The 253,694-nt window shown below is 39.9% G+C and overlaps 10 protein-coding genes across 13 annotated transcripts; 5 read left to right on the top strand and 5 right to left on the bottom strand.

Moving 5' to 3' along the window:
• Nucleotides 1–16,240: 16,240 nt before the first annotated feature.
• Nucleotides 16,241–22,412, top strand: LOC137266056 (cytochrome P450 26A1-like). Its single transcript, XM_067801553.1, has 6 exons — nt 16,241–16,314; nt 18,408–18,612; nt 18,748–19,245; nt 19,701–19,931; nt 21,551–21,730; nt 22,059–22,412. The coding sequence occupies exons 1-6, from the start codon at nt 16,241–16,243 to the stop codon at nt 22,410–22,412; spliced, it is 1,542 nt and encodes a 513-aa protein (XP_067657654.1).
• Nucleotides 22,413–28,632: 6,220 nt separating this feature from the next.
• On the bottom strand, nt 28,633–32,678 carry LOC137265007 (uncharacterized). Its single transcript, XM_067800339.1, has 4 exons — nt 32,291–32,678; nt 32,073–32,198; nt 29,999–30,114; nt 28,633–28,668 (listed from the first exon to the last, which is right to left on the bottom strand). Exons 1-4 carry the CDS (start codon nt 32,676–32,678, stop codon nt 28,633–28,635), a joined length of 666 nt encoding a protein of 221 aa, XP_067656440.1.
• Nucleotides 32,679–37,526: 4,848 nt separating this feature from the next.
• LOC137265684 (uncharacterized) lies at nt 37,527–62,681 on the top strand. Of its 2 annotated transcripts, none has more exons than XM_067801113.1 (4): nt 37,527–37,874; nt 53,856–54,002; nt 60,074–60,154; nt 61,106–62,681. In XM_067801113.1, exons 1-4 carry the CDS (start codon nt 37,824–37,826, stop codon nt 61,571–61,573), a joined length of 747 nt encoding a protein of 248 aa, XP_067657214.1. In that variant the 5' UTR covers nt 37,527–37,823; the 3' UTR covers nt 61,574–62,681. The 2 variants fall into 2 exon arrangements, with proteins under 2 accessions (XP_067657214.1, XP_067657216.1); XM_067801115.1 differs by lacking the exon at nt 37,527–37,874 and adding an exon at nt 42,707–43,035.
• A 6,338-nt stretch (nt 62,682–69,019) lies between these two features.
• On the top strand, nt 69,020–71,312 carry LOC137265742 (gem-associated protein 6-like). Its single transcript, XM_067801192.1, has one exon. The coding sequence runs from the start codon at nt 69,093–69,095 to the stop codon at nt 69,612–69,614; it is 522 nt and encodes a 173-aa protein (XP_067657293.1). The 5' UTR covers nt 69,020–69,092; the 3' UTR covers nt 69,615–71,312.
• Nucleotides 71,313–72,886: 1,574 nt separating this feature from the next.
• Nucleotides 72,887–87,852, bottom strand: LOC137265178 (E3 ubiquitin-protein transferase MAEA-like). The gene is made up of 9 exons (XM_067800514.1): nt 87,799–87,852; nt 86,755–86,940; nt 83,643–83,846; nt 83,098–83,220; nt 81,888–81,964; nt 80,282–80,390; nt 79,907–80,040; nt 78,026–78,221; nt 72,887–77,413 (listed from the first exon to the last, which is right to left on the bottom strand). The coding sequence occupies exons 1-9, from the start codon at nt 87,835–87,837 to the stop codon at nt 77,312–77,314; spliced, it is 1,170 nt and encodes a 389-aa protein (XP_067656615.1). The 5' UTR covers nt 87,838–87,852; the 3' UTR covers nt 72,887–77,311.
• A 156-nt stretch (nt 87,853–88,008) lies between these two features.
• Nucleotides 88,009–133,226, top strand: LOC137266388 (C-terminal-binding protein-like). Of its 2 annotated transcripts, none has more exons than XM_067801887.1 (11): nt 88,009–88,301; nt 106,060–106,167; nt 111,015–111,177; nt 112,089–112,246; nt 116,077–116,221; nt 117,977–118,183; nt 118,716–118,814; nt 126,174–126,299; nt 128,256–128,384; nt 129,044–129,223; nt 130,699–133,226. In XM_067801887.1, exons 3-11 carry the CDS (start codon nt 111,120–111,122, stop codon nt 130,929–130,931), a joined length of 1,335 nt encoding a protein of 444 aa, XP_067657988.1. In that variant the 5' UTR covers nt 88,009–88,301; nt 106,060–106,167; nt 111,015–111,119; the 3' UTR covers nt 130,932–133,226. The 2 variants fall into 2 exon arrangements, with proteins under 2 accessions (XP_067657988.1, XP_067657987.1); XM_067801886.1 differs by having other exon boundaries at nt 88,028–88,301; nt 126,174–126,311.
• A 4,247-nt stretch (nt 133,227–137,473) lies between these two features.
• On the bottom strand, nt 137,474–177,596 carry LOC137265177 (pseudouridylate synthase 1 homolog). The gene is made up of 18 exons (XM_067800513.1): nt 177,412–177,596; nt 175,570–175,678; nt 174,877–174,972; nt 174,636–174,727; nt 173,891–173,984; nt 173,221–173,289; nt 171,081–171,150; nt 169,629–169,729; nt 160,506–160,533; nt 159,215–159,293; nt 158,749–158,794; nt 158,249–158,342; nt 144,296–144,366; nt 143,291–143,335; nt 142,408–142,482; nt 141,728–141,798; nt 139,822–139,933; nt 137,474–138,945 (listed from the first exon to the last, which is right to left on the bottom strand). The coding sequence occupies exons 2-18, from the start codon at nt 175,651–175,653 to the stop codon at nt 138,649–138,651; spliced, it is 1,524 nt and encodes a 507-aa protein (XP_067656614.1). The 5' UTR covers nt 175,654–175,678; nt 177,412–177,596; the 3' UTR covers nt 137,474–138,648.
• A 3,056-nt stretch (nt 177,597–180,652) lies between these two features.
• LOC137265190 (uncharacterized) lies at nt 180,653–183,239 on the bottom strand. Its single transcript, XM_067800532.1, has 3 exons — nt 183,221–183,239; nt 181,176–181,234; nt 180,653–180,886 (listed from the first exon to the last, which is right to left on the bottom strand). The coding sequence occupies exons 1-3, from the start codon at nt 183,237–183,239 to the stop codon at nt 180,653–180,655; spliced, it is 312 nt and encodes a 103-aa protein (XP_067656633.1).
• An 8,504-nt stretch (nt 183,240–191,743) lies between these two features.
• LOC137266171 (alpha-(1,3)-fucosyltransferase C-like) lies at nt 191,744–193,219 on the top strand (the record flags this gene model as incomplete). Its single annotated transcript, XM_067801657.1, has 2 exons — nt 191,744–192,880; nt 193,141–193,219. Coding segments are annotated over 2 exons (1,179 nt in total), but the record flags the coding sequence as incomplete, so codon positions are not given.
• Nucleotides 193,220–203,729: 10,510 nt separating this feature from the next.
• Nucleotides 203,730–241,648, bottom strand: LOC137266339 (trace amine-associated receptor 5-like). 2 transcript variants are annotated; one of them, XM_067801825.1, is made up of 3 exons: nt 241,466–241,648; nt 220,513–220,712; nt 203,730–209,385 (listed from the first exon to the last, which is right to left on the bottom strand). In XM_067801825.1, exon 3 carries the CDS (start codon nt 205,631–205,633, stop codon nt 204,515–204,517), a length of 1,119 nt encoding a protein of 372 aa, XP_067657926.1. In that variant the 5' UTR covers nt 205,634–209,385; nt 220,513–220,712; nt 241,466–241,648; the 3' UTR covers nt 203,730–204,514. The 2 variants fall into 2 exon arrangements, with proteins under 2 accessions (XP_067657926.1, XP_067657927.1); XM_067801826.1 differs by lacking the exon at nt 220,513–220,712 and having other exon boundaries at nt 241,466–241,566.
• Between the last annotated feature and the right edge of the window lie 12,046 nt (nt 241,649–253,694).

The following is a 253,694-nucleotide window of genomic DNA, read 5'->3' as shown; positions in this document are numbered from 1 at the left end:
CAACCACGTCAGTGTTTCGACACACGACATGAAACACATCTATGGGTTAAAATACACGGAAAATTCAAAACATGTTTTCATGTCAGTCTCGGGAATACAGGGTGTGAATGAATTCAAGGGCGACGTGTTTTTGTTTACGGGCGGTGTATATCGGGTAGGTGTGGGGTCACTTAAGGGTAGACAGGGTAACAGAGGGGTCGTGAACCCGCCTGTGGGTGAACCCAGAGTCACTAGAACAGAGCATATGCTAACGATACTTAAAACCTTTATATTCAACAAACCCATCCCCTCATACGGCTGTTGAACCAATCCCCAATCCTCCACAAGGATATTAAAACCCGGCGATAAACATCCAGCTTCAAATACGGGTATGAATATGAAAAAAAAACAGCATAAATTCTAACCACAGGCAAAGTGTAGCGCAGATAGGGTTGCGCAACAAAAAGAAAATGACCAGTCTTCGTATGTGCGTGCGAAGATATAATTTAGACAGACTGTTGATTTTTTTCTCTCATTTGTGCAGCCCTTTTGCCTGAAGTTTAACTGACAAAATATACGAATAATGGCGCAATTAGACATCTGTACATTCAGTTATCCATGCATTCTTGACATTCCCCACTCGTCGACGAGCAAACGGCATCAGTTAAGTTATATTTAAAGTTTATCAGACAAAATACATATATAAAACCAGACATATTATACAATTATTGCTATTCAAGCGAGTGGTTTAACGCCACTCCAGAAATGAGCTTTACACATTGTACCCATGTGGGGGAATCGAACCCGGTCTTCGGTGTGACGAGCGAACGGTTTAACCACTAGGCTACCCCACCACTCTATTCCTGTTCAAGCGCCAAATGGACAACGGTGTCATTATTTAAAAATAATAGTTTATGAACTATTGAAATCTTTTAGGGTTAGTAAATAATTTTGATCTGAATATGCAATATGAACTTTCGAAATGTCTTTCTCTAATAAAGAAATTTAGTATTTGAAAAAGTTAGTCGTGTTTTTTCAAGTAATTTAATGAATTTTTAAAATTACAAGAAACTTCACCCGTTATTAACACTATAGTGTTTGTATTGTTAGACTATTCCATAGTGGTCAAAGTGGTCACTTGTCACACCGATGACCCAGGTACGATTCCTCACATGGCGACTTATACTGTGTGTAAAGTCCATTTCTGGTGTCCACCACCGCCTTGATATTGCTGGAATATTGCTAAAACCGGTGGGAAACAACAGATTACTCACTCACTCACTCACTCACTCACTCACTCACTCACTCACTCACTCACTCACTCACTCACTCACTCACTCACTCACTCACTCACTCACTCACTCACTCACTCACTCACTCACTCACTCACTCACTCACTCACTCACTCATGTAAGATAGTCGCAGTCATAAGCTGTTTATGCAGCTGCACAGCCAAGCACAGCTCAGGTATTGTTCGGAGCGGACATAAAATCCTAGCTGATCGAAGAAGAGAGTCGCCGAAGCATAAATTACTGCATTGCGTAAGGTAAACATTGAAGAGTTATGTTAAAAAAATCATTGTAGAGAATTGAAAAAAACCTTGCATAAGGTATCCTGTCTTGAACTTCTGAAATACTTCTGATGGAATAGGCCTTCAGCAAATCATGCTTGTCATAAGAGGCGACTATGCTTGTCGTAAGAGGCGACTAACGGCATCGGGTGGTCAGGCTCGCTGACTTGGTTGACACTTGTCATCGGTTCCCAATTGCTTAGATCGATGTTCATGCTGTTGATCACTGGATTGTCTGGTCCAGATTCAATTATTTACAGACCGCCGTCATATAGCTGGAATATTGCTGAGTGCGGCGTAAAACTAAACTCATTCGCTACTGCTGCTACTACTACTACTGCTACTGCTGCTGCTACTATTACTACTACTACAACTACTACAACTATTGCTAGTACTACTACTGCTGCGCTGATCGATGCTCATGATGATGACTGGGTTGTCTGGTCGAGAGGTGGTTATTTACAGACCGCCGTCATATAGCTGGAATATTGCGGAGGGTAGCGTAAAAATCTCTGATATCACTCCGAAATAACAGAGCGAGTAAGCGAGAATGGTTTGTACGTCGTTTGTCGCAACACATCACGGCGGGGGACACCAGAAATGGGCTTCACACATTGTAACCACGTTGGAAGTCGAACCCGGGTCCTCAGTGTGAGCGAACGCTTTAACCAAAAGCTACCCCCACATCCCCCTGAAATGACAGAACGCATTCTTGGTTCAGTGGAAATGGTAAAGTACAAGTATAATAACCAGACAGTATTAAACGTAACAATAGGAAACACTTCAGTTACTCTAGGGATCGGTAAGGAATACTCGGAATGTTCTCTGAAATGTCTAAAATTGTAAGAGGTGTCAGGTTCAAGTACAGTTTGTATGATAATGAGAAAAGAAGACATGCACATATGTTTTGATCGCCAAAGAGCCTGAAGTACGATACGGAAATTTTGGATTAATCGACCATAAAACCGACACTTCTTTCAGAGGTTTATGTAGAATTTGGAAGTAAGAGAGAACTTGCGTTTGGTAAAGTCTGTTTTTTAGCGAGAATGGTGAAGTTAGTCCGGTTGATTTGATGAGTGGGTTGAGTTGCTGTGTGGTCTCATATGGCTGATTTCTGGCCCGATTTCGTGGTTGACGTTCCTTGATTCTGACGTTGGCGGGTCTTGATGTTTCTTCTATGTATGAGTGTCCACAATTACAATGAAGTTTATAGATTACACCTTTGGGGTTGGGTTTCATGACTTGTGGGTATTTTCTTCCATTGGCCGGCACAAGGTTGTTGATGGTGGCGTAGGTCGAACCACCAAATCAACCTATGAGATGCGATCAGTAGGTAAATTCCCATCTCATTGTTGGCTATTCTGCTGATTCTGCTGCTGGAGGTGAACAGTGATGAATCCTTCACAATGAACAGGGCCTGTCTATAGATAAGCTTTGTTGCACAAACTGGACCAGATTTCGGTCTAACAGACCACACCATATCCGATGCACCGGTAAATGTGCCATTAGGTCTCGTTTGGACGTTGGTTTGTGGGTTCATTTCGGCGTTGTGAGACCAGGAGCCGTATTAATTTAGATTCTACGAGTTAAAAAATAATAAAATAATTATTAATTATTAGAACCTTTATTAATACGGCTCCAGGCCATGAAAAGTGCAACGTTAAAGGTGAGTACACAATGCCATTTAGAAAGTGGTCAAATGCACGTCGCACTTATGAATATAGGGTTTAAGAGGAGGGACATATATGTCCCTGTGGCATCCAGGTTATTAACGTCGTACTTAAGAACATTTCGCTCATATGATGACTTCAGCTGCTTGTACTAGCCCTGACTTCAGCTGTTTGTACTAGCCCTGACTTCAGCTGCTTGTACTAGCCCTGACTTCAGCTGGTTTTATAGCTCTAGCTTACTGATAGATATCATGCCGCGGTTAAGCATGAAAACCACACTCAGACACAATATGCTGACTCCGAGTCGACCACTCCTTATTGTACCCATCAATGCCGAGCGCAAGGCAGGGATCAACAAGTACCATGGTTTCAAATCATTTGGTATAACGGGGATCGAACCACTACACCACGGAGGTGGTCGCAACGTTAAGGAGGTTGGATACCGTGGTTTGTGTGTGACAGTAAGAGCGCGTATTTATGTTAAGCAGTTATTTCCCTTTTTCTTACTTCTAACCATACTTCATGATATTTGGGCCACACAAGCATTAACCTTGATGTAAATCTAAGCAAGAGTTATCTTCCCTTATCAAATTTAATTTGGGTATGTTGTTTCCATTAGAGATAATGTTGATACCCTCTGGTAAGATATATTTTTAAAAAAAACTTAATGTTAATCTAGAGTGAATTTACTACATACACATTCATTTAATAAAAGAAATCTTGCTATTTTATATTATTTTGTGTTTAAATGTTTATTTACGGTGGTTAAAAATGTATTTCACGTGTTGGAAATTGCCCGCTGATCGTTTTCTCATGGGACAAGAATAACGGTCCTCGGAGAGCAATAGGCCTTCTTGAAAATTGAAATTTCCTGTCCCGCTAGCCCGTGGCTAATAAAAATCCAGCCGGGCCAGTAAATCTGGCTGGTAGATTTTTATGGGCCATTACGTAAATATATCACTCTCTCCGACTTGTTAAGTTATAATACACTTTTAAATCATATAAGATTGCGGTCAAATAAAAATGTGTATCGCATTAGCAGCTTAATGATAACATATTTGAGTATACAGGACATTTCAGACGTGTTTTCTTAAATCGTTTACATAGTTTCTACATTCAAATTTCGGGTAAGTGAATTATTTTGTGGGCTGGTAACTTTCAGACAGTAAGTCACACCGGCCAGCAAAATTCGGAAACTATTTCGCTCACTGCCGCCTGATAAAAGTGTGTTGTATATTTTCCTTTCGAAAGTCGTTAAATATTCTCAGTATATTAAACTGACTATATCTTGTTATTGATTATACCCAGCATGAGTTTTATCTGTCTGCGAAAGTAGTTTGCTTTCAAAATAAAACAAGCCCATCGCGCTGATGTCATGCCGAATTCTCCTTTGTAGTTGCAGAAATGCCGAGTTCAAGTGTGAGTGAAAGTTCAATTAACATAATATTTAAAGGAATGTTTACAAAGTGGATAAAATGCATCAATGTCACTCCCCCCACCCCCTCCCCCCTTCCCAATTAAGCTCCTGCCCTGCCCGTATACCCTGCACCCATGGGATAACCTGTGACCCTTGACCTGGGTCAATTGCGTAAGGTTACTGGTCGCCATTGTGGAAGGGTCGCGCCCCGAAAGAACGGCTCACGGTTGAAGCAGGCCTTGCTCAGTAAAGCGTTTCCCTGTGATAATTGTAGTTTTCATTCAAGCTGGATGTTTTACACCGATGATGGGTGTTGAAGCACGTGTCAGTGTCAGAGGTGAACAATGATTACACGCTGATACACTTATACGAATAAAAACATCTTCCCATCTGTAAGATGCCATTTACCGGGATTCTTTGGCAAAGGCTTTCGTGTTTTGAAAAAATATATATTCAGTCATTAGAGTGAGTGAGTTTAGTTTTACGCCGCTTTTAGCAATATTCTAGCAATGTCGCGGCGGGGACACCAGAAATGGGCTGAGTCATTAGAAGAAGGGGCAATGGAGACATACCCAATTGCGTGAAAGTATGATCTTGGTGGTTTATCAACATTCCAAAAAGTAGGGCATATTTCATATTGCATATTCCATATTGCGAGCATACCTAGCCAATCCCAATGCATGTGAGTAATATTTATCCGTGCAAATGAAACATTTCCAAAAGAATGGAATAAATTTCACATTTTCCCATAATTCATCTTCATCATCAGTTTCCTCCTTGGCTTCACCATTTGCATTTCATTGGTCCTGTAAATCCATTATCTCCTACTTTTTCAAATGGTATATATTGTCTGCAAGACAAAAAAAAGTTGGATCGAAAACATAATTGCTTTTGAGATTCAGATTCGTGTTATTCAGTATTTCGGACCCTAAAGTACAAGTTCAGTTAAAAGCATATAGTGATGGGGTCCTTTTTCATTGAAAACATGATTTAGATAAATTGCAATAACAATTTGATAACATCAATATTTTTGGATTTTAGCAGATTAGACAATATTTGTTTATCTCGTACAGGTGCTGATATAAATGATAAATACTTACTTCGTAAATTTGAATACTTGATGCAAAGAAATATTACATGATATTCACTTTCATTACTACATGTATTACTATTTTGCAAATGGATTTTCGTTATCATCACTCAAAGCCCGATTAGATTTGCTTAAATAATTAATTCTAAGATTATGAAAACCAATTCTAAATTTACACAATCTTTTATTAACGCTTTATCTTGACGATTCATAATCAAAGCTTCGGCTCTAAGAAAGATTTATTAGAATAATAGTGTTCCAAAAATTTGAATTATTAATTGACTCAGAAGAAAATGTCTTAAAGACGTTGCTTAAACACAGATATGAAATGTCTTCATTTCCTGCCACTTCTGAAATTGCCTTTCTATCAAGAGGGACAGAACATTGACACTTCTATGTGTTTTTAAGTCAGCTACCGAGTAATTCCTGAGTGAATATCACGTCAGACTTAACTAATCGTTGTGACCTACTTTGGTCTTTGAAGAAACAATAGAAATTGATAGAATAATTGCCATTATCGTGTACTGAAAAGCAAAAGAAACGCAAGTTTCGAATAAAAATGAAATCTGATAAAATTAAGCGTTCGTGTTTATGTCTTTTGTGTAAAAACTGACAAAAGCAGAGTTGTTTTTCTTTTGTTGTTCAGTATATTAATAGATATACAACCGTGAGCATGACACATGGGCACACGTGAGTGCGTGAGTGTGTTTGCAAAATACAATTATGCCTGTCGAAATGAAGAGTTGTATTTAAAGATGAGTACAATTGCGTCAAAATGATAATAGGCAAATTTACAGGCTACGCGAGTACGTTTTATTTGTGTATATTATGAATATTTGTTTTGGTCCGAATATCAAACAGCTGATCCGCTTCTCGTCAAATTATCACATACTATGTTGGGTTTCAATGTCTATTTATCAATATAGCATATAGCATGTTCAGGAAGAATTACATGTACATTGTGTTCTTTGGGTAGAGAAGTGGAAGGTTGGACGTGAATATGTTAGCTATAGCTCCACTGTTTGATCAAGATGGGAGAAAGTTCAAATACCGACCATGTTTTAACAAATGTCAGCGGTCCCATCTGCCGCAAATTATTCTGTAAATTCGAGTGATTATTTTAATTAGCGACCCGGATTTAGCTCTTCAGATCAAACAAGTCAGCATGATAGCGAATGGTTGTCTACTATGACGTCCGCGCGAAGAGGTCGCGGCAAATCTTGTCTTCAATGACGTCCGTGCTATGTGGAAAAGTGGACGAAGACAGGAAAGTCCGAAACACAAGGAAATGACCAATGTCCGGATGAAGTATTGTCCAATGACCATCCCTTCTCCCATGATGCGGCCTCTCTGGCCAGCCTCTGACCCTCATCAGGTCATTCTCAGGCCATGTGTTGAACACAGGGTTGACCACTCGTGACCACCAGATCGTGGCCATTTTGGTCCGTAATGAAACAACAATGCAGATAACAACAATGTGTTCGGACACAAAACTACTGTATTCATAGAAGTTTAAATAAACCACCATAGTGATTATCAACATGGCACATGCAATTAAACATAATTCATGCAGGGGCGTCGCTTCCATCAGAGACCGTATAATTTATTATATGGTCTCTGCTACCATTACTAAAAGGCCAAGCTTACGCATGTTTGTTAATAAAAAGGTTGGCAAGCCTTTAATAACATTCCTAAATACAAAATTTTGGAATCCATCAGGCTTGCAACGAAAATATTATCCATGCAAGGTTTGAGAACGGAAATGGAATATCTATTTTATAGAAATCACTTTATTACTTTGGGTACTTCCTTGATTTAGCCAGTGATGTAATTATCACAGTACATGTCGTCATGACGACTCGTCCAAGGCATCAACATTAACTATGCATATTTCTGCACACACCACACACATCCCATGTTAAAAATTATACATATACAATGCAAAAACGCATTGAGTGTTCATATTTTGACCTGAAAATTATTTTAGAACCAGAATATCAATGACAGATATAAAACAATCAAGGATCAGAGCCCACTAAGGATCTAAAATTTACGGAGTTGATGATTATGCATGATTTAAGAGCTTAACTATTCAAGCACTGCATCAGACAAAGCACATCGTAACGATTGCACCATAGCCTCCGGCAAGTAAGGGTCAAAAGGTCATCGGACAAAGGCCTGAATGTGAGGAGACGGAATCCAAGTCTCGTGAACATAGTCAAGAAACTGGCATCCCTACCCGAAACACCGTTTATGGCGGCCATTTCAGATAAAAATCTTCTTTTTGACACCCCCCCCCCCCCCCCCCCAAAGATGCTGAATTTATGCTATTCATAATGGACCGTTGCTATAGTGTCCTACAGGTGCATATTATTTACTGAAAAAATATCGTTAACTTATTAACTTAAAGAAAATATGTTTTCTATTTTATCATTTTGTACATCAGATGTTTACATAAAGTTTACTCATCTTTAATATTTGTTGTTTTCCCAAAACTGTCCCCGTCAAACGATGAATAGAATATATAGTTTGACATTGTTCCGCAGATGTTGCTTTCAGATTATTGAAACTAAGAAAGTAAGATGGACATATTTGTTTTTAACTCACTACCTTTACCATTAAACCTGACTGTGTGCTGACAGAAAATGACTTTTCATACAGAACTTAACCGCAACTGTACGAATAAGTTCACGGTATTACTACAGGTGGAGAAGGAGGATAATATATATTATATTTCAGAACATTCAGCATTTTCAGTAATTCAGTAATTCGGTTAATCACGAGAACACAATATGTTTCCAGTATCTGGTTTAACTGGTGTTGTTTTTTCATAGTTTTTAAACTAACTAACTCCAAACCCCACAATTTAAAACAGTTTCGTTTCAGGGACCACTTCGAAATTGCATTTATGAGTAAATGAAAGAGTGGAAAGACAAGGTGCCCTTTTGTCCCAATGGGTATTCATAACTTCATATTTCATCTACCCTTCTGAAAGACGATGCATGGTTAGAAATGAAAAATCGAGTTCTCTTTTTCCTTCCATCACTTTCATGTGAAATAAGCAAGAAAATTGTTAACATCTTTGTTCATATAAGCAATAAGGAAATGTTCTGTTTTTGGTGTTAAACATAGTTTATTCACAAATGTGACCGGGATTGGGGACAAGTCATCCAGCTTAAAATACCCGCTCCCAATAAGATTCTGTTTAAGTTCAAGTAAAAGTTAAAGAACCCATTTTTTTCAATAATTTTGTACTGTATACATTTGTGATTGTTCATGTAAAGGGACGCAAACTTGAATTACAAGTGTAAGAAAGAAAAACGTAAACCTGTCCGCCATAGATATATCTCATCCATAATTCAATATTTCAAAAGTAACGTTACTATAATATGTCTTCAGAGCATTGAAGAACAATGACGTCAATAACTAAGTCACTATACTTCGTTGTCGGTTTTACTTTACATAATGTAACATTTCATTACAAAATATTGCCATAACTAACACCATTAACATTTGTGCCCCTGAATGACATTATCGCTGACGAACGTCACGTTTTCTTGACGTCATCGGTTTATGCGCACATCATGCATTACCTTCACACGTGTAAATTTATGTAAGTATAATAAGGATCAAACGTGGATATATAACAAAGTGTATGGTATGCGTCACCGGTGATATCTGACTGACCACTGTGACGTCACAATTCGCCCCAGGCGCTCGAGCTAGATACGAAGTTACACAACCACTAACACGTCCATAGAGCGTCTATTGACCTGAAACGCACCGGATAACTTTGTTGGTGAAACCTTTTCCCAAATATGGTGATTTTCGACAGTGCTGACATTATGAAAACTTAAAAATCGACCCCTCAGCGCAAATCCGCTGCTTCAGATCCATATACATCATGTTTCGGTATTACAACAGTTGAGAGAGAGAGAGAGAGAGAGAGAGAGAGAGAGAGAGAGAGAGAGAGAGAGAGAAAGAGAGAGAGAGAGCGAGAGAGAGAGAGAGCGAGAGAGAGAGAGAGAGAGAGAGAGAGACTGCAGACATCGACTGGCCAAATATCGTTGCCATTAACAGTTTCCTTTTGTTTTTTGGAGGTCCTTTTCTCTGCAGCGGGTCAGCTGGAATTCGTCATCAATTCCTTGATGCTTGACAGTGCAATTCAGTTATGTTTTTTTAAACTTCACCAATGAAAGCATTTAAAACTCCAGAGTACAGCAAATGTTTACTATTTAGATCCGTAAAATCTTTAGCGATAGATTTGTTTAAATATTTAAGAAAATTGCAACAGTGCTTTGAAAAGTGTATGTATCCCTTCGGCTACCATTTGTATGGATGTTGAAGAAATTGGAAAACATTTTGAACGAATAAACACATTGAAGAATTATACATTCTCGATTTCGCCATATATGTGTAAAACTACCTGCGACGGCTTTTTGATAACCAATTAAGAGATTGTGTTTCAGGGATAAAATAATTTATGACGTTTGTGGAAAAGAAATGATGTTCTATACCATGTCTGGGATGGTGAGGTAGCCTTATGGTTAAAGAGTTCGCTCTCCACGCTGGAGAACCGAGTTTGATTCCCCCACTTGGGTACAATGTGTGAAGCCCATTTGTGGTGTCCCCCGCTGTGACATTGCTGGAACGGAGTAAATCTAAACCCACTCACCCACCATACAAGGTCTTCTAACCTTGTAGTTACGCTTGATGACTACCTCTTTCTGGAATGAGTTTATTAGACTAACATCTTGTCTTGACAAAAAAAAGGTTCTGAATTATGAAACTGTAATGAAACCGAACCCCGTTACTTTCCTCATTATCAGAGACTATGGTAATATAGACTTGTCACATTTTCTAGACTTGCATGGGCTTTCTTGGCTATTATTTCAGGGTCTGTGCTACCATTCCCTTGCATGTGTGTTCGGAAGTGGAAACACCAACATTAAAATGATGAATACACGAGATCGTGGCGACTGATTGTTGAACTCTGTCAGGTCAAGCGTCATTCGCAGTTTTGAGATTGAACGTGGATCTGTGCCCTCCGCGTTCACTGTGGCCTCGCGACGACTTCATCGTTGACCCTCACGACTCCTGCGGTGACCCCCACCGCGACTCTATCGACGATCCCATGCACATGTAACATTTCGCGTTCCACCATGGATGGGATCGGATTGGAATTAGCCATAAATAGAACATGGCCATCTTAGAACTTGATTATAAGAAACGCAACTCTGTTTGTTTTTTGTTTTTTTGTTGTTGTTTGTTTGTTTGTTTTGTTTTGTTTTTCTTTGTTTTTTGTTTGTTTGGCTGGAGGTTTTTTTGGTTTTTTGTTTGTTTGTTTGTTTGTTTGGCTTTTTGTTTGGTTTGGTTTTTTATTTTGTTTTGGGTTTTTTTCTCTTTTGGGGGGATGATTACGTGAGATGAAGAGATGAAGGTGGGTGAGGAGGGGAGGCTCATTCTTCTTCTTTTTTTTTAAAAAAAAAAAATTTCATTTCAGTTTAAAATGAGCCTGTCATGTAATTACATTTCTCACTCAGAAGGTTTAAATATCATTAATCAGGTCGTCCGTCAAATTCTTCATAGCTGGAATTGAAAGATTGAATGTGTCACTGTAGAACAGGAACTGAGTGAGTGACATTTTATGCTACCGTCAGCATAGTAATACAACTTACTCCGCCACTTAATGAAATACAAATGATGGACCAGACAACTACTTGTGACAACTTTACACTAGGCCGCACAGAAGGTTCAACGTTTGTTTAGTCAGTGTACTGGCCATATCAGTGCGTGTTGGCGTAAATCCTTGGTATCGAACCCTTGAAGATATGTATGTGAAATAGTTTCCAAATTTTCCTAGTCAGTCTTGCGATCTATGCCAGAAGGTTACGAGCCCATGACATTAATCACTAGCTCGAAATGTAGACACTAAGCAAAAGCATATTCAAATTAGATATTGTCAGCATGACAGGTTTTCATCATTAACATGCTAATATGATGACCATTTTTATCAGGCCGTAATCGTGCATGAGAGAGATGTATATTTATAAAATGACCCATGAAAATTCAGTATCAGTCGGGGTAGTGACTCTGGAGATTCACCTGCCCGACTGAATTTTTACTAGCCATGGTGTAGCGGGCCAGTGTAGCGGGCCACACTGGTCTTCAGCATCTCATGCTTATCGTAAAGGCATCTAAAGGGATCTCATGGTCAGGTTCGCTGACATGGTTGACACTTGTCATCGTGTCCCAGTTGTAGAGATTGATCCTCGTGAAGGTGATCACTGGATTGTCTGATCCAGAACTGGTTATTTACAGACCGCCGTCATAGAGCTGGAGAGTTGCTGACTGCGGCTTCAACAACCAACCAACCAACCAACCAACTAACCAATCTTCGGCAGCGTGGACGTATACTGTCTTACACAAATTCAAAGCGAGTACGGAGCTGGCAACATTAGGTTGAATCTTGGATTCACACCGACTCATCTTGCCAACACACAGAGAGAAGTATCTGGAATCACCGATCGGCTCAACTGGATTATGAAAAATGAAAACATGGTAAAGGCCTATCAGTGATGGTCAGAGAATAAGCCTACTTTTACGCTTTTTTTTGGTGTGTGTTGGTGTTTTTCCTGTTTTTAGTTTTTAGATTTGGCAAACATACTAAATTGGCAAATTGGCATACGTTACAGTAAAAATCGGCTCCTAAATATTCATGAAATATAATAAATAGGACACAGAGTCCTTCCTCATTTTCAGAATCTGGACTTGCCACATACTAAAGACTTGCAGTGGTCTCAATGGGTATATCTGTTGCATGACTTGTATGGCAGACTCTGTTGAGCTTTGACAGTAAACATACTGACGGAATCAAAATGCAGTGTTCCTCTTTATGTTTTCAGATTCTCACCCACAGTGTGATACAAAGCTTGTGAAGAAACATGAAAAAGAATAAAGGGACACTTGTGCTTTGATATGTTCCCTTATTTGTTTCCTTCGGTATATAAGGGATTTGAGAAATATTTACTGTCACCTTACCCTCCATGTAAATTATTTTAACTACAGGATACTAATGTCAGAAAATTACCCGTGTCATTATCCAGATTTAGATGCTCTTCACATGATCTCATGCTCGAGAAGGGCAGATCGTGCAATGCGCCAAGGGAAAACAGTCTGCACATTCTGTACATTAAACGCAATTAAAGATGAGTTCTACTGTTTGCTGGTATGCCCTCACTACACTGTTTTAAGGACATACTATCTACTACAATATTACCATTTATATTTTACCATGTTTAAATTTAAATTGTTAATCAACTCCAGTGATACAACTTATATTTCTGCACACGGAAACAACGTTTGCATACATTGGGATTGTATGCCATAATTGTTTTCTTGCTTTGTACTAAAGGCTTGTGGCTTCTTTAGTAATGGAATCCAGGGAGATGTTTATGTAAATTATTTATTTTATTTATTTATTTTATTGGGATATATAAATATCCAGTAATACACAATTGACATTGATGGTACATCAAACCGCATATCCCCCTTTATAAGCCGTCAATATATTATGACATCTACGTGACGTATTAATGGGTCCGCTGCTATTTCAGTTTGATACATCCAAGCCAGAGGATGAAAGTATGAACACCGATATTATCGTCGACATAGCACGTTCATTTTGTCCATCCGATAAACACAAAAGAGGTTTCATGTAACAATAATGAATCGTACATTAAACTTGTGTCTTTCCTCTACAACTGGAACACGTGGTCATGACGTCAGGCACAAGATTACTACCACTGCTGCTTGTACACAACGATATACATAAATCTCTGCATTGACTGGTTTCGGCAAGAAAGTTTTTAAACGGTATAAACAGAGACTTTGAACAGAGACCATATATCGGTATATGGTCTCTGTTATAAATGACATAAACAAACACAAACTCAGGTTCAGTCATACAGTCAAAGTTTTACTCTCTGTTCCAGGGTCGGAGAAGCAATTCACCATCGAGCAATATATATTTCGTATTTTCTACAGTTATTAGCAATCGGTTGTGTTTCTTGTCATACAAACTAGGTTTGAAGAAAAATTCTCCAACGAAAAGTAGTATTGAGTATTTTGTAGTTTCTACGCTTATTAACAATAGGTTTCATTTCGTGTCATTCAAAGCAGAGACCATATACCGATAAATGGTCTCTGTTCAAGGTTTCACACTTTAAACTAGGTTTGAAGAAGAAATGCGCCAACGAACAGTAGTATTCAGTGTTTGGTATTTTCTACAAGTATTTGCAATTTTTTCGGTTTCGTTATTGTCAGACGTGGTATTTACATACTATAGTTAAGGAAGACCTGTCAGCAGATTCACACCCAGTCCACGCCGATCCCATTAATACAAACTGTGGTTTTATCCCCCCATGCCATTGTATGAGAAGGTGAAACACGGGTCAGCGAATCCAGGGGAGCTCAGACTGGGATCGGTGCTCGGTGACGCGGAAAGTCCCTGCGCAATACTTCCGGGTGTATATGTTAAACATATCTATATAGAGACTTGTCGCCTGTCTATAAAATACTAACATGAAAAAAAAAGTATGATATAATCATCCCCAGGAGTCATTAATCAAAGATTTACATTTCCTATTATTTTTTTCAAAGCGACTTCCTGTAGCTAGATTTGCAAAAGACAAACTGAACTCTAAGCGTAAGTGACACAAGAGGTAAGTCACTTGGAATTTACGGAAAATAACTTATGTACGGCATGCCGAATCATAGTGAAACGTGGCCCTAATAGGCTTCCGTACTTATGTATGTATTAATCATCGCGATGCTAATTTAAAATGGATTGTACAGACTGCAGAGTATTTACAACGCAACCTTAACTCTCTTATATGAAGACGTTTTGACATGTAACTCGATTTAAATCTGATTCTGTGGTTATAATGGAATTCTAATGCGAAAAAGACCTACTTTGACGAACAGGTTGAAGTTTAAATCTCTTTTCCATTAATGTTTCTTTCGCAAACGTGATAGACTAACAGCTAGTCTCTGAAGTCTTACTGAAAAAAAACGTTCATAGTTAAAAAAAAATATTATATTGAAATGGAGTCCTGAGACTTTCTTTATTAGTCTCAAGAGATGCAAACCATGAGCTGTGTGGTTGCAACACTTGATACTTTCCCTGAGCTGCCCACACCACACTGGAAGGGAGTAGGGGTCGGGCTGGGTAGGGTGATGTTGGGGGCAATAGAAAGTCCTGGCACATACACCTTCAGTGGCGTGTCAGTAATGGGTGATAGGAATCTTTGCACGTGTTGAGAAATTCCAAGGAATTATCGCTCTGCAGATTTGTTTAGTCTCTGAAAATGAAGAAAGTCTCAGGGCTCCATTTCATAATATTATTTTTTTCACTGTGGACGTTTTTTTCAGTAAAATATGTTCATTTCAGAGACTAGCTGTCAGTCTAAGCAGATTGTTATAGACCCTAAAGCTAAGGAAATCTAGACTTGCCACATTTTCTAGACTCTCGTGGGCTTTCTTGGATATATGTACTTCAGGGTCTGTACGGCAGACTACAAGCGTGATATCTGCAACCAGAGACCATATAATATATAATATTGTATGGTCTCTGCTGCAACTTAACCACACCTACAGAAACGCATATGATGTACCGCGCCTCATTATTTCCTTCTTCTCGAGGTTTTGGTCTGTGCTCAAAGTATTCCAAGTGAAAGCTTTAAGATTACCTTTGTTCCTTTTCCCTTACGTTAACATTCGTAAAATAAAAACAGAGAAATAGTCAAGATTTGATTCCAAATCATTTGAATGCAAACAATTTATAACAGCTTACTTATTTATGTGTATTAAAATGATCCTTGTAGAGTGATGGCAATGCATTGACCAATAGGAAGACACTCAAACCTTTCTCCATTTCCGCTTTGGAATCAATATTGTTTTGTTTTGTTTTGTTTGCTTCTTGATGTTTACAAACGCAACTTGTTTTTTTCTGGTTTACAAAAATCTCATTTGAATAAACAAAGCTCACTCCCAAACACATGTCCTCGTAAGGCCAAGCGTCCCTGTCATCAATATCATAATCAACGCTTATTAATAATAGAAACTCTCCACAAATTCAAATTAATTGCGTCAGGTTTAAATTTGACCCAACGCTTGCCCTGACCAGGGCATGGTAGACAGATGGGACCCCTCCCTCGTCAAACCACGTGACAGGGACGGGGTACGGCGGGGGGTCGGGAACAACATGTTTAGGCTAAACCCTCCTTCTCCAATGGAAAAGAACGATGTTTGGAAGTAAAGGTCAGGGGTCGCAGACTTAGAACAAAAGGCTAGCGATGTTCACCGTTGCTTCCACCTGACCTTGGTGACCCCGGGGGCAGCGATTACGTCGATGCAAGGTCAGTAATTGGTTTACGTGAGTCTCTCTGGGCGATATAAGACCGGTGACTCCCGTTTCTTGCTTTAGTTTACACGAGCTTTTACAAGCGACAACCATGGCTCTTTATGACTGCAATGTCAGTTTCACACAAGTTGCCTTTAGGGCAGAGCACAATTACAGAGACATAAGGTAAGGATTTTAATTTAATTTCAATTTGGAAAAAAAAGTGAAATTGTTTCAGGTAATTTTTAGTTATATGTATTGACAATTCAGCTATAATTATGAATAATACGTATACTGACAGCAAAAGAAACGCAACTTTTGCTTTTCGACAAGATTTTCAATGGAGATTTTTTCACTTTTATGAGATTTCATCTTTTTTAAACTGGCATATTTTTTGCTGTACAGTATGTTTAGAACAATTTAGGCGGTATATTAATATTTATTCGTCATGAAACATTACTGTGATTACCAGTGGGGTGGGGTGGGGTGGGGTGGGATAGTCAACATTCTTTCTGTCAAGTAGCGGATTGTTTGTCAGTTTTGACATTAGTCGTCGTAGTTTAATGAAAATGTATTAAGAAACCATACTCTCCATGTGCACGACTTAGATTGAATGTCCGGCAGCAACAGTAGTCACAGTCCCTGAACCACTTTATTTTCCTTACTACCCATCCCTCCTCAGCCTAAAATGCTAAATTTTTAAATTGAGCAAGTCTACATTATCAGGTTCCGGGATCTCCTATCAAAGTTAATCATATTCAGAGACTAAGCGTTGGTCTACAACAGCAGTGGTAGTAGTAGTAGCAGCAGCAGCAGCAGCAGTAGTAGTAGTAGTAGTAGTAGTGGTGGTGGTAGTAGCAGCAGCACCAGTTGTTGTAGCAGTAGTAGTAGCAGTAGTAGTGGTAGTAGCTGTAGCAGTAGCTGTAGCAGTAGCAGCAGCACTACTAGTAGTAGTCATTTTGGGCTTTAGCATTGCAGGAAGGTCATGCATTAGGGAAAGTGATGTGGTTCAGGGACTGTGAGACAGACGAATCCCGCAGCCCTGTGACATATTTTCGTGAGATGTGTGTAAGTGCGTAAACAGTAGTGATATACCCGTTTAGGCATTATCAGCTATGGTATAAGTGTTGCAAAGTGAAGTCAGTTCTCATTCAGCATACAGTAGATTAGTCAGTAGATGAAAATGTTTGTAAATACCGTAATCATTTCAGATGGCTAGTTACTACTGAATTAAATAGTACTGTTTAAAATAAGAGCTATTAATTACGAAAAACGGAAAATATGTCGCAAAGAAATTGATTTCTTCTCCTTTTCTTCTCTTTCTCATTCAGTTTAACGAGTATTAATTTATAGCGAAACTAAAAGATATCTACCTGCAACTTTTCATCCTACTGTGTCAGTTAGCATCGACCGTCGACACTCACGTACAATAAAAGTTCACAGTTGTGATACCGAATTTTCAGTTAAGAAAAAAGACTCGATTGTAGACTTTTATTAAATAGGTTTGATATTTGGAGAAATTCACAACTCAGTAATCAAATATTACACCGGCAAGAAGTTTCCTATCCCGCTTTTCGCGCTCACTCAAGTGTACCACGTGACCACGTTGCGCATGCGTGACCGAGGGAGAAGGTCATATGAGGTGAGGACAGGGGTCACACCGGCTACACACAGAGGTCAAGTTGTCGCGTGCTGGGCGGAGTGTGGTCATTCAGACTGGCCACTCCCCGTGCACGCGTGGGCTTTGCAAAGCGGACTTGTGGTCTGCCGGTCAACATACGATACTGCCAATTAAACTGATATCGCGTTAGCGTTAAGGCTATGATTACATGATCTCTGTAATCAAATATTCTTTCAAGATATTTTCGAAACTGAAGCGATTAAAACATCCCCAGTTAATTATAGCAAGAGGGTGTGGGGATTTAAGGATGTCAAGATCTTTATAGAAAGTACCCATGCTTGTAGTATGAGGGTGGAAACATGTCATCGTATTCCTGTTACGTAGATTGGTGTTCATGCTGTTGATCACAGGATTGTCTCATCCAGACTCATTTATATACACCTTATGGCTGGAATATTGCTGACTGCGGCGTAAAACAACAAACAAACCAAAAACTCAGATCGTTACTCTTGCAAAACTGCTTCGTGATTAATGTTCGAAAGACAAAGACTAGGCTTTTCATAACACGCCTTTCTTGTCCTTTCATAAAAAGTATAATTCATTTATTATCATTATTATTCCTGTAATCATGATTATTTAGAACTGTCTTTTGTTTCAGCTTGTTGGAGCCGAATGAGAAAAGCGTGCTTGCCTTTATGTCTGTGGTGATACCATCAATCCTTCCTATGATCCTACTCGTTACATCCTGGCAACTGTGGTACATCTACAACGTGAACTGTCGAGACCAGACCTGTAAACTTCCGCTTCCGCCTGGCAGCATGGGACTTCCGGTCATTGGGGAAACCCTTAATCTTGTATTAATGGTAGGACTGAAGTTTACAATCTATTCTTTTAGATGAATATAGATCTTGAAACCACACCCAGTTTACAACTCGCGTCATATTTAGCACATGCGTTCTTTGCATTTCAGTTTTTAAGGCAGTGTTTCACTTTTCCAGGGTGCAAAGTTCTACAAACAGAGACTCAAGTCGTATGGAAACGTTTTCAAGACTCACATTCTGGGAAACCCGACAATCCGGGTAGTTGGAGCTAAAAACATCCGCAAAATTCTACTAGGAGAGCACTCGCTGGTGACTGCTTACTGGCCCAAGAGCGTCCGTACCCTCATGGGGGAGGGAACAGTGACCCACGCTTTGGGCGACACACATCGCCTCCGACGTAAGGTCATCCTTAAGGCCTTCACGCACAAAGCCCTGTCATCATACGTCGGTGCCGTCCAAGACGTCACCCGCTCCTACATTCAGAAGTGGTGTCAGCTGGGATATGTCTTTGGGTATCCAGAGTGCAAGAGTATGACGTTCAAAACCGCGTGTCGCGTGCTGGTGGGGTTCAAGGTCAGCGAGAAGGAGCACCAGCATCTTCTGAGGACGTTTGGGGAGTTCACAGACAGTCTCTTCTCCCTACCATTCAATGTACCCGGATCCGGCTTCAATAAGGTTTGTTTGTTTGTTTGTTCTTATGCCACAAATGGTAGCAACATCAAATTTACCCACAAAAGGTATTTGTATTGATTTTCAAGGTAAATTGCCTAAGATACTCAGCAGCTGGGCAATATACGACAAATTGGCTTTAGATATACAGAAGAAATGCATTCAAGAAAATTACACCTTGTAAAAGTATTCTTTATTTTGTGTACATTTACAATGTCAAAGATATTTTCAAACGAAACATCAACTAAGAGGTTTACACGAAAACGCCGTTGTGTCGAACACACTGTTGTCTTCAGGTGAAAGCATGTCCCCTCCGTATGCCTGCTCTATTTGTCTGTTGTGTCGAAATTTGTATAACTCGGTAATTACGTAGGTCCATTCTACTTCGATACAGTGGTGTTAGACTGGGATTTACCCGCAGATTTCATTTATTTAGTAATCATCGGGGTGTTTCTCTCTAGGGTCTGCACGCTCGTCAGAAGCTATTGTCCAAGATCGAGGAGTGCCTTCATCGACGGAGGGAAGACGGTGGCGGTTTCGACGCCTTGTCACTTATGATGGGGATCGAAGGGGAGGAAAAACTAACGCTTGAGGAGCTGAAAGACGTCGGCCTTGAACTTCTCTTTGCCGGCCATGCCACGTGTGCCAGTGCAGCGTCATCACTACTGACTCACCTTGCCAAGAACAAGCACGTAAGTGTGGCAACAAGCCTGTCTCACAGTCCCTGAACCACATTATTTTCCATGCAGCCTAGCCTTCCCCGCAGTGCTAAGGCTCTAAATAAAGCAAGTCTACATTTCCGTCGGTTCTGAATCTCTGATCCCCCCGGGGCTCCTGTTCAATGTATATGGGTTGGTTTGTTATTTAAACTAACATTTATTGAATTTAACTTCTACTACGAATGTTACTGTTACCACGTCTACTTCCATACTATCTCTTAGATACGCATGCGAAGTTTGTTTGATGTAACGTCAAGCTTCTGAGAAAGTCTATATCACCCAGTATGTATACAGTAAAGGCATGGAGCACGGGTCATGAAATGATAATTTTCGACCCGAAGTTTCGAATTTAAATGCATGACAAACATGGGATAATTAGACTGATTCTTCATGCATGCATTCCGCACATCGCTACAGACAATACCTAGTCGCTTAAGGCGCCAAATATTCTTGAGGCACAGGTTGACGTAAGATTATACGACGATGATCCAACACGAGCAGTACACGTTGTTATGACAGTGACGAGCACAATGGTCAATAACCTTGACATTAACAGTAGACCTACTGAAAGCCCTCCTGGCCAGCTTGCTCCGGAATTCAAAACGTGCACATTGTGACGTAACGGTGACTTCATCACCGGCGGGTCATTCACCCCTAGTTGCCCAAGGGGTCATAAATAGCACCCGGGGCTGGTGGAATGAGCTACCAAGCAGGTCGCCCTTCCGTGCCATAGCCACGACGTCGTGCCACAATGAACGCTGAACACACGTAACAGTCTTTCATTTCAATACCATGCATACACATTATTACATGAAAAGGAGGGTGATCACATGCAGAGGTATTCAATAATTCACAAAGGAAAAAGGAATGTTTGCAATAGAACGATAACATATAGGAACAGTTTTAGTAACTATCTAACAACTGTCACTCGCAACTGACACGTGACTAATGAATAGTTGAGGCAAGTTGTTGATAAAAAATGTCCCAGTAAAGATTAATGCCAGGCCTATTCTAGGTAATACGGTAAATTGTATAAGTCACACAAAAAAACACAACAACAAAAAACAAAAACCGAAATTGTTTGGACTTAGTGTTAACTAAACTAAGACGGGCCTATGACATGTTCGCCGCACTATTTTCCACATACATTTATTCCTCTGAAAGCAAAAAGCATAAGACTAGTATTTTAGGGAACAAGCAAAACCATCAAGCGTTCCTGTTACGGTTGGATGGTGACACCTACGGACTAACTATTTTTCGTCAGTATTAAGAATCATTGACCGTCTTACAATCGATGAAGGACTGTTGACCACTCAACGTAGCTATACTAATCAGCAAAAGAAACGCAACTCTGTTTTTTAAAATAGAAGATGTAAACATGAGCGCTTACTTTCATGCTATATCATTTTGTCGAAATTTCTGTTTCTATTGCTTTTCAGTATAGTACTGTATCTACTCTACCTGTCTTTCGGAAATGCAGATCAAACACAAAACTACGAGGCCATGATATAACTGAAATACTGTTTTAAATCTGTCACTCACCTTGTAATAATTAGTTTTATTATTACCAATATATTTATTATTGAAAACAGGTTGTCGACCGGATAACGGAAGAGCTAAAGTGTCACGGTCTGGATGATGATGACGGTGAACTGACGCTGGAGAAAATAGGTCAACTGAAATACGTGTCCAATGTGGTGAAAGAAGTTCTTCGACTAGCGCCACCTATCGGGGGAGGATTCAGAAAGGCGCTGAAAACATTTGAAATTGACGTAAGTCACTTTTGTTTGCTTCACGCCTCACTGTTTCAGTTACATGACGACAGTCTGTGCATTTTCGAATCTTTTTGTAACATAAGAAGGATATCGGTTTGGAACATTCTAAAGAACATAATGCACAGGAATAGAGTCTGGGCATGATTGTAGCAGGTCTGAAATCAAGAATTGTTCTGGTATCCTTCTGGATTATGTTTGTTTGTCTATTGATCTTAATTATAATATATAACTATTACACCACAATTAGCTGAATATTAATTATTGTTAGATAATGCAGTTGATTGTTAAAGCTGGTAAACTAATTGCTGATCATTTCCCGTTTCAGGGTTACCAAATACCTAAAGGATGGACGGTCGCCTTTAGCATCCGAGAAACACAGGAATTAACAGAAATATTCAGTGAAAGCGACAGATTTAACCCTGACAGATGGAATTCAGTTTCAGACGACCGGTTCCATTACGTTCCGTTTGGAGGCGGAAGTAGAACCTGTGCTGGGAAGGAACTTGCCAAACTTATGCTAAAAATATTCGCCATTGAACTGGCGAGAAGCTGTACATGGCGTCTTTTGAACGAGTCTTCTAAAATGAAATACATTCCTGTTCCATATCCGGTGGATGGACTTCCGGTTCACTTTTCACAAATTTCTAAAACCAAAAGACCACGTGCTTTCACGTGGTGAGTCACGTGAACGTGACACTGCTGAATTCCATATTTGACTGGTAATGTGACTGCGGTTCGTAAACGTAATATGACGTGTCACTAATGGAAGGAACCCAGTTTTACTATGACGGCGTCTATATTCTGCAAGCGACAAACCTGTCTCGCTCATAGTGATCAACATGAAACTATACCGTCCACATTTGGCTTAAATATTCATGGAGATTTTCATACTGCTGAAATATTGAATAACAGCGGCCCAAGCCATACCTACCCACTCGCACACTCACTCACTCACCGACTAACACTACCCCACTCACCTTGTCACAAGGACACTCACTCATCCTTACTCGATCACTCACTCACTCACAGACGCTCACTTGCTGTCTCACGAAGCCTCACACCCATCCACGCTCAATTAATCACTCACAGATACTCACTCACCAGCTCACCACATTCCCCGATGTACGCCTTTAAAATTGTCGAGTTGACTGAGAATCATTTGATGTGAAAAAGAAATCCCCAAAACAAAAAACAACATTTCTTAAGAAAATCAAAAATCCAAACTTCAGTTTCTATCGCCTTTCATAATATCCGTTCACAACAAAACTTTTTACATTTTTTTGTTATATATTTCATCGATCTGTTTTCTGGAAGTGATAAGATAGAGATTCCCATTTTGAGGCATGAAACTGATTTCTGGTGTCCCCCGCCGTGCAATATTGCTGAAAGCGGCATAAAACAGATGTCACTCACTCACGCACTCCTGTTTTGAGCAAAACCACTAACGCTCATCAATTGAATCTTGAGTTATTTCTATTTATTGCAACTTTCCTCCCACTGTTCATGGTTTAAGAATATATATTTATGTCTTAAAATCATATAATAAATCATATCAGAATGGCTTTAGATTTTAAATATATTTTGTTTATTTATGTAATAAAATTATGAAATTACATTGTCTTTGGTTGTTGTGTTGCACTGTTGTTTTTTGACTGGATGGTCTGGCCCGAACTCGATTTACCTTTAAAGACCGCTAGGCTTAACCCAGTGGTGAAAACGTTCGTTCGTCACGCCGATGATCCGGGTTCGATTCGCCTAAATGGGTGCTATGCGTGAAGCCCATTTCGGCTCAACGGGAACCTAAAATCCCTCTCCATATCTGTAGGTAATCTCTGCCCAAACTAGAGTCGACTGAACAATTCCGACTGGATCAAGAGTCTTGTTTGCGTGACGTCGCAGTCAGCTGTGTTACAGCTGTATGATGTTGTGTTTATAAATATATCATGTCTGGGCCATACAATTCAGTAGTTGTAACTGACAATATGAGATAAGGTGACAGAACACGTTTTATGACACCAGGTGTTCATGGAAAGATGAGCGAACACAGGGGCTCCTTTCATGAAGCAACTTTAAGTTAAGGTAAGCCATGGGGTAAACTCAAAGAGGAAGCCGTAAGCAACAAGCGCATATGACGCCATGCTACTTGATATACCATCTGTTCACGTGGATGTTTCTGGATTTTTCAGCGTATATTGCAATTTTACAAACCTTTTGTTCACTTGTAAACACAGATGGTGGCTTTTAGAAAGCCTTAACCTCTAAGAAAAGTGGGTTTTTTTGTTAGTATTCTCCTTTATAGCCTTAACTCCCGTTCTTTAATACTGCACTAAGGTTACCTTGGTGACTTACGATCAACATAGAGGCTTGTTAAAGGAGGCCCGCTCCACCCGTCATAAACACATGCAGAGACTGTTCATCTGAATAGTATCAAGAACATAAGGTATAACTCAAAATAGGGAATTGCATCGGATATGATATGTGGTACTAGTGCAACAAATTATAAATGTCCTCTACGTGATAACCGGAATTGTATCCTTGGTCGAACAACAAATCTTGGTAAAAAGAGCATGCTCGAGTGCACCTAGACATTATTGTCCCAACTACTATGTCCTCTTTTTAACGCTATAGCCTTAAATGACGCTAGATCTCCTCCGGTTCATGTTCTCTGGTCTCCCTGGGGATCCTTTTCAATTTATATTTATATTTATATTACAGCACTTTTGCTTCGCGACTGTACGCTTATAATCTTGTTTATTTGGCTTTTTTTAACAATCAACATTGTATATCATACGTCATGAAGTGTGTTTTAATTATGTCTGATTTTTTTTATTGCATATGTCCTTTAAGGTGTAAACTGTCGGGTACATCTAATATCTTTCCCTATTTCAATGGGATCGTTCACATTCATGTACGCTGTATTTTTTTTACAAAATATTTATACAAGAATTAAAGTAATCATTAGCAACGATGAGCCTGTGTAACAGTCCTTGAACAACATTATTTTCCCTACTGCTAAGCCTTCTCTGCAGCACTAAAGCCTTAAATGAAGCAAGTCTAGATTTCCTCAGGTTCCGGTCTCTGGTCTCCACGGGACTCCTTTTCATGGTTTTGTTTGTTACAAACTCTATGGGTTATTGTTAGACTACCCCCACCCCACCCCCCCCCCACACACACACACACCACTATTGTACACCAATCAAATACATCGGCTTCTATTGCTTAATGCATTTTAACAACACCATACCAGCTTTCGTATACTTTAATTCTCTTTTCATCTGCTATGTTTTAATTGTGTACACATGCTTAATATCATCGCTCTGGCTTCATGTAGATTACTAGAACATATATCCTGTTTGAATGTTAGTTAGCATTCACCTGTCGAAGGGGCAAGGAATAGCCCAGAAACGTCGTGAAAACAATAAAGGAGAAGTTGACATCCATAACATTTTGTCGTATATTGTCCTTTCATGTGATCCTTTTTTCCCTGAGTATGTAGGTGCATTGCCGTTTTGTCTACACATTCCGTATCCCAGCACCCGTTTCTCCCACGATGGTCCCGCAACAAACCAAATCACGAGTCTCATTAACCATTTCAGACAATGACCTACTTTTCAGCCGATCCGAATTTTCTTGTGACATAGAGACTAAAACTATGGCTATACGAAATCACATGTCCTTGATTCATTCGGAAATTATTTTACAGAAAAATTTTAATTTTAATAAAAAATCGATATCTGTATTTTAAGGCGAGGCAAGGTATCATTAACTAGGACGCCACAGACTGTCCCTGTGTTGACTTGAAATGCCACCAATTGCCAATTTCTCTAGACTAACTAGTCTCTGAAATGAACATGTTTTACTAAAAAAAGTTCATAATGAGCAAAAATAACATAATGAAATGGCGCCCTGAGACTTTCTTCGTTTAGGAAATCTAGACTTTCAGATTTTCTAGACTTGCGTGGGCTTTCTTGGATATATTTGCTTCAAGGTCTGTACGACAGACTACAATTTACCCTGTGGGATTCAGATTCAAAATCTTCGCTAGATAGAGGTCGGTGGGGTAGCCCAATGGTTAAAGAGTTCACTCGCCACGCCAAGACCTGTGTTCCATTCCTTACAATGGTACAGAGTGTGAATTGAAATATTGCCAAACGTGGTGCAAAGTTAAACTCATCCACTAGGAAATACATATCTGGACCTCCTTTCACAAAGCTTTAAGGTGACCGTCTCTAAGATAACATAAGTGCAGTATCAAAGAATGAGAGTTGAGATAAACTTACCAGTAGTAAAGATTGCTTCCCCTGCTAAATACCAATTCTTTGTACCTCGAAATACGAAAGCTACACTTTATCACTAACTTTGAATACGGACCATTCCATTTGTAAAACATCAAAAGCCGAACGGGACATTTGATACGGTTCCCACACAGTTTCGTTTTTTTCTGAAAAATATGAAAACATATCGTTAGCTAAACTGTCCCTCGTTATCTCCATTTTTCCATATGCTGAATATATCACGCCGACATTTCGACAGTGATCCAATAAATATCAGAATGACAAATGCTTTATTGAGGGGTATCAGTTACAATCGGTACCTAACGAACTTTCTCCACGTCTGTTGACATGACCCTACCATGACACCAGTTGCATGCTTTGTGTGTCACCTACAGCCGACATGGTATTTATCTCGACACCCCCTTTGCATAACAGACGCACACCCCCTCCCCTCCCTTCGAGGGGTTACTTTCTCAGTGGGGTGGACTGTTAACACAGCGCGCAATCACATCCGGCACGCCGGTTTCACCTAAAAGCGTGACCGGGTCACAACTGCGGACGGCTTTGATGCAAGCAGGCGCACCTGTTTCGACCACCCGCCTACCACCTTCACGGCATCTCTCGTGACCCGACGTTGCTCAAGACCGTCACGACGACCTCACGATGAACTAGGGAATTGACTAACACTATTGTTTTGCTCCACATTGGCAGATGGCGAGAACCCATCCTCAATGGAAATATAGGAAGCCCATTTGCTCTGCGCGAGCACTGACTTCTGGAATTTATTGAGGAGATAGCATCAGCAGATTAACTGTCACCGTACACCCCTTCCCCCGCAATTCACCCCTGTGACCCTCTCCGATACCTCCATACCTCTACCTCCCCTAGCTAACCCTGCATGCGTCTTCCAATGTCTTTGCCAAGTGGGTTCTGCCGTACAGTACAGTATAATCTCGATCCCAGAGAAATACTGCTTTGAAACAATTTTAGACTATCGCCTAGGCTTTGAATATATGTTAAATTGTGATACAAACAAACTATTCATTTTAGATTACAAGGGATCTAGAGCAAATCTGGGCTTGCGTTATGTAGGTATTTAACACTGCAGAAAGAGCTAGGCGGAAGAGAGTTCAGGAACTGCGAGTGAATGAGTGTGTTTTTTGCAATACATTTTTTATACATTTTGCAATACTGCACGACGGGAACACCAGAAATGGGCTTCACACACTTTACCCATAAGGGGAATCGAACCCGGGCCTTCGATCGTGCGCTTTGACCACTAGGCTACTCCACCGCCTCTCGGGAACTGTGGGGAAGACCAAGGTTCTTTAGAGTTCAATTTAGTCTTTCTCACAGACCCTGACCCTCAAAGACCTTATTATTCTTCTAGCGCTATAGATCGAAATGAAAGTAAGCCTTCATTTTCAACAGGTGCGCTTCTGAATCTAACACCTCATTTGGGATCTTTTTCCATTCACAACCTCGTCTGTATCGATGTATTTTCAGTGCTTGACCATTCTTGTGATAGGCGGTGAGAGCCAAGTGATTAATGCGGTCGCATGTCACGACAAAACCATCGATCCTCTACATGCCGTGATACTGTTGGAATATTTCTCAAAGCGGCGTAAAACCAAACTCACTCACGCGGATAAAGAGCACTGATATTCAATGTTATGTTTAAAGTCTCTCTCTCTCTCTCTCTCTCTCACACACACACACACACACACACACACACACACACACGGTTGTGTTGACCTCTAATGCGAACTTGTGACCTGTATTAACTTGCTCCTTGCGTATCCATAATTGAGTCACCATCACGTAGTTGGATCGAACCACGAATAACTCGAAGTATTCACTTTGGTCTTTTCAGCTTCGACACAACAGCGGTTGCCTAATATGGTGCTTAAGTATAATATTCTTTCAAGCGCAGGGTTGTATTGTTAAACATTCTTCAACCAGTCTTCAACACGACGTGCCACAACTGCAATACTATCATTGCTGTGCAATACCTCAAAACCCATACTCTCAGAATAAGAAACAAAATCACCTACGCACACATTCACAGTCAACGATCCATCGATATCAATCGAAATTATTATAACATAGGTGGATCCAGGGTGGTTATGGGTTGTGGGCTAGGGGTTGTAGGGTGGGTTGTGGGGTAGGGGTGGGTGTTCTTTTTATATGACTACATGACTAGCTGTATCCACCCCTGTATAACCTATTTCAAAAGCACCACTTTCAGCTTGACTGCTTGCAAGCTCTTTGATTTTCCCTCGATGAAAGGATACCAATCTCAACGGCACTTTGTATTATCAATCTCAGCTCCAAGGGGTTCATGCCACTCTTGCAGTCACTAGACGCGCCGAGTGTGTCTTTCCCACCTTTACGAGGTACCCAGTCACAGCTGGATGGACTGGGACACATAGTCACAGTATGTTTACTGCACGTTGCAGTACCCGCAACTAGGTGTATGCACGTGTTATGTTCTAATTCTCTTCGATCAAACGAACATAAAATATTTATTTATGTACAACAAAATACTTCGCATGGGTAATGCCTACCGCAGCTCACAGGCGAGCAGGTTTATTAACACAGAGTATACAAAGAGCCGGCAGAATATTAAAATACCATCTCGTCTGCACCTTCAACCTGTACCTGAAAAACAAGCAAATTCAAAACCAGAAAAAACTGCTTACACATATATGAAGTATACAACAGACGTTCCTGCAATACTAACTTCATTTTATTAATATTATTAATATATTATTATCATTACTGTTATTATTCATTTGTTTGTGTTTAAATGCAAGACAAAACTAAAATACATATCTCCAATTCCTTACATCCTCAATTTTGGGTCAGGTCCCATCTCCAGGCCGCTCCATGTCATATAAAATCACATCAGGTCAGCCCTCTCCTCCTTACATCCGAACCTCAGTACCTCACTGCTAATACAGATCGCAATACTGCGTAGATGAACCATCCGGCTTGTAATCCAGAATTATCCATACGGATTGAAGGTTCAATACTGAAACCTTCATAACTTCAACAAGTTCCAATACACTCGATTTAAGAAAGCTGCTCGCCGTGTTGTGCGAAGACCTCGAATGACTCAACTCATGCTCAATCTCACCACGTCACCTTCGTCACGTGGCTTCAGCACAAATCTCACGTGCAAAACACCTTCGCTGCAGTAGGCAAGCTCTACCGTATTTAACCCAAAATAAATTCATTTATGTTCTAATTCTCTTCGATCAAACGAACATAAAATATTTATTTATGTACAACAAAATACTTCGCATGGGTAATGCCTACCGCAGCTCGAAATTAAAAGACAGGGCAAAGAAGTGAGAACTATTTATTACAGATCCAGGAAATTATAAGCCTAACATAGAAGTCACGCTCAGTAACTCTTTTATGTCATCTTTAACATATCCATCTTTTGCCGTGTCGGAAACCCAGCGACCATGTCTCTTAAACATACAATAAATCTACCATCTCTGTACACATCCGTCTTACTCTTTTCTATGAAAATACGAACATATCCTTCATGAAAAGAAATATCAGACCGCCTAATAGAGGAAACTTCAGAAAATCTGAAAAAAACAGCATATGAAAGAATGGACATTGTCAGAAACCTTAAATCTACAAGCGAACAATCCTCTCTGCCAAATCTAACAACTAACTTTTCCAAAATAGCAACATCTATAGGCTCTTTCTTCTTGAGAGGGTCACTGTAACATCTCCTTGCCGCTTCTGTAAAATTCTTAATCAGGTCATGTTGACATGGATCTGGTAAACCCGCTACTCTGTGTGCCCATCTTATACCGTAAACTGCATTCATAATAACAGGAGACCTTTTACCCGACTGAATCAATGACGTAAAGTACAAACCTACATGAAAAGAGTTTGCAGGCAAAACAGTTATTTCTTTAAACCTTGAGGCCCATTTTTTCCAACATGTAAAAGCTCTTCTGTATTTTACCACTGTAGCATCTGCTTTAGATTTTAAAACTATTCCAGGCATTTTTGTAGATAAGTCAACTAAATCCTGGTGCACCAGATCATCCTTGTCTCGCCATATACCAACGGAAAATATACCTGAAAAGATATATAATCAGTTGTCAAACCTGAGAGCAACCATGAACCCAGTGAAACTATTGAATATATTCTGCTTGCTCCCTCCTGAAACAGCGTTGCTGCCACTTAACTGAATCATGTCTGTAATGAATTTTCTGGGTTGCCCTTCCAGGAATAACAACGGCCAATATGGAGCGGAAGGCCACATTGGCACCACCAATGTAGTAGAAGCATTGCATGCTAAGATGAAATGTACAGTTTTACACACCAAATACACAGGAGGAACTACCCAGTTGTTCTCCCCATACCACTGCTGAGTAAATGCATCAACTGCCTCTGTATCTGGTACCCATGACCTGGAATTAAACCTTTTTAACTTGGTGTTCAAATGGTTTGCAAAACGATCTACAGAATGTGGCCCCCATCTTCCATCTAAAAATTTGAAAACTTCATCTGTAACTCTCCAGTCATCCGAATCTTCAAATCTGCTCAGAGCATCGGCCTTTTCATTTTCTGATCTGGGAATCCAGCTGAACTTTAACCTTATGTTGTACTGATTGGCTATCACAAAGATGGAGGTGGCAACTTGTTGTAGATGTTGTTTAGAACTACCACATGAAGCTACATGACAACATGGTTTGCTGTCTGTGAACCACTTTACAGGTTTGCCCATTAGAACCCTGGTAAACGCAATGAGAACTAATTCTATGGCCTTCAATTCTCTCCACGTGGAACTACAAAGTTTCTCTTGAGAGTCCCAGACATATTGAAACACATGATCAGAATCCGCAACATAACCTCCACAACCTACATCACTTGCATCTGAAAACACCAATAGCATAGGTTTACTAACCGTAGACAGCGCTCTTGGTTTTAGATTGCGCAGGTTGTCTCTCCAAAACAGCAATTCATACACACAATGAGAATTATTTAACCTAAGAAATCTATCCCAGGAAGAAGCCTTTTGGACCTCGGAATACATATGCCTTGTGAAAAGTCTACAAACATCACCCAAAACAGGAGTAAGAGCTATGACTTTACCTGCTAAAGCAGCCAAACTCCTTGCTGTGAACCTGGGCAAAACAGATGTGAATGCTGAAAAACTAGACACTATATCTTCTGTTTTCTTGACAGGAATAGAAAGAACACTAGAATCTAAATTCCATGTGAATCCAAGCCACTCTAACTCTGTAACAGGATGCCATACTGACTTCTCAATATTAACAACAAAACCTGATTGTTCTAGAGTGTCTCTAACATTGTCCGAATGGCTAGAGCACAAATCCTTGGATCTAGCATAACCAAAGCCATCGTCAAGATACACAACAATATGAATAGATTGCCTTCGCCAATATGTAACTAGTGGACGTGGACGAATACACTTCGTAAAGATGTAAGATGCAGATGTTAACCCAAACGGCAAAACTGTGAAACAATAGTACCTAATAATGCCATTAGCATTCCAAGCAAAACCCAAGTACTGTTGTTGACTAGAGTGTATGTCGATGTGATGATAACCAGATTTTAAATCAAACTTAAACATGAAACCTGTGTCTCCAAGGCTGTTTTGTAGCCCTCAAAAACAATCTTTCTTTTGTAAACAAACTGATTGACAAACCTAAGGTCAAGGATAAGCCTCTTCTTGCCTGAACGCTGTATGGCTACTGAAAGAGGATTAACAACTAAAGGAGGACTATCAAGCTCAACAATACAAGAGTTTCTTAAAAGTTCTTGAATAGCCTGTACAACAAAAGTACCGTTCCACAAAGCGGATTGGTTATTTTTAGAAAAAGATGTAGGAGGACTATCAATGAAAGGAATGACATAACCGTCTGTTATAGTATCGATCACAAACTGAGGAGCTCCAATTTTAACCCAAAAGGAAACATGTTTCCTTAAACTACCTTTCACAACACACAAAGATTCGGATTCAAACTCGTAAGACCTTAGCTGAATAAACCCAGAGGCGAGGTCATTACCTCCTAAGCCTGCAGAACTATCAATGTCACAGACTGGAGAACAAGTGACATCCTTCTGTTGTGTCTTGGTTTTCTTGACTGATGGCGTCTGAACGTCGGAACTGCAACTTTCCACAGCAACTCGTCCTAAAACAAGTTTTTTAAGAATACTCTCAGGAACGATACAAACTATTCATCTGACTAAAGTAGCAACTTCTTTATTAAAGAAACGTGGTTACCTGAAGTGACATCTTTACTTCTTGACAACTGCATCTTGGTTGGACTGGACTGAATCGGAGCAGGCTGACTGGGCTGCACGTAGTGAGGCTGCCGCTGGACAGGCGACCCTCCAGTGGCCGAAACCGCCACAGAAATAACACTGTTGGTTGGGAGCTGGACCTCGTTTGACCATGGAACGAAATGGCTGGCTCTGACCTGTTGTAGTTTCCCTAGAAGTATCAACCATGCTAGCAGAAGACACAGTAGCACTGGGTGCAACATAGTTGGGTCTCCCTCTGGTCCGGAATGAGGACGCACGTCTTTTGCGCAGGGCTTTGTTCTCCGCTTTCTCGAATCTACGTTCTTTCTCGGATCTACGTTCTTCCTCGGATCCAGAGGCAATATCATCTCCCTCTAGTTCAGCCACAACAGCTCAACCAGATGGTGACCTATCCGCTAAACGGATATGCTTATTCCTCCTGGAAATGTCTGAGGAAAGATCTTGGAGAATCCCCACACAATCAGAATACCTACTACACTTAATGTATCTGAAAGCAGTGTCAATCTTGTCCAAACAACCAGCATTAAATTTATACTGAAGTTGGTTGCCTTTAAACCGAAAACTTGGAATTTCTGAATCTCTACGAGCCCTTTTGAACGCTGTGAATGATCTTTCTTCACTCTCTTCAATAATGTCACGTTTAAATGTTTTTAGTTTGCAATCCATGTAATCTTTAAATAATTGAAAAGTTTCATAACCTTCTATGGATTCCTTCTGCTGATTCGTCTTGGATGCATCAGAGTCCTCCGAATGGTGTGAAGGTGAAACCGAACGCTGATTCATAGCAGAGTGTTGATTTAAGAAAGCTGCTCGCCGTGTTGTGCGAAGACCTCGAATGACTCAACTCATGCTCAATCTCACCACGTCACCTTCGTCACGTGGCTTCAGCACAAATCTCACGTGCAAAACACCTTCGCTGCAGTAGGCAAGCTCTACCGTATTTAACCCAAAATAAATTCATTTCCTGTGGCCACCTTCTGGTCATATACCAACGGGTTCCTCGGTTCACTGCACTGGGTTGCGTACTGTCCACGAATTGAATGACGATAAATATTTGGAAACAGTAACAGTATCACCTCCAGTTTTTAAAATGAGTGTTTTTCCACTGTACGAAGGAATAATCCAGCGATATGGCGGCGTTTTGTAAATAATTGAGTCTGGACCAGACAATCCAGTGATCAACATCATGAAGCATCGATCTACGCAATTGGTATACGGTACAATGGACCACACATGTAAACAAGCCTGGCAATCCGATTCCATTAGTGATTTGTTGAAGATCTATCCCTAAATAGCCTCTCACGCTTTTGTGTTTACCAAGCGATTTTGAGTTCCTTTAAAAAATCAATACACAGCCGTACGCTCACAATTTCGATCACTTTGATATGTGTGATGCACATGTGTGATGCACATCAAGCATATGACTAACGAATTCAGAGCATACATTGTATATCAGAGCATACAACTGTATTTTTCTCGCTGCAATTAGCTGTAGATGCAGTGCGCATTCAGGAAGCAGACAACTGATGCCCATCGTGTGCCTGACGTACTTCAGACAATGCCCATCGTGTGCCTGACGTACTTCAGACAATGCCCATCGTGTGCCTGACGTACTTCAGACAATGCCCATCGTACTCCTAGCGTATTCCCTATTTATTGAAAAAGAGTCTGCTTCCGACTGTATTCATTCCGGTGCAGATTCCGTGGATCAACTCCATACCAAATATATTTATACCAAATCTCGAGTGTACTCTGTGTTCGGCAAAAAGGCTATCTGTACGTTTGTCATTAATATAAACTTCGTTCTGAGACTGGCAGATACAACAATATCCCTTATGATTCAAGATTCTGTCACTTTTGCTATCACATGAATTTGTATGTAATTGAAAATGAAATACATGTTTTACTTTATTGTAAAGCCTACCTAGACATAAGAAAAAAGTTTCTGGATAAATACTTGAAACACCCTATATCACAACACAGTTTTATAAACATTATGACTTCAAAAAATATAGATGTTATAAAAAACTTATGCCTATTTTTATATAATGTTGGGAAAATAAGAGATTCTGATGTATTTAGATAAACGCATGTAAATTCTAATTATACCTATGTTTGTATTTTGGGCCACTGGCCTATTTCTGAATAAAATGTCTGTCTGTCTGTCTGTCTGTCATTAATAGTTACAACTGAGTACAATGCGCTGCTTGATCGCAGGACAAGCGGTTTAACTCGAGCACGATGTACTTCGGCATTCGCTATTAGTTGGTTCAGTGCGCGTTACAAGTACCTACGAGCAGGTCCAAAATACGCAGCTCACAGCTCGTGCCGGGAGATCAGCGCATTGCCGCGCATGCGACGCTTATATCGCCCAAACAAACACATATTAGACTGTTCAGAATACCTGGTACCGCGCTCTGCTGATGCACTGTATATTAAGACCTGCGTAACAGCGTGCGCAGCGTAGTTTTGAATCGTACTGGGCAGATGCTGGACGCATATGAGGTATGCATATATACTGCGTATGAAAGGAATAGTGAGGTAGTCATAAGCTGACAGCAACAGGCAAAATGTTTCTAATGTGTAGTTTGTCGGAATCACAACAAATATGATAGGTGTTTGCAGAATGCAAACAGATCCTTCTTAAAAATGGCTTGTCATTCATTGCTAAAATCAAATGATACACAGCTGGAATGACCTGCATGAAGACCCGTGATATGACACATTTTATGAGCGCTTCCTTGTTTTTTGTGTGAGTTACTTCAATTATTCGTTATGTGCTTACACAGCAAATATCGGGGGACACCGGCTGTATTCCGTGCCACTCGTAACTACTCGTGCCATTCCGGTAAGTCCGTCTTCTTGTAGGGCACGGAAAGAGACGAGTAGTTACGAATGATTCCGTGCTTGCAAATATTCTGCAATCATTCGCAACTACTCGGCTCTATCCGTGACCTACAAGAAGACGGGCTTGCCGGGACGACACAAGTACGAATGGCACATGCATAATGCACATTTTTATCGTGGGGTTCGCTGTCACGTGACATAGAAGTAACAGCGACAGTAGACGTAATCTCGGATGCATGTGGCTTCAAAATGATGTTCCTTAAAGCTGGGAAGGGGGGGACATTACATCATAATAGCTATGTTTATATCATATAAATACAATGTGCATCTGGATATATAAGCATTTACACACGCAATGAATAACGCACACGCTACTGCGCACACATAAATACATACAAACATGCATACAAAGACACACACACACACACACACACACACACACACAAAATAGGTGTGAAAACGTACTGACAAAACAAAAAGGTAAATCAAATAAAGTGAAATTAAGAATGCAAATCCTCATAATTTTACCTTGACAACTGAACGTGTGAATCTAAAAATATTATTCATCTTAGGATAAAAGTTGTTTTACTAACGACCATGGTTTCAAATTGATATTATTGGTTTGTATTAGAGGATAATCGCAGTAGTTGGAACAGTGAAACAAATGCACGTGCGTGTGTGCTTAATAACTGACCAACACCATTTGTTTTCGGTATTTTATTTAACGTGCACGTGTAATACAAACCAAAGATAGCTAATTAAATATCTGACCTGCTGTCATGCTTAACCTGAAGGTGTCTTCACAAACTATACGATAAACATTACATTACATTACACACGCACGCACGCACGCACGCACGCACGCACGCACGCAGTGTCTATAATATACTCAAAATAATGTTATTCCCGTATGTCATGGTGTCGTACATTTATTACATGTAAGTTTCATGAATCGATACGTATCAAGATACTCATTTCATGAATCGATACTTTCGCGGCATTATTGCCGTAGATTTAGTTACATATTGAACACCATTGTTTCATATTTTATAACTGTCCATGAAAAGATCAATATTTGTTGTTCTTAGATATTAAAAATATCAAATTTCCCATCTTTGTTCATGAAAAATAATCATTCATAACTCTCATAACATAAATAAAACATGATACAATTGCAAAATGTAACCGATAAATAAACATACTAGTATTTTATACCGATACTTTCAACACTAAATATCCATACAGTTTTGAATGTATCGATAACTGTATCGTCTTAGAAACAGTATCGCTGCATCGCTGCATCGCTGCATCGCTGCATCCCTAATATGGATGATTATTTCAAGGATGATGACCTCATAAACGAAAATCTGTAGATTCAGATGCACATTTTGGGTAAAATCATGCTATCCTGAACACAAACCATCACCACATATGCGTATGTACTAGGTTATGACCTGTGATAAGAAAATTTTATGCATATATTGTAGCACTAAACATCGTGTCCGAGCGCGAAGTTCGAAGCTGCGAAAGCCGAGATGTCACGTGAATTACATCACACGATTGCACAACAAAGATGGAAACAGTAATAATGTTCGTTTGACAACTTTTACGAGTACTGTAGTTGATTTTATTCTTCAGTTTAACTGATTTGTTCAATTATTTCCTCGAAACCATTGTAATTTGCTCGTTGAGAACTCTGATGTGGGCCCGTCCCCGAACCATTTGTCCGAGAATCGTTTTCTTTTTTCAATAATATTGCGAAAAATAGTTTATAATTCTACTCCTGTCGATACTATATGGCCATTTGAAATGTAATAAGTGTTTTCTGGCCTGCGGTGTTGAATGGGTTAAGTATGAGTCTTTATGGTACTATCAGTCATCATTTTACGATTCCCATTGATTTGTTATGGTAACAACTCAGAGGCGAGCGTGCATGGGTGGAACGAATGAAAGAAGGGATTATTCGCTGTGTATAAATTTTCTCGGTAAAATATTGTGCGCGAAAATAAAACCTGCACAATATATAATACGTTTACAGTTCATCCTGAAGTATCTTTAAACTAAATTAGGCAGAGATGCATGTCCTCGGAAGTCTTTCCATTTATTTGAAATTGGTCGAATATTGAAGTTGATATGGTATTTTAGAAATGTGAAAACATACAGTGTATTTTCTATTTTGTGTTTTTAAAACACATCAAGGCATTAATTACCACAACAGATTTAATGAGAAAAAAATCCCGTTTTATCATTCCCTATTGGAATGAAAAATTCAGGCCGAGACGGAGATAAAAGGACAGTCCTGAGTATAATGCTGCATCTCCCTGATGGAGTTGCCTCCCTTCAATTATGACTGGGGCGGGACGCATCTTAAATTGCTAGCAGCTACACATCTGGTTTCTCTGGATTTCAGTCTTTGATATCGAAAAATATAACTCCCAACACTTAATCAGTGCAGTTGCTATGGAACTATTTATATTGTATCAGTGCGCAGAGTCCAACTCATTTGTCTGTGACGTCACAGGTCTGTTTGTTATCGCATTGCCAGAAGGTGATTAGTACGTGCTGTCGTTACGACTGATAGTATGCCAATGGAGTTCAACAACTTGACTCAGTTCACGGAATAATTATTAATTCAGTGGATAACGATGGCAAAAGGTAGAAAATATGCAAGGTGTACAAAAACAGACGGAATATGGGTAAGTCATACTTTTTACACGACATAGCTTTAAGGTATATATGCTGTTGAGTATAAAGCACACATGAAAAAAGGTACGTGAAAGGTACCGAGTTTATTTAAATTTAACGTAACTATTAAAAATTGGGTAGAGTTACAGAATACCTTGTGTCACGTTACCTTAACCCTAACCCAAACCCAAACCCTAAACCAAACTCTAACCCTAACCCTAACCCTAACCCTAACGTAAACATAATGCTTACACAGGGAACAGAAGTATTCCGGTATTCTGCAATCTTGCCCAAAATTAAACTGTACTAACACATTTTCAAAATGTCTCTTTAAACAGAGTACGTGTAGCCCCCTTTTTGTTTTCTATAAACATGACTAGTGATTTTGCGACTGATTTCTCCTTTGAGATATAAACAACGGCTTGACGTCCAAGTTATGAAGCTACGCAAATATAACGGATAATGCGTGGGCATTGCAAACATTGCTGCATTGTCCGCGGTACATGCAAATAATATAATTCAAACCGATATCGAAAACTAGCGATACACAGCAGCCTTTAGTTAGTTTCATTAGTTCTCGTTCCATCGCGTTGCTATGATGGGTGCTTTCCGGTACTGGGGGAAAAGTTGGAATTCAAGCAAGATTAATGCATTTAATGTCAAACATCAAGGATCAGTATTCTGGTAAAATCTTCTAATGCCGATTATCCCCAACCAGCGTGAATGCCAAGATCATTTCGGTGCGAGTTGATTTCTATAGCTTGTGTTGGTGTTTGAATTAATTGTAATTGATTCTCGAAGCCCTGGGAGCTTAGATGTGAGGTTCTGAATACTTTGAAGCTATATTTAAAAGGTTATGAGAAATGTTTGAGGAAAAAGTGAATACGCGATCGTTCAAGAGGTTTTGAAATGTACCGTGTGAATTAAGCTGGTTCATAAACTATGTCACGAAAGAGAGAGAGTGCGTGCGTTGGTTATAGACGTGATGGTGGTGGTGGTGGTGTGTACAAACGTGCATGCTTGCATGTCTATATGTCTGTGTCGAATCTGAACCAGACAAACCAATGATAATGTTCCGAGCTTCCCCGGCACTGACTGACCAACCGATCCACATACGTTGCCTCTAACCACAAAATCTAACCTTACTGTACGTTTAGGTTGATTTTTTAAAAGATTTTCAACATAACAAAATGAATACTAATGTCAGCAGTTTTAACACCGTTTAGCCATTCTTTGCTTTAATATAAAATGTATGCCTCTTTCCGGAACGTTTTACCACTAGAATTGTTTCCTCTTGAAGGCATGCAAGTGTTGGTGATGGCCCTCAGCAACATGGAAGCATCAAGATTTCTTAAGAGGCAATTATGACAACATACTAGGAAGCAGTAACAGTAATTCTACCATGACTTCAAAGGGGCGGTGGGGTAGCTTATTGGTTAAGGCGTTCGCTCGTCACGCTGAAGACCCGGGTTCGATTCACCACATGGGTACAATGTGTGAGGCCCATTTTCTGGTGTCCCCCGCCGTGATATTGCTGGAATATTGCTAAAACTAAACTCACTCACTCACACACCATCACTTCAGTAAATACTAGATCGTGATTGGTTAATCGAAGTCATTTAGAAGCATGCAATCACGTTCTAAACCACTGATATTTCAACGTTCTATGCATCTTTAAGTCTTAATAAGGCGGTTATGGTCGAATTAGGAGATACACATACTGTAGTGAAAAATCAGAGGTATATGACGAAATTCTAATAGCTCTAAATTATTTCCTTAAAACCTCAAATTATTTCCTTAAAACCTCAAGTTACGCGTTCGGTTTTATTTTTTAGCGCACCCCCTACCACCACCCTTTGGTCCTTAAATTTTGTTAACTCGTATTAAACTCGGGTGAAAAATGACGTGTGCAAACCGTCTTCCCCATTCTCAACAGTGTGCACCCCACCTTTCCCAAAAAGCTGTATCCGCCCTTGCCCCAACCATCCACCCCCTCCTCCTTGAGGTCTTGTACACTCGCTCGTCCAAAGAGCCTACACTTCTTTTCTTTCCTGGGTTCGCCCCGAGAGACATTGGCTAAGAAATCAACAACTCACGACCAATGTTCACGTGTCTGTCGAGTTATCTGCCCTTGTCGTATAGTAAAACCAGGAACGACTCATAAAACGACCTGGGAGGGAAGTGTGGGTGGGAGATCGAGATACAACATATCCTTTTCCCACTTTAGTCCAACAGCATGGCGTAACCACGCGCTTAGAAACTACTTAGTTATCATCAGTGCTTTGATAAGCTTATCGCCTGATTACGATTTCCTGCCGACTTAAAACAGGCCAAAGCTGGAGATAAATTTTAGGTTTTGCCCTTCACCGACTTAAATCTATGCCCACCGGATTAACTTAACCGGATCCGATACGGTCCAAGTTACCAAGTTACCTGCTCTCTTGGGTGTAAGCATTTAAAGAACCGACCCATCACGACATGAAAGCCCCGTGTGTAGTTTTATAGAGTATTGCACATGAAACTGCTGTGCATTCAGTCTGATGTTTGGCAAATTTTTTAAACACCTTAAACTGTTATGAAACTTCGAGAATAAATATAAATATATATTTCATATTTAAAGGTTAGCACTATCTTTATAGTTTCAGATATGCTGTTTTTAGTCTTTAATCTGGCTTAATATTTTATCCCATTAAACTCTCTGTCGTATTCACTGCAGCTTTTATTGGACTGTAAAGTTTGTATTTTGAGTGTTTTCGAGCCCGCTAATTATGGAATAGTCGTTGAAACGTGTTTATTTCATGCACAAAACGGTAGATTTAACTTTGATGAGCAGTGCTTGTGAAACATTACTAGATTCCCTGCACCAGGTGGCTTTCGAATGACGAAGAGGGAGTGCGTGATTATCGTTTTTCAGCGCAATATTCCAGCAGTATCACGGCTGGGGGACACCAAAAGTGGGCTTCACACATTGTACCCGTGTGGGGAATCGAATCCGGGTCTTCGGCGTGTCGAACGGACGCTTTAACCACTAGACTACCTTGCCGCCCACGTATGACGAACAGAGACATATACATGTATATGAAGCTAGACTGTATTTTTTTCATCGAACAAGTTATGACGGCAGTAGGTGACAAGTGTATACTGCATGGAACGTCACGCAATGCAGTCTTCCGATCCCCTGAATGTAATACCATGTAAGATTAATGGAATATCAGGGGTTAGATTTGTACATAAATATGAAATGTAAGCAATCAGAATGAGTCTGACTATCTGTTTATTGCTTTTTTTTTTTGTTTTTGTTTGTTTGGGTTTCTTTCTGTTTTTTGTTTTTGTCGTTTACTTTGGAAGTAAAAACAGGAAGCCAGAAAGGCTGATAATTATCGTTATCGTTTTGCGTGATTTTGCGTCTCGCCATGGCGTCACGTTTCACGGAAACTTTGAGTTTCTTATGAATTATCAAATCATTGCATTGTATCTATTTTTAATTTGTTATTTCTTGCGACGATGCTCTTCCCCTGCGCATTCTAAACGTATTGAGCCATTGTAATCAATGATCAGACGGCTGGATGTCGGAAAATTTCCGAAAGTGCTACATAGTGTCAAATCGGAATTCTTCTCTGTTTCGGGCACAGTGTTCGTTTTCACGCCCAATATCTTTCGTTTCGTTTTATCTAGACAGTTGGTATTGGTGACAAAGACCATTTGTAATTTGATTCTAAAATGTATGGGGAAATTCATTGATGCATTAATGTCTGCTGGCTATGAAAAAGGCATGATGTAATTGGCGTCTCTATAACGGTCAGAATCACGAAATATTATTTTGTAAACACTATCAAATATGGCGAAAGCGTTCCTGTAAGTGTATTTTCGAAAACATCCCAACAGATTCTGGGTTCATGGGCAACATTTCAGAATTATCACTAGTGGTTCCATGAAAACTTAATATCAGTGATATTAATATGTTATTTTTGAAATTCAGTACTCCCAATGATTATCCGATTTTTCATAAGTGAAAACATACAGCAAATAACGGTGTGAATCGCGAGTTCGTATTGTGTCCAAAATGGCGACATTTACGATGACGCCAATACAATTTTGAAACTTTATTTTACTCACATTAACCTCGTCTGATATAATAGTAAATGGTGTCAAGAAACAGGGCATTTCACGAAAAATTAAAACTGTGAAGTATATTTATGTGCGTGATATGTCCCTGTGGCACCCAGTGGGTATAAGAAGCGCACGTACAATCAGCTATACATGAGCCATTACCCTTATAGGGAATCAAACGTTTTGGCTGGTTCTAACTCATATCAGTGGTGCTGGGTTGTAGATGAAGAAGATATAGTTGCAGCTGTGTTAACGTTGAAGTCAGAAATACCCATACTAATGAAAGGAATACATTTTGTAAAGACAACATTTATTAGGTAGCGTCTCCATGTTTTACTATTGAACGAAAATAACTTTCCACTCCTTACAGAATTCAATCAATATTTAACCGGGAGGATATTGATTCAGGAGATGATAACAAGAATTCCATTATTATTCAGTCCATTTTTTTATAAGCATTGCATGTGTTTTATTCTGGTAACACAAGACGAGGCGAAATGCACCCAACGTTAACAGATCTACAAGATTACTTGTTCCGTGTTCCTATAGGTCAAAGATATCTTATTGAGAAATCACTACTGAAAATCTTACGATCTAACACCCTTATTTTTAAGAGACCGTAGGTTTTATTCAGCACAATGTCACAAGTCGTATTGACGGTGACAACAACGGCTAGATATCAGAATACATATCTTTCGCGTCCCCAAATCCCGTCGATCACGTGACTGCGTCGATCTATAGATAGCCATCGAGGCCTGACGTCCTATTGATTTTTCTCAAAGGAAATATCGAGCATTGTGACAGACTATTGACACTTTGTTGGCGTGGGTATCGTGTAATGCTCGACGGGTATTCGTCGTAAATGAAGTATTTAACTATCTCAATGCTTGTATTTACCTCGACGCTCTGTCAGACCTGTAATCAAACGACACATCTATACCGACGTTGTTTACCTGGGAGACCGGCAACGGGTGCCCGTGTTTCTGTTACTGATCTGTACTGAAGTGTTACAAATGTCACACAAATCGCCTCGGATTTCATAGATATCGGAAAACAAAAATGGTAAGTTTTTAGAACACTCTCCTGATAATATTCCGATGTACTTATATATGTTTAACTGGGAATGTGACCTTCAATGTTTCAAACAACAGATGAATTTCTAACAAACGTTAGCGGATTATATACAGCAGAATATATTATTGATAACGGAACAAGACTTTCCTTTCAATATTTTGCTCATAATATGATAATATTATAACATGATAATTTACAATTTGATAAAAATTATCAAACTTGACAAATATTTATTGCAACGTGAATCACAATGTATTATTTAAATAAATTGCTAATATTGAAATTTATCTACATGTGTTAATATTAAGTGTGATGTCGCGTATAATGTATCATTTTTTGCAAATACCCGTTGCGTTTATTTACACGAAGAACACATTAAGGCGACGGAATTAGGAAGAAACATGAGAATATATTATAGACTGTTAATGCGGAAGAGCAATAGACATCTATAGTCACCATAGTGTAAACCTCATCAAACGTTACGACAAATTATGGCCCGTTATTATTTACTTCCCCTACCCACATTTTACGGAGGTTAAATAACGAATACTACAAAATGACAACAGATTATATTATACTGTCATGCATCCACTCGGCGAATTTAGGTGACGTCAGACTTGTTCCATAACTGTCAAATTTGCAATTAACCATCACCATTATTTACTATTTTCATTTTTAGTGTTGTAATATCTGTGGAGATTAGGATAATCGATTCCAAGATACATAAACATAGTCTTGAATGTAACATAAAGTTAATGCTGGTTTCCATAGAAACAGTGCCGTGACTAGAACAGCGTGCACCCCTGCATGTGACCACAGTGACGTGACAAAATGCATTTATATACATGTACTACATATGCCTCAAGTTGCCACTGACACGACAGGAAGAAAGAAGAACAGGGATTGAGGGGAATGGGTGGCAGTGCAGGGTGAGAACACGTGCAGGTAACAAAGCGATATAAACCGTTTATCGTGATCTAATAGTTAAGCGTTATAAACGTGTAAACATCATTAAACAGGACGTGTGTAAGTCTATTTGTGTTTTAAAGTTCAAATATCCATGTACCTGTAATATGTCCGTGGCCAAGAAAAGCCCCTGATTGATTCGCTGTCTTATTGGAAGGAACGTGTGCGTGTTGTCTCGAGAGTCACTATCTTTAAGATAATGCACTTCTGATATTTCTTGTGCATGTTCGGGAAGATGCATTTCGAATATATCCTTTACATGTTTTGGATAATGCAATTATGATATATCCGTATTATAATGCATTTCTAATATATCCTTTACGATTGGGATAGTGCATTTCTGATATATCCCATATATATGTAGGGTGATGCATTTCCGTTACGTCCGTTATAGCTGTGCGATAATGTTTTTCTTATATATCCGTTATATCTGTGCGATAATGCACTTCCGATATATCCTGCATGTGTGTTGGATAATGCATTTCCGATATATCCTGTATGTCTATTGGAGTGAGTGAATGAGTATAGTTTTACGCCGCACTCAGCAATATTCCAGCTATACGGCGACGGTCTATAAATAATCGAGTCTGGACCAGACAATCCAGTGATCAAAAACATGAGCATCGATCTGTGCCATTGGGAACCGATGACGTGTCAACCAAGTCAGCGATCCTGACCACCCGATCCCGTTAGTCGCCTCTTACGACAAGCATAGTCGCGTCTATTGGACAATGCACTTCCGATATATTCTGAATATCTGTTGGATAATGCACTTCCGATATATCGATATATCCTTACATCTTTCGGATAGAGTATCGCTGATATATTCGATACACCCCTTGGATAGTGCACTTCTGATATTCATGATAGAAACAGATCAAGATAAGACATTAAGTATCAAATATCGTTGTGGTCAACTGAGGGCTTTGCAGTGTGCCATATGCTTCTGTTACGATAACCGGAATCCGCTGACTTCGTCACTTGACTTTTTAGCGTCTATCAGACATAAATGTGGCATCCCTTTTGCACATATGTACATACACCAGTGACTGGGGTCACAGTTAAGAGACAGTGACGAGTTACGTCCCGTGGATTTTACAGATACACCATCTTGTTTTCGAATTCCGGTTCACGAGAGTTTATGTTTCTAGTCTTGTCAGGACAGTACTAAACCTCTCACCAATCATCACTAAATAGCATAGCCCTCCCTCATTAAATTCCTGGAAATATTTTTGCGTTCTTTGACAAAAATGTTCGCGTCCCCTCACTGAACTTTTGCGTTTGATTTATGTACCATAACGTTCGTTTTCGTCACACTTCCTTCTGAAGAGTTGCCTCCCTTAGTCGTGTCGGCATCTGATTATCATAAGCTCGAATCAAAGATTCGCCTTCAGAAATACAGTTATCCCCTCTGTGATGAATGAAATGGGACTGTGTGATAGCCGAGTGGTTATATCGTTTGCTCGTCACGCCGAAGACCCTGGTTTGATTTCCTACATGAGTACAGTGTGTGAAGTCCATTTCCCGGTGTCCCCCGCCGTGATATTGCTGAAATATTGCTGAAACTAAGCTCCCCCATTCATTGATAGATGAAATGATTTACGACACTTAAGGTCGTAACTGTGGGAGTCAAGACAACGCCTCAAGTCCTCCTCTTGACCTACAGGTATAAACTTTACAGTACCGGAAGACTTACTATGTGTATGTGTTGTACACAATAAACCCTACAACATACAGTGTTGTACACAGTCAACCCTACAACATACAGTGTTGTACACAACCAACCCTACAACATGCATGTAGCCGAACTGTGGATTGCCGGGTTTTTTTTACCAGCACCGACACTGGGATTCAGAGAAAAAGGATTACAAAATGCAAACACTGGCGACCTTTTTATTGTGAATAAGAATAGGACCTACTTTATTGCTCGGCATCACCAGGTTCCCGACATTGAATTGTTGTTTGTCAAAATTGCTCACACTTTTAAATAACTGGAAATGGCCACAGCGTAATGTAAAATACTCAAACAATGGCGGTCGTTTCGATCTTACCTTTTCTAAAAGCCCATGTTGTACTCATTATTTTAAATCGATTTGAAGCAGGTCTCGATCAAGATCTATTTTAAATTCGTTCTATTTTGGAGGAAGATTTTACCGAAACAATATTTGAATATCTGTTTATATAATGATTATTATGTGATTTATGCAATGACAAAGATGCAATATTCATACGTGTGTATGTGCATCAAATTGGGTTCAAGGTTTGATTCACGGTCAGTCCTGCTCGTCAATGTCCGGGTTGGAACTGGTCCTCAATACATAGTCCTTATACAACATCGGTTACATTTCATGTTGACATTCACTGACTGTATTCGGCTCAATATTTATTGGAAATGTCGAGTACAAATGGTAACTTATCGTTACGGCTGTCGAAAGAGTGATTTATGATCCCAACAGACAAACAGATTTTAGGATTGAGTTCGTTCAACAACCGCAGGTGTATTCCCTCAAGCGATTCAATTCCGACTCGAATAAATCACATAACGTATATTGATATGCACTGTTATATATGACAACCAAAGGGAGGTAATTGCTTTGGTTGAAATTTGTACATTGAAGTTTGAAGGACTCACAGGTAAGAAAGTCTATCGCCTACGTTTTAGTTTATGGCCGACCTTTGTTACAAATGGATTTATGTATCGGGTTTCGTGTGTATGGAGTAGAAAGAGCATTTAGAGCGATAACCTTTGTCAGCTTTGAGCAGTTTCAGAAGGACCAGAGAAAAGCTGTATGTGTAACACTGGAAATTTGCTAAACAGATCGAGCAGAGATTTGTTTGGAATTGAATGGTTAATAGCTGTTGCAAATGCTTAAGAGTATTATTTACTCGTGGAAATGGTAAACATCAGTTGTGACGATGGTGTGCATGAACGGGCTGTTATTAGACATTTTGAAATGGATCACCTTGCATTACGAGGTATTAACATGTCTCTGTTTGTGCATTCCGGATCGCTCGGGTATTTCCGTTAACGTCATAATACCTGACAACGATAGAGTATTGGTGTTGTCTGATTTGTCTATAAACCCACACAAGCAGACAGCTGACATATATACTGCTCAGATTAGTTAAGGAACACTCATTCTTTAATTCATTCAATGACAGATTAATTGTGGCGATGGAAGTCACCCTTAACTTCTTTTGGGTAGTGCAGCTCGTACAGCATGAGTGCCAAATTGAAAAAATCGACACGGTTTCATGGCTAAAGTATGGATATATTATGGATAGATGTTTTTATGCAAATTAACGCAATGACCACTTGGGCACTGTGTTGTCTAGTGCTCGGCAAATGAACAATTGAAACTAGATAAGGCTGATCATGCTATTGATTACTGGATAGGTAGAATGTTGAGCGCTACGTTCAACAACAAATAAAGTTAATGGTGAGCAGGTGTGTGTGGATTTACGCTGATTTTAGCGATATTCCAGCGATATCATCGGGAAACTAGTTAATAAAGTACCAATTTCAGTTGGACATGTAGGGTTCAGGTGAAACCACTGTCCCTGGAGACGAAACCCGTGAAGATCCGGGGTAGTATATGTCTTCAGCAACCCATGCGTGCCATAAAAGGCAACTATGCTTGTCGTACTAGGCGACTAATGGGATCGGGTGGTCAGACTCGTTGACTTGGATGACACATGTCATCGGTTCCCAATTGCGCAGATCGATGCTCTTGCTGATGATCACTGGATTGCCTGGTCCAGACACGAGTATTTATAGACAGCCGCCATATAGCTGGATTATTGCTGAGAGCGGCGTTAAACTCGCTCGCTCACTGGCGACGATGTCCGAAACGTAGTCTGTAAGAGTGAAAAGCCTGATTGATTAATACTACGTTTAGTAAAACTGTGTGTTGATTATGGGCGTAATATTGGCATGGTGGGTCTATTTTATCTTGACGTACTTATTATAATTATAGCAGTCATTAATCATTAGAACAGATAAGATGGTTCCCAGTTATCTTTGGCGCCATAATTACCTCCCTTAGACGTGCAGGAACCTGTGATCGTGGATTGGAATCCCTGTTCGCTCTGATTACGTTTATCTGCACTTTATCAATGAGTGTGGATATATTGTGTTAAACGTTTAAGACCTGCTTCAAGACTTTCTCCAAAGCATGTCAGTAGCAGACACGTGTATGGTACTGACATCAGGGCACGTATGGTACTGGCACTCCGTGAATTTGGTACAGTGGAATCTGTCAAACCTCTTTGTTTTCTCTTTGTGAAACCGATTTTCTCTATATCCACACTACTGTCAGAGTCCCGGCAAAACTGTTCTTTATTTATCATTAAAGCTTCCTTTATAATCCGGTGTCACTATATTGCGCATTGTGGATTAAAACAGTCCTGGCAGTCGACTTGCTGTGAGAAAATTCGGCTTATCTGCAGTACTATCCGGTAACTCATCATGGTAGTGTCTACGATAACGGACAAACGTTGTCTAGTCCGGACTGCTTTATAATCCGGACAAAATAGTCGGTCCTGGCCAGTCCGTAATATACAGGTTCCACACTATTTTAAACTGCTGCATTTGGTCAACAACAATTAAACAATGCAAGGCTCATACCTTAAAATCGTACATATTATTCTATAGAGTGTAGAGGCTTCCTATGAGGTCATTACATCTAAATGCATGTTCCCCACATTCCGGTTCCCGGGCCTCTGAATATTAATGAGAGGCCTGGGAACCAGGATGTTTTCGCTATACGAAAGTCCCGACGTGATTCAGAGGCAGAATAATGTTTAGGTTCAGCAGCTGTCATGAGTTCCAATCACGGGTTTGTCTGGCCCAGATTGAATTACTCACACCCCGATATGATAAACTCAACGGCATTAAACAACATTCATTCATTCCACTTCATGTCCTCGATGCCACTTATCAATATATCTTTAATCACACAACCTAATATGCAGCGATGTTTATTGATTAAACATCTACATGCGCGGCACGGACTTAAGCTATCTGACATGGATATCTTCCCAATAAAACGGTGTATTTATCGAACAGTCTAAGCATACGATACCTGGATTACCGGACCGTGAGCTCAAGTAAATGCTGAAATATTTATCGACCTACAAAAAAAGGTGTAACCTTTACATGCCTAGTTACAGAGTAAGCAGCCATTGTCAAGATATTGATTAAAACCATTAGAGACTGACTGCGAGGGAGAAGCTTACGTTTGATGTTAGGTATGTATGTTTCCTTAATGGTTTCTACTTGCACTTTATTTTCGTTTAGACAACGACGAAATCACGTATTTATGAAATCGATCCTGCGTATAAATCGATGTTCCGTGAGTAGGTATACATGTAAATTATGCAAAGATGTTATTGATAATAAGAATTCTTCTGTTCATGGTTTAGTGGTAACGAAGATCGGATTTAAGACGATTGTGAAATAAGATCCATGGTATAGTCAGTTTGGCTCAAAAGCGGACCGATGAATTGAAATCTAACTTAAAGAACTAATAAACATAAAATGCTCTGATGATAATGAAAACATCATACCGACTCTATGATGTTTCTGCAGAATTTATGTCCTAAAAATGAAAAGGTTGTTAAATAATCTATCATTAAAATATTGACACAGTTAACTATTTGTTACCAGTGGGGAGTGCAGAGAAAGGGACAGCCAGGTGTGCGAGAAACGCTGGGTTGTCCGATCGATTGGTCAGCTGATTATTCGCGGAATGAATTCTTGTCTTAAATTTTTACAACCTTGACGAAAACACATTGAATGTGTATTGAACTGTTACACCATGGCTTATAATGACTGCGAATCTGGGTTCGAACCACGACATTCGGAACCAGGAACGACGGCTTGGCAACCATTGCTTTCTTTAAGGAAAGGTACAAAGCGGATGAGACTTGTGTACGATTGCTTTGGAAATAATACAACCTTTGTAGGTGAAAATAAGATAAAAATAACTGTGAATTTAAAAAAAATACTAAATATTAAATCAAAGCGTTCTGAATGTGACTTACAATTAACAACCACTGCATACGTGTTCCCCAAACACCCCCACCTACTGTGAAGATATTCCCAAAGAACCAAGTATGTGCTTTCTTTTGTCCGTCAGTATATGTACATATTCCTGTTGCCATGGGCTCCGTGTACATATCCCGGTAGGTTATTTCATGGAGTCGACGGCTCGTGGTATATAATATATGTTTGCACATCCAGCTATATAAAAAAGGCTCTGAGTACCAGGTTAATGCATGATGTTAGTACATGTGCTCTTGTCTAACCATGCAGCTGGACTAATGGTAGCCCACAACATGTCAAGTCTACATTACTGCTGTGTACGAAAACTAATGAAGTCTCTGCGTTCTTGTTGTTATATGCATGTTATGAAATTCCTTTTGGAGCTGTTTATTTCTGTAGACTTGGTGAGTGAGTTGGGTTATTCGCCGCTTTTAGCAATATTAGAGCAGTATCACCGCGGGCGACACCATAAATGGGCTTCACTCATTGTACCCATGCTGGGAATCGAACCCGGGTCTTCGGCGTGATGAGCGAACGCTTTACCCTGAAGGCGTTCTTCTTGTTATATTCATGTTATGAAATTCTTTTAGGAGCTGTATATTTCTGTATGATAAGTTCATTTCGTAGACATGATGAGTGGGTTGGGTTATTCGCCGCTTCGGTCTTCGGCGTGACGAGCGAACGCTTTAACCCGAAGGCTACCTCCACCTCCCCTATAATCTCACGTGTAACTCCATCCTTATTTCGTCCCCGGAATACGGCGTGTGTATCCAAGGTTATCTAATGTGTATCAATTTGGATAAAGTCGTAAATGAATAATACTAAGTAACGAGGGACGGTATTGTACAGCGGAATCGGGATGGCTGACTTCCGGTTTACAATACAATGCCAATTGCTAGGATAAGCGTATGCTAAGTAAAGACAATTACATCGTTCGAGAAATGTCATATCTACAGGATAGCTGGCTTTTCGACTTGAATGTTTATTCAGACAACGATTGTCAAATCAGTCGCCATGACGAAAGTATCCCTCTTTACTCGGAGACTAGTATACGACACAGTTGTTTACTGAGCCAGTGAGTATAGCTTTACGTCGCTATGAACTATATTCCAACAATATCACCACATATAGAAACCATATATGGGTTTCACATATTGTACCCATCTGGAGAATCGAACTTCCGCATGATGTTATCCCCCTTCATAAACTGAATCATGTTTTACTTTCAACATTCATACAGCTTATGACGCCGATTTGTTTGTCTGATCGTGACAACATGTGGATGATAGTATGAATACAGGGTTTGATGATGGCGTCTAGTACAGTCGGCTTACCTCAGCTGTTGGTTACTCGATATCAGACTACACTAAAAGAAAGTTTTAAAAACACTTAAAATTTCCTATCTTTATACAAAGCCAATTTTTTTGTCAGGGGGCGGTGGGGTAGCCTAGTGATTAAAGTGTTCGCTTGTCACGCCGACGACCCGGGTTCGATTCTCCACATGTGTGCAATGTGTGAAGCCCATTTTCCGGTGTCCCCCGCCGTGATATTGCTGGAATACTGCTAAAAGCGGCATGAAACTAAACTCACTCACACATTTTTTTTTATTTGTCCATAGTTAATCTGCCATCGTAGTCCTAACAGTCCTACACTGTTGATGCCTTTTTCTTGACAAGAGCACTGAAGGTTCCATGTTATTTCAGTGTAGAATGAACAATTTTCATGAAAGTTTAGGACGGATCTTTGTAAAATCTGACAGGCAAATGTGAAATCATCTCTGCTCTGCGCACATGATTTCAATTCAATTTTCTGACCACTATTTAACTAATGACATCACATTCATCAACCTACGTACGGTTCCACAATGTACAATCCCATAGGCCGCCATGTTAAAGAGGCTCTCGGCACTGTACATACGTTGATTAAGTTGTTGTCCTTCGATAAATAAGCAACGGCAAATTAAGAAGTGGCCCAATATAATTATCCTCGAAATCTCCAGGGTATACCTTCCGATAAAACTCCACTATACCCTTGATGCATCTACGGCCGATGATTTTATTACCTCCCTTGGCTGGCTTTTTACTGGTAAACACATATAAGATGATCCACGACCTAGCAAATGACCCCAATTTGCATACTTGGGAACGCCCCACAGAACGATCCACTTGAAACAAGAGGGAAACAGGTTATCTGTCACAAATGCGTTTAGTGCACAGGATCATCTATGTGTCTAGCAGTATTCAATCAAGTGTTTACGCTGGGACATTGCGCGTACCAGTCACAATTCGCTTTCGCCTTTTTTTTTTTTTTTTAAAACAAACCCCCTATGTATTCAAGATATCGATAATTCAATATAACTGACACGAGTCTGTACTTTTACTTTTACTTTACTTTTACAACCGACAGACACACAGCCAGCGTATTTATTAACTCTCAGCCTTCATCTTATGTCCTATATACTCGTGAGGCATGAAAGGCACCCTCACAGGCCTCTAGTATTTATTAACTCTCATCCTTCATCTTATGTCCTATATACTCGTGAGACATGAAAGGCACCCTCACAGGCCTCTAGTATTTATTAACTCTCATCCTTCATCTTATGTCCTATATACCCGTGAGACATGAAAGGCACTCTCACAGGCCTCTAGTATTTATTAACTCTCAGTCTTCATCTTATGTCCTATATACTCGTGCGGCATGAAAGACACCCTCACAGGCCTCTAGTATTTATTAACTCTCATCCTTCATCTTATGTCCTATATACTCGTGAGACACGAAAGGCACCCTCACAGGCCTCTAGTATTTATTAACTCTCATCCTTCATCTTATGTCCTATATACTCGTGAGACATGAAAGGCACTCTCACAGGCCTCTAGTATTTATTAACTCTCATCCTTCATCTTATGTCCTATATACTCGTGAGACACGAAAGGCACCCTCACAGGCCTCTAGTATTTATTAACTCTCATCCTTCATCTTATGTCCTATATACTCGTGAGACACGAAAGGCACCCTCACAGGCCTCTAGTATTTATTAACTCTCATCCTTCATCTTATGTCCTATATACTCGTGAGACATGAAAGGCACCCTCACAGGCCTCTAGTGGGGCGTTATGGGCGAACATAAGAGTAGCATTACTAAATGAAAGTTGAGCATTTACGAACTCGTTTTATTCTCATATTAAACAAGACTGTGTCGACATTTATTAAAAAATGAGCAACAAGTAAAACAACCGGCCTGGTTCCACGGGTGTGCTGCGCTAGCGCTTAGTGTAGCGGCTGGCGCTAAAGAATCAGTCTGACAAACAAGCCGTAATGAGCATTAGCTGGAAGCGTTCGTAAAATATTAAGAAACTAAGTCTTGAAGAGTGAGTGAGTGAGTGAGGTTAGTTTCACGCTGCATTCAGCAATATTCCAACTATATGGCGGCGGTCTGTAAATAATCGAGTCTGGACCAGACAATCCAGTCATCAACAGCATGAACATCGATCTGCGCAATTGGGAACCGATGACATGTGTCAACCAAGCCAGTGAGCCTGACCACCCGATCCCGTTAGTCGACAAGCATAGTCAGTGGATAGTCTGGTCAAGACTCGATTGTTTACAGACTGTCGTCAACTGGTTGGAAAATTAAAATCGCTGAATGTGGCATTTAACAAATAAGAAACACCCAACAAAAACAAACAAACAGACCGCCGTCGTACAAAACAATAGATCCTCACAGATTGATCTTCCATATAAATATGAATGCACCTTATGTTGTTGCCTTCAATCAAAGTGCCTTTGTCTGTCGCAGTATCGCCATCGCGGCCTGGAGCGAAGTGTGGCGGACATGCAGAGAACTGCGGCAACAAGCACAGGGGCCATGCTTGCCGGGCCGTTCATGGAGGACAACGAATTCATACCACAACCCCCGCCTCCTCCATTCAACGTGAAGAAAGATGTGAGTTGTAACCTGGTTTTCTGTCTATTTGCGCTGACCTTTTCAACGAATTATTACACAATATTTCAGCAAGAATGGGTGGGACCAGACGACTTCCGCTTATCCGGGGCAAATGTTTAGCATTCAGCCCGGGATAACAAGAACTTTGGGGGAAAAACCCAAAAAGCTTTAAGCAAATATGACATCCCGCATTCCCGGGAAAGACAGCTAGTTTGCGATCAATCCAGGTCTAAGCGGAAGTCATGCTCTCAAATTCATTTCACGCAACTGGATAATAAGAGACTTTGTCAATATACAGTCAGTACTGCATTTAAACGTTTTGGTAAGATACGAAATTATCAATGCTCTATTGAATCGATGCCTTGGAATTCCTGTCGTCTGTCTGCAAACCTTGAGATTGTAACTGAAAATGAAAGTCTGGAAATAGAGACGAAGTATTAAGGGATGCATTCAGCAAAGATAATAACTTCCGGTCCATACCGAGAACATTAAATTCACCTGGGGTCATCGGAAGAAAAAATCGATAAAAAAGTGGCACGGGTTAGGAAGCTGTTAATGCATGATCTTTGTTCGTCGCCCCTTGTATACAGGTTGAGTGTGGTTATACACTAGAGTTACCGACTGAATGTTGTGAGATGCCGCAACCAGCAATATTCCAGCTACATCAGACAGTCCTGTCAGTCACCATGTCTAGACTAGATATACCTATATCCTTATCGGGGCACTATATAAGTTGTCCACTGGTCACGAGCTCCACTGGTCACTGGTCAACATAAACAAACCTCGAGGGCACATCAGCCCATGGCCCCCGAGGGACCAGTGAACAATGTATTTATCTTACCGAACACCTGAATTTTAATTTTAAACTGTTTGAAGCACTTCTGTCGAATGCAAGGCGAATCGCCATTGCACAAGGTAAATGTATTTAGAGTTATCTCCCTTCCATCGATTTTCAATCGCAAAAACATCGCAGTCTAAGTAAACTTATCCTCAGTACTTTTCGTTACACTCAATCACTGAGTCTAACAAAACCTTATGGGAGGTAGCATCAGGTAACATTTGAAATTGACCAATCAGAACACAACTTACCAAATCGCGAAAGTGGACATTCGCACATACGTTTTGAACTTTTTGTCTCGAAAAGGTTCATACCCGAGCGATTCCGAGTGCTATTTAGTGTACGATCCCATCCGGGTGATGCACACGACGCACGTTACAACCATGACAACGGTGAGTAAACAGTCGCTGAAAATAGTGTTTTTGGCAATATTCAAGGATGTCATTTGGCGGAAATATTGGCTAATGGTAACCATGTCAACAGAACCCCCAAAGCGTATATACAGCTGGTCAAATAATTGTGTTTTATGCGGATTTTTGTTTGTGGAGAGCTCGGTGTCGGTAACCTGAATATTTTGAAAGTCCCACCGATCCCTAAATGGTGGCCGTTGTTTGATTGGTTCAATCTATTTAACCGTCTCGCGTTTGATTGGACGGTTCTAAGTAGCTCAAAGGTTACATGACGCGACCTTCTACGAGGTTTTGTTAGACTCGGTGGTGGAGTGAAACGAAATACACTGAGACTAAGTTTACTTAGACTGCAAACCATCGGTAATTTCCGTGCTTCATGCATGATTCAATGTTTTTCGAGACAAAGAAGTACTGCCATGAAGCACCAGAAGAGTTCGAAATTCCCAACGGTGTACATTGAAAATAATACATCTCCCGTAAGCGGGGTACATTGGAAATAATAGAATAGCGCTAAGCCAATCAGAAAGCGACATCCATGTGTGGAGTAATTATTTCAACACACATTTGGGCCAATAATACTCCCACTCTATCCTCTTAAGCCCCTCATGCATAACATGTTATGTATAACAGTTTAGTAGATGATGATTGTTTATCAAAACTGGGGACGGTGGGTAAACGTAATGGTTATAGTGTTCGCCCCTCACGTCGAAGCCCCAGGTTCGATTCCCGACATGGGTACAATGCGTGAAGCCCATTTCTGGTGTCCGCGGCCATGATGTAGCTGGAATATAGCTAAAGCGGCGTAAAATTAAACTCACTCACTCACTCATCAAAGCTTTCTTGACACAAGTAAGCTTACGCATGATTTGACCTCAACAATTATAAATGCTATCAAAAGGTGTAGAAATACTGCAAAATAAAAGTCCCAAATCCAGCTGTGATTAGATCCAAATTGCAGTCACGATACCCGTATAAATTATACGCCAACGCCAACGCCAACGCCAACGCCAACGCCAACGCCAACGCCAACGAAAAAGTATTGCTTACAATCATCCTTATATACATTCAGACAACGTTACATATGAGAAGAAGAAGAAGATGAAATCTTAATTATATGTCACATTTGACAACTCTACAGGTACATACAATCTTAAAACATGATGAAATTAATAGTGTGTTAAAACGGGCCAATGAGTCTCATGTTTACATATTGAACAATCCATACATGAAATACAAATATGATTGTAAAAATGCAGTAGGTACATATTACGTTATCAAAATATTAGATTATCATCATATTAAAATGAATCTTACGATAAAAATATGAACGTATAGGCACTGCGGTTGAGATATTTTTCCTCTGTACATTCGCTTAAGTATAGAGGCTACAAGAGGTTGTAAATAAGTTGTTTAAGAATTACGGTAAGTTGTAAAAAAATTTATGTCCTTATTGCTAATACTACGAGGGTTGGTCAAAATGTTCTAAGCCTACATAACTTCTAGACTGGTGACACCAACTAGTCTTAGGAGTGTTGTTGGACAGTGTTCTTCGTCAGCATCTCCATGTTATTTTACTCAAATAGATCAAGTACAGGTAGTTCGAAGGCAACAGGTCCTTGAAGCATACTTGGGTATACATACACACGAGTACAGCAGATTTGAGCTCGTCATTACAGGAATAGTTTTTTCCACGGGGATGTTCCTTCAGTTCTGGATATAGGTGAAGGTCGCTTGGGGCCAGGTCAGGTGAATATGGAGGATGAGGAAATTCTTTGAAGCTACAGTGCTGTACAGCAGACTTTGCCAATCGAGAAGTGTGAGACGAAGCATTGTGACGTAAAATCAGCCCTCATCTCTCACGTCGTACTCAGTACGCTTCAAGGACTTGTTGCTTTCGAATTAGTTGGTCTATTTGGGTGAAATAACTATAAATGCTGATGAAGAACACTGTCCAACAGCACTCCTAAGATTAGTTGGTGTCACCAGTCTAGAAGTTATGTAGGCTTAGAACTTTTTGACCAGCCTTCGTATTGCATTCTTCTGTATTTGACCAGCCCCGGTATTCTCTTACAGCACGGGTAACGAGGGTGAAACGTAAATAAGAGTATACATCTTTTGCCAGCAGTTTACACTGTTACTGCCCTGACAAGAGAAAGACGACATCTCCTTGTTGCAAGAGTTACAGTATCTGGACCAAAGTTCGCCAGACCGTGACGGCAATACGCCTCTGAAGAAGTTATTTAACCAGAACGCGTCAGTGCGCTGGAATGTCCCTCTCCTTTTTCTCTCAAACAATGCGGCATCTAGCACCAGCAGTCGGGGCTGTTGTTACGTGTGTCGAAGTGGTAGCTCGCGAACCCGGCGTCTGCCTCAACTAATCCCCTGACAGAAGGCGGGATTACTCGCAACATGGTCCTTTTTTTATCAGTGTCATCTCAAACACGTTTATATAAATGTTATGATGAGAATCGTGACGCTTTGATCCAGTGTAAGCCCCACTTGTTATACACGTTCGGGGCGTCACTTCACTGTATTATGACCATGGTCAAGCAGTGTATTATTGTATTATCAACGCACTGGTACACAAAATGGTCCTGGCCCACATATGTAAGACCCAAGCACATAATTAGTGTTATGTATGAGAGATAGATCGAAAGTATTTGTGTGTTGAAAGAGAGAGTGTTTGTATGTGTGTGTTTGAAAGAGGAGAGTGTGTGTATTTGAGAGAGTAACTGTATTCGAAACTGTATTTCGAGAGAAAGAGAGTAAGCCTATTTGTGTGTTTGAGATTATGTGTTTGTTTCTTTGAGAGAGAGGGAGAGGATGTGTTTGAGAGGGGTAGAGAGAATGTATGTGTGCGTGTGTGTGAGAGAGAGAATTAGGGAGAGAACGTGTGTGTTAAATACTTTTAGATGAGCTGACGTGTGTTGTTATTGCATCTATTTTGTGTCCCACGTGGTCCAAAAGATCCACAAACAACAACAACAACAACAAAAATAATTGGACCTTAGAAAAATGAATGTTAAGGAGCAGGAGATATTTAAACAGTGACGGGCGTTCAGAAATGGACGCATTCCGGTCTACAAATTTGTTTCGTCAGTAACATTTGGTTTCATATCTGTATTATTCATTTTACTAAACACTGACACTCAGCTCTTTTGTATATCCACTTTTTAGAATTTAGTTTTTTAATAATACCGCTCCTTATTGTTTTGATTGAATGCACCAGAGTCCGTGACAAGCCATTAATACTAAACCCATTGTTGCCTCTGACGTTAGAAACGGAAACCCTTTGTTTGTTCGGCTCATTTGTTAGTTCGGGATATTAAAACCTTGACACCAATACTTTACATTTACAATGACATTTAAGATTAAAATATGTCCATTGTCCTTCATGATAAACACCCATTATAAACCAACATTGGCACGAATTTCACTCCGTCGATTAAATGTGTGTGTGTTTTGGGTTTTTTTTAATGTTTTTGTTTTTGTCTTCTTTTTTTAAAAAAAAAAACTATCAAAAGCAAGTGTAAAATACCAAATTAACATGTTAACATCTATATTTTTTTACAAACACATAAACTGAGTCAGTTTCTGTGGATACTGTTTGGCGTGATAAATACGCGTTATTTCAAGTACATTGTACGGGGAGCGAAAATTTAAATTCCTTGTGAACAAGTTGATTGGGTTAAAGCTTTAGAAAGAGTGGTCTTTAAGTGGGGTATCGGTTTTGGGGATGTTGTGAAGGCAAGTGCTCTGCTAATGGCTTTTGCTGAAGCCTTTTGTTATTTAAGAAAGTGTTAAATAACGCTGGGTCTCCGGATGGAGTAATTATGGGAATTTATGAAGTTCAAACCCATTAGGTTTCTTCGCTTGAATAAATAGCTGGAGTGAATGCTCTTAAATTACCATCACAATTAAATTATCATCATCATCATCATCATCATCATCATCATCACCACCACCACCATCACCACCATCGTACAGACACGGTTATGAGAACCCAGCTATGAGAGTGAAGGGAAGAGAGTTGAAAAGACAGTGGTGTAAAGATCTAAATTCCGTATCTAAATATATATATACGTGTTTTATTTTATTTTCGTGCGTTATGGATACTAAAATATGAAAGAATTGTAACTTTAAACTGTGTGCATAACTGATAAATCCGTGGTGTGTTGTTATTTTACAACATTTTATCACCATGACCACTAGGACAATCATTTGCATTGTTTGTGTTTTTGTTTGACTTCGAACATGGCTTCGTTTTAGTCAGTTCATCTTTTCACTTCTGTCAGATCAACTTCATTGCCACGGTGGTCGGTGAAATCCCAGTATTTTCACAATCCCAACAAAAGTGGATTCCGTTTTATATGAAAAATGGTTCATATGCTATCCATAATGGAAAAAAGAGGTCACGGCCCATCTTCTAAAGAATAAAAATTGGTTTATCTGACCTGTTAATGCTGGCCACATAATGAACACTTTGTTTGAAGAAATAGCTGAACTTAAGCTTTCAAAAACAAAACAAAAAAAAAAGGAAAAAAAACCACCCCAAAACCACAAATCAACAACAACATTTTTGTACCCTACATAACAGTCAAGTGACTGAAACTCGGAGTTTTGTATCTAAGGGTTTCAGAATAACGAGGTCTTACTAGGAAGGGCGTCTGATGTTACGCTAGTTCTCTCTGTAATGCGCACGCATCACTTTAAGGCCATTCATCTCGCGGCGTTGGCACCCGAGGTTCCATTGTCAACTCCTAATTTGTTCGGATACGGTTCGTTTGTCAAACTGACTCCATTGTGGTTTTTTGTTTTGGCAGGTGAATTACAAGAAGTCAAACCGGTTCAGTAACCATGACAACAGAAACGCCTTTCAGGACCACGGAGTGTACCTCGGGAATGTAAGTTCGAATTTGTTCCGATATCAGTTCATTGTTCATACGACGTGAGTATTCTGGTGTTCATATGAGCAATATACTGCTTGTATACCAATCTGGTTCCTCGCTGTGATATGAATGTGTTTAAAGCATACGACGTGAGTATTCTGGTGTTCATATGAGCAATATACTGCTTGTATACCAATCTGGTTCCTCGCTGTGATATGAATATGTTTAAAGCATACGACGTGGAAATACCAGTTACACGGCCAAATTAGCCACAGCATGGAGCTCAATGATCAATTGTCACAAATCTGTTTATAAATGAAACTTTGAGTTCGTTTTGCAATAAATTTCACATTTTTTCGAATCAATATTATAAAAAGTTGTTAATGAAATCGGCACTGAAACGAAAGAAACAAGTTTAAATTGCTAAAGGTTAATGGGATTTTCTTTGTTGCACAGCAGGTATGGAACATTTTTGACTTAGTAATTATGCGGGAGAGTACAGATCATACCAGATGTAGGCTATATTTTTCCAGTCTCGCTCTTCGCTGTCAAAAGTCCTGGTCCAGTGACCAATGACAAATTACCTTGTACCACGTGACTAAGTGGCCAATTCTATTGTTTGTCCAGAAAGCGAACAAAGACACTATATGACGTCAAAGGAGTGCTCAAGGATCACAAACCTGTTTCCTGGTCGAGATAAAAAGCCAGATCAAATCGTTTGACCCAACCTATTGCTATCTTGCTTTCTGGTCTAATCTGTTATACGGAGCAGTGGGAGGGTCACTGGGGTAACCTTATGGTTAAAGCCTTTGCTATTCACGCTGAAGACCCAGATTCGATTCCCCACATGCATGAGTACAATGCCACCCGCCATGATATTGCTGTATTATTGCTAAAAGCGGCATAAAACCACACTCACTCATCCAAATGTATTATTATTATTCATTTATTTATTTGTTTATTAAGGGTCGCGAAACACGGCTTCTTGGGAGACGTCTTGTCAACATTGATCACCGTCTTCATGAAACCAACAATAGCTTTCTCTCCCACCAAACGATGCACCCGATTCAAGTTGATCAGAACAGCTTATACACAGCTTCGTTTCTCGGCAAACCGACCAACGAGCCTCCAGTGCACCGGAGATTCCCAAAGGCTTATAAAGAACCCCAGGAAGGAAAGATTAAGCTGGAAACATCAACGCCCTGCTGGTTCAAGGCACCGGAAGTTCCCTATAGAACACCTCTTCACGATCTTGCAGTGACACAAGAACCCTTCCTAGAACACAATCCATGGAGATATTCAAATAATGCTCTGAAACGAGTTTACCCACCTTATGAGAGAAAGAGCGAACCTTTTGTGAACAATACTTTTAATCGGTTTGGAGCCGCCTTCAAAGACCCTAGGCCTCCCAGCCATAGACGGTCTCAGATATAGTCCTTGTGTATTTGTGTGTAAATAATTGTTTTTAAAAGTTGAAAAGTCTCAATAGTTGTATAACGCGTTTCGATGACAATTCATTAATTACGCCTTTGCAATGAAATATAATAAAACAAGCCACATTTGTCACAGAATCAAGTTTAATCAGATTAATTTCCTTGTCCGATTTATTTTCTTTTATATGCGCATGCGCATGGGACTGGGGAGTCTTGGATTGTCAGTAAAGTAAGACATGAATCTCTTAGTCCTGCCTAGTGTTTGAGATGTGCACGTTAATAAGATATAATGATTAACTGAAGTGTACAATTTCGAGTTCGCTGTACACACTGGAAATATTCTGATATTTTCCCTTGGAACGGTCATGTAGGCCATTGCTATATGTCTATATGCTTTTCGGGTTCTTTCGATTTCGGGTTGATAAGATCACATTTCGTAATATTTCGCTGCAACTGTTTTCTAATACACACATGTGCATCTCTGCCTGTCTGATGAGTTATTTCGAGCTGATCTTTTTTCGACAAGGAACAAACAAATCTCCATCGTATAATTTCTGGCCACTAATGCCTGTAACTTTGGAAAATGACATTTATATTTTTTCTGGAATGGAAATATAGTTTCATTCATTCATGTAATTTCGATGTAGTTTATTGTAGTATTGTTGATCACACAACCTGAAGATAACATTAAGCACTTCATCTCTTCGTCTTATTTAAGGTGAAACTTCAGCATCAGGAAATATTACTTCTTTGAAATCAGTTTCTTTTCAGAGGGTTGGCTGACATGTCGGCAAAGGCTCAACGTTTAGGGTTTTGTGTATGTGCATCGTGTATTGGTTCACTTTATCGAATACACATTCAAAGACGAATATAGAAACTCGTTGAAGTATTATAAAAGCCAGTATTACACCGTTTATATTGTTCATAATTTAATATTTTCTGTGATATATTGAAATGCACACATCAGCATAAGATATTGTTTACCTAATGAAATAATTTTCACAATTATTATTTGTTGTCTTTTGATATGTTTTCGTAGCACGTCATAAATGACCTACTGAGAAAACACAAGACATCTTAATAAAATAGAAGAATGATATCATGCCTCAGTACTGTGTAGGCTGTTCTTTGACGATTTGATCCAACAAATTACAGAATATATTCTTGCGTGTACAGCCGCCATGAGCTGACAGTTTTACCAGTATTCCTGTCGATTAAGAAAATGATTCTCAAAGCCTACCTCTTTTAAAATTTCTTACATGAAAAAATCCGGCTGTAGGTGAACAAAATGAATTCAGATTATGTTTATAAATGTTCTCATCTACTAAAGGTTTGCTGGTATGAACAAAAGGCTTTCTAACGTATTTATGCGAAAGTCGTATTTATACATATATTGGTGAAGACGTGTTTGTCTTTGTGACCCTGTATAATTATGCAAACGCCCGTCGGGTTACAATCAACCACCAACTATCAAAGACCAACCGGCTGATCCATGGCAACACGCATACGATTCTGGTGACCTATGTTCGGGGCCTGGTGTCCTCTGTTGTGTTTGTATGCACAACAGATATGCCTCTCGAGTGAGTGAGTGAGTGAGTGAGTTTAGTTTTACGCCACACTAAGAATATTCCGGCTATATGGCGCTATGCCTCTTCACGTGAGAGTATTTCACTTGGTACCTTCTTTGGGGGGTTACTTCCGCTACAAATTCGCCGATGGAAGTGAAATAAGCTGCTCCATGTGTTGGTATAGCAAGATCTCTCGAAGACTTTTACCAGTCTTCTGTAAAGGCACACATCAACCACACTTACCTAAAATCAATATTGCAAACTATCAAACCCAAACGAAGGTGCCGTATAACTTATTCCCAGAAAAAATACGTATTATTTCACAATACGAAATTAAAAAGTTCGAGTGAATAAATGCAACGTTGCATTAAATCGACTCCCGCTCCCTCTACCGACCGAAACGTATTTCAAGCGAACCCCATAGAGTTATGTCCCTGAGTTGTGACTGAGACCAGCTGGGCAAACACCGACAACACACTGTATGTTATATATGGGCCGCACAAGTTTTCAAAGTTTAAAGAAATCGTTTGCATTACGTAGATGGCAAGTGTTGTCTGTTTGGAAGCTGGTCGCCTCGAAGTTTAAATTATCGACTTCAGGCAAGTCGTAAGCGATAGTAAGTCTTTTATTGTATCAAGAGGAAGCTAAAATTAGTGTATATGTCCAAAAATATATATATATATATATATTTCAGACAAAAATATTGCCCAAAAAATGACATACTGTGCCTTTAAATTCTTCAAGGATTCCAAAGACGTATGGCTCACAACCTCGCCACCACTAGCGCTACACCGACCCCGATAGGTGTTAGGGACCAATAGAGGCATGATTCCAAAGACGTATGGCTCACAACCTCGCCACCACTAGCGCTACACCGACCCCGATAGGTGTTAGGGACCAATAGAGGCATGATGCTTATGGTTTCGTGCTTTTGGCATTCCTGCTCTGAAGTTTCAATCAGCTGTGAGGTAGGCTAGTGGTTGAAGCATTCGTTGAAGATCCGAGTTCAATTCCCTACATGGTTACAATGTCCTAAACCCATTTCCGGTGTCCTTCTCGTGATGTTATGGAATATTGCTGAAGGCGGCGTGAAACTAACTGAACAGTGTGCGACAGTGAAAAAACATCAATGCATGTCTTGTCCTCTTCTTTTCATGGATAGAGAGACGTGCACGTTCAAATCATTGACAATAAGTGGCAGGTAGATTTCCATATTGACAATCTGAATGAAAAATGTGTCATTTGTAACAGAATGTATCGGATGTTAAGGAACGTTATAATGACATTTGAACGACCAGGTGTGTTTTTTCCATAAACCTTCAGTTATATATTTAAAACAAAAGGTATGGTTTTACGACTTTTAAGAAATAGTGTTACCAATAGCTTGAGCCTTTATTAATGACATCGAGTATAACGTTACATTAGAGGTCGGGGCGAGAGGGGTCAAGAGGCGAGAACAGCTGATCTTGCGGTCAGTAACTGCAGAACAACAATGCTCCAAAGACCAAGATCCGGGTTAGAATCGATCAGGCTCACTGACATTGGTTGACACATTTCACCGTGTATCAGTTGTGTAGGTTGATAGTCATGCTGTTGATCACTGGATTGTCTGGTCTAGAGTCGATTATTTACAGACCGCTGCCATATAACTGGAACATTGCTGAGTGTGTATATTGTGAACAACAGCTAGCCAGCCTTAACACCAGTGGACATTTGGATTTCTGATTTCTCCTCCAGCTACTAGTATTTGATAGGTCTTCTCTATAAATCACCATAACAACCAGTGACAAGAATACTCACAGAGCACTGCAGCTCACCTGGGCCCGTAGCTTGAATCCTGTTAAGATTGACATGCGTATTCGGTGAATCGAACCGTATGCCTTTCATTATTCGTGGTCACTGGAGTCGATTGTTTGCGAATATTTTAATAGGTGTTTTATTCCTGGAATAAGTTTGTTGTTTACCTATGTGAGATGAAATGAAAAAGTTCGAATCCAAAAATTCCTAGGTCATGTATGCAGTTATCTCCCCTGTTTTCCTTACGACACCGTCATTAGTTTATTGGCAGTATTGTTCGTGATATATTGCTTTTTTGCTTGACAGAACACGTGACTGTATAGTTTCAACGTAAGCAATGTACATGATTTATTTATTTATTTATTTATTACTTAACATTGTTGTCTTTCATTTATGACAAACGTGTCAATGAGTGAGTGAGTGAGTTTAGTTTAGTTTTACGCCGCACTCTGCAATATTCCAACTATATGGCGGCGGTCTGTAAATAATCTAGTCTGGACCACACAATCCAGTGGTCATCAGTATAAGCATCGATCTGCGCAATTGGGAACCGATGACATGTGTCAACCAAGTCAGCGAGTCTGACCACCCGATCCCGTTAGTCACCTCTTACGACAAGCACAGTCGCGTTTTATGGCAAGCATGGGTTGCTGAAGGCCTATTCTACCCCGTGACCTTCACGGTCGCGTGTCAATGCCTATTCTTCGTGGTTCAGTGACTGATAATTGCTCTGCACTCCCCTGTCACTGTGTCTGCCATACCCGCCATATTACTATATCGGTGAGTATGGCGGAAAGCAACGAACCAACGCAAACCCTGTCGCTGTGTGAATTTGGATCGAATCCAAAAAGGCAAAAAGAGGAAACAGATTCCTTTAAGTAATAATTTGATTTATGCATTTATTCATAAATTCATAGATTTCAAGTTATGTGTTCAGAACACAGAAACCCACATGTGTTGAATCGACACACACACACGTGCGCTGGCTCGCACGCACACACACTCACAAATTCCATACATCAGTAAAGAAGTATGGCGACCTGTGAAGATGTGGTTTAGAATTTGTCATTAGTAACCCAGGCTTGTCGTAAGAGGCAACTAACGGGATCGTGTGGTCAGGCTCGCTGACTTGATTGACACATGACATCAGTTCTAAATTGCACAAATCGATGTCCATGCTCTTAATCACTGGATTATCTGGTCCATATCCAATTATTTAAAACCGCGATCATAGAGCTAAAGTATTACTGACTGTGACTGAAACAGCAAACAAAAAACAAAATTTGATAACAAACAATGGAGCAAGGGCTTCTTAAGGCAAGAAGAAATAACTAAATCTTGAACGGTGTTCTAGATCTCAGCACAAAGTGAGATGACCTAATTTGTTTCAGTTGAATTTCTGTATTTGCTCGCCCAAGCAGTCGACTCTAGTGGAAAAGAACATGCTGTAGCAGGTCTCTTTCGACGCAGTATGTCACGATAACTTCGCATTGCGTGTAAATGAATAATATTTTAAGCTAATTTAATATTCTCATTCCGAGCCGGACACGCCTGAAGCTCGAATTTCACTGAATAATAGATCCAGCACGGCCATTTTCACAGCGGATGTTGAGGGTCGAAGAGATCGATCGACAGCTTGACACTTTGGGAGAGAGAGTTGGAAGACGCGGTACGTGATCCACGGACAGTTTCAAGAATAAACACAAGAGTGAAGAAAACAAATCTTGTGTTTTCTGTTCAATTAAACTCCAGCTGTAAAATGGCATATCAAGTTTAGCTGAGAGGCAAATTTATTGTACTATCCCTTTTACTCACGTCAGTTGGCGATGCTAGTTCATTCATCACCATACTGTGTTTGGCACCTGCGTTATTACGTATGACGAAACTGAAATTGAATTATTTATATTTCATTTTCATAGATAAATTCAAAATGTAAGCAGGTGGCCCAGTCGTCGACGATGTTGCTATTTTGGTAGAACAGCCTCACTCGTTTGTGTCAGAGAATGTGCTGACGCCCTCCCCATCAAACCCATGATCAATATGGCTGAAATGCTACACAGACGGTCACATAACTGCTCTGCATATGACAACTTCAGATTCACATCAAAGCATCGCGTTGCACCCAAAAGTCCATCCAGATCAAAATGTCGTCTTGCACCTGAAACCCAATTAATGCCCATCCAGCTCAGGATATCGTCATGCATCTGAAACCAAACACTCATTCAGGTCAAGATATCGTCATGCATCTGAAACCAAACACTCATTCAGGTCAAGATATCGTCATGCACCTGAAACCCAATGCTCATCCAAGTCAATATATCGTCTTGCACCTGAAACCAAACACTCATCCAGATCAAGATATCGTCTTGCACCTGAAACCCAATGCTCATCCAAGTCAAGATATCATCTTGCACCTGAAACCCAATGCTCATCCAAGTCAAGATATCGTCTTGCACCTGAAACCAAATGCTCATCCAAGTCAAGATATCGTCTTGCACCTGAAACCAAACACTCATCCAAGTCAAGATATCGTCATGCATCTGAAACCAAACACTCATCCAGATCAAGATATCGTCTTGCACCTGAAACCCAATGCTCATCCAAGTCAAGATATCGTCTTGCACCTGAAACCCAATGCTCATCCAAGTCAAGATATCGTCATGCATCTGAAACCAAACACTCATCCAGATCAAGATATCGTCATGCACCTGAAACCCACTGTTTATTTCACTGCGCCATGAAGCTGAAAAGTACCTGAATGCGGCGTTAAACAATCAACACAAAAGTATACGGATATTCGTTTCAAGGTCAGTGTGACCAGAGACCATATAATAATATCTATTATATGGTCTCTGGTGTGACAAACTGATTGATAGACTTGATCCAAGCCCTTTTGCTGATTGACCAGCTAGGGTCACAGTGTACATCAGTGTACTCTTTGTTTTGTCGAGGAAAAGATCCAGAGACTCGAGAACGTGTGGATGTGCCATACAATTAATGTGTGTAAATCTATATGAGTATTAATGCATTAAATATATCACATCCAGTAAATAACATTTGGTCCGGTGTTTGTAATTCTTGGAATTGTCCGGATGATAAACGACGGAAGTAACAAAGGGAGATAATCAAACAAGAAAGGAATGGAGCACGCTGAAGCTTTGTGAAACATTTTGTTAAGCAATGGCGGCAAGCTACGCTGAAAACGAACTCAATTTGCTACCAGCCATCTATGATGTAATACGAAGGTAATTTCATGTCCTTGAAATAGACAATGTAATTTAAAAATTGCCCACTAGACACTGTGTTGATACAGAGTCATTTGCCAGATTTGGGTTTCGGAAACAAACGTATCATTTGCGTTTGGACAGACTCGTGGGTGAATGTCTCTTTGATAAAGAAAAAAAACAAAACAAAAAACAAACAAAACTGTGTTGCGTATGTCGCTAATAGTTCCCCCCGTACCCCCAAAATCGATCAAAAGTCAAAATTACAAACTGACTAGTCCAGCATATAACTAGACGACTTCGCACTATACCAAGGACAAGGTAGGCCTTGGCTGGGACACGACGTTTAGCTAGCTGAACTAATGTAAACAGAGAGGAGCATGGGCAGAACTCTTTCCCTATTGTCCTAGGTGGGACTGTCCTGGTGTCAATTGTCCTTTCTCATTTTACATTGCATTTCGCAATGAGAGAGGAGACATTGCTGCAGTTTGACACTTTGTGATATCAGTATCAGCTTGTCCCGTAATGGGAAGTAACACAACTCATATACATACTGATGTTACACTGAAAACATGTGTTTTCTTTTCTTCAGTATTGAAAAGGACTCCCATGATGTGAATCAAAAGATGACTGATCTTAAAAACCAGTTGCAGAAAGCTCGAGAAAGTGTCGATAAACTTTCTGGCATCCAAACAAGCAAAGACGAACAATTGAAAAAGATTGCTGTGCTCCGTAAGCAGCTGACATTGAAGACTGAGTTACTACAGAAGTACAAGAAACTGAACAATTTTGATTTAGGGCATTGAGAATCTTTTACTTACATGTCATCATCCTGACATTTTTTAGTCCAGTCATTGAATATCATAAGCATACCAGTTCTGTTATTTCATACACCTGATTGCTGAAACCGTTTTTGTGGATCTGCTGACTGATGATGGAGGGTGATACCAGGGTTCACGCCATCTATAAGAAAGATCCTGAAGAGTGGATGCAGTATGTGTATAAACAAGTTACAGTTCAGGATGAAGAAGGGGCAGAACATACAGGCTGGGTGTTCACAATAGACCCAGTTTCAGAAACTATTGTCCTGGCTCAGTTTGATCAAGATGGCAATGTTAGCATTGACATTATTAAAGGCAGCACTGTGACAAAGATTACTGTCATCAACAACAATACAGAACTGTATAGAGTTCAACTTGATCAGCTGTTCAGGCCAGCTTCATCCTTGGACTTGACCCCTGATGAAATGAAGAGAAGACAACTCTTGCTAAAATCCTGGCTGGAAAAGAATCGGATTCCAGTTACAGTTGATGGAGACATTTTGACAATTGCGGATGCTCTCTTTATTGAACCACCATATGGGTTTGAAAACTGCCGCAGCACAAATGAAATTGTGCTGGGAAGAATTCAAGGCTTGATAAAAAATATGCCAGAGGATCATGACAAGTGGTGATTACTGTCGCGCAGAGATTCCTACTTTGTTCATACATCTGCTATTATTTACACTAAAGATGATGTGAAATATGTCAACCTCTAATCATATGTCAAAACTATTTCAGTTGGTTTTTTTGTCATATCTGAATTTATATTCACTTTAACATCACATCAAACCTTTTCAAAAAGAGAACATGTTCTTCGTGTGAACCAGTGTTGAAATGAACATGGCATCCGGGTTCTGGTTCCCCTAGTTATGTTTCTGGGTTTGCCAGCGTGATACTTCATTCGTAACTGCTTGTCTGTTTCCATGACCTACAAGAAGGTTCATTCCCACTCGTACGCCATTATTGCCTAAAATCATGGCAAACCCATCAAATCACATGTAGTAAAACGCATTTCAAAACATGAAAATGGTGGAACCATTGAACTTTGAAACTTTGCTAAACTATACCAAGGGAATAACAGTATTGCTGTTTTGCCCATGGGATGTAGGATATTCTTAGAGCCATGTTTGGAAATTCAGAGTTATCTTTCCTTGATAATAGTGATAGACTGTTTTCATCTCCATGCCCGTTTGCATTTAGACAGGATGCTATCATAAACATGGCCACGAGATGGGTATGAGACGCCATCCTCGTTGCCAGAATGACACAAGTAGTTACGAATGCATAATGTCACAAGAGTGGTAACTGAATATCTGTGAGGTTTTACTATCCATACACCACAGTCTTTTTGACACTGCGTTCCATCTTCAAGAGGCTGCATTATACTCCTGGTGATAGACAGGGTCAAATCCTATACACAGACATTGTAGGGTCCTATTGCATATGTGGAGGCATTGCAAATTACAGGTGGACGTCAGGATGAGTACTGTTTGTTATGTAACGACGTATTGCTTCTCTGTCACTGGTCCAGGCCCATGTCTGATTCACTGGGGAAAAGCAGCTACAGAGCAGATGAACCAAATGCATTCCTAGGGTGATGGAGAAACCTGTGTAGATCTCTTGAGATGTTTGTCATGGGTATTGATAAACCCTCATTTTGTCAAAATAGTATCTTGGTGTGTTCTGTGCCTTTGCTCATTAAGTTGTAACCAAAGACTACTTGGATCCTAATTTGATTTAGTTATATCTAATGAACTGTGTATTAGCAGTATGTGTGACACCTTTATGTAAAACATGGTAAATGTACAATCCTTAATTTGTTTTATCAAACTCAATTTGAAAGAAATGAAATGTGTCCAGTATTCCATTCTCATGGTTCACTCAGTCTGCTTTTTCAGAGGGAAAGTGTAAACCTTTTTTCATTTTTTCTTCTAAATTTGTTTATGTTCATGCTTAATGAAGAGTAGACTAACTAGTCTATGTTTGATAGATTCAGAACTTGACTTGCTTCATTTGGAGTTTAGGTTTGCAGAAAGGGCTGGACAGCGGAAATATATGCAGTTGGGGGACTGTGACACAGACTAAACCAAGAGTGAATGTTTCCTGTTTGCATTTTTTTTCAGTTCCAGTTGCAGCACTGAGAACTGGTTTGGAAGATTAGCTGAGTAGTATTATATCATTGTGCTGCAAGATTTTGAATGGTAACTGTATGTAAGTTCAGACACCTTTGTATTGTATTCATTTCATATCAAGATGTCAGAATCATTATAATGAAAGGTCGTGCTCATCTGTGTAAACATTGTTCAATGAGAAATAAATACTTTTACTTCTTTGAATGTGTTTAGTAATGAGCAAGTTTTGAGAATTGCCCCCACTTTCCAGCGCAGTGTTTGCTGTGTGGTCTGTTATTGTTTACTGCACAGTAAGGCTGCAGTGATTCGGTTCAATTTATTGAAAAACGAATCTGATACCTTAGTTTCAATTTTTGAGAACCATTATAACTATTTTGATTCGATATTCGAATAACTGTTTAAATTACTTCCAAAGCAGACTCGGAACCTTAAATGAAGTCTGATGAATTTACTTGTATGAAGAATAATGGAAAAAGATTGAATCAAGGATCAAATTTCGAAAATCGAATCTGGGTGAATTGTTTTAGCCCTAATGCACAGTGCAATATTCAGGTTATTTGATTGTGTCCTGCTAAAGAATACTTGAATGGTTGATGTTTTGAGCAAATTGATGACATACAATCAACTGGAGTCTATACTACCTACTGCAATCTCATTAATTTCAGGTGTTTTACTTAGATGAATTATGAAAACTACATAATCTGACATTCAAAAAGTATGCACCAGGTTTTAGGGTAGTCATTGGGAATTATTTGTGGTATCTAATTTTTGAGGTTGTCGAGGTTAGAAATGCTACCTGGAAGTTATATCGAATTTTTCCTAATTTCAAGCATTTGGGTTAGATTTCCAATCGATAATCATTTCAACTGCTGGCAACCAATACCTTCCTGACATGCACATTAACTCCATAATGCCTGTCCACAACTAATCTTAATGTTCAGTGACCTTGAACGGCCTGAATAAACAAACAACAGTAATGCGGTGTCGAGACTATTCAATAGTAATTGTTGTACTGATAGGTCAGTGAGTATTGACTCAGTGATGTTTCACTCCACTTTCCTCTAAATTCGAAATTATAATTGTCTAAAATATTTATATATGTTAGATCTCCAAACCTCAAAATTTAAATCACGTCGAAAGTTCTGGAGGTCTCAGACCTTGAAATTTTCATACCTTGAAAATTTTCTGGTATATGGTATATTGATGAAAAACCCCAACAACATGCTGAATTGGTTGATGCATGTCACATCCAAATTTTGTGGATCGATGCCAATGATGCCACTCATGCTGGAATTTTGCTGAGTGCAGCATCAATCAACAAAGACAGTAATTGTTGTACTCAGTCAGATGCTCAATATTAAGAGGAATGATCTAGGAGTAGTCAGTTTGGAGCCAGTGCACTGTGCCAGTGGACTGTATCAGTAACAATCTCTGTTAGAATTTGTCTTCAGCATCCTAAAAATGTAAAAACTGATGAACAGTATTGGGTGGTCAGGCATGCTGACTTACTTCTTATGTCATCTTATCCCAATTTCGTAGATCAATGCTCATTCTGTTGATCACTGGATTGTCTGGTCCAGATTTGATTATTTACAGACTTCTGCCAAAAAGCTGGAATATTGCTGAGTGTGACATTGAACCAACCAACCAAATCAACATTAATCGAGGCTTCTGTGAGCAGACACAAACACATTGCGCATTGACCAATATGTGCAATTATCGTACAACACTAAAGTTGATTTCATGTCAACACTGGGGAATATATTATAAAGTTTCATATACATTGTGTTGCTTTATTATACATGAGTATATATTATGGTACATGTTCATCTTTGCCAAGCACACATACAAACACATGCAAGCAAATCTGGCATGAAGGTTGGTAGGTGAAAATAGACAATTTCAATTTGGTGGCACTGATGATCTGAACAGACAAATAACAAAAAAGTTAATACAGAATTAAAACATCTCTGAGAAAGACACATTCAAGAAGCCTATCTAGAAATATTGAATCTTGCAATGAACACAAGCAGAACACATATTTGATCATTATCCATTGTTACAGATAGTGCAGAGTTGCTGTTCAGACTGTCTCCTTCGACATGGAATATAATCACAATTTGTAAGCCTGCCACTCAAGCAATAACAAGATAGGACAGAAAAAGGCTTCATTTTCTCTACCAATAAGGGAATCAAACTTGGACCAATGTTAAGATAAGCAAAACAACCATCTGAAACCTACAGCATTAGAAGTCTTTTCAAAATCTTCAACAGGGGTTCAAAAATCCCATCACCCGATACCTTGGACTAGTCAATTTTCATTTCGGGCAATTAAATAGTGGTATCTTACTTGTCTGTGGACTACTAGATAATTTCCACTTATGGGTTGAAACTGCAAATAATCTTGGATTTCATTTCATATCTGCTCATACTGAAGCTATTAGAGTTCGCAATAATAATAAAGTAGAGCTAGTAGAGAGTGAAATTATCACTGTTTGATAAAGAATCCAGTAAACATTAACATCACACATTGTGTCATAAAATAAGAGCAAGTGGGAAAATTAGTCAGGACAAGTTACTTTCTTGAAGTCACCTACTCTGTGGCAAGTGGCTTTTCAAAATATTTTTGAACCCCTGTTCAATAGCCATATGTCTGGAACTCACATCAGAACCAATGAAAGTTTTCACCACCAAGGATGTCAAAACATTCATAATTACACACACAGCATCTGGACTAAACTGGTAAACATCCAAATTTTCCAAAATTCACTGACAAAAACATCCAGCCATTCACAACTTCTTTCAAGACAATGCTTCACAAAACATTCAATAGTCTTCAAACTTTATGAGTTAGTCAGTGTATCACTGCTTGAATGCTTGAACCGGGTGGGGAAAGTCTCGAGAAAATTGTCAGAAGTTTAATGCTGTCAAGAGAGGCAGCATCAGATGAACTGATATTTAAACCTGTGACCAATGGGCGTGGGTACACCAAATGGAGGAAACTGTGAATCGCAGTGCTTTACACACCTATAAGGGACCGTTCATAATTTATGGCTAGAGCTAGGGGTGACTTTAAAGCGGGCCTCCCGTTTTGATCTAGGGAGGTAGTAGTGATGATGTTCACCAAGTTAGTACACATGTACTAAGGTTTCTGCAATTTTGTACATAGAAATTTATGCTTAAAAATTAAGGGATGGTGGTAATCAATCTCGTAAATGACATGTAAGTGGGGTGGAGGATTGTCACTTACTATGTACATAAATTTTAGGGAGGATCATTCACATACACATACTTCTCTCTAAAATCATCATCACCCTCCGAAGCCATACATAATGACCAGTCCCTAAGTCACCTGAAGTCCCTCAGGTCAGTTAGAACACACAACCTTTACTAAATGTAAACTGACATTAATAGTAAATCAGATGATTTCCTAAAGGGAAGGAAGGTGTTACAAACAACAACCAGTGTCCTTCGACAGAATTTAAATCATGATTACTGTAACAACAGATCTCTCACATATACCAGACAATCAATCACACCTCTCTACCCACAAGACACAACCATTCTTGTTTCAGACACAAACAGACGCATTCCCTGTACATTACATACACTTTCTCTTGAGAGTTATATTTTCAACTGACAATCGCTAAGATAGTCAAATCACTTACTACATAATAAGTAGTGCTATCAGAACTTAAAATTAAAAAAACCCCGATCTGATAAACTTGATAATCATAATCACCAGGGCTCCAGATAAGGACCATATCAGTGTATGTATGGATAAAAAATACACACCATACAGTATGAAATAATCTAGACAATGTAGCAGATACGCACCACAGCAATGGTGTATGCTTGTAAAATCGTTTATGGACGTGCTTATTTGAAAAAGTATTGTTATTGATTATTGACCTGTTTACATGAGCGCAACAATGTTGAGGTGCATATATGAAACAAAATACAAGACTAGTGATACTCCATTAAATTCCACGCCATACTCGCAACGTACTTTAAGGGTTTAAGTATTTCTATACTGACAAAATAAGGAGTACATACTCCCAATGTTGAAAATCTATCCAGAGCCCTGATCACGGTCCACTAAATATGCAAATGAAGTCATGGAACTGGAACCATGTGATAGGTTCTGATCATGGATGTGAGTATACTTCCTCTTGATATTTTGGGGGCATGTTCCCCTAATGATTTGATGCCCTTAGTTGCTTTCCAAAGTGTAAACAGCGCAGTTGCAAATCTTTGGAACTATATGGAGAGGACAGGATATTCATATAGTGCACATATCCACATAACCAATACATGCTCAAGGCGCTGGTACTCCTTTCTCTCTTGATCACTGAATGTCAATCTCAACAGCACATCATATTATCAATCTGAACTCCCCAGGGAGTATACAATCCTTGCAGCCACAAGGCACACACGTTATTGCGACTTTCTCAACCTTTTGACGTACTCATTCACTGCTGAGTGGGCATATAATGGGGAAGTTCACTTGTTTAGTAAATGATAAACATAAAAGGATTTTATACTAACTGTAACATGATAAATGGTTGTTTATGTGTGTTAGTGGTAAAGACGTAAACAGATAAACATATTAGGATTTTACAGTGTTTACCATAGTGGCAAAATCATTAATTCTACACTGGTACACAGTTACTTTATGATTGGCATAGCTTTCCTCCAAAACCCATGTATGAATATGTATGTAAATTTGTAGTATTGAAGTACTGCATGTCTTTTCCTTGTCTGGTCATGAAATGATGCTATGCATACCTTGCGTAGGTCAGTTTAGACCAACACTTTGCAAATCTTCTTGTAAATCCTACCATTTATTAATCGCAACTCATCTCACCTTTAAACAGTTAAGAAAGTACCATTGCCATGTTTACCAGGGCCCACTTGTACAAAGATGATCTTAGCGTAATAATTGTCTTAAGCCAATGTTAAAAAATGGGAGTTAAATCATTGTAGCTCTAAGATCGCTTTGTACAAGTGGGCCCAGAACAATATCAGTCCAATAACAATCAGATCTTCACTATGATATCTCACTAGTCACACTGTGGACCTGTTAGTGATGAGGCTCGTGCTGGGAATCGGAAATCAAATTAACTATTGATTACTGGATGACTTGTGGTGACTAATTAATAATTATAATCGAAATAAAGTTCGAAATATAGTCTTTTTTAATGTAACCACCACTTTTAAGGTTTTTTCCCAAGATTTGTTCTCTGCAATGAAATGCACGCTTGCAAAAACAAATATTTATCAGCATACCTTATTAGATTCGCACGGGATGTAAAATATATTCATAGACTGACTGACTGAGTTTGGTTTTATGCTGACTGTTTTCTTCTCTGCGTGCTTCTTGTTTGTAAAAATTTAAATTGCACAATATGACACAGCCAAATTTAATGGAACCATTTCAGATTCATTCAGCTCAAATACCCATGGTTAATTCACAGAAATAAAGCAGTTATCAATTGCTATCCTGTAGTTATCCTGATGTGACACGTCATGGAGACGTTGGGAGATTTTCCAACAAACAGGTACAGCTGAACGAGTGAGTATGGTTTTACGCCACTTTTAGCATTATTCCAGCAATACACAGTGGGGACACCAGAAATGGGCTTCACAAACTGTGCCCATTAAGGCAATTGAAGGCAGGTTTTTATTGTGACATGCCAACCCTTTAATCACTAGGCTACCCCACCACCTTGTATCAGTTGAGAGAAAGCCATCTGATTTTAATAAAATTGGGAACAATATCTGAAAGAAATTCACAAATTAGTAAGCATTTATCAAGACCTAGTTTTTAAAATAATTAAGCCATGCATCCTGGCATTCATAAGCAATTATTAACCAAAGACAACATCGAATAGTTGATGTTACTTCACATGTAATTCACAATCAGTGTCAAGATTCATTGACCAATCAGCGCTCAGCTTTAAAATTGGTGTGTTTCTTACAGCTTTACACATACAGAATCAGTTGTCATCTCACATCAAGTATCTACATCATCCTACTTGGTTCTATTTGGGATGGCAAGCTATAATCAGTCAGAATCCAACCTCTTTCTTACATTCAGTAACACTATCTATCTACATCACATGGTTGTCTTTCATGCAGTGCCTTTTTCTCTGTCATGTGACACTGATCACATGACACTGATCATGTGACACTGATCACATGACGAACACCTTGTCAATATCATCTAGCTTGTAGATTTCTCTTGTTCGTGGGCAGACAACTCGACCATCGTTATTTGAAGCCATTGTTGCAAGGGACTGAAACAGTAAGAGATTTAGGAATCACACAGAATTAATATGGACGAAGAGAAATACATTACTCCATATCAGTGAGCGAAATACCCACTGACCAGGGATGAGAATGGAAATTTTAATTTACAGCTGAAAACTAGTCGGGGGTCTGGGGGCCACCGGCCCCCATCCAGGTCCAGGGCGGAGCCTGGTCGGGGGCCCAGGGGGCCCCCGGAAGCTCCTAGGATTTTGGCATTTTACACACTAAATATGGCTTCTAAAATCAATATTAACACTGTATATATATTTAGACGTTTCAGAAAAATGACCCTGGGGATGTAAAAAAACGCGGATTTCCGCAGATCCGCGGAAATTTCTCATCCCTGACTGACCCCCTAGCCCATGGCTAGTAAAAATTCAGTTGGACCAGTAAATTTCCACAGGCCTGAATTTGCATGAGGTCTTCTGCATAGTTTCTACATTAACACCTTGGGCTTGTGAATTATGTTGTGGATGATCCTGACTCTCACACCTTTTCTCACACTGATCAAAATCCCATGATTTCTAAATCTTAAAAGTGATATTAAGTTCATAAGTTTGGAACTCAGTCTCCAATGCTGAACGAACAAATTTACTCACATTGTAACCGTACACATGTCCATTCGGGAGCATCATGGGAGGGTTGTTCTCATTGAGAGAGCCACCTGTGATTGTGCAGATAAGTTTGGAGTTGGCACAGTGAGCATACGGCAGTGGTCTAGCAAGCTCATTCAGGTGCTTGGAACACACAGGGCAGTTGGGGTTCTTGTTCTCTGACGTAGACTTGTAACAGTGACTGGTGGCTGTTAAGGAATTCTCACATACTGGAAAGTATTTATATCACAGATCTGTTAGAATGGTTTGACAAAAATATACTACTCAAAAAAAAAAAGAAACACATATCAATTTATACACTTAAGGTTCAGTAATAAAGGGCAGTCATGAAGAAAACCTGAATGAACATTCACCGTCCAATGCTGCAAGAAACTGTATGTCACAAATGACAAGTGTTCCAAGATCAAGGTCGCAGGGCAGTCAGTATCTTGTATGGCCACCATTAGCATCAATGGTTGCTTGGCATCGGCGTCCCATAGACTGGACCATATTCCGGATGAAGTGCCAGGGAATGAGTTGGTACTCTTCCTCAAGCCCACTAACAGAGCAGGTAACGTCTGTGACTGAGGGTCACACTGTCGCACACAACGATCCAATTCGTCCCACAAATGTTCAACAGGGTTAACATCTGGTGATCATGAGGGCCAATCAGAAATTGAACGTTGTTCTGAGCAAGGAAATCCCTGGTTAGTCTTGCTGTATGCAGCCGAGCATTATCATGCTGAAAAATGACGTTCTGGCGGTTCATGAAAGGAAGGACATGAGGCCTGATGATTTCATCACGGTAACGTCAAGCTGTCAAATTGTCCTAGACCTGAATGAGATCTGTCCTGCCACTGTAAGAGATACCAGCCCAAACCATGACACTTCCACCGCCAAATCTGTCCAATTCCTGTACAAAATATGCAGTGTAGCGTTCGTTACGACGTCAATATACACATGCTATTGTGTCAGGACGTCGCAGCATGTAACGTGACTCATCGCAGAAGATATCAGTTCTCCACCCTGCAATGGCCATGGGAGATGTTGGTGACACCCCTGACTGCGTTGTTGCTGATGTTGACGTGCGAGGAGAGGTCCTCGCAAAGGTCCTGGCACTACTGATGTTGTGGAAGATGCTGTGGTGAACCTGTTCCGCAAATGTCGAAGCTGAATAAACTTGTCCTGAGCGGGTGTGGTCACATGGGGTCTGCCTGAACTGGGGCGATCACATGTTGACCCTTGCTGCTGGTAATGATGCCAAGGTCTTGCAATGGTACTCTGTGACACATTCAGTTGCCTTGCAATTGCAGACTGAGAATCCCCTGCCGCCCCTAATTGACCAATCGCATTTTTGCGCTGAGCCTCAGTAAGGCTAGGCATGACTTCAATTCCAATTATAAAATTGTCAACTGTCGCAAGAGCATTGAAGCCCCCCCGACTTTTATTGGAACTGATGCATGGAATGCGCGCGCAAAAGGAAACGCATGAATTTCTTCCCATTCAAAATTTAATACATGTATTGAGGAAAACAGATTTTGGTGCGTTTTGGCGAGTTGTCCTCCGTGACAATGGATTCAAACTCGGAAATGTTTGCAGACAGCGTTCACCATAGATATACTAATTACATAGACACCAATGATTCAAATTCGAAAAGTTACATGGAAAAAAACTACCTATGGGTTTCTTTTTTTGAGTAGTTGTGAATCCATTGTAGTTCAGTATTGTCAGAAGTTGCTTGACCAAACAGAACTCTGGCGTCTGATTTAGGAGATAAATGTATAGATGAATGTTATGCAAAATTTATAGTCTGGATATTTCATTCGGCTTGGCGTGAGGTTTCAAATGATTAATTTAGAGACTATCAGTGAAGTCAGTAAAGGATACGGTGTTTTGAGTGAAGACAGTCCAGCCTGGATGGCCGCGGTGAAGACAGACGTACAGTTGAGCTGGTGCAATTTAAAGTTCTCCTCCCGAAACTGCTGGACGAGCTCTTGCCACCGACTCACATCTAACAGCTCCTGAAAAATCACAACACATACTAATTCACTCACTCGTCCTGAAACATCACAACACACACTAACTCACTCACTCGTCCTGAAACATCACTGCATACACTAAGTCACCCGCTTGACATGAAACATCACAGCTTACACTAACTCACTCCCTTCACCTGAAACATCACAGCATTCACTTTCACTTCATCTGAAACATCACAGCATACACTCACTCCCTTAGAGCACCGGCCCATCAGCGCCATACCTTATAAGGAGCTATCTGTGTATCGCTGGGAAAAGCAAGGAGCGCCATGACCTTCTGCACTGCTGGGATCTGGTCGTCCTCGACACCACTCAGGTATTTCCTGGCATGTCTGCATACACGAGACATTCAGCACTTAAGGATAAGGATACAACACTTGACTTCAATGCTACTGAATTGTGCAAATTGACGTGTAAATTCTGGTTAAATCTGGTTAAAGCTACCCTTCAGTTAGCTTGTCAACTGTGAACAGCATATATGTGATCGTTTGTTATATAAATGCTGCACTCAGCAATATTCTAGCTATATGGTGGCTGTCTGTAAATACACTGTAATGGAATCTCGACCCTAAAATCCAATGATCAACAGCCTGAGCATCAGACTACACAAAGGGGATACAATGACATGCATCAATCAAGTCAGCAAGCCTGACCACCTGATCCTTTATATTGCTTCTTACGACATGGGTTGCTGAAGGCCAATTCTTACCCGGGTTGTCACAGGTAGGCTTTATTTGATTCAGTGACATCCAAATCTGTTGAAAATTGTCAATTTCAGTGGCCCCTCAATTTCTGTCCTGCTTCATAATGAAGCAGACGTGACACATGTGGTCTCACCTTAGGCAAGTGAGTTTGTTCAAATTGCTTCTGTTCACCAGCAGTAAGTGGGTACCTGGAGGGACACGTCATGTCACTAATAACATCTTAGCACCTCACGGGCTGCTTGGGATGTCTGGGTTAATAACGTTAGCACTTTGAGCAACACAAATGTGTAGAGAAGGCCCTTTATACATGGCCATTATTAAAAGTTCTCACTTTTGTTACAGGTTAAATCTTTGCCTGCTGCATTCAGATACCACTGTTGCAGGACCACAGGTATGCTTCTTATAACCAACATGGTTGGTATTACCACAGGATAATCAGGTGTATATTTAGGGAACTTCAGAAAGTTCAAACAAGTTTGTGAATTCATATTCATATCATGGAAACTTGAAACATTTGTAAGCTGAATGATGGCGGAAATGAGGGAACTGTCAGCACTGATAGGTTAGCAAGAAGAAAAACGTGGTAACACTGATCAAGTTAAAAATGCCAGAAGGGTGATAACCATGTTTACACTAGCAAAAAGGAGTAACTGTTAGCAGGCAGGTAACAATGTTACGAGTGAGTGAGTGAGTGAGTGAGTGAGTGAGTGAGTGAGTGAGTGAGTGAGTGAGCGAGCGAGCGAGCGAGCGCTCAATCCATCCCTTATGCTGCTTTTGAGCAACATTCCAGCAGTATCACAGGTGTCACACCAGCAATGGAGTGAGCGATAGAGCAAGTGAGTCTTTATGCCGTTTTACATGTGGTAAACTGATAAGCTTCTGGTGTAACAACATAACCATAAAGCCAATAAAGTCAACAAGTTAAAATTTCATGAGTCTAACATGTTTCAAGAAAGCTGTTCAAATCAAAGGTTTATAAATCCAAGGATATAACGTATCCACTATGCCATGGCAGCACTCCAATGAAGGGTGAGGCATTCTCTGTATCACATGACTGATATTGACATTGCTGTGTACTGGTGCAAATGACAATGAAAACATGCACAATAATGGTGTTTCACTTACTTGACAGCCTCCAGTCTCTTATCACTACGGACCAACTCAATGAACTCTTGTCTGCGAACTTTGAATTCTAGGGTACTCTGAAACCAAGGCAAAATTGATGAAGACGCTGCTTCCATGCTGGATGAAGTTTCCTATTTTCATGTGATAAGTTTGGTGTATATCCTGACTGAAACAGGGGTTTATTAAAGATGTAAAAGTAAGTGACCTTTGCATGTAAATAAAAAACAAGAGATAATTGGTTTAAAAGTGACATCTTTTATTATATTGTTTTATTCAAGTTGATACTCTCTTGAACTCATTTTAACACTTTGTTTGAAATGTATTCAATGCAATTATATAGAACTTAGCATTAAAAGCTTATCCTCTTTATTGGTCCTCATATCTCAACAAAGACACACAGTTATTCTTTCAATATTACCAACATGAATGTAATCATTTCACAGTCTAAGTAAACTTAGTCTCAGTGTATTTCGTTACACTCCACCACTGAGTCTAACAAAACCTAGTAGAAGTTTGCGTCAGGTAACCTTTGCGCAACCAATGACAGTCCAATCAAATGCGAGACGGTTAAATAGATTTTACCAATCAGACAACGGCTACTATTTAGGGATCGGAGGGACTTTCAAAATATTCAGGTCACTGACACTGAGCTCTCCACAAACAAAAATCCGCATAAAACACAATCTTTTGACCTGCAGTATATACGCTTTGGGGTTCCTGTTGACATGGTTACCATTAGCTAACATTTCCGCAAGATGACATCCTTGAATATTACCAAAAAGAGAGGTGTTCGTGCAGTGGCAGAGTAAAAGATTTTATTGGAACGTGTATATTATACTGTTATTCTATTTTGAAGTCAATTTACAAGGCATCTTAATACAAAGAGACATCATTCAAAAGTAAGACTTAGAGACTCAATAAGTTCTGATCGATTTTGCATAATCATGATCTGTCAAACAGACCAAGAAGCAAATATATCCAAGAAGGCCCATGCAAGTCTAGAAAATGTGGCAAGTCTAGAATTCCATAGTTTCCGACTGAAAATGAAGAGAGTCTCAGGGCTCCTCTCCATTATATGTTATTTCTTTTTTGTACTGTGAGCTTTCCTTTGTAAAATATGTTCATTTCAGAGACTAGTTGTTAGTCCAGTACACATGAAATCTAGGTCACCTTTGAACAAAAAATATGATAGAAATAAAAAGTAGATAACCTTCATCTTTCGTAGTTTGGACTTGTTGTCATAGCACCACGCAAGACAGGGCCCAGTTTCATGTCTCATCAGTGATTCCTCCACTTCTTTTGAGGTGAGGAACAATTCTATGTTCGTCAAATCCTGCAAAAAAATCCACCTTAGCTTTGTGAAAACTGACACACATTTTTTTCCAAATATAGTCAGCTAACAAGATTGTTGTAACATACATGAAAAACAGCTGTGCTAAAGTCAATGAAACAAAATGGAATTATGCATTAATTAATAATTTCACAACCAAGAGTAATGGTACAAAATCTGAATTTTTAAACATTTTTTTTCAGCATGGAAGAAAGGAATTCAATCAAAAAATAAAATCCTTGCATGCCTTTGTTTGGTACATTTACTTGATGCTAAATAAGTTGATACTGAAAAATTAAGGTCTGTAAAAAGGTTAGGAAACAAGTTCATATACAAGAAAACTAAAGGCATTTTCCAAAACAAAATGGCAACAAAACGAAAAGCTTGAATAGACAATATGCAAACATTGGCAAAATATGGCGTACCTCAATTTCTGAATGCCGGGCCAGCTTGAGAGCAGTATTATAGTACCCAGCCCGTAGGAAGAACTCCACTAGCATGCGATCTAGGCGCTTCTTCTGCCACAGGGGGCGCGCCTCCTCCGGGAGATTCTCCGCCTCCTTCAGGTGCTCTACTCGACGCTTGATGACTCGAGCAGCCTCCAGTTCATCCTGGATACTTTCATCGGCCTGCAGTGAGTGAGTTTACTTTTACCCTAATGATCAGTATTTTTTAGTCACTTTTCACTATTTTTCAAGGTGGAACTTCCTGCTAGTGAAAAAGCAAATTACTTGACAAATTCCAATTTCACAAATGCAAATCACACATATTCCAGCCATATCACGATGGTCTGTAAATAATCAAGTCTGGACCAGACAGTCCAGTGATGAATAGCATGAGCATCAATCTGTGCAACTAGGAACCAATGATGTGTCAACCAAGACAGCGAATCTAACCACCAAATCCCGTTAGTCGCCTATAACGACAAGAATGGGCTACTGAAGAGCAACTGTAACTAGGACCTTTATCTATAAACTGCAGTCTGTAAACAATGAAATCTGGACCAGACAATCCTGTGATCAACAGCATGAGCATTTGGTCTATGCAACTGGGAAATGATGACATGTTTTGATGATGTGAGTCTGACCACCCGATCCTGTTAATTGCCTTTAACACCATGTATGGGTTGCTGAAGACCAATTATAACTCAGGCCTTCACAGGTTTGTGTAAGTGTGTGTGTGTAGGATGTAATTAAGAAAACAATCCCATAACAACTTCATAACAAAAGGACAAAACACTTGCTGACTTTAAATATATCTCTTTTAGAAAGACCAAAACACACAAAGGCAGCATGGGTTACATAAATACGCAAAATGTTCAGTTTTTCAAGCCATGCTTTAGCATTAATAGATTAAGTGAACAAACTGATAAACAGATGGACGAATGGACGTAAGGATGATTGAGAGGATGGACAGTCAGTACCCATTCCCACATCATCCCCCTACTTTATGGCATAATATGATAACACGAAGTATGGGCCAGGATCTACATTTTCAAAGCTCTCTTAGCACTAAGACAGTTAAACGTGCTATGAGAGCTAAGAAAATCTCGGTCCAGGCAACCAGTGATTGTTTTCATGTAGAGTAAGTGTGTAAGTGCTTGAGTATCTATCTGTCTGTGGTGGTGGTAGTTGTGAGTCTTGTGTATGTAAGAGAAATGCATTAACACAATCCCTTGAAACCATTAATTTGGGCTAGCTTCCTGTAATAGTGAATCTATAAAGAGAAAGGAAGGGTATTTCATAAAAAAGCATTTTGGCTTATTTTTTCACAAAGTTTTACAATTTTTATTCACTTTGTGTAAAGACCCTACTAGCAAGCACTGAAACATAATACCCATTGCTAGAAAGAAGGATAATTTGCTTGACCTTTGTAAACTGTGTTCATCTTTTTTCCCCAGTGGTTCACTATATTCTTAGAACTTCCACGGTCAGTGGGTTAATTAGAATAATCGAAATTGGTAAGTTACCAAATGACCATGCAACAGAGCACATTTTCTCTTCATCAAAAACACACAGTTTTAGAACTGTTTTGGCATTGAAACATTTCACGACAGAACCTATCTTTGAAGTTATCACATCCTGAAATATGTTTCATGCTTAGAAAACTCATTTGACTTACTGAACGGACATGACTGAATATTTTTTTCAAGATTCTGGGAAGTTTATGTTCATGATATATTACTCATCACTTTAAACTAGCAATTTGCATCATTTTACAATGGGTGTATTCTGTGAAATTAGCAGTTTCTAAACAAATGAACGAACGAACGAACGAACGAAACCTGAGCGAACTAGATTATACATATCTTCATTAACATCATGAATGGACAAATCTGAAATATGACCATTTTATTTTCCATGAATGCTCGTTGGATCAACTGTCAGATTTCAACCAATTCCAAACAATAGTATACATTTCAATTACAAAACATGAGACAACACCACTGATATCAGCTGCAAAGGAAAATACTTGCTGTAACTGAATACTTACCTATATGAAACACCGAAACATGTGAAGGTTTGATACAAATGCAACATTTGATAATAAAATATTCACTGTTGTTCAAGCTGTGCTTTAGAATTAATCTACTAAGTGACAAAACGAACAGACAGGATGATGGCCAGCATCCATTCCAACATTTACCCCCAACATCTTGGCAGAGCATGATGACACAAAGTATGGGCCAGGCAAACAGTGATTGTTTTCATGAGAATTATCCATACTGTCACTAGTGTCCACACTTTATGATGTTCCATTTCATGGTGACATGATGCAGATCTTGATAATCCATTTTGTACTCAAACAAACAAGCATAGTAATGGGGTTCAACTCCATGTCAGAAGCAGTGGTGCTGGCAGTGATGTTGACTGCTGACTGTTAGTCTATTTGTACTGTAAAGCTGCACTCACACATAAACATATATGTGTAATTTTAAGAGAACATGATAGGCAAACTGGGTAAAAATTTTCATTTGTACAAAACTGGAGTTCTATTGTTTTCATATTCTTAGCATTTAAAGGTATATCATTTTCAGTGTTCCAAATTGCACATTCAAGTTTATCTATTTTCAAGCGGGTTTACTGTCGTAAACCAAAGGTTTATGACAGTGGTCTGTAAATACTCAAGTTTGGTCCAGACAATCCAGCGACTGACATCATAAACATCAGTCTATGCCATTTGGATACAATGACATGCTTCAACCAAATCAGCGAACCTGACCACCCAATCCTGTCATCTCTAACAACAAGCATGGGTTGTCGAAGATAATTCTAATCTGGATCTTTACACTAAATCACAGCTACCTAGGATTAGGACATTTACTGCAATGATATCACGTAATATCTGCAACAAATGATTTTGCTTCTAAACAATGAGGCCAAGAACTTTTTAATCACCCTTGAATCTTGTGAACAAAATGCGATATTCCTTCACAAAAGCTGCACAGTAACACACTGACCATAGGATAAATTGTGAAAAGATTCATAAAAGTAACAGCCAGTATGTTTATCTTTTTTCTATCTGACAATGACCTACCTTCCTTTTGAGGAATGTTAGCTTTTCCACCATGTTGTCAAGGACTCTTGAGACATCACCCACGGAGACGCTACTTTCTTGCAGACATTTCTCAAGCTCGTTACCAGCACCTTGTATGTGTGACACTTCACGATCAATATTTTTTTGTGCTGTTCGAAACTTTTTGTTCAGTACTTCATATGGTACCTGTATGACAAGAAAACACCCCAAAATTATGAGATGGTTTAATCTGAATTGAAAATCAAATTAAATGATCAGTACCATGACAAATATCTACTTAGAAAAGTAAATGACACCACCATTCCTGAAAACTGATTCAGGTCTGCATATAGTGACATGCAATATACCATTCCTCAGCTGCAATTAGCGTGTGAACGTGCTCGTGAACGAATCACTCAGTGAAGTTTCTTGGGAGAAAATTGCGCCCATAACCTTCGTAGTTGTTTTTACTCATTCTACGCCAAAGAATATGGGCATGTGGTTTTGATAAAAAGCCTAGACATAAACCCTGAGTCGAAAACCTAAACTTAACCCTAAAACAAAACATCAAACATATCCTGTATCCCCAAAATAATCCTAATAAATGGAATACATTTCAGGCAGGGGTTACGGGTGGAACTCTTACCGTTTCTTGAACTGTCAAGAGCATAAATAAGTATATGGAAGAAAACGTTTTATTATTTTGTGTCTCCAAAATTTTGGTGCTAAGCGAAACGACAAAACACTTATTTCGTCTATCGTACATGTTTCCTAATAATTATGTCACTTTTTGGCGTCGTCAAATGAACCCCTTTAGCCACCGCGTCTAAACGTCTAATTGCATCTGAAGTTGACACTGTCGATGTGTCGTGACTGTCTGGTTTCAGGTTAGTTTAGTTGGGTCATTTCAGTAATGACCCGAGGCGATTGGTTTTCGCCTTAAATCTCGCAAGAATGGTGTTAATCTTACGCATGTTTCAAAACAGCGTGAAACTTGTATTCTGTACCGAGATTTGTGTTGAACTGAAAGAAACTATCGCAGATTATGTCTGAAAACCATCGTACCTTCAATGTTGGATGTTCCAAAGACTTCACGTCCGCCATGATTGTTTGACCCGGAAATGCATAAAACTATTGTGTTTTGGGATTTCTTTTTCAAAGTAAAACTTTTTTATCATAATGCAATTTTCATTTGACGGGCAAGACTTTCATTGTGTTAAAAAATATCACTTGTAGATATTTCGTACATCACCGTATCGGTTCCGGAAAACTCCGAAGAGCCAGATCTCGCGGCACACTGACTGATGATGCGAGATTTAGCGAGAGCACGCGCCATTTAGCGGCAGGACTACTGACCACTGAAAGTTTTTCAACACTCGAGAAGAAAGCCACTCAGTTCTTGAAATTGTCGATAATAATTACGATTTTTCGAATAATTGAAGTCCTAACACGCTGAGCACCATCCCGGTTTACCCAGGAGGTGACTGTGGATAACGCACGGAGTGATTGAATCGTGTTCACAGGACGGACTGTGGCGGACATTGCGAGCCTTTGTCTTGATCCGAAAGGTGAGTTTAATCGAGTCGCGCTGACCCAATGGCGAACATTATGTCGCAGTTTGATGTGTAAATCAGATAATACGTGAATTACATTAGTCAGCAGATCGATCAAGCATATTGCATTTTTGCTGTAATTTTACTTTTAACTTTTCAGTTGTGAAACAGCCAAGTTGGCACAAAATTAGGTCATTGCTTGTCGGGGAGCATGGACTCGATAAGTCCGCTTATGATTTGTACGCTTCAGTGCAATTTTTTTCTCTCGGCAATCGACAATTATTGATTCCTCTGTGTTTGTTGAAGGAGGCAGGCGTGATTCCTCCATCTGCCGAGATGTGGCACAAACTGACAGGCGCGTGTGTTCAAAATATCCCAGTTTTGACTATTTGCAGACTGCACCATGGGACATCCATGTCGGTGCATTTTATGCAAATGACCCCCAGCAGAGGGGTGTCGATTTCGCCGAGGCTTGATGACGGACCGTACTTCCTCCCTTTGTTTTGCCCCTTGCTAGTGTCAAATAGTTTCGTAGACAGGCAAATAAAGCCACATTTATGAATATTTGAACGGTTTTGTACGAATTGTAAAGCGCATTTCAGGAATTTCCAAACATTGAACAAATCCTTCAGTGGGTCTCTGAAGTTGTCCAGGTGGTGTGTGTGTATTGACAACAATGATAGTGTTTATTAGCCTCTGTATAAACGTCATAAATTATCACTTGATAAATTGACATGGCTAACTCTGAGACTTGTAATTGATTTGTGCCCTTCAATCTGATGAATAAAATTACTCTCTCTAGCTTGGTATGGTTTGGCTCTATTTGAATTTAGCACAATGCAAACACTGGCCCAAATATTTATTGATTCTTATAGGGTTAGATTCTGTGTCAGAGATGGATGGTGATTATGTAGAACTGGCAAGTGAAATCAGTGTTGGAAATGATCTCTTTTGGCGTGACTGAATTGTTTGCAATTTCAGATTTAACACACCTCTTTTTGGCCTTGATTACTAGGCAGAGACAGTGCTTGCTTAACTGGATATTGTGTATGTATGTTATGGTGACCTTTTCACAGCCTTTAAGCACATGGCATACATTCATTTAGCTGCTTTAATATTTTGCGTAGCATTGGAAATACTGTGGCGAGGAATTAATATTGATAAATGTCTTGAGTCCATTTGCAGGTTCCATTTGTTATCTGTGTGCTTCTAAATTCTGATAACACAGGAATGTTTCATTTATCGTGATCATATTATTATTTGTCAAATGTCAATAGTTTTTGTGTTCCTTACAACATATATGAAATATAAATGATTAAATGATATGGACATTGTGCATGTGTGTAAATTTGGTAGTTATCCAGGTAGATCATTATGGACTGAAACTGCTGTGAACTGATTACATTGTTTATGGAATCATACGCTTAAAGGTCACATGCAACGTAAAATACATCTTTGCAGATTCTTATACCTTTCGGTTTGCACAAACCATAACATGCCAATTCAACCTATAAAGTTGAAGTTGAACATGCGATGAAGAAAAATGCCTGCGAAATGAGAGTTCCATCGATTCACTAAATTCACTCCACCCCCACCAATGATTTCAATAGATATGCTGCTCTGTGCTTTTAACACGTGTAGTGAATAGGTTCGCAGATCTTGAAACAGTATGCCTGCCTGGACTATGAGGTTGTGAGCAATAGTCTAGACTTGGTTGTATATGCAAGCAAGTAAATAATTTACTCGTTGCATAAAAAATCAAAACATGTTGATTGTGATAAGCAGACTCTGTCACAGGGAAAACTCAATGTTTGGTTTATTGACACCTATATGTTTGCCTGTCTATCTGCTGACGACAACATGCGACTTCAATGATTGATAACATGAAATTTGATATTAACACCTATCAGGCATAAGCAAAGGCCCAGCTTAACGTATCGACAAATGAACCAATGAAAAGGCTTCATTACACATGAGTACACACCCACCGACTCTCTGTTTCTGTATCATGGCTGCTTTGTTTCAAGGGAGGTAAACCCAAGTACAAAATATTGCACTTTTGATTTGCGCTTATGCACTCGTAATTTTGTTTATTTATCTTTTCTTAATCAGCAATGCATTTTATATATCCTGAAAAAGTGATGACTGTTTGATTTTTTGGTTGCAGGAGACCTTTAAGGCATCTGTATTCCTTGTGGATTTCTTTTTTTTTTTTTTTTTTTTTTTTGTAATGCCACATTTTGATAGTCAGTGTAAGATATATGTAAGAGTGTGATGTAGTTCATAATTCTGTCGGGAAAACTGTGCAGCATATTTTATGAAATGGTGAGAAACATGTCTTCGGTTACTATTTGAAGTTGAAAGCTCATGTAACGAATGCAGATTTGTCCCAAAATGAAGTTGGAATTTGTTCATTTAGAGGTGACCCGTAAAGGCCAAGGGTTAGAATAGACCTTCAGCAACCCATGCTTGCCATAAAAGGAGACTGTGCTTGTCGTAAGAGGCGACTAATGGGATCGGGTGGTCAGGCTCACTGACTAGGTTGACACACGTCATCCGTTCCCAATTGTGCAGATCGATGCCCATGTTGTTGATCACTGGGTTGTCTGGCCCAGACTTGATTATTTACAGACTGCTACCATATAGCTGGAATGTTGCTGAGTGTGGCGTGAAACTAAACTCACTCACTCACTATATGTAGATGTATTTAGTATCTTCATGACTGAAGTGATAAGTGGAGATTTTCATGATTGTTTTTCAATCAGGTAGATAATGGTTGCAGCCTTCATGTGGTACATTTTCAGATGTTTGTCTCTTGAGTTGAATGTGTAGTGACTAGTTAGGATTCATTTATAGGCTTGGGAAGTAGATCAGAGCAAATAACGCACCCGATATGTTGCCCAAGTGATTCCATACATAGAAGTCATAAATTCAGCAAATGTTTCTTTCAAGAGAATTTGCTCAAATGTTTGTCTTTGATTTTGTCATAACTGTTTTTATGATATCCCATTTTGTTAGTTGATAAGGCATATTGTTTATGTATGCAATTTTTCAAGTCTTGTTGAGGACAAACAGGAATGTTTGCTGGTTAACATGTTTTGTCATCATAGTGGTAGGTGTTGTATTGAAGACATTGATGTTATTTGGGTATGACTCAATCTGTATCATCTTAAATTTTAAAATTTTAATGAGAAAAATGCCCTGGAATGGCTTTGTCTTTTGAATTTTCAAATACAATTAAAAAAGGCAGGTTAAAACCATCTTTATCAGATGACTAATATAATTCAGGTGATATGCTATGGCTGCAGAGAATTTAAGGTGGATATAGGTGGAATCTTTCCGTGGTTTGCTCATGTAGAGTTTAACCCAGTTTAACCCAGTCATCCAGTGTTTGGTAGACAGTGCAAGGACAAACCAACACAAAACAACATTTATGCAGCTGTCTACCAGTTTTCTAGAAGATAAGTCTTGGAGTGTCACATCTGTCAGTGCTGGGCATGTTATGATGATCCAAGGTCAGGGTGATCTCCGTATTAGGCTATCACGACACTAGTGAATATGTATTTCATATACATTAGGACTTCAGTTTGTATAGCAGTATTTTTACAAAAATCACATTGGGTAGACAGTGTAACTAGTTTTGTTGTCATCTTAAAGGTTTATGTTAAAATGTAAACTTAGTCACTATTGGCTGAAATATGTTCAACGTGACTATAGGTTTTAACTGATATAAATGTACAGTTTCATTGATCTGTTTCCCAGAGCAATTAATCACATATATGAAATCTTTAATCATGGCACAAACTGTCCAGCTTGATAATATCAGGAATGTATCATTTGTTTTCAGGGAAATAGTGTGTAGAAAATAGGACATCTACAAACGCCAAGATTCATGTAACACAGGCTCACAGTATGTCAGGGGCAGCGGGGTAGTCTAGTTTTAAAGTGTTAGCTTGTGACACTGAAGCCCATTTCTGGTGCCCCCTGAAATATGGCTAAAAGTTCATTATACTGAACACACTCACTCACTGTCCAACAAAATATGTATCCCAGTAGATTGCAATAGTGTATTTTTAATACAGTCTTAGTATTTACACCTGGCAACATAATACAGGTGTAAATTGATTTGTGTTTGTTTTTTTTTTATAAAGTATTATCTGTTACGCTTTGTGGTAAATTTCCATGATGGCGCCCAGGTTTTAATTACCTTCGTGGCTTACTGGAATACAGATTATCATGTCTCCATAAAATTTGAGAATAATCCTTAATAAAAATATCATTTGTGATTCACACCAATTCCTGTTGCTGGCTACTAACAGAGAATGCCATTCTGATGTAGTTTGAGTTGCAGACACGATGTATGGTTAGCGTGACATGACACCCAACCAAGCATCATAGGATGTTTCATGCAATCCATATTTATTGATATTATTACATCACCGTCAGCTGTTGGGGGAAATTAGGTGAATATACAACATAAACGCTCTGCTGCAAAGTGCAGGTTCAAAGTGCAGACAGAATTTGTTGTCCCAATATGTTCAGAACTGACATTTAGGGCCACTGGCTGCCAATCATTCATTGTCGTGTAACATTTATCACCAGTTCATCAGAATTTTACATGCACATTACCGGTCAGTTACATTTCTGGGATTTTCTTTCCCCATAGAATTGGACAACAATAAACAACACTGAAAGAAAATTCTTCAAAAATCCTGAAATAAAGAATGTACCTTTTCAAACATTTAACAGTTAAATCTATTTGGAAATCTGAAATAAAGTCCATGGCCCAGTTTAACAAATTATTCATAGGTTTAAGACTGTTTAAATATGTGTTGAAAGAAAGAGGATAGTTGGACTGCTTGTGAAAATGAGCACCTTTGTCACATCATTCTACTTGGCCTGGCATGAAGGTGGGAGCAGTTAATTGTCAAGTCCTGGAGCTTGAAACTTAATGTGCTAATCACGACAACTAGCACGACAACATCCACATCTGTCATTTTGAAGTTCACATGTCATGAGAGGTGTAATTTATTAATTTAAAGCTATCAATATTTGTTGTATCACTTGACCCATTTTTGCAACAGTGTTTAAGGTTCGGCTTCAAAATTGTGTTTTTTCCAAGCTTGAAAAATCGCTTTTACATCATTTTTAGCACTTTTACATCATTTTATCATGTATATTAAAACTGTATACTTTACCCAGACTGCAATCTTGCTTTGGGTACAGAAGTGAAGTCTACTTTTGTCTCTTTGGTGTGCACTTTCCAAAGAATGTCAGTAAAAGAATATTTTTGAAAAGAAATATTTTTTTTAAAATTTGTTTTCACCTGTTGTTCAGTGTGGTTCTAAGGCTCTGAGATCATATTTGAACCTTGTTACCAGTTTGATGCCATATTAATTTGACTTTCGTTATTAATTTGAAAATGCTGTTGGCGCCTTATCACACGAGGCAAGATCTGGGGCCCTCAAATTGCTCATTTGGAAACAAGACTTGTTCCCTTATCCTGATAATAAATTTGATATTTTTGTTAATTTTTAGCATGTCTCTCAGTTGCAAACTATTTTCTGAGAAATGAATACATTTCAACTTCATTTTTGATAAAACACTCATCTCCTTAACTTTCAAATGTATCCCTTTAAGAAAGAAAAATGAGACCTCTGCATATACATACTTCATGTAAAGTGGCGATGTTTTATAAGTAGGCAATGAAGAATGGCGTATGTCAACACGAATAGTTTCCAACAGCAGCTCGCTGACCTTAATGAATTTTGACTAGCTTGAGGCTAACAGAACAGCGGAGGTTCACTTTCCTGATCATAATTCCAGAATGGGTCGCGTCCCATCATGATGAATTTGCCCTGAAACTTTTCGAGGAACAGATCGAGTCTGTGCATGTACCTCGGTGTAATCAATTTCTATTTTTGATACGATGATTTTCTTCATCTAATCGCAGACTGTATCATATTGTTTGTGGTTCATCAGTTTCGAAAAGGACCCTCTTTTATTTATCAGGGTTTTTCAGTGTTCGCTCAAGAGATTGTTTCGGAGTGTTTTGAGTCATCAATTTCAGTGAGGTCCACCTCTATTTTACATCTGCCCATCTATTTAACATTGGAGGGGGTCCAGAAACATTATTTTCATCAATTTGGACCCTCTCAAACTTTCACCCAAATCTAACACTGTTTTTTTTTTTTATGATTCCATCGCCCAATGCCCAGGACAAGTCGGTTTTCATTTTGGGCAATCAAATAATGGTATCTTGCTTGTCCATGGGCCCGCTACCAGTTAATTTCAACTTGCGGTTTCTCACTGCAAATGAACTTGGATTTTATTTCAGTTCTGCTCAAAATGTAGCTCAATTTCGCATTGATAATAAAATAGAGCTATGTTTCTTTGCTATTTATTGCTTCTCGATAAATAGTCCAGTAAACAGTAACATCAAATACCATGTTGATTTATTATTTCATATCTACATCATCATAATTGTGTTATAAAAATCAGGGCAAGTGGAAAATTAGTCAGGACAAGTTACTTTCGTAAGGACAATTGGCTTGGGCAAGCAGCTTTTTTTTTTTTTGAACTGAACCCCTTGTTTACTGTGCCCATTCTTTAGGTCTGTTTTAAATTTTTTTTGTGCCCAGAAGTAAGTTTTCACTGTTTTTGGTCATTTTTGAGGCCTTGCTGGATTGAAAGAAGTGTAATTATGTTCATTGCATTGTATGAATGAATAGTGTTGGAGGAATGTTTTTCTGTTAAACTTAAAGTACCATGAACACAGTTAAAACATGTTCATTGTCGCTAGATGTCACATTGGAACTAAATTAAAGAAAATATTTGGGTAGAAGGAATACCTTGCAACAGTGTTTAAATACATTTTGGTTGAGGTAAATTTGTCACCTTTATCACTTTTGACAAGACATTTCAGTAGTGTGAAGACAAGGTATTTAGAATCAAAGAATTTGGCTTAAACTGCATTTTTGTACAGTGGAAGCTGTTCCAACCGGCACTCATTGGGACTGGAGAAAAATCCACTTTAAACAATGTGCCGGATTGTAGAGCTGATGATAAATGTACAAGCCACTAACGGGACTGAGACTTTACGTCAATGTTGACAACTTGCCGGATAGGACAGATGCTGGTTTTGACAGCTTTCACTGTATATCATTCCCAGTGAACAAATATTTGACATTTTGGAAGACAATCGATTATTGAAGGCAAATGAACAAATCTGAAGTGCTTTTCCTTGATGCCACTGGTCAGTATTTTGTGTGGTATGTTTGTCTTCTACTGTAAATTAAAACAGTTCATGGCTGAATTGTACTGTGTTATAATTATAGATTTAAGTCATTGTATGGCACCTACTTTGATAATCATAGTGAAAGTTGGCTCTTGCCAAGTCATACTCACATAAGTATGTTATGATTTGCTTTTTGTAAGGGAATGTTTCTTTCAGATGTGAGAGTTCTCAACCCTTGGATTTACCAATCTCAGACCCATCATACGTGCATATACTTCCACTTTCACTGTGCTAGATCTGTTAGTTGGTATGAATTTTATTCTGGTGAGAATATGCCAAGGATTGAGGTAGGAGTGCTCAGGGTTTGCAGAGAAGGATTTTGTTCATATTTGATCTTTGTTGTCATTGGTATTTTATTTAGTTATACTGCACTGGGTCTTTTGTGTTGTCTAAATGCACAAATAAATTTTCGTTATAAAATCAAAGGAAGCAAAATATAATTTCCGAGCTGATATTTGCATTTGTTTGTGTGCTCCATGAAGTATATAGAAGTCTTTATGTATGCATATCTAATAAACAACAGGCTGCATATGACGCTCTCAGTTAAATAGTACATGACAATCTGTACAGATGTACATGTGCGCAGTTGAAATAGATACATTGGATATTACGCAATTTGCATGCATTTTTTTTTAAGTGTTACATGCTTTTACAAAGAAAGCTCAAAATAAGTTAAGTTGACATGTTTTGTTGTTTGTGAAGATTTACAGTTCAGTATAACCTAATCTCTTTTACCTAGCCTGTAGTCACAAATACATATCTTTCAGTGTGTGCATAATTTATTTTGTGTGTTTCACAGAACTTAATGAAGACAAAATTATCTGAATAATGTTCTTGATTCTTATTTATTGTAATTCAGGGACGCTGAAAAAGTTAAAATACTTTTGTAAAAATTCCAATCAAGTAACAAGTTCTCACTGAGTTTGCTTCCAGCTGGGTTATGGTATCGTTTGCAATTTCATCACTCTAACAATTTATGTGTTGATCAGGATACACAAAGCAACATCTGTATTAATAATAATATGTTAAGTGTCTGGGACCCTCATTTTGTAGTTCACGAACACTGAAAATTATACACATGCGGAACGTCTAATACAGAACTCATGGTAAATCCCTGTTTTAGGATAGGTTTGGAGTTGTTTGAAAAAGAAAAAGATTTGGGGTTGGGTGGGTTTGGGTCAGCAATAGAATTAGAAGCGCATGTCGGGCATTGAGAAACACAGAAAATATAAATGATGCTTTAAGTAGAATACATTTTCTAAGCAGATTGTCTTAGTTTCTTCCAGTCGGTTTCCAATGAGCTGGTGATTGGCTTTCTGCATAGGATTATGTTATTTGAGTAGCTCATGGGAGGAATTAGGACAATTACAACTGATAGGAAACCTCCAGATATTGTTCGTAAGATGTGAGATCTTATCTTTACATAATCAAAGGATAATTTAGTGCAAGGGCTATGGCCACTTGACTATCAATCTCGAACTTACCCAAATGTGAAATCTTCGAATGGTAATGATACAGAAAATGTATTGTTTTGTTGGGGTTTTTATTTTCATTTGGAAATCACATGACACAATTTGAGTTGTAAACTGATGCCACAATCGGATGTCACAAATGTATTTTCCCCTGAAATATTAATGTTTAGATGCATATATCTTTTTCGGTTTATGTTAGTTTTTATGTTATTCATGTTTCCATCTACAAATCTGCTGACTTTAAATGTCAGTTGTTGAAGAAAAGTAAGTTTGAGTGCTTTTTTCATCCTGTATCTCTAAGTGTGAACTTTCTGTTGTAGTTTTTAAGAAACCCCACAATTTCATTCAGTAGGAAAAGGCAAGGAACAAAAACTTACACCATATCCTTTATACACGTCTGACAATGAGTTGACTATTTTTGACAAGATTTTTAATGTTATTTCTTTTTCAACTACTGACTCAAGCTGTTGCTGAAAGTCAGCCTGTTTGCGATATGTCGAGTTTGGAGTCAGAAACCATATCCCCTATCAGTTATCGGAGAACTTGTAGTGAATGATTATCGATTGTGATCGAAATATATATATGTATACATGAAGGTCCCGTGCCTTCAGCAACCCATGCTTGCCATAGAAGGCGACTATGCTTGTCGTAAGAGGCGACTAACGTGATTGGGTGGTCAGGCTCGCTGACTTGGTTGACGCATGTCATCAGTTCCCAGTTGCGCAGATCAATGCTATGTTGTTGATCACTGGATTGTTTGGTCCAGACTGGATTATTTACAGACCACTGCCATATAGCTGGAATATTGATGAGTGTGGTGTAAAACTAAACTGTCTCACTCAGTAAATATATACATTTTTAATGCAGTCACCTATTTTAAGGGTTTTATCCCCATTTTCTTCTAGTTAATATTTTTGAAAAAATTCTTCCATGCAACGAAATGCATGCATGTAGAACAGACACTGATATTGTAATCGAACCATATGAGTGGTGAATACATAATACAATTTATATTAAGCTATTGAGTTTCATGTATGTGAATGTTCATCAGATTTAATGGTTAGTTTACTTCATTCAAGTGTGTTTTACTAAAACAACAAAATGCCAGTTAATGGAAAATGTTTTTCTCAATTAATGATCATTTTTAATCCGTCTTTCGATCCATTTTCGATTTATGTTGATCATCAGAACACCACCAGCAGTTTGATTAACGGCTTTTCCCTTTGTAGTCTAGTGATCAAGCTATTGCAGCATGAATCTATTGTAGTGTTGTGGTCTGTCTTTTGTCTGATTAGTGAAAAAAGCTCATTGGACAAGTTGCAGAGCTACAGATAAGCTGTGTATCTGCATAAATTATGCAAATAATTATGTGAAAACTCTTTTCATGTTAATTTGAGTACAAGCATGCTTGAATCTTTGTAAAACTCAAAAACTTTGATCTTACATGCCTCCTCACTAAAGTTTCAAGTCTTAGCTAGGAGGTTACAGAGGATAGTTGAAACAACTGAAGTATATTGAGAGCTTGTATTTCAACACATGAACTCTGCTACTTGTCATCTTTCTCATTATTTCTCATATTAGTGATCAAATATATGTACCAAACAGGTAAAACCACATTTAGACTCTATTATTTTTTCCAGTTAATTGAAAATACCCAAATGTTTTTGAGTGAGGTGGGTTCAATTTATTTGGTTACTCAAAGGAAAATGAGGATACCCAATTGAGATGAACACTGTGACCTGATTTGGTGAAGTGTCCAAATCTTCTTCACCAGTCTCAGAAATGACAACATCTACGATTTTATCATACTTGCTATGAATTTTATGATCGAACTACGGCAATCCGATTGTGCTAGAAGTCAGGGCTCCAGATAAAGGCTGCATCAGCGTATTTGCGGATAAAAATATGCTCGATCAGTAGGAAAACATTTACAAAACGTAGCAAATACGCACCAGAGCAGTTGCATATGGTCTTACAATCATTTACAGACATGTTTATCTGAAAATTGTTTAATTGTTTATTGACATGTTTACACAAGAGTAGCAATGTTGTGGTCCATATATGAAACAAAACACATGTTTACTGATACGCCATTAAATTCCATTCAATGCTACAACTGTCTTGCCAGTGCTCCGACATTGAAAAAATAAGTGCATACTCTTGGTCTGAGAAATTCTACAGAATTTGAAGAAAATTCATTGAAAATTGGATATGTAGAGAGAGACATGGTTTCGTTGCCAAAAAGAGGTGATAAGGAATGTAATGCTGATAATTTGGAAATTTGCCTATGGGGTATGTGAAATTAAGGCTTCACTGTTTATTAGTGTCATACTGAGAGTCCATTATGATTTTATGTATTTAGTTTACAAATTTTATGTTAGTAATTTTTATGGTCAAACTATTGATGTTGAGCCTCGAACCTACTATTTGCAACCGTTTGGGTTTAGCAGCTCTGCAACGTCTTGCCACTAACTTCACTAAAAGAGTTCCAACATAACCAGTCCAGATGCTCCAAGCATCAGTGAGAAGAGATCAAGGCTATTTCATCCCTTCGACCTGCTATGAACTGATGACACAGTAACGGCTCCATATCTGAATACTAAATCCTGTTAAACTGGCTCCCAATCACTTTATTGCTTTATTATCTTCAGATGTTAGTTAACCTACCAACATTGTCCCTTATATGCACTTGTTTAATGTGCTGTTGCTGTCAGCTCTCCACACACCATATTTATTCTTTATCTTGTTTATTACTCAGGCTTGCATGACGACAGTGTCAGATCCATTTCAAAACAGCGGTGTCAGATCCATTTCAAAACAGCGCTGTTACAGTAAACTGTAGTTATCCGTAAATTGTCTCCTTACAGTCAGCCCTTAACATGTCTTGAGGCAGTCTTTACTAGGTTTGACTGTTCGTATGGACAGTTGTAACCTGAAGAGTGACAGAAATGTTCTCAAGCTTGAATCAAAAGTAGACATCATAAACAAGTGACTCTTCAGTTTAATGTCCCCAAAACTGCCTAAAGCTGTTGAGAGATAACATGTCTTATTCAAAGACTATTTTTACGTAGACCAGATTAAAACTGCCCTGGTTATGAAAATAATATTTAATAGTTATTTTTATCACTGCTCCATGAATTGTTGTTTTGGTTATCAGACTTTGAAAGCCAGAGAGACGCTGAGTATCTTCAGTGCAGCTTGCTCAGATACTCAGTTTCAAATAAATATACAGTTTCAGCATTGTCAGACAATGAATCATGTTCAAGCAGTATGGTGTCATAAGCTCCAGGATAAGTCACTTTTTTAAAAAGAAAAAGAAAAAAAAGAGGTAAATTTAAGAGGCACAGCTTTGGTTTTTTCAATTTTGAGTTTTGTGTTGTCCCAAACAAAATCCAGGTCAGCCATGTTGTACAGCAATTGATTGCAAATATGCAACACTATACGTGACAATATCATATCTATGTCGAGGAAACATGCAGTCACACGCGACTGAACCATTCAGGAAATGTGATTATTATTTTATAGACAGTGATGCTTTTATGTCAACAGCTGCAGAGCTGATGCGAGCCATTGCTCCGGGCCACAGATACGAGACATCCACTGTGATGCTTGCTTATGAGTAGACTGACCTTTATCAGGCCTTATTAGGTCAGATTCTCACATTGTCAGTCCACAACCTATTGTGTCAAGAGGAAGGACTTCCACATACTGTCTAGGTTATTTCATCCGTGTTTACTGTTTCAGCAAAATGGCTGATGTTAGTCTTGTTGCTGATAAGGAACATTATGTCACACTTAAATGGAGGGCTGGGCAATTAATTTCAGATCAATGTTGAGTCTTGACGACTGTTTAAGGGTGGAGTGTATGTTAGTGGTTTGAGTTTTGTTTGCTCTTACCAAGACCTGAGTTTAAACCCAAATTTGATGAAAATTCAAGGTTTGCAGTGATGATATGATAGCAGGACATCTTCTTGCAAGACATTAATGTGTCAGTGTTGGCTCAAGAGAGGGTTTTGGAGTGTTTTGACTCATCAAATTCAGTGAGGTCCACCTCTATTTTACACCTGCCCATCTATTTATCATTGGAGGGGGTCCAGAAACATTATTTTCACCATTTTGGACCCACTCAAAATTTCACCCAAATCTAACACTGATTTCTGTCATTATGCTAAACCATGATATGATATTAATATTTGGTATGTGAGAAAATGGATTGGAATGAAATCCTGGTCATATTAGTTTTGTTGTTATTTTTATAAGTATCTATGGTTACGTGCATCAAACTAGGTCAGTGTGTTTCTGGAAAAGAATGCCACATTTTGAACACTGGCCATCTACCAAATGGTGAAATTTGCAGATCACACACAAATGATTTCACCCCTGAAGATTAGTTGTATTAGATATCTTGATGTTTTTATCTAATATCTAAAACCCTGTGTTTCTTTCATGATATAATTTGAGTCTATAGCTTCAAATTTGAAGCTGTAATTGACATCATGAATTTTCAAGATAGTCATTATTGCAAATAGTTTGTGCCTTAGTGATTAAAACTGTCTGGTGTGTTAATGGCATATTGAAAACATGAGGCTGTTGATCTGACTGGATTAGCTGTCCTTGTGTGACAAAATATTGCCACGAGTTGTACTAGCAGTATGGCTTCCCATGGGAGCACATATATATCTTGATTTAAAGAACTGAAACCTCCTAGCACCTGGTGCAACCTCAGGTTATAACCTTTTTGTATCAGACAAAAATAGGTTGTACCTGCTGCTCAGCATGAAAAGCATATGATATGCTTGAGTTTCGGTGTTGAACATCATTATGACAATAATATTTTGGGAGTGATACGATCATACCTCAACTCACAAACATGTTGGTGCTGTAAATTTTAGCCATCTTGGCAGGCATTGTGAAGGGCCTATGAAGTACGTGTGTAGAGAACCATATGTTTTGATAACATCCTTGGAGTTGGAATTTGTTTTGATAATTTCTTTAGACCGTGGAATGACTGATTGATCACGTAGAATAAAGGATGAATTGATGCATGAAACTGCTGTAAGAGGGACAACCTAACACAGCTAAGTCATAGATGTTGTCGGTACAGTGAGTACTGTGCATCCTTTTGTTTGCAGTGATTTTTTTGTGTGTGTGTGTCCATGATCTTCATTTCTACGTACTGGACACACATTTGCTTGTCACTTAAAATCCTGACTGTGTTATTCATCAGAATTTTAATGACATAGATAGCCAGTCATGTAGTCACAGATTCTATAGCTGTCTTGTCACTTCTCCAACTGTCCAAGCCAGTTCCTTATCTGTTTTTCAAGTGAAGTGAGAACGGCAAGATCTTAGACCAGAAAAATATTAACATGCACTACTTGCAAATTGGTACATGCATGAGGTTGCATTTTGCATATACAAGTTGCACTAAATGCTCAGGCCCAATGGCATAGTTCGTAAACATATATAAAGACTCAGCTAAATGTGGCTGTGTACATCAGAAATGTATTTGTAAGAAAATGGCTTGCATAAAGTAGTCCTGACTAGTTTGTATTCACTGGTTTGATGGTTAGATTATTGCCTGTTGTCTGACTGTTACAGGAAATAGTCCATTGGGTATGAAATTTGTTATCCTTGTTGTAGAAATGTAGAGTGTGCTCTTCACCAAGGAAAGACTTTCCTATAAGGTTATTTCAGATTTCGAGGTTACAACTTACTTCTATCCTGCGACCTAGCTGGGAACTGGAGACAGTCTGGACACCTCATTGAAGCTGTCATCTAAGTGTCCAGTTTGCATAGTCACATGTACAATCAGCCATTACAATAACACCCATTGAGATACAACAGTTGCAGTTTAGGGTATCAGTAAAGCCGCTGTGTAAAAATCTGGGGCTCATATGAAAAAGTTGCCCAGTGTTCACATGTCTCCACATCCTCAGAAATAGCAGATCGACAAAACTGCTGTTGTGCTCAGGTTGATCAGGTGGTAAACTGGCAAAATATGTTGATATTAGCTGGGTTTGTGTGTCTGTTTCTTCTGAGATAAGATCCACATGAATGGATCTTACCTCGAGCCTTGTGTTCTCTCTTGTCAAGGTTAGACGCGGGTTCTCTTTCCAACATGTTGACACGTGCAGCAGTGAGTGAAATAGCCAGTCATTTAGTGATATATATTAAAAAATAACCCTATGAACATTCACTTGCCAGTGACTGTGGAGATTTACTGGCCTGAGTGGATTTTTTCTAGCCACAGACTAACAAACCAGTAGCTAATTGCACACAGATCTGAAGCCCCTACCGCAATATTTCAAGAAACATCAAACCATTACATGCTATTTTTGAATGGCAACATGTATCACATTGTGATGTGTTTTGATACATGATGTAATTGTATCTCAACATTTCTGATACTTCTTCCTAGTGTATTATTCACTGGAATGTTAGCTCAGGTTGTTATTTGCCTACTTCAATGCTGCACAAAAAACTTTGAGTTTTCAAGTCCACCGAGATGAACCTGCTTCTAATCTCGCGCCCATTAAGATCTTCTTTTTTCCAGTTCTCCTACCAGTCCCAAGTGATATTCTATACTTTATAATTTTCTCATGAATTATTGATTTGAATCTTCACCTAATCAATACAGCTCACACACAAGTGTGATCTGCACAATCCGTGCAGTTACAGGTTTTTACCCCACTGCCTGACCAATCTAAGTTGACTGTTGACGTAATTGTACAATTTTGTTCAATATTTTTTCAGTGCTTTACGTGTTCATCAAGCTATTGATCTGGCATGACTTTTTGTTATTGGGAGCTGCAATTTTCAAATGCAGTTACATTGGCTATGTTTTGGTGCTTGCTGGCAGTTCAAAAGATGGCCATTCAGTGCTTGAGATGTGTCCTTTGTTATGTCATTTAAAAATAGCCAGGAATTACATTAAGTTTGTTTTCAAGTTTAATAATTGATTTTGAGTAGTAATTAAATATTTATGCAAAGCACGTGTATAAGAATGAATTCACCTCAACTGCAACTTGCAATGCAGACATTCATGAAATGTATTGTCAGCATCAGCTCAATATACAACAGCACTTTTTTTCGATCATGCACAGGTGGTCGAGTTGTGTATACGGTGCTGTTGGAAGTATTGTGCAGTATTGCAACTCATAGCTGTAAGTTCATTCTTTTGTGCAGTGGGGAAGCTATGTGGTTAAGGTGCTTGCTCATCAAACCAAAGACCTGAGTGTGATTACCCACGTTGGTACAATGTGTGAAATTCATTACTAGTTTCAGCTACCAAAATATTGCTGGAATATTGCAAATGGCAGCGTAAAACTAAACTCACTGGCCCAGGCCGAATTTTTTAATCATGGTTACATGTTCAAAGTTCGATTTGGTGAGTTTACCAAAGTGATAAGAAATGTCTAGAAAATGTAGACATTCAAAAATATACTAACCAGCAGAAGAAATGCAACTTTTTCTATTTTCTTTTACTGATCTGCAGGGATTGCTTATCCTACTGGTTAATGCATTTGCATGTCACAACGAAGACCCAGGTTTGATGTCCACATGGGTACAGTGTGTGAAGCCAATTTCTGGTGTCCGTGATATTGTTGGAATATTTCTACAAGCTGCATAAAACCATACTCACATTCTGATGTTGATGTTTGCTTTTTTTATCAGTATGAGTCTGATACGCATACAATAATGCCTGCATCACTTACTGGCTTAACTTACTATATCCTGATTGTTTGGAAGTAGGAAATATATACACCTGTGTACTTTGTACCCTGCATTCTCATCATTGTCTAATCTGACCAGATCTTCTTCCCTAACTGCTAACCACCAGCATTTACAGAAACAAATTTTCTGTCAAGAAATAATTCCTCATTGGTGGAATTAATTCCCTGTAGGACCCGTGAAGGTCACGGGGTAGAATAGGCCTTCAGCAACCCATGCTTGCCATAAAAGGTGACTATGCTTGTCGTAAGAGGCGACTAACGGGATCGGGTGGTCAGACTAGCTGACTTGGTTGACACATGTCATCGGTTCCCAATTGCGCAGATCGATGCTCATGTTGTTGATCACTGGATTGTCTGGTCCAGACTCGATTATTTACAGACCGTCGCCATATAGCTGGAATATTGCTAAGTGCGACGTAAAACTAAGCTCACTCACTCACTCAATAATTCCCTGTAGGCTGATCCAAGAGCTGTACATTACCCAATTAAATCCTGTATGTTGGTTGTCTTTAGAAATCAGAGGTCTTCTTAACTGTCAGCCATTCACAATAAGTTGTGCAGACAATAGGGTCAGATTGCCTTTGACCTTGTTTAGATGGAAGACAGGAAACCACAATTCCTTCCTGTGCGTTGACTCAACATCAGAATTTTTTTTGATAGCACACTCAAGTAGCTGTTGCACTGTCAGGGATTATTATCTTCAGTTGAACTTTGCTGGATACTTTGTATCTTGTTTTCACTGATTACTTCTGGTTAGGTTTCAGTATTTGAAATTAATATTTTCTGTCTCTTTGCCGAAGTAGCACGAACAGCATCTGTTGATGATGTTGATCATATTGTGATCATGTTCAGCTTGCTTGGACAGAAGTTTAGAAGCCCAGATTCATTGATGATCTTTTTTAATTGTACATCATTGTTCCATAGATACAAGAGTTTTTATCTGAGGAAAATGTAGTGGTTGATCTGTTGATGAATTTTAACATTGTGTAAATTGATCCATGAAGATCGCTGTTAGAATTGGTCTACAGCAACCTATGTTTGTCGTAAGAGGTCACTAATGAGATCGGGTTGTCAGTCACTGACAAGTTTGACATCTCATCGCAACTGATGCTGATGTTGATGTTTATATTATATGGTTGATAATTAACAGACTGACATCCTATAGTTTCAGTATTGCTGTGTTTGATAAACAATTTAATTGTGTAAACTGTTTTCACCTCCTCGTTCCTTGATAGAAGAAATGTGCTAATGTCTCTCGTTTGTTTTCAGGTATTCAGGATGTTGTCGTTCCATATGAGAAAATTTGACTTGGTGATCGGGACACTACTGTCCTGACGCCATTGTTGAATAACCACTAGAGTTGTCTCCCCTGACGAGGTGAGTTGTTTACCAAGTGTTCAGATACTGATCAGCTGCAGGGAATCATGAATTGTCTATTTGAATTCTGCACAACACAAAATCAGGCGATCAGGTTCAGAAACATGACTGATTGAAAGTCATTGTACCCAGAAGTTGTACCTATTGGTCTTCAGCAACTGATACTTGACTAACAGTATTAGGTGGTTTTCCTTACGTGTCATCGTATTGATGTACATCAATGCTCATGCTGTTGATCACTGGATTATCTGGATGGACTCCTGCCATATAGCTGAAGTATTGCGAAGTGCCGTGTTGAACAACAATGCCCTGAAGTTGTTATTGGGCTTGTGAGGTTGAGAAGAGTGACTGCTGTCGTTACAAGTCTCCTTTACCGTGTTGGCTGTAATGAATTTTTGGATTAGATTATTGTCATACAGCTGCATGGAGAAAATGTTAAAAATGACGACTCCCAAACATGTCCAGCGCTTTTCAGTTCATTCAATCATATACAGACAACTGTCATAAAGCTTTATTATCAAGGCTCCTTTTTTTTATCCCCTGCAACACCTTCATTGAGGGGTAATAAAATGTGCTGCATCCTTCTGTGCACATTTATCGTTTCCGAAGCTGAACTTAAAAAAAATGTTCAATATTTCTTCATCAAACATGGCACATAGATAGATCTAGTGGTGTACAGGTGCCTTTTGGTAGTTTGGTCATTCTGAATAAAATATTTTGGGCTTTTCCATGGCAACAAGTTTGACTTTGACAAACATTAGTGGTAGTGCACTTTAGAACTCTAAAACTGTTCCCTGTTTCTTCATTAAACTTGACATAGATTGGACTACTGGTGTACTGGTGCCTTTTTAAAGGTTGGAATTCTGAATGAAATATTTTTAGCATTTCCATGGTAACATATTTGACTTAAAAATTGGTGGTTGTGCTCCTTTCATGAGCAGAACTTTAAGAACCTTTCTTTACTCTCCTTCCACTCGTCTTTATACACGCACCAAAGCATTTGGCACAGTCGTAACTTGTAGGTATATTCATGAACAATGCTTTGCCGTTGTGGGGGATATTGATGACCCTGTCTTGTATATTATTCAGATGTCTATTTGAATCGTACACAATGGCTTTGTCATTATACTTGGCTTATATTCGTAGTTCAGTTCTTTTAGTTTTTTAAGTGCAATGGAAAGTAGTCATGGTAACAGTAATAAAACAGTAATGAGAACATTGGTTAATGTATGGAAAGGTTGACAGTGAGAAACTGGATCCTTTGAATTATTGAATCATACTGTATAGTTGGTCTGACTGTTATTCATAAAAGATGGTTTTATTCGATTAAGTGTTCTGAAATAGGTATTTACTTTTCATTTTTAACCCCTTGAAGGCCATGCAAATGAAATGAAAACATAAAAATGCCCTATAGTAGGAGGGGATATGTACTGGACATAACATGTCACTTGTCAAACTTGGGGCTTGTAAGAAAACAGCAATTTTGTCATGTTTAGAGATTTGACCTTGGAAAAGCTGATTCAAGGTTGTAATAAACTATAACACATCATTATGAAAGTCATAATGGTTATTGCAAGTATCCCTTCAACTAAACGCTAATGGACTAGAACCGGGTTCATGGACAGGCTGAATTCTTCAATAGCTTTTTCAGAGTCATTCCTTGGTGTCAAGATGATGTCTACTCATTATACAAATGCACTGTGCCCAAAATTTTCCCTTGGCATAATGTTTATCGTATTTTCGTGTTCAGATTCCGAACACTAATTAAGGTTGGTTTTCGATATAAATAAGTGATCAGTGATTGTTTGCTAATCATTGATTAATTATTAATGAATTTATGTGATAAACAAAAAATGTCTGGACCAAATCAAAATATTTCATGATTTTGCTTACTGGCGACATGTTTATGTACAAACAGCATGTCTTATGTAGCTGTAGCTTTGGGTGTTGTATGAGTAACTTGAAACTTTATTTCATCAAAATAGCTCTTGAAAGTTGTAGAGACATGATTTTTATATTGAAAATGGTTAGAAATGCTTCCCATTGACGATATTTCTGATAATTACAGCCCTACTGGATGATCTCACAAAACAAATGAAAAACCTTTATACCTGAGGTTGAATTTGCAGGCTTCTGATTAAGTTTGACTAACATGTAGAGAGTGAGTTTAGCTTTACGTTGCAGTCAGCAATATTCCATCTTTATGGCAATGGTCTGTAAATAATAGAGTCTGGACCAGGCAATCAAGTGATAAACATCAATCTACGTAATAGGGATACATTGATGTTTCAACCAAGTCATCGAGCCTGACCATTCAAACACATTAATTGTTAATTGCTTCTTACAACAAGAATGAGTTACTGATGATTAATTCTAACTTAAATCTTCTCAGTTCAACTGTAGATAGTAGTGTCACACTGCCAAACAGTGTACTTGAAAAAATAAACCAGGAATTCAGGAAGACCAATGTGTTGTATTGTTGAAGTCATGGATCATGCACAATTCACTGATATTTTTCCACATTTCACTCATTTTACAACAAATTGCTCAGATTTTACAGTAAATCACACCTTTTTTATAATCAGTCTATACTATTTTAAAGCATAGATCGTAATAAAAAAACAGAAGGGTCAGGAAGTTTATGTTGACTGACAAATCAGTTTTCTTTTATCATGACACTGTAATTGCAGATGCACAGTATTTTCGTTTGCACTACTGCACTACTGGCCAGTAAACATTAATCACATCTATATTTATTTTCTGATCAATTTAATGAATTAAATACTTTATTGTGATACCAATCTGTAACAGTGCAGTGTATGCAATAGCATCTGCCCGCTGCTTGGTAGTTAGCTGGCGGGCTTACAAGTTTATATTATAGCCAGTCCTACGGGCCAGTCCATTTTCCAAGATATTTTACCATGTCTCTGTCAATGGGTGATATTTCGAAAATAATTTACAATTGTGGTAGCTATACGATGTTCGTATGTATATTTCATGATCAATTCAACTGCATCTTCCACAAATCAGCCTACCCTTTTATCTAACACTATACGTGATTGGTCTAAAGAATGCTTTCAGTGACCAAGTCGTTTTTGTTAAATTTGCTGTTGCGCATGTTTACTTTTCACAAGGAGAGTTACAAACCCCAGTGCTAATTGCATGAAGAACATGTAGAGACCATTTTTGCCAAAGATACTGACCATTCTGACTTTGCCTGTTTGTCTCATTCAGTTGGCAGCGACACTAAATGAAACAACAGGGACCACCAAGTTATGCTTTGTATGCTTTTGCATATGTTTAAGTTTACCTCACTACAGGTAATTCTTCGGTTACCTATTTTTACCACAGGGCTGGTTACATGTTCACAGGGCCAGCAACATTTTTCGGTTATCAGCCCGGTGGGTTTCCTGATTTTCTTAGGAGTTTCATACACTGAACAGTATGGATTAGAATTGGTGTTCCAGGCTTGTTGTAAGAAAATCAGGTGGTCAGGGTGCTGACTCCGTAAATGTATTATCATATCCCAGTTGCATAGATCGATGCTCATGATGTCAATCACTGCATTGTTGAGACAATTATTCACAGACTACCATCATATAGTAGTGGGGTTACACGAACACAAAAGTCTAACAAGTGCAAATATACCACCAGGGATTTATCTTGAATGCTGTATTTGATCATTCTTGGGACGCATGCTTATAGTGTTCAGGGGTCCTGGACAACAACATGGGGTTCCCAGACATTTGAAATATTATAATTAGTACTGTTATTATATTGTGTATCCTGATCAACACATAATTATAACAGAAATGAAATTGCAAAGAATACCGTAACGCAGCTAGTAACAAACTCAGTGATAACTTACTGTTACTTGATTGGCAATCTTACAAAAGTCTTTGGACTTTTCCTGCATCCCTGTGTATATACTGATAAATTTCATTGCATCTGCAGTCAGTTTTATTCTTGTAAATCCCTTTACCAAATGTTGTGTTAATATTTGCATCTGGACAGTTCAGAATCAACAGCATAAGCATCAATCTATGGAATTATAGGGCTCGATTTAAGAGATGTTGACCTTCTTGCACCATGTGCAACCAAAGGTAAAAACAAGACACAAGACAAATTCCAGATGCACTCCTTTCATTGCAGTGTGTGATGAAAGAAATATGCTTTTAAATTATTTAGATATTTTATTCAATTGTTTACCCATTCAAAAACAAACTTTTCTCCTGGTGCTAGTTAGATGAAATGTCAATGAAGTCGGCAAGTTTGATCATTCAGTTTGTTGTTACCTTACGACAAGCATGGGTTGTTCATGACCAATTCTTCATAGGTAGCTTAGAAGCAAGATTGTGTATTATATTTGCACAACGCGATTGAGTCGGGTAACATTTACATTCTTAACTGGGCCACATAATCAACAATTTATTAAATATCCATATCGATATTACTTCTCTCTTTTTTTTTTTGTCTTTTTTTGCAGTTGTAACTCGTATATCTGTATAGTGAGATCATGTAAACAGATCTGAAGGTTTTGCTCCCTTAAAAGGAGAATTTAGAAGGCTAAATGCTGATTGGTTGATCAGAATGGTCATGTGATAAAGGGATTGAAACTGAGTATAGAATCTTGCTATTATGAGTGTCTCTAGCTGAAAACTATGTTGAGTTATATTATGAACTGATTGTAAATGCAAATATATTTTGCCATATCTCCTTTTGTTCATCAAAATATGTTTTCTAGAAAATGTATCAGGCAGTTGATAAACAGTGTTTCACTTGATATTCATTGTCATGAGACTGATTTGGTAGACAAATTTGGAATATTTTTTTTCTTTTATTTTCAGATTCAGACAAATATTTTCCCACTCGGTATCAGCCCACCTAGCAGTATTCGCGGTCAGGAGGCATCGTGGGATATACACTTTAATCAAGGTGTCCCTATCCAGCTCATGGAAAAAAGGCGGCCTGTACAGCCGATCAAGAAGCCACGAATAGACACTCCCACCAGTGAGTACTTTCCTATTCCATTCAAAGGTTTCTGACTCTAGTTTGTGATCCTGGGTGGTTCCAGTCCAGGAATTGGGTGATTCTGGTCCAGGGATTGTGGCATTCTGGTCCAAGGATTGGGGTATTCCATCCCAGGGATTGGGGCATTCCAGTTCAATGATTGGGTGATTCTGGTCCAGGGATTGTTGCATTCTGGTCCAGGGATTGGGTGATTATGGTCCAGGGGTTGAGGGGATTCCTATGGCTACAACAATTCCGTTCGATTCATCAAAGTTGAATCTTACACCATGGTTTCAAATTTTGATAACCAGTATCACTACTTCTACTCAATATTCGAATGTGTATTTAAATTGTTTCCACAAAGTGAGAACATAATTTAGACTCCAGCTGGAGTGCTGAAATAAGGTGAAATGTGATTATTATCCAAGGTAAACCAATAATTGTTGTTAGTAGACATTCCAATGGAAATTGTTAGTTGATTAGATTTCACACTAGTACATCAACTCAATAGGACTCCTGGAGTTAAATGAAATTTGATGTTTTTAGTTTTTACTACAACATTTCACTGACCATGCCATATCATTCAGATTATCTTTTCAAAACAAAAAACGCCCCCAAACCCAAACCAGTTTGTAGATGGTTCTGCGAAGGTCAAAGGACCCTTATCCCTCATAATTTTGGGACGATGGGGAAGCCCAGTGGATATTGCATTCACCAGTTTTGTTTCTTGACATGGGTACAGCGTCTCACATAGTGTTCCCTGCGGCGATACCACTGGAACATTGCTTTTAGTGACATGAAACCATACTAACTTCATTTTGATCTCAATTTTGGCGATCACCTGCTCTGATACAACTAAAATACCAAATTGTGCAAGCCCCAACCCACTCACATTTGTGTTGTTATTCCAGTGTCGATCCGTGGACCAATCCCAAACGGGCCGATGCATCCCCGTCCTTTGGTAGCTCTCCTGGACGGCCGGGACTGCTCCATCGAGATGCCCATCCTCAAAGACGTCGCAACAGTCGCCTTTTGTGATGCACAGTCTACTACAGAAATACATGAAAAGGTAGGGAGTGCTGTTTGATCAGTGTTGTAATGTCATTTGAAATGTTCTTACAGTATTTTTTATGTTGGGATTATATTGCAATATGTGTTTGATTCCCCACATGGGCACAATGTATGGTGTTGCTTTCCCTGATATTGTTGGAATATTCCTTAAAGCGATGTAAAACTAAACTCAATTACTCCCTCGTGTTAATGGATCTGTCCAGATTTTCTATCTAACTGTAGGCATGTCGTTAATTTATTTTATTTTAGGATATAGGACCCGTGAAAGTCCGTAGAATAGGCCTTCAGCAACCAATGCTTACCATATAAGACAACTATGCTTGTCGTAAGAGGCGACTATGGGATCGGGTGGTAAGGCTCGCTAACTTGATTGACATGTCATCGGTTCCCACTGGCGCAGACAGATGCTCATGTTGGTAGTCACTTGATTGTCTGGTCCAGACTGGATTATTTACAGACTGCTGCCATATAGCTGGAATATTGCTGAGTGTGGCATAAAACTAAACTCTCTTACTCACTCATATTAGGAAACAATGTATTTAGGATTGCATCAAACATGAAACTAAGCTTGAAAACTCTGTATTCATGGTCTGATTTATGGTTGACATATTGGGGATGGTTTGTTAGTACTTATATTACTATTTGAAAAATACATAATTCCGGTTCATGGATATTTGACATTTGTTGCAGACAAGAAACTTCCTCATATCAGAGTCAAATTGTAGTGCAGTCATTCACATTTATGTATAGATGCTAATCTAAGTTTTTGTTATTGCTGTGTCAAACATAAATATCTCATATGTAAATTTATGATTTCAAAAGAGAGCCCAAACAAATGTTTGCAAAAAAAGCCTGGTTCATGTGGGAAGGGAGGCAACTCTTGCATTGAAAGAAACTCAAAAGTTCCATGGTTTTTGTTTTGTTTATTGCACTGACAATTCTTTCTCCACCTTACTACATTTCATTAAGATGTATAGTTTTGTTATTTTGACTACTTTCCCATTTATTAGTGAAATAAAATATCTTATGGCAAGTAATCCAAAATGTTTGTGCCTATTTCATTTGCAGGCAAATAAGAAAGGTAGTTTTGGTTCTGAATTGGGAATTTTTTAAATAAAATTTCTTATTTTCTGAATGTCTGTGGTATTTTGACACTTCATTCAATGCCAAAAAAGAGGATAACTGAAAGACTCCTTTTTGAGTCAGGGAAATGAAAGTCTCTACAAAGCAATAACACCAGTTATTACTTTAATGCTATTACTTGGCAAATTCTTTTGTCCAATCTTGGAATTTTATGGACATTTGCTGCGGGGCTACAATTATGTAAATTGGCCCTGTCAACAATTCAAATTGCTACTGCATCAGAAGTTCTGGAAACTTCTTTCTCTATAACCATGGAAACCTTTGCATGTGTTTTTAAAAAAAATAATACTGTTTATGGGTAATTGTCGTTCAATGCAGTAGTTGAAAATTTCAAATGGCTGCCATGGTAACACTTGTGTGAAAGGAATGTTTTTGAAGCTAACTGGTTTATTCAGTGAGCTGGTGAGATTTGGGTGAAATTTAAAGGTCTTTTTTTTTTAATGTGAGTAAACGTAATTCCACTATCATTATGTGACACATAAACAGTGTTTCCTCAAAATGTTCTTGCTGTGTGTAATATGTCATTTTCTTAATACACTTATGTGTAAATTTATCTTAAATATGAATGCTTCTGTTGCATGTGTATATATCTCTGATGAATATGGCCAAATAAATTTGTTGGCACTGTAGTATAATTGGGTATTAAGTGTCTGTAATAATTTGCTGGCACTGTAGTATAATTAGGTATTAAGTGTCTGTAATAATTTGCTGGCACTGTAGTATAATTAGGTATTAAGTGTCTGTAATAATTTGCTGGCACTGTAGTATAATTAGGTATTAAGTGTCTGTAATAATTTGCTGGCACTGTAGTATAATTAGGTATTAAGTGTCTGTAATAATTTGCTGGCACTGTAGTATAATTAGGTATTAAGTGTCTGTAATAATTTGCTGGCACTGTAGTATAATTAGGTATTAAGTGTCTGTAATAATTTGCTGGCACTGTAGTATAATTAGGTATTAAGTGTCTGTAATAATTTGCTGGCACTGTAGTATAATTAGGTATTAAGTGTCTGTAATAATTTGCTGGCACTGTAGTATAATTAGGTATTAAGTGTCTGTAATAATTTGCTGGCACTGTAGAATAATTAGGTATTAAGTGTCTGTAATAATTTGCTGGCACTGTAGAATAATTAGGTATTAAGTGTCTGTAATAATTTGCTGGCACTGTAGTATAATTAGGTATTAAGTGTCTGTAATAATTTGCTGGCACTGTAGAATAATTAGGTATTAAGTGTCTGTAATAATTTGCTGGCACTGTAGTATAATTAGGTATTAAGTGTCTGTAATAATTTGCTGGCACTGTAGTATAATTAGGTATTAAGTGTCTGTAATAATTTGCTGGCACTGTAGTATAATTAGGTATTAAGTGTCTGTAATAATTTGCTGGCACTGTAGTATAATTAGGTATTAAGTGTCTGTAATAATTTGCTGGCACTGTAGAATAATTAGGTATTAAGTGTCTGTAATAATTTGCTGGCACTGTAGAATAATTAGGTATTAAGTGTCTGTAATAATTTGCTGGCACTGTAGTATAATTAGGTATTAAGTGTCTGTAATAATTTGCTGGCACTGTAGTATAATTAGGTATTAAGTGTCTGTAATAATTTGCTGGCACTGTAGAATAATTAGGTATTAAGTGTCTGTAATAATTTGCTGGCACTGTAGAATAATTAGGTATTAAGTGTCTGTAATAATTTGCTGGCACTGTAGAATAATTAGGTATTAAGTGTCTGTAATAATTTGCTGGCACTGTAGAATAATTAGGTATTAAGTGTCTGTAATAATTTGCTGGCACTGTAGAATAATTAGGTATTAAGTGTCTGTAATAATTTGCTGGCACTGTAGTATAATTAGGTATTAAGTGTCTGTAATAATTTGCTGGCACTGTAGTATAATTAGGTATTAAGTGTCTGTAATAATTTGCTGGCACTGTAGTATAATTAGGTATTAAGTGTCTGTAATAATTTGCTGGCACTGTAGTATAATTAGGTATTAAGTGTCTGTAATAATTTGCTGGCACTGTAGAATAATTAGGTATTAAGTGTCTGTAATAATTTGCTGGCACTGTAGTATAATTAGGTATTAAGTGTCTGTAATAATTTGCTGGCACTGTAGAATAATTAGGTATTAAGTGTCTGTAATAATTTGCTGGCACTGTAGTATAATTAGGTATTAAGTGTCTGTAATAATTTGCTGGCACTGTAGAATAATTAGGTATTAAGTGTCTATAATCATATGCTGATTCATGTTGTCCAGACTATAAAAACCACCTGAAATCAAGGTTATTCCTGGAAATGTTTCTGATTTTGTCACCAACCAATCTGGAGTTCACCGAAATAAAAAGCATCTGAAGACTGCATTACTTCATCTTTTAGGGGTGGTGGTTGAAACATTCTCTTGTCCTGTTGAAAATCTTTGTTAGATTCCTCACATGGGTACAACACGTGAAGCCCATTTCTGGTGTCCCCATGATATTTGTGGAATGTTGCTGTTGAGGATGTTGTTTTGTGGTATCATAGCTCAGCAGTGATGTGAAACATGATTTCTTTCAGTTGTTTGGGCATTTTTTCCTGTAGTGTAATATTTATTGACAACTGATTGATAATCAGTTCCTGATTACTGTTCGCCATGATCTGTGTTGACAATTAACCCTAGTTCTTATCCATGTTTATGTCCACATTGCAGGTACTAAATGAAGCAGTCGGTGCCCTGATGTGGCATACCATCACACTCACTAAAGAGGATCTTGAAAAATTCAAAAGTTTACGTGTGATAGTGCGAATCGGTAGTGGTTATGATAATATAGACGTCAAGGCTGCTGGGGAAATGGGTGAGCACAATTGATTTTTCTTTCCATCAAGTTTAAGTACTAAAATATTTATTTTATTGCATTCTTTATCAGTTTTACTAGATTCATTTTCTGTGATAGCAACTCATTATGCTTGTGAATTTCTTCTTGTTCCAATTGTGTGAGTTTAATGCAAATTTCGATAAGCTTTAGTTTGCAGATTTCAGCTTTGGCTCTTCTTGGAGAAATCAATACTTGGTGATATTAACAGTAATCTATGCTACCTTCCAAGACTGCTGTATTGTGTGGCTTTGTACATGATAGCGAAGCCTGACATTTATTCACCCCCTTACAACCAGAATATTCATCCGAATTTAAAAAACCCCCATCAATTTTAATCTTTATGAGTTTGAAATTTTCCATGGTTAATATGGCTGAGCTAATAAGAAGCTTGTGGCCCATTAATAGAACAACAAAAAGAATTTTGTTCCAGATATCGAGATAAGCAGGTTAAGTTCATTTTAAAAAATTGATTTTCATGCCATAAAAGTGTATTTTAAAAAACTCAGATTTTATGGCTAGGGAAACTGCTTTCTAGACAGAATGGTGAAGGATTTTCAGAGCACACAAACTGACATCAAAGCCATAAATATATTTTTATTTTTGTGACATTTTGTGCACATTTTTGTAAGGAAAAAATTAGACTTAGATGTTTTTGTGAAATATTTAAAAATATAGTTTGTATGTGGAAAAAGGTATATAGTATTAGCAAAATTCACACAAGATGAATATTGTGTAAGCCTTGAGGTGACGAAAGTTCATTTTCCTTCCTGAGTGTTCAAACAAGATTGGTTTGATCTTTGAGCAGGTGCCATGTTATAATCTTTTCATCTGTTAAAGTCACAACACCATCGTTATCATAATTGTGTATCAAAGTATAGTTCCCATCCTCTCAGGTTACAGAATCATCCCTGCATATTACTCCTCTTTCGATATTGCTGAATCGAAACACATCCCTTCATGAAACCAATCATGACAACCGAAATAGAAAATTTATGAATAATTTTAAGAGTGATTTTACTTGGAGTTTGTTGTTTATCTAAGTGGGACATGCAAATTAGAACATATCCAATTTGCGTAATATGTGTCATTTTGCATGGGCCACTTACAGCATTGTCACTACAATCTGTTTGGCTCAAAAGTGGACCGATGAATTGCAATCCATTTCGATAACTTATAAACATAAAAACTCAATGAAATACTGATTACTATCACAATATCAGGCTTTTATAGAATTTTTGTCTCAAAAATAATAATTGAAAAAAAGTAACAAATTCTCATTAAAATATTGGTATAGTTTACTATTTGTTACAAGGGAGGAATGCAGAGAAAGGGACAGCCAGGTGTTTGAGCAACTGACTATTCCTCCTCCTTTTGCACTCCACCCCCCACCCCCTAAGACATAGGAAATTGTGAACCGTGTCAATATCTTAATGATAGCTGAGCAACATTTTTCATTTTTAGGGCATAAATCTGCAAAAGTCTCAGAGATGGTGTTATGTTTTTATCATAATCAGGGTTTCATGAAGTATTGTATGTATTACTTTTTGAGTTTGACTGCAATTCAACTGTTTGCATATGCTTATGAGCCAAACACTGTAGGTGTATGCGACAAGTAATGATTTTAAGATTTAAGGAAAATATTTTTTTAATGTTTCTGTTTTTACCTCATAGTGTATTCGTTGCAGCCGTACCACTGTGCATACCGTCTCACACCTTAACGATCTTCTGTTTCAGGTATTGCTGTGTGCAATGTACCAGGCTATGGAGTGGAGGAGGTAGCAGATTCTACTATGTGTTTAATACTGAACTTGTACAGACGGACTTACTGGCTCGCTAATATGGTCAAAGAGGGCAAGAAAATAAATGGCCCTGAACAGTTACGTGATGCAGCCCAAGGATCAGCTCGAATCCGTGGTGACACACTAGGAATTGTGGGTCTAGGTAAGAAATTATGTTGTTATTGTTGATGACTCTTAATCTACTGGCAAACAAGGATAAGTTGGACCAGTGCAGAGAATGCTTTGACAGGAAGCAGGCAGTGCATGGCAATGAGCAAACCCATTTGGTTTGATAAAGGTAGAGCAGATGTTGGCTAGTGCACATGCAGTGGATGATGATGATACTGATTCACCTTGTAACAGGGCCTGAGCCCTAGTATCAACCCCAGCTGTGGCAGATGATATCATTATTTAATTTCGGGTTAATTTCTACACTCATAACTAGAATGACCATTAATTGAGCAGAAATTGTTGCATCCCCCTCCTCCTTATCATCATCATCATCATTATCATCATCATCATCATCAACAACAATGTAATCGATCCTCATTTTTGCTAAAGCTACAATATATACCATCATCATCATATGGAAGGGAAAGAATGCAGGTGTTACGGATGCAGAGAAGAATGTTGAAAATTTCTGACGAAAGGTGTTTCAGACTTCAGCCATTTGACGACTTTTATTTATGTTTCAGGTCGAGTTGGAACTGCGGTTGCAATACGAGCCAAAGTGTTTGGGTTTAACGTTATTTTCTATGACCCCTACCTCGCAGATGGTATAGAAAAATCCCTGGGTAAGAAAAATGTGAAGAAACATGCTTGTTTCTCTACATGACTTGTAAGTGACGTTGCATGTATTTTAAGACTTTTTAAAGTGCCAGTCTGTGTTTGCCCCAGGCTTTATTAGTCATCATATGACCCAGATGTTGTGAGAGCGAGTCATGGACATGTTTTGGTGTCAGATAAGCAGGTTTTCTGCATCCATACTAAAAATTTGAGTTATCATCAGTAGAGGACGTAACGTGTACGCGAGACGGTCTCCCGTTACGCGTACAAGTGACTACCTGAGAGGGGGTCACTCATACGCGTGACTCCCTGATCACAGAGAGAGAAATTCTGCATGTCACACAAAAACATGTCTAAAATTGTTATTTGTGAAAATAATTAAACAAAATTTGCTACAGTCATTGACAGATGGTCAAGTTATTGGATGACGTGAATGAAAACATAAAAAGAGGAAATTAAATTGTCAAAAAGTGACAAAAATGTGCAAAATTTGAGCAAAAATTGGCGATATTCAACTGCGAATTTCACCTATGTGCATAATTTTCAGAAACTTACATTTAGTATTTTCTGAAAGCTCATTTATCGTAGATTCATAATATATATGCAGCTTTCGATGCACACCAACGCACACCTGTTTGTTATTGTGTTGAAACATGTTTACTTTCTTCGAAACCGCGCGAATCGTCTCGCGTGTCATTAATGGGAGGTAACTGATGCCTGACTAAATTGCCCAGTCAAAACATCCGTCGTGAGTCTGAGACTGTGTAAAGCGTGCGTAATGTACATGGCGATATTTCTTGCGATATTTTCTGAAAGCTTATTCAACGCAGATTTACCTCGTACATGTACGTGTTCGTGTACATTAACGCACATAGGTGTACAATCGTGTTGAAACAAACCAACCTTCCTCCCACCGCTCGTCACAGACACACACAGCGTCCTCACAATTTCGTTACGCGTACCAGAGACGCTTCCCAGAAGCACGAACAAAAGTAGTCAGTTTTTGACGGCAATTTTCACCTATGTGCACATTTCACACAAACATGATCTTTATATTTTCTGAAAGCTTGTTCCATGCAGATTTACCTCGTATAAGTACTTGTTCGTGTACACGAATGCACATAGGTGTACAATCGCGATGAAACACATCTACTTTCCACCCACCGCTCGTCACAGACACACACAGCGTCCTCACAATTTCGTTACGCGTACGAGAGACGCTGCCCAGAAGCACGAACAAAAGTAGTCAGTTTTTGACGGCAATTTTCACCTATGTGCACATTTCACACAAACATGATCTTTATATTTTCTGAAAGCTTATTCCACGCAGATTTACCTCGTATAAGTACTTGTTCGTGTACACGAATGCACATAGGTGTACAATCGCGATGAAACACATCTACTTTCCACCCACCGCTCGTCACAGACACACAAACGGCCTCACAATTTCGTTACGCGTACGAGAGACGCTACCCAGAAGCACGAACAAAAGTAGTCAGTTTTTGACGGCAATTTTCACCTATGTGCACATTTCACACAAACATGATCTTTATATTTTCTGAAAGCTTGTTCCATGCAGATTTACCTCGTATAAGTACTTGTTCGTGTACACGAATGCACATAGGTGTACAATCGCGATGAAACACATCTACTTTCCACCCACCGCTCGTCACAGACACACAGCGTCCTCACAATTTCGTTACGCGTACGAGAGACGCTACCCAGAAGCACGAACAAAAGTAGTCAGTTTTTGACGGCAATTTTCACCTATGTGCACATTTCACACAAACATGATCTTTATATTTTCTGAAAGCTTGTTCCATGCAGATTTACCTCGTATAAGTACTTGTTCGTGTACACGAATGCACATAGGTGTACAATCGCGATGAAACACATCTACTTTCCACCCACCGCTCGTCACAGACACACACAGCGTCCTCACAATTTCGTTACGCGTACGAGAGACGCTACCCAGAAGCACGAACAAAAGTAGTCAGTTTTTGACGGCAATTTTCACCTATGTGCACATTTCACACAAACATGATCTTTATATTTTCTGAAAGCTTGTTCCATGCAGATTTACCTCGTATAAGTACTTGTTCGTGTACACGAATGCACATAGGTGTACAATCGCGATGAAACACATCTACTTTCCACCCACCGCTCGTCACAGACACACACAGCGTCCTCACAATTTCGTTACGCGTACCAGAGACGCTTCCCAGAAGCACGAACAAAAGTAGTCAGTTTTTGACGGCAATTTTCACCTATGTGCACATTTCACACAAACATGATCTTTATATTTTCTGAAAGCTTGTTCCATGCAGATTTACCTCGTATAAGTACTTGTTCGTGTACACGAATGCACATAGGTGTACAATCGCGATGAAACACATCTACTTTCCTCCCACTGCTCGTCAGACACTCAAACCTTACCCACAAGATCGTTACGACTACGAGAGACGCCTTTTGCCACGGGAGCAGACCCGGTGCTCAATATGTTCAGTCGCATCAAGTGGTAAGTAACTTCGGAGGACTGCATGATCTTTAATAGTTTAAGCAAAATGTATTCTTGAACACACTGCATGCAGGAATTACCACTCATTTCCTTAAGTTTTATGTCATTGTCATCAACACGTAATGTTATAGAAATGCGATTTCTCCACTTTTAAACAGATGACGTGAATGTGATAAAAAAAAGAGTTATTTAGACGGACATTTATGTATTCATATATATTGTTTCCAGTCTAAGTAAACTTAGCCTCAGTACTTTTCCTTACGCTCCATTACTGAGTCTAACAAAACCTTATGGGAGGTCGCGTCAGGTAACCTTTGGGACTGACCAATCAGAACACAGCTTTCCAAATCGCGAAAGTGGACATTCGCACACACCTTTTGAACTTTTTATCTCGAAAAGGTTCGTACCCGAACGATTCCGAATGTTATTTAGCGTATGATCGCTTCTGGGTGATTCACACGGCGCACATTACAACCATGACAACAGAGTTAACTGTCTCCGAAAACAGTGTTTTGGCAATATTCAAGGGATCTCATCTTGCAGAAATATTAGCCAATGGTCACCATGTAAACAGAAACCCCAAAGCGTATATATCGCAGGTCAAATATCTGTATTTTCTGCGGATTGTTGTTTGTGGAGAGATCTGTGCCCCTAAGTAGTAGCCGTTGTCTGATTGGTTAAATCTATATAACCGTCTCGCTATTGATTGGACGGTCATAGGTCGCTCAAAGGTTGCCTGATGCGACCTTCTGCTAGGTTTTGTTAAACTCAGTGGTGGTGTTTAAGGAATAACATTGAGACTGAGTTTACTTAGACTGACATTGTTTCAAAGCTGTATTATTAGTCAACTGCAGCAATAAAATCAGTCGAGCCATCCCTGTTACACACGGAAGATGCCACTTCCCTGAGCAGATTTTGCTCACCTACATATCAACTGAATTTTTGTCACAACTGAATAAACATGATTCTGTCTTTTACCAGCTTAACAACACCAAACAAAATAGTTAGCATTTAATTGTGCGTTTTTAAGTTTACCACGGACGATAAAAGCATCGTCAGCAGGAAACTGCACAGTGGCTGGCAGTGTCCACAAGACAGCCGTGTCAACTGTCTCCAAACCCAATAAATGGGTATCCAGTCTCCTACCTGTATATTCAGGGCTAATCAACTGCAGTCATAAACTACGCCTGACTGCATCCTCTTCATTCCGGCTTAATCATTGTTGGAAAACAGTGTCGTGTGTGATATTGCATCATCTGTGTGAAATTTATTTGTGTTTCATTCTGTCAGGGGACAAATACAATTCGCCGTACTGAAGAATTTTGAACATGCACCTGTGTCCGAGAATATATAACTACTTCCATAGTTATACTAAATACATATAAAACATTCAGTGAAAGGTTACGTAATAATGACAAATAATGCAAAACTCCCTGGTACACACATATTTCTTCATTCTGCAGATGATGGCTGAAAAGGCTGTCCAAACCAACATGCTGGACTGTACCTGGGTCTGGTTGTCTTCCCCTGTCCATGCTGTCGTCCAGGAAGGAAAACCCTTCCTATTTCACGCATATACATAAAATATATATTTCTGTGTTGGCTTTGAATGTATTGTTTTTATCTATGAATACTGTTTAAATCATCTACCAAAGTAAAAGATAGGAAAGCCGATGATAGTGTTGACAACGACGCACAGCACTTTCAAGTACTCTTCGAAGATAATCAGTACAAGAATAACTCCTTCATACCAAAACAGAACACTTTGAAAAGCATTATAACATTAAGCAATAAAAATCTGTTTATAAGTCGTCGATCAGTAATGCTATGGACAATATTTTGAGTTTGTAATCATCTGGAACAATTTTATTCCTTTCTTCCTCATAAATATGTCATCTCATTATCACGTGAGAGATCGTTATCACGTGATCAGTTCAATCGGAATGAAGTAAGAAAACGCTATTTTGCCCACCTCCATGCGACTTGAATATTTGTCACCACAAAATAAACATTTCTGTGGCCTTTCACAGATTATCAAACACAAACAGGAAACGGAATACATATAATTAGCATTTAATTATGTGTTTTCAAGCTATCATAAAATATACCTCGAACGACAAAGGCACCGTAAACAGGAAATTGCACAATCGCCCCCCGTGTCCACCAGATAGCCGTGTAAACTGTCTGCAAACTCATTAGATGTACACACCCTGAAGTAACGTGCTGTACTGCATCACACCTGTTGCCTGTCTCCACCTGTATATGCAGTGATACCCAACTACAGTCATTAACTATGCCTGGCCGCGTTCGGCCCAGCCTTCACTCCAGTGTCACGTGTGTGATACAATAAATTGCGTAATCCAAATGAAAGTTAATTGTGTTGCATTCGGCCAAAAAGATGAACCAAGACAAGCACAATTCGCCGCACTGATGTATTTGAAATATGTACCTGTGTTTCATAACCATAGCTGTACTACATACTGTGATACATCTAAAACATTCAGTGAAAGCTTCATACATTTTCGTTTTTATAACAAATAATGCAATGTTCTCAGGAATGTGCGTGTTCCCTCATTCTGCTGACTCCTGGCGGAAACGGGCATTTGGCCGTTCCCAGTCCAACGCAGCATGCAGGATTATACACGGGGCTGGTTGTCTTCCACTGGCCATGCTGTCTTCCAGGAACGAAAACCTTTTCTGTTTCAAGCATATACATAGAATATGTGTAAACAAGAAAGTCCCAGTTTTTACCTGAAGTAGATCTGGTAATGTGTGTTGTTAGTTTTGTTGTAGAAAGGGTATGTATGCAAATACGTATGTATTCGATCTAATTGAAGTTGCCTGTATGTGTACAGGGTAAGTGAAACAACACATTCTTACCTGAATATACTGTGCACACTGAAGGGGATGGAGGAATGATGTCTTCCAGGATGAGGGATGTTACGCAAATCGCCGACATGATGCACAATTCTTCAGAAAATGATGATTTGTAGACTTAACATGATCTTACCGAATGCGTAATGTATCCGCCAGGTCATATGGAGTTTGATCGAAAGAGGGGGCGAAAGATATTACAACCTGCAGGGGGCGTTATGTTTCCTTATTTAAATTTGTATTTTCGTACTTTTTTCATTTCGAAATTATGTCACAAAGTGTGATTTCTTTTTTTAAATGCCTTTATCAAATCATGTCAATTTCCGAAGGCATAAATTAGGTTCAAGTTACTTATATGCATTTTCATGATCAACAAGTCATCATTCGCAAGCTGGACCGTACAGAGGAACACCATCCTCAACTTGCAATAAGCAAACACGAGATCAGTGAGCCGCTTGAGCGGCTCACCAGAAACCTTATAACAGTTACCATCTAATTAGTTTGTTTTCTTCCCAACTTCTGTCATTTTACACAATGCACATCTATTTACGGTGGTCTTAAAAGAAACATCATTTCTCTTTCAAGAGGTTCAGAAACGTTTGCATTTGGTTCGGTTTGGTAAGACTACAAATCTGTTTGCTGTAATCGTCTGGGCAATGAAGTATTGCAGATTCATACCCGTGCAGATATTCAGAGAGATATGCATCATAGCCTAATTTTCATACATCAATAACATTTTTTCAGATGTGTTTACAAAATAGTGTGTATACCGATGAAACTGCATGCTCACTTCGTTCGGATAACACCTCACATACGAGGGGTTCACGCTTCATTTGATTGGCTGAAACAGTCGCGCACGTTTACAGGGACTGTATGTTCTGTAAAACAGCATGCACGGCTAATGCGGGCATAAACTGATATGTACTCTGGAAGATACGATATCCACATGTCAACACCATGAGCTGTAATGAAATATCGAAGCAGGTATTTTAGTATAACACTAATTTTGATCAGTACGAGATGTCAGCTTTGGCTGGCACCGCGAGTCCCTTTTCTCAGTGTGCTGTGTGGAGTTACACAATGGACGTACGTCACTTCCGAAAAATATGCAAATGATTTAATAGTTTTCGCAGGATTACTCTTGACGAAATTGGCAAAGTTTTGATTCATGCAAGATGCGGTAGGGGTCGTATTAGTTTCAAAATATTCTGTAACTTTCTGCAAGATGAATACGTTGACATTTCCACCAGTAATACATTCAAATGAAATAAATCACCTTTTCATGAGCGATGAGTTGATTTTTGTGTAATTGGCATGTGTAAACAGCCGACCTTGGGCTTGGGCGTGGTATTCTGCTTTCCCGATGTTTTCACGTGCCGAAAAAATCGAAAATACAGAGGCCAAGTATGCATCAACCTAGGATGATTGTAAATATTTTGTCGGACAAACAACTTGTATTCTGCAGGTTGTAATCTGTTCAGTGCAAATGACGAAAGCGTGGCATCCGAGATCGAAAAACCTGTTCATTCACGACTGTCAAGTACCCCACCACCCTTGGGGATTTTACGGGACGCTTTAATTACCCTGCATCGTGTTCGCACCCAATCGAGGTGGTTCCACGGTGATTGAATTAATTAGGGGGAAGCGCTTCAGTTAGTACCGCGGAGCGCACCGTCTCGCGGACAAGAGACGATAGGCCGTCTCGCGTACACGTTACGTCTCGGACTGATCATGACTCATGGTATCATGATAGGTAGTCATAGACATGTTTCAGGGAGTCAGTCATGCGTGTTTTCTCTGTCATGGCAAACACTGGTACCAGTGTCATATTCGTTGCCACAGATCTGCTCCCACTGTTTGTTGAGCCCTTCATATTCATTTGTTGTCATTTTCATAGAGATGAAAAACTGAAAAATTCAAGAAACAAAACATTCTTTTTCACTTTCGTAACAAAGATCCTTTCATTTCCTTGCAGGCATTACGCGTGTATACACATTGCAGGAACTACTTTTCCAAAGTGACTGCGTATCACTACACTGCAACCTCAATGAACACAACCATCACCTGATAAATGACTATACCATAAAGCAAATGAGGCCTGGTAAGTATGCAGGTATCTAAACTGTTATTACACCATGAAACTCAGGGATCTAGGCCACTTCAAATAATTAGCTTGTTTCACACGACCCATAAATAGCCTCCCTTATACTTTTGGAGTGTGACTTTTCAGTGACATCGTACTGGTTCATGAAACTTGAAAAATACGATTGAACACAAAGAAAACCAAAACCTCTTTCCCCAGTCCAGATTTTAAAATGATCATGTAAAACAAGAATGTTCTTGAACTGGCCTCAAGAATATGCCACCACTGGCTAAGATTGACAAATTACATGTCCTTGGAGGAAAGATCCAATAGTCCTTTTGGTCTTTTCATCATAGGCCGATAATCTGTAACTCAAAGCCAGTAGGGGTGTATCTGTAGAACTACAGATTGTCATTTTTGGTGTGGAAGTTGTTTCAAAATATCAAACTCAGCTTATCTCGATTGAGAAATCATGATTGAAGACAAAGACATTAGTTATCAGGCAACTTATTGAAATCAGAGCTGTGTTCCACTTTCTTGATAAAAGAGCTTATCATCATCGTTAAGACAAATTATATTTCAAAATGAATAATTGAATGCCAGTGTTGTGATGCATAGCTGAATTGTTGCCTGAGAACTGTACTAGATTATTTCTTTTAATTATTATTTAATTTTTGTAGTGATATGAAAATTGAGTATGTGACATTGTACTGTCCTGGCAAAGGATTGGTTTCATTAGTTTTGAGAATATTTTGAAGATGACAATCTGGGTTAAATATTGGAATTTTATCTTTGCTTTTGTGAAATATGCTGTATAACTAACCATTGTTGGTTATATAGCATCCATATTTTGACCTTCAGTGTCTTAGATTCCACCAGACATTGTTGGAAATGCAGTGAAGACAGTTGGGAATAGCATGATGCCAAAAACAATAGTACGACATCATGATATTTTGAAAGAGACAGAGCTGCTGGGTTACAGAAATAGTTAACTCCAAATAATCTGCATGTTTGTGTAAAATGTATTAATAAACAATAGGTTACTATGTTTGTTGTAAGAGGCGATAAATGGGATTGGGTGGTCAGGCTCCCTGACTTGGTAGAAACGTCATCAATTGCACCCAATCACACCCAATCACACCAAATCACCTACATTCACACTGTACTGATACAAATGCTTTTATGGGAATGTTTTGCTTTAATGAGTATTTCTGCTCAAGTCCTATAAACTATTTAGGTATTGGGTATGTGTTTAGTAATAGTGAGTGAGTTTAGTTTAATGCTGCACTCAGCAATATTCCAGCCATATGGCAAGGGTACGTATTGTAAGTAACAAAGTCTGGACCAGAGGATCCATTGATCAACAGCACGAGCATCGATGGGCGCAATTAGGATATGATATGTGTCAACTAACTGACAGCAAGCCTGACCACCCAATCGTATTACGACAAGCTTGTATTTGCAAGTAAACTGTGTTGCAATATGTTGCAATTCAGGTACCTTTATTGTGAGACCTATATCTTGGAACATGAATGTTTGGCAGTGAGCAGCACTATTTGTGTACATCAGTCCTATTTTCTGCATTATAAGTCCCTAAACATATATTTTGTGGTTTTAATAACAGCAATCTCAAAACGAGGTTGCAGTCATGGATTCTTTTTTCTGACAAAAGAATTTCTAGTATTAAATGCCATTTGTTCTTTGACTAACGGGGTAAAAAATGACAGTATATGTAGATCTGAATTTAAACCATAAAGATGATAAAAAAAAAGAATCTTATATGTTTTTTACCCAATATACTGGTTTTCAGAAAAAAATCTAGTAATACGTATCCTTTGAAAAGCTTAGTGTGGTATGACAGTAATACCACATAGCGCTGTCCATGAGCATAATGAAATTCTGTTTAAGGCATAAGCATAATGAGGTAGGTAGTAGGTAGCAGGTGATATATTTTGTGACTTTGTTATGTTGCAGGTGCATTTCTAATCAACACAGCTCGCGGAGGCCTTGTTGATGAACACGCTCTAGCCTCAGCCTTGAAGGATGGGAGGATACGTGCATGTGCACTCGACGTCCATGAAAATGAACCGCTGAATTCCCTAAGTGAGTCGAAGGCTATTGTTGAACTCGAGTGAAATGTATTGTTCAAATTATTATTTTTGTTGGTTTTGTTGTCTTTTATGTAATATGGCCTGGCAGTAGCATCTAATATGAAACTACGTGCTTTGAGCTCAGGGTTTACCTTGATATGAAATTGGGGGACTCCTGTCTTTTACATATTGTGTTTAACCCTAGTTTAAAGCATTCTCAATCAAAACCTAAAACCGGGTTCAGTTTCCCACGTGTAAAGTCTGTGATAGAGACGAGCAAAGGTTTTGTACTCTTCATAATTTCTGGTACTGAAAGGACACAGGCCTGAAGTACAATACATCTGTAAAACAATATTTACCTTGTAATATATGTATGAAGAAGGGAATATAATGTAGGTTACATTGTGTTCTGAGATATATTCTGCTCTAAACAACATGGAACAGTAAGCAAACGTATTGAAGTATTGCTTGGGGGTTTTTTTATTCACCAGTAGTGAGAACTTACAAAGGTTTGGATGGTGAGAATATTTCCTAATATACAACTTTCTTGGGGAATTATAAGCAAGGGAAATTAAAGGGAAAAATTGTTTTTGTTATTAAATCTAAGGACTGACTCATTTCTTTCCCATGCCAGTATGTGAAATCTTACTGTCTTACTCCCTTTTGTGCCAGGTGGCCCTCTCAAGGATGCCCCCAACCTCATCTGCACCCCCCATGCTTCCTTCTACAGCGAACAAAGTGTGACTGAGCTCAGGGAGATGGCGGCTGGCGAGATCAGGAGAGCTATCCTAGGAAGAATACCTGATAGCTTAAGGAACTGTGTTAACAAGGAGTATTTCACCCCCACGCCTAGTGAGTGTTCACCTTCCTCAAACCTATGAATCCCAAGGGTAAAATTGGCCTTCAGCAACCCATGCTTGCCATAAAAGGCGACCATTCTTGTCATAAGATGCGACTAATAGGATTGGGTGGTCAAGCTTGTTGACTTGGTTGACATGTCATTGGTTCCAAATTGCGCAGATTAATGCCCAAGCTGTTTTTTCACTGGATTGTCTGATCAAGACTTATTTTCCGACTGTCTCATATAGCTGGATTATTGCTGAGTGCAACATAAAACTGAACCCTCTCTCACTCACTCACTCAATGTGAAACGTGTTCTAATGATGAGATTAAAGTCCCAGTTTCGAGATTACACTGCACCTGTGGATGTTTGTCAAGAGAGTCAATTGAATGATAATCGTAAGATTGTGTGTAAGATGAGGGTCATCTGATGCTGAATGATGATCACATGACCACAGGGCTCCAGATAATTTTTCAACAGCAAGAGGACGTATTTTTTGTCAATCCAGGAGCACTGGCAATCCTTCAGGGTACACTTAGAGTACTGACTGGTATTTAATGGCATATCGGTAATCTTTTGTTTCATACATGCACCTCAACATTGCTACTCTTGTGTAAAAAGGTCAATAAACAGTAAGACAATTTTCAGATAATTACGTCTGTACACCATACACCATTGCTGTGGTATGTATTTGCTGTGATCTCTGAATCTCCTGCCTTACAGTGCATATTTTTTTATCCATACACATGACAATATAGCTTTACCTGGAGCCCTGTGAGTGTATGAGTAGCGATGTTTTTATACTTGAATGGCCTGATCATGCTGACCCATGAAGGTCCTGCTGTAGAATAGCCCTTCAGCAACCCATGCTTGCCCTGAAAAGTGACTATGCTTGTCGTTAGAGGCAACTAACGGGATTGGGTGGTGATCCTCGCTGACTGGTTGACACGTGTCATCAGTTCCCAATTGCGCAGATCGATGCTCATGTTGTTGATCACTGGATTGTCTGGTCCAGACTGGATTATTTACAGACCACTGCCATATAGCTGGAATATTGCCGAGTGCAGCGTAAATCTAAACTCATTCACTCACTAATCATGCTATCAGTCATATTTGCCTAATGATTTGTGAATTATTTGTTAAACCTTTCTGCAGTTGTGTGTGGAGTTTGGTTTGAAGCGTAACATTGAGGAAAGAAAATTGGTCTAAAAGAGTGTAATTCATGGCTTTCCACATTTGTTATTGATTGAGATTTTGATCTACTGTTGATGAATTGGATCGAGTCAAGTCGGGGTGGTGTGGGGGCCTAGTGGTTAAAAGCGTTCTTTCATCAATCCAAAGACCCAATTTCGATTACCCACATGGCTACATTGTGTGAAGCCCGTTTCTGGTGTCCGACATAACACCATACTCACTTGCCAGACAAGTCTGTCTGTACACAACATTTTAGTAAACCCTGTATTAAAGTTATCTTGCTTGCTTCCAGATCCTGGTAGTGTGCGCTACCCCTTTCCACCAACTGGTTACCCTGACAGTATGAACGGTGCTGGCTACCCCGCATTTAACCCTGCCGCCGCAGCTGCAGCCATGGGCGTCCACTCGACAACCGACACCCACTCCGTCGTCCCACTAAGTACCGCCCACACGACCGCTCACAGCACACTGCCTGAAGCTGGCAATCACATGGCCAAAGCAGAAAGCTCTGAGGTCGTCCATTAACCCTATTTTTACAAATTGTGCTGTAAAACTAAACAAAAGTGCTTGACGGCACCAGAAAGGGTTCATTTGTGGAACAACCGAGCTGGATTTTCAGAAGTTGAGCTCAAAAGGAAATAGATTATGCTGTTACTTTATTCTTGGATTAGCCCCTAACAAACAAGGGCATTTGAGATGAGAGAAGCAGCTGAGATCGTTACTGCATCTTGAGAGTGCTGATGAAACAGGAACTGAAATTGAACAATTCAGAGGAACGAAGAACGGTAGCCATTGCGTTACCATAGGAACAGGCGCAATCTCAGCCAAGTGCAAAACCAGACTCCAAGACTTGCTTAGAGCAATTGTCTTTTCTACCCAAAACTTTAGAATGTAGAGATTTGTGTCTGTTTAAACAAAGGGCAATTTGACAACTTAACTGATTTTAAAATCTAATTGATAAAATCATGTAGGATTTGTGTGTAGTCGCTTCACAGGTTTGGAAATGGCCTGTCTAGAAGACTCGAGTGTGAAGCTTCATATTGTCACAAATCACGTCCGAAAATTGTGTTGAGTGTATTGGACATTGAACCTTTTCATGATTATGGATGGCCTCTAAGGTTTCAAGGCAGTCAGCTTCTGGTAGGTGTCATTTCATGTTCAGAGCAGACTTGGTCAGAGATTATACATAAGTAATATCTACATCTAGCACCTTTCTTCAAGGAGGGATCATTTTGTATTTTGAGATATTACAGTGAGGTGTAACATGATCGCTACTTATGTATCTTGTCTGTGCGAGGACGACACCAAGATGGTGGGTAGGTGTTCAGGATTTGATTGTCATGAATTTTTACTCGCATTTTGTCAAAGAAAGTTTTTAAGCCAAAGATAGCAACTTTGCACTTCTCTATGTTCAGCCAGATTTCAACGTACCTGAACGTGTGTAGCCTCAAAGCAGGTGTAGTCGTAACTTTGCATATATCAAAGGTCATTTCCTCTTTGTGGAGGTCAGATCAAAGATGGTTTCTGATGAACGTCTGCAAATGAACTTGTTCACTTGAATACAATTATTTTTTGATATATGGTCATTGCCAAGCTTTCTTACAGATTTGAAACAGAGGAAGGCAGTATTTTTGACAGACGTGATTTCATGTATTGCATTTCTTCACATCATAACAGGAGAGATTTTAGCATCGGTGAGAAAGAAACATTATTACTGCATTTTGTAATGTACTTTCATTAATCAATCATAATTACGTTCATCCATTAGCACTGGCGATTTCCAACATGGCTTTTAATCCAAAAGGCTTTCTGACAATCAGCATTGACTGCTTTGTGGCAACACTTCCCACTTGGTGGACCTTCAAGCTCGATGTACTTAGATCATTTGACTCTAAGAGATATGATCAGGTTTGTGTCAGGATGTGTTGCAGCTGAATGGACTTAAGTGTTTGGAAGAACAACGTGGAAACGCTCAGGCAATGGTGCATCTGTATTCATCCTCATTCTTAATGACCAATTACTTTGTGTGCAGTTCTACTGGACGTCTATTTGGATAGACACTGTTTTTCTCTCTCGTCATCTTTAATACAACCGACGTGCATGTTTCTTTTATACAACTTTCAAAACAGCATCTGCAGTCGGTGCTTAATATGTTTTGTTGAAATTGAAATGTTTGATAATGTTTTGTAAGTATTCATGGAAGGTGAGGACTATGCATAGAGGGCGCTGTTCCTAGCAGCCGTCCCTCGTAGCGGCTGTATGTGCTTGTCTTACTTTAAACTTGGGACACATTTTCTTGAAGAATTAATTCCATTGGCGTATTTTTAGTTAGTCGAATTCATTGTAGTCTTTTCGGAAACCCAAGCATTTCAACGTTTACATTTTTCTGATCAACACATGCTTGTGTCCATGCATTTTGTCTATTTGAGAAAAATTAAAATTAAAGTACGAGAATTTTTTTACAAAGTGTTATTATTTTTTTATTGCAATTAATAAATTTTGAAACTTGAGTCAAAATGGGAAAAATATTTTTTGAAATTTGTATGCATTTTGTTGGTAGAATTTGGTTAGTCCAGTGACTACCAGCAAATGCAAATAACTGAGGAAAATAAAGCTGTGTGTTTTTTTCTCGAGAGTTTGTTGTCCCATGGCATTATAATGCTTCATTGCATTGTCTACGATTCATTAAGCTTGTAGACCTATCTCAGTAGCTGTAGACTAGAAACAAATGTAGATACAATTCGGAAAATGCCAGTATATCTGATCTGATCTTCCAATATAATTTTATGAATAAAGACAATAAAATTTTCTACAAATTGGTCTATTTCTTTGTTGATCTCTGAGTGAATAGGAAGGATGTCATTGTCTGACGAGAAATACCCCTTGCAAATTAATGTAACTGTAAGAGGTTGGTTTTAAGTAGAGATTTTAAAAGGCCTTTGGATCTGGTGTTTTCGTTTACAAAATAATAATGGCATTTATATTGCACGGTCTCAACGCCATGAAGGTATATTTAAAGCTTATCACCCATTACCTTGAATGAACCAAGCTGCTTTGGTACAAGACTTATCCCACCTGGTATTCATTTTCAGCTGAGTAAACACAGACAATTTTCATCAAACTCTGTTGCCTGAGATGATGCCACATGTGTCATATTCGCTGTGGGGGACAGGATTTAAGTGCTAGAAACTCTAGATAGAGTCTAACTGCCAAACATTGTCCCCATCAAAGGACTCGATGCACCATGCGTTGCTTATCTTAACTGATTTGTGACGTAACTGGGGACAGTAGACAGAGAAGACACAATCACACATTGAAGAAGTAGGCTGAGGCAGATTAAGTGGAGTCCAAGTGGAACAATGAGGTGCACATTCAGGGAGATCAAGGTCTTCAGGTTTGTAGGATAGTTATCACTGTTGAGGTAGTCTTGGGCAGGGTTCATACCCATTTAACATTGTATGCCAGTTTTCCAACCAAAATGTCACTAGTCCCCAGACACCATAAGCCAGTAAAGTGACCATGCACTAGTCGCATCAAAATGATATATAATTTTAGGAACCTAACATTACCCAACAACCAAGGTGTTTGTGTATAGGTTATTTGTGAATATATTGCCTTGTAGTATTTATTAACTACTATAAACTATTATTGTCATAGTATTCTTACATAAGTGCTTGTCTTATTAACCATAATTCTGCCCAGAAAAGCCATGAATTTTGGACTTGAAATTCAGTATAGACCCTGACGAGGGATAGTACAGACTTGAAGATGGTTTGAGAGGATACAGGAAGCCAGTGTGAGTTTTCAAGAGCAGAAGTGATGTGTTCAGTCCTTGGAATTTTTGCGACATCCAGCTGACCAATTCTGATGTCTCCGTAATTTGGCTGTGGCTTGGTTTAGTAAGTTTTACATACAGAGCATTGCACTAAACAAGTCAGGAAGACTCAAGGCACAGCATCAACAGTTTAACTGTGCTGATATTATAAATGAAATGAAAACGCTCTACTTAAGTGTGAGATGCGTCTCCAAAGTCTTTGCAGAATCCAAAGTGACTTCAAGATTACAAGTCAGTCAGTTACCAGTATTTTGGGGAAGACTCTGTAATTTGAGTCAATCTGTTGCAAGTGGATCTGCATGTGTGATCTAAAGTGCTGTATAAATAGATTATAAGATCAAATATAAAGTGAAAATTCTGGACTCATGCACTGTCATAGACCACACAGGCTTGGTTGCCTATGGCAATTTTATGCCACCAGGTGCTAAATAATACCTTGCTGTTCCATACTCTTAAAAGAAATTAGGTCAGTGTGACATGTACATTTATTTAAATATGCCAAGTAACACTCATTGAATTTTTTTTAAAAGTGATATAGTGTGTTAAGATTACATAAAATGCAATTTTGTTTGGGTCAAATACTGTTCAGATATTAGGGATATAACTGAAAGTGTTAGAGATCGCTTTCTTCGCCCATCATTTGGGGGAATGACGCAAAGCAGCTATCATGGATGGATGGTGCAGCCTTGACAAGGATCATCCCGATGAAAGGACAGTCTTGGGACTAGAGAAGACTCTGTTTGCTGCTAAGTTTGAGCTGATAATGAAATACAAGGAAATATAAATCTGAGTGCAGCAATTTCGTTCGATTTTCCCCCATTCGGTACAGTGAAGTGTGACGCCCATTTCTGCTGTGATATTGCTAAAGTCGGAATAAAATGCCATTTGTTCACTGGCTGGCTTTTAGTATTACCTCCTTGAGCATAAGACAAACTCCTGACAAGATCTGGGCCAACTTGCACAAAGCAATCTTAGTGCTACAACTATCTTAAACCTATGTTGGAGAATGGGAGTTACAATCATTGTAGCTAAGACTGTTTTGTGCAAGTGGACCAAGTAGCATAAGTTTACATGCCGGAATCTTGTAACATCCCAAACCTGGGTACATGGAAGTAATGAAGTTTGCTTCAACTCCATCTCCATGCTTGGTAAATTAATCAGTCGGCCATGACATTGCTGGACTATTGCTTGAAGTAGCTTAACACCAAACTCGCTCTATTCACAAGTGGCCAGAGCATCTGCCTGGAGAGGGGAAGGAAGTGTGTTCTATCCAAAGCTGCATGTCGGATCAAAGACATCATACCAAAAGACATTAAAATATGGTACCTGTCGTTCCCTGCCTGGCGCTTGGCATTAAATCGGTAAAACAAATACTGGTCAACTCAGAGCTGGGAAAATGGGTCTGTATGAAGTATTCATACTTAACTGTGGCATGGTATCTTGGTGATCTATTACTGTATAACCAGCAGTCTGGGCAAGTGCTCATGCAAACATGTCATCATATGAGCGAAATTTTCTCAAGTGCGATATTAAGTCCCATTTCAACTCACCTCACGAATGGCCAGAACAGAGTTTATCATGCCACCAAAATAGGGGTTAATGAGTCCATGTTTTATTTGTTTCCGAAGCAACATGAAATTTTGAAAAAAAAAATTTCTAAAAGCAGCTGACAAATTGAAATTTTAAATGCCCTGGGCCCAGTTTCATAAATATCTCGAAACCTTTCACACAGCAGTCGTACCTCCTATACTGTAACATATGATTTATGAATGCTACGAGAAAAGTTACGAGACCATATGCTCATGCTAGTTTTGTGAAAGTGGACCCTGTATTATTATATGGTATTTTTACTATAAAGCAAACTGCCCCATATTTACTGTATAAAACATGGAAAGCAATTAAACAGACAATGCTCTGTAGATACTTTCTTACACAGCATGGTATTGTTTTTTAATCAAAGGTACCGGTAGTTAGGATATTGGGTCTCAGCATTAGAACAGCAATGATTCACACACTTTCATTCAGTTCCTCGTGAGAGGTGACTAATGGGATCGGGTCGTCAGGCTTGCTGACTTGGTTGGGACATGTCATCGGTTCCCAACTGCGCAGATCGATGCTCATGTTGTTGATCACTGGATTGTCTGGTCCAGGCTCTATTATTTACAGACCTCCGCCATATAGCTGGAATATTGCTGAGTGCGGCGTAAAACTAAACTCCCTCACTCACTTTATTTGGTTCCATTTTCGATATTAGATCCTGGTTCCTGTTTTTTTATATTATATTGATTCAATCATTTTTTATTTGATTCTTCATACAACTTGAAACATCATATTTCATTTAACTCTCAGTGTTCAAGAAAGTTGGCATTTTAGTGTAAAATCCATCGTCAACTTGGTGATGTCCGCCAACAACAATTCTCACTGGATAATTAGCCTAACATCAACCAATCACATTTCACCTTATTTAAGTACTTGAAACTGATTGAGTCAAAATTATGTTCTCGCTGTGAGTAAATCATTAAAACAGATATTCAAACTTCAAATCAAAATTGTGGTACAATTCAACTTTAAGACCTAGCTAAACTATTTAAAGCACAATTAAAACAAACTCTGAGTGAAGGGATCAGCAGCTTTCAACACTGAAGTCTGAAACATATTTACAAAGGGAATGAAAATATAATTGTTTTGCCAAGGGGCTATGGGATATTCTAGGAGTAGCCATATTTGGCCATCTTTCCTTGGTAATAGTACCAGAGGCATGTTCAGAATCGCGAACGCCCGCGAGCCCTCAATCCTGAACGCCTGTGTCCGGACATGCGCCCGCGAACTATCCTCACAGCTGACTCGCCAAACAAAGATGGCGACCATGTTTAAGAGAAAAAAATGCCGGGCGCTCGCGGTTCTGAACACGCCTTAGGTTATTGTCATCTCAATGCCCGTTTCTACTTAGACAGGGCCCAGTTGTAAACATGGCCACAAGAGCAATACAGGATGCCATCTGACTAGCTAAATGCATGCCTGTTTGCATTTAGACAGGACCCAGTTGTAAACATGTCAACAAGAGCAATACAGGATGCCATCTGACTAGCTAAATGCATGCCTGTTTGCATTTAGACAGGACCCAGTTGTAAACATAGCAACAAGAGCAATACAGGATGCCATCCGACTAGCAGGAATGACGAGAGAAGTTTCAAATGTTCTTTTACATCACATATGACATCTGACTTACTAATCACTCTTTACAATGTTTTATTACAATGAAATATATACAGATAAAAAAATCAGCTCTCATTGCACAAACACTGAAGCATCTGATGCCCACAGACATGACGCACATTCTTCCAAATGTTCTACTTCACTCAGCAACAAATATCGTTTTATGACATGTAATTTCTGAATTTTTTTTTTCTCTGCTATTTCCTGTTCAAACAAGCTGACAGGCTGAATTATTAATCGCCCCTGAAAGATACTGCTCTGTAATACAAAATGGTTTACAGTTATGACATTACAATGCTTATACATGTACCTCTGTCATAATGGTATTAGACCTTGATGACTAGCCGAAAGCTAAGAGTCATCAAACTATTTCTATCAATTAATGTTAGAACAAAGAATACTAAACTCACTTCCACAATATACCAGTTTTATGAAACTTCTAAAACATTCAGTCATCATCAACTCATTTAATAAATGAGTGTGAGATGGAAGCAGTTTTAGTATCCTCTATGCATTAGCTAAAACAAACAGCCGCCCAATACATCCTCAGGTGTAAAACAGAAAGCAGTCAAACTGACAACTAACTGGTATGTTTTGCACTGAGTGAAGTCGGTGGGGTCGACTAGTGGTTAAAGTGTTCGCTTCTCACACTGAATACCCAGGTTCGATTCCCCATATGGGTACAATGTGTTATGCCCATTTCTAGTGCTCCCTTGCTGTGACTTTGCTGGAATATTGCCAAAAGCGGCAACAAACCACTCTGGGTGAGGTAGGGTAGGGTAACATCTCTATAACTACCCTGGATCCTGATGTTTTCTTTTTAAGTTCCACTTTGATAACAAGAACAATTACTCAAAAACAGTGAGTGAGTGTGATATTATGACAATATTCCACCAATGTCATGAAGGGGGACACCAGAAATGAACTCAAAACATTGTACCCATGTGGGGAATCAAACCAGGGTCTTCAGCGAGTCGAGCAAACGCTTTAACAACAAAGCTACCTCACTCACCCTGCAATACCTCAAAACGAAAGACACTGATGAAAGATTGAGATGCTGACTTCAGAAGCTTTCATCCAGGTAATTATCAAAGAATGGCGATTAAACACCTTGATAACCAGTCATGGAGCTTCACCTTCTTCCTTCTTATTAAATGTTCCAAGACTGCCTCTTATTCGAGGCTTGAATCATCAGCTCTGGATGGTGCTGTCAGAACTGGTGACTGTCTTTTCACCACAGGTCTGAGAGTGTGAGTCACTCAATCTCATTGTTTCTGTACTATCTGGTTTGACCTCCGACTTGGTCTCAGATTTATCCTCAGATTTAGGATCATCAGGTTCGGTTCCTGGTTTCATCATCTCTGAGTTGTCCTCTGTGATGACTTCAGCATCCACAGGTGCTTCTGTGTCATCCTTCTTCTCTGTAGTTGTGCTGTCAATATAGTCTGTGGAGTCGGACGAATCCCCAGTACCCTCTTGATTCTTGCCCTATAATGAACACACAATGAGCTAGGATAAATGGCTGGCAGTTGTTCTGACATGAATACCTGACTAATGCTAACAGCCAAGTGGTTAAAGCGTTTGTTTGCCATGCCAAAGACCCAGGTTCGATTCTCCACATGGGCACAATATGTGAAGTCCATTTCTAGTGTCCCCTGCCGTGGTATTACTGGAATATTGCAAAAAGTGTCATAAAACTAAACTAAATCTCTCTCTCTCTCCAATAATAAGGCTCTCACTTTCTCTAAAATGCTGTATTATAGATGAGACACAACAGCACTTTACACTCGCTAGCTATAAGTGCTAACTTTTGTATATATTTGCGTTTCCTTACATTTTGTCTTAATAAAGCAATATTGTAATATCCGAATCCTGTCAGCTACCCCCAACTTCATATTATTACAAAGATTCAAAGAAAGCTCAAACAATTTCAATTACACAATTACTCCAGTATTTTGCACATTTCCTACCGCCGAATGAACAGGTGATAAGAAACATTAAAAAACAGAGGAACCAGACATGCAAGGACAGATTTATAAGAAAGAAATAATACTTTATAGATGATAGCTTCTTTAACATGTAATGCTGCGACAGATTCTTTTGCCATTGTCAAGCAAGAGTATTATTAATTAACTTCTGAAGAGCCAAACAAACCAAAGACAGACATTTTGAAGGTATTGCAGTTGTCTTCACCATCCACTGCTAAACAAGCATATTTGCATAACTTCGGTTTGTAAACCAGTACTGTTATAACCTAGACTGCAGATGAGCAATTGTGAACTGTTTACTCATTCATCCATGATTCTTTGTAACAGCACAGGTCACCTTGACCTCATTATTGCTAGGATCGTGTTTCTCACTTACCTCTTTCTGCTTTTTGAGATCACCATATATTTTGAACATTTTCCAGCGTGGCACCTCCTCGTCTTTGATGTCAAACTTGTGGAAGTGCAATGTCCCAAGCCACTTCAACATACTAGAGCGTCAAGGTCAATAACGAACAAATAAACTCATAAAGTTGATTTGTCTTGGGTGGAGGGACTCCAAATATGGGCTAAGGGTGTTGTGGAGGCAAGAAATCAAAGTGTAAATGGACTGTAAAGTTTTTACCAAAATAGACCATTAATATTTCAATAGAAGAGCACCAAGTATGCGCATAAAATGTAACTGACAAAAGGTCAAACAAGGATTATCCAGTAAATAAAAATGGCAGAACTCCACAGTGATTAATTATTATTATTATACAACAGGTGAGAGAGTGGTCAGTGTGCAGACAGCCATACTACCAAGTAATGACATTGGTAGGTCCTCAACAGAGGTCCTTAGTGCCCCCGCATCAAGCACTACCTGGTGCGAAGGAAGCAAATGTTTTCATGTAAGGTGTAAAGTTTTATATCTAGAAAGCATTTGAGAGCTTGTCCGACCTTTCTAGCAACAATAATGTGTAACCCAGGGATTCTTTTCATAAAGGTAGCTCCGCCCCTGACCACACAATCATTGCAGTCCAGTTCCTATATATACATCCACTTTTCTTCCAGAACTCCTTGTCCCTCGCTTTTATAATTGTTCTTAATGTTTTTTCAAGGCCAAAGTGCTGTAGTCCAGGATTCACAGAATAACTTTCCAGTTAATTAATCATTAATAATGAGTACGTACGTGTGGCATTGGCAAAGTCAAAGGTTGACAAAGCTTGTACTTATGGGAGGCAATCGCTGACATCATGCCCCATGTGTTCAAGGGGAGATAATTTGGGTTTGGTAATGGTATCTCATTGTGAATAGTGGCGACATAGATGTAATTAGAAAGCAGGTGAATAAAATTATGTTGATAACTTGTAGAAAAGCTGGTGGGAATGTTACCATAATCTGACATCACTGCAATGGTTAGGGTGACGGCTCAAGAAGAAACATTGTTGTCTCAATATTTTCTCCAACAAACACTCCCCAGAACAAGGCTTTCGCTCATTTTGTAGGATAAATACACTGGAAGCCCTCTAAACAGTCATTTGTTGGGACTGGCAAGAATATAAGGTATATAAGGTATGTTCAACCTGAGAATGATCTTCTGTATGCCCTAAAATATGGAATTTCTGCGCAAACTGAATAGCTTTCTCTTTCAGTGGCGTTTCAAAAACCAATCATGCTCCAATGTGTTGTATGTCAAATTTACTGTGTTCATCCATGTTTTGTTTTTGAATTAATTTTTGGTTAAAATTCAGTTTCATTCACTTGACACGTTTTCAAAATGTCCGAAAGTATCTGCCAATTTGGTACTGAAATGCAAGATGTGTGCTGAGCAACTGACAAATTATGACATGACAATTAATTTATAATTAATTTACAAAACAAGTAGTCTACATGTATCACTCACCAATTTACCTTAAAAGGCAACATCAATGGGCTTAATGCTGATGGCAATCGACAGTGTTGTTCAGCCAGTCAGCTAATCAACAGGAGACTCGAGATACCGAATGCTGGTTTAGACAGCAGTAATTACTGTACAAACATTCAACTGGGCAGTCTTTGTTGTGCCGAAATGAGGACTAAACTGACGTCTATGATGACTTACGACTCCTTTAGATGATCATAAATTAACTAGTTTCTGCCAGAACCAAATAGCATGTCAGATTGTAGGACTGCCAGTTTGGAGTGCTTGCAAGTCCTTGTGAGTGATGGGGCATAGGCAACCACAACGAACATCCTTGACTTTGCAGACTGGAGTTTAGACAGACATCACGGTGACGTTCAACCACAGAAGTTCTAAAGGATACACACTTTCCTCTTTCTCAGACTGGACTATATGGGAAAGAATATGATCTTTCTTGAATTTTTCTAGCACGTCCTGTGGAGGAAAAATAGAAAAATCAAGACACAACATCTATGAAAGCTTGTCACTCTCATCAACACACCATTTTGTGTACAGACCATCTGTACCCATAACCTACTAGTACAAATATGTGTTAGATTCATGGAGACTTTCTTGGGACGTTTTTTTTCACAACCAAAACACAACATGGTTACCTATTTCTAAGGAAAATTTCTAGGAAGGTTATATCAGCCTTGTGGTCCAACTAGTTCAAATATCTTAACTTCTCTCAAAATAAAAAAAATTATATTTTGCTCCAAGATAACCGTCATATCTTGGCATGTTAACTGAAGTGGAAGGAAATCCTGATGAAACACAAGCTGAAGATAGTGAGACAAAGTGAATATAGGCAAACCAAGGAATCTATGATCACCGGATTCTGGTAGATAAAAGGGACACAACTCTGCACAGTCAATTCCTGTACTCCTATAGAACTCAGTTCAAATTGTTTGGTTTACTGTACAGAAAGGTTCATAGTTATAGCAAGACTGTGTTTTCAACCTATGGACAGCTAATCCTGGAATGATCACAGGAGGTAACTCTGCATAGTTGCCTCATTCTGACATCCTGTTGGTGTCACTGTACCTCATATTCCGACCAGTCTAAGGCTTCATGCATGCCATCTTTCCCGAACCTCTTGTTGTAGCCGTCATAATGGAGCTGTTATAGAAAACATGAGAGGTGACACTGCAGATGAGACTGGAGACAGAGAATATTTGGTGATATTTCAAACACTTTATAAAAAGGCCTGTTAAAATGTGCTTAAACTCAATGTTCAATATTTTTTTGGGTAAAAAGTAATTTGCATGCTAATGCATATTTGAGACTGATTGGATTCAAACCCATAATTTTCTCTCAGTACCCTATACCAAGCATTCTGGCTTTTTCTGTGCAATGCTAGTGTGGAACCTTGTCCCTTAAAAACAAAACTGTTACACCAGGATTAATTTATTAGCCAGTAAAATTGCAGATGCATCTTTTGCTAACCTACATGAAATACATAAAGAAAGATTTCTCAGGTCAACCCATAAGATTATATCTGATCCGCCCCATCCACTATGAGTAAAAGTTACTGTCTTGTGTCCATTTTAAATCCAAATGTGCCATGAAATCCTTTGTTCCCATCAGTATTAATCTTTTAAAGGATTCTTAGAGTTTGTGTTACCTTGTCAGCATGTCATATTTGTGTTATGTATTATATGAAAATAATTTAATCATTTCATCAGTGTTTGAGCTGTATACTTTAGACAAGAATTCCCTCACAGGTAAAAAGGTATTGTTGTCATAATCATAGATTTCTGGCCACCACAGTGCATTCCGGAGTTGTAGATCAGTGGGCATCACTACAATATGGTGGTGCCAAACATCCAAAAGATCTTGTTCTTTGCAGACTGCCTAGTTTGAAAATCCTTTCCGAAAAAATATATAGTGTTCCTGTTTTATTTTCAACCTCCTTGTCCAACCATACCTGCTCTAGCATCAGACCAACTCCTGGAGCCTTGGGGACATCCACCTGCAAGTAGCACCACATCATTGTCAAACCCTGCTACAATCGTCTGAATTAACTGGGCTTTCCCATGACTGAACATGAATCTCCACATTTGTTTATTGGCTGCTATAAGGTCAGGTCACAATATTCAAACCAATCCACGTGAGTTTTAAAGAGAATTATGTTCCATGTGAATGGACCCCCCCCCATTAAATTTATGAATGAAGTAAGTAACAACACCCCCACCCACCCCCCTCCATGTCTTGTACAAAGTCAATGATGATTCCTTCCTCTCATTTTTAAGCATCAAATTTTAAAATTTTTATGTACAAAATTGCTGATCCCCCTAGACCTTGTGTACAAAATTGATGACCCCACCCCATTCCCCCTCCCCCAGCTTCCCCAGAACAATATGCTTGTTTACAGAATTCATAGATGGTTCAGTGACTGCTGAAAGAGCTTGCTTTTAGTAACTCCATCACTATCGATTACCTCACTGAAATCCTGAACATGGTACACATCTTAATCACTGGTATACCCCACAGCCCCGGACAAAATGAGAGCACATTTGGCTACTATTTCTACTATGATGCATAAATAAACATGAGAGAACAAGAGCTTGTGTCTTCGTTACAGGAACATTAGATGCTGTCGAGGAGTGAAGTATCAATTGGTGAGTGAGTTTTGTTTTACGCTGCACTCAGCAATATTCCAGCTATATGCCAGTGGTCTGTAAAATCAAGTCTGGACCAGACAATCCAGTGATCATCGATCTGCATAATCGGGAATGACGACATATGTTAACCAAGTCAGTGAGCCTGACCACCTGATCCCATTAGACGCCTCTTACGACAAGCATAGTCACCTTTAATGGCAAGCATGGGTTGCTGAAGGCCTATTCTACCCCGAACCATCATGGGTCTATGAATTGGTAAGCATTCAGCAATACAGGGACATAGATTGTCAAATCACCAGCTGACCCACCTTCTCCGCTTGCCATGCCTTGTCCATAACTTCTTCACCACAGTAGCCCTTCACGATGGCTATCATCAGTCCTGCAGTGAGTGAGTGAGTGAGTGAGTGAGTGAGTGAGTGAATGAATGAATGAATGAATGAATGAATGAATGAATGAATGAATGAATGAATGAATGAATGAATGAATGAATGAGACAGGTTTAATGCACAGGGATTTACAGGAAGCGAATTCCTGTAATTCCGAATAAAAATTGACAACGGACGCAACAAAATGTATTAGCGTATCCACAGGGACAGAAAAGCTTAAATACTTTTCATAAAACTTCCATTCAAGTAACAATAAGTTATCAGTGAGTTGCTACAAGCTGGTATCATCTGCAATTTAATCATGGTGTTAATTTGTGTGATGATCATGACACACAATACAATAACTGTATTTAAGTGTCTGGGACCCCCATTTGTTGTCCAGGACCCCTGAAAATTAAGAGTATGAGTCCCAGGTACCCACAAATACAGGACTCAAGGTAAAGTTCTGAATGCAGCTTTGAAACTTCACATCAGTCATATAACGGTACGTCTTTTACATGTAGGAGGGTGAATGATCAAATGTGTGAGCACTGGTAACATGCCGACAAATTTAGGACCATACAAAGGGGAAATTCCAGGCAAAGATCACAGAATCCAGATACATGTAAGGGAAGTAAAACAGTTTTAATGAGTGTTTGGGGACAAGAAGGAACCAAATGACTTTTTAACTGTCCTAATTAATAGTATTATAAATGATACACTATGAAACCATCAAAGAGAAGAAGTCATGTCACTCCAGTCCACAATCTGATCCATCCACTGCAGTAAATGTGATAACAGAATACCACTGAAAATTTGATCACAGTCAAGTTCAGGTCTACTTCCCATGTGTATGTAATGACTACATCAGCAGATGTGATTACACTTGTGGATACGATCACTATATCAGCAGATGTCATGACACTTGTGGATGTAATCACTATCTGCTTTTGCGAATGTGATCACAATTGTGTATCCGATCACTGTATCAGCAGATGTGATTACACTTGTGTATGTGATGACTATCTACTTCTGCGGATGTGATCACACTTGTGTATGCGATCACTATATCAGCAGATGTGATCACAACTGTGTATGCAATCACTGTATCAGCAGACGTGATTACACCTGTGTATGTGTTCACTATATCAGCAGATGTGATTACACTTGTGTACGTGATCACTGTATCAGCAGACGTGATTACACTTGTGTATGTGATCACTATATCAGCAGATGTGATCACAACTGTGTATGCAATCACTATATCAGCAGACGTGATCACAACTGTGTATGCAATCACTATATCAGCAGACGTGACTACACTTGTGTATGTGATCACTATATCAGCAGACGTGATCACAACTGTGTATGCAATCACTATATCAGCAGATGTGATTACACCTGTGTATGTGATCACTATATCAGCAGATGTGATCACAACTGTGTATGCAATCACTGTATCAGCAGACGTGATTACACTTGTGTATGCGATCACTATATCAGAAGACGTGATTACACTTGTGTATGCAATCACTATATCAGCAGATGTGATTACACTTGTGTATGTGATCACTGTATCAGCAGACGTGATTACACTTGTGTATGTGATCACTATATCAGCAGATGTGATTACACCTGTGTATGCAATCACTGTATCAGCAGACGTGATCACAACTGTGTATGCAATCACTATATCAGCAGACGTGATTACACTTGTGTATGCGATCACTATATCAGCAGATGTGATCACAACTGTGTATGCAATCACTGTATCAGCAGACGTGATTACACTTGTGTATGTGTTCACTATATCAGCAGATGTGATTACACTTGTGTACGTGATCACTGTATCAGCAGACGTGATTACACTTGTGTATGTGATCACTATATCAGCAGATGTGATTACACCTGTGTATGCAATCACTGTATCAGCAGACGTGATCACAACTGTGTATGCAATCACTATATCAGCAGACGTGATTACACTTGTGTATGTGATCACTATATCAGCAGATGTGATCACAACTGTGTATGCAATCACTGTATCAGCAGACGTGATTACACTTGTGTATGCGATCACTATATCAGCAGACGTGATTACACTTGTGTATGCAATCACTATATCAGCAGATGTGATTACACTTGTGTATGTGATCACTGTATCAGCAGACGTGATTACACTTGTGTATGCGATCACTATATCAGCAGAGGTGATTACACTTGTGTATGTGATCACTATATCAGCAGATGTGATTACACCTGTGTATGTGATCACTATATCAGCAGACATGATTACACTTGTGTATGCGATCACTGTATCAGCAGACGTGATTACACTTGTGTATGCGATCACTATATCAGCAGACGTGATTACACTTGTGTATGCGATCACTATATCAGCAGACGTGATTACACTTGTGTATGCAATCACTATATCAGCAGACGTGATTACACCTGTGTATGTGATCACTGTATCAGCAGACGTGATTACACTTGTGTATGCGATCACTATATCAGCAGACGTGACTACACTTGTGTATGTGATCACTATATCAGCAGATGTGATCACAACTGTGTATGCAATCACTGTATCAGCAGACGTGATTACACTTGTGTATGCGATCACTATATCAGCAGACGTGATTACACTTGTGTATGCAATCACTATATCAGCAGATGTGATTACACTTGTGTATGTGATCACTGTATCAGCAGACGTGATTACACTTGTGTATGTGATCACTATATCAGCAGATGTGATTACACCTGTGTATGCAATCACTGTATCAGCAGACGTGATCACAACTGTGTATGCAATCACTGTATCAGCAGACGTGATTACACTTGTGTATGCGATCACTATATCAGCAGACGTGATTACACTTGTGTATGCAATCACTATATCAGCAGATGTGATTACACTTGTGTATGTGATCACTGTATCAGCAGACGTGATTACACTTGTGTATGCGATCACTATATCAGCAGATGTGATTACACCTGTGTATGCAATCACTGTATCAGCAGACGTGATCACAACTGTGTATGCAATCACTATATCAGCAGACGTGATTACACTTGTGTATGCGATCACTATATCAGCAGATGTGATCACAACTGTGTATGCAATCACTGTATCAGCAGACGTGATCACAACTGTGTATGCAATCACTACATCAGCAGACGTGATTACACTTGTGTATGCGATCACTATATCAGCAGATGTGATCACAACTGTGTATGCAATCACTGTATCAGCAGACGTGATTACACTTGTGTATGTGTTCACTATATCAGCAGATGTGATTACACTTGTGTACGTGATCACTGTATCAGCAGACGTGATTACACTTGTGTATGTGATCACTATATCAGCAGATGTGATTACACCTGTGTATGCAATCACTGTATCAGCAGACGTGATTACACTTGTGTATGCGATCACTATATCAGCAGACGTGATTACACTTGTGTATGTGATCACTATATCAGCAGATGTGATCACAACTGTGTATGCAATCACTGTATCAGCAGACGTGATTACACTTGTGTATGCGATCACTATATCAGCAGACGTGATTACACTTGTGTATGCAATCACTATATCAGCAGATGTGATTACACTTGTGTATGTGATCACTGTATCAGCAGACGTGATTACACTTGTGTATGCGATCACTATATCAGCAGACGTGATTACACTTGTGTATGTGATCACTATATCAGCAGATGTGATTACACCTGTGTATGTGATCACTATATCAGCAGACGTGATTACACTTGTGTATGCGATCACTGTATCAGCAGACGTGATTACACTTGTGTATGCGATCACTATATCAGCAGACGTGATTACACTTGTGTATGCGATCACTATATCAGCAGACGTGATTACACTTGTGTATGCAATCACTATATCAGCAGACGTGATTACACCTGTGTATGTGATCACTGTATCAGCAGACGTGATTACACTTGTGTATGCGATCACTATATCAGCAGACGTGATTACACTTGTGTATGTGATCACTATATCAGCAGATGTGATCACAACTGTGTATGCAATCACTGTATCAGCAGACGTGATTACACTTGTGTATGCGATCACTATATCAGCAGACGTGATTACACTTGTGTATGCAATCACTATATCAGCAGATGTGATTACACTTGTGTATGTGATCACTGTATCAGCAGACGTGATTACACTTGTGTATGTGATCACTATATCAGCAGATGTGATTACACCTGTGTATGCAATCACTGTATCAGCAGACGTGATCACAACTGTGTATGCAATCACTGTATCAGCAGACGTGATTACACTTGTGTATGCGATCACTATATCAGCAGACGTGATTACACTTGTGTATGCAATCACTATATCAGCAGATGTGATTACACTTGTGTATGTGATCACTGTATCAGCAGACGTGATTACACTTGTGTATGCGATCACTATATCAGCAGATGTGATTACACCTGTGTATGCAATCACTGTATCAGCAGACATGATCACAACTGTGTATGCAATCACTATATCAGCAGATGTGATTACACCTGTGTATGCAATCACTGTATCAGCAGACGTGATCACAACTGTGTATGCAATCACTGTATCAGCAGACGTGATTACACTTCTGTATGCGATCACTATATCAGCAGACGTGATCACAACTGTGTATGTGATCACTGTATCAGCAGACGTGATTACACTTGTGTATGTGATCACTATATCAGCAGATGTGATTACACTTGTGTATGTGATGACTATCTACTTCTGCGGATGTGATTACACTTGTGTATGCGATCACTATATCAGCAGATGTGATTACACTTGTGTATGCGATCACTATATCAGCAGACGTGATTGCACCTGTGTATGTGATCACTATATCAGCAGATGTGATTACACTTGTGTATGCGATCACTATATCAGCAGATGTGATTACACGTGTGTATGCGATCACTATATCAGCAGATGTGATTACACCTGTGTATGCAATCACTGTATCAGCAGACGTGATTACACCTGTGTATGTGATCACTATATCAGCAGATGTGATTACACCTGTGTATGCGATCACTATATCAGCAGATGTGATTACACTTGTGTATGTGATCACTATATCAGCAGATGTGATTACACCTGTGTATGCGATCACTATATCAGCAGATGTGATTACACTTGTGTATGCGATCACTATATCAGCAGATGTGATCACACTTGTGTATGCGATCACTATATCAGCAGATGTGATTACACCTGTGTATGCAATCACTGTATCAGCAGACGTGATTACACCTGTGTATGCGATCACTATATCAGCAGATGTGATTACACGTGTGTATGTGATCACTATATCAGCAGATGTGATTACACCTGTGTATGCGATCACTATATCAGCAGATGTGATTACACCTGTGTATGTGATCACTATATCAGCAGATGTGATTACACGTGTGTATGTGATCACTATATCAGCAGATGTGATCACACTTGTGTATGCGATCACTATATCAGCAGATGTGATCACAACTGTGTATGCAATCACTGTATCAGCAGACGTGATTACACTTGTGTATGTGTTCACTATATCAGCAGATGTGATCACAACTGTGTATGTGATCACTGTATCAGCAGACGTGATTACACTTGTGTATGTGATCACTATATCAGCAGATGTGATCACAACTGTGTATGTGATCACTGTATCAGCAGACGTGATTACACTTGTGTATGTGATCACTATATCAGCAGATGTGATCACAACTGTGTATGCAATCACTGTATCAGCAGACGTGATTACACCTGTGTATGTGATCACTATATCAGCAGATGTGATCACAACTGTGTATGTGATCACTGTATCAGCAGACGTGATTACACTTGTGTATCTGATCACTATATCAGCAGATGTGATCACAACTGTGTATGTGATCACTGTATCAGCAGACGTGATTACACTTGTGTATGTGATCACTATATCAGCAGATGTGATTACACTTGTGTATGCGATCACTATATCAGCAGATGTGATTACACCTGTGTATGTGTTCACTATATCAGCAGATGTGATTACACTTGTGTATGTGATGACTATCTACTTCTGCGGATGTGATCACACTTGTGTATGCGATCACTATATCAGCAGATGTGATTACACCTGTGTATGCGATCACTATATCAGCAGATGTGATCACAACTGTGTATGTGATCACTATATCAGCAGATGTGATCACAACTGTGTATGCGATCACTATATCAGCAGACGTGATTACACTTGTGTATGCCATCACTATATCAGCAGATGTGATCACACTTGTGTACGTGATCACTATATCAGCAGACGTGATTACACCTGTGTATGCGATCACTATATCAGCAGATCTGATCACACTTGTGTATGTGATCACTATATCAGCAGACGTGATTACACTTGTGTATGTGTTCACTATATCAGCAGACGTGATTACACTTGTGTATGTGATCACTATATCAGCAGACGTGATTACACTTGTGTATGTGATCACTATATCAGCAGACGTGATTACACTTGTGTATGCAATCACTATATCAGCAGACGTGATTACACTTGTGTATGTGTTCACTATATCAGCAGACGTGATTACACTTGTGTATGCGATCACTATATCAGCAGATGTGATCACACTTGTGTATGTGATCACTATATCAGCAGACGTGATTACACTTGTGTATGTGATCACTATATCAGCAGACGTGATTACACTTGTGTATGCGATCACTATATCAGCAGATGTGATCACACTTGTGTATGTGATCACTATATCAGCAGATGTGATCACACTTGTGTACGTGATCACTATATCAGCAGACGTGATTACACCTGTGTATGCGATCACTATATCAGCAGATGTGATCACACTTGTGTATGTGATCACTATATCAGCAGACGTGATTACACTTGTGTATGTGTTCACTATATCAGCAGATGTGATCACACTTGTGTATGTGATGACTATCTACTTCTGCGGATGTGATCACACTTGTGTATGCGATCACTATATCAGCAGATGTGATTACACCTGTGTATGCCATCACTATATCAGCAGATGTGATCACACTTGTGTATGCGATCACTATATCAGCAGATGTGATCACAACTGTGTATGCAATCACTTTATCAGCAGACGTGATTACACTTGTGTATGTGTTCACTATATCAGCAGATGTGATCACAACTGTGTATGTGATCACTGTATCAGCAGACGTGATTACACTTGTGTATGTGATCACTATATCAGCAGATGTGATCACAACTGTGTATGTGATCACTGTATCAGCAGACGTGATTACACTTGTGTATGTGATCACTATATCAGCAGATGTGATCACAACTGTGTATGCAATCACTGTATCAGCAGACGTGATTACACCTGTGTATGTGATCAATATATCAGCAGATGTGATCACAACTGTGTATGTGATCACTGTATCAGCAGACGTGATTACACTTGTGTATCTGATCACTATATCAGCAGATGTGATCACAACTGTGTATGTGATCACTGTATCAGCAGACGTGATTACACTTGTGTATGTGGTCACTATATCAGCAGATGTGATTACACTTGTGTATGCGATCACTATATCAGCAGATGTGATTACACCTGTGTATGTGTTCACTATATCAGCAGATGTGATTACACTTGTGTATGTGATGACTATCTACTTCTGCGGATGTGATCACACTTGTGTATGCGATCACTATATCAGCAGATGTGATTACACCTGTGTATGCGATCACTATATCAGCAGATGTGATCACAACTGTGTATGCGATCACTATATCAGCAGATGTGATCACAACTGTGTATGCGATCACTATATCAGCAGACGTGATTACACTTGTGTATGCGATCACTATATCAGCAGATGTGATCACACTTGTGTATGTGATCACTATATCAGCAGACGTGATTACACCTGTGTATGCGATCACTATATCAGCAGATGTGATCACACTTGTGTATGTGATCACTATATCAGCAGACGTGATTACACTTGTGTATGTGTTCACTATATCAGCAGACGTGATTACACTTGTGTATGTGATCACTATATCAGCAGACGTGATTACACTTGTGTATGTGATCACTATATCAGCAGACGTGATTACACTTGTGTATGCAATCACTATATCAGCAGACGTGATTACACTTGTGTATGTGTTCACTATATCAGCAGACGTGATTACACTTGTGTATGCGATCACTATATCAGCAGATGTGATCACACTTGTGTATGTGATCACTATATCAGCAGACGTGATTACACTTGTGTATGTGATCACTATATCAGCAGACGTGATTACACTTGTGTATGCGATCACTATATCAGCAGATGTGATCACACTTGTGTATGTGATCACTATATCAGCAGATGTGATCACACTTGTGTACGTGATCACTATATCAGCAGACGTGATTACACCTGTGTATGCGATCACTATATCAGCAGATGTGATCACACTTGTGTATGTGATCACTATATCAGCAGACGTGATTACACGTGTGTATGTGATCACTATATCAGCAGATGTGATTACAACTGTGTATGTGTTCACTATATCAGCAGATGTGATCACACTTGTGTATGCGATCACTATATCAGCAGACGTGATTACAACTGTGTATGCAATCACTGTATCAGCAGACGTGATTACACTTGTGTATGCGATCACTATATCAGCAGACGTGATTACACTTGTGTATGTGATCACTATATCAGCAGACGTGATTACAACTGTGTATGAGATCACTATATCAGCAGACGTGATTACAACTGTGTATGCAATCACTGTATCAGCAGACGTGATTACACTTGTGTATGCGATCACTATATCAGCAGACGTGATTACACTTGTGTATGCGATCACTATATCAGCAGACGTGATTACACTTGTGTATGTGATCACTATATCAGCAGACGTGATTACACGTGTGTATGTGATCACTATATCAGCAGATGTGATTACAACTGTGTATGTGTTCACTATATCAGCAGATGTGATCACACTTGTGTATGCGATCACTATATCAGCAGATGTGATCACACTTGTGTATGCGATCACTATATCAGCAGATGTGATCACACTTGTGTATGCGATCACTATATCAGCAGACGTGATTACACTTGTGTATGTGATCACTATATCAGCAGATGTGATCACACTTGTGTATGTGATCACTATATCAGCAGACGTGATTACACGTGTGTATGTGATCACTATATCAGCAGATGTGATCACACTTGTGTATGTGATCACTATATCAGCAGACGTGATTACACTTGTGTATGTGATCACTGTATCAGCAGACGTGATTACACCTGTGTATGTGATCACTATATCAGCAGATGTGATCACAACTGTGTATGTGATCACTATATCAGCAGACGTGATTACACTTGTGTATGCAATCACTATATCAGCAGATGTGATCACAACTGTGTATGCAATCACTGTATCAGCAGATGTGATCACACTTGTGTATGTGATCACTATATCAGCAGACGTGATTACACGTGTGTATGTGATCACTGTATCAGCAGACGTGATTACACCTGTGTATGCGATCACTATATCAGCAGATGTGATCACACTTGTGTATGCGATCACTGTATCAGCAGATGTGATCACACTTGTGTATGCGATCACTATATCAGCAGACGTGATTACACGTGTGTATGTGATCACTATATCAGCAGACGTGATTACACCTGTGTATGCGATCACTATATCAGCAGACGTGATCACACTTGTGTATGCGATCACTGTATCAGCAGATGTGATCACACTTGTGTATGTGATCACTATATCAGCAGACGTGATTACACGTGTGTATGTGATCACTATATCAGCAGACGTGATTACAACTGTGTATGTGATCACTATATCAGCAGACGTGATTACAACTGTGTATGCAATCACTGTATCAGCAGACGTGATTACACTTGTGTATGCGATCACTATATCAGCAGACGTGATTACACTTGTGTATGCGATCACTATATCAGCAGACGTGATTACACTTGTGTATGTGATCACTATATCAGCAGACGTGATTACACGTGTGTATGTGATCACTATATCAGCAGATGTGATTACAACTGTGTATGTGTTCACTATATCAGCAGATGTGATCACACTTGTGTATGCGATCACTATATCAGCAGATGTGATCACACTTGTGTATGCGATCACTATATCAGCAGACGTGATTACACTTGTGTATGTGATCACTATATCAGCAGATGTGATCACACTTGTGTATGTGATCACTATATCAGCAGACGTGATTACACGTGTGTATGTGATCACTATATCAGCAGATGTGATCACACTTGTGTATGTGATCACTATATCAGCAGACGTGATTACACTTGTGTATGTGATCACTGTATCAGCAGACGTGATTACACCTGTGTATGTGATCACTATATCAGCAGATGTGATCACAACTGTGTATGCAATCACTATATCAGCAGATGTGATCACAACTGTGTATGCAATCACTGTATCAGCAGATGTGATCACACTTGTGTATGTGCAGACGTGATTACACGTGTGTATGTGATCACTGTATCAGCAGACGTGATTACACCTGTGTATGCGATCACTATATCAGCAGATGTGATCACACTTGTGTATGCGATCACTGTATCAGCAGATGTGATCACACTTGTGTATGCGATCACTATATCAGCAGACGTGATTACACGTGTGTATGTGATCACTATATCAGCAGACGTGATTACACCTGTGTATGCGATCACTATATCAGCAGATGTGATCACGCTTGTGTATGCGATCACTGTATCAGCAGATGTGATCACACTTGTGTATGCGATCACTATATCAGCAGATGTGATCACAACTGTGTATGCAATCACTGTATCAGCAGATGTGATCACACTTGTGTATGCGATCACTATATCAGCAGACGTGATTACACGTGTGTATGTGATCACTGTATCAGCAGACGTGATTACACCTGTGTATGCGATCACTATATCAGCAGATGTGATCACACTTGTGTATGCAATCACTATATCAGCAGACGTGATTACACGTGTGTATGTGATCACTATATCAGCAGACGTGATTACACCTGTGTATGCGATCACTATATCAGCAGACGTGATTACAACTGTGTATGCAATCACTGTATCAGCAGATGTGATCACACTTGTGTATGCGATCACTATATCAGCAGACGTGATTACACTTGTGTATGCGATCACTATATCAGCAGACGTGATTACACTTGTGTATGTGATCACTATATCAGCAGACGTGATTACACGTGTGTATGTGATCACTATATCAGCAGATGTGATTACAACTGTGTATGTGTTCACTATATCAGCAGATGTGATCACACTTGTGTATGCGATCACTATATCAGCAGATGTGATCACACTTGTGTATGCGATCACTATATCAGCAGACGTGATTACACTTGTGTATGTGATCACTATATCAGCAGATGTGATCACACTTGTGTATGTGATCACTATATCAGCAGACGTGATTACACGTGTGTATGTGATCACTATATCAGCAGATGTGATCACACTTGTGTATGTGATCACTATATCAGCAGACGTGATTACACTTGTGTATGTGATCACTGTATCAGCAGACGTGATTACACCTGTGTATGTGATCACTATATCAGCAGATGTGATCACAACTGTGTATGCAATCACTATATCAGCAGATGTGATCACAACTGTGTATGCAATCACTGTATCAGCAGATGTGATCACACTTGTGTATGTGATCACTATATCAGCAGACGTGATTACACGTGTGTATGTGATCACTGTATCAGCAGACGTGATTACACCTGTGTATGCGATCACTATATCAGCAGATGTGATCACACTTGTGTATGCGATCACTGTATCAGCAGATGTGATCACACTTGTGTATGCGATCACTATATCAGCAGACGTGATTACACGTGTGTATGTGATCACTATATCAGCAGACGTGATTACACCTGTGTATGCGATCACTGTATCAGCAGACGTGATTACACCTGTGTATGCGATCACTATATCAGCAGATGTGATCACACTTGTGTATGCGATCACTGTATCAGCAGATGTGATCACACTTGTGTATGCGATCACTATATCAGCAGACGTGATCACACTTGTGTATGTGATCACTATATCAGCAGACGTGATTACACGTGTGTATGTGATCACTGTATCAGCAGACGTGATTACACCTGTGTATGCGATCACTATATCAGCAGATGTGATCACACTTGTGTATGCGATCACTGTATCAGCAGATGTGATCACACTTGTGTATGCGATCACTATATCAGCAGACGTGATTACACGTGTGTATGTGATCACTATATCAGCAGACGTGATTACACCTGTGTATGCGATCACTATATCAGCAGATGTGATCACGCTTGTGTATGCGATCACTGTATCAGCAGATGTGATCACACTTGTGTATGCGATCACTATATCAGCAGATGTGATCACAACTGTGTATGCAATCACTGTATCAGCAGACGTGATTACACTTGTGTATGCGATCACTATATCAGCAGACGTGATTACACGTGTGTATGTGATCACTATATCAGCAGACGTGATTACACCTGTGTATGCGATCACTATATCAGCAGATGTGATCACACTTGTGTATGCAATCACTATATCAGCAGACGTGATTACACGTGTGTATGTGATCACTATATCAGCAGACGTGATTACACCTGTGTATGCGATCACTATATCAGCAGACGTGATTACACGTGTGTATGTGATCACTATATCAGCAGATGTGATCACACTTGTGTATGCGATCACTATATCAGCAGATGTGATCACAACTGTGTATGCAATCACTGTATCAGCAGACGTGATTACACTTGTGTATGCGATCACTATATCAGCAGACGTGATTACACGTGTGTATGTGATCACTATATCAGCAGACGTGATTACACCTGTGTATGCGATCACTATATCAGCAGATGTGATCACACTTGTGTATGCAATCACTATATCAGCAGACGTGATTACACGTGTGTATGTGATCACTATATCAGCAGACGTGATTACACCTGTGTATGCGATCACTATATCAGCAGACGTGATTACACCTGTGTATGCGATCACTATATCAGCAGACGTGATTACACGTGTGTATGTGATCACTATATCAGCAGACGTGATTACACCTGTGTATGCGATCACTATATCAGCAGATGTGATCACAACTGTGTATGCAATCACTGTATCAGCAGATGTGATCACACTTGTGTATGTGATCACTATATCAGCAGACGTGATTACACGTGTGTATGTGATCACTGTATCAGCAGACGTGATTACACCTGTGTATGCGATCACTATATCAGCAGATGTGATCACAACTGTGTATGCAATCACTGTATCAGCAGACGTGATTACACTTGTGTATGCGATCACTATATCAGCAGATGTGATCACACTTGTGTATGTGATCACTATATCAGCAGACGTGATTACACTTGTGTATGTGATCACTATATCAGCAGATGTGATCACACTTGTGTATGTGATCACTATATCAGCAGACGTGATTACACTTGTGTATGTGATCACTATATCAGCAGATGTGATCACACTTGTGTATGTGATCACTATATCAGCAGACGTGATCACACTTGTGTATGTGATCACTATATCAGCAGACGTGATTACACTTGTGTATGTGTTCACTATATCAGCAAATGTGATTACACCTGTGTATGCGATCACTATATCAGCAGATGTGATCACACTTGTGTATGTGATCATATCTGTTTCAGTGGATGTGATCATGGTCTCCTCACCGATCATCTTCCGTATATGATGAAGCATGAAGCTTTGTCCTTTGACCCTCAAGATCACGAACTCAATGCCATCCATGACAAAAGGCTGGCCACACTGGAACGAGACAGTGAATACCTGTCATAGTGAGACTGTATACCAAATACACATTTTTGGCATGTCTATATGGTTCTTAATCATGAAATCATACAAGATTCACATACCATTAACATATAATGTACCAGCATCAGATTTGTTTCAGCTTGCTTGTTTCATATGAAACTCGTTTTTACAAAAACAGGGACACATTCTATATAACACTGGCAGCCTTTCTTCCCAGTTAACACTGGACACAGTGAGTAACTTTTAATGCCATTGTTAGCAACATTCCATCACTATTACATGTCAGAGGAATTGAGAACATTCTTAACGCCACAATGAGCAATATTCCAAGTATATGGCAGTGTGTTGAAGTGAACACCATTACCTGTCATGAAATCACTGTAAGAAAAGATACTATTACCTCAAAACTAATGATATATCTCTTGGCACTAGGATCATTTGGCTTTCTGAAACAAATAGCATGTACACAATTCGATATGGGACATGATATTTATGTCTTACAATACACCCACACTAAATTTTGCCCTAGTTGAAAATCTATATAAATGCACATAGAAAACTAACATCAAATCATATACATTACTCTTAACTACTCCTTGACATAATCCTAAAATATGTTTGTCATGACAGTATAGAAAATGTTACAAATTATCAAAGCTCTTGTATAATTTGGGATTTAGTTTAATTGCTTGTATAAAATCACTCAGAAACATTATAGTTGGTCTGAAAGTTATTAGTCTGTGCCAGACCATCCAGTGATTGATGTGATTCCTGAAAACCAGGATAGGTTCCTGAGAGCCAACAATGTAGCCTGAATCCCCACCAGCTCCTAATATGGGCATCTCTTACAACTGATTCAAACTTACATGCCAGAGGTGAAGTTGTGGAAGTTGTGAGTTCCCTTGTACATCGAAAGAATTCTGTTGACCTCATTGATAATATCCTCTGAAACACGTCAGTGAATCAATCATCTTTTTCTGTGTGAAAAAGAGTTTGAACAATATGTTGGTTCTGCATGTGCTTTCTTATTTTGTTGTCACCTTTTGCTATTTTTGACTAGGGGGACGACTTCCTGGTAAAACAGCCAGGTGTACGAGCTGCACGTGAGAAATTGAAATTTCACTACACACACATGTTGATTACCTAGCTGTTCTACTAACAAGTAGTCCTCACTTGTAAAAAACAGCAAAATCTGACAACAAAATAATGATCATACAAAATTTGGTTTTGTTGCAATTACTCAAGGTCTCAAATGAAATCAATGGGACTGTTCACAAAATTTTTCACAAAACATATTGCTTGATCTAAATCAACTGATACCTCCCAGTGTTCGTGGTAGGTTTTGTACGAGTGCGTGCAGAAATAAAACAAGAAGATACAGTCATCAATATCCCCCGCATTACCTCCAATTTCAGCCGAAGTCAAACTTGCTGCCATGGAAACGCCAAACGTATTTTATTCAGAATTCCAAAACTAGGCACCAGTACACCACTAAACCAATCTATGTGTCAAGGTTGGTGAAGAAATATTGAACGGTTTTAGAGTTCTGCTCCGGAAAAGATAAATGTGCACGGATGGATGGATGGACAGGATGCATTTTGCAGGGGATAAATATTAATATTTAGTCCAAATCTTTGCGCGCAAACTTTTCAGTACAATCCTGAATCATGTTAAAATGTATTGTTTGTCTATATTTTGTGGTTTTAAGGTACTTTTTAAAATTACGTAGATCAGAATCTATGCATCCAACACATGCACGCAAAATATTTTTTGCATGGTTTTATTATTTTTTTGTGTGTGAAAAACATGTTTCTGCGTAAATGTGAACACTGCCTCCTAAACAATGCTAAAGGATATCTACATTTAAACAATACAAGAGGACATCACAAAAATGTGACTTCATATCAATACTTTTCAGGCCATTGTGATGTCATTGGTGACCTTGACCTTATATTCAAATGACATCACGCAACTTGCCACCAGAGCTGGTTAGCAGAATATTTAACACCCAAGACATTGTTATTACAGTTGGAAAAATAATTTTGAGTGATAAATACTATCTCAGACTCTAGTCTTTTGATATCATTACATGCATCTCTATATATAAATAATTGTCAACTATCTATAAATAAATGTACAATGTATTTCTTGTCTTACCTGTGATTCTGTATTCTGCAGTTATGAACTGAAAAAATTAAATATATATTATATTAAATTTTCTGTTCTAATTTCTAGAGATTTGAGATAAAACTGATTATTGACATCATGAAGGTGATTTGCTGAAACACATTTGGCACTGGCACAATATTATTCAAATTCAAAATACACATCTTATGGAATCCTCAGGCACACAGCACGTAAGTGCTTGAGCCCCATGAAATGAAATTTTCTGAATAAAATTGATATTTTATATTTATCCTGACTCATGCTAATTGCTTATCTCCTCTTCCCTGGCGAAGGTAGTGGAACACCTGAAATCCCTTGAAGTTCCCTTCTAAAAAGAAGCGGACGTAAAATACACTCACCCATGTGTAGCCTCCCTTTTCCCGCGCCTAGGTCATGTGACTGGCCATGCTTGTTACTCTCTCCTTGTATATCGCCCGACACGCGAATATAGGAATTCAGCGTGCCTCTGCAGGGCGGCTGGGAGGGGTTTTGTCATGGGTCAGGATAAGTATAAAATATCAATTTTATTCAGAAAATTACATATTTTTCTTTATCCTAACTTATGCTTATTGCTTACAGAATCCGACGGAAACAGCGGTGAGTCAGACCACGCTGGATTCTGCTGGCTGTCAAAAATACGTCGAATAATTTTTCTCCCCAAACGGGAACTTGTAATGGCAACAATATGGTCCTGCTCTTCTAATATTCATTGTAGATTCTGGGGGGGATCACATCCAGTCGAACTTGTCATTAGCCGAAGATTTCATTGACTGGAATGTGTGACATTGAAAGTAACTAGCGTCCTGCTAGTTTCTGATGCAAATAACTGTTGAGATATTGAAATCAAGACTAGTTGCGACCCTTCTTCATGTACAAGTATCTACATCATGAGTACAGGGTCATAATCACACATGCTAGTCTGTTTAAGGCGCGTGCATGGACTTTCCACCATTATACTCTGCAGAGCGCCTGGCTTCCCCGTGATAAAACGGGTGAGTGAACTCAATGCCTTCGGGGAACTGTTAGTTGGAAGCTGACTCAGGATCCAATCCTGCTGCTTTATAGGCCCTCAATATAACAGCTCTGATCCACACTGAGATAGTATTACGGGATATTTCCGCAGGTGTCTCAGTGGATATAGGGATAAACAGACGCTTGAACCATTGCCTTCTAGACTTAGTACATGCGATGTATATCTCTAAGGTTCCTACTGGACAAAGCGATAAATCTTGAGTATCCTGTGGTCCTAATATTGAAGATAATCCCGGTATGTGAAATTGTCTATCCGGGTGACCTGGCAATTGATATTTCGCAATAAAATCCCATTGTAAACCCAGATGGGCTGTCTGTTGATTATTTGCATCAAAACTTGTGAGGTTTAAGTCTAGAGCTTGAATTTCTGACATTCGTGCAGCTGTAGCCAAGGCAACTAAAAACAGCGTCTTCTGAGTAAGCAGTTCGATTGAGGTCCGATCAAGGGGTTCATACGCATCACTTGTGAGAATGTTAAGTATGATGTTTAGATCCCATGCTGGAGCTCTAAAATCAACACTGTTGATCTTCCAACTTGAAAGAGCGTACTAAGGCAAGTAACTCAGGTACTTTAGTCAACTTGGTTCCTGTTTCCATGGTGACGACTGATCTGAGAGCTGCTAAATATGTAGATAATGTAGAACCTTTCAGACCTGTGGACTGTCATAGGTGACATAGATATTCTGCTATCTGCGGATATGCAGCCTTCATCGCCGTGAAACCTTTCCACTTGGCGTATGTCTCAAACCGCTTCCATTTGTCATCTTAAAGGGTGCGAGTGGATTTCCGTAAGGCTAAAGTAACTGCTTTAGCTGCTCTCCCTCAGTATCCTCTGTTGTATCCTCACAGTTTTTAATACGCAACACACGTGAAGTTGGAATACAGATGGGTTTCCGTGCGCCTGTTTCGTGTGTGGGTGAACGAGAAGATTTTTCCAATCTGGTAGTTGTAGTATTGGTTGTCCTAACTCTTCTAAGAGTGTCAGAAACCAATGTGTCATTGGCCAATAAGGTGCGACCAAAGTCAGTTGTAGCCTCTTGGTCTGTTTTATTTTCTCAACGACTTTTGGTAGCAGCACTTGAGGGGGAAATGCGAATGCATTTAGTCCTTCCCATGGGATGCTGAGGGTGTCTGTTGTCCAGGCTAATGGATCCGGTATTGGTGATACAAACGTTGTTGTCTGTTTGTTGAACCTTGTTGCAAATAAGTCTATTTGCTGTGATCCAAAAGTCTGGCTGATTAGTTGAAACGCCTCCCGATGCAGCTTCCACTCCGTTGGTGATGGATGAAGAGGACGATACAAGGCATCTGCCATAATGTTGCAAGCTCCTGGTATGTGACATGCTTTTATTTGGAGATTCACACTGTTGACTAGATCGAAGAGTTGAAATGTCAGGTGTAGAAGGGATGGTGATCTCTTTGACCCCTGTTTGTTTATGTAAAAGGCCACTGTTGGGTTGTCTGTGTGTATCATCAGTAGTTTGTCTTTCAACTTTGTCGCCCAGTGATGGATCACATGAATGACTGCTTTCATCTCCAAATGGTTGATATGAAGAGCTTGCTTGGTCCACATTCCTGCTGCTACTTGGTTGTTTAGATGGGCTCTCCATTCTTGCATCGATGCATCTACGTAAAGATGGTTGTTGAATGCCGGCTCTACCATATAAGTTCCTGCGCAAACGTTCGATTGGTGAGTCCACCAAAGTAAAAAAGGCTTCAGGTTGTCTGGGAGTGGAATCTGGAATCTGATCACTGTTGTTGAGATGAAGATTCAAGAATCGTTGTAACGGACGCAGCTGTGGTCTTCCTCTTCTGGTCATGTCTTGTGCTGATGTGAGGAGACCCAACAGGCACTGCCCTTGTCAAAGTGTCAGCGGAGAGAGAAGAGCTTGCTTTATCATGTCTTGAATCTTGATCCACCGGTCCTCTGGGACGACAATTTGATTCGATGTTGTGATGAAACAAATCCCGAGGAAATTGAGAACTTACGGAGGTTCTAACTTCGACTTCATATGGTTTACTAACCACCCTACTTGTATTAGTAGCCTGATGGTGAAATCTAACTGCAGTCTGAGTTGACTTTTCTCTTGATGTGCTTGTATGCCGTCGTCCAGATAAAGGCACTGCGTAACCCCCACAAGTGTAGATAGTTGACTATGGGCTTGGTTACCCGTGGAAACAGCCACGGAGACGAAGATATTCCAAATGGTAGGACCGTCCATTGGTAGTGTTGACGATTGAAAAGGAAGTGCAGATATTTCTTGGACTCTCGATGTATCGGGATGTGCAGGTATGCATCTTGTAAATCGATGCTGGCGAGATAATCTTCTGGACAAATAAGGAGATGTACCATCCTGAAACGCTCTGGTTTCTGAAGGAAGTTCTTGTTGAATACCTTCATGTTGTATATCAGTCAAAATTTCTCTTTGGAATTCTTCTTGGGTACCAGGAAGATTGGCGAATAGAACCCGGGCATCAGACTCTGTGGCTCTATAACTTCTACTGCTCCTTTCTTTAAAAAGGTTGCTATGGCGTCGGTCAACTTGTCCAGTTGATGCGTTGCATAGATAAAAGGAGTTGTTGTTCTTGAGAGCGGTGGAATGGTTCCCAGCGAGATCTTGTAGCCCTCTCTGAATTTTCATGACATAGTCGTCTTTGAGGATTCTCCAATTATCCCAGTAATGTTGAAAATGTCCACTCACTTGAGATGGTTGTACAGGAACGGCTGGGGATGGAAGACTCCTGTCGTTCCGAATCTGTTCTTCAATAACGCCTGCTTCTCCCACCCCTAGACACACAGCTGGATGTCTGGGGGCACTTGTTTCCTCCATGGGAGCGATGAAAAGAAGATTTCCTCTCTTCACGTGTATTGAACTTTTTATCTCTTGCTCTTTGAACACTGGAGAACATGGAGTTATGGGTGTAATGTTGATTAGTCTGCTTAAGTACTTATGTCAGAGTGTCAATAGACTTGATCATAATAACTTCTCTGGAGTCTTGAGCAACCGAAGAGAGTAGGTGCTGACCATGGAACTTGATACAAAGGTTTGGTAAAGTTCTCACCCCATGACACTGTAGATAGGAGACCTTGTCAACAAGGTAAATTCAGTCCCGCTGTAGTAGACGCTAAGTGATCGGCCATAAAATGCTGATCCTTCTTCTGAGTTACCAACACTGACAGGGTCATACTTTCCTCCTCATTAACTGGATTACTGAACTTTGCAAATCACATTTTCGTTGATGGCTCTCGAACGAGCCAGTCCAAAGAAAGTACGCCTCGTAGTGGTGTCGAGCTGTGCAAGACTCTTGTCATCTACCTTGTAAGATTTATTGCGGGCCGGACTGATTATCTTATAAGCTTCATCCCTGTCCAGTGCTCTGACAAATGGCTCCATATGATGTAGAGGGAATTGACACACGTTGAACAACAGCACATGTTGTTGATGAAACTTAGTTGCTGACTTAAATGCCGCAGATAACATCTCAGGAATTGTACACATCGGAGGTATCGGCGGGAATGTAAGGGTATCAATGTTGTCATCCTTCATCATATAGGTATTAGCTTTATTAGCGTCCTTGGATGGTGAAGCTAAGTCAAGTCCAAACATGACTCCTCACTAGTGGGAGTGCACCCATGCAAGCGCGAATCCTCACTCTTGCCACTGCACTCACTCAGAGTGGTTGGATCTCTCTCGCAACTGCGACGTGAATAGGGGAATGCTGATGACGATCCTCCTCAAGTGTGTGCATACTCTTCATCTCTTGGCATGAGTGCCGCTCTAGGTGAGTTTGTTACGAGTGTGTATTTCCTGTATATTTTGTTATGAATTCAGTATTAATTATTATTGGGTCACAATGTTTAGTGTTTTGAAAAGTAAATATTATGGGTCACATTTCATTTTAATATCCAATCAACACTTTTAGCTTTCTGGCATTCCGGAATTTATCTGTTCCTAGTTTTCGATGTTCACTTCTGGGATACTGCTTCGAGACCATTCTACAGTGTTGACGATGTTCGTTTGTGTCCGTACTTTTGGAAATAAATATATATAAAGGCTGGTTGCCGTGTGGAGGGGGACACTCACACTGACATTCATTCATATTTGCTGGATATACTGCCAACACGCTTGAAATCCTGTCAATGCCTGAATCTACATCATCTGCTGTCGCACCAATCACTGTGTTTACATTTTGCCATAGCTGTTCTCTCTCACACCAAGACTTTGGTGAGTTTGCTATATTGTATTTTGTGACCCATTGACTTAGATTTTGTCTCTCTTGAAATGTGTTTGTAATCAGCATTGCTATTTTGACTTGTGACTTTGTATTCCTTGCTCTCGTCGTATAACAATATAGAATTGAAACGTAAACAACTTGTTTTTGTTCTGTTTTGCTGGTTTACAAGGGGTTTGTCACGGGAAATTCTTAACCGTAACAAGTGCTCATGGTCAATGATGATGACTACTGCAGTAGTCTCTCCTCTTCTAAATGCCCCTCCATCAGATTCATCATCTGCATTCTAAACTGTTGCATGAAGGCGCCTCGGTCGAATTGCCGCAATGATTGTAGCGACGGTTGAGCTGTAAAGTTGCCTACTGTTGACGAAGTCTGCATTGTCTGACGATTTTCCTCCACGTTGAGAGGTGTAGATGATGCCAGTGGGGTAGATCTAGATGGTGTCATCTGATGACTGCGCTGGTTGGTATCTACCTCCTGTAGAATCAACGGTAGTTTGTTTAAGATAAGTCGTTCATTTAGAGGGACGATTTCTTCTCCAAACAATTTCTGCGTTGAAGAATGATGACTCTGCGATGATTTTGAGGAAGATGATTTCGTCTTCGATGACCTAGACTTTTTCAGTTGAGATGGCCCTGCTTCTGAGGAAGATCTCTTCTGAGATACAGGGGATGACACGCTGGACATAGCCCCGGAGAAATGCCAGACATTTCACTGGAGTGAATCTCAGCAGACGTAGTTAACAAATTACCTGAATTTAAATCACTTGTTTTAGACATGACTAATGCATGTAAGTAAACAGACCGTGTATAGAGAGTAAATTCTGAAACAGACAATTCTATACAGGATTTACAACGATTATTAGAGGAACATAAGGGTTTGCACGTTGGGCAAATTAAATGAGGATCAACCACCGACAACCACAATCTACATAGCAGACACGATTTCATCAATTGAGACTAAGTCTCAATGGAAGAAATACATGCTTAATAGGACATAATTATGACAAACTTGATAACAAATAATGCATGTACAAATCCAAATACCGTATACGAGCAGAATTTAATTTAAAGACCAAAATAAAGACAGAACTTATCGCCGTATCAGGACCCTCAGGTGCCTCCAGCCCACATCGGGCGATAAGGAGAGAGTGACAAGCACGGCCAGTCACATGACATAGGCGCAGGAAAAGGGAAAATGGGTGAGTGTATTTTACGTCTGCTTCTTTTTAGAAGGAAACTTCAAGGGATTTCAGGTGTCCCACTACCTTCACCAGGGAAGAGGAGATAAGCAATTAGCATGAGTCAGGATAAGGAAAAATTATAGGTTTACTGTCACCATGGTCACCATTTAAAGGGGCATAAACAAGCCCTGTCACTAAGGTGGCACAATCACCCAGCCACAAATTATCAAATCAAACTTAAGAAGTAATGAAACTTTTTTTGAAAATGAAGGCCATAATTTACGATGAAGTTAATTTACAATGTCAACAAAAAGCTGACCAGTCACCTTCTCTACATATCTTGTACTGTAGTTACTGTAAATCAAGAAATTAACGCGAACGATAAATTAATGCGAAAAATTACGTATTTGTTGCTCGCATTATTTTTTAATCACATTTCAGTCTACTTTTTCAACGTGATAATAACTAAATACAATTAAAGTGACGATTCAAAATTTTATTCTTGCAGACATGAGCACTTAATAAATAACATTCAAATTCACAGTCTCTGGTACTCACAATAGTGTCATTTCCTGTTAATCACTTAAATACACCAGACAGTCCGGCTAATTGCCACCCACGTAATACAGCGCCTCTGTTCTTAGCCACGGTGTCGAAAGCTGATAACATCCACCTGGCATGAATGGGTTTCATCACACTAGTCCGGAGGCACACGCCAATGTTATCACTGCTGTCCAGGTTTTCTGACACTTTTTCTGCATACCACTTGGTGATTTGCTCAAGCATGATTGATTTAAATCCCCATTTACAGAGAGATCCATAGGCTGTAATTCCCTACTGCACCAAGCTGGGACGAATCGTACTTTGAAGTTCCTTTTCTTGAGGTGTGTTAGTACCGAATCACAACGATGGGCGGCAATAACATCAAAGATAAGAAGAGATTTTTTATGCATTGACAAATGTAAATTCTTCTTTACTTCTGTACTGTATCATTGTGTCTTCAGTACTCCAGTGGTTTGGAGAATGAGTCACGTGCCAGTCACATGCCAGCCTCTTGACACCTCTTCGACTGATTACATGATCTTCTGAACTTGTAGCTTCAATAATAGCCTTGTTGACAGTTTCTGTTTGTGCAGCCTTCTCAGGAGTTTCTTCGGCAGACGGGTCAGGTAAAACTACCCATGACCTCTTCATAATCGTGACGTACCTCAGCACGATTGCCAACAGATCATTATTTCAATTCCTGCGACTGCCTTATTTTTATGCAGCATCTGAGTTCATTCAATCTAGATAAGCTCTTTCAACTTTATTGATCTTGTCAGCTGAAGCCGAGGTCACTGGTTTATGTTTTGAGTTCTTGTTGCTAGGACAACATCCTGAGATGAATTCCTCTCACTGCCAGTTAGCGGTAAACGTTTGATGGCGAACTTGTTTATATAACTCCGAACACATTATCAACTTTCATTTCCTGGTATACCTACCTCTGTAAAGAGGGGCGCATTAATTTATTGTCGCATTTTAGGCAGTGTGTTTGAAGGCGCATTAATTTATTGACATGTTAATTTCTTGATTTACAGTATTCAAACACACAAACATTGTCAACGCACGTTTTGACCTTGACGTGAAAGTGTTTGAAATATGCAGAAGTGGTAACAAAGAAATTGCTTATTGAAAAACAATCAGGGGAAGTTTTGAAAGTCTATGAAGAAAATCCAGTGAACTGTTCTTGAGATATTTTGCCGACAATTTTAATATGCAGTTTAACATGCTGAAATCTTCAAAGTGTCACTGTAACCTTGAAAATCATGTGAAGGTCACCAAAATCAACTGAGCCCTGTGTATTCCCTTGACAAAGCTTGCACCAAAATATGAAGAAACGTCAGTGAACAGTTCTTCAGATAACTCGATGACACGGGTAAAATGAAAAAATCCCCTTGTGACCTTGAAATGAAGGCCAAGGTCACCAAACTTTACTAGGACCTGTCTTATACTATGATGAACCTAGGTCTCAAATATCAAAAGCATCTTGGCAATGGTTCTTACGATATTCCAATTCATACTACGGACAGACGGAGCCTAATACTATATCCCCTATGCAGCAGAGTATTGGTACATTTCAAAATAGAGTAATGTCCACTTCCACATCATGACACCATGTACAGTAAGGCCTTGTTGGACCAAAACACAAAGGAGATAACTCTAAATTCTGGTGCTTAAATTTCACGCAATGTTGTCAGCTGTAATGTGGTTTTACATCGTTTTGGCTAATAATAACAGTAAGAAAGATTGACCAAACAGACTGAAATAGAGCCCATAATATTATTCGACTCTTGGACACATCGTTGCTCAGCAGCAATCTGTTGCTATTACAGTGAGTGAGTGAGTGAGTTTAGTTCTACGCCGCACTCAGCAATATTACAGCTATATGGCGACGGTCTGTAAATAATCGAGCCTGGACAACACAATCCAGTGATCAACAACATGAGCATCGATCTGTGCAATTGGGAACCGATGACATGTGTCAACCCAGTCAGCAAGCCTGACCACCCGATCCCCTTAGACGCCTCTTACGACAAGCATAGTTGCCTTTTATGGCAAGCATAGGTTGCTGAAGGCCTATTCTACCCCGGGACTTTCACGGGTCTGTTGCTATTACAACGTACCTTTGCAAGCGGTGCAAATGCGTATGTTGGTGTCATGTAGGCATATGTTCGGCCGCCACACTGGTTTTTACTGTTAAAGGCTTTTGTTGCTCTCCTGTATGCTGAAAATATTTAAAACATCTCTTGAAGTGTTTTTTAAGTTTCGATGTCGCCACAAAAAGCAGCATGTGAGTTGTTGCATCTGGACCTGAACAAACCAGTGGTTAAAAGTCAGAGCAACAATCCATGATTTGGTTTGCTCTGTGTTGACTTCAAGAGTGAGTGAGTTTGGTTTTACACCACACTCAGCAGTATTCCAGCTGTATGTCTACAAACAATCCAGCCTGGACCAGACAATCTGGTGATCAAAAGCATGAGCATCAATCTGTGCAACTGAGAAGCAATGACATGGGTCAACCAAATCAGCAAGCCTGATCACCTGATCTCCATAGTCGCCTCTTACGACAAGCATACTTGCTTTTTGTGGTGAGCATGGGATACTGAAGACCTATTCTATCCCAGATCTTCACAGCATGTGAATTGAAGACAATTTAATCATTACATAAACATATAAAATGATACACTGTATCCAGATATCATATCAGAGTGACAGTTTGAGCGTATGTAATACATGGGTGCTGTAGAGAAACATTCACAATGTATCAGTCATATTTAGAAAAATATTGATAGCATTTACATTTAGGATCTGCCCCGACCTACTGTAAGATGTCCAAAACATGATTACACCCTAACAATGGATGAATTCATTATCAGTTTCTGAACAATCAGATTCAAGACAGAGCAGAGATAATTCCTGTCCGCGATATTCAGATTTCTACATCCCAGGGCCCGTTTCACAAAACTCTCGTAAGCCTAAGATCTCGTAAGTTTTGTCGTAGCCATTGTGCCTCCTATACTGAAACACAGGAGCTACGGGTGCTACGAGAAAAGTTACGAGATCTTAGGCTTACGAGAGTTTTGTGAAACGCTTCCCAGAACATTAACATCTACCTAATATCTGCTAACATTCAGCATATACTGAGGGGGAAAAATAAGGTATCACAAGAAAGCACAAGTGTTCCTTTATTTTTTCCCAGGGTTCTTCACAAGCTTTGAATCGTACAAGTTATGAAGAAACCTGGAATACAGGTACACTAGTGCCTATAAATGATCCCTTATTCCCCCCCACCCCCATTATATTTAAAGACTTACACACTGGCTTCAAGAATGAGAGCAAGTGTTACTGATAAAATCTGAAATGTCTTAAAATATTTCACACCTATCAAGCATACTTTTCCCAATCGAATCCACAAGTAAACAGGATAAAAAAAACTTAATTGCAATATCAATGGACATTATCCGCTTTTCATTGTAACACACAATCGATATATGAAGAAACATGTTTTTGTTCTGGACTGTAGTAAGTCAAAATATGTAACCTGCTTCAAAATAAGTTTATCGTGTTGCACTCACCAATAACCCTGATCTGTGGCGGCAGGCTTGCATTGATGTTGTCCACTAAAGTGTCCTGATTGAGCAGCATGTGGAAAAGATAATACCAAGGTCAACATACCTCAAAGGAAAGTATTACACAAGGTACAACTGTGTTTGTCTTACATAACAATCAGCCATATTACAGCTTGTACTATGAATATAACACTGTATGATCCCAGCAAACCAGTGGCTGATACTATGAAGAGTGTCCCATCTGTAAGATGGCCAAGTCAGAGTCTAACCATGCAATTGATATATGAGTGAGTGAATTTAGTTCAGTGCCACTTTTAGCAATATTCAAGCTATACAGTCGAACCCCGTTTACCCCGACGTTTTGGTTTCACTCGAAAATCGTCCAGATGTGCGTCACTTTGTGACCTGATTGTGTGTCACCATTTGACTGTGTGTCACCAAGTGATTGTGTGTCACTTTGTGACCTGATTGTGTGTCATCATGAGATTGTGTGTCACCATGTGGCCTGATTGTGTGTTACTTTGTGACCTGATTGTGTGTCACTTTGTGACCTGACTCTGTGTCACTATGTGGCCTGACTGTGTGTCACCATGTGACCTGATTGTCACCATGTGACCTGATTGTCACCATGTGACCTGATTGTCACCATGTGACCTGACTCTGTGTCACTATGTGACCTGACTGTGTGTCACCATGTGACCTGATTGTCACCATGTGACCTGATTGTCACATGTGACCTGATTGTCACCATGTGACCTGACTCTGTGTCACTATGTGGCCTGACTGTGTGTCACCATGTGACCTGATTGTCACCATGTGACCTGATTGTCACCATGTGACCTGATTGTCACCATGTGACCTGATTGTCACCATGTGACCTGACTCTGTGTCACCATGTGACCTGATTGTGTGTCACAATATAATTGTGTGTCAGAATGCAACCTGATTGTGTGTCACAATATAATTGTGTGTCAGAATGCAACCTGATTGTGTGTCACAATATAATTGTGTGTCAGAATGCAACCTGATTGTGTGCTGATTTCTTTGTCTCTGTAACTGAGTATCATATTATACATTCATGGATAGTACCAACACAGTCGAACCCCGTTTATCCGGACATTTTGGTTTCACTCGAAAATCATCCAGATTGCAAGATGTCAGGTTAACTGGATCAAACAAGCAAAACGTGAAAATTAAGCAAAAAAGGGAAATATTTTTCATGCACATATATCAATAAATCAACAGTCAAGAGTAATGAAAGTGAATCATCATAACATAAGTGTACTGATAATACATAGAAGGCGGAACGCATGTTACAAGTTGTCAGGTTCAGGTAATCATGTAGAGTGTGAAGCTTCAGGTGGTAAGTTAGATAAAAAAAAACGTATAATGATGACAAAAAGTCTCTATTTTGCCAGTTGCATACGCTGTTTTATGTTCAAATACCCTGAAAACATATGACATCGCATCAAACTTATGCTGCCTGCAGAAAGTAAACTTCCGGATGGGATCACATGACTTAGATCATGTCGCAGGTTATTTTTAACTTGCATTGCGACAGATAGAAGGGGTCAGTTTTTAAGTGTTATATACAGTACAATTACAGTGTAGTTTCCCTTAATCCTACTTAACATGTAATTCGTTACTGATGAGATGTTCTCACACACGCCAAATCTTAATGAACAACCTGAGTGACATGCGTCACCAGTGTTTTGATGGCTCATTAATCAATTCACACCAAATGCTTTCTGATAGATTAAGAAATCACATAGTCGTGCGGTAAATGGAATTGATGTGACACATACACAACACGTTGCACAGATCTCTCCGTCCGGATAACTGGATAATTTTCCAATGGAAATGTATGGAAATGATTTGAAAATTCTGGGTCAGAAAGCGCGGGGTCCAGGCGAGTACAACTAATGAACGTAAGTTTTGTTTCACATAAAAATCGTCCGGAAGGCGGGGTTTCCGGATATGTGGGGTCCGGGTAAACGGGGTTCGACTGTATCATGATGGGGGCCATCAGAAATGGGCTTTGCACATTATGCTCATGTGGGAAATTGAATCCTTGTCTTCAGTGTGACGAGCAAACATTAGTTTACCCCACCACCTCTTAATGGGAAATGACAGCTGAGCTACATATCTTCAATGACACAACATTCCCCACGGCGGAGACACCCTTGTCAGTTCGGGCTGCTCGCTGGAAGGACATCTGTAACACAGAAAAAGGGTGAAAAAACCAACAAGTCTTAAAAACATTAGGAGGAAGATATGTTGTGTTTGGGATTTGAAATGTGGATTGGGAGTAAACAAAAATAAGCACTAGAATCTGTAATTTACTGAGAAAGTTAATCCAAACATAAAATATGCTATGTTGGACCACTTTTTAAATGACATTGTATATTCATAGCTTTGGTAATAGGAGGCAGTCCAATCGACTTATGTCAGAGTGATTACCTGTGAAGATAAGGGTTAGAATTTGTCTTCAGTACCCCAAGCATGTTGTATGATGTGTTCTGGCTTGCTGACTTGGTTCACTGGTGAACAGAATCAAGTTTTCCCATGCTGGGACGGAGCTTGGCCCTAACATCCTAAAGGAGTATAGGGGTGGTCTCCCCTTTACCCCAGGAAATCTCCTACTGGGGACAGTCAAAACGGAATGAGCTCATTTACAAGAACCCTATGTAGATACAAGAGTGATCTTCACTTGACTGATGGGACTCATCTTATGTGGACAGTCAAAATGATTCTGCAGGTTAAGCTCATTTACAAGAATCTGATAGAGATACAACAATGGTCTCCCCTTGACTCACCTTCTGAGGGCAGTCAAAATGTTCCTGTGGAATGAGCTCATTCTTGAGAAGGGCTGTCAGTAATTCTTCCTCGATGGTGTTAAATCCTTTGTTTCTGTTAAACCAAGATGGGGATAACATTTAAACATTAGATTCAGCTAATATTAAACAATTATTAAAAAAACAGGCATTAAACACCTGACAGCCAACAATGAGAACTGAACTCTCATCCAGACTCACACACAAACTGACACACACGGACAACATGTCCCTGATGTTTTCAAACTATTCGCAAAATGGCTATAAGAAAAAGTGATATTTCTTTTAGTGTATTAAAGCACGAGGAGGCACAATCAACATAGTGCTAAGATCGCTTACTGCATGTAGATATACATGATTTCCAATGGACAGAAAAAGGTATTATGGTAAGGTCGAGACCTACCAGTCCTGAAATGTACGAACAGTTCAGATAAGGACAGAGTGAGTGAATGTAGTTTTCTGTCACAAATTGGATCAATCAAGCTTTTAGACATGTCAGTAATCGGTAATTTAGTGTTAATGCATGAGCTAATGTAGTTATCTGTCACAAACTGCTTTTAGAGCAGTCAGTAATTTAGTGTAAATACATGCATTGTTATCTAGGACACTTTCTGGACAGAAAGAAAGTCTGTTTCATACAAGCAATGCACTTCAACTTTGGGTACACATCACATCCAGAATTATTATGGACTGTAACCATAGCAACAATTATCTTGGCAGTTAATACCTCTGTATACCATAGTAGCCCTTGCCACAGTATGCCAGTAGCATGGCAACCTTCCTCTTCCGGTCGACCCGACCCTGCATCGGAGCGACTTGCTAAAACAGAATGACAGTCATGGTTGCAGTTATACAATTCAGTAGACAAGCAGCCTGCTGAAACACAATGTCAGTCTTGGTTGCAGTAACGCAATTTAACAGACCTGTAGCAAATTGCCATCATCAAACATCCACTGAGGTAAACAAACCTCTTGTTTAGATTTCTTCTGTGCAGGCTGTTCCTCAGGGCTGTCTTCCTCATCCTTCTCCAAAGTCCTCTTCTCCATACCCTGCTCTCTGATAACCTGCAAAGCATTAAAAGTGTTTGCTGTGATACAGGAACTCTGAAGTTACATCCACAACAAACTGTGGCATGACCACTGGACTGGACTTTCTTTTTATGGCAAAACTGTGATACAGAAGCATCAGGATTGTAGATATTTTGCAGTTTCCATTACAAGGAGAGTATTTAGCAAATTCGCATTTTTTCAAAATCTATAAAATAAAATCTTTCACCATCAAGACATATACATATATTGTTATCACATGGCTAATTAACTCCAAATTAGCAAGTGCTGGGACCAAAGAGTTTACCAGTAACAGGGTGTTAGTTGTCAGCTGGTTATTGACAGGTTGATTGACTATTTTAGTCCAATATTGGGAGAAGATGTTGGAATGTACAGTGGGATAGTGTCCTTGGGACCAGAAAATGGTGATGGAATTCGGTATGTACAGATGTTGGATAATTCAATGTTTCAATGATGATAAATTCATTATAATCTGGGAGAATGCTACCAGGACCCCAAAAGATAAGTCAGAATTCACAAATTGTTGGATAAATTCCAATGGTGGATTTTACAGCTTTCTCTGTATAAACACTATCTATATACTAAGATACCCACATGTTTACTGAGGTCAACAGCTTCTTCCATCTTTGTTGTTTTTCTGATAATTCTGGTAAGGGAAGCTGACAGACGTCGAAGCATTAAGATCTGCTGCCCAGAACCTTGTCTGTCCAATGAAATAAAATTATTATCAGTCTGGCATCATCAAGTAACAAATATGTAATAATCTATCTAGCATGAACAGCTAACAATTTCCATGCATCAATCAATGAATCTTAAATACTGATTAACAATGCTCCCTATAACAATGAGGAGAGTTCAATGGATTTGTATAGCGCCCTATATCCAATTACCAAGTGGTTGCTCATGGTGCTGACATATATACATATTTACAAACAGGAGTTCATTTAGAGGTCGTAATGCTTCTTGAACAGGAAAGTCTTTAAGTTAGTCTGGAAGTTGGCTATTGATTGGGATTCTTTGATGGATGCATGTAGATTGTTCCAGTGGATAGCTGATATATTAGTGACACTTAGGAAAAACGTCGGCATCCATATGTCTTTAGACGTGCATTGGGGACGATGAGCAATGACTGATTGGCCGATCTTAAAGTCCTTGTTGGAACGTAATTTCTGACAAGACTAGAGAGATATGATGGTGCTGCATTGTTAAGACAACTATATGTCATGCTGAGTATTTTATATTCTATCCTAGCTGAGACTGGCAACCAGTGCAGACACTTGAGGGTTGGGGAGATATGGCTGTGCTTGGTGGTTCTGCAGATCAGTCTGGCAGCTGCATTTTGGACTTTTTGCAATCTGGAGAGTAGGTCTTTGTTCATGTTCCCGAGCAAACTGTTACAGTAGTCCAAGCGGGACAACACCATAGATATAACAAGATGGTGGGTTGCATTAGTTGTTAATAGGTGGCGTATGCTGGAGATATTCATTATATGATGATAACAGATTTTACATTTTACTGACGTGTGGCTCCATAGAAAGTGTAAGCTCTATCAAGACACCCAGGTTTTTGACTGTAGGACTCATGGAGATCTGTGATTCACCTATCTCAAGTGAATTTACACTCAGTTTAGCTCTGTTGACTGGTGAACAAGCGATGAGAATGTCTGTTTTGTTATCATTTAGTTTCAGTTTATTTATTTATTTGCAGTCATCCATGTCTTCACACTGCCTACACACACTTCGACTTCTGCAACTTGTGATTTTGCATCTACAATACTGAGTTTTCTTAGCAGTTGAGTATCATCAGCATAACAATGATGTAAGATGTTATGCTGGGTAATGAGGTCCACAAGGTTCATATTAATATGAACAGTATTTCGGAACAGCTACTAACACCATTATCAAGCAGTGAGGTAGCAACTCCACCAAAATGTCACTCATATTAATAACAAAGAAGTTGTATATCCACTGAACTCTCGCCATTGTTCAATCACAAAAACTTTTAAAGGCAAAAAAGTGCTCCGCTGCACTGCAATGATCTATAGGTTTCTATATATTTTGTTAATACAGTACAGTTATGCATTATTTAAGATTTCTGCCGATATATTTCCGACTAATTTTTCATGTGATGAAAACTCTCTAAGCATGCTAAGACAGTTGTTATATGATTACTGAAGACATGTGTATAATATAAACTTAAGCCTAGCATTTCCTCGACATGTAGGTCACAATATGTGTTACCATAGATGCATTCTCAGCTACTAATCGGATACGAAGTAGAGTACTACACACACATATATCGTACAATTGTGTGGTAACCGTCTGTGGCACACAAGCTGGATGACGGAGCAATGTTGAAATGTGTACACTATTTTCGCTTCACGGATATTTTGGACAGGTCACTAAAAAGAATTACCATTCACAAAAGCTGACATACCTCGTGTAGGGCCCCTGTGCTGTACCACACTCTGTCACTAAAAGGTGAAATTACTTTCAATAAGTGAGAGCGTCTTGTAGATTTAAGGAAAATGCAATATCTACACATCCATGTGCACTGGGTGTCGCCATATTGGTTATTGGGAGTTATCTGCCCTTTGCAACGATTCGGTACATTGTAAAATCGGAACTTGACAACTAATGGTTGCGAAATTATAAATTTAAATTCATTGTTAATCGCCCTCTGCATAGAATGTAGAGGCTGTGTGAAGTCCATTTGGTGTTTCCCCTTCTGATATTGCTGGGCTATCACTGAAAGCGGTGGAAAACTCTATTCATTCACAAATGAAGATGTTCTCTAACGACAGTCATATGCAGTTGCGTCCCTTGATAGTGGTCAAGTCCTTGTCTGTACGTTCGTTCCAATATCTCAGAAGTATAGAGATTGCTCTAAGAAATTACCATCGCTGTCAGGAACTCGACATGAGTCCGCTTGATTGATTATTGATCATTAAAAGTTACATTCCCATTTACACCTTTCCCCATTATACTGGTTTGCTAAGTTTCTGAAACGTTATAAAGTATCAAAACTGCCACACGCTTTACATTTTGGACTTGATTGTGAACGATGTTACCCAAGGGGTGAAGTCTGATTAAAAGAATTGCCTAGTTCGCTCGTCACGCTGAATACCCGTGTTCGATTACCCACGTGATTGCCATGTGTAAAGCCCATTTCTGATGTCGAAGGAAAATTCCTAAAAGTGGCGAAAAAATAGAACTCTCTCTCCACTCTGGAAAATATAACCTCTTCTGTCTGGAACTTCTATACCACGGGAATACGCGTTGCGTCCTGTAATTCAATATGCGCTACACTATCGGTGAGTTTAGTTTTACACCGCACTCAGCAATATTCCTGCTATATGGCGGCAGTCTTTAAATAATCGAGTCTGGACCAGACAATCCAGTGATCAACAACATGAGCATCGACCTGTGCAATTGGGAACCGATGACATGTGTCAACCAAGTCAGCGAGTCTGACCACCCGATCCCATTAGTCGCCTCTTACGACAAGGCCTATTCTACCCCGGGTCCGCTACACTATCATTATGCGCAGATAACTGTTGAACTGTAATTACTGAAACATATCGGGTTTAATTTATTTCAGGTTCAATATTAACTGAAGTTTGCAGAGGGTTGTCATATAGCTGGAATGCTGCTACGCGTGGCGTTAGACAACAATCCAACAATGCATTTGGTGACAGCTTTTGAGACGTAACTGGGCTCTTGCAAAAAAAAAAAAAAAAAAAAAAAAATTGAATTCGTAACCTAAAACTCGTAAGGTAGTTTGCTCTTTTTCAATTTCTGAATTAATCACCCTTTACTTATATTCCAAATTAGCTTGATGACTTTCAAGTTAATATGAACTTTTGCATGCATTTTAATTCTTTTTCTACTGTTTATTACCGTAGAGTGGAAGACACGTTAAAGCTGTCTACACATATTTGACAAAGTCCTAAGTCGCTTTCATAAGGCGCGTTGGAGTAGCCTAGTGGCTACCGAAATCGTCATGCCGAAAACAAGCGTTCGATTCCCCAGTGTGTGAAGCCCATTTCCGGTGTTCCCCGCCGAAATATTGCAGGTGTGTTGCTAGAAGTGGAGCAAAATCCCACTCACTCACTCATTAAATAGTTTACTGATTTTTTTTCATGGTGAAGTCCATGTCTGAATATGTCAAGTGTCGTCGATGACTGCTTGTCATCGGACACCAACAGCAATTAGTGGTTTGTTTGTAGCAGGATTACGCTGAATGTGGCGTTAAACAAACAAGCAAACATCACCATATGCATCATGGCAACAGTGTCAGCTAAACCCACGGCAGCACGGGTACTAGTATACCAGGATGACAGACAGGGGAGATGTATGTAACGACATCACGAAAGGAACATCGGCTCAACAGAAAAACATACAGACAAACAAAAACAAACATAAAACAAGAAGCTTTGATGTATATATAATGATTTTATTAAGTCCAAAGTTGAAACTTTATAGCCCAAAGTGTCCGAAATAGCCAAAATTGTAAAGTTCCAAATCTTTGAAAAGTCCCAAACAGTAAGGTTTAGTCTTACAGGCGTATTTATTCCATGGATAAAAATACCAAAACAGTCCAAAATATTAAAAAGTCCGGAAGGTTCAAAATGTAAAGAGCACTATAAGTAATTCATCGGTCCAAGATAAGTAATTAATACAAGTTACAAGAGTCAGTAATATGTCACTTGAAGCGTCCATCTTGACACGAAACACGCTCCTCATCGATGGACACGATGGAAAAAAAACGCAAAACAAGAAGCATCGATGTATAATAATTTAATCAAGTCCAAAACCGACCAAAAGTGTCCCAAAATAACCCAAAGTGTCCGAAAGAGCCCAAATTGTCAGACGCAAGTTATTATTGGTCGTCCAAAATGTTCTAAATCCGAAGCAGTAAAGGTTCATTATTGCTATATTTGAAGGCGTATTTATTCCATGGATAAAAAAAATACCAAAAGGGTTCAATATATTGAAAGTCCGAAATATCAAAAAGTCCAAGAGGTCCAAAATATAAAGTGCACTCAGCACTATCCGTATTTTAAAGCAATTAGGTATGATGAAAGCAAGTTACAAGAGTGAGCAAGATGTCACATTAAGCGTCCATCTAGACACGAAACACTCAAGGATCCAAAACGTTGCAAGATGTCACTCTAAGCGTCTATCTTGACACTGAACTCTTTCCTCAACAATCCAAAACGTTGCAAGATGTCACTCTAAGCGTCTATCTTGACACTGAACTCTTTCCTCAACAATCCAAAACGTTGCAAGATGTCACTCTAAGCGTCTATCTTGACACTGAACTCTTTCCTCAACAATCCAAAACGTTGCAAGATGTCACTCTGAGCGTCCATCCTGACACTGAACTTTATCCTCAACAATCAAAAGCGTTGCATGATATCGCTCTATGCGTCCATCTTGACACTTAACACTTTCTTCAACAATCCAAAGACTTTGCAAGATGTCACTCTAAGCGTCCATCTTGACACTGAACACTTTCTTCAACAATCCAAGACGTTGCAAGATGTCACTCTCAGCGTCCATCTTTACACGAAACGCACTCAAGAATCCAAAGAAGTTGCAAGATGTCACTCTAAGCGTCCATCTTGACACTGAACTCTTTCCTCAACAATCCAAAGACTTTGCAAGATGTCACTCTAAGCGTCCATCTTGCCACGGAACACTCTCCTCAAGAATCCAGACACATGTGAAAGGAAGACTCGAACTGGGGATTGGGTCGGTGTGTCGTCATCATCGAGGTCAATATCGACGAAGTGAGGGGCATCACGGAGGACGGGGTCAGAGAGAGGGGCAGGGTCGGGGATGGAAGTGGGAGGGACGGGCAGGTCTGACAGGGGCTCAGGGACCGTCATGTATCTCCCAGTAGGACGCTGACAGGGAGTGAGAGAAGGACATGAGGAGAGTGACAGAAGATGGAAGTGTACAAAGAAGAGGGTACTTATTGAAAAAAGATGAATAGGGTTATATAAAGGATAACGTTAGGAGATGTTAGTGATTATGAAATATGGATATTACTGCACCTGGTTATCGCTGTCCATTTTACTGGTGCATGATGGTATGTGTTAGTTAATGATTAAGTGGTTACGTGAAATAAAAACATGAATTACTCAATTACAGCCTGACAATAACAATAAACTATTGATTCCCTAAGACACCCACTTGGCGAGGAGGTGCCCAGATGTCAAAATTCAAAGGGAACCTGATGACGAGGTCAAGGGCTGCAGGGAAAGAAGGAATGTAGGTAAAACAGCAACACACCAAGCACAGGTTTATAGACAGACAGGTACGTTTTGCAAAGTGTTGTTTACACTTTTGTGTCCATCAGTTGCAAACAGATTTTCTTATGCGAAAAAGTTTAGTTAATGTTAGTGTTTGAAACTATAAAAAAAAACATTTGTCAAACACTGAAAGTAAAATTCTCAATACATCTGCTGAAATGTTATGGCACAATGAGGTCTTTGATTTCCGAGTTGAACAGGCCGGAGTTATCCCCCTTAGATCATGACACGCTTTCTGCCAAATAGACTGCTCTTGGTCTTGTTCCAAAACCAAAGACATCTAGTTTCAACAGTTTAATAAGCCTAACCGTTGCTGGTGTCTCGGTTTATAATGAGTCTGAAAATACAGACTGTTTTCCGTTCCAAGTGGTCTTACGATTGTCAACACAGAATAAGACTTTATGTAACATTTTACCCCTTTGGGTACTTTAGAACTATTTTTTACCACAATGATTCTGTTCAAAGTGTTATTTCATGTCACGAGTGGAAGTTCACGTGCTTCCCCAATTGTAATACGAATTCATAAAATACCGCTTACCATTTAGAACTGCCAATAAACTCGATACAGCTGTTTTATATTATTTACTGCAGTAGAATTCATGTATAATTGTGTTAAATACCAAAGTAACTTGTCCACCCAGGCTACGAATGTCTTATCCGCCTTTGGTTTAGCATTCTTTGGATATCTCAAGAAGACGGAAATAAAGAAAGTTTCATTGTTAGTTTAAAAAATAGAACAATATATTGTGCAGCGTTATTGGCAGACTGACGTTTAGTCCCTGAATATGTATCATTTTGATAAACAAATATACCTATTTATACATAAAAAGACCCCCAACTTGGGTAAATTAGGGCTTGCTTCATTAAGAGCTTTAGCATTGCCGTGAGGGCTGGGCAAAAGCGAAAAAACTGCGGTTCAGATACTTTGAGACGGACTACAATATTGGCTTCCTAAGCTCAGAGAGAAAAGAACTTCATTATCCCTTTTAGAAGAGCACTGTAAAAATGTCAGTATGGTTTTAATCTGTTTAGTATGGAATATATTAACAGGAATATTTCAGTATCTCACGTATGCGATTATGGCAGTGCTTATGTACAATTGTACACCCATTAAAACACATTGGGATATTATGTCTGTGATCACTTAAGTGATCACTGTGTTCTTTACATCTAAACCACTGGACGTCCTTTTTTAATTGTACACTTTTCCGAGGAGAATATTTGTAAACAGACTGGCAAATAATGCTTTTTTTAACGTTTCTTTATATACTTTAACATATCACATGTGTATATTTACTTTGGGTGAATTTTTAGAAGCGGACAATACGCGTGTTGTTCCAGTGACAATCTGTGATTTTGATTGCGTTAAATGCATATTGAAATATACTGAAAATACGTGTAAAATTCTGGTCCGTTTGAAAATAGTCTGTAGTTCCGGTATAATGGAGGTCTGGCCGAAAAAAAAAGGAAACCAGAGCACAATCGTTACCAGATTGTAACCAAGGCGTAACCAAAGGCCGCGGGGTTATCACAAAAAGGATAAAAGACTGATCTACTGTTTGTCAGATTAAAGGAAATTGTCTCATTTCACGTAAAGGGTAGGCTACTGTAGTAAACGTTCCACCTGACAAAATATCATGTGATGGGTTGAAATACAATTTAATTAAAATTCAAGATTTTATTCAATTCAGACGGATGCTCTCTATTTAGAATAAACCAGGAATGAAAATATTTTGAATGTGACAGCAATACTCCTACGGCAGACTGAGAGGGAAAAGTTGAAATTTTAATTGGAAATGGTTGATTTGAGCAGCTTGTGTTTTCATTCCAACAGACGTAGGTCTCGGCTTATTTCAAAATTATTTTAACAGTTAGTCGAAAAAAAAGAAAGATACCCATAATCACGAATCAAGAAGTTAGAAATACCTTGAGTGTACGAACTCATGGTGTTGAAATTCGGAGATGAGCAAAACACAAGGTAAACAACTGCAGATGAGTGGCAATATGATATGGCAAGATAGTCTCAGCAATATGGCGGCGTCAATAGTGAAACTGTCGTCATGGCGACGTCATAACGAGATTGTCATAGCATCACGTGACGTGATACTTTGACCGGTTCCCTTCTTGCTATACTCGGAAGACATGCGACTAATCAGGATCCCAGTCAAGTTGCAAATCAAATGTTGAGTTGGCGCCACATTAAATTTTCACAATGGCTTTAAATCACACATTGCAATGCCCATTTTGGCAGTATAGGACTATGATAGACAAACTTATCTAAAACATTAACAGACACATTTTAAAACCTTTCAATGTTTCTTCACCAAACTTGGCACATAGATAGGTCTGGTGGTAAACTGGTGCGTTTTGGCTTTGGAGCAAAATACTTTTTGCATTTTCATGGCAACAGGTTTTACTTTTACTGAAATTGATGGTAGTATTCCTTTATGGACCAGAACGTTCAAACCCTTCAATACGCTCCTTTCACTTTTTGGGTACTTATGACATCGACCGACAGTATCCCTCTGTTTCCAGTATCAATACTGGTGACTCTGTTTCCAGTATCAAAACTGGTGACTCTATTTCCCGTATCAATACTGGTGACGTACATCAAATCATGGAAGCACTCTGTCGTTGATACAAGCATTCTAGTATATGAATAGTTTCCATATGTATGGTTTCGTTAGATCAGCGAACAATATTTCATTTGACAGTCAACCATAATACAACAATGACTGAACAATCTCGGTATAAATATAGTTATGACCAAAAAACAACATTAATTTTTCATTGAAAAGTCGTGTGCTCAAAGCGGGTCCGGGTATTGACACTGGGCACCCGGGTCCTACCTGTCCCAGCCCTAATGCCACATATGCATGTAATATATATAATGCCACATATGCATGTAATATAAGCAGCCCCACACAACCCCACACAACCCCACACAACCCACACACACATATGTGACTCAGCTGTGACACGCCAATAGAATAAGTAGCGTCTGTGACCCAAATATCCAAGCTATGTGGCGGCGTTCTTTAAATAATCGAGTCTGGACTAGACAATCCAGTGATCAACAACATGAGCATCGACCTGCGTAAATGGGAACCGATGACATGTGTCAACCAAGTCAGCTAGTCTGACCACCCAATCCCGTTAGTCGCCTCTTACGACAAGCATAGTCGCCTTTTATGGCAAGCATGGGTTGCTGAAGGCCTATTCTACCCCGGACTTTCACAGGTCCAAATACAGTGGAAGGAAGTTGAGGAGCAAGTGCTTGGAGATAACGGCATTTATATATCAGCGTGGTTCCATGTGCATGTTGGAACTGCACCCTCCTGTCCAACGCTGACCAGGACAATGACAGACTGAGTATGGTTTACGCCGCTTTTAGCAATATTCCAGAAATATCACGGCGGGGGACACCAGAAATGGGCTTCACGCATTGTACCCAGATCTAGGCAATGACTGGACAATAACGTGAGTGAGTGAGTTGGGTTTTACGCCGCTTATAGCAATACTCCAGCAATATCACGTCGGGGACAGTAGGAATGGGCTCCATACAAATGTCATTTATGGAACTGAACCCGGGCCTTCGGTGTGACGAGCAAACGCTTTAAGCACTAGGCTACCTCACCGCAGTCTTCTCAATGGCGGCCTCTTCCACGAAAACAAACATGGCATAGCATACCCAGGTAACCAGGCAAGTTAATCAAGGAAAAAGTCTTTTATAATTATTCCAGCTATACAGAATAATTCTGTAAATAATCGAGTCTGGACCAGACAATCCAGTGATCACCAGCATGAGCAACAATCTGCGCAATTTGGAACCCATGACTTGTGTCAAGCAAGTCGGCGAGACAGACCGTCCGATCCCGTTAGACGGTTCTTACCACATGCATGGGAGCAGCCTGAAGTTAGCAGCGGGTCGTTGTTTCGTTATTCGCTTTTCGAATAACGAAAAACGTGCTAGCAGCGGGTTCGTTATTCAAATGCTCTACATGGAATCTCTACAGTAGTGCTGTCATGTACACATAAACTCACGTAACAAAGCATTGAGGCGTCTATTCACAGGTGTACCAAATGTGCATGAGGTCTTTAATTATTCATAACCTCTGAATAACGAAAAACGGACCATAACTGGGTTTGTTATCCAATGCATGCCCATCAATTCTATCAGATGTAAGACAAATAGAGTTTTCCGTATTTGTAGAGGGTTATGGTTCGTTATTTGACTTTACAACAACGAATAACGTGCTAACCGTGGGTTCGTTATACAAACGCTGTATATGGAATACATATAGTAGTGCTGTCATATACACTGAACCCCATGCAGTAAAAGACTGCATGATCGATTCACAAGTGTACCAAATGTACATGAGGTGTTTATCACTCAGAACCTCTGAACAATGAAAAACTAACAGCACTGGGTTTCTTATTCAATGTATGCCCATCAATTCTATCAAATGTAAAACAATGACAGTCTACGGTATTTGCAGAGGCTTCGTGTTTCGTTATTCGTCTTATTCGAAAAACGAATAACATGCTAGCAGCGGGTTCGTTATTCAAACACTGCACATGGAATCTCTATAGCAGTTCGGCCATACACACATAAACTCATGAAATATAGGAATGTGCATGGGTGTTGAATTATACAGGATCTCTGAATAATGAAAAACTAAACAGTACTATGGCATATTTTCTATCTCATATTTGATAGAACTGACAGGCATACATTGAATAATGAACAGGTTCTGAATAACTAAACACCTCATGCACATTTGGTCTACCTGGGAATATACGTCCCAATGTTATATTACATGAGTTTTTGTGTACATGACAGCACTACTGTGGAGATTCCATGTAGAGCGTTTGAATAACGAACCCGCTGCTAGCATCGAAAAGCGAATAACGAAACAACGAACCCGCTGCTAGCACGTTTTTCGTTATTCGAAAAGCGAATAACGAAACAACGAACCCGCTGCTAACTTCAGGCTGCTATGCATGGGTTGTTGAAGAGCAGTTCTGACCGGACCTTCACTTGTCCCGTGTCTAAGCAGACCGCTTTGTCCGCATGTCTTTATTTTAATGTTTTCACATTTGCCTGCTGTGTGCACAGATGCTTATGGAAACGGCACTTTAAGTTTTGCCTTTTGCCCAATCCATTTAACCTTTTACCTTTTACGTCAAAACCATATTTGTGTTATCAAGGATTGGGAGACTAGGTGTGCATTCGGGGACTGTGAAACAGACTAGTGGGTACATTGATGCTGTTCCCGATGATGTTGTGGTCTGGGTGACATTGGGTGCGGTAAGAGATGGCGCATTCATAGACGGATCCAGGGGTGGGGTGGGGTTGGGCGGGGTGAGTGAAATTTTAAAATGAACAATGAAACTCGGGTGTACCCCTACCCCAACCTTTCTCAAAGAGCTGGAATCCTTCTTCTTCGCAAACGTTTTGATGTTCTCACAGTGAGAGATATTGAGGATTCACCGATGTACGAGCCATCACAGTACACCGTTGAAGGTCTCGAGACCTCCGGACCTCGTCACCACACTCGATCGTTAGGTGATTTTGGCTCTCATACTTCGCAGCCTTGAAGACGAGTACTCCTTGCGAGTTGCTGAAGGCGTGTATTCCAGAATTTCAAGGAGTACCCGATTCAACCAAAGGCTGAGACCTTGGTTTTCATAGACCTTGACTGTGACTATACTAGCGGCCACAATCTGAAACGTCATTGATTACACTCACTGACTAACCAGCCCGTGATATTGCCAAGACAGGCAGCCTATATAGGGGTAATATATAGCACTGATAACAAGGCAATATTCGGACTGAAGGGTTGAGTAAGGGGCACTTGATAATGATTTTACAGACCAGACTATAGTTTGGTAAGGCACGCGGGAAACTTTTGTATAAATACAAATTGTCAGAGTTACAAATCAAACGAAACGAATATATAGAGACGATGTTGACCTTTTCACTAGGTCAAGGTCTTTTAACACTTTCGGTAAGTGCTTCGACATGTTTTGAACAGACGAGGGTCTCTGTCTGACAAAATCGCGAACCAACTTGCTGTAATGGTTTAAATCCTTTGTATTTCATTACCAAGCTACACCAGAATATGAGAATTTATACCCGCGCCTTTGGCGTGACGAGCCAACGCTACAAGGCTACCCAATCGCCCCTGGAAATGTGAAGATCAGTGTTAAGACTGGTTTCAGGAACAATAAATTCCATTCCAACAACTAGTCAAATCATGACGGGAGTCACCAGAAATGGTTCATACATTGTACCCACGAGGGGATTCGAACCTGATTAGTCGGTGTAACGAGCGAACACTTTACCAACTAGTGTACCCCCAGTCCATTTCCTGTAGAAAAAGGCTAGCTGACTTGGGTTAGTCGAGATGTGTCATTGTATCCTAACTGCGTATGTCGATATATATGACGTCGATCCTCGAACTGTGTGGTCTAGTCATATACGTGAGTGAGTTTTGTCTTACTCCACACTCAGGAATATTCCAGCGACAGTCTAGTCAGGACTCGATTTATTTATAATAGCTAGAATATTGCTGTGTGCGGAGTAAAACTAAACTCACCCACTCATAAACTGGCGTTAACACATATGAGATAAGGAAAATACGTCTTTGTGTATAAAAAACAAACAAACAAGAGACCGCACAAGAGTCCATCTTGTGACGAGAACAAGTACTTTATAAAAATATGTAGAACTTCAAATGATTTGCCATTGACAGTCGAGTTAAAAATATATATTAGCTGAGCAACGTATAGCGGTCTGGTGTGTTTATAAAGTCCGGTTATAAAGAACTGACTTTTTACCCCGGCCACTTATACTTTAGTCGAAATGCGTACACCGAATTAAGGCTATATCGAACACAAGCTAGAGCTCCATTGGAACTCGTTATAACCCCAGTATATTATCCATACCTGTTCCAACCTGTTTTATTACCATAAATGTTTCATGGTTTAAAAAGGGCGGGGTATCCTGAAACCACCATGATAGGCAAGGAAAGTGATGCAGTTTGTTCTAGAAGGCAAACGTGCGTTAAAATCATATCTTTCAGTTTCAACACCCATATTCCAAAGATTAGAACAGTCCTTATAACGCATAATAGTAAATCTTACCACCTTTTGGCCACCCGTTATAACGCCCCTATTAAGACCATGTTAAGAATATTCATGAGCAAACACACATTTCGTATTTCGCACAACTTCGCCACGACAACGATCTCTACTGTCGATGTTAACAAATCACTTGATCGATTAAGTTACCCCAGCAGTTCCCATTTACCCAGCGACCCTGTTCAGGGTGTCCAGCAACGAGTGACGCCTCGGCCCTCGCGTTCTTCCCAATCGTCACAACTCGTATCTTTCCGTACCCTACACATGGGTAAACAGCTACCCGGGGCTGGCTCGGAATGCTCAACAGAGCGTACGTTTATGGGTGCGGTTGTATTCAATCTGGGTCACGGTATTGATAGGACTAGGACTTCGCACGCTAATGATTTCGCAATGGGAAGTGTGTATTTCGGAGGCGATTTAGAACCGAACTGGCCAAGCTGACGATGGACACCATGATGCTGTGAATCAAATACAAACATCAGTGCAAGCCAATACCCAGGCTTGACTAACGTCAGAGACAAATATCGTTTGGTGTCAAGGGGAAGAATAGAGTTGAAAATGATATGAATGGACCGCTGAGAGCTATTTTAGGAGCAAGGAATCCAACAAGGGTAATACCAGATTTTCAAGGTCGGTGTTTTTTTCTTTTATTTATTTATTTGTTTGTTTGTTTTGGGTGAGGGTGGGGGAAAGAACTTACATTCGTCAGAGTCACTATGCTGGTTATGTACGAAATATTAGAAACAAATCAAAAGCGATTACACGATAAATAGAAAACTGTTTATATTGATGATAGTAATAATAATGGAATACACCAACACTAATTGTCATACCAACAACAGTTCAACATTAGTGTCAATCGTCTTTCGTCTCAGAATGGCAACTCGAGCAGACGACACAAGGGGCGTAACTCACATATAGACTTGGCTCCGTCTATTGAAGTTTCGAGCGTTTGCGTTTATTTTGTCCAACCAGTTTAGTCGCCGGGCAATAAGGCTGATATGGATTTTGGACCCTTGGCCTGATATGACTGATGTGAAGTATCGCCCCGAATGGTCAATATGTATATGTACCGACAGCCAGTATTGTATGTGCAAAATTGTTCATGTTATTAAGAGGAATGTGATGAAACCAAATACAATGGGAAAGGGAAAACTGTCAAGTAATTACCTCTTAATTTAACCCCGAACCTGCATAATACAGGACCCTATTATCCCCGAAAGTCCATTTTAAGGACATTGAAGCGACAGTAGGGTAGCCTTTATGCTTAAGACTTCGCTCGTCTAGCGGAAGCCTGGGTTCGATTCGCCAAATGGGTACAAAATATGCAGCCCATTTCTGGCGTCCCCCGTCGTGATATCGCTGGATATATTGCTATTGGAATAACACAGATTGTATGGAAAATCAGGTATTCGGCGTGACAAGCGTACACCTTAACCACAAGTATTATTTGGAAGATTATGAGAACAATAAAATTGTGATTCAGAGATATTATCGTTATCAATTAAGTCTAGTCCAGCATTAGATTATACAGTGTATTCACATGGTGTATCCCTTGCGATCACCTGTTTCACGGTCTTTGAGTGGATGAAAGTTTGGTTTTACGCCGTTCTTAGAAATATTCCAGGAATATCACGGTGGAGGGCGTTAGAAATGGGTTTCACACAATGTCCCAATGTGGGGATGTCCTACCTGGGACGACCGAACGCCTTAACTACGCAACCGCCTCTCATGGCATTTTATGATAGAGTGCATTGGATTTACGAGAGGGGTGATCAGTTGAGCTCAGCCTTTGGAAACTGTCTGACTGAAATTCTACAAGCAATGGCCAACATTTTATTGTCAACAGCTTATCAACAATTGTAGTGGCTAGTCAATTAGTCCAGACACGAGGAAAGGTAAACAAACCCTACAATGACAAGGCACAGTGTAGTACCAGCTACAAGGGCTTGTAACGCACAAAATCTGGTTGCAATAAACATTCTGCCACTGACGGGGTCTTAACAGAGTCATTGTTCCTTTCGTCATACTTTATAGCATTATGGTTCGGGGTATACGGATTTTAATCGACCCGTATTAACTCTCCCCCGGCTCGGTGGATAATTCTGAAAGAGGAACGCATAGAACCCCGTATACCACGAATTCATAGTGCCACAATGAATCTATCTGATCGAATGCTTAAAATCTCATTATCGAAATACACCATTAAAACAAAATAGAATTTAATCACATATTTTATTGCCATGGTACTGACTAGTCAGTCAGAATCTCTGGTTCACGATTCACTGACTGTCGTGGATGCATGTTTTTTCCCCCTGGAATGGGTATGAATGATTTATTCTCCATCGCAAAGATGTATATATCCTTCATGGGCGGTGTACGTGCACCGGACATACATGGCAAATTGATGACGGTCACGTGAACCAGTAACAGATAGATATCCTTGCATGAGGTAGGATAAATATTGTTAAGGCCTGTTAGTGACAGTATGTACACTGAAGCCAGGTTTTTTCGTTGCAAGCCCCTGAGCTCGAGGTACCGGCGTCTCATTTGAGTGGGACTCTTGACAAATTTGGAGATCTGAATTCACTATGTCGAGAACAGATTCCATAGTCCAACAAATTCAGTGTTTGTCCGTCAACTTTGAATATTTGAACCTAGAACATATTCATATCACTACAAAGGCATAATAGTGGCAGTATAAAACAGAATACCGACTGACGGACTGACGGACTGACGGCTCTTCATGTTGGTTGATGACATGGTCTTAATGAGATTGTGGGAGCAAGCTAGCTCCGGGTAATTCCTACATGCCCCTTGAATAGATACACTAAAATTAACCCTTACATCTACTTTATAGTTTGTGTTTGCTTGGTCGTAAGGGTGAATGTTTTTTATCCGCTTTTGGCAATATTCCAGCAATATCATGACAGGGGGATACCGGAAATGGGATTTATAGAATGTACCCATGTGGGGAATAGAACCCGGGTCTTCGGCGTGATAAGCGATGGTAACCTCGTGGTTAAATAGATCACTTGTCAGGTTGAAGAGTCGGGTTCCATTCCCCACATGTGTGAAGCCCATTTCTGGTGCCCCCCCTGCCGTGATATTCCTGGAATGTTGCTAAAAGCGGCATAAAACTAAAATCACTCATTTTGTGGCATGTCGAAGACTTGCAAATGCGAAGTACGATAGTCTGTTAAAACATTTTATGTTTTAGGTCATCGAGATCTGAATGTGTCAAGGTGAATACATGACGTCAAAGAGACATCACGAACGACAGAGGGTCATCACTAAATAATCGATATGAAACGATTAGTACGACATTCAAGAGTAACTCTAAACACACGTCTTCGCCTGTGTTTCTTCTGTCTCATGCTATTTGTTGTAGGCCTATTTCTGGAACTATTTAATGTGACAGAAGTTTCAGACAGCAAATATATTCATATGTTCGACGCTGGAAAGGTTCCAAACTCCACACATAAAACCATCCTTCTTTGGACGTCGCTTTTCGACAACAGCACGTGGACACTGCCAAATTTAAACATACGCAGCTGTCCAAATTATTACCCAAGGAAATGTGACCTGACAACCGATCGAACGCGCCTCGTCTCCAGCGATGTGTTGCTATTTCACATTGGGGACGTATATGAACTGCCTTCGATTAGACGGCCCGATCATATTTGGGTCATTTTCAATATGGAGGCTTTGCCAAACATAAGGCAGAGTTTCAAACAGTTCAATGGCTTTTTCAATTGGACAAGCTGGTATAGGACAGATTCGACTGTCCCTATGGCATACGGTTATGCTTTGAAGAGATCTAAAAGAGACACGGAGACATCTTTAGATATATTCGCAGAGAAATCCAAGATGGCGTTTTGGGCTGCTAGCAACTGTGACGACCAAGTTCAACGATACAAGATTGTGAATGAACTGAAACAATATGTGGATGTGGACACCTATGGTCGATGTGGGGAACTGGTGTGTGACAAAACAGATAAAAAGTGTTTTGAGAAGCTATCGGAATACAAGTTCGTACTTTCTTTCGAGAACAGCCTCTGCCGTGATTACGTCACGGAAAAGTATTGGTTGGCGTTGAGAAGGCGGCAGATTCCTGTCGTATATGGCGGGGCTGATTACGAATCGTTAGTGCTCCCGAACTCTTACATCAACGTTCGAGATTTCGCCAACCTATCATCACTTGCGACTTATATGCGCGACGTCGCTGAGAACAGAACGTTATACAACAGCTATTTTGATTGGATGAGGGATTATGAACTGCCTCCCTGCAATCAAGAGTTGAATGAGCACTGTTTTGATATGGAGTCATATTTCTGTTCCCTGTGTGGAGCTTTGCACGAAAGGACTATACCGTCTCAAGTGTACAGCAACTTACACAGGTGGGCCACAGATGATCTACCACAGTGTGAGGAGTTTTCTGTAAGTGCATTTTTCTATAATTTGTTGCCACTGACCAGTCGAAACAGTGGCTACTCGTAAAGGTCGTCAGTACAAGCAATATTATCACGAAATGATATTATGCTAATCGATACTAACATGTGTGAAGATCTGTTGAATTCTTTCAGTTCCGCATTTCGAATTATTTGAGTTCCGCATTTTGCGTTATTTGAACTCCCTATTTTGAATTATTTGAGCGCCCATTAACCAAGCACAGCTATTCACAAGTTTGGTGACTTTAGTATTTCAGGTGGATCTTCTCACGGAGGCTACCATTCTACTAGTCTGTGCCGTGGTGTGGACCTGGAACAGACGTCAGTGCAATTGGGGTCTACAAAGAAGAAATTCTCAGTATTACTTGACACTGAGCTTTCTTTGGCCACGAGTGTGAAAAAAACAAAACAAACAAACATGGAGCTGTTGGAGCCATAGTATTATACGTACTGATCTAGTTGTTCTTAATTTTGAAAAAATAAAATCACCCGAATCTCATTAAAAACAATATTTTCATTTAACTAACTCACGGCAGTACCATCATCAATACCAACACCATCAGTGACAGCAACAACCTCATGAACATCAACATCAACATCAACACCAACATCAACACCAACATCAACAACTACACCTTTATCAGCCGCATTATCAGTACCCACCTCCCCACCAACATCAGCACTCTCACCGACAACATCATCCTCATCAAAGCCACCGTTTATACTGTTATGAAGCCATAGTCAGGTGAAGTCCTTAATCAGCTTGGCGTTAACTCCACCACCGGTAATCTCAGGCAAACAATATAGATATACAGCATTATATGTGTATATGTTGTCACTCAGGGTAAACATCAATGGCACTTTTACCTCCGTCACCACCCGTGATAATCCGGGTAAGAATTGATCTTCAGCAATCCACGCTTGTATTTAGCGGCGACTCACAGGATCGAATTTGTCAGGCTCGCTGACTTGGTTGATACATGTCAACATAACCCAACTGCGTAGATCGATGCTCATGCTATTGATCACGGGATTACCCGGTCCATACCCGATTATTTACAGGCGACCGCCATATAGCTGGTATATTGCTGAGTGAATCGTTAAACAACAAACCAACACCTGATGTATACACTAGATAAGTTAACTAAGTGAAAGGGGCACAGATGCTAAGGTCGGTCAAGAAATGATAAACAATCGTCATAGAAGAAACGGGACCCGCTCTAAACACTCGCTCAGTATCTCATCAAGGAATACCTGACATTATTTATCGTTAGTCATACACGACCCTGTACTAATTAGTTACAACAAAATAGAGACAACATGCAACTCCCAAAATAAGACTGCATATCTTTCTATCATTTTAAAAAATCGTGAAATGAGTTTATCGTCAATTCTTGGAAGAATAATCTTAAAGCGTATCTGTTTTTTTTTTCAAAAGAATCATATATTATTTTATTTTTTATTTTTCATAAAATATTGAAGTACAACTCATGTTTGTTATATTTTATATAGGCTTTGAATTACACTCGTTTAACCAGATATCTATTGATTAATCAAATAACAACTGTAACAGTGAGTGAGTATGTTATTGTGCAACATCCCAGCAATATCACGGCGGAGGACACCAGAAATTGGCTTCAATGCACTCATGTGGGAATCGAACTCGGGTCTTCAGTGTGAGGGGGGAAGTTGTAACCACTAGGCTACCCGACCGTCCAACAGATGCATCAAGTGTTATGTAAATACACTGCCGCCATACATGTGGCGAATACTGACCTGTCAATCCTCGTTCCAGTTACTTAACGTAGATGGATCTAGACCAAAAGGGACGAGGAAAAGAGTTCATTGACTTCGTGTAAACGTTCGTAAACAACAGACAATCCATCGATACAAAGGCACTTCGGCGACAGCTGAATTGTATGACCCGATCACCGTTTCTTAGGAACAGCCCGACAAGGGTGTTCGGAAGAGCCCGACAAGGGTTATTCAGAATATTCCGTGAATGGAATAGCCGAGCAAGGGTGATTGAAATGGCTCGACGAGGGTGTTCCGAATAACCAGACAAGGGTGTTTGGAATAGCCTGACAAGGGTGATCGGAATAGCACGATAAGGGTATTCGGATTAGGCTGTGATTAGAATAGCCGAGCAAGGGTGATTGAAATGGCTCGACGAGGGTGTTCCGAATAACCAGACAAGGGTGTTCGAAATAGCCTGACAAGAGTGATCGGAATAGCCCGACGCGGGTGTCCGGAACAGCCCGACTAGATTGATCGGAATAGTCCCAAAAGGGTGTGTTCGGAATGATCTGACAATAGTGACGGAATAGCCCAACAAAAGTGATTGGAATAGCCCGACAAAGGTGATCGGAATAGCCCGACAAGGGTGTTCGGAACAGCCCGACTAGATTGATCGGAATAGCCCCAAAAGAGTGTGTTCGGAATGGTCTGACAATAGTGAAGGGATAGCCTGACAATGGTGTTCAGAACAGCCTGACAATGGTGACGGAATAGTCCAACAAAAGTGATCGGAATAGCCCGACAAGGGTGATCGGAACAGCCCGACAAAAGTGATCGGAATAGCCCGACAAGGGTGTTCGGAACAGCCCGACAAGGGTGATCGGAATAGCCTGACAAGAGTGATCGGAATAGCCTGACAAGGGTGTTCGGAACGGCCGACAAGAGTGATCGAAATAGCCTGACAATAGTGTCAGAACAGTCCGACAAGAGTGATTGGAATAGCCCGACAAGGGTGTTCAGAACAGCCTGAAAAGAGAGGTCGAAATAGCCTGACAAGGGTGTTCGGAATAGCCCTACAAGGGTGTTTGGAATAGCCCGACAAGGGGGTTTGGAATAGCCCGATAAGGGTGTTTGGAATAGCCTGACAATAGTGAAGGAATAGACCGACAAAAGTGATCGAAATAGCCAGACAAGGGTGTTCGGAACAGCCTGACAAGAGTGATCGGAAAAGCCCGACGAGGTTGTTTGGAAAGAGCCTGACAATAGTGAAGGAATAGCCTAACAAGAGTGATCGGAATAGCGCGACAAGGGTGTTCGGAATATCGCGAGAAGAGTATTTGGAATAGCTCGACAATAGTGATCATTCATAGCCCGACAAGAATATAAGAAGAGATAAATCAGCGATGTGAAATATCTATCAGCAACAGGATTGTGGACAAGACTTATTCGCCTTTGTGACTGGATTTGATTCTCAGTGAACGCGGGATGTGGTGCTAACTGTTACCCGACATCGCTCTACATAGTTGTATTTTTGTTGTTTGTTTTATTTACATGTATATGTTTCATTTGCTAGTTGAAAATGAAAATCATATAAAACCCAAACGACTGTCACAGTAGATCTGGAAATCATACTGTTGGCGTGATTTAAGTGTGTTTCACAAACTTTGAAAAACTTTGTGGACAATGGTAATGTGATCCTTCGTACTTGGGATTTAGTGATAAAATAATCTAAGGGCTTGTTTGTTAGGAAAATGTTGGACGGGTCAAGGGCCGCTTTCAATTCCGCCATTAGAGGCAATACTGCTGCACGGAAAGTGTACAACATTTATGTTGCAATCAAACGCTGGTGTGTCGAAGGTGAAAGAAACAGTTCTAGATATCCGAGGTTCCACACAATCGAAAACTGATGAAAAGGGCACGTACTATTAAGAGGCTAAGATTTTACTTCGAGATATTCGTGAATTCGCCACAACGGTTTGTGGATATATTTCACAGATGTGTTGTTGGCATGGAAACGAAATATTTGTAAAAATGCTGCATCATTGTCTTGTTACATTCCCAGTCTGATTCACATTTTACATCTTTGGTGTTTTGTTAATGTGGCGTTAATCAATACTCGCTCACTTGATTGTTTGTGAATTTACTTTGCGCTTTTCCAAATGTATAACGACAGGACCAGACAATCCAGTGATTGACCAGTCATCGAGCCTCACCGCCCGATACCGTTAGACCGCTTTTACCACAAGTATTGGTTGCTAAAGACCGGGACCTAGATCTTCCAAGATCTGTTAGCGCTAAGATAGTCGTAAGTCAGTGTTAATGTATGGCACTTGCGAATATCTCAGCGCTAAGAGAGCTTCGAAATCTGTACCCAGTTCTGTATTTGATGATTAATCGCGGTCCAATCTTGGATATCCTCCATGGATCAACACTGTGCCCGCTACACCAATGTTATGCTCACAACGTATGCTAGAATGTGAATATCTGTATACTGTATCCTATGAAACGTTATCAACTGTATACTGTAAGCTTCAAGATGTATAATGTAAGCCATCGGTTGTATGCTGTCCGCTGTGGTTTGTATACAGAATAAGGTAAATTGTAAGCTACAATGTGCGTAATGTAAGCCATTGGTTGTATGTTGTAAGCTGTGGGTTGTATACAGAATAAGGTAAATTGTAAGCTACAATGTGCGTAATGTAAGCCATCGGTTGTATGTTGTAAGCTGTGGGTTGTATACAGAATAAGGTAAATTGTAAGCTACAATGTGTGTAATGTAAGCCATCGGTTGTATGCTGTATGCTGTGGGTTGTATACACAATAAGGTAAATTGTAAGCTACAATGTGTGTAATGTAAGCCATCGGTTGTATGCTGTGTGCTGTGGGTTGTATACAGAATAAGGTAAATTGTGTGTAATGTAAGCCATCGGTTGTATGTTGTAAACTGTGGCCTGTACACTGAAATGTGGTAACCTGTAAGCTACAAATTTGTGTAATTTAAGTCATCGGCTGTATGTTGTAAACTGTGGTTTGTATATAGAATGTGGTAACCTGTAAGGTACAAGGCGTGTTGCGTAAGTTATCGGTTGTATGCTGTAAGCTGCACTAAATGTATTCTACATGCACATATTGTACATAGAGATAGCTGTAGCAATTCAGGGTTTACAAGACTAATGCTTAGTTTCTGTATATGTATAAATTTGATAGTAACAAACTAACCCATATTAATTGGAAAGGCGCCCCTGGGAGACCAGGAAATCTAGACTTGCTTCATTTAAGGCTTTAGCATTGCATAGAGGGCTAGACAGGAGGGGAAAATAATGTGGTTCAGGGACTGTGAGACTGACTAAGGGTTTACCACAAGTCTTGATAGTCTTGTACAATATTTGCCGTAGGTGCGTCAGTACTGTGTTTTATGTATTCACTGCCCGGCTTGTTTGAGATGGCTCTTATCAAGATTTATTGTTCATACCGGGTGAGCAGTCGCCATCTTGTAAAGTCCACCGTTGGCCTTGCCGGGGAACATGACGAAATAATTTGCTTGTTTATATATTTGAATGTACAGAAATCATCGATCGTGGGTTCGAATCCATTACTGTTACATTTCATGGTTTGGCCGCACCGGAAAACGTCTCTGACCTACATCCTTTCCAGTTCCATTTCATCACGAGTGAGTGACTTTAGTTTTACGCCGCTTTTAGCAATATTCCAGCAATATCACGACAGGAATGATACCAGAAATGGACTTCACATATTGCACCATTGTGGGAAATCGAACCCGGGTCATAGGCGTGACGAGCGAACGCTTAACCCACGAGGCTACTCCGCCGCACCTTTTCCCACATGAAATTGAACCACCTTGTTATTGCTTAAACACTGTTTACTATAACATACCAATGGAGATCCGGGCTAGAGATGGTTAACAGCAACTCATGCGTGTTGTAGGAGGCGACAAACAGGATCGGGTGGTCAGGCTCGCTGACTTGGTTGATGCATGTCATCGGTTCCCAATTGCGCAGATCGATGCTCATGTTGTTGATCACTGGATTGTCCTGTCCAGACTCGATTAGTTACAGATCGCAGGAATATTGCTGAGTGCGGCGTAAAACTAAACTCACTCATCCACTCACCATAACAATCTTTTCTGCCTGAGTTTGTGATAAAACATTCAGTGTTAAATAGCTGAACTTATGAACAATGTTATCAAACACCCAAAGGCGTAGATTCATGTCCATGATGTTGATCACTGGATTGTCTGGTCTGTAATCGATTCCTTAGAGACGGCCGTCATGAATATTGCTGAGCGCAGCGTTTAGCAATGATATATAAACTAAACAAATAAAACGGAAATGACGTAACATTGTGGCCACGCTACGTCCCTATTGCAAATTACGTACCGTTGGACATAAAGCTATTCATAGTACATCCATGTACATGATACTTCAATTTATGTAAAGGCAGTGAGGTAGCCTAGATGTTAAAGCGTTGGCTCGTCACACCGAACACTCGGGTTCGATTCCCCACATGGGTACATTGTGTGGCGACCATGTCTGGCGTCCCCGCCGTTACATTGTTGGAACATTGCTATCAGTGGCGTAAAACCATTCTCACTCACTCATTTTATATGCACCCCTCTAGCTCACTGTACAAACGGGTGGACTGGGGTAGCCTAATGAGTGAAGCGTTCGCTCGTTACGCCAAAAACACGAGTTCGATTCCCACATAGGTACAATGTGTGAAGCCCATCTGTGGTGTCCCCCGCGATGATATTGCTGGAATATGTCTAAAAGATGCGTAACACCATACTTACTCCCACTGTGAAAATGGAGACTCCATCAGTCGTGGACAATCATTATCACGACTTACACTCAACTCTTGGCAACGAAATGATGCAGCGTGATTCACATGTTGCACGTGTCATAAACACGTGCTATCTGTAGCTCACCTGGTATTGTAGGCGTCAGGCTCGCTAACTCGGTTGACATATGTCATCGTATCTCAAATGCGAAGAGCGATCCTCATGACGCATTGTTTGGTTCAGACTAAACAACAAATAAACAAACTGTAAATGACGTGGAAAGAAAACTGCATGTAAAAGGGACAACTCTCACATTTACGTTCGCTTCATTTGCCCTGCAGTGATGAACGCGTAAAATATCCAGATCCCGAACCAGGACTTGGGAAACTATTTATATGCATTGTAAAATTAAGTGAGTGAGTTTAGTTTTACGCCGCTCTAGCAATATTCCAACAATATCACAATATCCCAACAATATCAAATATGAGGAATCTAACCCTTTAACCTCCAAGTTGCCCTACCGCCCTTAGACTTCTTGGAAAGATGCGAGTAATCGCAGATGCAATCAAAGGCCTTCTGATTGTACTGGAATGATTCCGAATGGTCATGAATACGCTGCCCCTTGCAATCTCCCCCCCAAAACCGTCTTCAACACACAAGGGACAGTATAGCATGTTTCAGGCAGAAGTTAATTGTCTCTAGGTGTGCCTATAAATAACAACCGTACGCGTAGTAGCTTGACTCCTCGTGCAGGCCTGCAAGCTTGATTTTAGCTATTCTATCTTAGCTTGAATGTTAAGACATGCAAATGTTAAGACACGCAAATGTTAAGACATGCAAATGTTAAGGCATGCAAATGCAGCGAGTCTGACCACCCGATTCCGTCAGTCGCTTCTCGCGATAATCATGAGTTGTTCAAGATGGGTGAGTGAGTGAGTTAATATTCAGCGTCACATCGGCAATATTTCAGCCCTATCGTGACGGGAATATAACACTGAAATGGAATATATGTGTAATATAAAAACCTGTCGAGAAAGGACAGTAAAAACACTAGAATATCACAGATATGAATATAAAACCAGCATGAAAAAAAATAAAACATTGTAATGAAAGAAGACATTACATTATAAAACACGGTCTATGGATCGCCAACAACCGAAAGTAGATCACCATACTAGGGACCATGGGGACTTACAGTACCTTTGCTACCTGCTTGGATCCTAGATGGATTTACACCATCCCTTCAGCTGCTGGCGAGTGTACGAAATGTTAGCCAAATTTAAAATGACAAGATGTTCAAGATGGAAGCTAATACTGGGAATTAATACCATTCGTATGAAGTGAGAGTACAAATACGTGATGATCACGACTTTGCGGCCATATTGATGAAAGTGTTAAACTTGGCAGTAAAATGACAGGATTTAGGCAGACAAGGGACATCAATACCAATTTTTTCCCACAAAATCAAAGAAAATAAGTAGTCTACAAACTAAGTCCAACAACCTAATATGGATTAGACGACTGGTGGACAATAATACGTCGTGCCATCATCGTAAATATAATCTGTAGCTGTGACTTCTCAACCAAAGATGGCGGGTAGCCTATAGTGGTTAAAGCGCTTGCTCGTCACACCTAAGACCCGGGTTCGATTCGCCACATGGGTACAATGTGTTAAGCCCATTCCTTGTGTCTCTCTGGAATATTGCTAACAGCGACGTAAAACTAAATTCACTCAATCCCCGAAGACAATGTTGGGAAAAGATGAGAGACATTCGTGTTGTGTCACTATTTGTTGTTAGTCATGATATGGCTAAATATTGCCGAAGTGACTTTTAACTCACTCACTATTTGTTGATTTTGCTATGTATTGTAATTGCTGTATACCACTGAACCTCGCCGCTCCTGTTCTCACCTCACCCACTGTGACCTCGCTCTTTCTTTCCCTCTGTGCTTTATCTCACCAACAATGATTCAGGTAACGTGAGATACTTCTCATTCTGTTTGTTCGAAGAAGGAGCGATAAAAAATAGAGTGTAGCCCTAAACCGGCTGTATGTGGTTAAATTGAGAATATCTCATTTCTGTGTCCCCCACCTCCCAATTCAACCAGCACCGCTACCGACCACGCACATACACACCACAGGCGCATCTCTTGGCCGAGTACGTGTTGTCATGTGCCTGATGTGTGCTCCGTATGATCACTGCCGAGTGTTCACCGGTACCTAGATAACTGTTCTGCATTACCTCCCCCCCCCCTCTCTCTCTCTTTCTCTCTCTCTCTCTCTCTTTGGCAATCGAACCCGGGTCTTCGGCATGACGAGTGAAAGCTTTAACCACTGGGCTACCCCACCGCCGGGATTATGAACAATCGAACCTCGACCATGAGTGAGATACCAAGAAAACGCGTTAGGATTAACACAAATGTCGTTTCCGTAAGAGAAGATAATATACTTTGAACCTGTAAAAGAATTTAGTAATGCATGTCTGATGGAGGCTAAAAAATGAACTAGTCATTCTATGGTGGAAGCGGTATGGAAGCCTTGAGGTTAAAGCATTCGCTCAACTCGCCGAAAACCCGGGTTCGATCCCCACATGGGTGCAATGTGTGAAACCCATATCTGGTGTCTCCTTCGTGGCATTTGCTGGACTGTTTCTAAAGCGGCGTAGAAACAAACTCACTCATTAAATCATTATTCGACGGTAATGAATCTGATTGGTACTTGTGTCCTTGACCTTAGTTTTGGTCAAAGTCTTCAGCCTATGAAATTCAAGATAATCTTTGTAATTTAACTCCAATGCGTTCTCTCTCCTGCCACACAGACTTGTAAAATCAGATCTGTTTCAGTGGTGGTGTGTGGTCCTATGCATAGAGCCTAGGTCGAAATTCAACTGAAGATAAGCAACATTGGTCGCGGACTGTCCTTGGATGGGTGACCGTGCTCGGCAGCTTGTCTCCTGGGAGTTTCTGGTACTTCAGTCCTGCCCCACAAAGAAGCACACATGGTCACCGGCACGTGTGGTCTTACGTGGGTAAGTGAATGTGTTGAGGAACATTGCCTCTTTTCACCCAGCAGCATCCGGTGGGGTAGGTCATATGACTGAGAACATTATACCGCCTCACAGGAAGCATCGGTTATCCTTCGTTTTATTGCGTTTGCGCTTTGAGCATGCAGAAATGCATGGATACAGGCGCTTGATAATAATGATTGTTATATAATAACTGATTTTATGGTCACGTCGTTTTAGATTCATAAATTCGCTCCACCGTTTATCGATTCTCTTTTCAAAGAACAGAAAAGACCGTACAATCAATCACAGACCGTCCAATCAATCACAGACCATCCAATCAATCACAGACCGTCCAATCAATCAAAGATGAAATATTAATGCTGAGTGAGGCGTTAAACAGCAAACAAACAAATGAACACGCAGACATTTGTATTTATGGGAGAGGAATCAACGCGCCCTTTCCGGAATGAAAACCTTCAACCTCCGTTCGTGTTTGTCCTGCTGAAGTTTCTCATCCGTTTGGTTTATTCCTTGTTTACCGAACGAGAATTTACATATAAAACAACCCTGCTGCCTTCCTCTGTTACAAATGCGAGAGTGTTATTTTGTTCTCATAGCACCACGACGGGGACACGAGAAAATGGCCTCACAAATTGTATCCTTGTGGGGAATCGAGTCTTCAGTGTTACGAGCGGACACGATAACCAGGGGCCCTTGTCACAAAACTCTCGTAAGCATAAGATTTCGTAACTTTTCTCGTAACATCTGTAGCTTCTGTGTTACAGTATAGGAGGTACAATGGCTACGAGAAAACTTATGAGATCTTAGGCTTGCGAGAGTTTTGTGAAACGGGCCCCAGGAGCGTCATCCCAGAACTTATCAATATGATATACTTGAAAACGCAACCCGTGAAGGTCCCGGGGTAGAATAGGCCTTCAGCAACCCATGCTTGGCATAAAAGGCGACTCAGCTTGTCGTAAGAGGCGACTAACGGGATCGGGTGGTCAGGCTCGCTGACTTGGTTGACGCATGTCATCGGTTCCCAATTGCGCAGATCGATGCTCATGTTGTTGATCACTGGATTGTCTGGTCCAGACTCGATTATTTACAGACCGCCGCCATATAGCTGTAATATTGCTAAGTGCGGCGTAAAACTCAACTCACTCACTCACTCACTCACTTGAAAACGCCCGCAAATTAAAATTACGTGTTTCCCCTCTGTGTTATCTATGATAAAAACAAGAACAACACACTCAAACAACATATCATATTCTTATTTGAAACATTGACACGATTATGATATACCACTCAAAGATAAGAAGAGTCAATAATATTTTAGAGAACGTTTCTCCCCGGTGAAATAGTATCTTAATGTTTTTATTTAGCACCCATCGGATTATCAAATGACTGGTCCCTTGCAACGATGGCAGTGAGTGAGTATGGCTTTACGCCGCTTTCAGCACTATTTCAGCAATATCACGGCGGGGGACACCAGGAATGGGCTTCACACATTGTACCCATGTGGGGAATCGAACCTGGGCCTTCGGCGTGACGAGTGAACGTTTTAAGCACTAGGCTATCCCGCCGCCCCCGATATCAGTGGCTGGAATGATGTGGCATTCGCCTGTAACATAGGAGTGAGTGAGTGATGTGAGGTTGACGTCACTTGGAACATAATCACATTCATTTGGCGGCATGCAAGCTTGCTCTAGGGTGAAAACGCGAAGTGATAAGACCTTTACTCCTTTCCTGAAACCAACGAGCACTGGTCAGGTGCTTACAAAACTAGAAATATTTTAGGCAAATCTGGATCCTAACCCACAAACATAGATTTCTGGTGTTGGTAAGGGAGGCGACTTAGTAGAGGGAAATTCAGCGTGTTATTTATTATATAAATTATATGACGTATGATATACATGATGTATGGTCCCCAGGGTGTTGAGACTGATAACACGATGTGCCGTTTGACATTCAGTGATCGTGGGAAAATCAAAGCGCCTTTGAGCAGGAGACTGGTCATTGGTGCTATACAAATGTTAGTTTAATAATAGCATTATAATAATAATAATAAAAATACATGTTATCTGTGTCTGATGTGCCTCATGGACAAAGCATCATTTGGTACATGTTGACCACGGAGTCTTAGCAACAGCATTTTAGCCGACTCCTTGTATGAACGATTCGAGAAATAATAGATTAAAGGATTAAGCATAGAATTGACGTATCCTAGCCACACAACGAGTCCATACACCTTGTCTGATATTTTGTAACCCAGGAAAGGATTGGCCACACTGACTATTTCCGATGGAAGCCAGCACACACTAAATGCCACCAGAATGATTCCTATAGTTTTGGCAGCTTTCAGTTCCTGCTTAACGCTTTTGCCACTGCTGTCGTTATCGCTCACGGAAAGTGTCCTGATCTGAAGAGCTTGTTTTCGAGCTTCGTAGAAAATCTTCAGATAACACACCATAATTATGATAAGGCATATGACAAAAGCCATGAACGTGGCGACTGAATATGGTTTGTTGGCGAAAAAGTTACAATGACCCATGGTAGAGCCTAAGGGTAATGCGCATGCGTACCAATCCTCCAATCCGATTCGATAAAGCTGACTCATGATTGGTAAAAAGGAAAACCCGATTGGGGCGATCCATGACGTCATAAGCATTAATATGACGCTTTTCTTGCCCACACGTTCGTAGAAGAACGGGTAGCTTACACTTAGGCATCGGTCTATTGCCATGAATGACACGTGGAATATTGATAATGTACACAGGTAAACATCAAACGAATTCAACAATAAACACACGAAATCTCCAATATGCCAGGTGAGGCTAGTATACATTAAATATGTGCTGAGTGGCATTGGTCCAAGAGCTATCAAAAGATCTGTGACAGCAAGGGAGACAACTAATATGTTTGTTTTTGTTCTGCGCGACCTGTTCAAGCAGACGATAATGATAACGAGGCTGTTATCCAAGATGGCGAACAACGTCACGAGAATCATCAGCGTACATATTACTATCCTCGCTTCCAGCTGGAATCTCGTCGCGGGAGGAGGACCCTCCAAAAGAATTCTTGCACACCGACCGTCCAAGATAGTTCTTGATTTATTCCCCAGGTCCAAACTGTTGTTCATGCTCACAATTAGGGAGATCACTTTTTGATGCGTTTGTGAATAAGATACAGAAAACATTTGGAATATGAGGATTTCACACAATACTTCCAAATTAGATTTCCTATAAAGCAAAAAAGAAGTTCATTTTTGTGACGTCACAGAAAAGATGACCACATTCTTAGAAATTTTCGAGACGTTTGACCTCGTCAGAACATGGGTCCACATCTAATAAACACAGATGTTGAGATATGGCGTCAAAGGAAGGGTTCTCTCATTTGAGTAACGTAACGCCAACAGAACGTTGCATGGATTGGAATTGACGTAGAAGACTGACGTTATATCACGCACTGTCAGTGTATGACGGAACAAACCACGGGACTGGCTGTAAACCAAAGCAATTTTTCGACTGATCACTTGAGTGACCTACCTTCCGTAACGACCATCTGTCGCCACTAGGTGTCGCTACTTTGAATCACTTGGAAACTTTACACTCCAAGAAATCACCGCTCATAGTAAGTTTTTCTCTCCCTTTAAATCATCCAATAAACTTATTCTTCTGTAGCAATAAAGTCTTATGATCACTCAGAGTGACCTACCTTTCGTCACGACCATCTGTCGCCAGTAGGTGTCGCTCCATCGAATCACAGGGAAACTTTACACTCCAAGAAATCATTGCACATATTAAGATTTCTTTCCCTTAAATCATCCAATAACATCAGCCTTCCGCAGCAATAACGTGTGCCTTTATTCTGAACGTAAACATCCTCCCAGATGGAATCTAACAATCCAGAATTTGTAAGATCGTTGCCGGGAAATACAGCGATACACTACACCAGATTAGCCAAAGGATAACTCGGTTATCACATGTCCAAAGCTAACACTTCATAACATTTAAAATCCTTGTGAATGTCCACGGAGTACACGGAAGTAGATTTAATACACCACCTACACGGGCAAGAACACAACACGCGGGTTTGTATATGTGTCCAGCTGAGCTGAAGTATGCTTAAATCTAATTAGGAACCCACACACAGAATATCCTGGATGAGATGGTGCAGTGTTATCCCGATAAGATTGACCACGTGTCGATCAGCTGTAATCAGACCGACTGGTCAGAGCCCTGTAGGTGAGAAATGTCCGATAGGTCAGATTCGCCCATTCCAGAAGGTTCCAACAGTACACTGTTATCAGCACCAGTGTTTAGGAAAGCTCAACTTTCAGTGTATTGATGGTGGTAGACGTCAGGTATGACGTAGAAAATTGGTTGATTCATTTTAAACACCCTCGAACGGTGATATCTTTCCCACCTTCAATGTCTTTCTGTTGTAATCTGACTCAAGAGGAACATTACGACATACCTTGGTTCGACAGAACGAGACAGTACGGCACACAAGAGTAGCACGCAAGAGTCGCACTTGTGTAACCGTGATCACTGTTTATCAGCACCAGGTCTTTCACGCCACTTTACAGACTTCCAATCGCACTTGGGTTAGCTGTAAAAGTATTTTCCATATTCAAATAGTTCCATTTTGGCAGACAAAGATCAGCTTCTCCTGTAAATAGGATATTGATATGTTCCGCCTGACGATTTACTGTGACAAATGGAACTGTTGATGTTCTTCTTTCATACAACCCGTTGCTTGCTTCCGCGTTAGAATTTTCTTGGTTTTTCCATTGAACATGAAGTCCCACTATATAATATTTTTACGAAGCTTTTCTATCTATGTGTACGCTAAAACATATACATTCCATTGTACTCTTTGTTAACGAGCTCCGTCTCACAAAATGTTTTTTTCCGCATGGAAAATGTTGTAAAGTTGCTATATGTTATTTGTAATCCTGTTCATTAAAGTTCCTTGCGTGTTGATGGAGAAAGCCCCATGCAAAGACTACAGGAAGCTAACGGCCCCAGGGTAGAAGGATATCCTCTAAATCTAACCCTGATACACGTTTTGAAATTGAAACAATCCTCTGAACAAATTGAGCTTTTCTCGGGAGACCAAACTCCATCACTGAACTTGTCGCCCGGCTTCCAATAGGCCGCGTTAAGCCAGAATTATCACAGCGGTAATCAGCCCTCTGTCAATGTCAGAATGGCATATCTCATAGCATTCACATTTTTCCGATGTACCGAAATGGACTTCCTTGAAAACTCCCGTTCAGCTACGCAGTTCACGGTGACGTTACGTCTTAGCTATTAATAATACACAAATCATAATCCCATACTTCCCAACACGCTAATCCATACAGAATATGATATGTTGTAACTTGGGAAATCTGGTAATAACCCTCCCATCATAACCCACACAGTGTAATCACTATGTATGTATGAACGTTAAGATGGTGTTACTCAAAGTTACGGGTGAAGATCGGGAGCTCCGACTGCGTGGAGGTTCCAACTTGGGATAACACCGAAATATCTATCAAATTCGTTTCCCACTTGATCCTGTGTAGCTTATTTCTGGGGTTTTAGTGTTACGGTGTTTGGAACTAAGCTGTAAAGTGTCCCGTGTATTAACAATTCCACGAGCCAGGATATCTCCAGATATCTAAACTGACACGTGTTTACTTCCGATTTACTGGAGTGCACATAAAGGATGATATACGAGGAATCCTCTTCAGTACCAGGAACAGATGCCAGCTCTACCAGTTCCAAACTAACCCTTTCTCCCTGCCATATCTGGATCAGTCCAGTGAACACCTTGATGTAAGTGATCGATTCCTGATTGGTATCGAATAAATGACAGCAGCGTTTGAGTGATCGTTAACGATGAAGAACCCTGGTTCGTTAATATCCGGTACACAACAAAGTGACTCGAAAACACTTAAACTGTTCATAATGAAGGAATCGTACCGACTGCATAATTTTCCGAAATTACATGTTTTCACTGACGGGTTCGCTATGGAACTGGAAATTTCTGAGTGGGCTATTATGCTTTAACTGTAAACAATGCTACTACATGTTACGCACAATTATTACGATGCTGTCTGTAAATCAATTCCGATCGATGAAAGTGTTATATGTGCTTAGGCGACTAAATCGTGTCGATTGCTATTGGATACGTTGTATCGAAGATAGTTCCTGCAAACATGTCGGTCATTGATAGTCTTTGAATGGGCACACAAATAAGAACCTTTCCGGTCCCGTGAATAAGAAATTATTCAGCTTCGGTGTCATTTCATTAGGAATGTCCTCGTCTGAAGTATCGAAAATATCCACATTTCCTGAATAAACCATTACCCTTTCACATCTGCATTAGGACGATATTGGTTTCCACATGTGATGTGCTAATCCCACTTGTTTTAGGGATAGTTATCAATATATCCATTAGAGATAATTGCTAATGAGAGTCTGTCTGAATAAATCCATAGGAGTCACTCATAACGAGCTTGTGTTCTCCTGATATTCTTGAAATTAGGCAAATCAGTAACACAGATTATGTTATTGCATCTGTTCGGTGTCACTTAGTGTCAAATCAGCAAAATGGTTCATGTAAAAATAATAATGGAAACCAGACGGGATATTTAGATACAATCCGGTTGTCACAAACATGACGAATTCGTACGATTTGTTTATGTTCCACGGGGAGAACAGAGTCAGTAAAATGTATTGGTAACTGTAAGCACTTTAAAACAAAGTGGTAATTGTAGTAACGAAAACGTGTTCGGGCCAGCTGTATACAGATTGTTTTCTCTGACGTCCGCGCCAGTGACTGACTATTGGCCTCTCAACTGTTGTTTCCTCCGAGGTCCGCGCACACAGGTTTCCATCAGTTCCACGAGAACAGCCGTATTACGTTCTCTAAAGGTTTCTCTCCGTTCATATGAATCTGAAATGAAAACATATATACATGTACATAAAATATAGAACTTCACAATATCGTACTCCAGATGGAAATTTTTGCAAATGTGCCTGTTACACTAAAAATCTCACATAAACAACAATGGCGTATGATCGATACAGGCTTTGGTCTAAATGGGAAAGCAAAATATAGAGAACGCTTGATACCTTACATTACATGACCTAAAACTGATTAAATCGCTTTGAATCTATCAACCGTCTTGACCTGGCGCGGCTTCCCGATGTAAAATCGACCGTTACAGAAACCATTGCCCTATCGATTCCGGAGGAGGTAATTCAATAAAAAGAACAGCCAGTCTTATGTAACAGTGCATATTGATTGTCGGCGCAAAGCGATGAAACTGTCTTGGTTGGTATATACAGTTAGGCCACTCGCCACTGATTTGTAGAGAGACGTCATGAGTGCCTATATCAGAGGACCCCGTGGGATGGAATGTGTCTCAGTGCGTGCGTGCGTGCGTGCGCGCCATCTGATCCATCTGCTGAACGATGGAAGGATATATCGATTTTGGGGAGGGGCAATTACTTTCCAACTCATATAAGAGAGAGAAAGAGAGTGAGTGAGTTTAGTTTTATGCCGCTTTTTAGCAATATTCCAGCAATACCACGGTGGGTGACACCAGAAAATGCTCTTCACACATTGCACCCATGGGGGGTGGGGACAGTACAAAAGAGGTATCTATGATCACACGGCTGTCTTCAGGGCACACATCACGCACATGAGGTCATCGATTGCCGCTTTTAACATTTACTCGGCTGAGGGCTACGCTCTATTATTCATCACCCCTGCCGAGAAGAAACACGTCGGGCCTCTAAGGTTATCGAAATTGAGTCTGATATTGTTTCAAACACAAAACACTTGTAAGACCATTTCAGTTGATGAAAAAAATCTTCAAACAGGATATGAACAGTCGTTTTCGAGATCACACAAAACGTTTATCGTAGGACTAAAACATAAACAGGTTCATTACAACAGAAGCGATCATTGAAAATAGATGACAACCATTTCCAGATTAATCGATATCGTGTTAGGTTGAAACTGATTGACTCAACCAAAGTGACTGAGCCCCAGATGCTGTTTCGAAGGTCTTTGTATATCTGAAATAAATACGCCGAACATCCGTTTAAACTGGTTTGAATGTACTTTTCTTAACAAGTTAGGGCCTACCGTATGTATTTCCCACTCGTATGTACCCCGGTACGCTTCAGGGGCCTGTTGCTTTCGAACTAGCTGATCAATTTTAGTGACATAACTGGAAATGCTGACGAAGAGCGAGCGAGTTTAGTTTTACGTCGCACTTAGCAATATTCCAGCTATATGGCGACGGTCAGTAAATAATCGAGTCTGGACCAGACAATCCAGTGATCAACAACATGAGCATCGATCTGTGCAATTGGGAACCGATGACATGTGTCAACCAAGTCAGCGAGCCTGACCACCCGATCACGTCAGTCGCCTCTTACGACAAGCATAGTCACCTTTTTATGGCAAGCATGGGTTGCTGAAGGCCTGTTCTACCCCGGCACCTTCACGGGTTCTGACGAAGAACACTATCCAACAGCACTCCTAAGATTAGTTGGTGTCACCAGCCTAGAAGTTATGTAGGCTTAGAACTTTTTGACCATCCCTCGTAAGTCCAATAGGTTGGAAAGCTTTATATCTAGTTGGTATTGTGGGCATGTCCAACCTTCTTGGCAACAACCATGTGTAAGTCTGAGCTTTTTTTTCATAATGGTAGCTACGCCCCTGGACATACTTCCACAAAATGTCTTAACAGAAAAAAAAACAGGAGAAGGTTCCAATAGATTATTTTTAACGAACCTGGTATATTCATTTTTACAGACAGGCATCATTTTTCATCGAAAGTTTACTTCTCTTTGATGGTGGTACACGGACCACGGACACTTGTTGCCAGGAACGGTGAGAAGATTATACACCTGACATTAAATAAAGGGAAATAACAGACTTGCTGCCATAACGGATTTATCAGATAAATGGTTAACTTGCATGTGATTGACTTCAGTTGCTATAACCGGGAGTGCGTTCCACAAACTATTGATGAACGTTAGTCCAATACGTTTGGGCAGACTGCAATATTTGAGCCGCCAAACTGCAACTAATACTGTCACTTTACAGAAGTTGTCGAATATCACAGTTTCAAGCATGCATACTTACTTATTGACCGGCGAAGAGAGAGAATTTGAAGGCAGACATTTTTCCTTCAGACCTCTGTCTTTGGCGCAGTAAGCATTTACGCATGGACAATTGGTGGTAGAACACCCTTTTTCAAATTTAGGGGATTTTTTTTAAAAATCGGTTTACGTTAAGTTCAACCATGAATGCACGTGGACATTTTAAATAAATTCAAATTATTTGGGTTGTTGAACACGTCGTGTGTTTGAAATACCTTTGTTGGTCCATTTAAACCTAATACATGCTAATTAGGGAATGTACTTTCTCAGTACAGATGCTAATACATTTTTAGGTTGATCCCCATTCGGGATTCGAACCCATCAGTACTCTCAGAGTCAGGTACGTAATCACACAAAGTCAGCGATCTAACCCGCTCAGTCACCACAGCTTCCACTCTGTACTATGATATGAACTCAGCTGAGAAAGTGCAAACCCAAATATAATAACATTATATAAGTTACGTTTCGTCCATCTCTAAATGACGTTGTGTTTTCACCTAAACCTACATCAAATTCTTTTCCGATTTTTTAATCACGGTGTTTAATGCTTGATGGAGAAGTCATGGAGTATGGCATAATGGAATTCGGAATAACATTATTCCAAGAATGGTAGGCATCACCAGTGGGTTCTTCACCCGAATCGAACTCGTGTCCTCGGTGTGATGAGCAAACACCTTACCAACTAGGCAGCGACCCATCTCGAAAGAAATGATGGGCAAAGTATATACAACGCTATAATGTTGTACATAAAATAACAAATTAGTCTATACAACATTGCATGTAAAACTCATTCTGAACATAAATAATTAGCAATGCATCTCACATTTTCCCGTAGGAGTCGAACCCAAATCTTTGGCGTGACGAGACGAGTCTACACTTTAACCAGTTGCCTATCCATCTGAAACCATGATATATACTAGTGCGTTAAGCGACCTAAATACACAAATTTCAGCTAAAATATAAGATGAAAATGTTGTTAACAACAAAAGCATGACTGTTCTTTTTTGTCAGCGTCAAAGAACATGCGAAGTTGTGTTTTCTGACCCTAGTAGGTTTTTTTTATCAGCCTTGACAAATTAACCGCGTACATGTGTGATGCCGTTAAAGCAAAAGTTAAGAGAGAGTTAGATGCAAGGAGATCTAATCAATATTGTGGAGTCGTTTATCATCCTGTACGTCGACTAAACTGCGCAGCGTTGTTGAGCGAAGATGATGATATTTCTCTTGAATTGCATCTCTGACCTAGCGCCGAGATAGCGGGACGCGGCCTTTTAATGCCCTCTTTTATTCCTGGTAACGAAACTAGTTTAGATCAAATCCTATCTAGGTTTAGCAACGGCGTGTGTTTTCATCCTGGCTCGGGATAACGGTAAACCGTTCCGACAAGAAAACCACTTGCTCGGAATCACTGAATCCTTTTCCGTTTTTTTTCAATGTGTAGGTGTTCATTTTATCACGAGGAGCAAGCTACTTGACAATTGGACTTCAGATTTGTTTAAGACGATGGAGAGCTGCTGAAAAAGCGAATCTGTCAGTTCTCCGATTTCACGAATGAACCTGCAATGAAATACATTTTACGGAAAAACTCTAAACCTGGCTCAAATTTAAAGAACTCATGCTCGGTGCGTTGTAAATATAAATTTTCACAATTCAATAAGTGCGCCAATAGTCATAACGTGGTTAATGAACTAATGAAAATAGGCGAAATAGTAGGCACTGTATCAAGCAGGATTAATACAAATTCGCAAAATATTTGACACGATGAATATGATAATCGTATTCATAACACGCACGCACGCTCTCACGCACACAACTTTCTTCAAACATACGGTCATTTTCGAACTCACTACTCTATTGGATTGAAGCTCCTCACACTTATCTCCATACATTTACGAAGTGAAAAAAGTAATAGGACAAAAAGAAACGGAAAAGTAACAAATTTTGCTTTGAAAAATAGTTACAGGAAAAAAAAGCACTTTTCACACCTTATCTCACCGGCCCTGTCACTGAATACACCCCAGCCAACGCGTTTCGCTCCCGGAACTAGCTTCTCTTAACTGTCACCAAGACAAGGCTGATCTCTACTCGGCAAGCAATCATTCCGGCATGCGGCTTCATGTCTGTGGAATTATCTACCTGTCAACATTAAACTTGTTACTGACTCTTCAAACCTTATATATTTGTTTTTGTTTGTTTGTTTGTTTATTCTCTCATGTCGCCATTTGCGTCAGGAATAATCATGATGTTCTAGATACACGATCACAGATGTAAACACTCGTAAACCGATGTTGTACATAGTTGTTAATGTGGAGGAAGCCCATTACATGTCAATCAAACTGTATAGTGACCAGACCACCACTCACCGCACATTATATACAGGCCATGGGTCATTGGTCTTTCATTATACTAATGTCCAGTAAGTGATTGGTCAGTATCTGTAATGACAAACCTGTTGTAGCCGTAAACAGCCCCCCACATGTGGCACGTGGGTACGGATGTAGCAAATACGAAGCAATTTGTTAATATGGCCGATATATCTCAACTAATCGGCCAGTAAGCATCGTGTCCACGTGAAATCAAGCTTAATTGCTGCAACGGACTTCTCGTCACAAGGGACCATGTTTGAGAGTCCATTTTCAAGGATTGTAAGACAGATTGTTTTAACATGAAAGGTTCAGTTACATTCATAATTATTGGGATTAAACATGAAATATATACTGAACAGAAAAAGAAACGCAGCTAAGGCTTTTTTATCAAGCTTTTACACAGAAGAAAAAACACGAGCGCCTACTTATATGAGATTTCATTTTTTTTCTCGAAAACTGCGTTTCTTTTGCTGTGCTGTGTATGATTAACTTGAAATATGTGTGTTTAATAATGTAATAACGCCATAACATAAGGAGGGGGTATTTCTTATATTATATTCTTAAAGCAAAACACGCTGTGTTTCAACTAGAGCCGATAATTCATGTACACTTGCTATATATTGGGTAGCTTAAGGTCACTGTGTGTTTTCTACACAGATATTCTGAAAAAATTAAAGTAAACTCTATTGTAATTACTTTGATACACGTTGGAATCTCGTTGTCTCGAAGTTGAAAGTGACGAATTCCCGCCGAATTCTTTTCATTTATCACCACTGATTCACAGATCCAACTACCTGTTCGGATAACGCGAACTTTTTCAAGGTTCACGTGAGTTCGACACAACGAAGCCCAACTGTGTACAGATACTTGGTGTCTATTAAGCATGTATCGCCAGACTGTGATAATTTGAAAGACAGTTCATAAATAAACAAAACCGTAATTTTGCTGCAGATCTGTTAAATTAGCTGTTCCCCCCAAATCCGGAATAACGATTATTTTTGGGCCCTCCCTTCACAGAAAATATACAGTTTTCTGTTCAAGTGATGTCCAAAACATAAACATCGTTCACACTGAAAACTCCCTCCCTTAGTATTCATCGTCAGGCCTGATCCCCCGTGTTGAAGACTGAGATTGAGTAAGAGTGAGAGAAAGCGAATTTAGTTTTACGCCGCTTTTAGCAATATGCCAGCTATGTCACGACTGAGAACACCAGAAATTGACTTGACACAATGCATCCATGTGGGAATCGAACCGGGTCTTCGGCATGAAAGCGAGCGCTTCAGCTACTAGGCTATCCCACTGCCCTTAACGACTGAGAAGATGACTGCTGGGTACAGTCTGTCATATAGACCTGAAATAAACATGAACAATGCAATGACCCATGTGAGAATGGAATGCGGGCCTGTGGCGTGACGCTTTAACCATTAGGCTACCCCGCCGCCTCTATACCTAATATAGTACATGCAAGTCTAGAAAATGCTACGAGTCTCGATTACCGCAGTGTCTGAAAATGAAGAAGTCTATAGGCTCCTCCTGTGATGCTCCTCTTTTATGAATATTTTGTTGCAAAATATTTTCATTTCTGAGACAAGATGTTAGTCTTCGACGGGAAAAGCGTAATGCTCTATAAAGGTTTGGCTGGTGTACGTACTATGATTTTTTGTTAGATAGTGACCTTTGGGTCCGTTTCGCGTTTTAAGGACAGCAAAGAGGAGAGAAATACTGCATGTTATCAGTTGTTATAAGTAAAAACCGACAAATATACGGTTACAAAAACGTGTCAGCAAATAAAACAAAGTGCATACAAAATAAACACATAAACAAAGATCATTAAAAACCAATCAATCAATCAATTAATCAAAACGTCAATCAATCAATCAATCAATCAATCCACACAAGATATACAAATTGTACACCTGGTAAACAAACTGTACACAAGATAAACAATTAAAACAAACTGTATATACGATAAACAAATAAATACATTTCATACAATATAAACAAATAAACAATTGAATATAAAATAGACACACCATATAAGATAAACAAATCTAAATATACAGTGAGGCATTTCACACCTCAAGTTTCAATTAGAATAATAATAAAATAAATAACAGTAAAACTACATTCATCACAAACAGCAATTCTAAAGTTTAAGTAACTGTCAATAAAACATTAAGTCTGCATTTCACTGCGATGAGTCAGATGACATTTCTCAGTGCATAGACAACTGCCATAGTCGCGCTGGCAGACAACGCTTTAAAATGACATTAGCAAATAAAAATGACCAAAACCACATTTAAGCCACTGTCATTAGCTTCTACGTCTTTGGTAGCATGGCTTCACATTTCAGTAAAACGAGGGTAATTGAAAATCCTGCTTTGGACTGCAGTTTGCAAATTTGTGTCACAACGGGAAAATGCCGGACTGATCTGAAACGCGATATGCTGTTATGAGACGTCAATACCAAACTACGTCACCAATAACGCGCTGACGTAAAACTATAGTTGCTAAAGGTCAGCAATGTGACGTCATGTCTCCGGTGCTAACTAAGGCGTGTGATTTCCACGAACCGATATGTATTGCCGATGTCTCTACAACCAATAAACGAAATGTCATGTGGTATTATGTATTAGTGTCAGTTTGCAACGACTTGCTGGTGAGATAGACGGCCATCTGACTCAGTGTACAGGTACATGTGTAATGAAGTGTGCATCCTGTAGCATAACAGGCGGCATATTCCTCAGGTACCTGTACTTTCAAAAGTAAACGTTGCGTCATGTGACTAAGGTAGTGTACACCCTGAAGCGTAAAGGGCGTCATATGGACATCCTATAGTGTAAATGGCGTCATATGACTCAGGTACGTTTACAATCTATAGTACATGTGGCGTCATATGACTCAGGTACCTGTACCCAGATGACGTCCTGTACCCTATTACTCGCCCGTTGAAGATACTGCAGTGTAATATTTTTACGGCAATGTTACACTAGTGTAATACCGCTTGACGTATGACGTCAAAATGGTTTAAAGTTGTGACGTCACAATGCTAATGCCGATGTCGCAATTTTCCTAGACCCTGCTTGACTCGCGGAAAGCTGAGAGTCCTCACACTGTAAGGAATTTCACGACAGTTTCTGTCAGTTTATGTTGGCGAGTAATAAACAGAATACTAAACTCGCTTCCGTGAAATATCATTTTTATTAAACTCTTTAAAGATTTAGTATCAAACTCGCTTTCGCTCGTTTGATACCAGATCATTAACTCGTTTAATAAAAATGGTATTACACGGAAGGTCGTTTAGTATCCTCTATGTATACAGACAATCCTATACCTTCTCATAGTGACGTCATATGACTCAAACATGTGTGCATCCTGAGGCGTAAAGGGCGTCATATGATAGAAATACGTGTACATCCTAAAGTGTAAATGACGTCATATGACAGATTGGGGAATTCCCTGACGTCACTACCTTAGACATTTCGTTTAATGACATATCTCTACGAGATTCAGTGAGCATATTTTCGATGTTCTGCAAATCCGGAGGCAGAACCATTTTCCAGTGTGTACTGGAACAAATTAATCAATCTGTTGTATAATTTTCAGCCACACCTCAAAGTATACAGCGGTTGCTCCAACATCAATAATATCTCCGTACTCAAATACCAAGTCTCATCAGACAGCACGGCACCCAAATTTACTAAGTCACAATTAACGGTGTCTAGCTAATTGGAGTAATTGTAGTTCAATTAAAAGGAATGTATGCAGAATATAGACAAGCTCCAGATCAATCCAATGACGTCAGCATGTCCTCATTGTTATTCTGAAATCGACTGACGTCATATTAACAGTGAACTGACGAATCTCGTAGGGAAAATATTGATTTGATTGCTTTCTCGAATCCTCACCAGACGCATGATATACGTTGTTGCCATTTGGTACTTGAAATCTAAATGTCATGTTAATAAAACTTTTATACACTCAGAAATAATAAACGACTGTTCAGCTTCTTGTGCCCACACACATATATAACACATGTACAGAAATTGTGAATGAGAAAGGCATCTCAAGACTCATTAAGACTAAATAATAGAGCCTCGTTCACAGAGAAGTACGAATAAATGAGGTTCAATGTATTAATGGTAAGTAGTGACGGCCCACGTCCTTAGGATTAGTAAGCAGTGCTAAGTACACATTATCGCCAGTGTAAAGTTCACAACAAACTCCAAGCCCTGCGACAAACGTGTGGTGGATATTCTGAACAGACAATGTAATGAGCCTGACAAATACTGCGCAGCTCAATGCAACATGGAATCTGGGAGTCAGGATGGCATTGTGCTTGAATCTGGTTATGTACATTTTCCGAAACAGTAATGTGGAACCCTGCTTATCTAAACATTTCCGTTCCTAACAATGCCGATTGCCGGGTGTACCTCTTAAGATGTGCTATTGTTGATAACCAAAACCATGTTCAAGTGAATCCTTCATGCAAAACGTCTGCATAAACAAAAGATACACATGCGACACATAGTTTACACAAGCCAGTACGTGGCACTTAGTTTACAAAAGCCAGTACGAACACCTTGTTTACACAAGGCAGTACGTGACACCTAGTTTACTCAAGCCAGTACATGACAACAAGTTTACATGTACCAGTATGTGACACCTACTTTATACAAGCCAGTACATGACACCTAGTTTACACAAGTCAGTACGTGACACCTAGTTTACACAAGCCAGTACGTGACACCTAGTTTACACAAGCCAATACGTGACACCTAGTTTACACAAGCCAGTACGTACATCTAGTTTACACAAGCCAGTACGCAGCAATTAGTTTACACAAGCCAGTACGTACACCAAGTTTACACAAGGCAGTACGTGATAACTAGTTTAACAAGCCAGTACGTAGTACCTAGATTACACAAGGCAGTACGTGATAACTAGTTTAACAAGCCAGTTCATGATAACTAGTTTACACAAGCCAGCACGTGATAACTAGTTTATACAAGCCAGTACGTACACCTAATTTACACAAGCCAGCACGTTCACCTAGTTTACACAAGTCAGTACGTACACCTAGTTTACACAAGCCATACATACACCTAGTTTACACAAGCCAGTACGTGCACCTATTTTACAGAAACCAGTACGTACACCTAGTTTACACAAGCCACTACGTACATCTAGTTTACACAAGCCAGTAGGTGACACCTAATTTACACAAGCCAGTGCGTACATCTAGTTTACACAAACCAGTAGGTGACACCTAGTTTACACAAGCCAGTACGTGGGACCTAGTTTACACAAGCCAGTACAAGCCAGTACGCAGCACTACGTACACTTAGTTTACACAAGGCAGTACGTAGTACCTAGATTACACAAGCCAGTAAGTACACCTAGTTTACACAAGGCAGTACGTGGTACCTAGATTACACAAGCCAGTACGCAGCACCTAGTTTACACAAGTCAGTACGTGATAACTAGTTTACACAAGCCAGTACGTACACCTAGTTTACACAAGGCAGTATGTGGCACCTAGTTTACACAAGCCAGTACGTGGGACCTAGTTTACACAAACCTGTACGTGCACCTAGTTTACACAAGTCAGTACGTACACCTAGTTTACACAAGCCAGTACGTACACCTAGTTTACACAAGCTAGTACATGGGCACTAGTTTACACAAGGCAATGCACGGCACCCAGTTTACACAGGCCAATGGATACACCTATTTAACACAAGCCGGTACGTACACTTAGTTTACACAAGCCAGTACGTGGGACCTAGTTTACACAAGCCAGTACAGACACCATGGCAGTATCGACACCATGGACACACAAGCCAATACAGTCACTGTGGACGCACAAGCTAGTACGAAAACCGTGGACACACAAGCCAGTATGGATACTGTGGACGAAACAACCAGTGCGGACATCATTGACACATAAGCCAGGACTGACACCATGGACACATGGACACATAAGCCAGTATACACACCATGGAGGCACAAGCGAGTACAGACACTCTGGACACATAAGCCAGTACGGTACACCATGGACGCACAAGCCAGTACGAGTACCATGGACGCACGAGCCAGTACGCGACCGTGGACACACAACCCAGTATGGACACAGTGGACGGACAAGCCAGTACTGACACCATGGACACAAATGCCAAGACAATCACCTTGTTGATCCATGCCAGTACGAACATCTAGCATACACAAGCCAGTACGAACATTTAATATGCACAAGCCAGTACGAACATTTAGTATATACAAGCCCGTACGATCACCATGTAATGCTGCGCAAACACAAGCCAGTAAGACAATTAATCTGACATCGTAAATCAAATATTTACACACTCCATTGTTATTACCTTCACAATTTCAGATAACTACACACTAGACTCAATGAGAAACACGTTTGTTTACCTGCAGTCAGACAAGTTCTGTCAACATGTGCGCAATTCTGCTTAATTTCAAAACTACCACCTTAACCAATTCACGCGTTCAGGTAAGCTAAACTCTCTCACCTTGAAACACAGGTAAAGTATCACGGGTCGTAGGTTCCTGGTCAAGTGAAGGGTTTTATAAATATCGAACAGCATGTCCAGATGATTCGGAACAACGGTTCCCCGGGACGATCCGGCACCCTTCCGTCTGTAGAACTGTAGCTGAGGAATCAATACAGCTGGAGAACTAGTCGGTTGTTGAGCGCCATCACCTTTGCTCTCTGTGGAAGAGCGCTTTCGGTTACACACTCGAAAATGTTGTGCTTGTGAATGAGGGTGTGTATTGTGTGGGGTGGTAAATAGGCTGGTGGTAAAAAACCCTGCGCTTGTGGGACTGACGTGTGAGTGAGTGGGTTTGTGAATGGATGGATGGATGGGAGTTGGGTAGATGGGAGCTGGGTGGATAGATGAATGGGTGGATAGATGAATGGGTGGATGGGCGGATGGGAATTGGGTGGATAGATGGATGGGAGTTGGGTGGATAGATGAATGGGTGGATAGGAGTTGGGTGGATAGATGAATGGCAGCTGGGTGGATAGATGAATGGGTGGATAGGAGTTGGGTGGATAGATGAATGGGTGGATGGGTGGATGGGAGTTGAGTGGATAAATGAATGGGTGGATGGGAGTTGGGTGGATAGGTGAATGGGTGGATGGGAGTTGGGTGGATAGATGGGTGGGAGTTGAGTGGATAGAGGAATGGGTGGATGGGAGTTGGGTGGATAGATGGGTGGGAGTTGAGTGGATAGATGAATGGGTGGATGGGAGTTGAGTGAATAGATGAATGGGTGGATGGGAGTTGGGTGGATAGAAGAATGGGTGGATGGGAGTTGAGTGGATAGATGAATGGGTGGATGGGCGGATGGGAGTTGGTTGGATGGGAGTTGAGTGGATGGGAGTTGAGTGGATAGATGAATGGGTGGATGGGCGGATGGGAGTTGAGTGGATAGATGAACGGGTGGATGGGTGAGTGGATGGGAGTCGGGTTAATGAGAGTTGGGTGGAAGGGTGGAGGGGATTTGAGTGAATAGGTGGATGGATGGGTGGTTGGATGCATGGATGTTCAAAATAAATAAATGAATATGCATGGTATGTACAACATAAACAACATGCGACACACACCTTACATTTAATCTCATCTCAGTATGAGCGCATGATACCTCGACAGAACTACCTATATTGTTATAAGGATGTTTTACAGGGACGTATTGAAAACAGTTTTGTTGCATTAATATTTGATTGTAGCCATTTTGGAAAATACGGTTGACCTAAATCATTATGTGGAGGAAGAGGAAAAAGTGAAATAACTTCTCTACAACGTGACAAAATGGGCAGAACCTTTGTGATTTTACCATAGGCAGAATATCTACTGAACAGAAATGATCGCTCCTCCACATACACTACATCCACCCACGTTAAATGGTCGGTCCCTGAATCTCACCACACACACTACATTCACCAATGTTAAAATGATCGGTCCATGAATCTCACCAAACACCCTACATTCACCAATCATCGGTACCTGAATCTCATCACACACACTATATTCACCAATGTTAAAATGATCGGTCCCTGAATATCGCCACACACATTACATTCACCCATGTTAAATGGTCGGTCCCCGAATCTCACACACACTGCATTCACCAACGTTAAAATGCTTGGTCCCTGAATCTCACCACACCCACTACATTCAGCAACGTTAAACGATCGTTCCCTGAATCTCAACCAACACACTATATTCGCCAGTGTTAAATGATAGGTCCTTGAATCTCACTACACACACTACATTCATCCAGCGCAAAATGATCGGGTCCTGAGATACTAAATCGCCGACAATAAACAAACCCTGAGTCGTATCATACATTCTACAAACACCCAATCATCACAAATCATCGAAAAAACGTCAACCTCGAACGATCACACATATAAATAATCCGATGGCTATCCAATAACCCTCCCTCCCCACCCCCAATAAGCTCTCAACAGCGTTATCGCAGTATTAGACATGAGTTAATAGTCGTGTCCGTGGAGGCTACTTGTCTGTCGAGGATCCGTCTCAACTGCCCATTAACATCACTACAAAATTTGCGGCTGCGTCCACAGCGTTCAACTACTTACAAAATGGAACGTGTCAATGAAAGTTGTCCATTTTCGTCTTATAATTTAGTCAGTCTACGCCAGAAATATTTTCAGATCTAATTTTACAACATTCCTGTCTACGAGTGTCAATCCATTTATCAACTGAAGCGCCCAAAAGCCAAGACTGGTTTTTCGAATGATGCGCACAGCGTATACGCACATTTATGTCAGGATTTAGGACAGTTCTGAAGACGTTATTTATATCACACGTCAGTATACAGAATGAAACTTTGCCAGTATCCATTCACGCAGTCGTGCTTTTGAAAGCGCATGCGGTGACGTGCCATTTTGCAACACATGATTTAACCGGAAGTTCAGGTTATGGGATACAGTTTGGCGTAACTGTATTCATTTACAACACAAGTGAAGTTCACACCCTGTCAAAACCGAACACATCACCCAAAATGCAGTCTTTTTAGCTTAATCGTTATCTTCAGCAATATACTGATGCTGAAAAATATAATAATAATTATCCATCTATCATACGCATTTACTCCATGCACAATGCATGCTCGAAGCGCCCCACAATATGATTACTATTACCCCGATTAACCCAAGCTGCCTTTTAGGTGCTAGAAGGTTAGTTAGTGGTTACATGAATTATTCCATCGAGCACCCATTTTCTTCTGGGTGAACAGCTGGCAATTTTGAACACACTCACTTGCCTAAGGTTAGAACACATGTGTTATGCGCTTCGTTGTGGGGCCGAACTGAAGTCCTAGAAAAACTGAGGAGTCAACATGCCGAAAACGGTCACCCATCCAAGGACTGTCCGAGCTCGATGATGCTTAACTTCATCTGATTCGTAACCTGTGCTTAGTGTACAGGACCACATTCAGTTCCGTAAAGAAGAACTTTCCCCATTCCTCTTCCCACTTACAACTATACCTAAATATCCTATGAAAAATCATATAACCGGACGTACTGAATACATTCCTGACAAATACATGATGTTTTGATTTAATACGCAATGGTTGACTTCTCATTTGTGAGAATTGTCAATTGTAAGGCTTGAAAAGCTAACAGAAAGACAAGACTGTCTCAAGCACAATATATTTGTTTGTTTAAAACGTCGCACTCATCAACATTCCAGCTATATAGCGGAGACCATTACGTAATCGAGTCTGGACCAGACAATCCACTAATTGACATCATGGGCATCTGATCTACACAACTGACAATGACATGTGTCAACCAAGTCATCGAGTATGACCACCCGATCCCGTTAGTCGTCCCCTTCGACAAGCATGGGGATCTCAAACGCATCTCCATGGTCTCAATGTTGGGTATGGAGACTGTGGTAGAGGGTCTGCATGGTGGGTATGGAGACTGTGGTAGAGGGTCTGTATGGCGGGAACGGAGACCGTGGTAGAAGGTCTGAATGTTGGGTATGGAGACTGTGGTAGAAGGTCTGAATGTTGGGTACAGAGACTGTAGTAGAGGGTGTGTATGGTGAGTATGGAGACTGTGGTGGAGGGTCTGTATGGTGGGTATGGAGACTGTGGTAGAGGGTCTGTATGGTGGGTATGGAGACTGTGGTAGAGGGTCTGCATGGTGGGTATGGAGACTGTGGTAGAGGGTCTGTATGTGTGGTATGGAGACTGTGGTAGAGGGTCTGTATGGTGGGTATGGAGACTGTGGTAGAGGGTCTGCATGGGGGGTATGGAGACTGTGGTAGAGGCCCGTATGGCGGGTCTGGAGACTGTGGTAGAGGGTCTGTATGGCGGGAACGGAGACCGTGGTAGAAGGTCTGAATGTTGGGTATGGACACTGTGGTAGAGGGTCTGTATGTTGGGTATGGAGACTGTGGTAGAGGGTCTACATGGTGGGTATGGAGACTGTGGTAAATCTGGTACCGGAAGGAAGCTGGATCCAATCTCGGATAGAGCTAATTGGCGCGTGCCATGGGAGCCGGGTACGTGCCCGGTATGAACATAGTAACGGAAGTAGCAGTAGAGGACTTAGAGGCCCCATAATCAAATGGTAGAGCATGACATTGTCAATCCGATTTGTGGTATCACCTGTCCGACGTGTGGTGTCTCCTATCCGATGTGTGGTGTCTCCCATCCGACGTGTGATGTCTACGATTCGATGTGTGGTGTCTCCCATTCAATGTGTGGTGTCTCCTATCCGATGTGTGGTGTCTCCTTTCCGACGAGTGGTGTCTCCTATCCGATGTGTGGTGACTCCTATCCAATGTGTGGTGTCTCCTTTCCGACGTGTGGTGTCTCCTTTCCGATGTGTGGTGTCTACGATTCGATGTGTGGTGTCTCCCATCCAATGTGTGGTGTCTCCTATCCGATGTGTGGTGTCTTCCATCCGATGTGTGGTGTCTTCCATCCAATGTGTGGTGTCTACTATTCGATGTGTGGTATCTCCTATCCGATGTGTGGTGACTCCTATCCGATGTGTGGTGTCTCCCATCCGATGTGTGGTATCTTTCATCCGATGCGTGGTGTCTTCCAACCAATGTGCGGTGTCTCCTATCCGACGTGTGGTGTCTCCTATCCAATGTGTGGTGTCTACTATTCGATGTGTGGTGATTTCTATCCGATGTGTGGTGTCTCCTATCCGACATGTGATGTCTCCTATCCGATGTGTGGTGTCTCCCATCCAATGTGTGGTGTCTCCCATCCAATGTGTGGTATCTCCTATCCGATGTGTGGTATCTCCCATCCAATGTGTGGTGTCTCCTATCCGATGTGTGGTGTCTCCTATCCGACGTGTGGTGTCTCCTTTCCGACGAGTGGTGTCTCCTATCCGATGTGTGGTGTCTACGATTCGATGTGTGGTGTCTCCCATCCAATGTGTGGTGACTCCTATCCGATGTGTGGTATCTTCCATCCGATGTGTGATATCTCCAATCCGATGTGTGATATCTCCAATCCGATGTGTGGTGTCGCCTATCCGATGTGTGGTGTCTCCTATCCGATGTGTGGTATCTCCTATCCAACGTGTGGTGTCTCCCATCCGATATGTGGTGTCTCCCATCCGATATGTGGTGTCTCCTATCCGATGTGTGGTATCTCCCATCCGATGTGTGGTGTCTCCCATCCGATATGTGGTGTCTCCCATCCGATATGTGGTGTCTCCCATCCGATGTGTGGTGACTCCAATCCGATGTGTGGTATCTCCTATCCAACGTGTGGTATCTTCTGTACTGCCGCTGGTATGCCGGTATGATACCAAAGAGAACGTAAAACGTTCTTTGGTGAATGTATGACATGCTCTGCCATGATATCTAACGCCAATGGATCACGTAACGTCCTGTAAGAATACCCGGATAAAGAACAGACACAAGTGTCAGATCACGCGTACATGGATATTCATGTTAGGAAGCTTGTTCACAATCGCAGCGTAAGTTAATCACAATAATGAAGAGTTGTCCAGCTTAGAACATCGTCTCCAAAATTTTTTATCACATCATAATTTGTGCAGTGTGCAGAAAAAATCGTAAAAGAAAGGCATATTTGTTTATGATTGTAAAACAATTTAATGTGACCTGAATATCTTTCTTAGAGATCTTCATCGTCATTTAAAACTAATTTGTGAAGACAAATCATATTCAAACTTTTTCAAAAATATAAAAAACATCATAGCGTTGAAGAGAATACATTTAACATTAACACGGAAAGGAAAAGTGTGTTCACACTGATTACAATAGCAACAACCTGAATCTCCATCAGTGTCTGTTCCGTATAATACATATTTCAAATGGCTGCTCATATCTCTTTACCGGGGTATACATTAAATCTATATGTAATATTCTTTGGCAAAACATAAATACTTAGACACAACAGAGTTATCTTTTTAAGGTGTTTTCCTGATATTTAATAAAGATGTAAAGTTTTTCCGTCAATGGAACGTTATTCAAAACTTCTGTCGTAAAAAAACAAAACTTCACGAGAATGTCTTAAAGGAGTCGATGCATATTCTTTTGATATAATTGGTTTATAAATCAAGGTAATTACGTTTGAAGTTCGGGAATCGTCTCGACTTTCCAAATATTTATCTTGACAAGGATATTATATTCTAAATTGAAAAAAAAAACGCAGAAAAAAATCGAAGAATAATTTCCGGGCGTTTGATATTAAAGCCCACGTACGGAGTGATAACGTTAACTTTTATCGTCAGAAATGGCTAACCTTCACAACTAGATTGCTTGCTAACGGTGTTAGAACCATATGAAAACTACGCGGTTTCATATATCAGTAACAACATAGAACTTTTCAAGAGCGTTAACTAAAATATACCATGTCTGAGTACACTCAAAATTGATCAGACCAGCTGTCATTTTAAATAGACCTCCCAGATAGGTTTCAATCTGAGCAGATATGAGCATATGGAAAGTGTCGTATAGACAGAATAAGGCGTGTTCGTTGCTGATAGCCCAGCGCGACTGACAGTCCCAGAATAAATGACATACGAGATGAAACGAACACGACAGTGTGGACATTTTAGGTCGGTAATCGTGAGTAGCTGTTTCTGCAAAATTCAGCCGTTTCCCTTTCATGTGAATTAGCAAGTGATTGATGACAAGCGCTGTTGTATATCATAATTCAACCACTTTCTGAGGCTTTCATGTTAAATCAGAACGTATCAGCGTACACAAAGCTTTAAAGGTTTTTTTTCTGATAGGGTGTTTTTTGTGAGTGCGGTTGATAAATTCCGATCTTTACATTAAGCGTCTGTATATCACAGGCAAGTCATGTCGGTTCTGGCATTACCCTAGTTTTCAAGAGAACACGAACGTCCTGATATGAATAAAATATGGCTGTCTGACCAGACTTGACGTTATCGATAAGGACGAACGTAATTCGCCACTCAGGGCCGCCGACTTGGGGAAAAATGGGCCAAAAGGGTGGTCCGACTTCTTTTCAAAGAATTTAATCCAATTGTGGTTATAACGTACCTAGAAGTTCGCATTTGGGAAGTGAAATTCCAAATCTAACAGTGGTGTTTTTACTGCGGGTAATTTAAGGAAACTGTTAAATTATCAGGTCAAACGACAAAGGAGAACGTGATTCGTCTCTCAGGGCTGCCGGCGAGGGGAACGTGGACTAAAAGGATGATCCAGATTGTTTACATTATGGCTGTAACGGACCCAGAATTTGCATTTGAGAAGTATAATTCCAAATCTAACAAAGGTCCTTTTACCTCTGACAGTTAATGAAAACTGACTAATACTGGGTCAAAAGATAAGGAGGTACACGATTCGTCATGTAGTGGCTTCCGGGCCAGGGAACATGGGCTAAAAGGGTAGTCAATAAATTGTAGTCATAACGTACCCTACATTTTGCAAATGGGAAGAAAAAATTCATATCTAACAAGTTTAATTTGTTTAGTCAGTTCCCGGAAACGGCCTAAATATAGAGTCAAACGATGAGGTGTTGTTTTTTGCGAACCCATGAGAAATTTGAAGGTCATTTAGAAGTGAACATGAGTCAAAGATGTTTTTGGGATATCAACGTCTATTCGAAACTGTTAAACACAACGTTTATTCCTTCTTAAACTCACCATTATTTGATTAGGAATACATAGTAATTTGAACTTTCCTTGTGACGTTTTTTAGTTCAATATGACTCTGTATTTTTAAAATTCTGAAGCATGAACAATATTAGGATATGGATTCTATAGTCTGTGTTTTCTTTGTAAAATGTTACAGAACCTATGGAACAGTAGGTCTTCATTATCCCATACTTGTCGTAAGAGGCAAGGGGATCGGGTGGTCAGGCTCGCTGAATTGCGTTGATCGATGTTCATGCTGTTGATCACTGGCTTGTATACAAACTCGACTGTTTACAGACCGCTGCCATATAGCTGAAATACTGCTGTTGGTTGTGTAAAACAACAACCCAACAAACCATAGAAAATGAAAATTTGAAAAAGATATAATTAAAGGTTACATGCAACCAAAAAATTGAACATAATTAAAACACAATTATCACTTATTCATGACATATAATATACATTGCTGTTTGTTAAAAAAACAAATATACCAAATTATAAGCGTACAATCGCGATTCAAAAGTGCAATATTTTGTACTTGAGCTTACTACCCTCAAAACGAAGCCCTCAGGAGACCGAGTAGATTATTTACTTGTTTGTGTACACAACCAAGATTAGACTACTGCTCACGACCTCATACTCCGGGCATGCATACTGTTTCAAGCTCCGGGAACCTAATCACTGCGCATGCATTATAGACGCAGCGCAGTACAGCTGTTGAAAACACTTTTTCCCCAGCGCTGGGGATTGAACTCCGATTTCGCGGGCTTTTTTCATCGCTTTTTTTCCAACTTTATAGGCTGAATGGACATTTTTGATTATTTGTTTCGGTAAGTGCACACCGAGAGATATCAGAATCTGTAAATGATTACACGATGCCATTTAGAAAGTGGTCATATTTGGGATTTCACTTTCTTAGTAAAGTACAAATTCTAGTACTTTTTCGGTTGAGTCCCATCCGAGATTCGAACCCGCACCCTCAGAGTCAGGCACCTAATCGCCAGCACACAAAGTCAGCCGCCTAGCCTGCTCAGCCACCGCGACTTCCATTAAGAAAGTGAAATCCCAAATATGACATATGTAGAATCTGTAAAGTTGTGTTTTACGTTGCATGTGACCTTGAAGAGAAAAATTCATAACACATAATTTACATGTGCAAGGGAAAATTCCACCTGGCGAGTGTTATCACATTACGTCGATGTCAACACGTCAACGTAATAAGCATGGACGGTGTAATCAAGTGTGCTAGATCTAAAATACTTTTGCGAAATTTGAGCCAATTTCTAACCATATTTCATTCGCCTTTGAACTCTCACATATTAATCTCCTTAAGAGCTGATAGTAAATCTTTGTAACACTGAGCTGGCACTGGGTGGGTAGCGTTACAAGTCTATGGCTCTGTGTCATGGTGACCTGTAAATCTGATTAAACTGGCGCCCTAGTGTATCCATGGTGCGCTATGTTTGTCGTAAGGGGAGATTCGTTTGTCCGTAGGTGAGATCCGTATGTTCGTTTGTTGTAAATGCCACACAACAATATTCCAGCTATATGACGGCGGTCTGTATATAATCGAGTTTGGACCAGACAATCCAGTGATCAATATAAGAGCATCGATCTATGCAGGTGGGATACGATGACATATACTGAACGGCCAAGAAACGTAATTTTCGGAAAAGTGAAATCTCATAAAAGTAAACGTACATGTTTATGTCTTCACTTGACAAAGAGCCAGATTTGCGTTTCTTTTGTTGTTGAGTATATATGAACCAAGAACGTTGTGCAGTGGCCATTGAAATATTCACAGGTCGAAATACTGAACCACTTCCAAGCAGAAAAGGCCAGTGCTATTCTGAGAATTCCTCGGGGCCATTATACATAAAATCACAAACATCGCCAAGCTGACGGCCAACTCACGACTGTTTGAAAATATGATCCCATGTTCACGATTGCCCCGAACACGACCCTCGCTTGATTGGTATCACATGCACACAGCAGACAATGGCTGGTCGCATATCGCCCCAAGGGAAATGTAACTGCGTCGGCCTCATCTCTTCACAAATACTTAACGGTTCTATTAAGATACCCTATCATCATACAACTAAAACCCATTTCTGAAGTCCAAAACCACTTACTCACTCACTAACTCACCAGGAGCGGTAGAGTAGCCCGAAATCAACGCGTTCGCTCGTCACGCTGAAGACCCGGGTTCGATTCCCCACATGGGTACTATGTGTAAAGTCCATTTCTGGTGTCTCCCGCCGTGATATTGCTGGAATATTGCTAGAGGTGTCATAAAACTAAACTCACTCATTCAACCACTGACTCCCTCACTAACTCTTTGTTCTATTCCCTTAATGCCGAGCGCAAGGCAAGGTAACAACAAGTCAAATCTTTAAACGTATTTTGGTACGTCGCGGCCGCGCCATCTCAGTTTCCAAATTTATCACCCAGTGTAATAACCTATCGGTCCACCTCTTACAAACCCTCGGACGTCGCTCTGGTCACAGTGGTCAGTCAACCACAAATGTCATCGAAACTCAAAACAAATGGCTGGAATGAGTAAGTTTGTCTTAACTCTGTCCTGAGCAGTTCGGCAAGTCGGTATATAATGAGTGGAAAACATCTCATGCATCTTACAGATTGTTCAGCTTGACCTGAGCTACTTTACATATGCATGACCCGAAAGGTCAAACGGCAGGTCGACTTAACTTCATGAGAAAGGAGAGCAGAGCATGTTATAAATGTTGCTTTCGTGCGAAGCATGCATACATCGGAAACATTAAACCATCTGTAGCTTATTTTTCAAAGAATATTAGGACATTGCTGACACTTTCTCGACACTGAGATGTCAAACGAGAGCTCTGTTGTTTGGACAACAGTCAACTGACAAAGGTGCACCCCTTCAGAATAATAGACCCAACCAGTTGTGACACGGTCTCGCAAAGCATTAGTATTCACTTGATCTGGTCAAACTGAACAAGCTGTAGCTTGACAGGTCTGGGTTCGATTCTCTTCATTGTCATACAATATGTGCGTTTCCGATTGCTGCAATGGTGCTATTAAGGCTTATCATTTCATTTCCTAACCCAAGCGATGGGATCGTTATCGTCCGACATTATTTAATAGCAAGATAGTATTGATTCATCACGTATTGGAGTCGATAGAATAATTTACACAAGACAAGTGAGATATCAAGATATTGTGCATGATTTCCTTTTGAAAATAGTGGTGCAGGGTTATCTGTACTGCACCGGTGTCAAGCCTTGTGAATAATGGGGTGATAGTGTTTAGTTTTAGGCCGCTTTTAGCAATATTCCAGTAACATTACGACGTCGGACACCAGAAATGGGCTTCACGCATTGTACTCATGTGGGATGTCAAACCCGGGGATTCGGCGACAAGCTCTAACGACTAAGCTACCCCGTCGTAAACTAATAGAAACAATGCATATTAATACAGGAGCTTTAATCTCGCTTATTGTTGGCTCGTGGCCCGTCTCAAGTATGGGCGAAAAAACAAGTGGTTGCAACTAACATGGCAATGTCCCCCGCAGCTAAAGAAGGAAATATTTGTAACATATTCACTATTTACTTTTCGCTCACACGCAAGACGCGTGAAATGACTGATGTCTGGATAATCAATCAACCAATGTAGGCTGTCGACAAAATTGAGGACACAGCATGGTTACAATGTTTTATGGAATACTGCGTTAACATAAGTTTGAAGAGCGGTCAAAGAGTCGTGGTGACTTTGAAAACTAGGTCAAGGTCATCAAAATCACCTGGTGTTAGTGTAATCTCCCAATGTAGGCTGTCACCAAATTTGAAGACATTGGGTACAACAGTTCATGAGATATCGCGTTAACAAGAGTTTGAAGAGTGGTCAAAGAGTCGTGTTGACCTTGAAAACAAGGTCAAGGTCAACAAAATCACCTGATGTCTGTGTAATCTCCCAGTGTAGGCTGTCGCCAAATTTGAAGACATTGTGTACAACAGTTCATGAGATATCGCGTTTACAAGAAACGGAACGTACGGACGTACGTGTGGACGAACATACGCAGCTGAATACATAGTCCCCCGTTCCCCGTTGCACCGGAGGACAATAAGGCAATTGGTAAGACTGAAAAAAACCTCTTTCTTGAACATTGGCTCTAAGATCCATCTTATATACTGCATTGTGAGTGAGTATCATGAAAGTATTAAAAGTAACGAAATAGTTCACTAAGTTAGAAAAAGCAGCCTAGTTAACCCAGTTCCCTTAACCCTAAATTATCCTTCAATCAACACGTTCCTGTTTTGAACTCCTGCAAAAATACAAGGGCACATTCCGTGAAGTCTGCGGGTTAGTCAGCCGGGGACAAAGCTTGTCATCATCCAGTCGGATTTTAGTGAAGGGATGACGGCGACACTTCCGGTCAGACTGATCACTTCCGGTAATGCGACAAGTTCACATAAGCTATTATTGCTAGTTGGAGCTTTCTATACCTGTTTCACTAATACTTCTAATTCTAACCGCCACTGGCTTCGATTGTGATGATGCTGTGTTAATTTCCGTTCGTGACACAAGTCAGACATAATCCACCTACGCTCCTCAACGACACGAGGACGATATACGCTAGAAGGAGTTGTCCTGACACAAAGTCTTCGATTTCGAAAAAATGAAATGACTGGTCACGACTGCTGCCAGGTTGTACCGTGAAATGTGATTGTCACGTGACCGAGTGAATCCAGTTATCATATTGATTCATGTCTGAACAACATATTATGTAATTTGGTTGGTTGGTTTGCACATGATCAGTGGCCTTATGTCAAGATGAGGCGTATCCACGTATTCGCAATGGTGGTCGTAAGGGAAGATTTATTTGTTTGTTGTTTACTGTCGCACTCAGCAATATTCCAGCTATATGGCGACCGTCCGTTACTGCCATCGAGTCTGGACTAGACAATCCAGTGATTACCAGCATGAGCATCGGTCAATTCGGATATGATGACACGGTGTCGACCAAATCAGGGAGTATGACCACCCGATATCAAGATATCAAGATATTGTGCATGATATCCTTTTGGAAATAGTTATGCAAGGTGATCTGTGCTGTAGCGGTGTCGACCTTTGTGAGTAATTTAGTGAGTTTAGTTTTACGCCGTATGACCACCCGATCCCGTTAGTCGCCCCTTACGACAACCATGGCTTTCTGGAGATGTATTCTCCTCGGGTCCATGGGGTTGAACTAAACCGAGATGCAGCTGTGCTGTGAAATATGATAGTCACGTGAATGAGGGAAACTCGTGATTCCAGTTTCGATATTGATTCCTGTTTATGCTGATCGAGATATGTAATGGGGCTGAACTTAGCCGAGACGCGGTGTAAGCTGAACTGTATATATTTAATTTCCCAAAGCACACCATTGATTATTTGCCTGCGTGACGTGAAGCAAACACGCCGACAATTCCCATCCCTTCGCGGCCATGAAAAAGTAAACGATTCAAACTCGGGATGAAGAAAATATGACTCTGGGCCAGTGAATGAACATGTTTCAACGCCGCCCGCTGTATTCCATCAACATCACGGCTTGGAACGACAGAAATGGGCTTCAGACATTGAACATGGGGGAATCGAACGTGGGTTTTCGGCTTGACGAACTATATAACGCTTTAACGACTAGGCTACACCAGCGCCCTACTATTCCCTGGAGGATGGGTGATATATATAAAGTGTTTGATAGTTATAAATGTGCAATACAACTAATGTCTGGACAGGTCACACCGTTAGTGACCCTTTACTGCGACCAGTGACCACGTGTGGAGAAGTTCCAATTCACAAATGTTTTGTTTGTTCAACAAATAATCAAGTCTGGAACAGAGAATTCGGGGATTGCATCAAACAAGCCAGTGAGCCTGACCACCCGATCCCGTTAATAGCCACAACCGTGTTGATTGAATAATAATATGACGAATCAGTGGAACAGACGGTAACGCATATAAACATACCGATCCAAACACGTCAACGTATATTGGACAAGATTACATTACCAATGAGGCTCTTTTTGCAGTTTTTGATAAACAAACAAACTTTGTATGAACCAGTATGTTAAGTGCTGGTCGTCGCTGCCGAGAATGAACTTACCGCGTTCTGATGTCACATTTAAAGGCATATCTGACAGCGCCCTCTAACCTGGATTACCTCCCTTTATCTGGTTTGAGAAAAGAGAAATTTTATTCACTGAGCTCAAAAGATAGAAATTTCATTTATCACACTGGATAATGTTTTTGTAAGCTAAGTTTTTATACACTGAGGGAATTTTATCAGCTCAGTTATCAAATGCTCTGTTATGGAGCGGTATTATAAGACAGTCGAACGGTGCTCACTCATTACAAACCCGTGAACATATTTCGAGAAGCTTTACCACAAGGAGCATGAGAGTGTTGTACGCACAGCCGTCATTATATGAGATTTGTTACATGATGTTATGTCTGAAACAGATTTTCACATTCAATAAATAGACTTGTGGTCAAATTGCTAATATCCATATGACTGGCCATGTACTGTAACAGTTCAGGACCCGTGAAGGTCAGGGGTGGAAGAGGCCTTCAGCAACCATGCTTGCCGTAAAAGGCGACTACCGCGATCGGGTGGTCAGGCTCACTGACTTGGTTGACACATGTCATCGGTTCCCAGTTATCGATGATCATGTTGTTGATCACTAGACTGTCTGGTCCAGACACGATTATTTACAGACCGCCGCCATATAGCTGGAATATGTTTGAGTGTGGCGTAAAACTAAACTCACTCATCCACTCACCATAACAATCTTTTCTGCCTGAGTTTGTGATAAAACATTCAGTGTTAAATAGCTGAACTTATGAACAATGTTATCAAACATACTGGAATCTGTGTCAGCACAAGTACAATACCCTGTATCACACAGTCCATACCACTTACAACTAACCACGAAATATACTGAGAGAAACAAATAGAGGATCACAGGAAAATGCAAGCAGTCCTTTAATGTTCTCCAGTTTTCATCGCCAGCTTTGGGCAGGGCTATGGTGAAGAAAACTGGAAAATAATAAAGGAACGCTTCAGTGATCCGGACTTTTCCGCGATCCGTTATTTGTTTCTTTCAATATACATTTGTATACCGATGATTAATCAAAGACGATAACTGTGTGCTGACGCCTATAAAGCTACAACAAGCCAAAACGCCTGTAAGAAATATTGCTTACAGGTATAGCTGTCAAGAAATGTCCACTTTGGTGGTAGTATACGTCATCAGTGAGTTTGGATAACGGAATGGTTTGTTTTCCCTTTATCATTATGAACACACATACAGCTATAGCATGACAGTTTCAAATTTGAATAAGAGCTATCTAATCTACAGTTAATTTGAATTACAGTGAATTAATTGCCTAAATGAGTTTCAGTGTTTTGAGTATAATATAAAAAAATAACATTCAGTGTTTTTCTCGGAATTAACGCATGTTTATTATTACACTGCTAATAATAGGAAATGCTAGCGAATAAGGAGAGTGGAAATGATCCCTGCCAATGTATTTGATTTTATCAACCGTTATTTTTATCGATAGGTCTTATATATAATCTATTTTGCAGGTTTGATGTAATTAGAAATCTCTGTTTACAGGAAGGCAGTATCGATCGTCTGCATCTAAAAGTATCTCCAATCCTCAGATCATAGAAATCGATTAGGTTTGACTTTAAGTATTGCCGGAATAGAAACGTGACAACTTTCTGTCAGGCACAATCAAAACTGGGTCCGCGACCTTAAGCGTGTCTCTCTTATACGCCTAATAGCAGCGATATTAACGTCAGCTGTCAAACTCGGAAAGGTTTGTAAATTGTTGTGATCGTTGGCGTTGAAGCGATGTAAATAGTTGATTTTTAGGGCTTTTGGTGATGGTGCAAATGCGGCTCTACCACTTGCATTACAGAGTGCTGTGCCTTGGTTATGTCTGAACCAACTTGTCCTTGGTTGACATTACTGAAGATGCTTTACTGTTTGGGGAACAGAACTGCCTTGGGGTCACTTTTCAACACAACGCCAGTCCACAAGTTTATGGCAGTAACAACGTTTATGGCATACCTTCATTTGGAACCCACTGAACAGGTGGAGTGAAATGGAGGACGTCTATGACGTCATCCGAATCCTCCAACAACGCTGCAAGATATCTGCCCAAACCTTCCTTGGAAATCGACTTTGATCGACGGTGAGTTTCATCGACGTTTAGTGGTCTAAATGAAGCGAAGGTGCCACGCTGGCATCAACACACTCGCTAGCTTGTGAACCCCTTGGTTGTGGCTCATTTGCATATGGCAGGTGCGCTGTTCTTATGATCTGTTGAAACAACTGGCTTTGCGTGTAACATGTCATTCGTGGCAGCAAACACTAATTCTAAGTGCTGTTTGTGTGATGTGTGTCACAACAACTTTTGAAGGGAACAACAAACAAAAGTCTAAAAATCTAAAATCATATACTGAACAGAAAAAAGAAATGCGCCTTTGTCTTTTATCGTGTGTTTCTAAACAGAAAGCATAAACACGAACGCTTACTTTTGTGAGATTTCATTTTTTCGAAACCGGCGTTCGTTTTGCTGTTCTGCATAATTATGAAGAAATACTCAGGATATGTCATACGAAAACGTTATTTTAACTGAATGTGTCAGATCCATGTTACTTTAAACTGATTTCTCTGTTACAACCTCCAATCTTAGGTTAATATGGGTTTTCCTGAGGCACAACTCCGAATCGCGTGTCACGGGTTGCACACGGGTGACCAATGCGACTCACACCCGTGTGCAACGCGTCTCACACGCGTGGATAACGGGTTCCACGTGAGTGACCAACGCGACTCACATAGGTTGTGGCACGCTGTACACGCGTGTAAGGGGGAATCAACTTTTAGGCAGTAGTGTACCTTGCTAAGCTTTAGAATGTAAGAAACTGTATGACCAGGGTTAATGCAATACAACCTGACTCTAAAAAATACCATTACATGAGTCGTGGCGGTCTCAAGATCGTCGTGTCATGTGATAGTCACGTGAACAAGTGAAACTAACAAGCCAAGTTCAAGTCGGGATACGGCTGGTCGAAACGGCTGATGGTATTGAGGTTAATCAGTCAGCCTGATGACATGGTCGGGCTTTGATAGATTGTGCGTCATCGCGCCCCCGTGCCCTACTTAATCAGCTGATCCACAATCTATTATTTGCAGACCGCCAAGTCGTCCATTTTTGGAACAGGGTTAGAATTAATCTACATTAACGTAATTTCTTTGAGTGGTATTTTAGAAGTTGGGGAGTTAACGTATGCATCTTCTGAATGAATGTGCATGGTTCAAAGATGCATACTTTTGCAATAGCTTAACACACTGGGACAATGCTCAAAGCGCTGATAATAAGTATAGTCCAATTGTTATTACCCCGGATAACCCAAGCCGCGAGGCGCTGAAGGTTAATAAACACATGATTTTATCCCACCGGGTACTCATTTTTCTGCTGGGAGAACAGAGGTAATTTTGACCAAACTTATGGTGAGACCACGTGTATCACATTCGCTTCGTTGTGAGGCAGGACCGAAGCCCTAGAAACGCTCAGGAGTCAAGCTGACAGACACTGTCACCCATCCAAGGGCTGTCCGCACACAAATAGCTTTATGTATAGGATCACACACCACTATCACTTGTGGGGAATCAAAGCCGGTCTACATAACAGAAACGTATTTTCACCGTTGCAATGAGTCCAATGACCGTGGTTGTAGAGACATACAAAGAATAACTTGTTAAACTGAAACTTAACACGGGTGTGTGGGCTTTTACACAGTGGATTATTGCCATATGAATATTCTCAACTATAGTGATGGTTATGCGTGGCTCCATGAGATCAAAATTGATGTAGATCTAGATCTGCTGAAAACATTTTAAGAGCAGCCAGTTTTATTGAGGGATGCACTGTCAGCGATCCTTTATTAATTTTTGTATGGACGGACTTTGAGAAGATGAAGTGAGTGTGTACAATCATATTTTATTATTTCCATTAGCAGATTAAGCTCGTTCATCGACGCTAAAAATACACGGGCATCGTGTCGACATCGGCACAGCACTATGTCGTAGGTCCATATTTAACATGATTTAATTTTTCGACTTCACTAAATATATTCAAATATGCATGCCTATTCATACATATTTTTCAAACGGTGGACCACTTTCATTGCCTTTTTCGATTGGATACCAACTGTTGCAGGATGAACGTACGTGAGTTAGTGATCAATATGAATTTGATTATTTAGGGAAATATTGTTACTTCGTATGGTGGCACTATATTTAGGCATACCAAAGCATGCATATGCCGAACTCCGGGACAAGTGAAGATCCGGTTATAGAATTGGTCATCAGCAACCCATGCTTGTCCTAAGGTAAGGTAACGAACGGGATCGGGTGGTCAGGCTGTCTGACTTGGTTGACACGTGTATCTGAGTTGCGCAGATCGATGCCCATGCTGTTGATCCCTGGTCCAGACTTGATTATTTACAGACCACCACCATATATACTATCCGAAATAAGAAATGCATAGAGAAGTATGTTGCGAAAAATGTTGCATTTCCAAACAAGTATAACTCGTCCACAAATAGACTTTAGTGCACGAAATGTTACACTAGTTTTGAACAAGGTAATGTCTATACAACTAAGTGGATACTTTTAGATAACGGAGACGATGAGCGCGATTGTGGCAACGTAGCACGACCCCGACGTCGGGTTCCTGACTCTCAGACTAATCTCTTTCAATCTGTTCCGTACATATTGACTTGATATCCTCTGAAGTCCAGGCAACCTGACTGCTCTTCTCTCACCAGTGGCAGTACGATCGCGCAACTGTTGTATCCGGATGTACCGACCTTGGGATGCCAAAAAAAATCCAGAAAACTTTCAGAAATTGGCATTCATTTTGAAGGAGTTTCAAGGTAAAATCACTGCGTCACGCTTCGACTCTGCGACACGGATCATCGCCATTGAAAGAATGCATGATGGAGATTATCAATCTTCCGTTGCCAGGATTCTGAATGTTAATTTTAGCAAGATATCATAGCTTGCAGGTCGTTGCAAACAAGCAGGTACAACAAATGACCATCGCCGTACAGGCAGATATGCCGAATGAAAAAGAAGGCATCACTTTGAATGAATGCCAATTTCTGAAAGTTTTCTGGATTTTTATTGGCAGAAAGTGAATGCTCTTTGCTGCACTATTTTAACTGGAAGCTGATTTCTGTTGCTTTGTGGCGATGCCTTTCTCATCCTTGTAAGAAATCGTATCAAGGTAAACTCGATTTTTGATTTGTGCAATTGTGTAAAATCATGTTTACAACACGTTTGTTCCATATTTTGACGATTATTTGATTTGACGATTTTTATACTATAAATACCAAGGTAACATAGGTTCATGGTGATGAAAGTCTCGTTAGCACACCCTCGGAAGCATAACGCTCAAGTCAACTATAAGGATATATATATAGAACTGATGTTTTATTATTTATAATTTGAAATAATAGGTAAAAGCCGAAGTCAGTGCAATCCACACCGAACGAGTAAACGGAACATGCACTCAGTATGGAACACCTTCCATATTTAATAAAAGTTTGATTAGTCTCTATGGCAACAGGTGACGTATGACTGTTATAAATTCATAGTATATGTTTCCAAGTAGTTTATACTGTTGATATGTAAAAGATGGAGGTCTGCCTCATGAAAATTCAACAGTGGAACCCTATTAATCAGGAATCGAAGGATTGTCCGGTTTAGCGAGTGATAATTTAACCTGGTTCACCTGGTTCATATGTTAACGTTTTCAGTCATAATCGTCCACAAGGTGTCGAGACAATGGTTGTCCGGGTAAAGGGGGCCTCATTGTGTACAACAGTTCTCGCAAATCGCCACGCCTCTTCAAAACGAAATACCAACAGAAATTTGGTAGACCAAAGTATGCCAATTGTTTCGTCGGGGGAGTTTGCTTGGCGTGATTTATATTTGAATTGATTTTATAAGCAAAAAGAAATAGAACGCCAAATTCCTCGATAGACATTCGTACAGCGTATCCTTGCCGTCGTAATTAAGTACTGATCACACGTCAGACAACAATCAAGACAACATTACAGGTTGTGGAATGTAATTAGCCTACAGTGTTGAGTGGAATGAGCAAGTTAGTTATATCTTCCCTTCAACATCAATGGTGAAACTGATCTCCGTCGTTGCAGAGTGAACATATCTGAGATACTGACAGAAGTGCAACTAATTATCATAAAGTATGTATGCGATTCGGTTATAATTGAATTATTGATATAATTAAAGATGGTCGATAAAACTGTCATGCTAACATGCTCAGTAAACATTGAACATACAAGGCATCAAATGAGATGTGACCTAATATGCTAAAGACATCAATCCATCTATAGGTGTCATCATGTACATGTACATGTACTGGCTTAAAAATGCTGGCTTCTTCTGAGTAATTGCTGGACATGCATAAATTGAAAATGATATCCGTCCTCAATTATGTTTAAATTACACATTTTACACATTCTGTTTCCCTTTTAATGTACATATCAACCTGTTTCTACGAATGAAATGAGTTGAGCTGAGAAAACCCGTAAGAATAACTCTCTATTTTCTAAGGTTTCAAATTGTCGCAGTACAATATTTAGAACACAGTTAGAAGAACCTCGTTTCGGAATCATCTCGATATGACACTTTCTATGTTTTGAGCCAAATGATTAGGAACATGGTCCTGAGACTATAGTTCCAAGAATTTTGTTCCAGAATGATTAGGATATTTGAGAGATAAAAGATTAAAGGAACGTGAGTTCGTGAGTATAGTTTTACCCCGCTTTTTGCAATCTTCCAGAATTTATCACGGCAGGTGGCACCAGAAATTGGCTTCACACATTGTACCCATGTTAGGACTCGAACCCGGGTCTTCAGCGTGATGAACGAACGCATCAACCACTAGGCTACCCCACCTCCCCAACTTGAAACTGAGGTATACACGTATTGTGAGCATTCCTTAAACAAAGATGACCCATATCCAGCTGGGGCGTGGTAACATTTCCGGGAATACGTATCAACAAACACCGAAAACAGAATGTCAATGAAATAATGATCCGTCTCAATGTGGACCATTAATCACTGTAGACGCAAGCGATATGACGTGCCCGGCTTGGTGAGGTCATGAAAACACAGTGCAAATATATCGATAGAAATCTATAAATGGAATCCTGACACAGATGCTAAATAGTATCTGTCGGAATTAATAATTAGGCCATACCTTGGATGCAATAGCGCTGACCAGTTTCTTGATCCCTCCTCATCTATAACTGACAGACTCCTCTAACTACCGCGGACAAACTCACACTGAGGCGAGACGAGTGTTTTTGACTTGAGAACAAACAGTCTAGTTCACAGAGCGCTACAAGTACACGTGAATGACACGCTGGTTCGTAAGGGAGACGCGCCAGCCCGGTACTGGTACAGTACAAATCACAAATAAGTGCCCGTCTCCGAAACTGCCTTAATTACGATGTAAGTATGCATTTCTCGGTAGATATGGGTTGAGTGTATACATCAGTAAAAGAAGTGATGATGCTTAATAGGAGATATCATCAGTTGTATCATGCCCTAAATACGTCCCATTTGATCTCAGGCGTGGTGTATTGTATTGGCCTATCTTCGACAGCAACTTACAGACTTTTGCAACGCCTACATTTAACGAACGCAATTGTCTCTCTCAAATGTATGTATTCCCTTCTTTCACGACAGCCAACATTCGTTTTACTCTTTTAATGAAAATAATGACAGCTTTGTCGAAACACGGTAACATCGGCAACTTGTGAGAGAGTGACGTCAACAATTGTATCATCCCAGAGTTTAGCACCTTCAGTTTGTAACAGTGATATTTGAATGCAACAATATTCCAGCTATAAGGCCGCTGTCTGTAAATAATCCAGTCTTGACCAGACAATCCACTGATCAACACCATGATCATCGAAGTGCGCAATTGGGAGCCGATAACAGGTGTCAACAAAGTCAGCGAGACTGATCCCGTTAGTCGCCTCTTACGACAAGAATTTACTGCTGAAGATCAGTTCTAACCCGGATCTTCACGGGTATACTGGATGTGATTCAAGTTATTGTGACCTTGAATCCAGGTTGCTGTTGATTTAACTCTATTCTACGAATACAGATTTATACGTTTCACGAATACAACAATCACTGTATATTTGAGATTATTTTGGAGTTGAGTAAATGTAATTTAATTTTATCATGACATAGGTAGGTGTCTCGTGTAGATGAAGACGAACTGATAATGCTGAGGTCATCTACGGACATATATATTTTAAAAATGAGCCATTTAGTGTTTACAGACAAAGCCTCGGTCCTTTCAAGCAACTTGAGGGTAAATGATGGCCTTGGGATGTGGACAAAATTACTTAGATAAGAGATCTCTGGTAAAAAAGCATTCCCGGTCGAGAGAATTTTGAACTCACTCACCTCGCACATATCCTGGGCCGTGGGGTAGCCTAATGGTTAAAACATTCGCTCGTCACGCCGAAGATCGGGGTTCCTTTTACAAAATGGATCAGCTGGATGTTGCTTGAATATTACTAAGATGAAAGATTAAAAAGTTTTCTGCTTAATATTTTACATTAGTGAAAGCAAGTACAACGTGTCTTTGATATTGTGAAAACGTTTTAAGTAACATATAACATTATCTTTGTTAACAGTATTTGCTTGCGAAGTAACATTTGTTTCCATTTTCTGTTAACACAACAATATTACTCGCCAAAACGTAGTAAATTTCAAGTAGTATTTGCATCAATTTCACGAGTATGGTGATTCTATAGAACATAAAGAGAAATTTAATCAGGTAGACAGGGAAATTCTTAATCTTTTAAGAAGTTGTTTCCTGTTTTCAAATAGTTTCGAATATGTATATTAATATGTACCAGAGACTGTGGTCGAATAACGTAATAAAGATTTTGATGATGAAGAGAACTTTGAATGCAAGATATGATGCACAGATACGAGAAATAAACCACGATTAACAACTGATGAGAGAGAAGATCAACAGCTGAAGAGAGAGAAGATCAACAGCTGAAGAGAGAGAAGATCAACAGCTGAAGAGAGAAGATCAACAGCTGAAGAGAGAGAAAGAGCGATTGGAATGTTAAAGATAGAATGGACATGCAATGCTGTTGCCAACGCCCTCAGATGTCACCATATCACGATTAGACTTATTCAGGGCTGCAGACAGCCTTGGGTCATCGTAGACCAGACCAAGAAGTGGACGTCCAAGGATCACAATGCAGCAGAAAGTTTCACCCTCACTTGAGTATCTTTCAAGAAATGTTTCATTAAGGAAGGAGGGTAAGGTTTCTCTTGGCGCTTAGTGTATGGCCGCCAAAAGGAAATGCAAGGGATGATGAGCTCTCAAAACATTCATTATTATCATGTCCACATTGACTGACACCGATATATCTCCCAATTTTGAAATCGTAAATTGATAATGAAATTTTCCTGTTTTTTAAAGAGTGTAGTTTAATGCGCCACTAAGACGCGGGTCCTATCCATTTCTCGATTTTCCTCATGAAAACATGCCATTCAAATACAGGAGATATCGTTTTAGAAATTTTCAAGCAGATGTTTCCGTTGCAATTACTCATGACTCAATGACAATCTTAATTCTGTTATCGAAATTCTCTTAGCGATATGTCCAGCCCATGAATTCCCCGGATGTTCTGTTTGTTCGTCAGCTATAACACGAAATGATTTTAAGAGATTTGTATCACTCTTGAAAGAAACTCATCTCTCATTTTGAGAAATTTGAAGTAATTAGAACTGACATTTTCCATTGTTGGTTCGTAACCATAAAAATACTGATCGCATCAAGTTTCTGTTCACAGAGCAAACGCGGTATGTTTCTGATGAATCATGTAAAAGATCAATCATACACATTACGGTCGAGTGCATGAAAGAAAAATACTCAAAGAAAATAGTAATGATGCATCGAATATGTGTGAATAATACTTAGAACTTTCGTTGTTCTGACATTAGTGATTGAATTGACTTTTAGAGTTCCAGCATAGGTCATAAATGAGTCTGACCGATTGTAGTTTTCGGGTTTGAAAGGTGTCTCGGTTCACAATGGTAAGGCGATGGGGTAGCCTAGTGGTTAAAGCGTTCGCTCGTGACGCCGAAAATCTGTGTTCGATTCCCAACATGAGTACAATTTGTGAACAATTTGTGAAAGCCATTTCTAGAATATTAGTAAAACGGCGTAAAACTAAACTCACTCAGTCAATCTCAGTGGTGTGAAAGGTGACTCATAGCATCGAACACCTGTTCGCATGATCCAGTCGAACAAGTCAGCAATAATCAAGCTGACACTGGGCAAACCAACTGTAAATGGCCCCCACAGCTGTCTACATAGGTCTTACCGAAATGACCGCCAAATTTAGGCTTTACTTACAACAAACATGTTACAACGGACAGTCGTTTTAGGGTCCCTGTCTTGAGTCTACAGCCACTGTCATAGCATACGGCAAGCCATCTTTCGAGAAGGAAATGAACTTTTGTTTCTTCTCTTGCTCGTCAGTGTAGCTTCGTAAATAACACAAGATACAGGTAGTGCCCATGCCAGGTAATTATCGTTTTAGATTAAAGACTAAAATCTGGAAAAAAATCTTTTACAGTTACGCATTTTGGGACTGGTAACCTCAAAGACTCTGTTTCCCCAAAGTCTGGTGCGTGTGTCTGGCGCCCTCTTTGTGACACGGAGGAAAAAAGCTTTTATTTTTAATCTCACAACTCAAATGATTTATAGTTACGCATTTTGGGACTGGTAACTTCAAAGACTCGGTTTCCCCAAAGTCTGGTGCGTGTGTCTGGCGCCCTCTTTCTGGCATGGGATGAGTAAATCTGAACGTGGCTTAAAACCACACTCACTCCGCGGACAAATCGACTGCGCTAATTACTCATATGAAACTAAAAATACTCTCTAACCCTTTAGGAAAAGAGATATAACTGTCATAAAAGTGCAGTGTTGCTCTAGCTTTTTATGACGTTCCTTAAAACAAAAATAAAACACTTTCCAATTACAGCTCGCAGGAGGCCCGGCAATGCGAGTATTGACAGAATGTTTTCTGGATTAACAAGTATTGACTGCGACTCATTTTAAGAACATGTCAGACTGACATACCATTTCTGAAAGATTCAGTATAATGTCAAGACGTACACTGTCGGTGTATTTTCATAAGGAATCTATACTCCTATGATGTCAGCGCGCAGGTCATGTCATTTTATGCATAATGATATTGTTCATTTGGCGGAAGTAAAAGCTTCTCACAATTCAGTTTTCAAACCAAAGTTCTATCGCCAGTGTCTGTTGGGATTGGATGGAGTGAGTGAGTGTGATGCCATTTTGGACAATAGTCAAGTTATACCACCGGATAGTTCAAATGATCAAATTTTTCAGGCGTCTGACAGTTTGGTGAAGTCAGAACGCGGTGTGGTACCGATAGACCTTGAAATGTAATAGATAGAATCTTTTATTCAAACCCATGAGCTTATATTTTGGCAGGTTGCGGCGCCATAGTGACCGTACTTTCTCTACAATGGGACGAATAAACACAAGTTCCCAAGTTATTCCTGACATATCTCCGAGAGGCACGGAGGATATCAAACGTCCGTTGTTCATGTTGTGTTTGCATCGATTAACGCTAAGTGAGGGAGACCCAGGTGGGTTTTAGTGAAAACGAGACGCATTAAGGATCCAATTCGAGGTTTTACTGTCAGTTTTGTTCCACATTCCACTTGTCGTTTGCCCTTCACACCATCATAAACGCCGAAGGACGTGATGGAGATGTACAGAAGGCACAGAGCCTGATCAGTTATAGTTCCCTCCGCCTGGACAAGAATAGGTCGCCCGTTTTGAAAGGAAACAATCATTATGATTGTTACTGGGGCAGTTGAAGGGTGGATAGCCTAGTGGTTAAAGCGTTCGCTCGTCACTCGGAAGACCTGGGTTTGATCCCTCCCATGGGTACAGTGTGAGGCCCATTTCTGGAGTCGCCAGCTGTGGAATTGCTGGAATGTTTAAAAAAGCAGTGTAAAACTAAAACTCATTCATCAAACCAAGATAATAAGCTTTACCTTGAAACTTAGTATGCCTTTCTGAATAATCTGTTTACAGCTTGACATGTTTACATGTTTACTGCTACAACTAGTAGAGGTGATTTTACGACGATATTTAGCGATAGTCCAGCAATATTACGACAACGGACCCCGGAAATGGGCTTTACATATATACATAGCACCCATGTTGGGAATCGAACCTAGGTCTTCGGTGTGATGAGCTAACGTTTTAACTAGTGGGCTACCCTATCTTTAACCTTCGGAGAGCTAGCGATAGAGTGCTTTGACGAATTAATATGAACTGTCATGCAAGTCACAATCGCAGCTTAATATAGTACCATATCTGTATGGTGAGTGAGTGAGTTTAGTTTTACGCCGCACTCAGCAATATTACAGCTATATGGCGGCGGTCTGTAAATAATCGAGTCTGGACCAGACAATCCAGTGATCAGCAACATGAGCATCAATCTGCGCAATTGGGAACCGATGACATGTGCCAACCAAGTCAGCGAGCCTGACCACCCGATCCCGTTAGTCGCCTCTTATGACAAGCATAGTCGCCTTTTATGGCAAGCATGGGTTGCTGAAGGCCTATTCTACCCCGAGACCTTCACGGGGCATATCTGTATGGTCAAGCAAAACATTATGTAAAGCATGACCATAGACTTGCATAAATCCAGACTGTTTTGATTATAGAAACACGCAGAGCAGTTTGAAAGGCAACGTTGGAGGCACCTGAGGAAATTAAGAAATTTAAAGAGAGAGACGTTTCAATAGACGTGAGATCGTTTAAGGGGTGAAGCCGATTTCAAGAGCATCACGATAACCATACCTCCGTCTGTTACAGACCTGCTCCAATTACAGATTGATATCGCATTGCAGATATGTTATTCTCATCTCCAGTATGTGACATTTCATATAAAAAGTCTTTCTCATGAACTTGTACAAGTGTGCTCTATTCCATGTAAAATTGTTTTGAATTGAAAGTGTATCAGTTTATTAACGTTTTTGATAAGTAAAAGCACAAAATGTCTTTAAAATAGAATTGTATAAAAAAACTCTCCCTTTCCGCATTAACTCAGATGTAAAGCGGGACAATTATTTCGGATTACCCACACGGTAATGGGGCCCCTAATTTGCTGCAGCCATGTTCATTGGTCGATTGGAGTTGCCAAAATACACAGAGAATAAGAATCATTGGATGAAAGTTCAGTCTGAATAATGTAAGTGTGTACTGAAAGAAATTTCACAGAAGAGACGAATTCAGCCTGATTAAACATTGGAGGCCGAGGCCTTTGCACCTCAAACAAATCAGCGCGTTTGTTTATAACACGAGGAAGCCCCTTATGGCGTCATATACATGTGGCAGAGTAATGTTTGGCCATTACTCTGTGGAAGTGCCTGGCCCAGAAGGACAGTTGGAGAACGTAGTGCCATGTTTACACGTGCTCTATAGTTTGCGTCAGGCGTTTAGATAGCCTTGATTGGCTATATGAATTATTAGCCATTAAATGTTGCTGGGATCTCTTGATCTTTTATCTGTACATGTTACTGAGACCAACTGCCCATGATCTAAACACAAGTTCAAAGCCGATGTGAGCACGGGCTCGAATCTTGTGGTCACCATTGCTGCTAATCTTTTCTGGAGTGCGAAAGCTTAAATGAAGCAAATCTGTATCACCGCACGAGATGAATCCTCCATCGCATTGGTGTTCTTTTCCAAATAAAAAGGAATTATTTGTTACTGTATGCATTATGTACAGCAAAAAACTTCAGAGGCATTGATCCAAAGCCATTCAACAGGGACTGGGTAGCTGTCTGTCTTGGCAGACTGGAAACAACCAATCCCGGGGAAGTGCTTTCGATCAATGCCCCTTTAGGAGACCAAAGGTTAGTCTACATCGTTGACAGCGGCTACTGCGGTGGATGAAGGTTGGTATCTGTATCGATGACAGGTGGCTTGTCAAGTCTTTGTACATAGAAACCGAGGAATTGTATTGGAACATGACGTCACTTCCAGATCAGGGATGGTAACTCTAATTGTACTTCACTGTTCTTTCGGAAAATAATAGGGCCCTTAAGAAGGTCACTGCACTTCGCGAGAACTCATTACTTCCGGTGACACAAACAACGTTTTATACCTTTCCGAATGGACGCATGGTTGTCAACTGACAGAAAAGAACCGATAGTCTTTGCAGGAATAACAAATTTCCAGTCTGATAATTCTAAGATTACCCAACAATGACGACTGTCAACAGCATGGTCGTATCCGGTCACAAAGTCATATTTGACCGCTCCGCAAACTTGAACCAGAACGTTTATCACCGGAAATCTGGTACCGGAAGCAAGCTGGGCCCCGTCTCGCATGTGGCAGGTTTACGTGCGTAAAGGGTGTACGGGTTCAGCTTAGTACCGGAAGCAGCGCCTCGCGAGACTTACAGGTTCTATACACAGGGCCTCATCAGCTGAAATCAAAACTATTAATTTGCAGTTTGAGACATCTGCTGATTACGTCGACGTTTATCAGCTTGTAACTCGAAATACACAGGAGATCTGTACTGGTACTGTTTGCTTGCCTCTTTTATTTGAAGAAATCCAGTGACATACGCGTCAGTCGACTATTTACCTTTGAATAAGTAGTGTTTTGATAAGGCCAATATTATAGCACAAGGAGCAACATGCTATAAACGCACACAGCTGCCCAAATGACGTATTCCAGCGGGTACCCATTTCCTGATGGGTGAATAGACAGTCTTGAACAAACGTATTTGCCCGAGGTGAGACTATATGGGGTTTTATTTTATTTTTTATTTATTTTTATTTTTTGGTGGTGGTGAGGATTTGTTTTTTTAAAAAATGATACGATGAAAATGAATAGTATTGTAGGAAAATAACTCGTGTCTAAAAGTGAAAAAGAAGAAGGGTATATAGCTTGTGCAATATGAACACTGGCATAAAACAACTTTCTCCTTTAGACATTACTTATTAATCTGAATAGCATTTGGTAAGAATGTGTGGAATGTTTGAAATTAGTTCAAATATATCCTATAGAAAACGTATGGCATGAACAAATAGCAATATTAACATTGATCACCAGATAGAGCAACTTCTCTTGTTTACATGCTACCCCCCTTTACCCCTATGGGCATTTTACCACAAGGTATAAATAAATAAGTACAGTTCCTTTTGTTGAAACAAGATAAAACAAGATGAAGAATGTTCAGTGATTGTATTTCCAGAAATACTGAAGAAAGGACAAACAGCATTTCTGTTTGATTATGTTCAAAATTAAATATTTTGTGAAAACATTTGTCATCATCCTTTGTTGATTATTGAAGACTTTAAAAAGTTAAGAAATTAATATCACCCAAGCATCCAACAGCAAGTTACATACTCTAGTAACTCTTTCCATCCCGTGTGTGTCACAGCCTCTGGTTCTTCTCTGACCATGGCGAAGGGCATAGTTATTGGTGCAGTCAGACCTGACTGGTGACTGGTTCCTGGGACTGCTTCCTAAAAGGATCATATAGCAGATATATGCCAAGGTATTCGTGGATATTGGATGGGTGATGACTTGACATATTGTTGACGAGTGTTCATTAGAAGCCTTTTGTCTTTCTTTTTCATCCAGTTTTGTTCACTGTTGCCTTGTTCATCTTCGCATAAACAGATTTAAGGGACTGTCCAGTTGATACTGTACATGCAGATCTCCCTAGACACTAAGCCGATACTTTGTCTCATCGTCTATCCAGCCACAACCACGTCGTAAACACTTGTTTTTCGGAGGAATGTTGTTCCCAGTGTAGAGCTGCAGACTGATGGCAAGGGTGATAGTGTATAGTTAAGCTGCTTCAAGGCTACGTTCAAATTTCCTGGAAAACCAATCCAGCAGGAGTGGAGTCTACAAATGTGTCCCTGGCTGGATCAGTGATAGACTGTTTACATGACATGTATATCCCTTGGGGTAACCTAATTTGCTCCACCTCTTCACCACGGTCAGAATACTCCCCTGGGGGTATAATTTACCCGCCTGTTCGACCCCCGTTCCCATGACCAAATTCGCCCCTGATTGGTTGTTTTGCCCGGGGGCAAAGGGGTGCATGTAAACAGGGCGTTAAGACCAGGTAGTATGTTTACAGGGAAATAATTCTCCAAAGATAGAATTGGTCTTCAGCAACCCATGCGTACGAGGCGACTAAAGGGATCGGGTGGTCAGGCTTGCTGACTTAGTTGACACATGTCATCGTATACTCGGCCAGTGCTCAGTGCAAATATAGAACATCGTTTAATGGGCATGTCATGTTCTCGATACACAAACCATTTGTGGGTCGATTCCGTTATAACCCATTTCTTGAGTGGAGTTTTGTCATTATTCTAGCAAGAAGTAGCAACAGAATGCTGCTTGCGATAATTAATACATTTATGAGCAATAATACACGTTTCTACTCTGGAGTATAGATACAAGCGTTCAAAAATTATCCAGCGAAACTATATTCATGATGTCCGATGTTTGAAAAGCTTCCATTTTATTTTAAGGAATCATTAGCGAAGCCATATCCAAAATTTCACATATGTGAGTAATGTGGTTAATGATGTATTAGTCATCGCAACACACTGGGGTGTACTATTTTTTGGAAACTGCGACCCGTGAAGGTACGGGGTAGAATAGGCCTTCAGCAACCCATGCTTGCCATAAAAAGCGACAATGCTTGTCGTAAGGGGATCGACTAAGGGGATCGGGTGGTCAGGCTCGATGACTTAGTTCCCAGTTGCGCAGATCGATGCTCGTGCTGTTGATCACAGATTTGTTTGGTCCAGATTCAATTATTTACTGACTGCCGCCATATAGCTGGAATATTGCAGACTGTGGCATAAAGCTAAACTCACTCACCCATTCTTAGAAAATGGCAGGATGTGATGTTTGGTACCCCTTGGATCATGTAACAGCATCTAGAATACGTTCAGAATGGTGTCAACTTTCAACCTTCAAAGATCTCAATTGCTTCATTTACATTTGAGTGTTTACATTTCTTTTTCTTTACTTTCTTTATTTATTTCTATTTTTTTATTATTATTATCAGTATTATTTTTTCATTTTATTTTTTTAATGACGTCCCCATTTCAACCATTGTGTCCCTGACACTGGTGTTACCAGTCACTATTTAGTTTTAACTTTTTAACCTTTGGCATCATGTATTATACGTTATGTCCTAAGGGGGCTGGGTAGTGTCACTTTAAAATAAGAAGTGATTGTAGTTTCAAAAAATCTTTTTGTGTACTTAATATCTAAGTTTTATTCTAGCGGACGTCTGCTTATCCAGTAACTGTTTATAGCATATTTTGTTTCCAGAAGGTTGTGATGCATTTACTGCAGATTTTGCGTTTGGGGGTTACCTCGTTGACACATGTCAGCTTATCCCAGTTACGTAGGTCGATGCTCCAGACTCGATAATGTACAGACCATAGCCATACAGGTGGAATATTGCTGAGTGCAGCATAAAACTAAACTCACTCATTCACTCAAAATGCCTTCATTGCGATAAGTGTATGCGAACCTCAGGCTTTATTCTGAAATATATACTAGTAATTGATTGACCGCGATAACAACTACATATGATGATTGGTACAGTGATGGTCATTTCTGCCAGATCAAACACTGGGAAAAGACTGTTCCTGTTGGACGGAATTTTTGGACTATTTCTTGAGCTCCTCTCAGAGCTCGGTCACCTCCAGTTGTTTCCTGTTTAAGGAAACTCTACTGTGCAGTGTAGTCAAGAATGCAACTGATAAGGATTAACCAGGTAGAAAAAGATACAACCCGAGATTGGTTCTTATTTTTGCGTCTATGACACCTGTCATTCTTCCCTATACACATGGGTCGGCGGGGTAGCCTAGTGGTTAAAGCGCTCACTCGTCATGCCGAAGACCAAAGTTCGGTTCTCCACATGGGTACAATGATGTTGCTGAAATATTGCTGAAGGCTGAAAAAAACCTAAACCCACTCACTCCAAGACACTTACCCTTAACTGTCACAATAGGTTTCAAGATTTCTTCAACAAAAACTGGCAAACATGCCTATTGCTGACCGCACCGAAACTCCGCACTGAAATACGCATTTCAAATAAGATGTACTGCAAGTGATCTTGGTAATCTTTAGTTCGATATTTGTTTACAAAAATACTAGAATCACAACCGCGGAGATGCGGATTAAAAGTGGTCTTCATTCACCCACGCATGTCGTAAGAGGCGACTAACGGGATCAAGTGGTCAGGCTCGCTGATTTGGTTGACACATATCATCGTATCCCAGTGCCGCAGATCGATGCCCATGCTTTTGGCACCGATGATCCTGGAATTAGGGTGAACACCCACCCCCACCCCCACCCCCAACCCCAACCCAAAACACCTTTCAAAGGCGACTATGGTTGCTCACATTAACATCAAAGTCAGGTACAGCATCGTGTATTGACCACGTCAAACAACGGTACTGGGAGTGAGCTACAGGCCCTATTCGTCATCGCCCACATACAGCTTCCAGGTTTTGTTTGAGCCATTTGTTAAATGACTTGTACACGTGACAAAAGACAGATCGGATTTCTTAAATGCTGTACTCATTTTCCTGCCGTTACATGACGTTTTAAAGAGCGAAATGTGTTCGACGTGATCCGTACATGAAAACACTGCCATTGGGACATCGTCAAATTCCGGTGGATAAAAGTCTGTAAAACAAGGCGCTGAGAACGTTTAAGATTTAATGGTTACAAAAGTAATTATAAAACAGACAACTGTATCCGTAGACTCTGACGAGCATGGCGAGATAAACTTTTGTGTTTGTTTGATTGTTGTTAAGCGCCGCACTCAGCAATATTCCACCTATATGGCGTCGGTCTGTAAATAAACCAGTCCGGAGCATCGATCTACGTAATAGGGATAGGATGGCACGTGACAACGAGGTTATTCTGCCTCACAGTCCCTGAACCACATTATTTTACCTACTGCTTGATAGATAGACAGGATATTTATATAGCGCACATATCCACGCACTAGTGCATGCTCAAGGCGCTGGTATTTTCCCTCGATCACTGGATGTCAATCTCAACAGCACATCGTATTTCAACCTCAACTCCCTGAGGAGTATACAACTCTTGCTGCCACCAGGCGCACCGAGTTTATTGTGGCTCTCTCATCCTAACGAGGTACCCAAATGACAGCTGGGTGGACTGGGACACATAGTCACAGCACTTTGTCCAAGTTTTACTGCACGTTGCTGTACCCGCAACTAGGTGTATGCACGTGTTCATGTGGCCACCATCTGGTCATATACCAACGGATTCGTGGGTTCTTTTAAGTGCACAGGGTTGTGTA

Source organism: Haliotis asinina, chromosome 15 (genome assembly GCF_037392515.1).
Source record: "Haliotis asinina isolate JCU_RB_2024 chromosome 15, JCU_Hal_asi_v2, whole genome shotgun sequence".
Taxonomy (NCBI): domain Eukaryota; kingdom Metazoa; phylum Mollusca; class Gastropoda; order Lepetellida; family Haliotidae; genus Haliotis; species Haliotis asinina.
The sequence above is the reverse complement of the archived record's forward strand: the minus strand, read 5'-3'. Positions and strand labels throughout refer to the sequence as shown.

What these genes read in the sequence shown, in the direction of transcription:
- LOC137266056 (XM_067801553.1), top strand. Translation starts at nt 16,241, where the DNA reads ATGGCTCTTTATGACTGCAATGTCAGTTTCACACAAGTTGCCTTTAGG. An exon ending in CACAATTACAGAGACATAAG is followed by an intron (nt 16,315 to 18,407) that starts GTAAGGATTTTA and finishes CTTTTGTTTCAG; the next exon opens with CTTGTTGGAGCCGAATGAGA. An exon ending in CCCTTAATCTTGTATTAATG is followed by an intron (nt 18,613 to 18,747) that starts GTAGGACTGAAG and finishes TCACTTTTCCAG; the next exon opens with GGTGCAAAGTTCTACAAACA.
- LOC137265007 (XM_067800339.1), bottom strand. Translation starts at nt 32,678, where the DNA reads ATGATATTGCCTCTGGATCCGAGGAAGAACGTAGATCCGAGAAAGAAC. An exon ending in TAGTTCTGCAGGCTTAGGAG is followed by an intron (nt 30,115 to 32,072) that starts GTAATGACCTCG and finishes ATATCTTTTCAG; the next exon opens with GTATATTTTCCGTTGGTATA. An exon ending in CTAAAGCAGATGCTACAGTG is followed by an intron (nt 28,669 to 29,998) that starts GTAAAATACAGA and finishes CTTGTTTTTCAG; the next exon opens with GTACAGGTTGAAGGTGCAGA.
- LOC137265684 (XM_067801113.1), top strand. Translation starts at nt 37,824, where the DNA reads ATGGCAAAAGGTAGAAAATATGCAAGGTGTACAAAAACAGACGGAATA. An exon ending in CATTCAACGTGAAGAAAGAT is followed by an intron (nt 54,003 to 60,073) that starts GTGAGTTGTAAC and finishes TTGTTTTGGCAG; the next exon opens with GTGAATTACAAGAAGTCAAA. An exon ending in ACGGAGTGTACCTCGGGAAT is followed by an intron (nt 60,155 to 61,105) that starts GTAAGTTCGAAT and finishes TTGTTTATTAAG; the next exon opens with GGTCGCGAAACACGGCTTCT.
- LOC137265742 (XM_067801192.1), top strand. Translation starts at nt 69,093, where the DNA reads ATGATGGAGGGTGATACCAGGGTTCACGCCATCTATAAGAAAGATCCT.
- LOC137265178 (XM_067800514.1), bottom strand. Translation starts at nt 87,837, where the DNA reads ATGGCGGACGTGAAGTCTTTGGAACATCCAACATTGAAG. An exon ending in TAACATTCCTCAAAAGGAAG is followed by an intron (nt 83,847 to 86,754) that starts GTAGGTCATTGT and finishes CACTCACTGCAG; the next exon opens with GCCGATGAAAGTATCCAGGA. An exon ending in CACAGATAGCTCCTTATAAG is followed by an intron (nt 80,041 to 80,281) that starts GTATGGCGCTGA and finishes GTGATTTTTCAG; the next exon opens with GAGCTGTTAGATGTGAGTCG.
- LOC137266388 (XM_067801886.1), top strand. Translation starts at nt 111,120, where the DNA reads ATGGAAAAAAGGCGGCCTGTACAGCCGATCAAGAAGCCACGAATAGAC. An exon ending in ACGAATAGACACTCCCACCA is followed by an intron (nt 111,178 to 112,088) that starts GTGAGTACTTTC and finishes TTGTTATTCCAG; the next exon opens with TGTCGATCCGTGGACCAATC. An exon ending in CTACAGAAATACATGAAAAG is followed by an intron (nt 112,247 to 116,076) that starts GTAGGGAGTGCT and finishes TCCACATTGCAG; the next exon opens with GTACTAAATGAAGCAGTCGG.
- LOC137265177 (XM_067800513.1), bottom strand. Translation starts at nt 175,653, where the DNA reads ATGCTTCGACGTCTGTCAGCTTCCCTTACCAGAATTATCAGAAAAACA. An exon ending in GGCTACTATGGTATACAGAG is followed by an intron (nt 173,985 to 174,635) that starts GTATTAACTGCC and finishes TTGGTTTAACAG; the next exon opens with AAACAAAGGATTTAACACCA. An exon ending in TAGACTGGTCGGAATATGAG is followed by an intron (nt 141,799 to 142,407) that starts GTACAGTGACAC and finishes TTTCCTCCACAG; the next exon opens with GACGTGCTAGAAAAATTCAA.
- LOC137265190 (XM_067800532.1), bottom strand. An exon ending in TCTGGGCACCTCCTCGCCAA is followed by an intron (nt 180,887 to 181,175) that starts GTGGGTGTCTTA and finishes ACTCCCTGTCAG; the next exon opens with CGTCCTACTGGGAGATACAT.
- LOC137266339 (XM_067801825.1), bottom strand. Translation starts at nt 205,633, where the DNA reads ATGTTTTCTGTATCTTATTCACAAACGCATCAAAAAGTGATCTCCCTA.